This window comes from Maylandia zebra, linkage group LG15 (assembly GCF_041146795.1).
Source record: "Maylandia zebra isolate NMK-2024a linkage group LG15, Mzebra_GT3a, whole genome shotgun sequence".
NCBI lineage: Eukaryota > Metazoa > Chordata > Actinopteri > Cichliformes > Cichlidae > Maylandia > Maylandia zebra.
This window is the reverse complement of record NC_135181.1, coordinates 20,924,604-21,186,290: the sequence shown is the minus strand read 5'-3', so window position 1 is coordinate 21,186,290 and position 261,687 is coordinate 20,924,604. Positions and strand designations below refer to the sequence as shown.

Here is a 261,687-nt window from a genome sequence, read left to right as displayed (position 1 = left end):
TAAAATGCCCAACTTCTAAAAATTATTAGTTTTAAAGAGCTCATTTTTCTACTCAGAGCTTGGTTGGGCCTCCTGTACCACAAATTATAAATGTGTCAAAGGAGGTAAATGTAATTTGTGGTAAAGGAGGCGTTGATGCAGTAATTTGTCATAAAGTGAATCCCAGGTCGCTCAGGCTCTTCTGTATTTTTGGGTGAGAAGGTTGGTTTGTAGGAGTTTTAATACTGTAGGCTGTGCTAAGTCCTGCTGGAAAAGGAAATCAACGTCTCAATAATGCTTGTCAGCAGATTGAAAGTACCTGATGGTAGACAGCTGTGTTGACTTGGACTTGATCCAACACAGTGGCTCTCATTTGCCAGTATCTGTGTGGAAACATCCATACTTGTTTGTGCAAAAAACAAATGTGTATTCATGAAATGCATACATTGCATGCACCAAAATTAGAATATGTCCAGCAATGATTGAAGTAATTTTGAGATAAGGAATGTGTTTAAATGAAAAGATTAAAGCATTTTTCTTTTTGTATTCTTTGCATGCAAATTATTATTATTATTGCTGTTGTTGTTGTTGTTGTTGTTAGTTGGTTGGTTGGTTGGTTGGTTGGTTGGTTGGTTGGTTGGTTAGTTAGTTAGTTAGTTAGTTAGTTAGTTAGTTAGTTAGTTAGTTAGTTAGTTAGTTAGCATTAGATAAAATGCTTCTGACATTTTCCCTGGTTCGGGATTGGCTTGATATTAGCAATGTGACAACTGTGGCACCTTTTCTTAAGACGTCTTTGTAAAGTAGCTCCCGATGCACTGACATCATTCAGTCCACGCCTTGTGAAGCTCTCCCATCTGAGTTTTCAATGTGTCTAAACCTTCATTGTCAAAACACAGCAGCAATGCACCAATCAAAGCATGTGCTAATATACTTAAGGTGGTACTGACATAAAATGAAAACAACTTTTAAAATAAAGATTGAGATCTGCAGTGATGTTAAACTTTCTATTTGAATTCAAGCATCAAGCAGAACATTTCACACACAGTCTATAGGAACAGGCTAGCCGTGTGAATTTAGCTGCATTTAGCTTTTTTTTTATCTTCTTCCTCTCTTTTTTTTTATTTTTCACCACATTTTCCATTATGCCTGAAGCTGACTGTGTGTGATAGGAGAAGGTGATAGAGCTTCATTTCATGTAAGGTGGTAGAAATCTTTGCGCTCATTAGTGTTTGCTATATTGCTGATCAAAACTACAGCAGGACAAAACGAACCTCAGGCCTCCAGGAAATGCCCTTGTGCTCTCAATGGCCAGTCTGTCATTATGTGAGTCTCATAACTGGCTCAAAATTGGGAGAATTTTGCGGTGTAGTTCAGAAACAATGTGCCAGTCTATGAGTGCATCCCCTCTAAAACCCTAAGATGATTACGGGACAAAGCAGTGGCCAGAAATAACAAATCTTTTGACAATACAAGGGAATAAAAGAGTATAAGAAGACTATCTTCACATGCTAAATGCTAAAGTTTTCATGTGTTTTCCTTATATATGAAAATGTTATAATGCATGAATATGTGCCATACAACACTCTTCCACACAAGCTGGGTTTGTTACACTCTTATCACCCTGATTAGTGATAATAGGACAGCTCAGCAAAAACATCAAATTAAAGGGATTCAATTGGTCTGTGTGAAACATTCAAAAAGTCTAATCTTTTTTCTACTGGGAGCTTCAGTTATGAAAAACATAAAACATGATGGGTCCTGTTCTTAATGTTTAATGACAGCCCAAAATGTTAACTGATAAGCAATATTTTCCTGCAGCCTCCCAAGCTCCTCGTGGCCTCACGTCTTCTGTTGTTTCAGGAACAATGCAATGCATCTCCAGGAAGACAGTCATATATACAGTGCTGCAAAAATATGCACACATGCACACACAGAGCCCAATGTACTGAGGCCAGCTGTCTCCTTCTTTGCCATTACTGTAAGAGAATACCCCCGGCCAGCGCTCTAGCCCACTCCATCAATCTCTCTCCATTTGACAGAAACTATGCCCACCTGTTCTCCCACAGTCCACACACACACGCTCAGAGACTGAAGACAAACGTGTGACTTTGGGCTTCAGGTTTGGCTTGATGGAGGCCAGTTTACTGTGTTCGGCCTCAACGTGTCTACTAACGGACATAATATGATGAATGATAAAAACATCAGCTGCAAGGTTTCAGGGTCTTCTGACACATACATGTTGGACTCTATTGTTTTTTTCTAAAACCTCCTGCCTCGTAAAATAGAGTTTAGAAAAGTAAAGCAAAATGAAAACAACAAGCTGGAAGACACTACAATGGGCTGGCTGTAGCATTTTGCTTTATTTTTCTCTGGGTCCATCACTTCAAGTGACCCTTTTCACATTACACAGATTTCAGTGCTTCTTACACCACTCCCACACTGGCAGCAGCTGGAAAAAATACATCAAGGTGGAGTTCAGTCTTATTTTTAGGTAGGGGGTCTTTGTTAGTGATGCTCTCACTCATTCTTTAACATTCCCACCGTACTTTCCTGGGGAACACATTAACCTGAATCCAACAGTCTAAATATGAGAGAAATAGTCTTTTTTGTGTGCGACAACTATCTGTAACTTATGTTACAAGTTAGGCATCAATCATGTGATGGACAAATATGCTGCATGTTATTTGAATGGAGTTTAAACCTCCTTATAAGATAAATGGTAGGTAAAGTTCTTATTTAGTTTTAGTTTTTAGATCTGAGGTGATAGTATTCATACACTCCTGTATGTCTGCTTTTAAATGTAATTACAGTTTAATCTTTTAACTGTTGTTTCAGCTGCTGCTCTGCCTGCTAATCATTGCAGGGTTTCAGCAGGGATGCATCCATAGATCACCACATGTCTGTTTCAGCCACATTTTTCATATGTGCCACATGTTCACTTCTATAAACTGCAGCTAACAAAAATGTGGGACATTGTTTCAATATGTGGGAAAACAAGGCATAAACATTCCTTATATTTCCACATAAAGTGGGGTGCAAGGTTTGATTGATTTTTGCTATTAAATGCAAATTTTTGCATTGGCATGGAAGTATTTTAAAACAGCATTAATTAAAATCTGCTATATCTATGTATTTGCTGCTGCACTTCAACTGCTGCAGCGTTTTAAGACAGAAGGTTTCAGGTTACTTCACACAGACTCTCAGTGTGTTTTGTCATGCCTAGGCGGTGCCACACAAACGTTTCTCAGCCCAGCAGCCTGAGGAATGCTAAATGGTTCTAACATTTGCAGTAGATTTATTGGTTTATATAAGACAATCAATCACTGCTATTTCTTTAATAAGAAACTGGTGGACTTTTACTGTTCCATCGATTTAGAGTTGTCTTCAAACTAAGATGCAAAAGGCACTTATTTGTTTATGTTGCACATTTTTTTCATATGTGTGACTGGGATCAAAGAAAAACTGTGAAAAGGATTTTGTGAAGTTTTCTCTAAGACTGTCTGTTTGGTGTATGGCTGTCATCTCTTGTCCTCTCAGTGTAGCGCTGGAAAGGAGGACCATACTTATGCGTGGTTGCGGTGGATGATGGAGATGCAAAACCACTTTTGATTTTGATTAAATGTAAATAAGCATGTTGACCTATTATTAAACCAGACAAACATTTGCCCCACCATTAACCCCAAATATTGTGATGGCATAAATATAACATATTGTACTACAAGAGTAGTCAGACTGGAAAAAGAAAATGTCAGAGAACACAGACTAAAGAAACATACTTGATTTAGTTAATTTCTCAGATAACTCGATGAGGAAATGAAAAACCTGGAATTTCCTTTTAAAAATGAAGTTTTGTTTGCTTCTAAAACACAATATATGGTACAAATTAGTTGTATTAAACTTGAAAAAATCAATTAAGACCATTTAGTCATCAGGAAAGCATTTACTGAGAACAGGGAAGTGTCCCCCTGTTGGCCATTAGGAAGCATGACTATTTAAGACACTCTATTTGCTTCATTTTTCAAACCTGGAACTGTTATATACAGTCTATGCATTTCAGTGCACAAAAAAGTTTCAGTCATGGGTCTTTTTCTTTTTTTTTCAGAAATTACAGCTGGAATCAGCCAGAATCAGTTTATATCTTCGCACTTTTAAATCTTCACCTGTCTGCAGCTGACATTTCTTAAAAGATTAAAGTTCTTTAAATCCAAACTCAAACATTCCTTGCAGGTTGTGGGATTTGAACCTGTGATCTAACCTTTAGGCTTTTGCTGCCCCGCATCTCAGTTAAAAATCCTTGACACAATAGAGACCAAATCCTTTTTAACTCCCTCTTTATTGAACTTTTTTTCCCTTTTCACCATGGTCATAGATCACCTGTCCAACCAGACTTGCTTCTCTTCACACCTCACCAATCACTCTTCATCTCCACCCCTTTCCCACCTTTCCCTGTCCTCCTCTTCTCTACCTGTCTGGTCCTCAGCTCCATTAAACACACACACACACACACACACACACACACACACACACACACACACACACACACACACACACACACACACACACACACACACAAACCCCCGAGGCCCTGTAGTGCTTGCTAATGCTTGTAAGACTCAGGCAGGAAATGGGGAGGTGTTGGGTGTTGGTGGGGGTGGAGGTTTAGGGAAGAAGGGGCTCAAGGTGGGTCTTCTCAGGTTACCTGTCCAGGTAAGTCTGTTTGTTTAGTGGTACCTCTGTAGTATTCTGGAGGTCCGTGCTGAGACATGGAGTGCTCTCTGTTCAAGTGTGTGCTCCTGGTTTTAGTGTGTGAAGCTATGTTGACATTTGAAAGAGGTGACACCTAATCCGACTATTGTGGAAGACCCTCCTCCTCCTCTCTGACTGCCTCTCAAACACAGACCTCGGCTCTTGTCTTACACGTCAGCTATCTTCTTAAAAAGAATTATAGCCACTGATGGGAACCATCTATCGCCCCAGAAAGAACTTGTCAAAGTAACGTTGGCAGAGGTTTAGGCGCAGCCAAGGCCAAGCTCTCACTGCCTCAGAGAAATATACAGCCAGCTGAAGCGGGTGATGACGGCCTGGCGAGATGAACTTGGAACGATAATCTTTCTAAGTTCATCCAGCACAAAACCATATCTCTGTTGGGCTGCTCTCTGATAAACACAGAGGAATACAAGAAGACTTTTATAGCTGTAATTATCTGTTCCCAACTTTTACAGCAGAATCCATCAGGTCTAACTTGGTATAAATTCACTCTTTGCAGTGAAGGGAGTGACAATCAGGAGATTATAGATGCCATCATAAAAATAAAAGCACTTACTGGACCTGGACTGGTTTTTGTTTAAAGACTTTCCTAAAATTCTGTGTGGACGATTAGTGGTGCTGTCAAGTTATATAAATCTCACCCAATGAAAGCCTGAGAGTCAACTGTTGCAAATAAAATGTGTAAAAATAATTGAGTATGTGATTATTTTTGTTCACAGTAAGAGGTTGAAGTCTTTGGATTTAAGTGGCATGCCATGGCATAATTCATCGAGCATGGAAACAAGATGAATTCAACAGATACATATTAAATAGCATCATGTGAAGAGCTGGCATGCTCTGCGAGTGACTTGATGACAGAGAATTTTTTTCAGTGAAAAAGGGCAGGATAAAAGAAATAATTCTTCTACCACTGCCTTTTTTCCATGGCAGTGTTTTTCATCCTATTGTTCGGGGAAGACAACCTTGAAAATACTGGCTGCAAGGTGTTTTGGGAAATCTTGGATGCTGCCATTCAGGTGGATGTTACTTAAATAGGTACCACACATCAACACAACAGTGTTGATGGAGGCAGTGCCTTTCCACAGAACATGTGCTCTACCATGCTGCAAAAACTGTGCACACACTCCCCAGATCCCAATCCTATAAGCATATGCTCTAACCCATAACCCATGACCAGAGGACACCCCTTCATGTCCCACATCCATGCCCCAGTGGGAGAGAGCAGTTTGCCGTCCAAGATTCATTTTACTGTGTCACGCAATATGCACCGTCTCAGCACTGTCATCAGAAGCCTAAAACACTTTTTCTCTTACTACCTACTTGTATTGACTCGCCACAGATCGACTGGTTTTCCATTACAATCCAGTTCTACCTAACATGTGTCCTGAGACGTAATTAATATGCAACACAAACATTACAAAAAAGGTGGACGTCGACACAAGAATATGCCTGCTGATCGGTCTGTGGCTTTTCATCAGATTCAGGTATCACCTGTTGTTTTTTGTTCTTTCCCCCCCTGCCAGGTTTCAAAAATGGCGGCTTAAATTTTGTTGAACGAGATGCTCTCATGACTTATCGAGTGACGCTACTGATCAGCCAATCAGCATGCAGTCTGACAACATCACTTTTTAGTATCATGCTCGGATTGCTTGGGTACTAAAAAAGTACCTGGTACCAAGTACTATGACCTAATGGAAAACCCTGAAAACCGTGGTGAACTATGTCGTAGGTACTAATGGAAAAGGGGCTTATGTGTCACAGTTGTGATGTTTGTATCAAGTGGAGCTTATTTCAGCATTGAAGAACTTGATTAACAGAGTCGAATGGCCATAAAGAAGTGTACATTTTTTCTGGCTTTTAGATGAATCAAACAGTTTTGTTTTTTAGCAATGTACCTTTCCTAAACATTAAGTGGAACCCAACAGAATCAGGATGCACTATTAATCTCATGCTTCTTAGCACAGGATAATACTGTACCTCACTAGTGTGTAGGACTTTAATGTGTGGCAACACCGTAGTTTTAGTATAAGTTTGACTTTTGACATTTGTGCGTTTCAGCGTTACAGTTTCCACTTCTGAATCAATGGAAATCATGCATGTGGGAGGTAAACACCTCAATAAAAGTCAGTCAGGGTGCGCTCAGCACCAGGATTTGTTTTACCCCACAGCTGACAGCTCTGGCACTCAGACTCTGGGTAACAAGAACTGCAGCTGTGTTTCCAACCGACGTGGCCCTCCACGTTTGTTGCTCATGACAAGCAAATCAACCCTTTAATGTATTTTATAAATGTATCTTGTCACTGGGTTTGTTGATGCAAGTAGGTGTTTGCCATGTCATCTAATTTTCTATGACTAAGAAAGCCTTAATGTTACTGACATTTGGTTATTTATTTCTCTATAATGGAACATGCAATACAATCAAAACATATGGATGCCAGTGTCCACCTCACATATTGGATGTGTCAGGAAACCAATGAAATACTATTTCAAATATAGCCAAATATAAGTTGAGGGAAAGTGTGAAATTAAGTTCACACTAACACGAACACTTTCTTCAAGAGAGTCATGAAAGTCACATCATCAATAAACACTGGTGACCCTGCTCCATAAATACCATAACCTTGCCTCATAACCATTGTATGTATTTGTTCCTGTGGTGTTTCTCTTTCCTCATTTTATTGTTCTGGCTGAAGTTGATCTTGGTTTCATCAGTCAGTTTGTCACTCCACATTTTTGCCATCTATTTTACAACTAGTGATCTTTGCTCTTCTTAATCTTTCGTGTTAAAGGAGAAAACAGGCTTCACCTGGCCACGAAGCAGTTAATACAACACAATCACACAATTTAAAAAAAAAATGTGCAAAAACTTGTGGTCCTAATTGTACGTGACTAGCAGATTGAAATTAATAATAATACCATTTAGTATTATGTTGAAAATACTTAGGTTGTTTGTTGAGACTGACAAAAGCATCATGGTGTAAACAGTGCTTAGTACTCATCCACTTTCTGTGAATCATTTGTATCAAAATGTCCATCATCCGTTCTCTCTTTTGCTTGTATCTTTCTCGTTGCACATAAGAAACTGTAGCAAAGTGTGGTAGAAATGTGGGGAATGCTGCAAAGCAGAGCAGGAGGATTCACTCTTCCATTGTTGTTCCGCCCCATCTCTCCTGTAAACAGGAGAAGAAATCAGATAGCCTCACTTAGCTGTGCTCTGCTCCAGCTACAGAGATCATACACTGAAACGTGGAAGGTTTGGGAGGGGGGCAACAAAAAGAAATATATGCACTGAAAACATGAAAATGCTTTCAATTTATCTTCAAGAAACGTGAACATCAAATGTATCATGTTAAGATGAATGCATAAAGACACATGCCATTGAAGCAAAATTAGCATTTTGTATATTTACTAGACAACAGTATAATCAATCGGAATCAGAATACTTTATTAATCCCAGAGGAAATTATGTGGTCACGGTTCCAAGACAGTAACTAACTAAACTACCAATACTACTATTGTTTAGATATGAGCAACGAACAACCCATTTTTGTTTATTTTCTCCCAACACTATACTTTTTTACAGGTATTTTTTATGCTCTATTATTAATTTTGATTGCTTTTGAGTACATGCAGATAACTTTTAAATTCCACCTATTTTTTTAAACAATCAATTTGATTTTGGCTGTATCAGCTTTCTCCACCAAAATGACAGCAGAACACGTTTGAACTTGTCGCCTCGAGCCACTGGTTTTCTACTGAAAACAACTGCCAGGGGCAGCAGGAAACATGGTTGATGAGAGTGTTGAAGCTGACAAGGTAAAAGAAACTAAAAAAGTAAGAGCTGTAGAGCCAGTGATTAGTCTTTGTCACTCTGTCACTACAAGCGACCACTTTCATCAGCTAAAATTCTATTGTTGATTAGGTATGTGGATGTTCATCAGTAATGCTGGGCTCCTAGCATAAATAACATAAAATTAGCAAACAGAGAAATTCTTTTTACTGATATAAAATCTTGATTACTAGGGCATTAAAGTATCATCATCCCAAGTAACATAAATTAAGTCAAACATTTTGTTCATCATAATCATGCTCAAGAAATTCCTGCAAATAACTGACTCCCTGTTAAAACTTGTGACCTTTACTGTCAAGGTCATCATTTGAAGCCCTAAATCTTTAATTCTGGATGAATTTCAACATTCAGTGTGGGGATCTGTAGAGCCACCTTATAGTCTGGCTGTGTCAGCTCAACACACCCACACCACACAATGGTTGATATTCCTCCAGATGTGCCACAGACACAGAAAATCCAGCCAATTTTCACAACAAAATACACAGTGCAGATTTTAGCAGTGCTTCTGAAATTCTCATGGTGACGTTTGAAGATGTGTGAAGGACAAAAACCCACTGAAAATTACAGCAAGTCTAATACATTGGCAGACCTGATATACTGGCTGATATTGGCTAATTGCCAATATATCAGTATTTGCACTTAAAACAGCCAATAAATGAAATAATACAGAAGAGATAGGATCAACACCCTTTAACCCTTTAAGAGCTATTTAAACCAAGCCTCTACTTGAATGAATATGAAAAGAGCCACAACACACACATAAAAACTCATGAATAATCTTTTTTTTTTAACACGTCTGCTTCTACTTTGCACGCTCAAGTTTCACAGTGTTACGGCCAATCCAATCATCGTCTGCTCATCTGACCTACAGCTTTTCTACATTACTGTAGTTCCCCCTCACCCCGACTGCACAGGTGAAAGTTATAAATCTACAGTGTGAATGCAACAGTCCAATTGGCTCAAATGTTTCCTGGTTCATCTAATGACCGGCTCTTTGGTGACATGGCAGGGACAACAGAGTATCTACATTTTACAGTTTCTATCGGTTGATGGTAATTTTTTTCCCGCTCTGTTGGATTTGTTATTCATTCATGAGACACTTACTTTTAGTTTTTTAGGGCCTTTGAGTTTTGCTTACTTATCTTACTAGTTCGTGGTTCGTGTTCGTGTTGTCCCTTTTCATGTCCAGTCTGTCTTTGTCTCTTCTGTGTTCTGTCTTCAGCTTCTGTTGCGATCTTGTCCTCTTGTCTAGTGGGATTTTTTTTTGCTCTCCCTGTCTCGTTAGTTAGATTTAGTTCATCTGCATTTCCTGGTGTGTTCCATGTCCCTAAGTACCTCATGTGTATTTAAGTCTTCAGTTTCCCTTTGTTCTTTGTCATGTCATTGTGATATCCCCTCATGTTGTGTGTACTCCTGTCTGCTAGTTTGTTCCAGCTCTTCTCTGCCTTATGTTTTGTTTGCCACTTACCAGGTAATAAAGCTGAGTTTTATTACATTGTGGGGCATTGTATATAAGTGTAAAAATATTGTTTACTTTTACAGTTCATTAATTAAAGCAAAAACCAGACTTAACATTCAATGTGCTAAAAAAAAACGTGTTTTTTGACTGTAAAAGCTTATATAGCTTAGAAAGCCTTGTTGCTTTTGCTTTAGTTTTCTGAAATGAAATCATCTCCACAACATGGACTTGGTTGGCAGTTGCTCATATAATTTGAGTGTTGGCAATAAATGTGTTGTTAATGTGTAGTAAATGTGGAATGAATGTGGTAGCAAGTGTCTCGGGAGCTCAGAGGAATTAACAGGCTTCAAATTCCTCAACGGGCCATGAAGATTTTAGCGGGGCAGACAGAAGCAGACGTGTGATAGGGATCTGATGAGAAGAAAACAATTGCACTGATCGCTGTGGTAGAGCTGTATCATCGCAGCAGCAAGTAACAAGAAGTGAAATCAACATAAAAATTAGCAACAATTGTGCAACGAGGCCCGACTCCAACCAGTTGAATGCAACCACCAATCATTAAATTCTTTAAATAATTTCTACTCAGCACATGTCTAATTTTGGTTTTTCAACATCAGAAAAGTACAGGATGGGACAGTCTGGCCTCCCAGCACCACCGAAGTTTCATGAGTTCAGAAAGCAACACTGAGTTGACTGTAAGAATTTTTCTTATCCTGAACGCCGAGTAACAAATTTGTGCTGGAGGATTAGGTCATATTTGGTTTCATTAAATGGATGGCACATTTAAATAACCATGACCAGAGCTGGTTAACAAGTTGTTGTTTTTTTCACTTTAAATGGTAAATGGCCTGTATTTGCATCTTTGAACCTGACAGAGCTGTCACTTTATAGTTACAGGCAGAAAGCAAATACAAACAAAGACTTTACACTGGAGCAAGATTGACAGAAACAATACTTCAGGTCATATATCAATATATTCAAAAAGGTGGTTGACAGCAGGAAGCTGGATTGGGGATGTTTTTGACTGTATAACACATCTCACATGGGCTCCTGCTGAGTTTCAGCCTCCACCATAGTGACTCAGTATATTGACTGAGTGAGGCCCTAAAGGACCGTGTAAGTTTTACTTCTTGAGAGCTTGTTGATTGTAGCTCTGATTCACTCGTTTTGGCTTGAGTGGCACTAAAATTGTGAAAAATTGTAAAATTGGCTTAGTGACATAATGGTAGGAATATCCATTTTTATAGAGACTTCAGTCAAAATCAGAATATTTTTTGCAACATTTGCTTTCATTTCTCATTGATCTTTCACAAATATTTAAAAAATTAATATTAAAGATACAATTTAACTTCCCGGAGGCAAGTAAATAAAAAAAAGTATGTGATTTCCCAAGACTTTACTGTACAAAAAAACTAGTATATATAAAAAAAAACCCACCTGATGTAAAACAGCAAATTTTAGGCTGATATTAAGAAAAAATATAGAGAAAATCAGTCCTTCTCTGCTGTATTTTCTTCTATTCATGCAGAAAAGACACAATTCAAATGTTTCAAATTAAGAGAGAATACACTTAATAGAAATAGAAATATGCATAAATAAATATACACATTTACTAGACTTTAGGTATGTTTAAAAAAAAACTGCCAGAAAATAGGTATTTACAAAAGTACAATTACAATCCTACGTTATATCAAAACCATGATGGAGGTGGACGGGCTTCAACCCACCAACCTTTCGATTAGTAAGTGGTCTGCTCCACCTCCTGAGCCACAGCATAATATATACAAAAATGGTGCTTCAATTGACAGACAGAACGTTGTTACCAGATTACTAAAATAAAAACGATGCACTCCATCCTTCTCCGTGCTTTGATTAAAGAGCTGCTCTTGTCCTTAACCTCATCCCTGTGTCTCATACAATTAGAAGAGCTTTACGCCGTCCTATTCTTCAGGAGGGCTGAATTAACTCTTTGTGGAAAGAAGTGATTTTTTTCTTATGAATCGTGCAAAAGTACAAAAAGATGAAAGAACATAATTTTTTTTTTTTTTTTGAAACAGGCATGTTTGCGTTAATGACAACACAAGAATCAAACCCTCTCCATCCCTTTTCTTTCTGTCGTCACTCAAGTCAGATGCTGACATTAACCTACAGCTGTCTTCCTCACAGTTGAAACAAATTCACAGGCGTGCCATGAGAAGGAGAACATGTAGCTAAAACTGTCTCTGTCTTTGATTTGACTCTCAAATTTTCTTTACCTTTCCCAGCAGCATTTTAAAAAAATTTTTACATAGCAGTACACAATATGGGCCTTCCCTTCCTGAATCACAAATTTCTCTCCATTCGTGTGACTGTTTTTGTCTGAAGCCCAATACTCACATATTTTACAAGGACAGGGTCGTGAAAGGAGCACAGGATACAGCTGTGTATTACAGCCCTATTATTTAGCTGACAATCCAGCCTAAATAGAAACTACCAGAATCCTCTAGATGTTATTTAAGAGGGAACCATAGGACTGATGTAGCATCTGCAAGGACATGGACGCTGTATTGAAGTAGTTTCAAAGGGTTTCACTTCAAGATAAGGAAAGCCCAGACTGGACCTTCTTGTTAAAGTCACCCATACACGTGATTAAAAAGCCTCCTGGTCAGTGTTTTCTGGCTATCTTTCCAGGAGGGTCTATGATGAGGCAGGCGCAGCAGACATGGGAGAGATCAGGTTTCTTGGTTAGCTTGTGAAGACCTTGCTGTCCTGGAGGATTTAGTAGAAGATAAGGAGAGGGAGGTCTAACCATCTCTATTTAGACTGCTGTCCCTGCTCTGACCCATATAAACCGTCTTCCAGCTTTGGATCAGCCCTACTCTCCTGTATGTGCACCTGTTTATTCATGAGGGGCTCAAAACAGTATGAAAAGGAACATGGCAGCACTTTGTAATATCACAGAACTGTAGTATCCTAAACGGGGTTGGACTTTTTGGAAGATAGCGGCAGAGCAGACAATTGGTAATTATCAAACAATCAATATACTTCACTATTTATCAACCAGCATGATTAATCAAAAATTGAAATTCATTGATTTCACATTAATTCACTTTTTTTTTGTCTCTTTAAAACGTTCGAATGCCTGCTAGCTTCTACTGTTTTTTAGCATCCAGCACTATAAACGTTGTGTAATTACAAAACTGCAGGACCGACAAGATGTCTGACAGAGGGCCACTTCATCCACTTCACGATTTGACAGTGGAACAGCCTCATGCCTCATGGACTTATCAGGACCGTGCTTCCAACTCCTCGAGTGAGAAATTATTTAATTTCTTAATAAGAAAACAAAAATAAATAAAACATTTGCAGAGTTTCTTACACTTTCTTTAGTGTAAGAAATAGTTCATGTTTTGCACATTTATTACAGTGATGCTTGAACAGTGTTATTTGTGCACTATTAATTTTAATAGATGTGCTCATATGATAACAACCATGAGTGAGAATGTATCCAGTTAATATTGACAGCCCCTCTTCTCAATATGTTGCTTAGAGCCATTAGTGGTCAATAATATTATACATTTAAGCTGCCTGGTATGCCATAGTAAACATATCTTTTCGCTAGTGTGGTGGTATTTGAAAAATTTAAATCACGCATGAAATTAAGTGACATGCCAGACTTACTGCTGTCGAGTCCTGCAGCCAAGCATCCTGCTGTGTTTTTTATGACAGCTACAATCTTTAAGGACCCCACGCGCTTCCTTCAATGTTAAAGTGCAAAAGATCATAAATAAGTAAACATTGGCCAACTTAATTTTACCCTCCCCCATTAGTTACATCAAAGACTACATTTGGTAGCTCCTTCCTAAATGGGTACCCACAAACAACTCATACTCATCACTAAACCTTCTGGATGATTGAAAGCTGAGTGAGTGCATTTAGGGAGCAGTTTTTGTATGTATGTATTGTCACACAGGAAATCATCAGGGCCAGATGGATGACCAGTCATTTAGGCTGCAAGGGCAACTGGAGTTTCAGAAAAGCAACACAAACATTGCTTACTTCACTGAATGGCTTTTATCAACTGGGCGCAATCAGGTCAGTCAGGTTAGGAGCACTGCGAGGAATTTGAATCAGATTTTTTGGTCGACAGTCACAACATTAAAAGACGAGCTTTCTCTTTACCGTCCTGAAAAACCAGAAGAGTTGTTTTTTCAGATGTTCAGTTTTAATCACTTTTTAGTCGTTTAGTCATCCATTACATTGGAAATGGGCTTTTAAGCACTACATCTATCCAAAAGTATCCCCTCCAATTAAATTTCACTAAATTCAATTCCCACTTGGGCTACAACAATCTAATCCCTGCATCACTGTATCCGGCTCTCAGTAAATCCATGATCCCAAGTCAAAGAAAATATTCTAAACATAACAGGGTCCAAAATTAATCGATTTTCTCTTTAGTAAATAAAATTCCCAAAGGTTAAATATTTGTAGTAAAATATTCATATTGATGATTTTGCTGACATGACGCTTATTTCCGTCCTGCCACTCGTTTGTATTTCCACAATATTCACCCTTACTCTGACAATGAGTGGCCAACCTTAACACTAACCAGGCAGTGAATGCCAGCGTTTCAGAAGCAGAGCTGGGAGGGTCTTTGTGGAATATGAGAATCAAAAACGTAGATAATAAAAAGGTTTAAGTGGATAAAACTAATAAAGCCTCCAATAGGTTTACAAACCTCTCGGTTTTAATTCTAATAGAAAATAATAGTAAAAATGTAGAATTTTCAGGATTATAATTCTCATATTTAGTGGTGTAAATTTTACTACACTTTCCACTCTTTCACAGTGGAGAACCGTGGCCTTAGACGTGACACTCAGCTGCAAACCACCCCAGTGCAAGCTGGAGTTTGTCATACATTAACTCCAAAAGGAAAGAAAAAGATCTCGTCTCTGCTTTTTGCAACGATGAAAGCAAAGCAGAGAAGCAGAAAACCAGGAAATTCGTGTTATCAGATATTGTCAGTGGAATAACATGAAGGAAAACACGGAGAGTGGGGGAAGTACATAGAGTGGATAGTGGGAATAAAACCCGCAGCCTTGAGTACAGGCCAAGTCTTCGTTTTGGGGAGTGGGGGCAGTTGAAACACAATCTCACACCAGTTTGTAATAAAAAAGTTAGAAAATGCAATAAATATTTTACATACGCACACACAGAAAAGGAAGAGAGCATAGAATATAGAATAATTCGTGCATGGGTTATGGAGGAAACTGCTTATTTGAGATGCTTATAAGATAGATAGATAGATAGATAGATAGATAGATAGATAGATAGATAGATAGATAGATAGATAGATAGATAGATAGATAGATAGATAGATAGATAGATAGATAGATAGATAGATAGATAGATAGATAGATAGATAGATAGATAGATAGACAGACAGACAGACAGAAGCTTCACAAGTAGTCTCAACAGTAAATAGATAATGTGAGTGGACAGCTAACAACAAGCAAGCTTTTTAATGTTGAACAGTGCTTTATTTATTCAGCAGTAAACTCTGTTCAAACCTTTTTGGCATTTCACTGCTTGAAGAAAATAAGAGAGCAGCAGTCACTGAGGAGAGAGCCAATACATCTTTGAACCTGACAGAGCTGTCACTTTATAGTTACAGGCAGAAAGCAAATACAAACAAAGACTTTACACTGGAGCAAGATTGACAGAAACAATACTTCAGGTCATATATCAATATATTCACAGAGAACACTGCTGCATGCTGTGGCTGTTGATTTACAGAATGTACCCGGAAAACGGTATTTTACAAAATGACAGAGTAGTATTTCACAGTTTCACATAAATGGCTGCAGAGGTGGTCACTTCAGACGTACACAGATACACACGATGCAAAATAACACATTGCTATTCTTGTAAGGACTTGTTTTAAATGCATTACTGGCCTGACAAATGCTTTTTTTTTTCTCCTTTTTTTGCTGTTTTTAATAAAAACACAGCCAAAACAAGATGTAAAGCTGCAAGAGGTCTGAGACCTGCATTCTTCCTCCAGGAAGTATTACAGCCAAAAACAGCTGGTTAAAAAAAAGCGTGGCACATTCAAGAAAAGTTCTTTTGTGTTTATTAAAAAACAAAAATCCAAAACAATAAGATAAGATAAGATAAGATAAGATAACCTTTATTAGTCCCACACGTGGGAAATTTGTTTAGTGAATTTAGACGGGACCTACAGTAGCAAATGTGGCTGGACAGATGGAAAACGCTGTGATCTAGCTTGATATCAGCAGGGACAAACTTTCTCCTGCCTTAATAAATATTTACTTTATGTTATTAGTATGTTGGCGGTCAAATTAACATGATTTTTTTTATTTGTTGTGCCCCTGTGGTTGTAGATTATCAATAAAATTTGCACAGCTGGAGAGAGAAGACAGGGGGAGTGTTTCTTAGCTTTTCAAGGAGGGCATCTCTGAAAAATTTGAGAACCATGCTAAGTCAACAATGCCAAGAGTACATAATGAGGAGGCCGGGGTGGTTTCAAATTGCATGGAGGAATCAGTGAATTCAAGGTGGCAAGTGTCCCGTAAAACTTTCCCTGCTGAACATCTATAATTGTGGAAGAAATTCAGCTGGAAGTCAAGAAGCTAATGAATGAGCCACTGACTGAGAAACATAAGCACTTTACTAGAAAAGCTTTGTAGTTTGAAACAATCCTCTCTCAGATGATCCTCTGTCTGAAACAAGCCAATTTATCTATTGTTTTTCCTCTTTGCTGCTTCTTTTAAACATAAAGGTTTAACAGCAGATGGCCACATTAGCGATATCCAGTCTTTTTGATCTCATACCAGGAGAAGAAAAAAACTGCCTGAAACTGAAGCCTGAGATTTTGGCTCACATGGATTACTTGTTCACATGCTGACCTCATTATTTGAACCACAGCCTTGGTGAATGTGAACATTCCCAATTTTAACTGTATGTATATATAACAGAAAATAAGGAAAAACATGTGAAATCTTTTTTAAACTTACTTTCAGCTTATTTTATTAGCTTATTTTCAGTGTAATCCATTTGATGGGGTTACACTGAAATGGTTTATGATTCTTTGGTCAGTTTTAATTTCGGTTAACTATACAAATTTATGCTGTTAACCAACTGCTAACTTTACCTTTTCAGGAGACTGCCACCAAGTTTCTGTTAGCGTTTGTTTAAGAGAAGGCTCAAAACAAGTTTTCTGATCCACTTCCCAGTGTAACCAGATACTTCCCGTGGACCATGCAGGACAGAAACAGACTTCACTACTAAGCCATGTTCATTACATTTAAGCAAATTGTCTTGTGTGTAATTTGGACAATGAAAATCAAAGACAGGACACAGAAGCTATATCAGGCTGCAGCCTCACACACAGTATTTCTGTAAGCAAATTCACTTAAACCCAGATAAAATAATGCCATTTATCCTGAACCTTTAGTATAATCCTATGAATAATCCACATCTTACAATTAGCAGAGTGCAAACGACAAAATGATGCCTGAATTGTTGTCAGTTTTTAGGCTGGCTGGATATTGTGACCCTTGTAAGTATAGAAATAGACACACGCCTGTACATACATCCAAGCTCACAAATTACTTTTGACAGTTGTGTGTTCGTCCTCTGCTCCCTCTACTTACATCGCACCAGTTGTCCCAGTAGGGCGGGACTCTGCTCACACTAAATGCTCCCTTTATCGAGTCCCTGGGCCTGGCTCGGACACTGCACAGTAGGACAGTGTGCGTCCATGTGTGTGTTCGCTGAGTTGAAGAGCAGTTGTCGATGACAGCTGCATGAGAGGAGGGAGAGAAAGAGTCAAGTGGCCTCAAATAGCCGACGTTCTCCTCATTCATCTGAAAGACTTCTCCACTCTTTCTCTCTCACTCAGCAGCCATTCGTGTGAAGTTCACATTTCTTTTGCTGACACAGCCATACAGTTTCATAAAACGCTCATAACAAAGAGGTAAGCACAGTCCGCTCTGCAGTGAAGTTTAGAGGTCAATCTGCTGCTGTCGTAGAAATGTCCCTCCTAGTCTATCAGCGGTAGGTAAAAGGCTCTGGTTATGCAGTTCGACCCATCAAGTAGTTTTACATTAAATATATACCATGGCAACATGCTTTAATCCACTTTAAGTGGTTTTTCAACCAACACCAAATGTCTCAGTTAACCTGTAAATGTATCGCCATGTCACAGTATATTTTCTGTGACATGAGTTATCGTTGTGTAAAGGGAACCTATCATGCTTATTTACAGCTCAGAACTTTCATTCTTGGACTCTACCAGAGTAGCTTTGCATGAATCACTGTTTTCTTTGGCCATTTTCCTGCTTTTTCTTTCATTTTTAGTCCAGTCCTTGTACCTGACCATTTTCAGAGAACCCTTAAATCGTTCAAGTATAAAAAGGCACCTAACTCAAAGCATTAACCACTGTTGTGTCTACAGTAACAACCTAGCAAAGAACCAGTTTTAAATTGTATATCTACAGTAGGCACTTTGCTAGTAGCAAGCTGCTGCATAAGCACATTCCTATAGCTGAATCTATGAAAAACACCACCAAAGATAACAGTTTAAAAGGAATAAAATCATATTTTTGCACCAACAAGGTGATTCCCAAAGACCTACTAGCTCAACAATTTAAATCTCCTGCCATGATATGCACTGTCTTAAACAAAATTAAGGTGGTCATACCAAATATTGACTTTCAAGCTGTTTCATAATGGCCAAACTTTGCATTTGTGTTTGCACATGCTCCACTATACTGATCCTATTTCCAATTTTCCATGCAAAACATAAAGAAAAAAATGTGTGAGTTATTGTGAATGACCAAAAATAGTAAAGAAAGCAATAACAGGTCCCCTTTAATAGTGTATTTTGGGTTATTTTTGTTTGGGTTATGACCAAGAAGAAGCAGTTGGCAGCGTTTTCAAGCAAGCACTGATTTGGTGAAGTTTGAAAAGTGTGATATTTATCCTAAAGTGTGATTCAATTTGGACTACAAATAAAATGTTTAGAGACCTTTACATCACATGTTGGTGGAAGAGGTTTTTCTGTCAGGGCCAACAATGTGCTCAATATGCCAAGAAAACAGGAACTTGTGATTTTTAAACATCACAAGTTCCTGAACCTTGAGATTTTCAGTATAAACACAAATAAAACAGAAAGGCAGCAAAACGGTGCAGTATAATTGGTGTAATAATTTCAGCACGTAATGCAACATGTAATGCTCCTGCAGTAACCTTGATGAAAACATTTTAAATTTTAAACCAAATGCACTTGAGATGTTTTGGAATCATCAAATCTATGCTTACTGAGCTAACAGCCTGTGTATCTGCTACACTCAAAGGCAACAAAGTCTGCATTCCTATCCTGTTAATCATAGCCATCTGCAGTTATTAACCATCAAAAATGTAAAGAAAAACAAAACATTTTGTAAAGATATTGATTTGTTTTCCAACATCTTTGTTGTGGTATTGTCATATATATTAAATCCTCAGTGACACAGGCCTAGACGCCAAGCGGTGACATCGGGTTAGCTATGCTGAAGTGTGCATTTTGACTGAAAGCTGTTTTTTTGAGGTTGGTAATGTCAAAATGGTTACATGGAGATATACAGTGCAGCACTAAAAACTTCCTTGCGATTGCTTCAGTCAAAAGCAGAGCTCCTCAGTCATGCTGAATTGTCTGTTAACATTCGCCAACTACTCAAAAAGCAAAGTGAAACTGTCAAAACTGCGATGCAAATTTGAAATGGAGACCTTTGGCCCTTAAAGTAAAAACTGTGCACTTTAAACTGAGTTGGTTTCAGCAGTAAGTCACTTTTACTTTGAAGGCAGTTCCAGCTTCACACTATTAAGTTTCACAACATCCTGGCGAGTGAATGGCAAGTCTTTGCAGATGAGTCAGCATCTCCGGGCAACGATTTACCTGGTGGTGGCCACCAACCACAAGCAACCATTCACCAATGGCTCAACGAATCCACATTTGTCCCTCACGACTAGAGGTTGCGGGGATTACTGATTGATCTTCAGGTCTGTGTTACTGAGCCCTAACTTTGCACAGTGCCATATGAGACAACAGTTTGCTTCATCTTTAAAATGTATGAGCACACTTAAAGGAACCTCACACATTTTCCCATATTTTCCCAGTTTTGGAGATACTAGCTGCCTTTCTCTTGAATTCAGTGGAACTACACAGCATTCATCTTGTGGTGTTCAAAGCACCAATAATGTGGATATTTTTAAAAAAAAAAACTGCAATTGTGTCTCCTTCTACAAATCATGACCCAGAAGCCTGTTTTGTTTTGCTTTTTTCGTGACAAGCTACACCTGCTGAACATAGTTTCCATGTGGCACATTGAAAGACAGGGCCTGAATTTGGTAGAGAGGAAATAGTTCTAGATGGTGGATTTAAAAAAAATATGGTGTGCTCATTTTTTCTGGAATGACGTACTGCTGCTATGTCTGCCACTTTAAACACCACATTGTCACTTAGTGCAATTTTAGGAGAAGGCAGCTGATGTATAAAAAACTGGGCATCTCACATCAAAACAGTTAAGATGGATATTTAGCGCTACAAGCCAGGAAAAATATGCCTCTTTAAATTTCTAAGGTTTGAAGCTGTAATCATGGCTTAAATATCTTTTGATATCAGTTTAAATTCATTCATTCAGGTTACATTTAATGTGTACTGTGCTGTGCCGGATGAAACATTACTCCATGTATACCCAAAAAGTTTGTCCTCCTCCCTTCGCTCTCAGCCAAAATCTTGCTGTGCTGCCTCCGTGACACCAGCGTGGCCTTTCCTCCAGCCATAACACACTCCTAGTGTCTGAGCCCAGTTGCCCCAGTGAGGCAAGTCCTGCCAAGTCCTTTCAGGCGCTAGTCTTTGGAGTCCGACAGCACATGTGTCTCTGTCCGTCTGTCCAAAGACTTTTTCCACTTTAGGAATGTTGTCCCTGCCTGTTACAGAAGCACAAAGAGTCTTGTCTTTGTCCATATCCATCAAGATCATATTTTCTCTCTCTCCCCTCTGCGAGTCCACTTTTGTTTCCATGTTCGCTGTGTATCCACACTGTTGCCCTTCAGCTCAGCAGGGCTGCACTGCTGCTGCACAGTCCGCCGTAACACAGAGCTGCAAGTAAACCAGAAGCCGTTACAGCAGGAAAAAGAAACTGCTGCCTCACTGTTTTTGTCTATCTGTCAATTTATCTCTCAGTCATCCCACAACAGCAGTAGAGTAGAGCAGGAGTGCAGGAAAGCGGCTACAGCCAAAGTAGTAGACAAGAAGAGGGGGGAGGGGGGTCTCAGTGGTCTCTAAAACCAGTACAAATCCTTGCTCTTATCCTGTGCTGGCAGACCTGAGAGAAAAGGAGAGAAAAGCAGGAAAAGAAAAGACAGAGAAGGAAAAGAAGGTAGATTAGAAAACGAGGCGCAAATGCCCTGTTGATAAAAGCAGAAGGAACTGCCCGAGGCAGAGGGGGATGAAAGCGCGACAGCAACAGAAAAGAAAGTTGACAGCTGGTGTTAAGGTGCTGATTGACAGCCAGTTTGTTGGTTTAAACCACTTGTGTAAGTTGATCTCAGGCAGGGAAACAGAACGTTATTTCATTCTGCTTTTCACAGTATGTTACTAAAGCTGTTTCCCCCCAATTAGATATTGAGAGATACACAGAAAGAGAAGGTTATAATGAATGCTAGAGCAGCCTCATTTATTAATTAGTTTTCTAAATGAGTGCGCTTTTTGACAAACCAAGTTCAACATCTGCACAAACAAGCAGCAAAGGTTTAGCATGTCAATATAGACAGCAGAAAATCCATTTAAAAGACTGATATCAGTGTCAATATGAATGTCACTTACTGGTTTTCACGGGTGGTTTTCATCGACTCGAAGTCAAAGTGTAAGCTCACATCTTAAGCTCAATTGATTGATTTTGTTTCAATTACTTCAGTCCCATAACAAGTTAACCTTGCATCTCATTACACAGTTTTCCCGAGCCTTTCATTCTTCTCAAACAGTATTTAAAAGAAAAAAATCCAGTAACTGACACTTCACAGATACGTCTGTTCTCGGTGTCTTTCACCAATACTAATTAACAATGTGAACGAATCCAATGAGAAGAATGCGACGCAGCATTTAAATCAATCCAGTCTGCAATTTGTATTAAGACTGTTCTGTTCTAACCTCACAACAACAAATCAATATAAAACAATTATTCTTCTGTGTTTGCTTTGAATCTCTTAGTGTGGGAAAACATTTTTATCTCAATTTCCAATTAAAGGTCGTGCTCTTTCTGAGATCTTTGATATCCGAGGAGTTCTCAGTCCTATTATTACTCAGTACTAGAGTAGTTTTGGATGATTTACACAAGCAGATTAAGCCAACTTTCTTTTAGGATTTCTTTTGGATATCCACACTCATTCCTAAAACTAGGAAGAACTTTCAAAAATCAAGTGTTTAGCAGTATTAAACCTGAGCTTTTGGCTCATATACTGACAAAAATATGTATGACAGTCAATAAAGAAAAACATAACAGGTCTCTCTTTATTTAAGCTAACATTTTAAGTAAACAATGACCAGCCGACATGCAATTTGAGGGCCTCATCACAACTCACCAAAATACTGGCCATCGACCCCTGAGGCAAAGCAAGCAGACTAAACCTTATCCACTGCAGGATTCTGCCATTAATTCGTTTTTCTTCTCTAACCATTCATGAAGTTTGCATTGTTTCATAACAAAAGCTTAGAGAGCATTAATAGAGAAAGCATAATACATCTTAATCTGAAAGCTGAGGCCTTAAATAGGATTCAAATAACTTTAGCTATCTAAAAATGTTAAATTTTGCATGTTAAAAGATTATTTTTAACTTATGCGATGACAAGAAGATATCCAAAAATTAAATTGAGGGTTTTTTTATTGCAAAATTTACCTTCCAGTGCTTGGTTCGGAACTATTTTACAAAGAAAGCGGTTCTACTCAAACAAAAATATTTTAGATTTTTGATTAAACTTGGTTGTTGAATTGCTGGGCCTCTCTTCCCCAAGCACAAAGCTCATCATTGTTTTATCACTGTTTTACTAAAAATAGGCTGCTGACTAAAAAGCTGGTGTAAAAGTCATTTTGTCATAACTGTGCAGAATGTGTGTGCTGCAGTTCAGCCTTTTGTTAGTTCTATTTGTTTAGTGCATATGACAGTTGTTGCAATTCTGATGAGGAGAGATCCTCCTGTTCATCATCCAGCTGTTTCTTCTTTTTTCTGTCTATTTTAGCTCAAGTGCCCACTTGAGTTGAATTTTCTGTTACCTGAAGGACAGAAGATGCAGTTTTCTATGCAGATCCTAAAATAAATCGACTTCAAAATTGGCAGTACCTGTGTCCATGTTCAGTCCAATCTCTGTTCCTGCCCCCGTGAAGGCACCGCTCCAGGTCGACCCCGTCCCCGATTCCCCTTTACCCCCGAGGTCACAGGGAGAGCCACTGGGCCCCGGTACCGAGCTGCCGGACGTCAGGCGGTGGTGCGACCTCACTGACGGCACCAGCAGCGAGCCGTAGCGTGGGTCGAACGCTGTGCCGTACATCTCGTGAACACCTGGACGTGGGTAAGCTGAGCTCTGGGTGCTTATAGCACCTCCTAGTGAGTAAGGGTGATGGTGGTGATGGTGGTGGTGGTGGGATGGGTGCCAGGCATCGGGGCTGGGCTGGTGGAGGTGGCTGTGCAGGGAGGCAGAGGAGTAAGGGTCACCTGGAAAGGAGAGCTCTGTGTGGGGAGCCGACAGAGCGCTGCCCAGTGTGGAGGAGACTGACGGCTGGTAGGAACTGTTCCAGAAAGACGGAGGGAAACTTCTCTGGCTCATAGGAAAGGATCCATCTGTGAAGATAGAAATGCACATTAATGAAGGAAACTCATTTCATAAGTATGACACACCTACTTATTTAGACTTTTAAAACGTATGTAGCTTGAATAATGTTAACACATTGTGGTTGAAGGTTCATTCTTGACTGTTGTTTTGAAACAAGGATCATTTTTTTAGCGTCATAATTTATGGTATGCGTATTGAATTTATCGCAACTTATTGATCATCTTTTTAAGGCAAAAAAGCATAAAATACAGTCTTTTCAGCTCCTTTAATGTGAATTTTGCTGCTTTTCTTTCTTTAATATCACTGCAAGTGGAATCAGTTAGTTTTTTTAGACAGTTTAAAAATGTAATTTGAAGCTGTGTCCTTGGCAATGTGGTATTTGTGATGGTCATTTCTCACATTTTTCTGATATTTTATGTACAAGATAATCAATGACTGCAAAATAGTCGATGCAATTTTAAAGCAAGCGCTGCTGAGTAATAATAATAATAATAATTGTGAGGCTTGAGGATAGTAAGTTTTGTTACAAAATGGTACGACAATTTAAATTCCTTCCTCACTCACAATCGGTCATTTTTTTGCTAATAAAACTTACATAAAGGTGCTGGATTTAAAAAGTGTTTGCTAAACGGGAAGAAAGGAAAAGCAACTCAATTCAGCATAGATTTCAAAAATAATAAAGGAATGAATCCTTTTATGTCGGCTTTTATCATCCCTTTATGTTTACACAGCTAAAACTGAATATTAATGGGGATACCAATTCAGTTTCTTTTAATTCTTTAGCTGATGGAAAGAATCACCGGTTAACGTGACCCTAAAAAGGATTTCACTTCAGCGAAACCTGTGATAGATGTAATGTCATTAAAAGCGATATACAAAAAAATAAATGAGAAAATTCCTGGCAAATACTTTTAATTGTGCACTGAATTTATATCTTTGGATAAATATGTAGCTCTCACCATCTTTAATCTGACCCTGTAAAGGTATTCCTGTTGTTGCATATATTTAAATCACTCCAAATCAGATAACTGGCAGCAACACAATGTGGATTTCTTAACATATTGTCATATGTTTTTGTTATCATCTCTTTTTCGTTGCCATAGTTTACACAATAAAAAATACAAATTCAGACATGAGTGCTCAGGTGTAGTTGAGTTATTTCATTCTCATATTTCCTTTGGGACTAAAATTCACTGAATTATTTTAGTATTTTTATCTGCATTGTCTCCTTTCTCTTATTTTGTTGGGGACGTTGCACTTGGGCACCAATTATGGCAACCCCCCCCGCCTTGGATTTATTACTTCCTGAGAATTCTATCCTAAACCAATTAGATCAGGCGTGGGTTGATCATCAGTTTGCTTTGTGTTTTTGTGCTCTCTGGTCCAATTCCAATCCGGCCCCTTCACACTCCCGCTCCGTCACAAGTGTAACTCCACGAAGAGTCACACTTGTGGCTGCTGAAGGATCGCTTAATTAATGGATATGGTAGAATCGTAGCGGCAACCTCTAGGATGTTCTCGCCTTTCTCAGCTCAAAACAGGAACTTGCAATCAGCATCTGGAGTGTCTGGATGTATTAAGATCGGGTCCATTACTTATTGGAAAATACAACTGCTCCGTTTCAATTTCATTTCCTTCACAGAGTGTGGTTAGTAAGCCTGCACTGGTGCAGCTTTGGCTTTGGTGGGTTTATAACCCACTTCCACTCAAGGCTAATTGGTTTGGAATAGCACTTAATGTAGGGGACCGTCCACGCAAAGGCGCAAAGGGACTGAAAGCATGCAGGGAGGGGGGTGTAGCTGCCAGATTGTAATTGGGCCTCTGACTCTGATGAAGTCACGGTAGTGTTGAAGCAGGATTATTCCACTGAATTTTCCTCGGAAAATGCAAAGTCAAGGCTCAATTAAAAACTTTTTCCCCCCTTAGAAGGACACAACATATAATTATGTTGAGCATGATGGGGTTTTTTTTAAATAAAAAATGATTCTATTTATGTGATTTTACTGTAATAGTCAGTAAAACTTCTGTTTTCATTTTAAGATATTTGCACAATGGACCATTATCACACTTGTGGTGCATATGAAACACGTCTCTCCCTCTAAATAATCTGAAAGCTGTTTCAGAGGCGTTTCTTTATAGACTAAATTCTTCTTTTTATTCACAAGAACAGGCTGAATTACGCCTACTTATTGAATACCTACTTATCGTACTATTTGTATTTATCATATGTATGTTTCCTATATTTAATAGATACAATCAGTTATTTCACTTGTAATTTTCTACCACTAAAGTTAAATAGCAGCTTTCATCATTGTTAGTGATGGTTCACATCAAAAGGTGGCATTAAAATCAATCCTACTATTTTAAAGACATACACACGTTTGGGGACATACGTGACACACAACTTTCCATTATCCTTTCTATACACATGGACAATTCCTAAAAAAAAACACTATAAAAAGTTGGCATTACACATTTAAAAATATCACACCAGTGCATGTAAATAGATGCCTGGGGCATAATTGATTCTACTCAATCACTTTAATATTTAAAGACAATGAAAAGCAGCATAAAACTCCACTAAAAGAAATAAGTGGCAAATATGCAGGAATATTTAAGTATCACCAGTGGAAAAGGGCCACAACGCTGAGTCCGCCAATGTCAACATCAGAAAAAAGATCACACACCACACAACCTGAGAATATTAAGGCATTTCATGAGTAGAAATGTGAAATGTTGAGAAATGTTGCCTACAATTCTCAAAATACTGACAAAATAATCCACTAATACACACATATGTGTGTGTATGTATACATACATATATACAAAAAGAAATACTACACACCTCTTACGGCCTTGTGGCTGCTCGACGCGGGGTATGCACTCGTCTGGCTGAGAGCTCGGCTGAAGTGTTCATCCACCACCGCACTGATATCGCCCTGGAAGTAAGTGAAGAGGACACAGCGGGAACTCAGGTACTCGGCACCGGGCGGCAGCTCCTTGTCCTCCTCTTTGATCGCCGGGGGGCCAAGCCGGCTGCCGCTGTCCTGGTGGTCTTGCATTTTGGAATACAAAGCCAACTTCTAAAAAGGACACAGATATATTTATATGATTGTAATAAAACAATATACTCATGCTTCTGATGCATATATAATTTTTTGTATTGACATGACATTTGACATCAAAAATATATTTCTATAAGGACACAGCAGGTTTTAGAGGAAGATAAAGGAACCCAGTTAGCATCTGCTTGTCTGAGACTGCATTGTCTTAAACTTTATAATAACTTACAAATTTGGCATTAATTTTGAAATTTAAAAAATAACGTTTTTTGCAGTTTTTGGTCATTTAAAAAAAAAACAAAAAACCAGCTAATACTTCCAGGTATGAATGAATAAACTGGAACATGCTGATATTATCAACATGTGAAGTAAATGGTCGTTTTAAAATATAATAATGTATTAAATGTGTGCATAGTAACTGATAATTACAAATAAATAAATAAAAATATATCAATAATAGTGTTAAAACAATATGTAAATGACTTAAGTAACATCAGGGCATCATATGATTGTTGGGTTTTTCTCTGTATCTATGAAGCGCCTTGAGGCGACTTTTGTTGTGATTTGGTGCTATATAAATACAATTGAATTGAATTGAATATATAATTACTGTGTTATATGATAAGTTCAGTTTAAATGACTAAACAAAATAAAGGATTAGAATTTGCTGTCTAGCAAGCACTGAAAATCTAGACTATAATCATGTGGTGTAGCTGGAACAGGCTCATCCCCAGGCTGTTTAGACCAGACAAAGTGAGTTGTAGCACTATGCGAAATATGTGTAGATGTTGACTGAGAGTAAAAAAAGAAGCTCTTTAACAGGTCTAGAAAAGCCTGTTTAAAACTAGTCACTCTCTAACTTATGACCCTTGCAGGCTTCAGAGGTCCCACTGACAGAAGCAAATATAATATGAAAAGTTTTGTTAGTAGATGAAGGACATTTAAGCTGAAAACAATCTGAGATATACTTTCAAAAAGTGACAATATTACTTTAAACTTACTGATGTTACTTTAACAACTGCACTTAAAGATAAAACCCGAGTAGCAAATAATGTCTGTTGCAGTCTGAATAGCACACATAAAAATATTTTAAAGCAAGAAAATAAATACATAAATAAATAAATAAATAAATAAATACATTTTAAAACAAGTAAAGAGATAAAAGATTGTAAAGCAAATGAGTCTTCATTAAATCTTTTTTATTATTATTTTATTTTAGTTGTACTTTTGACCACGTTAAATTAGAATGTTTATCTAATACTGCAATTGACTCTATACCACATATATAACCTATGAGGTAACTTAACAGTGAGATAAATGCAAACAACATAAACTGTTGACGCAAAATTGAGTTTGAAACTTCTCTACACTTTACGTTTTGTGTAGCGAGTTTGAGCCTTGCAGCAGGTAGCGCAGTGATACAATCATTTTTATAAGATCCTAAGCGGTGATTAACTGTCTGTTTAACACATTTTTAAATGCGCGCTGTTTTTAAAGAGTGCTTTTAAGGGCTGTAAGTTTAGGTTGTGCGCTTTAATGGCCTTTATCTTTTGGATTTATGCGTAATAAAGTTTTATTGACTTTAAATAAAGTTTCTGCATGTGGCTTGCAGCCTAAAGTGAAGACATAAGTCTTATAAAACACTTTATGTCTGTGTGTTCCGTACCTGGTGGTGATAGGGGCTGTAGGAGCTGAAATAAGGCTGAGGACCAAACACTTGGTACATCACATCCAGGCAGCTCATGGCGAAGAAATCACGGATAAGAACCAAGCTTCATTGATAGAGCGTGTATGGTCGGACGGAGCTGAAACAGTAATCCAGGAAGTGGTGGAAAGCGGCACACTCTCAGACTCTCTCCGCTGAGCCGCTCTGCGCTCTTTACGCACTGGACTCACACTGAAGGGAACCCCTACAGCTTCCAACCCTCCTCCTCCTCCTCCCGCCACACACCCATTCTGACACCTCCTTCCTACCAATCCGAGCACAGAGCTCCGCCTCCGCCTTAATGGGCTTCTAATTACCGAAAACCAAAGGACACCGCTGAAGCGTGGAGCTCAGGCGTCTGCTGGAAAAAATGAAAAAATCTTCACTTATACTTTTGATAATTATACTATTATACTGTGCTCTATGAAAACTCTGTAATCATAGTCGTGGAAATTTTTTACAAAACTCCTTCCTTCATTATTTCCAATTTCCAAGTGAGACTTTAAAACGCAGGATCCAAAGGACCTGCTGTAACTCTGCCATACACCACAGGATGACCTCAGAGGTCCCGTGTCCCGATGGGCTGACACTTTACGGAGACATGTGGCTTTTAATGCTGTGTTTGAGCGGTGTATTTTTACCCAGACACTGGGGGTGGGTCTGTGGGGAACCTATGTGGCACCAGGTTACCTGGTAACTTGTCTTTATTCTTATTTTCATTATTAACAATAATAATATGCTAATCAATAATCAACACCATATCAAGTTGTAAGTTTTGGTTTTATTTAGTTTTTTCTCTTAAACATGGGAAATTAGGTTTCTGCTTTTGTGCGTTGGATAATAAGTACCATGATTTTTGAAAATGATATTTCCCAAAATTAAAAATTTGTGTAATACCCAGTGATACTGGGTTAAACAAAGACTATGCTGACAAGTCGGTTATGTTAACTTCCATCAGTAAGACTTTATGGTGAGTATGATGGTGCAGAGCTGCTGTCATTGCTCCCAGCTGAAGTTTTCCTCGTGGTTGAAGTCACAGTTGAGAATGTAACAACTGCTGCTTCCTGCTAATTGAATGAGTAAACAAATGAAACCAACCAATGAGTGGAATGTAAAGCTATGAACTTCCCCAATCCCTCAACGGCTGCCCAAATTCTGGAGGTCAAAGGTCAGATAGTTTGTTCCCGGTATGGTGGTATGTCAGTGTGAGTGTGTATAAATATGTAGACTTGTGTGTGATCTACATGAAATAAAATAGAAAAAGTCATAATTCATAGACTTACTGTAACACGCAGCTTCACCAGGTTTTAATTTAATCTGGTGTATTTAACATCTACAAAGCCAATGTCAGGACAAAATTAGTAATATAATTACACTGCAAGAGTCTTTTTTTAAAGCTACAATATAACACAATAATATACAGCAGTTATATTTGTTTCAAGCCCTGCTAACAATATTACTGACAATTATAAAACAACAGCACAAGAATAAACTTATTACAGTGTAATAAAAACAATGTATTATGCTAATAGACAACAGCTCACTTTTAGCTTTCCTTTTGTTTTTTCTCATTTTTATATATATCAGGTGATTCACGTGATTATATTCTTTAATATACTATATGGTATATTGTGCTTTAAATTTTTTATTTTTTCTTATTGTGTTCTACAGAATTTCAAAGGACGCTTGCAAAAGGTTTGAAGCTGAATCATACTAAAATAATTTAAGATCATTTTAAGAGACCTGGAGGATAATACTTCATATTACATATTATACTTCAGATAATATTTCAGTCAGCAGATGTTATCTCTGAACATTACTGCATCTGCTTCCTTGTGTTTGTGATGATTACATTTCTGATGTTTTGATTTAATTTAGTCTGGATGCTTTCGTATCGCACTCTTACGTATATGTGTGAACTTCCTTGGTGAATTTTGCAGTGTGTATTTGTGTGTGTTTGTGTTATTGTTATCTAACCACATCTTTCTGAACTGCTGCCAATGATATTTTTAATCTCAATAGTATTATTGTCCTAAAAAACTCTAAAAAAAAAGAAAAAAAAGAATCAGTTTTGCTTCAGGCTATATTAAATTAGATACGTTTACCTCGCACCAGAGTTATTAAAACTTTGTTGTTTGTTTATTTGTTTGCCTTTTCATCAGCATTTATTTATATTTCTTTCTTCTTCTTTTTCTTTCTTTCTGTCTTTCTTTCTTTTTTTTCTTTTTTTTTTTTTTTTGCCAAACCGGTCTTCTTGGTTCACTTTAGTTGTTATCATTTAAAAATTGTTATTTTGAATCTGCAAGGTCTAATATGGTCAGGATAGATATTGCATTACACATGCGAATCCCACTGACTCACAGTCAGGCGATCCAAGGCTCAACAAAGCATGTGATCCAAAAGTTTCCTCACACTGTAAAATCTAATATTGTGTTTAATTAAAAATATTAAATAGGCTGAACTCAGTTTTTATCAATTTGTTATTAGAACTCGATTTAAATAAGTGGATCGTTAAATGAAATGGATGAACCAGAATTGGTTTGTAAAAATGCTCCAACTTCAGTGGTGTGGAACTGGTTTAGCTTTCGTCTAAAGCATTATTTTTGGTAGCGCATGCTAGCGGACCGTCGTTATTACTGTGTTGTTTGGAAAATACGACACACTTAAAATCAATCCTTTGATTTTTCTGAAAATCGACAGTGCCCCTTATAATCCCGTGTGCCTTATGTATGAATTCTGGTTGTGTTTACTGACCTCGAAACGATTTTATGTCGTATGCGGCGCTCGAAGATCTGTCAAATATTTTAGTATGACTTTGCTAAGCTATGAAGCGCACCGCTTGATGGATTGTCGGAGCATTACGGCATCGTAGTCAGGAGCCTCGCGGAGTGATACCTACTGTGCTTTAACATAATATTACCATATTGTGTGTGTATAACCTCTTTTTAAGTTTTGTGGATATTATACATGGTTATGCTGAGGATATGTCGGCCAATTTCCACTGGAAATGCCTTTTGGTTAAACTGTCAGCAAGGAATTTGCATTTGCACTGTTACATTTTTATATAACTTTAATGCACATAAAAAACAGCTGCTAGTTTAAGTGAAAATACATTGATGGGGTTTTTTGCACTAATAAAGCTGTGGAGTTGTAAAGTATTTTGTCTAGTGTCAATTATATCGTCAGTTATATCGTTATCACAAATTTTCAAATGTATATCGTGATAAATATTTTTGGTCATATCGCCCTGCTCTAATTTGAGCATTACACAGCTACATTCTCGCCTGAAAATATCTTAAAAGGTTATTTTGTGAACCAGAAAGGGTAATCTGGGGAAAAGGAGGATCGCATTTGTCAGCCGCAGTTGTCGGAGCCTGTGCATACTTGTAAGCGCGGCAACTTGAAATGTTTGTCAGTAGGTAAACAATTAGTATTGTACAGTCAGAAATATCAAGTTATTTTTAATACTGCAGACTTGCAATGAATAAGTTGTCCTAACAGTCATCTTAAGTAAGCTTTACTCAGCAACGAGTTTGCATATTTTTTTTGAGTTCTGGAAACTACATAGGTTTTTACTCTGTACTTTAAGTGAATAAGTTGCCTTAACTTAGTCATCTTAAGTAAACTTTACTCAGGCAACGAGTTTACATAGTTTTTTGAGTTTTGGGAACTAACGAGGCTGTACAGTGTACTCAAAATGAGTAAGTTGCCCTAACTTAATCATCTTAAGAAAAACTATTCAATTTTTTGAGGCAACGAGTTTACATGGTTTTTTTGAGTTCTGTGAACTAATTAGATTTTACAGTGCAGGCTTGTTGTGTTGACCGATTTGTCCAAAGGAAAAAAGCATTTCCTATCATTTTGCATTTAGCTTTTGGCCGCACGGTGGCACGGTGGTTAGCACTGTTGCCGCACAGCAAGAAGGTCCTGAGTTCAATTCCAACATCAGGCCGGGGTCTTTCTGTGTGGAGTTTGCATGTTCTCCCCGTGTTTGCGTGGGTTCCCTCCGGGTACTCCGGCTTCCTCCCACTGACCAAAGACATACACTTAGTGGGGATAGGTTAATTGGTTAATCCAAATTGTCACTAGGTGTGAATGTGCGAGTGAATGTGAGTGCGAATGGTTGTCTGTCCCTGTGTGTTGGCCCTGCGACAGACTGGCGACCTGTCCAGGGTGTACCCCGCCTCTCACCCTATGACAGTTGGGATAGGCTCCAGCGCCCCCTGCGACCCTGAAAAGGATAAGCGGAAGCGAATGGATGGATGGATTATTGTTTCAACATTACCATAATAACTGACTCACAAATCATACTGCATGCTAATTAAATGTTAGAAAAGTTTTAAAAACCTGTGTAAAGAGCAACCCTGGGCTATAAATAAACATTACAGATAAAAATGGGAGTGCACACTAATGTAACCATTATGTTGAATTTTCCCCCTGTGCAGTAATAATCCTTTGTACTGATTTTGTCATTCTGGCACTCGACTGTCCTTTTAGCTGACCCCCTCCAACAACCAGCACACCTGTTCCCCACCACAAGTGCCCCAGAGAAGCTATTAAAACCCAAAATATCTTCCATTGAAGTGCAGCTCAGCTCATCTCACAGGCACCATTCAATGATCGGCCTGTGTGTGTGTATTATGGAACTGGGACTGCCAAGGTTCAATGAGGAATTTTCAATCAGGAGTGTTATCTGCTGTCACTCACAGGTTTGATAGATTTGAGGAAGGTTTTTGGAAGAATCTGGAGGTGTTCTTTGTATGAAATTATTTCACCACAGATAAACATTGAAGGAGAAAGAAAGCTTTTTTTAAGTCGGTTTCGGGGCAGTCCAAGTCAAGGCAGAAGTTGAGCATCAGATTAACAGATGCTCGAAAACTTTTCTTGTGTCTTTTCTACAGTGACATAATTTTATATGGTCACAACTTGAGATATGAACATGTGCTCTCAAAAACAACAGCAGCAAAGCAGGAAGTCAGCTGCTGATGTTACTGGAGTGGGTCTCTTCCTCTTTATTTTTTAACTTGCCGTATGAACTTTTGTGCTGGTTAACCCTACATGTGAACCATGAATATTATGCTGCTTCGTTAAAATCTTTCCTTGTGGGAAGCATTTTGTAACATGGATTTAGATAAGTGCTCCATGACCAAAGATAAAAAGCCTCAATAAACACAAAGTAAAAGCAGATGATCTCTTTAACAGGAAGGGAAAACAGTAGATTGAGCCACACTTCATTTCACTTGGCTGGTACGCTTTATTTTAAATCCCAACTTTGGAAATTAAGCATTTTTCACCATCTTGTCTACATTAGTATTACTTGTATGAAAGAACTTAGTAAACCATTGTCTTCAATCATAAAGTGGTTACCATGTTTGCTTGGTAAGTGAAAGGTTCGCCTTCTGCAGGTGGTCGGGCATCTGTGGTCAAACTCTGATAACACCTGCTATAGCAATCCCTTGTGGAAGGAAATAGCCAAAATCCACTTTAGCTTCAGGTCATTGCAGTTTCAATCTGACTAACAAAAAAAGCTCAATGGCTGTTTTTTCCTTTTCAGAATTCTTCACAAGTTTCCACCAAGATGAGGCAAAAAATCAGTAATCAGAAAAAGACACGGGACATCTTCATTTTTTCTTGACTTTAAATTTTAACACACATTTCTGAACCTGCAGGGTTAGCATTATGAAGGGACCGTTAATTCCATAAATAATGATCTTTTCCCAAATCTAACAGGTGATTGGAACATTTGACAATAATTCAACTGTAATAATATTGTATATATGCTAGGTTTTCAAAGCTTAAATCATTTCGATTCTTTTGTGGATCAAATGAGAAATGCATTTTGAACCCAAATTAACCTTTCATGCGTGTGGACTTACAGTACGTGATCCTAAGCACGCTCTGTCTTTCCCGGACATGTTTTAGCATTAAAACGCACACACGCACAAAAACATCAGTGCTCTTTAGCACACAATAAACAGCTCTGGAGTTTGAGCTGAAAACTGACTCTGGTGTGCCCGCCTGGGATTGGAAGCTGTGACAAATGTACAAACACACACACACAAACCTGCACACACACTCCTGGCACTGGCAACTGTGTAGCTGATCCTCATGTTATGTCTACCAAAGATAGAGTACTGTTTCATTTTCCTCTAGAGAGGTGAACACTTCAGTGAATCAATTTTTTTTTGTTTTCATTTGTTCCTTGAGTGTGACGACGTCTCTTCCCTCTGTACAACTTTAAAGCAGATGTCAAACCTTCGATTAGAAAGAGCTTAGATAGGCTGTCAGGGTCCTGGGTCGCTCAGACCATGGGCAGTCATGGACTTGTTATATTATATGTATTTTTGGTGTTGCTGCCCCTCTTCTCCATGCTTGTAGATATGAGTGTGTGTGTGTGTGTGTGTGTGTGTGTGTGTGTGTGTGTGTGTGTGTGTGTGTGTGTGTGTGTGTGTGTGTGTGTGTGTGTGTCTGAACACTTGTTTGCAGGCGCCTTCAGGCCTGGTGGGTGTGGCCCTGCTAGGGGACTGGCCACACCCGAAGCTACACACCTGCTGCTGATCAGGGCTCGTCGGGGGAGCTACTTAGGAGAGTCTTGGAGCTCCCACCGACGCTGGATCATTGCGTGGCTTCACGTTAGTCTCTCGACCAGGTCCTAGTTTAAGTCTGCTGCATTATTGTGTGTCTGATGGCTGCCTCTCTCTTATGTCCCCAGGAGTAGCGGGGAGACGAGAGGACAGCGAGCACGGGGTGCTCATCACGGAGAAGCGGAGACAGGAGTAGTAGCACTGGGAAGAGGACACGTCACAGGAGTCGGGAGAGCACGGGGATTTATTGTCATGTTTTTCCATCACTGTAAATAAACGCACTGCTAAGCACACAGAGCTCCGCCAAACCGTGACATACGCAGGCAGATCAAAATAGTTAGTTAGTTGTCATGATCAGTTTTGTACAGTTTGGAAAACTATATTTTATTTGGGCTTAATGCACCATTAGCTGTATTAGTCGGTTACAGCACAGCAGCAAAGCTGCAGACACATAAACATAAACAGGGGAGCAACTTGTAATGAGGTATTAATATAGTGAACTGATGATAGAGTTTAAAGAAATTACATTTAATAACACACAACAGAAGAGAAGAGAATAACACTTCCTTTGCACCTATAGTAGTCAATAGTATTCAAGGTTGTGTCTCACTTTATTGTGTTTATTGCAAGACAATCCTTTGCCATAGCTTCTGATCAGCAGGAGCCATTTTCATTTGTCCCTATTTCGGTTTGTAGGTAATTACCTTCTTTTTCATACACTCCATTTAATTAGTTTATCCATTTTTTTTGTCACTAAGACGATATTTCCAAATTAAAGAATGTGTTTTGACATTATTGGGGTTCTTTTTAAGATATATTAGCAAAACATTATTTACAGGAGAATGTTTTCTACCCAGAATATTATGTCCTTGGGGCCTAAAGAAAATAAATGTTGTTTTCTTCAGGTTCTTTCATTTGGGGCTGTAATTATTATTTTATTTTTTGTCCTGTGGTATCCATATTTGGATTGTCTTTGACATGGACATGTAAGACCTAGATGGAAGATGGGAACTTGAGACCTCTTGTTTTGTTCAGTCCAGAGCCAGACATATTCAGGTTTATATTAATCACAAAAACAAGAAGTCTTCACATCAAAGAAGCTGAAACACAAAAATGTTGAATCATTTTACATTTAACATGATTCACGTACATGAGAATGAATGAGCAGGGGTGTGTGTGTGTTTATAAGTGTGGTCGTTACAGTTCATCCTGTTCAACCATCCTAGCGTTTCCTTGATGGTGGAGGAGTGTGCCGGTTTTGTTTGGCCACAAGATGAGGAAGACCCGACCATGACCCTCCATTTACCAATGGTCTACCAGTACGCCATCAAGGACAGTGTCTGTGTGTATGTTTCTGTGTGTACTACTGCTTCACACGTTACTGTCTAACTGTTTTCTATGTATATATATATATATGTGCATGTGTGTGTGTTTTAAATTTAATTAATGTATATCCTGCATGTCAGAACAAAATTAATAATATACCTACACTACAAGAGCCTTTTTAAAAACTGCAATATAAGGCAATAATATACATCAATTATCAATGGAGAGACTGAATGAATTGTTGGGTTCTTAAACAAGATGAACAGATAGATGACTTTATTATAATAACGTCTAAAGTGTGTTTTGCTCTTTAATTATTTTATGCGTGGTGGTTGTGTGGTAGCCTGTTAGGAAAATTAGGTATAAAATTTGAACTGATTTAATACAGGTTAATGTGAGATGACTCAATAAAGTCAGTTCAAATTAACATAATAAACTACTAATATTTAAGTTTCACCTGTGAATATATCTCATGTTTCATTAACTGCAAAGATCGGGAAGAAAAGTGTAAAATCTGTTTGGTATGTTGTAATTCAAAACCCAGGCGAAATGTTTTTGTTTGGCAGAAATTGTTCCCAGGGATGTGTTCGCTGTATCGTTGTTGTTCGTGAAGGCCAGCGTCCTCTTTAAACCCAATAACTGTTTTTTTTCCTTAAGGCTAAAGCTAATCAATATCTTCAAGACAGCCAATATATTTATGCAACTTTAATTTCTTTTCCTTTTCTTTATGGATCTATATTAATGGAAAAATATTCTATCAGCTTCATAGCACCTGAGGGGTCATGTGTGGTGAGGGTGGTAGAGAATTACTTTATATGATGCTTAAAATGAGGGGATGATCTGCCGCAGTTAACTGGGGCCATTAAAATATTACATGCTTGATGCAATATTTTTGCTGCTTTTCATCTGCATGTCGAAGGTTAATTGTGCCAGCATAAAGGGAACGACCTAACGACCTTAAATGGAATAACTCCAACTGCTTTAAGCATGGTGTTGTAAAGTTACAGTCAAAACTGCACAAACGTCAAAAAAGAAAGGAATTCCCCAGCAGCTCTGAAACACACAAAGACACGGCAACATACACACACACACACTTGTGGCTTACGTCTAGAATCAGTAAAGCCGAGTGAGTGTGTTTCTGTGTGTCTTTGTGAGAGACTGAGAGAGAGGAAGGAAGACAGAAACAGCCCAGTCTCACAGCGACACATTATATTTGACAACAAAAGCTGTTACATTTTCATGTCAAGAGGAGGGACTTGCCACACTACATCTATTCATGTGAAGAATATTGCAGACAGGTTTATTTTAACCCAAACCGTGATCTCTTGCACAGTAGATACCTTTAAATGACAACAAGAGGTTGAACAACAAATCCCATCAGAAGTGCCAAAAACTGCAGTTCCTCTAATTTCCACTGGTCACTTTACAGCAGAAATTAGTCTGGTATATTAAAAAGTTTGGTTTTGACGGCACATTTTGCCTTCCTGTCAGTTGTAGAAATAGTTGAATTCTATATAATTTACCATTTTAAGTGTAGTAAGACTTAAAGTAACACATTATAAGGGGTGTGGCCATTTTGAGTGAGAAGCAAGTGCTGCATTTTTTGTAAGCTTCCTTTTATATAAAGTTTATATAAAAACCTATATAAGGTGAAGTATCATTTTTGCTTTGTTAGTACTAAAATAAAACAAAACAATGGATCACAAAATGCTGATACACACAGATTGCCACCAGGTGATTATATGGATACATATATCAGGATCGCCCTGATCCGTGCATCCATGTAATCCATTTAATGACATGAACTGTTGGAGAAACAGTAAAAAAATCTCCACAAATTGATGCCACTCGTCAATGCAGTTGCAGCATTAGGCTATGATGTTACAGGGTCATGACTTTTGTAACTAATTAGGCAGCAACTTGATAACATATTTGGGAATCAAAAAAAGTATCTTACAGAGGAAGAGTTTCTCAGAAGTAAAGGTAACCAGAGGCTCACCAGTCAGCAAAAAACTGTGAATTTGAATCCTCATCTTCAGAGGTTCACAGCATCTGGAAAATTCTCTGTGCAGAAGGGACAAGGTTGAAAGAAATATTGACGTGTTCTTCTGGTCCTCGGTCAGCGCTGCATTAGCAGGTATGATGAAATCACAGCGAGGGTTCAGGAACACAGTTCACCACAAAGCACAAGCAAAATCTCTGCCATGCAAAGAAGAAGCCAAAAGCGCAAAGCTCATTTAAAATGGACTGAGGTAACGTGGGAAACTGATCTGTGTCCAGATCTTTGACCAATTAAAAGCATTTGGAACATCATGATTCCCATCAGACAAAAATGGGACAACATTCCTCTCCTACACTTTTGGGGAGCTGCACAGTTTCATATGTTTTCTGTGTTCTTTTGTGAAAAAATATGGGTTTAGATATTTACAAACCATTGCATTCTACTGTTATTTGCATTTTTCACAGGCTCTCAGCATTTGTGGAATTTGATTGTAGATCAAAGGAGCAAGAAGAAATGCTCAAAAAGCCAGAATATGAACCAAGACAAGAACTGAAGAACTGAGCAAGAACAAGCGACGCAGAATATAAAAACAAAGAAACGGAAGTGCTGCATAAAGCACGAGACACGTGGACCTTTTGAAAGCCTCTTAACCTCCACTGCACTCCCGGTGAACTCTTTCACTTTTCACGTTTGAAACAGTAATTTCACTCAATTTCAAAGGCAGTCAGCACATTGAAAAAAAGATTCATAAAAACATGTTTTAATCAATGCTGTCAGATAGAAAACTACAATTAAATTTCACACTGATTAAAATAGTTGATTTGCTTCATTTTGACACAAAAATAAAACTGTTGCCGCGTCTCACAAAGAGTCTGTTTTTCATTTCAGGACGACACAAAAGAGCAGACAAAATCAATGTGTAACTTTTTTCACCTTTTCACAATTTATAAGCATTTAATTTCAAATTCATTTAAATGTATTATTACACCAGGTATAGCAAGGGCAGTGTTTTGAAAGAGTGTCTGAATATCCATTTTATTTTATTTTTTAATTCATTATGTGGTGGTTTTGAAAGAATAACTTTGCTGAAGGCCTTCCAAAAGAAAACCTTGAAGGTTCAGGGACTGCTAGTTGGCAGGATCAGACTTTTGTGTGAGTTTGTCATGGGGACAAAAATCCACTGACTGAATATGTACTATGTAATATGTGAACAGTGCCCTCACGTCCTAATGGGTTATAAAAGTTTAAAGAACATAACCTCTGATTTTGCTAAATAAGTTGATAAAAGTAATTATGGCTCACAGGGAACTATAGCACGTCTAATTAATTAAAAGCACACTGAAGCTAAAAAGTTTTCAAATGAAAGTATGTTGTTCATTCGTCATCTGTGCTTGATGTTCCTGTTGGTGGAGGACACATTAATGGTTAATGTAGGACTTACCGTTTTGGAAAAGGAGGACAAATTTGTGAAGTGAAAAAATAATTCTGATTCAAACCTAATGCTTTCCTTTTGGACCTTGATTCCAGGGAAATTAGGAAGCTCAGAAACACATTACCCATAATGCTAATGTAATGATCCAAAGATGTACCAATAGGAAGCAGGAAACTGCAGATAGGATCAAAGTAGAGTCCTAGAGTATTGACAAGTAAAGTGGTAGGAAGTGCTTTCAGCTTTCAGGCCCCCCTTCTGTGGAAACAGTTTGGATTCGGGAGACAGACACCATCTCTTCTTTTATGATTAGGCTTAAAACTTTCCTTTTAAGGTTGAATCAGATGCCCCTGAATCCTCCCTTAGTTGTGCTGCAATAGGTTTAAACTGCTAGTTATGATTAATCTCTGGCTCTGTTCCACAGTGTGTCTTTGTCCGGATGATCTGATATCGTCGTGTTGGTGTTGTTCCTGGAACAAGGTGAACATTGGAAGTGACCAATCACATTGTTGTGACGTTATTCTTTGGCGCGCCAAGCCATTCGTGCATTTATGAAATTCCAATGTTGCAAGGACAATATCAATTCTGCTTAGCGTTTATTAAAAGGTCAGGGTCCGTTGATCGGCGGACAGAGGCGGTTTCTCGCAGCTTAAGTACAGTTTTTTGTTTTACGGCGGTTTTTCCCGAAGTCGCAAAAGTATGACGTCACAACATTCTGATTGGTCACTTGCAATGTTGATCCTGGAACAACATTTACTATGTTGATCTTGGAACAACACCAACACGACGATATCAGATCGTGCGTCTTTGTCCTGTCTTCATGCACTCATTCCCAGCTGGTCGCAGTAGGTGGCCACCTCTCCCTGAACTCTTTCTGCTGGAGGTTTCTTCCAGTTAAAAAGGAGTTTTTCCTTCCCACTGTCCCCACAGCGCTTTGAGCATTGAGGCCTCTTCCACATGCGGTTGAAACCTTCTGTTTGTGAGGTGAAGCCAATCAGAAGAAAGTTGGCCTAATGATGGAGAGAGGTTCACCTTGTTTCACTGAAGATAAACTGTCCTGCACCAAAGTTCAGTGTAAAATATGGAGACTATTTTAACCATGAATTATGCAAATCTACTTTGATTTAACCCACACACTCACCACTCTCAACACTATCACCTGCCCATTGAGTTGCTTATTTAATTTCATCTCATTTCGTATTCTCTATGTAAAGCCATTAGCCACAACAAAGAGATGCCATCTAAAGCAGTGAATCACAGTGAAATTGCATTCTTTCCTCAGTTTTGCCTTTTCTTTATTATTTCTTCCAGCTCCTTTATTAATTCACATTTGCTCCACACGCTCCTGTTTATGTCTGTACATCTCAGTGGAGTTAACACTCAACAAAACTTTAAAAACACTTACGCCGCCTCAAGGAGGAAAACAGCTTGTCTGTGTGAATGCCTTCATAGAAACCATTACCAGCCTGTGAAAAAGAGAGCTCTCTGACACAAGGCTATGAGGATATTCACATAAAAGACACGATTGTGCATGACTGCACTTCAGAAAAAGTCAATTCAGGAATAGGATCCAGTATGGCTTTTGTCAAAGCTCGGTTTGAGGACCCAAAAGCACGACACACAAGTCAGGACAGCGAAAGCTGAAAACAAAAATCAAGCTTTACATACAAAAGCGCAAGTACAAGGTTAAACCAACCAGGAAGGGGAAATAAATCACAAAGAAGCGAGCAGAAATACAAGTTTGGTCCAAAAACCAAGAAACGTACAAGCTGAGCAACAGACTGCTGAAAACAAGCACAGAGACGTATGTATACGGAGGGGGGCTTGTGGACAGAGTGGAAACAGGTATGCAGAGGAGCAGGTCATAATACGTGTCTCCTCATGCAGAGGGTCTCCTCTCACTCTGTTGCCTTGTACCCTTGCCTCCTTAGCAGACCCCTGGGTGCCGTTGCTCCTCTTGTGCGTGCTGACAGGCCCAGCTGTTTGCTCTTTTTTGCCCTTGGCTGTAGCTCGTTAATTTCTACCAAAGGCCCCTAAGCGACAGCTCTACTTCATAGTGGCCATACTTGGAAAAGAGGAGCTCAGCAAGCAAACACACTTACTTACTTGTATGATCACAAACACGCTTAGAATGAGAGGACAGGTAACTCAGAGGTGAGAACCAAGTCACAAGTTGTGTTTCAGAGCACAAAGGTAAAACCAGATGAGTAGAGATTCCTCTTCCTCACATATGGGAAACAACATTTTATGATCTGTTAAATTTTATTCTCATAAATACAAAATGTATGTTATGACTGACCTTGGCTGGTAACTGTGCAGGCTGGGGTTTGCTTCTGTTCATTCCAGCTCTAGTGTTTTGACTTTCTGATGATTCAGTACTATCTATTTAATCTTAACAGTTACAAACAACCATGTGGATGTTCACTGGTGTTAATCACAGACCCTCAGCCCAGCCGTGTGCCCCCAGCGCTGTCCCACCAAGCAATGTAAATTAGATCAGTTAATGAATGTTTTGTTTCATCACATACAAGTGCAAAGTAACTATGCTATCTATGCACACCTTGCCTCTCTGTTTACCTCCCTTATGTGCCAAGCATTCAGACTAAATGAAAATATACACGGGCAGAACCATGCCTGGCATCCCCTCTTAACAAGCTGCAGAAACGCTGCGAAGCGCGGCTGCTATGCTGCAGGGAATCTTGAGAATCTTCATGCTTAGACCAGCGAGCTCTTCCAACTTTCACTGTTATCAGACTGATCACAGGGTTAGAGAGCTGTGTTTTTCACCCAGCAGCAATTTAAGTAAAAACATCAAAAAATCTGAAGAATATGAGGTGCATTTTAGCTTTATGAATATCGAAAGATGCTTGCGAGGTGGAAAAATGCAAAGGATATTCTAATAATTCATTCATGAGGCAAACTATTACCTAAACCGATGGTGACAATGATGGTCAAACAAAAGCAAGAATATTTCAAATAAGAAAGATTAGTTGCTCATCTGCAGTCCTCACCATCATATCAACTTTAGTATTATTATTTTTATAAATCTCGCTGTTTCCTTTCTTTGAACTTTCTGCTTGGAGAAGAAAGTATTTTCTTCTGATAATTTGTTTTAATATTATATCCAAGGATTTTCTTTTCCACCACCATTTTAAAATGAGAAAAAAATGCACTGGTGCACCTAAAGCAATAACAGAAACTCAGCTGATTCAAGGTTTACAATAAGTGAGAAAAGCCCAGAAAAACAGTTTTTTCTTAATGAAAAATTAATGCTCATGACATCAGATATTTCATTTTCTTTTCTTTTTTCTGTTTGTTTTATTTAACTTCTGTTTAATAGGAAGGGGCAGATTGTTTCATCCTGGCATTTATATTTTTTGTCTTCCCACGCTGAGAGAAGGCCCTTTTGGTGTGGAGCTTGAACGTTCTCCCTGACTGTGACTGGGTTATCTCTGAGTACTCTGGCTAACTCCCACAGTCCAAAGACAAGCAGGTTATAAACTGGTCATTTTGAATTGACCATAGGTGTAAACACAAGCAAATAGTATGAATCTGTCTCTATCTGTTAGCCCTGTAACTCCAACTCCAGCTTCCCCGCAACACTGAATTGGACAAGCAGAAGAAAGTGGTCAGCTGGATGGACAGTTAGAAAGAATCAAAATAACAAAGCTTACAGTTTTTTGTAAAAGAAATATTAATAAAAAAAAACAAAATGTAAGCCTATAAGTGTGCTTGTGTGTAAACACTAGTCTGTCACGATTTGAGGAGGTAAATCGTGCAGAGAGAGAGGTGTGGATGCAAACACAGACACTGATGCAGGAGAACGTTTAAACAGAAAAAAGCTTTTATTTTGGCTGCAAAAACGCTACAAAAGAAAACCGAGAGATGCTAACTAAACCTATACAGGGAAAACTAACCTGAACCTGGAACACTAGAGACATGGAGGGAATGACACACAGAGGCAACACTGGAGAAAACACAGATGACCTGACAAGGAGCAGCACATGGTATGAATACACACACACACACACACACACACACACACACACACACACACACACAAGGAAATTAGAAAGAGGCAAACAAGCAGGGAACACAGCTGACACTAATCAAACATGATGAGGCAGAGAGGAAGCAAAACAGAATAACAGAATACATGACCAGAAACACGGACCTCCAAAATAAAACAGGAAATGCACAGAGATGCAGACTGAAGGGGGAGAGAGAGAACACGGAGGAGCACGGGGGAGAGCACACACATGAGGGGATGGGGAAACACAGAACAAAAGGAGGGGAAGGGGGAGGAGGGAGACACCCAGGGCAGCTACACAGGGGGAGACTACTAAATAACTAAACAGGAAGCACAAGAAACTCAAAACAGAATAATTAGACTCTTATTGCATAAACTAAAGGCTAACAAAGTGAACTTAAATTATAGTACAAAATGACCAAAAACAGGAAAACACAAAACACTAGGTCAAATGACCCAGGACCATGACATAGTCTGACAGCAATGACATTGTGTTTAGGCAGAATGTTGAATGTTGTTGGCTGAAAAGTTTCCAATGGCTACTGCGGACAGTTTTCCTTCTTTTTAACACTGAATTTCACTTTACAACAAAATAATCTTTCATCTATTTTGACTTCTGTCTATACAGGTTGCATAATTTTGTCTCTGCCCACTAGTTATTGTACAAAGCTCAAGATTATAGTTAGGAGTGACTATGGGTGACCAGAAAACAATTTCTTAATTATACCAATGCAATGCAGCAACATTTTCCTTACATAAAAAAGAAAAAAAGGTTTATTTGCCTAAACCACCATTTGAGTGTCACCTGAGAGCGCTGATTTTCACAGTTTGTTATTAATTATTTTTTAATCTGTCTCGCTGGTTAGATAAACCAAAGTAATCGTGTAAGACATTCTTAATTGTACATGTTGCATTAAATGCTTAAATAAAGCTTTAAAATGTACAGTTTAATAGTTAATAGTTTAATTATTTATATAGCACATTTAATTACAACAGGAGCGTTGACCAAAGTGCTGTACAAGAATACAACATACATAATAAAACAACTTAGAGTATTAAAAGCAAACACCAAGGCACTAAGAACTACTTAGTAAGATTAATTAATGCTCCTTCACAACATTACAGTACACCTAATGGTTGAAAATACTGCCTTAAGGTCAGGCTGCTGGCAGATTTCCCATGATGCAATGAGCAGTACTATTAATACTCTCTTTTCATTCACAACATGTTTATACATCAGTATTGTATGTCATGTCTCTTCTCTTTCTGATACCAACCAGTCCTGGCAGGTGGCTTCCTTCAACGAGCCCATTTCTGCTACTTCCTGTTGCAATCAGGGAGTTCTTTCTCCCCACTGTCACCAAGAGCTTTCTCACAGGGGTTCGTTCGATTTTTTACTTCCGTCCATAACGTTACAAATTTTTTAATATAAAATGTCTTGAGTAGCTTTGTAGGGGTGTATTTAGGCTGTAAATTATATATTAAACTCTTAATACAAGAGAATTTGGTGAATTGAAGCCTATTGTCTGTCATTAGCACTGCATTGCATCAATTTTTCGTACAGTCACACAACCCATATAAATGACAAGATAGCACCTTAACAGCAGTTGGTGTAAACTGTGTGTAGATGAGCATGGAGGGGTTCAGCCTAGAAACCCTAGCAGCAGCTCCTGGATGAGGTTACCAGTGTTAGAACTGTGTCACATTCATCAAATTGTGTCCTGCGTGACACAGATTCCTTACACAAATCCTCTGTTGGTGTCTCAATAAAAAGTGCGTAAAGGAAGAATTCTGTTCTCGTAGCGAGGGGAAGAATTCACAGCCTGTCACAGTCTATTTCTGCATGAGAATATGAGACGCCTAACCGTCTACAGTTGCTTGTTCCAGATCAGTTTAATGTGTGGAGAGGGGCAGCAACAACCCTCCAGAAGTTTCCACACAAACCAAAACTTAACAAGCATTAAAATCTGACACATGAGAAGATTTGGCTAACATCACTATTTTGATATATCTTACTATTAAGTAGGGGGGGGGGCGCTTTGGGGGATGTTCACATATCTACTTTATACTTTTATTGTGCATTGCTCAGTGTTTTTATGCTGTTATAATGTGATTTATTAACTATATTTATAGAACTTGGTCTTCTTCAAAATACCCATTGCTTTGTGTCCTGTTCCAGCACTTGAGCGAAATAAGCAGCGATTCAGCACATTGATGGTATCGTTCGCTCTCAGTGGTTGTAGTTGCTTCATTCGCTCACCTGAAAGTTGTGATAAATTTAATTTGTCAGCAGAATACATCCTCTGGGGATCACGAATCCTCCTCAGAGATACATCTGGTAGTTCACTAGTTTCAGTCTGTGTCACAACAGATTTTTTTTTTTAAAGAGAGCGAGAAGAGGACTTTGAGGATTTTCTTTTAGCTGGTGCTGACTCGTTCTCAAACGTAATGGCTACAGGATCTCCACCGCTCCGTCTATTATTACCAACAGCCTGGTTCGTTTGTGTAACCCCACCTCCAGCTCATCAGAACCAACAGCTTATAAATAATCTCCTCAACAACATAATCCCTTTAAATAAACAGAGACATAACCTCTCTGACTATCCTGTTGCAACGACTTATAAAATTAAAGTATAACAATTAGATACTGACATATATTTTTCTCATCTTTTGTTTTTTACAGTTTTTATTTTTTTCCAGAGTTCAATGTGATTTTTGTAAAATCTATGCACAGCAGTAAGTATATAGGTATGCTGTAAAGGTTCAATCACTACTGTTTATTCCACACACAAAAATAGCAAAGGATAGTAAAAGCATTTTCTTTTATAGTAGGCAAATGGTAAGTCATAGCACCTTTGGGTGGGAATGGGCCCAGTAATTAAATCATGTTGGAATTAGAGACAAATGTGGCCACAGAGAGAACTGGCCAACACCGCAGTGGAGCCATCTATCACCAAGACAGGCCATAACTTTTAGAATGATACTAAAGCTTTGCCAGCTTGATCAGTTTTCAACTCATCCTTTAAAAAAGAAAAAGCTTCCACGTCAGTGTGTATGTGAGCACAAGTCCTGTGACTGGCAACAAGACTCCTCTGCCAGCCATCCGACTACCATCTTGCAGTGTTTAGCGATGAGATCAGTCTCCCTTTTTCTGTTTGTGTGTGCTGGAGAGCGAGACAGAAAGAGACACCTGCCTCCAGTGTGACAGCTCTATGAGCGTCCTCATGAATCATGAGTCATGTGGCTACCCTCATCTCATGCACCCAAGTTAGAAATGGCCCTGAAATCTGGCTCTGTGTGAGTGTGTGTGTGTACATTTGTGTTGTATGTCAGTGGAATAGTCAGGCTAGTCCTACTTCTCTGACTCTAACTATGACCATAATTTTCAAACCATGTCTGGTTTTTACTTGATAACGTGTGAACCCTGTTTCCAGGTCCAAACTACTTTGCGTTTATTAAGGCTGTTGGGTTTTTAACATGTTCTAATGCTTTGTATGTTGTTCTATTTAATCTGAACAAGCCCCTAAAAAAGTCAGTGATCACTGTCAGCCTCTCTGGGTTTTTATTACTACTATTCATCGGCAGCACGTTTTAAAGGCTTAGTTTTTTAAACCTTAACAACCCAACCCATGCATCAGTATATTAATGACTAACCTCGTATTGTGGATGGATTATCTCAGTTGTTCTCCTGGCTGAAGTTTGGCCCGTTTAGCATCCTGCCATGCAATTGCATTTGTCTCTAACCATCAGGAACCCTCCAGTTAAGCTTTATCAAGTGGAAAAAAGTTAGCGTTCATCCTCCAGCTTCACTGTGTTTATATTATACTAACCATAGCTGTGTCGCTAGCCACCACATAGCACATCATTTTTTACCAGCTAGCCCAACTTCAGTAACCCTACAAACATCAATACTGTTTAGTTTTCTGTCATCATTTATGTCGGAAGTGATAGCAAAGCTGTACATTTTAATTTTTCAGAAATCCCTCAGTCAGAACATGGTATATTATGACGGGGTGGAAACTAGTGAGCTAACTCCCTGCTAGCTTCAAACTCCGTTAAACGTCATTCTGTTTTGGTGGATGCCTGGATATTAAACTTAATTGTTACACCTGGTAGAGCTGCCACACTGATCATTTTATTACACATGAAATAATTTTGACAGTTCTTCAACTCTCAGTGATCTCACAGTGATCGTTTGACTGGATAGGCTTTTATGAATGGAAGTCATCTGGAAAAAACAGGTGTTGCCCCCTGCTGGTCAAGAAAAGAATGCAAGTTTATGGTCTTCATTTTCAGAACCAGAAGCTACATTCATCTTTTAGACCAGCTTCTACTTTCTGTTTGTGTGGTTGTTGGGATAAGGGGAGGGACTTGCTGGGAATGATTGGTGTCACTTAACTACCACATAACATTTATTTGTACATTGAACATGTTACGACCACGGTGACAATCTGGGATCGTGTAGACAGGGCCCCAGTTACACAGGCCTGGAGACCAGTCCGCAAAGACCTTTCATAAAGGAAAATGTGTATTCGCCAACAAGTATTTCAAGCTGCAGTACAGCTCAGCTAGTAGTTAGTGAGTATTTATTTATATCTAGTTTCACCCAGTTAGACAGAAACATTGCATGTTACCTTAGCAACCAGTGGTTATATCACATTTAATGTGTGTATGATGTCACATGAGAAATCTTCATATACAGTACATGTGCGGACCAGCCAGCCATTTTTCTTAATTGCTGACAAGCTTACTGCATATGTAATTAAATGTGTTATGAGGTTTGTTTTCCATGAAACATTTCATGCCTTTTCACTTCCTCTGTTTTTTCTTCCTGTTAAAAGGGAGTTTTTCTTTCCCGCTGTCAGCAGGGGTTGTTTGAATGTTGGGGATTTCTCTTTATCATTGTCCTTACCTTAAAATTTAACCCTCTCAGGCTCAAATTAAGTTTTTGTTGTTTATGCACAAAAGAATACCTGCAGTGGTACTTCTGAATAAAAAAAAACTCATAAAATATGTATGTGGGGTAATCAGGTTGTTAGCTTTTACTTGTTGCAAATCTGCAACGCCTGCCTTGAGAGGGATAAAGTGGCTTGAGGCAAATTAAAATGAAATTGAAACTGAATTGATGTCCCTGCTTTTTTTCCCTATGCATTCAGCCTGGTTCATGACAGTTTACTATAGCAACTATAACTTTGTGTTCAGTAATAGGAACAAGCAGCTAAAACCATAAACTCATTAGTTAAGTGTTTGCTGAGGTCCCGATACAAAGAAGCCAAGGCCATTTTCCAAGAGCCTTCCTTTTGATGGCCATTAGGAAGACTGCAGGTATAAAGCTTTACCACTGCTAAAACAACTATCCTTGACTGTTGGTAGAAAACAGCTCTGTCCTGTGTTAAAGGCCATGTTTTGTTCACTTACTCACTCTGTAACCACCTCACATAACTTCCTCCTTTGTGCTTGTCATAATTACTACACCCACTAAAGGCTAGTGTTAGCTCAGCCTAAATATATGCTGTTTTGGGCCGTGTGCTGAAAAGACTGATCCTGTCTTACACGACAGCTAGAGGTCACAGAGATGTGCTGCTGCCAAAAACAACCAGTGGAGTCATGTTTCAGAGGACAGGCCTAAAGGGCTACTGGAAGATTACGATTTGGTTTTACAACTCGTGTCAGGATTAGGTTTATAGGTGCAGTTTGGTATTTAGTTAATGGAACACAGAGGGCATTATGTAAAGTCCTGACAAAGTTACATGTATAAATTACAGCCAACACTTTCTCATCCCAGTTTAACAAATACTGTGGTTTAGGCAAATGCTACTCGCATCACAACGTTACACACAAGGCGTGTTTTTGAAGATATTTGAAGCTGACCACATTAGCTCACATTAGGAGCAACAGGAGCATGGCTGGGTTATAATGACCAGTGAACCTGGACGCACACCTGTTATGGGCCCACCTGCTTATGTTCACACACAACACATGTCTCCATTCAACATAAGGGCAAAAGCTACATACATATTATGGAGAAAATACTTTAATCCAAACCAAGCCACACAGATAAATGTCCGACATAAAGACATATGGTCCTACATAGTTTGCGTCTGTTTTGTGCCTTTGTTTCTCACTTGCTCCACTTTACTTAATTTCATTTTCATCCTTTTACTTTCACTCACTGGTTATTTTTATGGACTAACAACTTTGTTAGGTTTAAGAAGATTGAAATATGGCAACATTTCAGCCAACCCAGCATGTTCAAATGTAAGGTGAAGTTAGACATTTGTGGGTTATAATCTAAATTTATTCTCTTTATGTCTTTGGTTTTAATCTACGTTTGCCAAAACACTTAACAGTGTTGAAATATCTAAGACATATAACCAATCGCAACAAGAGAGAGGACAATCTACAGGGAAAAATATTCACAAAACAGGCTAATTAAGATGCTCTTTTATGGGTTTCTTATTACAGCACTGATCATTTTAATTAACCATCCAGTCTGCATCTGCTCCACCCCTGTCTTTTCTTGCTTTCATGCCTCTCTGTCTAACCTGCTGCTGATTAGCTGAATGAGCCTTGAGGATAAAGGCAGAAGGGGCAGCAGCTACATTCTTGTTACCAGGTGTCAGCCTCCGGGGCTCGGGGAGAGAAAAACGGGCTCAACACTTGTTGGGAAAATATATTCCATCACCCAGGAGCCTGGCTCAGGAAGTCGGCGCTAGGAAGTCATCCACACTATTCAAACGGCACAAAAGCTGGTAATTATGCAAGGCAAAGCAAAGCATTTAATGAACATTTCTCAGATTTCAGCATTGCTTCCATCTGCATTTTTGGATGCTAAACTAAAAACGTTTTGTTTGGTATCCCTCCTCAGTCTTGCTCCGCTGCATCACCTCCTCACCTTGCAGGATCCTCTTAATTAGAACCATCTTCTCTGCTATATCTTCTCCTTAATTAAGAAGGAGTCATCGTCACCCTCTTTTCTCTTTTGTCCTATTGCAAAGAAAAGAAGTGCTGCCTTTCTTGTCATTTGCCACTCTTTTCTTTATAAGGAAAGGTTTTCTATGATTTATTCTTTTAGTTTTTCTGTTGAAGGTTTTCTTTGAATTGGCAGATAAATAGGGAGAGGAAAAGAGGGAGCGACTGGATAATGAAAAGACCCACGTCAACCAAGGACCTAGGAGCCACCTGATAAATTGGCTTGTTAAGAGAAGAAAGATCACTATGTGACATATTCCTCCCATTCAGTCCTGGCAACACAGGTGAAAAACAGAGACGCAACAAATGGGAATCAATCAAAATGTGCTATAGCTGGTGCTTGTGTTGGTATACAAATGATGACGGCCACTCAGCTGCGGAGGGTGATCAATTCCACTCTTAGCCATATAGACTCACTTTGAGCTGTTGTAATATGTGCATAAATACTTGCAGACACACAAACACTGAAGCAGATGGTAGAAATCAAATGTTTTACAGGGCAAAAAAGGTCTAACATGCATCTATCCCAAGGCCAGTGTCTCGCACCGTGTGAATGAGAGAGTGGGGACAATGAAAAGCTGTGAATAAAGGGTGTGTGTGAGAGAGAGAGAGTCTGAGCACCCTATTACCCAGACATCACCAACATTGTATGGGAGGACGACCTGGTGCTGTGTATACTAGAACACACAGAAAGCACATTTGATATCTTAAGGAAGCGACAGAAATGAAGGCATGAAGGGGCAAAGGAGTTGAGATATGAATGGGATAAGGGGATTGATGATGGATGGATGGAAAGATGTGTGGAGGAGGGGAGGGAAGAAAGGATATAAGGGTTTGGACGGCACCTCTTTTCTGTTAGTCTCCAAGCAACTCACAATAGAAGGTCAGAGAAACAGCAGCGTAGGGAGACAACAATAAGGAAATACAGAATACTCCTTTATTCAACCACAGACAGACAGGTAGGCCGGCAGACATGCAGGCATGTACAACAAACACACACAGGCACAAGACTATTCAGAACGGGCGGTGTGGCATTAAACACAATATTAAATTAAATATCTCAGGACCTAAAATTGTGAAGTTTGCATCCCACAAAGTTCACAAGAGTGATTAAAATCTGAATATGATGTGTACAAAAAAAAAAAGAAATATTATCAATATAAATTAGACTTGTAGAAATACAAATAATACCCTTTAAATGTTTACAAAAAATTCAAATTTAATTTTTTTTTCCTTTAAACTGAATTAAAGCTGTGGATTTTCAGTAAGAAACAAAATTATTGCTAGTAGTGAAAACATCTCACATAATGAATCGTTCAAGATTAAAAAAGGAACCTAACTAAAGGGATGGAACACTTCACACAAAAAGAAGTAGAAGAAGAAGAAAAAGGCATTTCCCGGGGAGTTGTTGGCTAAAAACTTGGCATATCTTGGATTGGTGTAAGTACGTCTTTAAGAAAATTGAAACTGTACAAGTGGAGGAGGACAAAGGACAAATCTGCAGGAGATGAACAGTTTCTGACAGTCATGCCCTTCATAAATAGGAAAAAAAAATCCTGTAAAGGCCTGAAGCAGGGCCTGAGGGCTGCATCTGGACCTTCACTCACTCTACTGTTCACTGAAGCCACATTAGAAAGAGTCTCAGTGGAAACGTAGCTGTAAAGAAAACATTCTTAAGGAAGCGAAACAGGGAGAAAAGGCTGAGGTAGTGATGGGACGTTCTGTATCGAGGCTTCGGAGCGTGTGTCGAGTAATGGAGGGGGCGTTTCCGCGAAGCGCGTATCGAGGCTTGCTTCATTTATGGGAGGAGCTGAAAATGATGACGTCCGAAGCCTCGCTGCCCGGCTGTACCACGTGACTGGTTCATGAAGTGGTTCGAACTTTGCCGCGAGATATGACAGCGATATAAACCCCTCAGACTTCATTCAAAAATGTGGGTGTTTGATGGAGAGTTGCGGTTAGTGAGAGTTTGGAGACCGTTTGGAGGTTTATGAGAGTGAGGAAAGTCAGGAGAGAATGGAGCCAGCTAAGAAGAGGAGGATGTCCTCCCCTGTGTGGGAACATTTTGATTTTATTCCTCCCAACAAGGTATGTAAATTTCTACAGAAGATGTATTTTCATGATACTGATGGTGCAATACAATTTATGTTGAGCTGTCTTGACTTTTGTACAAGGTGAAGTGTTTGCTATGTGCCAGGGAGCTGGGATATGACAACAACAACACCTCATCCATGCTTAGGCACTACAGAGCTTTGCATGAGAATAAGGGGGACACCGATTGTGGAGCAAGACCAGGTGAGCCATCAAATGCAATGATAATATAGGATGCAGTAATGTTACTAAATGATATAACAATATTATACAACTGTTATAAGTTACGTGTGTGATATTTATATTTGTGCTTTATCTTTATTGTCTTTCCTCAGGAGAACAATCTCAAATAGATGAAAACCTGGTTAGCATAGTGATTGAGGACTCCCAGCCATTTAGCATTGTGGAGGACAAAGGATTCAAAAGATTTGTTAAATCATTAAATCCTAGCTATGTTCTCCCCACTAAAAAGGTCATAAAAGCAGTGAAAATTTAGTTTTTACAGAATAAAATGTGAACAGGCAGTGTGTAGCTGTCCATACCTCAACGTTACAAAAGCACAACTACTGTCCACACCCCAACCACACCTCACCTCACAGTAAATGATCATTTCCATTTCAAGCATTTCCAAATAATCATTTCCCATACTGCCACTATAAATATACACAGTATACTGCCATCACTACAATATACATGTTTTACACACTCCTTTTGTTGTTGACATTTACAGGCTGTGTGCAAAATGCCACACTCTTCAAATTCATGCCAGCTATTATTTTTACGTCCAGTAGGTGTCCTGCTAGAGCAAATGAAGCTTCATGAAGCTTCGCGTTGGGGTGAACCAATTGGATGAAAAGCTTCAGTGCTTCATGGGGCTTCATCTGCCCATCACTACGCTGAGGTGTCTGACAGAGGCAGACTGTATGGATTGACAAAAAGGACCCAAAACTTGAATGTTAACAAGAAGCGAGCCGTTTATTAATGAGGCAGGTAAAACAGGTACAAACAAATGGCAAGGCAAACTGAAGTAAAACTGACATTAACCTAAACTGGGAGAACGAAACAAGCAACATGAAAAACCTGGCGTGGAGAACATGACATGAACAACAGAGAACCTGACAGAGAATGAACAGAAACACACAGACTAAATACACACTAGGGTGATTAGGGGAAGTGGAAACACCTGGGGAAACAGCTGACACTAACGAGCCAAAGGAAGCAAAGCTGACTACACTGACGTAGGACGTGGACCTTCAAAATAAAAGAGGAAACATGAGACACAGACATGACAATACAAACTTGACAACATAAGACATGCAGCATGAAACACAAAGGCCAAAGGGAGACTAATAAACAAATGAACTTAGATAACCTAATGAACTTAAACATAAACTATAAACATCAAAAATAAACTAAAACTCAAAATGCTGGGTCAAAAGACCGAGGATTGTGACATGAGGTGTGAAAACTAGACTGGAAATCAATGACAACAGGTCTTATGTACATTTCTGGCTCAAGTCATCATCAGTATACATGGAGTAGGTCAGAAGATGTCAGGAGACACAACAGTGAGTGCCTACATCTGTCTGTAAATCATGGTTCTGGGGATCGTATCAATATTGATGCAACGCCACGTGGGAAGGGGCTGATTGACAGCAACTTTATTTCTCGGAATGGTTTATTGTAAATGTATATGCTGTAAAATAATGTACTGCAGAAATAAACTGAGCCGAAATAACTGTTGTTAACAAACATCCTACTAAAACTTTTTAAAAAATGACCAAATACAGTATCTCACAAAAGTGCTTGCTCCCCTCACATTTTTGTAGCTATTTTATTGTATCTTTTAATGGGACAACATTGAAGATATGATGCTTTGATACAATGTGAAGTAGTCAGTACAGCTTGTATAACAATGTAAATTTACTGTCACCTCAAAATAACTCAACATACAGTCATTAATGTCTAAACCACCAGCAACAAAAGTGAGTACACCCCTACGTGAAAATGTCCAAACCTGGCCAAAGTGTCATTTTTGTGTGTGGCAACCATTATTTTCCAACACTGCCTTAACTCTTTTGGGTATGGAAACATGGTTGGGTAGTCAAGTACTTTTACCAGTACTTGACTACCCACCTACATTTTGGAGGTGTGTTTGGGGTTGTCATATTGGATCATACTGGAATCATATTATCATATTGGAATACTGTCCCGAGTTTCTGAAAGTGGGGGGGGGGGGGGGGGGATGTGCCACCACACATCCTTGACACCACCTGAACCAAATACGTTTATCTTGGTCTCATCAGAACACAGGGAATCCACTTCTTAGTCTGCTTGTCTTCAGCAAACTCTTTGCCGACTTTCTTGTGCATTATCTGTAGAAGAGGCTTCCTTCTGGGACAACAGCCATGTGATGCAGTGTGTGGTGTATGGTCTGAGCACTGATAGGCGGACCCTCCACACCTCCAACCTCTACAGCAATGCTGGCAGCACTCATACATCTATTTTCAAAAGACAACCTTTGGATATGACACTGAGAATATGCAGTCAACTTCTTGGTCGACCATGGCGAGGTTTGTTCTGAGTGGAACCTGTTAAACTACTGTAGGGTGGTTTTGGCCACGGTGCTGCAGCTCAGTCTTGGGGTGTTGGCAATATTCTGATACCCTAATAGGGATGGGTATCGTTTAGGTTTTTTATCCGATACCAGTACCAAACCGGTACTTTTGAAACAGTGCCGGTGCTTAAATGGTGCTCGAACCGGTGCTTAAAGAATGAAGAACACAAACTTTGTCCAAAAACCTCTCATGTTTAGCTGTTTTTTTGTAAAAAGATAACAATGTTAGCCTTTTCTGCAGCTATGGGGCATATATGGTATCACTCTTGGGTGGAAGCAGTGCTTAAACAATGGAAAAAAACACACCAACTTTGTCCAAAAACCTCTCATGTTTAGCTACTCAACATAAATTACACACGAACAACATCAAGCTACTCACGCAGAGAAGAACGGCTGCTGCTGCATCATCATCCGTCATCATTTCTGCTACACTGGCAGGGCTAGGGGCCAGGACTCTCCTCTTCGGGTTTTTGGGGGATGTTGCTAACTCCGGGTCCGATAACAGGCACCACACCCAATGTGCTCGATGTGAGGTCTCGTAGCAAGCTATCAAATACGGCGCATTTCTCGGCTTTTAAAAAAACGCTATGCGTCGCCAGGTATTTCATCAGATTCGAGGTGTTACCTCCTTTGCACAGTATCACCTTAAAGCACTTGTTGCAGGCTGCTGAGTTTGCATCTTTTGCTGTGAAGTACAGCCAGACTTTGACCGCTTCACCTTGGGCGTTTTTAATCTGTAGCTCTGCTCTAAAAGAATGTACGTACCTGGGCCCGCCTACTACGCTTGCAAATGTAAAATGATTGGCTGGAATCCAAAGTGTGTGACATTTCAGGGGAAAAAAGCACCAAAATAAAGCACCGAAATGTGCGCTGCTTTTCCGTCTGGTTACTACCGTTTATGTCAGAACCGGTATCCATGATGGCACCGGATACCCATCCCTATACCCTAGGCCACAGGTGTCAAACTCCAGACCTCGAGAGCCGCTGTCCTGCTGGTTTTCCAACTAACCTGCCCTTGTAGCTACTTATTGGAAAAGCACACCTGATCCAGATTATCAGCAGCAGGTAGGGCAGGGATATCTCAAAAACAAGCAGGATGCTGGCCCTTAAGGACTGGAGTTTGACACCCCTGCCCTAGGCCATCTTTATGCAGAGTAACAATTGTTTTTTTTTTCAGATCCTCAGAGAATTCTTTGTCATGATGTGCCATGTTAAACCTCCAGTGATCAGTGTGAGAGCATTAACACCAAATTCAACACACCTGTTCCACATTTGAACCTGACTACTAGCAGCAGGGTCGTCAGTATGTCACTATTTACTTTAAACAGTTTATTACGCTGTATAAAAATGTATTTTTTATGCTTTTCAGTTGTATGTAAAGATGATTTCTTGAATACAGAATTTTCCTGTAGTTTTTGTTAGAAACTCAGGTTTTCAAACAGGAAAACAACACTCCCACTGAATTAACTTCACTAACGGTGTAAATGAAAATCATTTTTTTACTAGATTGCCCTGTAAAAAAATCAGCTTTGACTAAAGTTTAAAACATTTTTCTTCACTCTTGTTATTAAATCATCAGTAACTACACACTGATCCAGACAATCACAGGAAACATTCAGGCTCCAACAAGATTGAAATAATTCCCCAAACCTAACAATAAATCCAATAAAGAGATTTTTCACAAACAACACCATTTTAGAGCGAAAGCAGCAAATCAATTAAAAGTACTGTTGAGGACCCTAACATAATTCATAGTGCTCATAATGCTGTGGTCAAGAGTATGACGGTTTCACAGAAATTAAGATCAGACTGTCCAACGTGTTTGCAGCAATCAGGAGGCCATTAGTCACCTTGAGTGAAATGGCCTCAGTGCTACAGGGAGCCTTGAATTTTCTTCCGAAAGAAGGTGAAATTTATAAATGACAGTCATTAAAAGAAAAAAAATCTTCTCAAGGACCTCAGCCAAGAAGTGTACTTTTTATGTTTGAGTGAATACTTGTGTTCCAATGAAGTTACCAAGCCACCGTAGTCAGGGTGTGTTTTTCATCTCTTTATCCCTCTATGTTTCCATTTAAAACAAAATTTAAGGAAATAAATGTCTGTAAAGAAAATAGGTTTAATTTTTATGGGATGTAAAGATCAGCATCAGCGTATTTGCAGCTGCTGTTTGACCAACACATTTTGGCCTGTAGCAAGCTCGCTGCAAAACATCATAACACACAAAGACAAAACATCAGTGACAAAGTAAAAAAATTACAATAAACTGAAACTTTATGTCAGAAAACACAAATATTTCAGCACGACTTTTCATGGCCAGTGGGCCAGCTCCTGTGAAGTAACTGAGACATTCATAGTAGGAAAAATATTTTATGATTGAAAATATTTCAACAGCACATATAAACACATCTGAGGTTATACATGATCCCAGTCAGTTAGATGCAGTGTTGGGTAAGTTACTTTAAAATAGTAACTTAGTTACATTACTAGTTACTTCTCTCAAAAGTAACTCAGTTACTTCAAGTTACTCGTTACTTTCTAAGTAACTAGTTACTAGGGAAAGTAACTTTGGTTTCACTCAGAATTCTCTTGTTAATGTGTTTCTTCCATAACTTTGCCAGTCTTCTAGCTTGCTTACTTGCCACAGTGCACTGTGCCACCTACCAATAGAAAGGAAAAGATAATGTGCATATTTCCACGAGAGAAATCCCACGCCTGGACCGTCATTGACTGCTGCCATGATTCTAGCCTACGTCACAGCGTTTCGGGTGAGCTCATAGTGAAACCTAGCCCCACCCTATCATGTGATTTCCTGAGGTCCAGTGGCCCAGGATGTGAGTGAGCCTTAAGGCGTCTGGGAAGGGATCTCAAAACTGGATTATAGATGGCAGACAGTTGGTGTCGTAAGCCACCCATACTCCTCTGGATGCCCCTGTTTTATTTCAATCTGAGTCATGAGTGGGGAAAATAACTGAACTGGAAAGAATTGACACATTTAATGATTCATCCCTTTCATATTAGGATCTATTCACGACTTCCCTTTCTTTATATTTCAGATTCTTTTTTCACTTTATCTAATATTCCTTTTTTTGTTCCCGCTATTTTAGTCTGTTCAGGAAAATCATCACTGATCGTATCATAACATATAATCACCATCCATCACTGTAGGGAGTGGAGGTAGTTAAAAATTAGTGTGGTATATGTCACTGTGTAGTGGAGTGACAACACAATATCAACTATTATTGATCACCCAAACTCGTATGCTCATAAAGGAAGCAAAACTATAGTGAGAGCACACGCACAGCAATGAAATGATAAATCTGTCAAGTGTGGTACGTATGCACTTGCATTTATTTCACACTAACAGTTTAAAAGCTGCCACAGTGGAAAAAAAGACAGGACAACTACAAATACAAGTGTCAAGATTGCTTTAAAAAGGAATTTTTAAATTGAGTGAACAGAAACCAGAATGTCAGTGACGGAGTAGGTCATCCAAATTATGAGCCGTTAGAGTTGTGACGAAGGACAATGATGTCAGGGAGTCATTAGCAACTGCTCGTCACTTTTTATCTAATTTCCTAGATGCATTAAATTAATATCATCATTATCCTGAGATTCATAATAATAAGCCACATATAAACAAAACTTAGAACAGAAATGTGTCTGGGCATGCACACAAGTTCATGCCCAGCGCTTTGCGTTTTGAAGTTAATTTGTGTGTGTGGAGCTGCTAACGTGATTTATCAAATTATCTACAAATGAGAGAAAATAAGAGGATTTTTCTGACTGTTGGATTGATTTTTAATTCAGAGCATAATGGGACTCCATTTGTGGAGATTACATTGTGTTTGGGGAAAGGAAAATGAGGAGCGCAGGGGAGATAGAGAGACAAGTTATTGTTAAAAATTCATCTGTGCATTTTTGCTTGAAGGCAGAGGTGTCTTTGGGGGGTTTGTGCAAGTTTAGGCCACACACTGTATGTTACAGAGGATGCAGCACAATGTCATAATCGTAGGCTCCTCTGCCATTCAGCACCAATGCTTTCCATCATTGACGATGTCACAAGAAGGCGATAGCATGACTATGAAACAAATCGCCCAACCCTGTGATCTGTCACAGTTCACATCTTACTATAATACGCGAAACATCTATCTGTCTGTGTCTGTCCATAATCAGGTGCTGAGTAACCTAACTTGGCACAAACAAAAACAAACTTGGTTCTTATCTAACTATCAGATAAAAAAGGGCGAGAAAGTCAATTTGACATGCTTTAAAGAAAGAAAGTACATTTTGACAGCACTTCTTACACATGTTCAAACTTTCGACAATAAAATTGTTGCAAAACCAAGATGGTCGAGCAGAAAAGGGTGAAAAAATTGGCTGATTTGAGTTGGAATCAGTTGTTTCTGGGAATGTTGAATAAATAAAATGTCGAATGTTTCTTCACCAGTAGCTGTTGATAAAGCTCTCAGATTAAAATAGAGCAGAATTTAATTAATCTTATTGGTGCTACCCTCCAAAGCAGTCCCAGTGTGGCCCACTCTGCTCTAGGACCAACTGTGAAATGCGTGAAACTCGTGAATTTACTGTATTTCTTTTTCAAAAGACTGAATTTAAATTACTTTTAAATTACTTTAATTTTATTTACAACTAAAGTGCCGTCAGTGGAGAGCATCACTTGTAAGCAAGCTGGTGGTTTTAAAATGTTTATTGACTGCAACTACAAGATGTGGCTTCTTCATCTTAAGTGGTCGCAAAGAGTGTCTTCATCTCAGAGTCTGGAGGGAATCGTGGCTGTTGTTTACTCAAGGGCAAATATTACAAAATAATTTACTTTTTTTCTCCTTGGTGATTGCCTTGTATAAAAACGAATCTTTTTTCTTTCGTCTTTGTCTCATTGTTGGTTTTGAAAAAAGTTGCAATTGTTTTTGTATCACCAGTCCACCGGTTCAATGTCTATTAGCAGGGCAGGCGGAAAATTTATTTGTGGTGTATTAAGTGGCATTAAGAAATAGAAACAGCTTTGAACCGGGTTCAAGGCAGAAGGTTTCACAAAGCGTTTTGTTGGCTATTCATTTGAAAGCCCAGCAAACAACAGAGCCCGGTGCCCTTGAGCTTAATATTCACTTAACTGAATTTTCTTCCATTTTTCATTCTTATATTTATATGATCATTTTGTTGTGTAGAAGAAATGTGACATCAGTTCTTGGGTTACTTTTAGCTTTTGAGAGGCTCTGGATTCAAAGAAAAAAATTGGAAGTTTCAGAGGTTGGCCATGTTATATTTACCTGTTTGGTGTGAACCAGAAACCCCTACAATGATCCATTCTTCACTGAGGGACTGTTGGATGTTCAGTTTCGCACTAACATTTTTTTGGAACTCTGTCCCTCATAATTTTTCTGTCCTTCAGACTCAGCAGTCAGACGCTTTCTGAAAGTCACTTTGTCACAATTTTATATTCTTTTACAGGAGCCAGGAGGATAAATTCAAGTGGATTTCGAAGAGGCCTCAGATTCGTTCACTTTGATTTAAATCACAAAAATATTAAGCAGACCTCAAATCCCAGTGCGTCATTCTTGCAAATCACCTGAGACTGAATCACTTCATAAAAAACCTGAAATCCCAGATACAAATACAAGTTCAAAACAATATCAGTTTTGTAAATGTTCAAACTGCAGGGTCTACCCTGCCTTTCACCCTGTGTCTGCTGTCAATGGCATGAGCCCATCTGCAACTGTTGGATTAGTAAATGGATGGAATTACAGAAAAATGACTGACTACACAAGAAGGCACGTGGAACCCAGGGCAGACATGATAACAGAAACCTAAAAACTGAGTAACAACACTAAGACTTGAGAATACACATTTTAAGCACAGAGGGATGACAACTATAATAAGACCCCAAACCTAGAATATAATCTTAACCTTATAATATTAAATACACAATAATCAAAAGTCCAAACACATAAACACATAGAATCACAGACCCAGGACCATGACAAGAAAAGGTGTAGATGAAGCCTAGATGAGTGGCATCAGCTGGACCCTCCCGTTTGTTGTCCAACAAAGGCATGAACTGGCTCCAAGACAACGAGAAAGGGTGTCATTTATACAAGTTTCTTCTTTCACTTTCTGGCTTTAGAGATAGTTCTGTGTTGTTTACAAAAGAAAGTATAGTGTAATGAATGCTACTGCTGAAAATGGCTGATCTACCCAACAGCTTAAAAGAGCCAAAGTAGTACAATTATGCACATGTATCTAGTAGTATCTAAATAGCCCAGTAATGTAAGATATGCATTTTTTTTTTTAAAGAAATCATGGAATCGATTTAGAGACCATAATGTGTTCTAAACTTTTGACTCATCAAAGCAGCCACCTTTGGCAGATATAACAGCTGAACACACCCGTTCTTTCTACAAACAGAAATCAAATATTCTTCAGAACGTTTTTCCCATATCTGTTGCAGAAGTCCCCATAAATGTGTGGCACTTGTAGGTTGCTTTTTTTCACTCTTCTGCCCAGTTTGTCCCAAACCAGCTCGAAGGGGTTTAAGTCTGGAGACTCTGCTGGCCACTCCATGTTTTCAAGCTTATCATCTTGTTCTTTTTTCCTAAGGTAGTTCTGGCAAGCTTGGACTTGTGTTTTTGGTCATTATCTTGCTGTAGGATGAACCTCTGACCAACAAGGCGAATACCAGAGGCTATTGCATGGCGCTGCCTGCAGAATGCTGTGGTAGCCATTTTGGTTCAGGGTGCCTCTCACTCTGTGCAAGTCACCGACTCTGAATCCAGCAAAACAGGCCCAGACCATTGATTCAACTGGTGCTTTGGGTCTGCCAGACCTCTTCCTGTCAGAGTTTGCCCCAGTTTCTAAGATCACGGTTTTAAGTCACGGATCGGATCAATTTTCAGATCAGCAAAAAAAGAAAAAAAGAAAAAATTTTAACATTTACTTATTAACTTATTTAAGTATTTTTTGCCTATTATAAACATTCAACTCCAGATTCATTCCACGCAATTATATAAAAACAAATTAAGGTGCAATATAGGGCAGTACAGGGCTTTGTATCGAACACTCCGCTGTGATATGATGAGCGGTCACGTAGCTTTCCGTTGACCTGGAGGTCCACCTGTTTGTAGTTGGGCAACAGAAGATGCCTGGGACAGTTCAGCCATAACTTTAAACTGCATGCTTTTTCAAAGCACTGTATGCAGCTGGACTTACATATATTGGTAACCAGTTCCAGCTGTATAGGTGACCTCGAGAAGAACATGAAGCATTCCTGACCAAGCAACCATTACACTGAAAAAAAAAAGAAATATACGAGTTTCATGCACCAGATAAAAAACTTTTTTTTTTACTTAAATAAAGTAACTGTTATAATAAAAGTTGAGTTTCAGCCAGTCAGTTTTGTTTTGAGTTGTGTTTACAACACTGGGCGCCTTCCATCCAATAACTATACTGATAGAACAAAGTTACAGCACATAAAGCAAAATTTTTGTGCTTTCATTCAGTCGACCAAATAAAGCATGCGGTTAAGTCCACAAAGAACATCCACACTTTTACCTTGGATGCTTTAAGGGTGAAACACACTTGGTGTAAATAGCACATTGCGGTGAAGGAATACTTTTGTCTCATTGTGTAACTTATTTCTCCCCGTCTCAGATGGTGTTGTTTACTTCAAGGTGGTGCTCACGTCCTTACTTTTTTGTGCCATGGAAAAGAATGAAGGTATGAGTCATAAAAGAAACCATGTTAAACTGCAGCATTAATGTGCTCTTTCTTCTTATCCATGCTGCGTGTCTGAAGACTTTAAAAATCCAAAAGATTTTTTTTTTAAATCCACTTGTATTCAGCATTAAGCGATTATGTACGCAGATTATTTTCCTTCTGGTTTAAAAAAGGTATACTTGCACTAAATGCACACTTCAAGGGGCAAAATATGCTTGTAAAAATTAACAAATCCCAAAGCCACAAATGGCGAGACAACAGACAAATCTGAGATGGTCAATGGAGAGCAGAGTGGAAATTAAATTCAGCTCTGCTGCTGCAGCTACTGAAGTATAGCTAAGAACATAATTAGAAGTCTTATTAATGTCTGTTGGTGCTGCCAAGGTGACTCAAGTCAGGAAGAGTTTTATAAGAGCAGAAGCCACCAAAGTCTTTTATGTAGTCTTTTCTATGTTCTTTCAATGCAGGACGGGCTTGACTGTATTGAATAGTTTGTCTCTTTTATAGTGGAGGAATGTATTTCTATGTACGTATGAGAGACATTAATGAAAAAATGTACCTGAACTTGCACTTATACTGAAGTATACTTTCTCCCTCTCAGATGCACTCAAGCAATAATTTCTTCAAATCCACACTATGGAAAAATGTTTGTTTCATGGCACTCATGCAAAGAAGGACTCATGCAGGCTGGAGAAACTGATCAGGAAGGCTGGCTCTGTGGTCGGCATGAAGCTGGACACTCTGGTGACAGTGGCAGAGAAAAGGACATTAAAGAAACTGATGGACATTATGAACAATGCTGGGCATCCTCTGCACACGGCCATAAACAATCAGAAGAGTCTGTTCAGTGACAGGTTGCTTCTCCCCAAGACAAGAACTAACAGACTTAAAAACTCCTTTGTCCCACACGCCATCAGACTGTTTAACTCCTCTCTGGAGGGGAGAGGGAGGGGAAACAGGAGGACAAAGGAGGGGGGAACAACTAAGCTGTAGTGCCTCTTCACCTCACTGTGCAATACCTTTTGTGCAATACTTTTTGTAAATAGTCAACGGTGCAATAGACTCAATACTTGAAATGTGCAATTCACTTGTATTTTTATTTTTTATTCCTATTTATTCTATTTATCCCCTTTGTATATTTTATTTATATTTGTCTCTGTATTTATACATGTGTGTGTGTGTGTGTGTGTGTGTGTGTGTGTGTGTATATATATATATATATATATATATATATATATATATATATATATAACAATTCTGTAACTGTAACTTCGGTCGTTGCTGTGCTTTTTGGAAGTCGAATTTCCCAGAGGAACCCACCCGAGGGATTAATAAAGTTCTATCTTATCTTATCTTATCTTACTTTATTAAAATTAGCTCTTTTTTAAAAACATCAGGAATTTTTTTCTATACAAATAAAGAAGCAACCTGAAGGTTCGTATTTCTAATTTATTGTCGTTCCAGACTATGTGTGGCAATATCTAACGAGGCCACTATAATAAGTGAGTCGTAGTATAGCATGAGACGTATATCTCTTTTAAGAATGTGTTTGTATTAAACATAACATTTAGCATTGGAGGAATTCTTTTCAAATGCAGCAACACAGAACGTTACTTCTTTTTTTTGTTTGTTTGCTTGAAACAGTTGGGTACCAATCCAATCAAAATCACAAGGTTGTGCTTCCAGTACAAGTGCATTGTGCAAAAATAAGAACACGCAGACCCAGACATCTGTAAACACATATACTCAAGCGGTATTCACCGTGACACATTTGAGTCCGTTTACCTTGATCTGTGGCAAACACAGTGAAGAATTTTGGGTATGCAACCAGCGCTAAAAAAAAAGAAAAAAAACCCAGAAGCACATAGTGTAGCATGAAGGTGACGATCCTGTGTAGGTAGATTGCTAATTATCTGAAAAGTTTGTTGAGCAGGAAACGGTGTGAGAGCAGAGTTCATAAAAAATTGGAAGATGAGAAGCAGAAATAACACTGCAGCCATGGCTGACAACACTCCCATAATTCACGACCATCTCCTGGGAAAATCCTCCAATTTTGTACATGCATGAGCAAGCTCTACGTTTTCATTGTGTAAAGGGTAAGTGGACTGGTACTACTGCAAGTCTCATTCACCTAATCACACACAATAATACGGCATTTCTATTGATGTCTAAGTACTTTCTCACTCACCAGAGGATGGATTGGGGAAACGAGGGGTTCAGTATCTTACTGAAGGATACTTTGGCACATACCTTTAGGAACTTCGGATTGTTAGGCCACACCTCTTTACAACCTTAATCTTCCTATACAATCCATACCCTAAATACAATTTAACCAATAACCTGATCATTTATATATTGCCTTTCTATATAGTTGAGCACCCAAAGTACTTTATGCTAAACTCCGGATTTAGTATGTCACCCAAGGATATTTCCACATATGGTGGAGGAGTCTGGGATCAATCCACCGTCCTTCCAGTTTGCAACAACTCGTTCCATCACCTGAGAGTTTTGAGTTGAATTTGCTGATATGTTAGTGGTTGTTTGACCATTAGTGTCATCTTCTCTACAGTAAAAAGTTAGATTTTAAAAGCACGTTAAAATAAAGAAGAGGAGTTTGAGCTATACCTGCAACTCCAGGTCCGTACAACAGACACTGCAGACTTTGATCTGGTTGTAAAAAGACTGATAGTTAAGACATTCTAGAGTGAATCATGCATTGTTGAAATGTTGTCAAAACACAAACAATGCCTCCTTCCAACCGAGACAACTATTATAACTCTATTTTTGTCTGTTTACCCAAATTAAGTGTTGCAGGGGGCTGGAGTCACTCCTAGCTCCCACTGAGCCACGGTACACCCTGGACAGGTCATAATCTGACACAGGTCTAACACCTACAACTAATGCTTGAATCATCAATTAACCTAACCCCACTAACTACATGCTTTTTGACTGTGGGAGGAAGGTGGAGAGAGGCTGTGGGCAGATGGTGGATTCAAACCCAGCTGTGAGCAACAGTGCTAACTGTTAAGTTGCTGTCTGGTGTCATGGTCAGAGAAGTGTGCAGGCACTGGAAAAGTGAAATACTACAACAACAATAAGCAAAATATGCAGCAGTGTAGTGTCACTAAGACGAAACATACCCGTAGCATGATGAATGTGCAGTTAAATAATCAATCAATTAAACTGGAAAATAAAATAAAATCACTGGTTTTAAAATTAAATGACTTCTGTGTTCACAAACAGCACAAATATGAACAAATGCCGCACACATTTGTGGTTGTTTAACATGTTTGGAGTTTGTCCCCTGGTGACAGCACCCAACATACAGACAAAGGCCTGTAAAGCTCTGCGTAGGACTGCAACACAAACCTGCCAGCCACCTCACACACATATAGCTGCACTTGACACAGTAGCTTAAGTTGTTTATTAAGTGTTTGCAAGGTAGCTCTCTGAGATATTCATCACAAGGGAGAGAAATACCTCCAACTCCTGCCAGTGTGGGGTGAACACACACACTGCAGCAAACCAGAAACCAGAGGTCAGATTAAAGGTTAAAGATCAAATGACATCATTCCTTCAATATACTGGAGCACACAGCAGGAAGTTTTACAATAAAGGGTGGCGCCTTTGTATACTGTGCAGGAGATAGGACACAACTCCCACGTGATCACTGCCAACTGAGGAGAATAAGGTGGATTCAGTCAGATATTACAGACTTAAAGAGGACTCAGGAGCTGGAAGATTGAAGGGATGAAAGGCTACTCAGGCTGCTGGTGGTGTAATGTGGGGGATATTTTCACAGCACACCGTGGGCCCCTTAGTATCAAATGAGCATCATTTAAACATCACAACACTCACCCTACCAGATTATTGATGCTAATCATGTCCATCCCTTTATGACCCCAGTGTGCCCATGTGCGGCTGGCTGCTTCCAGCAGATAATCACACAAAGATCAAACTGATTTATTGAACATGACACCAGAGCTCAATCCAACAGCGCACCTTTGGGATGTTGTGGAATGGGAGATTCGCATCATGAATGTGCAGCAATTGTGTGCTGCTATCATGTCAGTATGGACCAACATCTCAGCATGAAGAATTAAGTCAGTTCGGAAGTCCAAAGAGAGTCCAACCTGGTACTGGTAAAGCATATTTAATTAAATTTCCAGTGACCAGTCTACATCCCTTAATGTGACACTGGAAGTGTCATTCTTTGGCATTTGGGTGAATCCCAATGCCCCCCTTAGAAAATGGACCACTGTTGTGTAACTCTGTTTTTCTTACTACCAGTAAATGCCCTAAAAAGCAAAGGAGAAAAGCCCATCTGGCCACCTTTAGGCATTTTGCTAACTTTCTACTCTACTTGGGCTACAGAATTTAAATCCAAAACCTCATAGTTTCTGCTAATGGTCCTATGAGATCATTTAAATATACCCGTCAGTCAGCAGAGTCACAACCAGAACGTGTATAACCTTTGAAAATTTCATTAAGTGTAATAGTAATTATGAATAATATAAATACCATCTTTCAAGTGCCTCTTAATCCCTTTCATGTCTTTTTAGCACTGACCTGTTACAAAACATTTTAAAGAACAAGTGCTACACGTGACAAAAAAACATGAAGCACGGTTTATCTAACAATTCTCGATCGATGCTCAGTTTTAGAAGATTATTATATGAAACCAAACTGCTGCGACTGCATTTCAACACTGGAACACTCACTCCAGGAATCCAAAAACCTTTATCAAATAAGACATTGATCTTTGGCTTAAAATTCCACTTGTAGCTTTTGCCTGATTGTAAAAACAGCAACCTAATGAATGGACTAAAAATAATGCCAACCTCCCTGTTTTTGCTGAAATATCTTCTATGAATATGCAGGTATTCCTCAGGCTCTTTATTTCCAACAATGCATCAGTGTCAGAATGTCAAATATGCTTGAATAAACTTAGATTCTAACATTTTTTCCTACCAATTCAAGGTATGTAATTAATGAAGGTATGCATTTTTTATTAAATATAATGCATTGTAGCCTTGTACGCTTCTCCAGTTTATCCTCATGGTGGCAGAGCTGTTTCACTGTTGCTATGCATAAGAACCCAAACACAGTGAGTGGAGTCTGTTTACTTAACCAGTGACAGAGATGTTCAACAGATGTCTGAGTTTAAAAATAAGGCTATATATATATATATATATATATATATATATATATATATATATATATATATAAAAAATTGTGAAAAATATATATTGCTTATTACCCCCCAAAAATGGAAATTGTTTTGGTTTAAAAAAAACATAAATACATACAAATTTGCTTTATATATTTATGGGCATGTGCTGTTGTCATTTTTAGAAAAAATAATAATAATTATCATTATTAAAATTGTATATTGGTCAAGCAGAAACTTTGCAAAGTTGCCTAACGTTTGTGTTTACTCAGGTTATCTTTGACTAATATTAAAATTTGTTTTGTGATCTGAAACATAAATATGTATAAATATGGAAAAAACTAGGAAATCAGGAAGGGGTCAAAAACATTTTCACTCCAGCACATAGACACGTTCAAATACACAGTAGGCTCAGGTCCGTGCTCTCCTGCAGTGGGTGGAGCAGAAGGAGTTCAGTTTTTGATTTTACAACTTTATAGCAAAAATGTTCCAGGAATTACAAACAAGATATTCTAAAAAAAAAAAGAAAAGAAAGAAAAGAAATCACCACCTACAACACTTTTAGATAACTCAAATTCAAAAAAAGAATTTGAGTTATCTAAGTGAGTCAGGTGTTCATGTCAGAAGTAGATAAACACAAACATTTCAGTTTGCCCTTCTTTCATTTTTCTCTCACTGTGATTGATATTTAACTCACTTCTTTTACAATTTTCTCCACCGGAAAAGTCACATTTTTGTTAATGTTATTTCACATGTAAATACATTAATATCTTTAGATATAGTTTGAATAAAGTCTTGAGAGAGTTTGGGGACAATAAGCTAACACAATTAGACATTTTACATGTCACATTATTGATGAGGTTAAATATTTATTCAGAATTTAACTGGCTGAGTTTTAGGGTCTAAATTGAGTGCATTCTGGATCACGGGAATACTTTTAGAGACACATAAGCCAATCAGAGCTGTGGTGACACCCTGTGGGAAATGCCTGGTAGTAGTACACACTGTGCACTAACTGGATTTACAGTTAGTTTGTCCCTCTGCAGACAGACGCGAGTTGGGCATGATTAATGTCTACAGTTTATGGTAATTAAACAATCAGGCAAATGAACAGGAATTTAGATTAATAAAAAAAAACTTTCAAAAACGATGAGAAAAGACAGGAGCTTAAACAAAACCATCCTGCTATGAGACATTAAAATATTATATACTTAAATATGAATATTGACCATTTTCATTCAGTTTTAGTTTTTTAATTTTTGTTGTTTTGTTCTCAAGTTGAAGACACCTTTGTTTTTTGTTATATATATAAAGAATGTATCATAATAACCTTCAAAGGATCTTATCTCTCATTTTTAACATGTGGGCTTGATGATTTTTTGTGTTTGATCTCAGAATGAAGTCAATAATCTAACATCAGTTTAACAGTCCTTACTGAAAAGACGGAGCGAGTTAAGCGATTCAGGAAGAGATCTCACAACCAGAACTTAAACCTGGAGCTCTGCGAGTTAGGAGATGTTAGGAATGACCGAGACAGGTCACATAAGGTTCTGAGACCTTATTTGCTGGTTTCTAAATGAAAACATCTGGAGGGGTTATTTGTTGGCAGGCAGAGTTCCACCAGTGGGGCTAAATCTAAAGGTGACCATCAGGTGGCCTCAGATTTAAAACAACCTGTCTAACAATCAATCAATGCGTTTAACTCATTTTTTAAAATGTCATTGTGTAGTTAGGTGGTATCATTTATTATAATTTCATTATTGTTTTTTGTTTGCCTTGTCTGTTGCTTTTATGCACATTTCCCCCATCGTTGTTTTAACTCTTCCTTAAACTCAGCTTCATTTGATCTCATCTTGTTACAGTTTAATGTTTGAATAACAAAAGTTGTTATTTTTTAATGCTATTATCATATAATTGTTGCACAAAACAAGTGCAGAGGCTGATAAGTTTGGCTGACTGTACCATAGAAATCCATTATTATACCAAACAAGAGCCATGCTGTTGCATTAAAGTGACATATGCATTATTTCTTGCTACAGAGTAACATGAACAAAAGTGCTCCAATCTCGAGTAAAGAGCTGTAAGCACACAGGTCAGAAAGTCATCCTGTTACACCTACTGCTACCTTTAAAAACCAGGTGATCCTTCAATATGAACAAATAATAATAGAAAAAAACCTTTAAAGAGCAGATTACTGATTTTAAAGCAGCAAGGTTAGTTTATTTTCATACTTAAAAAAACCTTTTGAAATTGTTATAAGTCATTTATTGTGCCTAAATATGTAAACTGTAAAATGGAAAGCTTTATATTTCCCGTTATGACCTGTAATACCTGACGCAGTCTTTCAGCAGTACGGTATGAGACTGATTCATTAATGATTATAGATTTCGGTGGGGTGATGAAGAGGTCACATACCTTCAGTATTTAATTCATATACAGTTGTCTCACAAATGAAGGACTTATTTAGAAAAATAGCCTTAGCATTCCTAAGCGAGGTCTTCTTCCTTCAGCCGTGGATCTTTTATCCAACAGTTCATACCAACACTGAATCCTTTATAGGAAATTTGATTATCCCCGTCACACACATGCACTAAAGCCACATAGACAGTGCTGTCATCTCAGGGAGGCAGGTCAGAGAAACCACAAGAATAAAATGAAGAGGAACCCCAGCAATAGGTATTTAAAAAAAACTAAGTCCAAACACCAAGTAAAGAGGGGATGTTTCTAAAGTTTGTGAACTAATCTTAAGTCCTTCTTGCTTTCAGTGAGAAGTCATTAAAGTCTTGCAGCTAAGCTTTTAAAGTCTCCTTGTTTGTAGATGAATTCATGTGTATGTGTGTTGACTCAGATTAATTGAAAAAACTTTTCTTTTTTTTTTAATTATGCAGTGTCTCATCATTATCAGTCATATTCCTGCAATCTGGTGCTTGCTTTCTGTGTGTTTGTTTCTCTACACAAAGACATTTCCACCTTAAACTTGCCTTCAACTTAGAGCTCGAGCAAAGTCTACACCAATTAATAATAATAATAATAATAATAATGGATAATGGATACTTTATTGATCCCCATGGGGAAATTACTTGTTTTTCTCTGCATTTGACCCATTCACTCAGTGAAGCAGTGGGCAGCCCACTAAGCAGGCGCCCGGGGAGCAGTGTGTAGGGACGGTACCTTGCTCAGGGGTACCTCAGGGTAGCCGTTAAGTGGATTCGAACCGCCGACCTTTTCTAACTTACTTGGTATAATGCTTTTCTAACAGTCATTTTGGTCACTCAGTCAATGACATGTACACGTCATAACAGAAATAAACATATAAACTTGTCATGTAGCAAAGGAAGCTAAGGTAAGAGTCATGTAAAGAGTGACTTCACTCACATCTGGATTCTCTGCATTTTTTGTCTTATATTTATACCCTTTTATAAGTACAATAAACTAAACCTGGTTTAAGGCAAGGCAGGCAGTGGTTACAACCAAGAAAACCTGAGGACAGTCTTACCTGCTGCACTGTGACAGACTACATACACACATATACACACAAACACACACACGGAGACTGTCTCAATCAGCACTAATGCAAAGTTCTGGTTAAACATTGGCCCAGAGTTTGCCTTCTGCCTTCTGTTGTTTTTACACTAAAGCTCCGGCAATTGTTGCAGGCATTATTGACTTAGTAATTAAAGTATTTTAACGTGGGGATTCTGTAATCATTACATATGCCGCCATCTGTTCCTGCGCCGCTGCGTGAGCACCTGAAATGGATTTTTCCCCCTGAGTAGATAACGTATAAAAACCAATCAAGAAGGAAGGTGGGAGGAAGGCCACATCTCTGCCATTCATCTAAATAAGAGTGAGTCATGACAGTGTGTGTTCAGTTTTTATTAAATTTTCAAGTAAACTGTCAGTTTCTTTTAGTTTCAGATAGTGTTTCTCTTTTTTAAATTGCTTTTCTTTCAGTTACATGTCACTGTTACAGAAAGTGCTCTTTCTGCATGATGTGTATCCATGTTTTAGCCTTTGCATCTTCTCTGTATGATACACAGTTATGAAAAATAGGAACGTGGGTCTTAAAAGTGTCCAGTTACACACGAGACCATATAACATAAAATAATTGAATTATTAGTTTAAATTCTTAATTTTGAAATAAATCTCAGTTCCCCTCTAGTTCTAACAGTTGGGACTTTTAAAAAACCAAAATACTGTCCATAACAGTGGTGAGACTTAACTTGTGTTCTGATATAATCTGGGCACGGGAAAAATCTGGAGGTGTGCACATTGTCAGATTTCCAGCACATCTCAGAACAGAAGAGAAAGATTTACACCTACAGAGAATAAAATCATCCATCTATCCTCTTCTGCTTATCCAATCCAGGGTCAGGGGGGCTAGAGCCTATCAGAGCTGCCATGGGGGAGGGGGGGGCGTTGTCAATCTGTCGCAGGGTTAACACAGAGAGGCAGACAAACATTTACACTCACCTTTGTGGCCAATTTAGACTCCCCAATTATCCTAACCCTGCTAAATGCATGTCTGAACTGTAGGAAGAAGCCGGAGTACCTGGAGAAAACTCCCACAGACACGTGGAGAGCGTGCAAAAAACCAGGACTTTGCTGTGAAGCAATAGTTCTACTATGCTGCCCATAATAAATACACAGGACAAAAATCACAATAAAAAAATCACTTTAATTATGCTTATCTTAGTATTTTATGTTATTATTTCATTTATTGTCACATCTCGTTTAATTTAATCATCATCCATGAATAGTTATTGTTAACATATTTTCACATATTTAAATAAATAGTATTTTTCTTAAAACTGTCTCATGCTAATATCTGTTCTGCTAGGTCTCCTCCTTTTACCACGGCGTTCTTCTTCTCCACTGTCACCACATCTTCAAGAATCACCTGACTGCTGGGGTTTTTGTTTCTAATGCTAATGGGGTCTGTTTTGGTGTTTTCTGGCACTAAATGAAATGAAATTAAGCTTCTGACTGCTAAGATAGTGGATATAGTTATATTATTTTTATTCTAAATTTTTCTTTTCAGAAATCTTTCATATTTGTTGTATGAATTCATAAAAAGCACTGCACCTAGGAAATGTCAGAAGCATTTAATCTTAGTTTTCCAGTTTTTCTATAAGCAATCAGACCCTGATCTCCAGTCTGATCATGCAAATTAGCATCTTTAAGCACTCAAGTAAATCAGCTGATCAGATAAATTACAAAAGAATCCATAAATATTGCTGTTTAAGACTTAATATGATAAACCACATGCATACTGTCTACCCTTAGTCCATCTCTTTTGAGCTTAAGATTTTATTACATCCCATCTGGACCCCAGCGTGCAACCTGAAGAGCAGGCAGTAGACCCTGTTTTACTGAGTTCACCATTGGCAGTATACTTACAAACATCCTCCACCAGCCTTCCCTCTTCACTCATCTCTCTGTGTGTCTTTGTGTGTCTCATAACCTTTCAGTAAATATTTTTATCTGAGTTGTATCTGCCTGCATTGTCCCTCAGAGTAAGCAAATAATTACAAATAGAAAGCTCCCATCGTCGAGCCGCAGTCTTCAATTGTGCTTCCGTCCTTTAATCTCTGAGTTCGTCTGTTAAAGAGTCATGTGTTAAATGGTCTGACACAGGGTCTTTGAATAAGAGCAGATAAGGACTCTATTGGGATCTATTGTTGAGTGGGTGTCAATCTGCTGCAGAGGCAAACAAGAGCACAAAGTGTTCCCTGATCTGTTCTGTTCAGTGTTCCCATTATTACAGCAAATAAATAAACATGCAGCCAAAAAAGTAACATTTAAGTGAAGAATTACAATGACAGCTGTGCATTCAGTCCACCAGATTGGAACATCACAGCAGTTATTACACACGTGTCCTGGAGTTTTGCAAAAGTATTCAGGGTCCCGAGCCGATCAATTCTGGACTGAAAATTGGATGCACACATTTTCTTGTTCCCTTGAGGATTAATCAACCTGCAAATGTTGGTTTTTTTAAACATGCATAAATATCTGTGTTAACACACGAACACTGGTTAGATCACATTTAAAGTGACTGAGTGACATAGTACAATATATATATATTTTCTTTGCAAGCTCCTTTGAATATATATATATATATATTCTTAGTTAGCGTATTGTCTGTCTTGTTAATGTTGGTTTATGTTGGTTTATAATGGAGCACTGTAACAAAAAATAATTTCCCCCAGGGATCAATAAAGTATTCTGATTCTGAAATATATAAGACTTTGCTAAGCTTGCACTTAGCATACACACGCTTATGACAGTATTTACTTTGCCTGTCAGTACCCTATGTTCATCTTTAATCAGATATAAGCTCAGACTATGTTTAAAGTTTATTTAGGCGTCAGACAAAATAAATAAATATTAATATTTATGTTCCATGAGATAGACCTTTCACCTTAAGAGCTGTTATTATTTCTATTATTTGAAATGAGGCTTACGGGGGGGTCACGTGGCCAAGCATTAAGATGGCAGCTTAGCGAGGTCGCTCTCAGGACAGTGTACAAACTTTCTATAAAAAACCCTTGCATATGCTGTTAGTGTGGTCTGGAATATACGGCACTGACATGTCAAAAGCTTCATCTGTGAAACAGTGTGACATCTTTACCCGAAGACGCAAGACAGGCGCTATACCATCAACGTCCGACACAGATGCTAACATGGCTAGCATAGCCGAGGTTTTGGATGAACTCAAATCACTCCGGTCGGATTTTGGAGCCAAGTTGGACAGCATCGATATAAGACTGACTGGGATGGCGAGCGCAGTGACTGCACTGGAGGGTAAAGTCTCGGAGGTAAAGCAAGACATATTGAACCAGGGGGCTCATATCGAAGAGGCCGAAGCCCGCATTGCCGAAGTTGAAAGCACACTTGAGAAAACAGAAACGTCACTGAACTCGGCTATCAAACGAATCGCACTTCTTGAAGCCAAAACAGATGATTTGGAAAACCGCGGACGACGAAAGAACCTGCGCATCTTCGGCATAAAAGAGGGAGCAGAGGGGCAACAATCACTCTTCGACTTTATTAACATCATGCTACCCAAGTGGCTGGGGCTAGCGCCCGACAAGTCATTCACACTGGAGCGAGTGCATCGCACGCTTGCCTCTGGGAAACCAAACCAGAGCAGAGCGGTGCTTATTCGTTTCTTAAAATTCCAAGAGAAGGAACTGGTATATCGGGAAGCAAGAAAACAACAAATTACACATGATGGGGCCAAGATCACATTTGCACAGGATCTGTCTGCGGAGACGGTTCGGATCCGACGGGGATTTCACCCGGTTGTCAAACTGTTTATTGATATCAATGCCTTCCGTGGATTCCAGCACAACCCATGCAAACTCAGAATCCTGTACGGTGGGAAGATCCACCTTTTCTCAACACCTCAAGAAGCCGAAAAATTCTACAAGAATTTGCCGAAGGAAACAGCAGAGGATGCTCATCACCAGTGAGTTGGTTAAACAACAGGTTAACCATTAAGACACTCCATAAGACTGCCTCTGCTTCAACATAACCGACCAGTAATTGAGTCACTGATAAGAGACAGATAAAATTTTGAGCTCGAATTTATGTGGGACTTATGTTACCATAACTGGGCGTTTTTAAGCGCATATTCGTTCTAAGTTTGATTGCAATCGTTTTTGGGTTGTAGATTAACAGCTGAACCTCACCTAAGTCTTTTGTTTTGTTTTGTTTTGTCCTACCAAGGGTAAACTTTACTTTATTATGGGGGAAGAATCAGTATCATTATATGGTTAGTGTACACTGTCTGATTTATGGGGTTTTGGAGAGGTCGCGTTGACTAGTTACTCCTCAGTGATGTGGATTAACGCCCTCCAAATAATTTGTTCAAGGGAGGGGGGAGACATTTCCAACAAGGAAATGCAAATGTTCAATCAGAAATTGTTTACAAGTTCTTTATCTGGTATGTGTGAGTGTGTGAATGTATGTGCAAACCTGCTTCTTCAATTTTCCCTTTACTTTGTTTATTTAAGTGAACAGTCTGACAATATTTTATGGAGAGGACAACTAAAGAGAACATTTTGAAGGTTAACATTACGACCTGGAACGTTAGGGGGATACGGAAGTTAGCTAAACTGAAACAAGTATTAAACCGACTAAAACATTTTAACTCTAGGATTATTTTTCTACAGGAATCTCATCTTACTGCATCAGAGATACATTTATTAACCAAAAGATGGCAGGGTCAGGTATATTTCTCTTCTTTTACTAGACATGCCAGAGGAGTCATTACTCTTATACATAAGTCAATCCCATTTCAAACTACGAGGGTGATTACAGATCCAAACGGGAGATATGTAATTGTGCAGGGCCGTATCTCCATGTTAGAAATAAACCTGATAAATATCTATGGCCCCAACGAGGATAACCCATCCTTCTATGAAAATCTATTTCTCACAATATCAACCTTGGAGGGCCTTTATATCATAGGAGGGGACTTCAATTGCGCCCTGGACCCTAACCTGGATAGGTCGTCTCAAACTGACACTACTCATACCCAGACTAGAAAAATACTTTTTAACTATATGAAAGATTTGAGATTAAATGAGGTCTGGAGAACAAGGAATCCAAATAACAGGGAATTTTCATGTTATTCTAGTTCGTATCAAAGTCATTCGCGGATAGACTACTTTCTTATCTCTACAGAGTTATTACCTTGTGTTGAGAACTGTTGGTATAACAGTATTGTGATTAGTGATCACGCAGCAGTATGTCTATCAGTTAGATTGGGCGAAGTTGATCAAGGTGTAAAGCGATGGAGGATGCAAACATTTTTGTTAAAGGACCCATCATTTGTCAAATTTATAGAAACTTGCATTGATCAATATTTTCAAATAAATAAAGATGAAACCACAGCTAGTATTAGGTGGGAAGCATTTAAAGCTTACATAAGAGGGGAAATTATAAGCTACAGTAGCAACAAGAGTAAGCAATATAACCAAGAATTAAAATCATTAGAAAGGCAAATTAAATCTAATGAAACAGAATTTTACCAGAGCAATGATCCCACTAAACTAAACAATCTGACTATTCTAAGAGCCAGGTATGATAAATTAACAGCAGAGAAAGTGGCAAAAAGTTTAATGTGGACCAAACAATTATTTTATGACCAAGGAGAGAAGGCAGGAAAATTATTGGCCTGGAGGATAAAAAAGATGCAAGCAGAAAAGGCTATCACCCACATAAAGTCCAAATCGGGTATTATAACAACAGACCCTTTAAAAATAAATGAAAATTTCAGAGAGTTTTATCAATCTTTATACCAATCTGAATATACGGGAAACAGAGAAACACAAGATGCATTTCTTGATCAGTTAAAATTTCAAACCCTCTCAGAAGAGGATAAAACAGCCCTTGATAGTCATTTAACAATAAAAGACCTGTCAGAAGCCATAGACGACCTGAATAGCGGTAAAACGCCTGGTCCTGATGGACTTCCAATGGAATTCTATAAAACATTTAAAAATAAATTAATACTGCCACTTCTTAACATGTATGAGGAGTCATATAAGTCCGGAATACTCCCAGACTCACTGAGATTAGCTACAATAACCCTTTTATTGAAGCCAAATAAGCCTCCGACTGAATGCTCCTCTTATAGGGGAATTAGTCTTATGGGATGTGATACGAAGATTTTGTGTAAAGCACTCTCTAGAAGACTAGATAAATGTGTGCCTAATTTGATAACAGACGATCAACAAGGTTTTGTTAAAACGAGACAAGGCTATCATAATATAAGACGTGTCCTCAATGTACTTTATGAGAAAAACAATAGGGAGGACACTGCGCTGCTATCACTAGATGCGTGCAAAGCCTTCGATAGAATAGAATGGAATTATCTCTTACAAGTGCTCCCCAGATATGGACTAGGTGAAACATTCCTGAAATGGATCCGATTATTGTATACACATCCAACAGCACAAGTTTTAACTAATAATAACGTATCAAAACCCTTTAATTTACAGCGATCAACCAGGCAGGGCTGCCCTCTGTCACCAATTCTCTTTGTGTTAGCAATAGAACCTCTGGCCATAGCTGTGAGAGCAAATGCAGGAATATCAGGGACAAGAATTGGAGGAAGAGACCATCTAATTTCTTTATTTGCAGATGATATTATATTTTTTTTGACTAATCTGAAAGATAGTATCCCTAATTTAGTAACATTAATAAAAACATTTGGAGAATTTTCAGGATACAAAATTAACAATTCTAAATCAGAATTAATGTTTCTTAATGAGGAAGAAAGAAGAAGCCCTGTGGTGGCCACCCCATTTAAGACAACTACAACAGGCTTTAAATATTTAGGCATTAGGATCACTCCAAGCCTCAAGGACATAACCTCAATAAATTATGATCCCCTTGTAGGAGAGGTCACGGAAATGCTAAACCGTTGGACAAACCTGCCTGTATCTATGATAGGCCGGATAAATATCCTAAAAATGACAATTTTACCCAAATTTTTATATTACTTCCAAACACTTCCGTTGCCCCTACCAGCTTCATTTTTTGACAGTTTAAACAAACTATTTAACCAATTTATTTGGAATAATAAGAAGGCAAGGCTCCGCTTACAACTACTTTACTTGCCCTATGAAAGAGGAGGTCTCCAAGTCCCCAACCTCAGATGGTATTATATGGCTGCCCAACTAACATCAGCCACCCATTATTTCTGCCCAACAACACCTCCAGCCTGGGTTGACATCGAGCAAAAATCTGTTCCAGATCTTCCCTTACACACTTTTCTATATTCTTCAGACACTAAGATATTAAAAAAAACTACAAGGAACCCTTTCTTGAAAAATACAATTATAATTTGGCATGCAGCTCATAAATATGTGGGCGATCCTCCATCGCTTTCGCAATTTACCCCTATTTGGGGAAATGAAAAGTTCACGCCTGGTAAAAGTGATGGGGGATTTAAAATATGGAAAAATAAAGGCATTCAAAAAATTAAAGACCTATATGCAGATGGCATACTGCTCACATTTGATCAGTTGTGTAAAAAATATTTAATACCCCCAAAGCATTTTTTTAAATATTTACAATTGAAAAACTATTTGTCATCAAAACTGCAAAGGATTGCTGAACTTCCACCATTGACAAAAATAGAGGAGGTATGTGTTAAGAATACAAAAGGGAAAGGTTTTCTCTCTATATATTATAATTTACTGATGCTTTCCTCCAAAGACTCAGCAGCAGATAAACTGGATGCTTGGAGAAGGGAGATCCAAGAGGACATAGATGAAAATGACTGGAACCAGGCTTGCTTAAAAGCACAAAAACAAACAATAAACACACGCTTTAAACTACTGCAATATAAATGGCTCATGAGAACCTATATAACACCTGTCAAGCTTCATCATATGTACAATGATATTCCGGACATCTGTACTAAATGTCTAGTTGAAAAAGGAACTCTTCTTCATTGTCTATGGGAGTGTCCTAAAATCCAGGACTTTTGGAAAGATGTTATCAAATATCTGTCTGAAGTGTTTAAGGTAAAAATCCCTTTAATAGGAAAACTCTGTGTACTTGGAATATATCCAAGGGAATTTAAGCAATCGGGGAAAAAAACTAAATTACTGGACTACGGACTACTTCAAGCCAGAAGAGCCATTGCGCTATGTTGGAAGAGTATGGATGCTCCCTCCATGGGACTCTGGAAGAAGGAAATTGCAATCTCTCTAGGCCTGGAAAGACTGACATATATTGCCAAGGGCAAACAATGGGACTTTGTGAATATGTGGAAGCCATATATGACTATTTTAGGGAGTGGAGGTGAAGGACATTTATGAACAAAAAGGAAAAGAAGAAGGACAGGAGGGGAGAATCTTGTCTATCCTAACCCATTGTATTTTTGTATTGCTGTGAGAACTATGCTCATTTCTACATTTGAATGTGATGTAGGCAGGTTTGATGTATGGATGGATGTGTGAATGTGAGGGTGTTCAACATTTGTTTGTATTGTACTATAAAAAATTTCAATAAAAATATATGGAAAAAAAAAAGAAATGAGGCTTACAGTCATAATTAGAAGAATCTGACCTTTCCAAACCTTGCTCTCATAGTATGATTTTAATTCTTCTTCAAAATGTAAAATTTTGATTTGTTTAAAGTTTAAAAGAACAATAAGGCAATGAGAAAACTTGGTGCATAAAAAATTCCATTACCAAGGCAACAGCCTTTAGCTCTAAATGACTGGTAGGAGTATTGTTAAAAAAAAAAAAAAAAAAAAAAAACAGTGATAACAGCAGAAATGTTTCACATTTTTAAGTCTAGACTGATGAATTATAAGTCAGGGCAGACCAGGTGTTTTTCACTTGCTGTGTAGTCAGTGGAAAGTAAACTGTTCCATTTTCCAAAGCTTTATTTACAACTTCTTGCACACAGAAAAAACACTGAAGGAACAAAAGCAGTGTTTGCTGTTATTTCCAATCTGGAAAAATTACCAATTAAAAAACACAGTTGTGGATGAAGAAGAAACAACTGTTTCGAGGTGGATAGCACAGTCTGCGTGTATTTAAATATATTTAAATAAGATTCTTGTTAAATATAAATATCTTTATGTTAGCATAGGTATCAAAGGCTGGCTTCCTGATAAAACTGTTATCAGAGGTCAACTGTTTTTCATCAGCACTGCAAGCTGGAGTGTCCTGGTGGCTGAGTGAAGATTCATACTGTACCTTGCAGCTTGGGTGTTTGCTGTAGTGAATTTAGTAGAATCTTACATGTCGTTACCCTTTGTCAGCCCACTGAGCTTGTTGCTTTTTTATAAACCAAACCATCCTACACAGCAGTACTGGCACATACGTCGCTCCATGGATGATGGATCCATCATTGCACTCCTCCTGTCCCCATGAACACAGTGTTGATGGGGGGCAGCGAAGACACCAGGTCCTGGACCTCAGAGGATGCCGTCACACGCTGCTGAGAAAGCAAAGATTCCTGCGAGGTGAACTGAGAGGGAAGTCCAAACATGCAGGGGGCAGATCCCGACGAGGAGAGGGAGTGATCTGAGGAAAAGACAGCAGACGTGTTTCAGTTTCTTACACAGGATATGAAGATGAATCCTTCTTTCTTTGTGTCTTCATGGATTGTTTTTGCTCGTATGAAAATTTCTTTTGCGCTTCAGAGCTTTTCTTTCAATGTCTGATGGCCATTTAAATGGTTTCCTCTGGATCAAAAAGAACACATGATTTAAATCCCTTGCAGTACCTTTACGACCACCAGTGGGGTCATGAGAAGAATCCAGCCTGCTCTCATTAACAGAAAGTCAATTACTGCTGTTTTGTTAAAGCTGCTGGCATCTCACGGTTTGTCTTTGTCTGTTGGTGCCATGATGTAGCCAATTTATGGCAACACTAAGACGAGTCACATTAACAACTTTGTCACGTATGGAGATCAGGAGTGAAAAAACAAACCAAAGCTTTCTTTATCCAATCATGCACAGCATTAACTTAGCTTATTTTTCAGTGTCAGGAGAAACTGGAGCTATAAACTCCACACAGCAGAACTCTAACTAGTGTCCTCTTGTTGTGAGTTAACACACCTAACCACTACTAAGCTATCATGTTGCTAACAAATAGCACAGTTTCCTTGGTGATACACTAACATTGTTTCAGCCAGTGACGTTTAACCAAGCTTCCAAATCTATGAGATGGTGAATGGGGAGAATCCATAGAGAATCACTGCTATACCAGTCTAACAGAGTTTTATGTTTATGCTAAACTGCTGTCAAACACTGCTGTGCACATCTTCCAACAAACCCACCCTGACGTGGAAGTGGAAGTGGACTTATATTCATGAAGTACAACGGTGCAGCTGAACTGTGCATGACATGTATATTTTACTTTTCTGTGCACTTTATTTGTGTTTATCTAGCGAATTATGAGTTACGTTAATCCTCCCAAGTCGTTTCAAGTTAAAGTGGACCTCTGCACATTTTTAGCTTGATATTATTTTAGACCGTTAAAAATAATCCTTATTTAGTTTATCCTGGGTCTTAGTGTATTCCTTCGGTTTATCCTCTGTCTGAGCTGCTTCAGCTTCTTCCCAGCAGAGGCTTTGAACAGCAGGTGGGTGGCTGTTGTGAGCCTGAGGTGACCATATAAAGGAGATTCACCGTCACTAAAATCATGATGTTCCAATGGTAGAAAAAACCCCGTCTGAAACAGAGCATTTAGAGCAGGCTGACGTCTGAGCTTGTGGTTCACAGAGATGATTTGAACATACACTAACCTTGTTATATGTTTTATATGGGTTTTTTTTTTTTTTTGTAGCTCCTCTAGCAGCTCACAGTAACAAAAGAAAACCCTCAGATGTCTCCAATGGTGTATCCCTATGAGCCTACTCCCCATCCTGCAAAACTGCTCCCATTACTCCTCTGTGCTCACCTGCTCCGTTTTCTGCCTCACTGTAAAAGGCTCCTGCCGGTTTCCTTCCTGGCTCGTCCAAGATGTTGAGTGGATCGTGGACTTCGGAGTACGTCGAAGGGAAAGGACGCAAACTGCTAACGCTGCTGATGACAGACACATGCTGGTCAACCAGTGATGTCATGCGCTGGCTCTCCAGGTAACTGCTGTTCCCATAATAACCTGCTGAAAGAGAAAAGTGTTTTCCAATGATGTACAGTTTGGTAAGAACCTTTTTTTTAAACTTTTTTACTGTGCAGAAAATTGGGTGTGCTTCCCTTGATGGTGCATTTAAAAAGATCCACTACAATTGTAGTCACCATCATCCCCCACATTGAGACATCTGGTGTTATTGTGCACAACAGTTATTACAGTTCATTTAAACACATTAAAATCATTGTACATAAAACACTGGTTCCAAACTTTGGCATCAGGGATGCTCATGAAGCCAGAAAGATCTGAGTGGAAGAAATCAAATTTACAGTTGATTCACAAACTATCTAAACCCTTTCACTCTGTGCAGACTGAATTTATAACAAGTATGCTTAGTCTTTATCAGTCAGAGACCGATATCCATAAATAGAAATTTTATACTGGATTCTTTCATATCTGGTTTCTGAAGATCAAATCAATCAGAGATTTTTTATTAAACTCTCTGAGGCATAAAAGTCCTGCAAATGTGTCCATCTGCATATGCTTTTCTATGTGGACAGCAAACAGAGAGGGGCTTTCACCCACCACAAATGTGCAGCCCTTTAAAATCTCATCTGCAAATAGCTGGACAGGGATGATGTATGCATCCATCAAATGCTGCTTGGTTGACAAGTGGGCTGGCATAGGACAGTTCACCAGAGGTGGGAGAGGAGCCAAAAAACATCAAAGATTTTTTTTAAATACAGCAGTGGACATTTTTCACTGTTTTTGACACTCAGTTTCACCTCAGCTCTTTGTATGTTATAATGTGGCTCTTCTCCACAGCTAGGTGAAGGACCAAGAGCAGCACAATCAAGAGTAGCCCACAGACTGCTTGTACCACACACTTTGCGCACTGCCTTCATCTACAAACACTCTGCAGGTAGACAGGCAGTCGGTGGTTCGCACTCAAGCATAAAACAAGCATCTGTCATCATAGGTGGTTCCCCTGTACTTTGGAGAAGAGCAAATTTTTTCAGGAAAAAATAGCTTTTGATGTCAGTTAGTATGATTATTTTCTTTGAACACTAATTGCCAAAATACACACACATTCTAAGCCTGTATTGTTAGAGATAGGATTAGGATCATAGTAGTCACCAATGATGACTTTGACCTCAGACGCTTAAGATGCTCAGACATTATATTCAAGGCATTGCAGTTTATGAGGACCTTAAGTCAGGTACCAGCATCAGCGATCTGCAAAATTGCTATTTTCAACACTGGTATCATGCCAGCACTGTATAGAACTTAAATGAGCATCATAGGGCTGAATATAAAAGCATGACCGTGCTGCATTTTGCAGAAAATCTGCCCTAAAAAAAACTTACATATAAAACATTTGCAGGGATTTTATGCAACCGGTGTTTAAAGGCATTTAGACGAGGCCACAGTTTGGGAATCCTTACCGCTTGGTCCTGTGACAGAATACGTCTGTGCCTGACATCCACCACCAGGAAGGTTCAGTCCAGTCTCCACAAAGCCAAACCCCTCAGCTGAATCCAGAATCTGGGCTGCAACCTGAGGGTCAAGTCCCTGTTCACTGTGAGCTGGATCTGAACCTGAAGTGTAGGCAGATGAGGGCCGGACTGCAGAAGCATAGGGTGCCAGGGAGCAGTTAGTGCTGCCGGATGAGTGATGGACAGGAGCAGGTTGATGATTGTAGAACACGTTTTTATTCAGGTGCTGGTCGTTAAAAGAGGGGTACCGAGACAGGTGACAGGCAAGAGATGAAGCTTGAGACTGAACCGAAGCCAGACACTGATTCTGAGGCCTGGAACACAAATTAAAATTATTTTGGCAGAAAGTTTAAACAGAACTGTCAATAAAAGTTTGTTGTAGCTCATGACTCAATGGTAATTATCAGATTTGTTCCAATGCAGGTAAATAAATAAAACGCAAAATACCAAATAAAATGAAAGAACCTACCTGAGAGCAGCTTGGTAGTTTGGGGTTGAGGAGGCGCTGGCTGGAGGAAAATAACCGGAGGTGGTTTGAGGTAAACAATGGTACAGGGTCTCCGTGTATGAAGAGCAGGGGCTGGGCTGGGTCATAGCACTGAGAGATGAAAGGCAGGAGGAAGAAGAGGAGGAGCAGGTGGTGGAAGAAGAAGAGGACATCAGGGGCCTTCCTGCCATGGGCCCCTGATTGATGACAGAACCTCTGTGAACTAATCCCGCTGGAGAGATTGGGGGGGTCATGAGGGGGCCGCTGACCTGAGAGAAGTCCATCTGAGGACCTGATTGTGGATGAAGAGGGATACGACACTTAGAGGCCTAAAGAAACCAACATCAGACATGGTTTACAGGAGTTTTAAAAGCTTTTGGTAATGAAACAAAGAACTCAGAGTTAAGACCGAGAGGCTTTGTTATGTAACCTTTACAATAACATCACAAGCTTCTAACACATTAAAGTGACAACAACCCTGAACCTTGGTTATCTATCATAACCCCGTGTGTCTGAGGGCTGGATGTTGCATTAGCTCATCTGGTGGAGAAGAGTGCTACTCAGAAAAAAGCTAAGCTTATGATAGATTGCACTTTTGTTCAGCATCACCATCAAGACTTTTCAGCATTTTTACGATGAGTGCATGCTTCCCTAAACATACCTCAAGTTAGAGGTGAGCTTGTTTACACGGACCTGTTAAAACATTGTTTTATTCAACTGAGCAGCAGTGCAGGACACACTAGTACAGCGGTCCCCAAACCCCGGTACCGGTCCGTGAGTCATTTGGTACCGGGCCACGAGAGTGAGACTCGGATGTGAAATGTATGGTTTTCAGGGTTTTTATTGGTTTTCAGCGTTATTTTGTTATCGTTTTTTTCACGTGTGTTATGAATAAATCTTTTTTTTTTTTCGTTACCGGTACTAGTTTTATTTTGTTGTATTTATCCGCCACACCTTAAAGGCCGGTCCGTGAAAATATTGTCTGGCACAAACCGGTCCGTGGCGCAAAAAAGGTTGGGGACCGCTGCACTAGTACATCAGTGGGCTGATAATTTTGGGGGACACCTGATATGACATCTGCTTTATTTTCACTGTATAAATAATTTTGTATTTGTAATTGTCCGTAATTAAGTACAACCGTTCTAGTTTACTTTAGCACTTTCATTATTTATCCATCGAAATGTACCCAAAAAGCCTAAACTTCTGCTCATTTGAGGATTTACAGAAGACCTAATGATAGCAGATGTCCCTGAAGGGAAGAGCAGCCAAATTTAAATTACGTATGATTCCTGTTTTTTAGACATGAAGCTGTCAAACCTTTTGATTACAGTTCGTATTGTATCGCTGATTATTGTTTTTTGATTAACCCAAAAGACCACAGATTAAAACATATTTTATATGATAGTAGAAAACGTTTTTTTAATGTGACAGAAAATCCGAAATGTCTTTTCTTTTACCAGAAACTGTGAAGCCAGAGGTTTCAGTCCCCTGATAGATGACAGTTTTTCCCTCCAGGCTTTGCTGATTGGTGGACAGAGACATGTAGGCGTGTTCTCCCAGAGACTCGTTCTTTACCGGCTGGTCCGTGGCAGCAGTGGCCTTGCTGCGATTTGCCAGGAAGCAGGAACTGGGCGAGGCCATGAACGCCGCTTTACTGGCATCTGAAAGTGATGTGAATAACATGAGGAACCTCTGATAATAATCTGGGTGTTTAAATGTATTACACCGCACATGGGTCATGAAACTAAAACATAAGATATCTGAGGTTAGAAACTTCCTTATTACTCTCTAATTTTATTTTATCACACATTAATACATGTAAATTCATTATTAATGTACTAAAACATATATTAATTCTATTTTTGCTGCACTGTAGGGTGTCCTGCATAAAAAGCTGGTAACCCCAGGTTTGTTTGTTTTTTATCTACATCCAGGTTTCGATTCATCTATTTACTACATCCATAATAATTACGCTCTTTAAACAGTAGTGGACCTGCAGTCAATTTGAGTTAATTATGGATCTCTGAGCAGCTGAAATGATGCTTGATACCTGCATTTTTCATGTATTTGTCCAGCAGGTTCTGAAGGTCCTGCTCTTTGTCGTTGTTGAACTGAGTCTCCAGAGCCAACAGGATGTACTCGTCCAACAGCATCCTGATCAGATGGAAGGAACCTGTTGCAACACAAACACTTTATGTATCTACAAATATACCACAGTCCAAAAGCTCTGCGACTTCAGCTGAGTGCCTGCGTCATGCTTTTTCTCTATCTGCTGTGTGATCTTTAAAATCAATCTGCTCTCTGTTTGACCTGCAGAGTCACAGATTCAGCTGGACTTTAAAACAGAGAGGGAGAACGAACTACCAAATGGTCAGTGTTTATTCACACACACGCGCGCACACACACACACACCCCTGCACAGTGTTTAAACAGAGAGCACACAACCTACAGATAAGACTGTGTGTAATCAAGGCAAGTCTGGCCATTACAATTTATGATGCTATTGTAGCAATCTGCTCAGAGCTAGCTTGTAGTAGACCTGTGTGTGTGTGCGTGTGTGTGTGTGTGTGTGTGTGTGTGTGTGTGTGTGTGTGTGTGTGTGTGTGTGTGTGTGTGCGTAGATTCACTAATGGACAAGAAAGCAGTGGCAAATTCATATCTGAGCAGCACAAATATTACAAATATCATGAGCGATATGCAAACAACAAAGGACATTTAACAGGACCTATTAAAGCTTTTCCTTATTTCCTCGCATAAATACAACTGTGCAAAACTCTTGAGTCATTTCTCATTCCTTTATATTTTGCTTCCAAGGACGTAGACGGTTTTCTAGGGGAATTTTTAAGTAGCAGTTAAGCTTGAGCAACAGTTCTCCAGACTTTCTGAAGATGCCTCAAAGTTTTTCTTTGGACATTGGCTGCTTTTTCACTCATTTTCAGCCCATTCCTCTTACCTGAACATTTTTCCAAGCAAAACATAAAGAAATAAAGAAATGTCTCAAAACTTTTGCACAGTCCTGTATATACTAATAAAAAAAGGTGGCTACTCATATTAAACATGGCAAAAAGCTTATAATAAAGAGATCAGCATATGTACAAATAACCCTGGTGGTTAAAAGCTCAGACTTTGGGTCTTTTTTTTGTACACCCTGGTGTGTGTCTGCAGAGGAGAGCATCTGTAAAGCTTCCTCATCCCCTTGCTGTGAAATTTACACTCACTGTCATTTTAATTTAACTATAAGGTGTGAGCGAACTTCTCGGATGTTCTTACCAAAGCTAGAAGCATTGTTGAGTGTGAGCGTGTGCATCACTCTGGCACCAAAGAAACTCCACCTGAGGAGGAAATCCTGAGCGCGCTTCTTCACTGACCGGCCGCTCTGTTTACCAGGCTGATCGAAACATAAAGAGAGAAAAAAAAATCCTCTGGTTTCATGGCAGGACCACAAGGCAGTATATAAAAGATGGACATGGCGTCCTGGTTTGACAAGTTAATTAGGAAGTGCCTTGAACACTTCCCTGGTGGTCTTTGTGCCAGCAGGGAGCGCATCCTGTGGTTTCAAAAAGTTTATGGGAAAATGGCCTTCTGGTATCATTATCTAAGACTGCAGTAAAGACTATCTAGGGGAATTCATGATGTAAACAGTTGGTTTGGAGTCTTAACAAACAAATCGTAATGTTCATTTTTTAAAATTCTGATGTCTATTCATGTCCAGGAGGAGGATAAAACTCCTTTTTAAACTCCTGCAAACTCTTCCGTTTACTTTGGGCCTAATGACAGTACAGTAGCAACTACTGCTCGCCTGTCATGACTGTTTTCAAATCACAAAAATGGCAATGTAAAAATGCTCAAGGCTTCACAACTTGACCTCACTAACCAAAGAGTGATGTCACGATGGCTATATTCTTCTTTGAAATGCAGTCTTTGGTATCCACACAAATACAGGGACACTCAGGTGAACAGCTTTTACCTTGATGACTTTATGCTCCACCACAGAGTCCAGCCACTCGATGAAGGACTCCACTGTGGCGTTTTTTCTCAGCAGCTCCTTCAGCTCCTGAAAGACTGTAATAGAGTCATCTAGGCAAACAAAGGAAATAAAGAAAGGAGAGAACAGGAAGAGAAAAGTTATTCCTAACAGAAGGTTCTCATTTTTCACTGGAACAACAGAAACTGTACAAAAGTACAAATCATTTTAAATATGAGGCTGATGCTGTGCTTGAATCTTACACTCAGAGTAGATATCCGGGTCCTGATCTCCATTAGCGGTTACGCTGAGAAGAGGCTGCGAGCTAATGCTGCTAAGATCCACATTGTCGATATCCAGCACCATACTGGTCACTACAGCCTGGTCGAAAAGCGCCGGGCGTGCTATCTGGATTAACAGAAAGAGAAAATAAAAACCTCCAGAAGTTTTTAGCATGCTTGTTTTAAGATGCTGGTGTACACTGTCTTTGGTTGTATAATGTTATACCTGTGCCAGGTGTAGGAATGAGGTCTGTCTCTTCAAGGATGAAACAAAGCGGCGTGCTATGGGAAGCTTCTTGGCTGCGAGACATTCAGGGAGGTTTTCCAGTGAGGAGGCCAGCCAGTGCTCCCAGTGTTTGGCAAAGTTGCGGATATCTGCCAACAGACTGGAAACAGAAACATCCTCAATGTGTAGATTTGCTGATTTTTAAAAATCTCTGTCGGACTATTTTAAAATGTAACAGCTACATCCCGTGTCTCTACAGTTTAAAAAAGGATATTTTTAGGATCCAGGCTGTCTTGAGGAAAGTTTAAGATAAGATAAGACTTCACTGATCCCACACAGGGGAAATTTGTGCTTTACCACAGCTCAGGTACAGCTAGAAGAAGAATACAAAGAGTAAACCAAGAATATAAAGTCAAGAAATACAAAATAAATAAGATAATATACAATACAATATATACAACAGTAGCTGAGGTTCTATGTACACGCATACACAGTATATGTGTATATAAGGTTTGTGGAAGTATGCAAGTAATAAATTTCAACTATTATACTTCTAGTATTACCATGTAAGCAATAGATATCTATAAGTATAGACATGTACATGCACACACGTACAAATACACATACATCCATACCCACTAAATATACATATATTTACACATATACATGCACATGTCCATACTTATATATGATGCAATTTTCATGAAGTGGTGACCGTGGATGACCAATGAATCCATTTTGAATTATTTTTGCATCATTTTACATTATTTTGCATTTTATAAAAATATTACAAGTCCTTGTTTGTTTGCTTGTTTTTCAAAAGTACATCAGATGAACATTATAAGCACAGCGGAAGTTACAAACCTTTCAGGCATTTCCTGCATTGTGGCAGGAATCAGAACATCTGTTAAAACCTGAGAGAACAAAAGACAAATTACATGAGAACAAGAGGAGACGATTTCAATGTTTATAGAAGACTCCTTCTTGCTCAGGGATGTTAATGAGACTTTTTTTTCCACGTCATTGTTATTAATTTACCAAACTGATATTGAATTTTAAAATTTGCGCAGGTCAATTTCTACATCTTATACTGGAGCAGACACAATAAGCTTAAAGTGGACATATTACGGTGTTCATATGTGCAGACATATAAATATTGCTACAGCAAAGGGCTCTCGTGTTAAACATGGCCAAAGTTCTAGTAATTAGGTTTGCATCAAGATCCAAAATCAAGACAAAAGAACTAAACCAGCTTGTTTTAGACACAAGGAACTGGGGGGCTGCATTAAAGTTTAGTAAAAAATGTTCAAACAGTATGATTTTAACTCATGCTAAGCTACTCTAATAGAGTCCAAGAAAAAAGAACTATGTTATAGTAAATAAGCAAAATCAATACTTTTGAAATGCTTGAGAAACGTTCCGGCTTTCACAAATAATAAACTGTCAAAATAAAAAAGAGAGTTTTTATTACAACCTTATAGAGAATGGAGTCACAGACACAGAAGATGTCGACTATAACGGGGTTTTCCAGCAGCGGCAACAGATGGTCCGGCATTCCCTGCCAGAAATGGAGCAGAAAATTCTGGATCTGAAAGAAAGATTATTCGAAGAGCTTACTCAGCTTGAAGTCATGTTTAAATTTATATATTTGAAGTCATTTAAACAAACCTCCTCAAAATTGACATTTATGGCATTATCCAGGATGCACTGGCAGTGTGTTTTATACATCATAATCAGAGTGTCCACCTGAAGAATAAAAAATTAAGTTACCAGACTTGAAACAGTAACCAAATCAACTACTTTAACTGGAATACTCTATATTGTTGGGGGTAATTACATAATTACGTGTGCTATACCATTTTATAGAAAGCGATTCATCAGCAAACCTTTTCTCTGGAAATGTTTCCTTGCAGGAGAAGATGCTGGGCGCTGGGGAAGTCTGGGAGCAGCGTTCCAGTTTTAGAGCTCAAAGAGTATTTCCTGGTGAAGCCACCCTGCAAAATACATTACAGAAGATATTACATTTACTGAAAAGTTTTTATTGTGATTTGAAACTATGAATTTACTAATATGTCAGTGATGTTGCTTTATAAAACTACTTCAATGAGTTCAGTGAACTCACAGCAGTTCTGTCACAGAGCTTAAGACGTTTAATGAAGCCTAAATTAATAAAACTTATATTTCTGATTTATTTCTGTTTAGTTTGTCATAATAAAAATGACAAATTCCTCTAAATTCCTGTGTAATATGTTGGAATGGATTTTCAATAATTGAAATTAAAAGTGAATATTACCTCATTTTTGAGCTTGCTCCCTGAAAACCTGTCATCAAAGCAGAAGTATTTGAATTTTACATTCAGATGGAAGTTTTTTCAAAATTCAGAAAAGTGTGAATTTGATCAAATAAAATACGAACAAAACAATAAATGCAAACATAACAACGGTATTATTTGACATTCAGAGATGATTTTATTTATACATTATTCAGAATCTCCTAATAGAATAATAATGGACACAGTAAACTGGTGGAAAAATCAGGTAATGTAAGGAAATGAAAGCTTCTGTAGATGTAAAGAAAACAGTACGTGATTGTTGGAATAAGGAAATTGGTGAGAAGCTTTTAAAGTTACCTGGTCAAACCTTTTCCAGAATAAACAGAGTGATAGTAAGCGCTGCTCTCTTTGATGCCGATTCCATAGTAATGATATCTTTAAAAAATAAAATAGGTAATAATGTCAAACACTAACCAAACCTTTATTGAAGGAAATGCTGTTATGTTGTGTTGTATTATTTATTCATTGTGTGTCGCATTAGAAGGTGAATGTTGCATTACTTGGAGTGTCCTCTGGTGCCGAGTCTTCTTGTTGTCAGGAGAGGAAACTTCTGTCGGATTGTCTGAGAAGGTGAAATCTTTTGGTAAGATCAATCACAAGTTCATTTTCACAAAACTACTGTTTTTATGTCAGATTTTAATGTTGTAATTCATTAAATCAATCAACAGTCTACAGTGACTTTAAAATACATGTAATGTGTATAAACCGGATGTGTAAAGTTTGTAATAAGGTGCCTTTAAGGTTTAGTAAGTAAAAACTGGGACTTCTAAGTTTTTTTAAAGACACATAAAATCTTATTGTATCTTTAACTAAACAGTGCATAAAACACATGAAGAGAATAAATGAGAATACACCTCACACCTTTCCAAATGTAGCAGCACAGGCCGGCTCCAGCTTCTCTTTCCTGCAGAAGTCCAGATAGTGGGCATAGAGGATGCATCGAGGCAGACACACTCCTTCACACACTATGTAATTCTCCTCCAGCCTGTCACACACAAAATCTCTCTCATAGAGTTATCAGAACAACGCTTGAAACGTTCACTGATTGCAGCATATTCAAATAAACCTCTGGCTCAATAACAAAGAGGAAAAAAACAGTAATCTAAAATGTTAGATCCAGATACACTGAACAAAAAGTACAGCTTTATTGGGACCTATAAGAAAATAGTGCATGAAAAAAAGTCAAAAGAGCAGGAAGAATTTAATATGACGCATGTAGAATGGAAAAAGTAAGAGTACTAATACCACTCCTGATGGCTGTTTTAGTGCATTGCAAATAATAGTAAATCTTTTCATGAGGAATTTATTTTCTGACTTGTTAATTTCTTCTGATGTCTTACTGAACCTTTTTCTTACTTTTTGGTTTTGGAAAAAAAAATCACCCCAAAGGAAAATTATTTGAATCAAACAAGAATTGTGTACATGTGAGAAACTGGGAATATGTAAGATTATGTTTATATCAAGTATCATGTTTTATAATGTTATTTTTATAAAGCACAGGGATCAGCTTTAGGCCCTGCGCTGTTTACTCCATATAAAGGAGATATTTTTATCATCCAAATAAGTGCTGTTTGTTATTATGCATCTTATATTCTACTGCTCAGACCCACAGAGATAGCTCAGTAGGTAAAAGTGGTCACCCCATGATCAGAAGGTCGGTGGTTTGAATCCACTGAACGGCTACCCTGAGGTACCCCTGAGAGGGATAGATAGAGGGATAAACACGGCCACAACCAACACTAGCAGGTAGTTAGTGTTCATACTGTGTGTCACTAATACTCTTACCACTGCAGTGTGAGCTGGGTCTGTTTTTTCTTGTCCTTGATGATCTGACTGATGGTCTTCCTGGAGGAAGGAATACTCTGTTTGATGCTCAGGTCTGAGTTCAAGTCCACCAGGTCTTGATCTTCCTCAGACGACGGCGTCTCATTACTTTCCTCCGCTTCTGATACAAACAAATACAGGGCAGAGTGGCATAATGTGAAAAATGTATGCCATAATTTACATATACTGTATACTATAGTCATAGTACATAAGATATCTGAACATAAAAAAGTGGTTTTAATTTTGATTAATTACAAATTTACAGAATCTTTTTTACTTTAAGGTTTTAGCTGTTTGATAAGAAGGACTGAGTTAGTCTTGCATTTAGTCTTTTAATAACACATCGACTCTGTTCCCCTTTGTAAGAGCTTCATTTTATTCGTTATTACTGTAGGTATGGTTGCAGAACAATTCTGAAGATGGGTCAGCAAATCGTCTGGTCCTCTGCTATAATGTTTAACAAATCTGAATATGCCCCAAACAAAACAATAAATAAATAAAAGGTAAAAAAAAAAAAAGAGTTGTGTTAGATTTAATCTCAGTCTGCAGAAAATTAAGTTTAAGTTAAAATTTCCCATATGGAAAAGAAATAGTAAAAATTTATATGATTTACTTATTAAAGTGGACACTTTCTCATTACTTTCATATATTGTTTTAGTAAGTATCCAAAACAAGTTTCATTATATAATTTTTCAAGGGATCTTATATCTGTTTTCACTCTTGTATGCTTTTCATACACACAAGACAGATACAAACTTTATAAGATTTATATATATATCTTTTCCATATGGGTTATAATGAGCCCAACACCACCTCCTCGTCCATCCTAACAGCGAGCTTAAAGGATGAAAACACTGTAAAAATATCCTGTGACTATTAACTGTCAGGACCTTGAATCAGTTGATTTCCTGTATATCTGAGGTGTTGTCTGAACATAGTTATTACTTTTCTTCACTAATGAAATATCTTTCATGCAATTCTATGATTTATTTCAGTTCCAGCATTTCATCTTATCCTTGCTTCAAGGCTTTCCTTGTAAAATCTCTTTTTTTTTAATCCACACTGGTTCTTGATGGGAATGAGGACAGTTTTCTTATTTCCAGCCTTAAGAAGGTGATTTTCTGTCATCATTTCTCAGATGATGTGTTCGCTGATGTGTACACAGTAAACTGTAAATTACATGAGGAAATTTAAAGCAAATCCAATAATAAACTAACTTTCTGAAGCGCAGCATAGCAGCCTTTCAAAGACATTTACTGTAACTGCATCTTGACTTGTTATTGTGCTCAGTGGGGACGTTTTAATTGCTTTTTGAAGGATTTTTTTCTCTAAAGAATGTTTTTCCCAACAAGCAAGAACAAAGGACACTCCAGAGGAAGAAAAGAAACAAACCTGAATAGTTTTAATGCCAGACTGTAACTGTAAAGACGGAAAACAGAAAGAATGAAAGAAGATGATCACTGTAGCTAATCATAACAAGGCAAACTGTTTAAAAAGCCAAAACAAATGTATGAGTACTCAGTCAAAACAACACAGTGCAGGTTATGTTAGATACGATGACACTGTTTATGTTTAGAACGATGCTTTAGGAGTTCATACAACAACATCTCCAAACTGGATAGCAGAGTTTTATGATAGAAAGCAGGTAGAGGTTAAAGAAAAGTGAAAAACAATGGTTCACTATATAGTAAGTGAAACGACTAGTACTGGTTAAAAAAATTTAAGTAATAAAGCATAATAAAAATACATTTTAATCCTCACACTAAATAGTTCTGTATGTTTTAAGCACTATTTTTGGAGGCACAGAGGATTCATTCACTTTTCTTAGAGGGATTTTACATCACACAGTTTTTTGGTTAAACAATGTCTGTAATTGAATTTCACATAGCTTGTGGTGTACCGCAAGGTTCAATTGTAGGTCCTGTTTTATTCTCTATTTATATTATTTCATTCGACCAAATTATGCATCACAACCTCTCTTTTCATTGATGCAAAGACAACACAGAGCCTAGGTTACCCAAAAATCCTAAGTGTTTTCAACCCCACCAAGCCTGTTAGTTCCCTTGGCCCTTTGTGAATGAATATAATAATGGATACTTTATTGATCCCCATGGGGAAATTACTTGTTTTTCTCTGCATTTGACCCATTCACTCAGTGAAGCAGTGGGCAGCCCACTAAGCAGGCGCCCGGGGAGCAGTGTGTAGGGACGGTACCTTGCTCAGGGGTACCTCAGGGTAGCCGTTAAGTGGATTCGAACCGCCAACCTTCCGATCATGGGGCGACCACTTTACCTACTGAGCTATCCCTGCCCCAGCCTGCTGACAGAAATTTTAGAGGTTTGGTTTGACTCATCTTATCCTTGAACACACATGAAAACAGTTGTCCAGGTTTGATTCCTCCAAAAATAATCTCTAGAATAAAATCAGTTAATTTCTTTCTTTTCTTTCTTCTATCTCAAGGCTTGACAGCAACCTCTTCTCTCACACCTCCAACCTCAGAATGTTTTAGTTCTTGTTCGTGGTGGCTATAGAAGACACTATTGCATCGTTCATATGCTTTTAATTTTCTACTATTTAAAGCACACATAGGTCCGAACTCAAGGTGGATATCAGAAACCAAATACTGTATAAACCGCAGATTCTCAGGTAAAACCCTTCCAGCTGTCCCACAGTCAAGATTTCCATGTTCATTTCCATGAAGAACTCTATATTCTGAAATAACCTGCTTGACAAGGTTTGGGAAAATAAAAATCTAAATTATTAAAAAAATCACTTTTTAAAGCTAATTTTTATTATAAACTTTCTCACTCCATTATAATGTGATGTTGCCTTTCAGATGCTTTTATTTAAGTCTTTTTTGTTTTCTGGTTATCATCTCTCCATTATGTTGGGTATTATTTCCATTTCTTGCTGTTTGTCTTTTGTTGGTTTGTTTTCCTGCTGTTTAATTGGATCTCTACTTTAACTTCAATGTGTCTGTTTTGTTTTATCTTAATATCTGAGGCTTTCTGCTTGAGTTCACCTGATTTTTCACATCTGCTAAACCCGAAATCTCAGAAGTAAATAAAGGTGACTTGTTTTTTGACTCAGGATATTCATCCTGAGTCAGAAAATTCTGTTGAACTCTGTAAAACCAGAAAAAAAGTTCATATCTAGTCTGTGCAAAATGAAAATAATGGGAAAAGACTGCTGCAGATGATTGTTGTTGAGCTTAATTCCTTAATTACATTCCCTCGGTTTTACTATATCCTCTTTTCCTTTTGTTGTTATCATCATTATTACATGTGAACACATATAATAATGTGTGGGCCTGAGAAGTTTGTAAAGTAACCAAACACAAGAGAGTGTGTTTTACCAGAGCTGAAGTGAAAATGAGTCAAAAGGAACATGCGTAAAGATTCTGATTGAAGCATATAAAGAAAACAAAAAAACCTGAGAAATTTTACATAAAATCAAGGATAAACAGTTTGAACCTCCAGCATTAACTGAACGTGGCTGCTCTGTTACCTGATTTAATCCCACAGTCGTCCTCCTGATGAAAGTGCGTCTGCCCGTTAAAGTCTGAGCATGTTTCCTTTGGCGAGTTGCACAATGTTCTGGTTAAAGAGCGAATAAGAAACACGCCATCTCTGGTTGAACTTTCACTGCTGCGTTTCATCGGCATTGTGTAAGAAAAAGAAAAGAAGTAAAAGAAAAAAGTGAAGTTAGTCTGCTGTGTGAAAAAATCCTCAGACACCAAATAAATCCTTAAGCGCTGTGTGCTATTCCCTCCATCACACAAGTCCAGAAAGAGATGAGATCGATCAGAGAGACCATGTCCAGAGTTTCAGGTAAAAAAGTGGAGAAAAACGCCCAGGCTTTCTCTGTGCAACCTCAGTGTAATAAAGCAGCGCTGTGAGAAGGCAGAGCTAATGAAGCCGTGGATGCATTCATCATATTTACAGAAGACTGGGGCTAATCCACTTTATTAATGATTAACAGAAAAACCCTCATCCATCTGTCCATCCATCTACCTTACCTCCCACAGTCAGCTGGCCCTTTATACGGGGTTAAATACACATAAAACATGTGGGTTTAAGTCACACTCAATTCAATTCATCTGATCTTCATTTGTCTGAAAGCTGAATCTTGAAATGAATGTAACTGTGTGGCACTAGCAGAGTTAATTTAAAGCTTCTATTCTCAAATAAAAAAAATCTGCATAAACTTCTAGAGCTGCAGATTATTATTTTTGTTGCTGTATCAGCTGAAGTGTATTTAAGTTTTTTTTACGACCCATTTGTAGGTAAATACAGGTTTTTCCATTAATTAACGCCCTGTACCTAAATACAACAGAACTACCACATGACCATCATTAGTAACATCTGTGTTTACATTTTATTTCATGCTGAAATGGTTGTGGCACAATAGGTATATTAGTTGCTTTTACATTCCTTTATTTATTTCTGCGTCAGTTACAGAAGTAAACTGTGAGAATATAGTGGGGGGGAAAGTGTAAATTACAATCTACTAACAATACAATCACAAATCAATCATATTTTAAAATATCAAAGCCGATAAAAATAACCAAACAACAAAAACAGCTGCAACTATGTAATATTTGGTCATTTGCTAGATCGTTGCCAAATAATCTTGCTTCATCCTAATCAATTAATCCACTAATTTATACCACAACACTGAAAATAATACAACAAAGGTTAAAAAAAACCCCATCATGATTAAACACATGTCATATTTATTAAGTTTATAGTTTTGCTCGCTTTTGTAAGTGTTACTCTAGAAAAGGGAAGATATCCTTTAAACTGTTAAGCTTTCAGTCTAAAAGTTATTTTCTTCTTACTTTTTATTGATCCCACTTTTTAAGATGACTTTAATCTTTAGTTACACTGTTCACTGATGTTCCCACATAGATAACAATATTTATGTACAGTATATACTGGTCTAGACTGCTTGAGCACTGGAGCAGACACATTAAGTATGGAACTTGGAGGTCCTCCACCAGCACATATTGACCCTCAGCTATTTCCATAGTTTCTAGTGAATTTTATACCTTTATTCATTCACAATGCTTGAAATCCTCAGCATGCAGAAGTCATCCAAATAACTGTGGCTCTGGATAATGTAAAAATAAACTTACAGACAACATCATTAGTTACTTCTGTTTATCTGCTCATTGAGATGAATATCTAATCAGCCAGTCACATTGCAGCAACTCAACTCATTTAGGTACGGCATGCAAGAAAGAAAGAAAGAAAGTTGATTTCAGTGATTTTGAGTGTGACACGGTTGACGGTGGGTGCCTCACAGACTGGTCTGAGTATATCAGAAACTGCTGATCTACTGGAATTTGCTCAAGCAGACATATCTACGGTTTACAGAGAATGAATTAAAAGAAAATATTCAGTGAGCTGGGAGAAAATGACTTGTACATGTCGGAGGTGAGAGGAGATGGATCAGACTGCTGTCAATTGTAACAGATATCCACTCATTGCAGCCAAAGAATGCAGAAGAGCATTCAAAAAACAACCAAAAAACACACTTATTAAAACACTTATTATGATATGTGTCCACCTTACTCCTTATTGTAATTATGTTTAGATTTTTATTTACGGAACTCTTTTATTTTATTTGTTGTGTCCTGTTCTTTGTATCCTTCTTTTTTTTCTAACTCACTGAGTCCTTTTATTGAGATTGTCTACTTTATTTAAACTAGGCCTTTTTAAATCATAGGCTGGCCTTCCACATTTTGGGATAAATAAAGTTGTTCTTGTATTATTGATGTAAAAAAAGAAGTAGAAGAAGAGCAAAACAAACAAAATAAAACATTACAACATAAGTAGTCTCCTCCTGGATTTATTAGGACGGTCAAATGTGTGCGTTTTAAATACTCGTCGAGATATGTCCCCTCCCCTTTATTGTTTATATGAGCAGGGAGTTGATGGTACCTGTTGCATAAGTATCTCGTACTTCAGGCCGCCATGTTTTTACAGATTTTACCTGGAGCACGAGACAGACGGCAGCAGCAGGAAATGAGATCAGCCACGTGCTCTCGGCCTGGACCGTCCTTACACATCTGAGGAAGGACAGAAGGTAGAAAAGAGACTTCAAGGTGAGCCAGGGAACTGCAGTCACACAGGTGTTACCAGCTAACCAGTACTCTTAGTCACGGAGGGCTCATTAGGGATCAGAGCCAGCACAAGGAAGGCGTTAGACGCAGCTGTGAGGGTAGCTTAGCATAGTTAGCTCTGTGCTACTTCTACTGAAGCTAACTCCTTTTCATGAAACACTCTGCTCACTTTCCGTTTACCGAAACGCTTACCCATCCTGCAGGTGTAGGCAAATAACAGTTTGTCAGATTCTGTATTCAATAATTGCATTTTTATTAAAGGTTTATATGCACTACATCGCGAAAATCTAAACTAGCCGCGGTATATGTGATATTAAAAAAATAAAATGAAAAGGTTGTGTCTGGATAAAAAAAAAATTCTTTCTCTGCTATAAACTATTTATTGTCATAAAAGGCTTTTATTTACTACTACTACTACTACTATTAGTATTAGTAGTAGTAGTATGAAACTGTTGTGGGAAGACCGCTTGGATTAAGGGACTCCCTTAGTCCAAGCGGTCTTTCCTCCCTTAAAGGGAGGCCTCTTTCTATATAGCTTTTTGCTATAGAAAAAAAAAAGATTTTTTTCCCACAAAAAGAAATAATATTTTTAATGGATGGAAAGCTAGTGTGGGGAAGTCAACATCTGCCAAAGTGGGGAAAAACAGAAATTTAAACCTGCCAAGAGCCCAAAAATCTCACTCTACAGCCATCATTTACCCTTGGACCCTTCTTGTTGAACAAATGACTCGGGAGGGGGAAAAAGCAGGAACAATTTTACAATTTTAAGACTGGGGAAACAAAAATTTGCAGATACTATATATTTTTTATCAGCTAAGCTACCTCTTAAAATGATTTAATAATTTTAAATTATTTTCTTTTTAAAATACTCACCCACATCTTCACCATGTTATCATCCTCATCCTTTGATCAGTGTCCCTGACTGCCTGTGTTTTTAAGTACTTATAAATGAGGGGTCGGCAACCTGTGGCACACAAAGGGTTAACTGATGGCACGACCATAGCTGGACTGGCCATTGGGCATTTGCTCGGTGGCCGATGATATATATATTTTTTGTAACGGTATAAACAATGAGAGGTGGTGGATTGGCCAGATGCTGGCCGGTGTGTAAAAATAACTCAGTTGTTTGGTGGTGGCTATGACGTAGCTTCCACAGATTCAGTAAAATTAACAAGTGGTGGAGGCCAGCAGGTGGATGAGGAAAGGGGAGGCAGGAGGAGGAGAGACTTGAGGCGGCCGCCGGTCTGAGTGTCAGGTGAACTGAACTTCAGGTAAGAAGTTATGACCTGCAGTCTATCTGGGTCAGATATAAACCAAGTTTAGGTGGAGTTTATTTTCGTTGTCTTGACTTTTTACAGTCCGTTACAATAACTCGTACTGTGTACTAGCTAGCATGACGGAGTTTCTATACAGCTGGGTGGGTGCTATGATGTTACTGATAGTGAACTTTATTTTATTCATAAGGTTAGTTAGTAGCGTTGCCAAGCATCCAGTAAAAAGATGGAATCATCTCGTATTCAGAGAAATTATTACGCGTTTCGTGTTGAGCTGAGAAGGGACGCAGTTTGTCTAGGATGGAAAAAGACACAAAGGTGGGTTTATTCTGTCGTTATGCTGCACAGCTGCCTCTCCTCCTCTCATCCTCTCCCCCTCCCTCTCCTGTTGCTACTTCAATCATGAAACTGATCAATGATCAGCTGATCGGCTTTTCTCTCTTGTTTGTTTATCGCCCACTTTGCGCCAGAAAGAGGAAACCAGCAGATGTTGCGCTAAACAAAAGCAGCACGTTTAAGCTTGATCGGCTGTTGTTAGAATTTATTTAATATTAATTTCTAGTATCAGCTGATGTTTGCTGGAGCCACAGCTGTAAAAAAGCTGCTGGTCATGATGTCTGTTTAGATATGTGGTGAGAGGGAAACATGAAGATGAAACCAGGAGATGTCCTTACTGAACCATCAGAGCTGAACAGGTGATGGAGAAACAGGTTTACCTTTTAGGTGACATGAATGAGTTGAAGGGAAGTTATGAACTGTTGCTGAGAGACAAATAACACCAGGATCCTTTTTTATGTAGCAGACAGCTGGTAACTGTGCAGGGGCGGGTCTAGCAAAGTTTTGCCAGGAGGGCAGGTAGGGCATTAACAGGGAGAGGGGGGCACAAAGAAATACTTTCTTTTTCTAATTTAAAATGTCTGGCTGTTATTAAATAATTATCTGAAGCTTACAACCAAAGTTTTTATCTGATGTAAAATGTATAGAAATCATACATATACCAACAAGACAGCGTACATCACTGTCACAACAGCGTTTGTTTTCATTCAAAGACTTTATGGCTTTAATACCTGGTGGGCTGGTCTCTAGTCAAAATGCCCGGGCTGTTTTTTTGTCCCAGTCCAGCCCTGGGCACGACACGCAGTGAATTAATCTGAGAAAGTGCATCAAAAAATAAATGGCCGCGCCAGCGGTGCACATCGCAAATCAGCTCGCATAGACACATAAGTTGTGGCTCTTCTTAATGACGGTATCTTAGCTAACAACCCCAACTACCAGATTCAACTTGTAATCGGCTAAAAATAACTTCACCTACTGGTAAGAGGGACGTTGTTAGCTTTCCACATAGTGACACTTCAAAAGCTTCAGGAGCTGTTCGCTCAGCACAGCATCAGCACCACGGAGACACACGGATACATCCGTAGACTCGAGTAGGGCTGTTCGATATAACGATATATATCGGATGAGGATATAAAAACGTCTATCGTTTCATTTTACGCTATCGTTTGTTTCGTGGTGTCGCAAAATAAACTGTTTACGGCAATATTTTTTCATCGTTTTGATGGTCACTGTAGTGGCTATATTAATTTCTTAAAGTTCTCTCTTTCTTTTATATTTAATATAACCACACTACAGACGGACAAGCTCCTGTTTTTATGCGTTGTCGTTAGCAACAGCGACGGTAACACCTTCGCATGTCCGCTTGTTTATGTTCCACATAAACCTTTCACAATAAAGCTCAAGATCCTGTTGAGACTTTTCAAAATAAACTGAATCACATGAAAGTGCAGATTATTTACGGATGAGAAGTAAAAAAGAGCCGCCTGGGCCCTGTTTCAGAAAGCCGGTTTAGTGCAAACTCTGAGTAAGTATACCCTGAGTTAACGAAAACTCTGGGTTTTCGGTTTCACAAAGCGAGTTTAGATTAATTCTGAGTGAGTCACTATGACGACACACTCCGTGAAGCTAACCTGCCCCCTCGCAGGTTTACTTCAACTAACCCTGACCTTCTCCGCCTCTTTGTCAGAAACCTGACTGTAGGAAGTGTCAGACATGGCGTGCCCCTTCCTTGAAGAGCCAGTAGATCGTGAAGCCCAAATTCTCCGCAGAGCTCTCCGCCGGGAGAGAGTGATTAGAGCGCGTTTGGACATTTTATCATTTCCTGATGATTTCCTGTGTGAACGTTACCGTTTTTCAGCACAATCTATAATTTATTTGAATAACCTCCTCAGGCCTAATATTGCTCATGTGACACATCGCGGACATGCTCTCAGTTCTGTACATATTATTTGTATTGCACTTCGGTTTTTTGCAAACGGGAGCTTTCTGTATAATATTGGTGACGCTGAGCACGTTTCCAAGGCTACCGTCTGTCGGGCAGCCAGGAATGTTACAGTTGCACTGAAACGTCTCCTGTACTCGTTTGTGGTGTTCCCCGGTCATAGACCCACAAGATTTATCAAAGAGGGATTCCACAAAATTGCAGGTATCAGGATGAACAAAACTTAATTCATGATGTGGTGATACTTGAACTACTACTTAAATTTTACATTTATTCCCACGGTTCCCAGGCGTGATTGGCTGTACAGATGGCACTCACATTCCAATCATTGCTCCTTCAGTAAATGAAGGAGACTATGTGAACAGGAAGTCTTTCCACAGCATTAATGTACAGGTACATAGTTCCCTGTAGCATTTCGAACTAACAAATTATTTCATTATAGTAATGGATGCTAATTTGTGTTCTCTGCAATGTGAAGATCATATGTGATGCTGCCAACATTATCACAAATGTGGAAGCCAAGTGGCCAGGCTCTGTGAGTGGTGGTGGTGGAGGACCCCCACCTGTTTTTCCGGCCTCCGCTTTTTTTTCTGTTGGCTATAACGGGTCACATTTGAGCATACAGAGTAAGCAAATATGTACTTGTAATGCTCAGATAATTTCAATAAGTGCTTACAGAAAGAAAATTAATGTAGCCTCTAACTGCAATTGATTTACATCGGACAAACAGACCAAGCACTATGGCTCATAATACAAACCTCACCTGTTTGGACTATATTTTTATATTTCATTTTTACTTGCTGCCAGGAACGTTTGGGGCCTGTTGGGTTGCACCTGCGCTCACATCACATCACAAAATCAAATGTATAAAATAAAAAATAAAATAAAATATAATAAAATAACGTGTTAAATGGGTGGAAATCCCTAGATCAATGTTTAAATTAACACTCACGCATTGACTATGTTTTGCCATGCATGCTCCCTTTGTTTTGCAGCTGAGGCTGTGTTACTTTTTTTCCGCAGAATTTGCATGTTATCGGCATATACTGCCATCAGAATTTCGGCCTCAAGCGCTGTAAAATACATTGACCGCGCCTTCTTTCCCTCCATCTCCATGGTGACTGTGCTCCACTAATCAGGGCTTTATGTATCCTCGTGCGCGCTCTTAACTTGGGGTTAAAGCAACTCCGCGTTGATTGAACTAATTGTTATCAGCCTTTCTGAAACCGAATATTCCGAGTTGGACAGTTCGGGGTTACTCAACCCCGTGTATCGTTTTTCACTCTGAGTTTTCTAAACTGGCTTCCTGAAATAGGGCCCAGGTGCTAAAAAATAAACCTTAGACTCAAACGTTAGAACAGGCAACCCGCAGCACGCCGTGTAATAAATACTCACAAAGAAAACGGCGGCCGTTACAACTTATGTCTATAGATGTATAGCTTCATGCATCGGTTAAAACACTCGACTCCGGGTAAAGCACGCCCAGCTGGAAACACTTCACGCAAGTCGAGCTGCCCGAGATTCACGGAATTTACAGAAAATTTTTGTGATTTATATCATTATCAGACGATAGAATTCTGATATCGGGATATGAGATTTTGGTCATATCGCACAGCCCTAGACTTGAGACACAATGCGTTTTTGGGACTTTCAGGTGTTTGGACCAATGTTTTATTTTCTGATCAAACCAGAAATCTTTAATGAGCAGCTGGATTTGTCTCGCATTAACTGGCTGAGTTAATACCAGTTAATGTGACATCAAAGCAGCTCTAATCCACAGCTGTGCGTGTTCATGGAGCTTGCATTTTCACCTGCTGGACATCACTACCTGACAAGTTTAACTGTCTTCAGAACATTGCAGAGGCATTATTGACAGTATTTGGCTCTAAATATCTGTGTGAGCAGATTTTCTTTCCTCAGGTAGCCGTCTGAATGCTGGACACTCGGAGACCTGTGTCTCTGAGTGGGAGACCAGAGATCAGATTAACATGTGTGTCTCTGTATTAACAAACATGCCATATTGGCTTAGTTTATTTTTCTTATCATTGTTGTGAGGAGACCATAAATAGCATTTGTATTTTCTGTTGTACAGACCCTTTGCTGTTATGGAGTTCTTGTTATGGATAAAAAGTGTCTTTTTTTTGTTTCAAAACAGCTGATAACTATTCACTGATAGCTGCCAACATCTGCGAACAAATAATTCTATGAAGTGGTTCCATATATTGTATAACTGTTCATATAGAGCGTTATTAAATTTATTGCTAATGCAATCATATGGCACACTGACTTGAGGAAATTTTAAATGGCACTCGCCATCAGAAAGGTTGCCTACCCCTAAATAAATAAATACAATTTTATTTATACAGCACCTTTCTACACAGTGTCAGAAAGTGCTGCACATAAGATAACAAGCCATAAAAAGGTAAAACAGACAATATAAAACAGGCAAAAGTTAACCAAAAGTTTTAAAGTTTTGAGTTGTTTTTTTAAAAACAGCTACTGAGTCCACAGTTCTTAAGGTTTGGGGGAGAGAGTTCCACAGTCTAGAGGCCACAGTGGCAAAAGCTCTATCACCCTTATTTCTCATCTTAGTCCGTTTTATAGCAAGTAAGCCCTGATCAGATGACCTCAGGGACCTGCTAGGGACATAGGGCTGTCGCAGATCATAGATGTAGGCTGGTAAATGATTTACTTTGCTCTGAGATCAGACTTGACTTTAAAAAACATTAGTTTCATGTACACTGCTCAAAAAACTCAAAGGAATACTTTTTAATCAGAGTCAGTGTCACTGATTGTAGCACGAGTTGATACTTAGACCCTTACAGAGGTTGCACAGATAGTCCTGCTCCTGCATGATGGCACATCATGTTACTGCCAGGTTTGCTGTGTCTCCCAACTATTACTATCCCAAATATTGTAAATCACTTTATCAGACAGCAGGGGGGGCTCTTGCATTGACATTGGTTTGTGAAATTTGCTCAGCTCTTTAAAAAAGGTGCGGTGTGTGTATATATATATATATATATATATATGTGTGTGTATATATATATGTGTGTGTATATATATATATATATGTGTGTATATATATATATATATGTGTGTATATATATATATATATATGTGTGTATATATATATATATGTGTATATATATATATATGTGTATATATGTATATGTATATGTATATGTATATATATATATATTATTCGTGTGTGTGTGTACACAGAAGCAGAGCAGGAAAAAGGTAAACATGAGATATCTGATGAACGCTGTCACAAGTGAGACCCTTGAAGTCAGTGAAACCTGGGTTTAAATATTAATACAGTTAACCCCTTCAGGTTTGTCCATGAAACCATAAAGCTGCACTTTCTTTTTGCCTTATAGTCTGATTTGTCATAACTTCTCTGTTTTGTGGTAAGCTTTTCTTTGGCTGTCACTTCTTCACCCTGACCTGTCTTATTTGGCTCAGCAGAACTGAAATATAAATCCTGCTGCTTTTACACACGCACTCACATAAGCTCAGTGATTCTCTGCGCGATCAACCTCTCACATGTTTAAGCTTGCTGCGGGAGATTTCACTTGTCATGTTTGCATAGTAAGCTAACGATTAATAAGACGATGTCAGAGGAATTGGTGCACAAATTATCATCACTCACAGATCAGTGCTGTCGCTCTCTATACACAGTTCGCACGATTGCAAAGTGAAAGCAAAAAAACAAGCGCAAATTCAAACGCGACTTCAATATGTCACATATTGACAGTGGCTCACCGATGCCAATGACATAATTACCCAGCTACATTTCCGAAAGAATGCAAAAGCATTGACATATATTTTTCCTTCCTACGATAGCCCGACGGGCAGGGCAGAGATAGATTTTGGTAGCCCGACTGGAAGAATCGCTAGCCCCGGGACGTCGGGATAGCGATATTGCAAGCCCTGTATCTGATTGAGGAATCACTCATCTTTGGAAAAGAGAGTTTATTACAGAGAAATGGCTCTTTCCAAAATAAAAGCTATACTATCCGCTTCTTCTGGGCTATATTCTCAGCAGCATATTAAACATATCAGGTCCCCATAAGAAGAATCATGTGCTAACGGATGTCTAAATGACTCGGGTAAAGTTTGTAGCATGCATGCTTGTTGTTTTTGTCTGCTTCCACTTGTCTTTGCACTAGGATGATGTCGGCGTAAATGTGCAGTCATATTCGTTGTGTTCCCACTAGTGCTTTCAGGTTAATCTCATTGAAATGACCTTAACGCCACAACACGGCAAATCTCCGTTAACGAGCTACCCCTGATCGCCCCGTGCATGGGGCTAGACGGCCAACACGTTAACGAGCTAACTGCGCTAACACACTAATTCCCACCATGTGCATTGCATGGCACATCCGACATACTGTTTTACTTTTGTCCATCAGGGTCATGCGTCACATGAAAACCAAAATAGTTCCAAACGCCAGATCTGAATGAGGGTGGGGGAGGTTCAATTTGCCATGTTGCAACAAGCTTAGCTTCTGTCTTGCTAGCTTGCCCTTCGCTCAGTGGATCTGCGCTCGACAGTGCAGCCTAGGCGGAGTAGTCGAACGCAGATCCACTGAGCTCTCAACACAGACAGCATCGTCAGAAGAGAAGTTGAAAAAACAAATTAAGAAATTTGTTCAATACATATGCGTACCGAACCGAAAGCACTGTATCGAACGGTTCAATATCGATACGAGTATCGTTGCACCCCTAATATATAAATATATATGTGTGTGTGTGTGTGTGTGTGTGTGTGTGTGTGTGTGTGTGGTGAGAAGGTGGGAGAAATACCTGTACCTGATAATAACCTCAGAAGCCTGGCTTTAAATCATATATTAGTTGTCGAATTAAGACTTTTTTCCCCCTCCCTACAGGTTTATTTTGGGATGCAATTGTTCCTTATTCTGCTGCCATGCAGTCCACACTGGGATCTGATCTTGAAAGGTAAGAATGTGCTTTTCTGTTTCTTTTTCTATTTATTTTGATCACATAGACAATATGCAGAAAATCATTTAGAGGAAAAAAAGAAAAAAAAATTATAATATAAAAATTCTGTACAAAATAAAGCAAAACGCGCTACAATATCATGTAGTGAAGCCACGGCTAACAAAATCACTGAAATTCAACAGCTATCTCTTCTTTATATCTCGTGAAAACCAGATCTTTATACTTCTTTCTAAAGTGCATCACAAATGTGTAAAACCATTATGTAAAAGTATTATATCTGACTTCATGCTCCTACGCAGGGGATACACAGTTTGGAAAATTCTGGGTATTTAAAAGAACATATTTTTTTGATGTTTTATAATGTTTTCTTCTTTGTTAATTAGCTTCAGGAAAATGGCAAAGCTAAATTGTTCAGCCTTTCAATTGCACAAATTTCTGAAACAGAATTTCAGATATAAGGAGCATTGTGCTACACTGAGAGAAAAAAAAGAAGCTGATAGAGAAGGGATTGTCATTGTTAGGGCTTTTAAGTCGTATAAGCCATGCAAAACTTTACGAGGCATGACATAACGATGCACTGCTACTAATACATGGTGTAATAAAGGCAGAAAGTCAAATCCAGGCTTTTGAGTCACAATTTCAGTGATATTAGTCCCAGATATTGGATCTCAAATAAAAACATCTGTTGTTTCAAGTTATGCTCTGTTGTTTATGGCAATATTGTTTTCATCATTTGGATGATTAGAAGCAATCAGGAATGTGAATATAAGCATGGTGAGTAAAGGTGAGACAGAGGCAGGACAAAGACCAGTCGAGACAAATCGAGGAGCTTGTTTGTAAATGAGGGCGTCTCTTTGTAGCACGCATGTGGTTTGGTTATGAGAAGTCTGACGTGGACCAGAGAACATTTCCCAATAGTTCTGTGTAAAAGGAGAAAAGTAATCACATATGGATTAGCACCATTCATCTTTGAGCTTATAATTAAAAAAAATCTTTAATGTGGTTTTTATATAAACTAGCACTATTAATAAACTAGTCATTTATAGAGTTTCCATAAAATGTAATATACTTTGATACATTTCATTATTAGATATTGGGAAATGAGATTTTGGTATGGAATATCAGAGTGATTTTGACTCCTCGCATTTTAACATTTCAATGAATTGGCATATATAAATAATACATAAAACATGAATATAAATGCTATACAAAGTAACCATTTAATCTGTACTTGTATGAACTATTGTTGATAATGAAAGCCATTTTACTTTGCAGGTCTCAAGATTTATCCCCATCCGCACCATGCGCCCTTTGGCCAGTGGACCTCAAGTTAACTCACTTGGACTGGAACCCTGAAGCAATCCTGATACACTTCCAGGGACAGTACCTCACCATATGTGAACTTGACTATAGTATCTTGCAGGGAGAAATACAGAATGTACCAAAGACTAAAGCTGAAGTGGATATTGGAGAGTTTTGCCTCGTGGAAGATTTGACTTCAGCTCGCTGGTACAGAGGAAGAGTTCAGAAACGACGGGACAACCTCTTTGATGTTTTCCTCATTGATCACGGAAACGTGTTGACTGTCAGTGCCACAAACGTTTCTTCCTGTTCAAATGACCTGTTCATCCTGCCTCCGAAAATAGTTTGTGGTTTTCTTGCTAATGTGCTGCTTCTTCAGAGTTGTTCTCACTCTGTGGTTGAGGAGTTTTTCTCAAGCCTGATCGGCAGAAATATCAACGGTTACATTCAAGCACTGCTTCCCCACAAAGTCCTCCTACTAGAAGTCCCTGACATCAACACCGGCTTAGTTACACATGGCTTTGGGAGATATGTGGACACTGATACATTTCTCTTCTTGGTAGAGATGCTTACAGAGATGCCTCTCAAACAGAAAATAGAGCCGGTTCCTGACTTACTCATTGAAAAGCCAAGGGGACAAGAAGTTTGTTTTAAACCACCAGGTTTGCAGGGATATGAAGGCATTTTTTCACTCTATGGACCAGCCTTGTGTTGTGGGACACAAGCTAAAGTGAGAGTAACTGCCGCTGTCAGCCCTGGGTTGTTTTACTGTCAGATGGCCAGTGTGGAAGCAGAGCTCTGGGAAATGTCAAAGAAGTTAGCTGCATCATGTGAATGCAGACCTAAAGAAAGTTCTCAGATGACTCCAGAGAACCTGGGTTTATTGTCCTCAGCTAAAAGCAAAGATGGGAGATGGTACAGAGGTTTGGTGCAGTTTCTCCCAGGCAGTTCTTGGGTTAGAGTCTCGTTTGTTGACTACGGATTCGTTGAATCCGTCAAAGTTGAAAACATCCACAGGTTGGCACCTGAATTGTATTCAACGCCAATTATGGCATTCCCTTGCTCTCTGGCATGCCTGAGTGATGAGGATAAGGCCATCAAAACTCAGCAGTTGTGTCTCCTGAAATCAGGCTTACTTGGAGGACGATTACACGTGGAGATCACTAGATACGATGAAGAACACCACCTGTACTGTGTCACTATAATTAGTGCTGAAGATGAAGGTGTGGAAGAGCCGGAGCCTGTCAGAAAGTGTCCAGTCATGAAGGTTGAGTCCGTTTCTGAGGCTGAAGAACAGGGTGGCTTCTTGTACCATGAAACAATCATGGGCGAAACACTGGGGCAAACGCTGAAGGTAGAAGAGGTGCAGGTAGACTCCGTGTTTGTGGGCTATGTTGAACATGTCCAAAATCCAAACCATTTCTGGATTAGAACACAAAAACGCAATGAGGAGTTTGAAGAAATGATGTCAAAGATGGCAGAACACTTCGAACACGTGAAGCTGGATGAAGACGTACTGTTAAATCCTAAGCTTGGAACACTGTGCTGTGCGGTTTATGAGGGAGACATGCATTTTTACAGGGGTGTAGTGACAGACACTCTTAAGCACGGAGCTGAAGTTTTGTTCATCGATTTTGGGAACACTGAGAAAGTGCCACACATGCTGATCAAGAATATTCCTGAGTCATTTGCCTGCAAGGCGGCATTTGCCATTTGTTGTACTCTTTCGAATGTTTTTCCTGTTGAAGACATCTGGACAAGTTCAGCCTCTGATTTCTTCAGAAGAGCTGTGTCAAACAAAGCCTTGCTAATCCATGTCGTACAAATGAGAAAAAACAAATTTGTTGTTGACCTTTTTGAGATGGGAAGTGGCAACAATCAGAGTATTACTGAGCTCCTGGTCTCTTCCAAGCAGGCTGAATACATTCCGAAAGGGCACTTGGACCAAAAAAGGACAGAAAAGACAAGGTGCCTCCAAAGTAATGTGAAAACAAACATCGCTGAGGATAAGGAGCAATGGAAGATTTTTAAGGAAGAAGAGAATGCATCGAATAATGAACCTGAGAATGAACCTGAGAAAGCTCAACTTCTTGCTAGCATCAAGCTGTTAAATATCAAGCCTGGGTGTGAGTTGACTGTGAACTGCTCTTATATCAGCTCTCCATCAGATTTCTGGTGCCAGCCTCAAGACATGGTTCCAGCTTTGGAAGAACTGATGGATAAACTTCAGCAGTATTATTCAACTCATTGGGTTCCCCTAGAGTCAGGAGATTCATGCTGCATTGCCAAGTCACCTCAAGATGGACGATGGTACAGGGCCTTAATCACTGCAAAACAGAGAGACAATGTCACAGTAACGTTGGTTGATTATGGGAATACTGTCCAAGTCAGTGAACACATTCTTCAAGCAATAATGCCAGAATTTCTTTATTTGGAAGAACAAGCTTTCAGGTGCAGCCTTTACAACTTAATTGAACCTGCTGACCCTAAGAACTCTGGGAATTGGAGTCCAGAAGGCTGTAGGTTGCTGAAAGATTTTGTCTTCAGCAGCACTGGAGCTCTAAAATGTAAAGTTGTCTCCCAGTTATATGTGAAAAACAAGGGGCTGTGCAATGTTGTTGATCTCTACAACAGCCAAACCCAGCAGAGTGTGACAGATACGTTCACAGAACAAGGTCTGGCAACACGAGTGACTGCGTCAACAAGGCAACAGCAAGCAGCGTTTCCGGAATCTTTTATCTACTCTTCACATGATCTACACCCAGGAAATGAGGAACAAATGTATGTCACCTACGTTAACAGTCAGTGGGAGGTCTACTGCCATCTTGAAAGAAACACTGACATTATTGTTGAGCTTGAGAAGAAAATCTCAGAGGAGAGTAAACACATGATGCAAGTTGTTACAAGAGCTGTTGTAAGCAAACTGTGCCTGGCAAAATACTTTGATGGCAAGTGGTACCGCGGTGTAGTGCATCCTATTCATTCACCTCTGCATTTCAGTGTGTTTTTTGTGGACTATGGAAACACAAGCATATCAGAGAAGACCAAAGTCATGTTCATCCCGAGAGACTCATCAGATTTGTTGTACACCCCCATGCAAGCCGTGAGATGTTGTCTCCATTCAGTGTCCAAGAAAGATGTGTATGCAGATGTTAAGGAGTGGCTCAGTAGTGCAGTCCTCAACAAGCAAGTGAAAGCTGTCATACTTGGAAAGAATGAAGATGGTTCATTTGATGTCGAATTATTTGATGGAGACATGAACATCAATGAGAAGTTGAAGGAGCTCATTCTCAGTCTTTCATGTAAACCCAAGACTGCTGTTAGATTTGAGATGATCAACAGAAAACAGAAAACCTCCTGCAAACGAAACACAAAGTCTTCGTTAAAAAGCAAGAGTCATCCTAGCGTGTATTCAAATCTTTCGACATTGTCCACTGTCCACAGAGGTACTAAAAAGAAAGAAAACACAAAAAGCCTTGTTGGTGGGAGAACTCAAAGCAAGAACACAAGAGTGAGAACACAGAATGAGGGCACATTGAACACCCGGGCCTCTGTGAAATCGCAGAACAATCAAGTGAAACAACAAAGACAGGAACAGAAGCAAGCCCAACAGAAAGAGGCAAAAGAAATACCCCAACTGCTGCCTGACAAGAAGATATGTGCAGGCTTTAGGGCAAAGTGTTTTGTTTCCCACACAGACTCCATTTACAGCTTTTTTCTTCAGCTGTCAGAGGATGAACCTGCCATCTTGAAAATGGGTGAAGCTCTCAACTCAGGTACCCTCAGAGAATCCTTGAAGATGCCTACAACCTTAAGAATCAATGACATTGTTTTGGCTGAGTTTGAGGAGGACGGTGCCCTTTATCGTTCAGTTGTGAAGAACTTTGCAGGCAATTCGTGTTTCAAAGTTGAGTTTGTGGACTATGGAAACTCGGCAGTCGTTGAGAAGAAAAAGATCTTCTCTATACCAAAGGAGCATCTGTCACATCCGAGATTCAGTATACCATGCTCGCTGCTGGATCCAAGCACATTCAGAAATGATGTGGCTTTCACTGATGCAGTAATGGAGAAGCCACTGATGGTTGAGTTCATAGAGCAATGTGGAACCAAGTGGGACATAAAGATTAAGGTTCTTGATGGAGAAGTGGGCCTTAATGCAGGACCTGTAACTGAAAGGGAGGATGAGTCTCCTAATTCTGAAGCTAATGAGAAATTGAGGTCCCACAAACAGAATAACCAAAGAGATGAAGCATGCAAGAATGAAATAAGGTCTGAAAGAAAGATGGCTACTGTCAAAGGTGAAACATTCACGCCTAAACCACCATCTGTTAAGGTGTTAGTGCCGATGAGGATGAAAATTCACAGGTATCACAGGATAAGAGTCAAGAGTAGCAAGAGTAAGACGACAAAGAGATTTGGAAATGCATCCCTTACCCCATCTATTCAAGCCAGAGACTCAGAGAATGGAATGCTTTTGTCGGTCCAGAGTAATGGCTGCTTTTATGTAAGACTTCTTAGGACCAGTGACTGTCTCACTGCATTGGAAAGTCACATTGCAGATAGCCTGGTCAAGTGCAAGATGGTAGCAAGAGAGGATATCAAACAAGGCCTCAAGTGCTTAGTTCAAGTCCAGAGTCACAACAAGTGGCACAGAGCCATAGTTCAGCACCTGAGTGATGAAAATGTCAATGTTTTCCTGGTGGATCACGGAATAACAGTGGAAATCCCAATTGGTTCAATTCGACAGCAGTGTAGTGACCTGTTGAAATTCCCAAACCTTGCAGTGCTGTGCAAGATGAACAGTCTTGGGTTCACTGAGAAGGACGATGATCACAGACACTGGTGTGAAACTCTGAAACCCTTGATAGGCAAAGAAGTCAAGTTGATTTTTGTGCGTTATTCTGAAGCGGATAGCCTCTGGATGGTTGAAATAATCATAAACAAACTGTTTCTCATGTTGCATCAAGTTGTGTCACTGCAGCACAATGGAGGCACTGAAAAAGGACCAACCGTGGAGACCAGCCCTCCTCAGCGGCTTGCCTTTGCTCCAGTTCAAATGGACAAATTATATTCTGGCTTTGCTGCTGCAGTTAAGACGCCTTCTGACTTCTGTGTGTCTCTAGAGGATTTTCTTCTTGTAACAAACAAAGTGTCAGTTGAGCTGGATGACCTTCCAGACAAGATAACAACCCTCCCAAAGGTCACTTATTCCTGCATCCTGAGAGGTGTGAAGCCAGCTGGATTGGATGATCAGTGGCCTGATGAGGCGGTGGTCTTCTTCCAGCAATGTTTGTATGGGAAGAACCTCCAGATCTTCTTCATAGAGTTTGTGTCAAACACACACTGGAAGGTGGACATTCTTGTAGATGGTGTCCATGTTGCCAAGGAGCTGGTGGATGCTGGACATGCCAGCTATGTGGATGTCATGCTAGGACTCAGGTATGCTTTATAATTTAAAATCTGACTGAAAGTGTATTAGAAGTGATCAAAATAAGCACATATTTAGTCCTTTGATATGTTTTTTTAATGACTTCAAATCGATTCAGTATTCTTAGTGTAGTATATATCAGTTGTGCTTTAGTCGGTGAATAAATGAATGAAAGAACAATGAAATGTGTGTGGATTTGTGAGATAAATATCACATTTTTTGTGCTTAACCTCTGGCACTTTCAGGTTCCTGGAGCAAAGCCCCTTTAGAGCTCATTCCCAGGTCCTTCACAGTGAGGAGCAGTGTGGGCCAGAAGAGGAAGGTTCTTGTGAAGCTCGAGTCCACTGGGGGATGTGAGGGGACGATGTCACTCAGAATAAGTTTGGGCTTGTTCACAAAAATTTTGTGGATGTTTAAGGAATTTAAACAGTTCTTTATGTTAAACAGCTGTTTGTGTGAAAAATATTATATTGGTTCTAATTTCTGTTTCTGATCATTTTGACTAAACATGTAGTACCAAAAGATATTTTTGTTATTAAATTTCACATACTTTCAAATATCTAAAACTTAAAATAAAAAGTAATTGCCTGATTAAGACAAAATATTGTCATTACCTTGTCAGCACTTCTGACACTTTTCTTTTTATATTTTAAATACGTTTTGAGTCAAGGCCACATTGTGAAAAATAAAATCTTTACTGATTGTTCTTTTGGTCTCACGTTGTTTGTTGTCTTAGTCAGCAATCAGTCACTTGTGTGTTTAAGGAATTTAGGGGTTTTTTTTAAAAAAAATTTATGACCTACACACATGTTCCACTTGATGGTGCTGTCAAGCCAAGATTTCTTTTTTATAAGCTCCTCAATGAGGCAGTGCTGCTAGGAACAAACTTTCTTTTTCTGTCCAAAAAGAGTCAAAGAAATAAATGCAGCTGAAAGAGATGTACATTTATCTTTAAATAGTATATTTTACATAAAAGTGGCATTATACCACAAAGTACAGTACACCCCGTTATTATTTTCATGAGTATATTTAAGTCCACAACTGCAGCCAATAATAAATGTAATTAGTTTGGAGTGATCACGTTGTGAAAATTGATGATAAGAACAGTAATGAAAACATTTTGTGGCGATGATGGGAAGGAAGGAAGAAAAGAAAAAAATACTGTCAGAAGTGGGATTCGAACCCACGCCTCCAGGGGAGACTGCGACCTGAACGCAGCGCCTTAGACCGCTCGGCCATCCTGACATCTAGGAACCCGGGAAAAAAGACTTAGTCATAAAGCCTGTGTATACCGTCACGGTCGTACTGATAATGTTCTGTGTGTATTCTGTGTCATATTTCTAAATAGATCTCCAGAGAGAGGACACTGGCGCGGGTTAACGTTACAGAAATAAACCGTCGCCATGTTCGTTTTCTGTTACAAACGCGGTAAAAAAGTTACATGTTTTCATAATATATTTCAACAAACAAAGATGATTATATTAAACGTATTTACTCCTGTCGCTCATAATCTCTACACAGAGACGTGTTTTTCCGGTCTTTAAGCCTGACGTCATTAGCAAAATTAAGTTTGAAATCCAGGTATCCATGAAAACGGATTTTTTATTTATTTAACTGAGTAAGAAGTTAACAGAGTTAGCTCGCTAGTTTCCACCTAAAGATGATAGGAAACAGGAAGTGTAATGTTGCTGAGCGTTATTGATTAGTTTTGCTTTTGGTGGTGATATGATGGTATTATTATTCTTATCACCACAGAGTTCCCAAATGTAATGATGGTGGGTTTAGATTTATATTTGTTCATGTATTGGAAAATAAAGAACGCCGATTCAGCTGCTAAGTTCTGTGTACCAATCCTTACACTAATATCGAAAAGCAAAACGCATAAACAGCAAAGACATTTTAAAAACGTGTCGATTCCAATGACTGTAGAATTCCCGGGCGAGTTCTGAAGAGCTCTCCCAGAGTTACCCTATCATCTCCGAAGTTGAACTTCAATTTTTATGCTATAGTTGATTACGCGTTAAAATAAGCAGGCCGATTTACATATAAGTTTTTTTTAAACGTGCGCCAGTAGGTGTACATGCATTATCAGCAAAACCGAAAAGAAAAATCTTTAAAACGTCAGGATTCTTCAGCGAGTTCCGAAGTGTGACGATCTGCCACAGTATTAACTTTGTTAACCTTTACACATTTTAATGACAACTTAAAATACCGGTGGGTATGTAGCTCAGGTGGTAGAGCAGGTCATCTACTGATCGGAAGGTTGGTGGTTCGATTCCCGGCTTCCCCTAGTCTGCATGCCAAATATCCTTGGGCAAGATACTAACCCGAAATTGCTCTCCGATGCATTCATCGGAGTATGAATGTGTGTGAATGTCAGTTGTGCTTGTGCGAATGGGTGAATGCACAAGTTGTGTAAAGCGCTTTGAGTGCTCAGAAGAGTGGAAAAGCGCTATATAAGAACTAGTCCATTTACCGGTAGTAACACATAATAATAATAGTTTATCAAACACAACTTCCAAAATCAGAGCACTTGTCCCAGATTAAATACACCCGAAATGCCCCAGCACCGTTTCACCGCCAGTTCATATTCCATTTGAATGTAGTACCACTGGCTTTTATAAATAGCTTGTCTTTAATCCTTTCTATCTATACAAAGTGCTGATGTACCCAAAAAGTGACCGTATAAATACACAAATAGGGTGTTATGTAGCCTTCACAGCCTAACTAGTTAAGTAATAGTCTTAATTGAATTGTTTCTAACCATATGTCGATTTTAAACGCAGTGACAAAAGACCACGCTTCCAGTCCACACTGTTGAAAAATCTGTATTTATTAATGATTTACAAAAGGCTAAACATGAAACCATTTAAATGATTCAGTTCATTTTGAAACCTAAAAAGGAGAAGTTGGTGTTGTTGCTGTGTTTGTTTGTATGTGTGGGGAGCATCTTGTAGTGTTTTTACAGGTCAGTTATTATAACAGCGTCTTTAACTCGTCATGTCTTATCAGAGGCTCCTGTTGAGAAAAAATATATAAGTCGACACACAGGATGGAGTCAAACAAACAAACAAACTGCAGGAGAGGGAGAGAGAGATACATCTGAAACATCACAAGTTTGGGGAAGGGGGTTTGAAGTGCGCTTCATTTCTACATCAGCAGTGGCGGTGAGTGAGTTTTTGAGACTGCACTTGTGTGTTGTGTTGCGTTGTGTATATTTGTACAATTGGGTCATGTTGTGAAACACCTGGCTCCCTCCGACTACAGCTGGTGTAAAAACAGAACACTTCTGTCTCTAAAGCAGAAAAAACCCACAGATTATTAATATTATTGTTATTCTTATCACCACAGAGTTCCCGAATGTAATCTCAGAACAGTTTGCAGATACATATTTAATAATAAAACAAGTCGTTGTGCAAGTTTTTCCACAAGGTTTGAAATAAATATCTGTAAAGCAAACAAGCACTTAAAGAGTAGCTGCATTTTTTTTCCTTTTTGTTATATTATTGTCAATATTAATATTACTGTGAAAACCAACATTAATCACATTGTGGGTGAACAAAACAAGTTCCTTTTTCTGACTTGAATTTAGGGCGAAAAATTCATCTCACACGACTACTCTGGTTAAAAGGAAATAAAAGTAGAAGTCAGGAAGGGGAGAAACACGTAAAAATGTGACTCTGGTGGCAGCGAAGAGGAGGGCTGTTAAATCACATTAGTTTTGCAGATTTTTTTTTTTTTTTTTAAAGTTTCCTGGCAGATTTCTACAGTAGTAAAAGAGTGAGTGGACCCGAGTATTTACAGTAATGTTGTGCACTTAAAAGATCCTTCCCGAAGAACCTTTTCAGAGTTTTTCTAAAACAAAATCACAGAAGAAAAAAAAAAAAAAAAAAATGTCCCACACCTTTTCGCTATAGAATGAAATAACAGTGTTTCCACTCGCTGAGAATTTAATTAAAAAACAAAATAAAAAAATAAAATAAAAAGGTGTGGAGCTCAACGTTGGGCGTTCCTGCTGGCAAGGAGGGATTAAAAGATTGAAAAACAACATGATACAGAAAATAGAGCATAAAATAAAACTGTAAAACTGTTCAAATTTCACTTAGCTATGAAAAAAAAAGAGAATAAACCTCTCTCTACCGCCCCCCCCCAAAAAAAAAAAAAAAAAAAAAAAAATTTACAAACAAAAATATATCCCCTTTCTGTCATGTGATTCTCGGACTCTCACTAGATATAATTAAAACTTTTTTACAGTGCTTTATCATTATACATCTTTAACAGGTTTTAACACGAAGGGGAAGCAGATTTTTAAGCCATAAAAATCTCTTCTGCTGATATCGCTACGTCAAAAAGAAAAAAAAAAGAAAAAAAAAAAAGAGTGGTCCAGTTATTCGATGATTTAAGTCAAAGCAAAAAGAGAGAGAGGGGAAAACAAACGGGCGGCGACGGTCAGTGTCAGGGGGAGCAAGCGCCGGCTCTCTCTCTCGATGTTTTTGTCCCCCAGGAGCACCTTATCACGGTGGCGTCGGCGTTAAGGTGGCGCTGGGAGGTGAAAGGCTCAGGTCTACTGCTTGGTGTTGAGCTCGTTCTCCAGCTCCATGAGTTTGCGAGAAGCCTTGACCTTGTTGGAAACCTCCTTCCCCTGAGAGAAAAGGCGCTGGCGCTCCTTGAAGGTCAGACTCTCCGGAGCATCGCTGGGGATCGAGTTCTCCTGCTCTTGACTGCAAAATTAAGATTAAAACCAGAAACTTACTAGAAGAAATAATGCAGGTTTATTATAGTTGAGTACCAACTTGACTTTTCCCTCCAAAATAAAGATGATCATTTACAAAATAAACATCCTTTTTTATTTAATGACTCAAAAATAGTAACCGAGACCATAAACTCACCAGGGGAGCGTTTACTGAGACATTAAGTCAAGGGAGAAGTAGGTGTCTTTTCTTTTTAGAGCGAGAGGAGTTGCCCCCTGCTGGTCATTAGGAATAATTCATTTTTAAAGGCACTTAAACCCAAATTATCTGTAGTTTAAGGCAAAATGGATGTAGACTGCTACAACAGAGACAACCACCCATGACTAAAAGTGGCAAAGAAAGAAAAAAATTAATAAAACAGAGCTCACCTCCTCGTCCATTTGTCTCTCGGGTCCTTGTAGACTTCTCCTGTTCCTACAACTCCTGATGAGTTTCCAGTGTACGAGTTAAATCCTGCTAGATGTTCATGAGCCACACAGCAGAAAGACAAAGAGCAGCAAGACACGAATTAGCATCGCTTATGTGCAGCTTGTGATTAACCAAAAATCATCTGCGACAGAAGCTGCTGGGAGACGGTTCGGAAGATCTCTGATATCAATTATCAGTGACGACAACTACACATAGTGAGTGCACTTGAAAATGCTTTAAGTCAAACTGAATCGACAGCAGACCAGAGACCCCGGTGACCATTACCCAGCAGCTTCTCCAGTCATTATCACTTCATTTCCCACAGACCAGCCTAAGCAGAAAGGAGGAAAGAAAAGAGAGCGAGTTGTGAGAAGCATTAGACAAAAACCTCAGATCTCATTAAACTAGAGCAGCGAGCAGAGAGAGAAACACAGCACTAAAGTAAAAAGCAGTTAAAGAGCCATTCCCAAGCAGCAACAATGGTCTGTGGAAGTGTCAGGTGGGCTCTGAGGTTGAGGTCACCGCTAAACATGTCCGAACCAATTCTGTTACTATCTAAATCCAGCAGTGCTTAAACTCGGCGTATCTTCAGAAAAATGAAGAAGGGCTCCCAAAGAAGCCAGGTGAACAAACATGAAGAGGGTGACCGCGACCTTTAACCCCAAGTGAGACGTTAGTTTTATGCATTCCTGTGTCTTTCCAAACTGTAGCAACATCAACAGCTTAACGAAGGTAAAGCTTCGTAAAACCATCGCAGGATCCGATGAGCCAGGAGTCTGAGACTTGTTTCCAGCACACAAAAATACAAGTTCCTTCCTGCTGGCTATAGAAGTGTTAATGGTTTACTTTCAATAAAGACCAAAACCGACAGTGCTGATATTAAAGCTTCAGAAGTATTTGAACTTTCTCTTTTATTTGCTTGTTTACTTCCCTTTGGTTGTTAAAAATGACCATCCCTCACTTCAGCTCCAAAACACAAAGATCCCGGGCACACTTTGATCACTGACACCCAATTACATCTTCTCTGGCCAACACGGCTGCATTGGAGCCGGACAGGAAGAAAAACAGACTTCTAATTCTGACTAAGGCTCTTTTTTTAAACACATCGGCCCAGATGTGTTGGAGCTTGCTGGCCACTTTCGGACTGGATGCTGGTGCAGATTCCTGCTTCCTTCCTGAAGCTGTTTGCAGATCTACTGCCTCCGACTGGTGACCAACCCAGGCTTTGGTTTGTTTCTTTTTATAGAGTTAGTCAAGTTTGCTACCACATAGAGGGCAAAATATGGAATTTTTAACCATTTATCTATTAATTTTACCAAATCATAATTAACCAGAACTAATGACCAAAAGAGATACATCCGCCACTGAACAGTGGCGGATGTATCTCCCTAGCTACCTTCATTTGAGTAACTATTTGCTGTTTTGAGAAATACCTGCAAAGTGCTCCCAGGTTGGAACCCAGTGGTCCAAACGCGTATTAATCCACCACTGAAAATAGTCCCCAATGGATGAACCATTTACAGCTTTTCCTGTAACGTGCTGAAATAACTAAAGAACCCAGATACTTGTAAAAGTATCCCGTGTGACAGTGCCTGGCTGTTTTGTTTTCCCTTTTATAAATTGAGCATAAATTAGGAATTGTCTCACACCAATTGCCTGTTCAAAATAGCCGACGTGGTTTTGTTTTTCTTCTTCTTCTTTTTTTTTAAAAGACGTTTACAAGAATACAGAATCGTTTAAAAAAAATGCCCATAAAGGCTGTTCTTTTCTGTTTTTAGCTGATAAAATGTTTCATTTCACTTGCTAAAACCAGCAAGCAGGAACTTGGAGAAATGTGGGATGATAAAACCTGGCAGACTCTCTTCGTGGCTCAGTATTTGGCACGTCATGCTAAGAGGAAACACTGGCTCCACATGGTGAAGAGGATTTCTTCTCTTGTGTTCTGTGTACTGGTGAGGATAGTGGTTGAATCTCACTCAGGAAAAACCCACGAGTTAGACATTAAACATCCAGTCCCAACTCTACTTGGCTGCCTTTTCAAAGAGCACAACTGCAGTCTAGATGGATGTAAGGTTTCGTGTTTCAGGATGCAAATCAAAGGTTGGTACAGTTCAGACGCAGACACAGTGATGGGGTGTGAACCCCGATAGATTCATCCAGCTGGCAGCTCCCAGGCTTTTTACTTTGGGTTTTATGGAGCCAAAAGCAAGAGGGGGTGGGGGATCTGAAGTATAGTCTGGGACGGGATCAAACCGGGTCCCACTTCAGCCCACATAAATACAAACTGGCAGAGAACAAAGCAACCACAGAGAAACAAGCCTCGTTCAAGGCCAGAAACATTCCTCTGTGCAGCCAAAAGAGATGAAAATTATACTTCTGGCACTACAATAGAAAATTCTTCACATTCACATGAAAAAAGTCATCCACTGGCCTGTGATTGATTCTCAAAGGTTATGAATGTTTTTCTTTTACTCTGGCTCGGTTATCTTGGAGGCCAAAGGACGCCCGTTTAAATTGCTGTTTTGTTTCCCTGCTCTGGTACACATCTTTCTGTTTGAGCATCGCTCTCTGCGGATAACTGAACTCGTCCTTCCTCTGCAGCTTTCTCCGGTTCGTGCACCTTTGAGGCAAACTGGCATCTGTATTGTTTTTCCTGTGGTTTCAATCTTGATTACACAAAAATACCTCTAACCCAAGAAGAGGCCACACTTTATTAAAGTGAGACTCAAACCTCTAGGACCTGCCAGCTGATCAAATAACACACATCAAATACAGTTTCATATTGGCAGGGAAGCTGGAGACTCAGGTGCCGTTTGTTCACCTGAACCTGCCGCAAAGCCCTGTGGGAGTTTAGTAAATAAAGCCGCAGCGTTAGACAGCATTGAAGCTACAGCAGAGACACAGACTGACAGGCGAGATGACAGAAATGAAACAAAAGCTGATACGAGGAGGGAAAATTAGGCACTTCTGGGACAGCAAATTAAGAGAGAGTCCAAAACACAGACACGCAAAGTGGGGAAGAGCAGCAAAGAATAAATAAGGAAATAAATACAGACTGCAGCCTGGTGGAAGCTATGCACAGGCAGTAAAAAGCAATAGAAATCAAGCCGGTTACTGGGGTGAGCTGCTGGCAGCCAAAGTGCACTGTTTGCTGTGTGTTTATGCACAATGTGTTTGACTGTGAGGTGAAACGTGCAGATTTTACTCCCAAGGGAGGGGGGAGAGGGTGTTTGGGTGAGGTAGGTTGTTGGGGGTGGGGGGGTGTTAGTGGGATGATTTTGTTTAATTTAAGTGAGATTGCAGCACAGAATTCCCATGAGGTCCTGGATGTGTTTTGATCTTTAATATAAGCAGCAGCGGCGATGGAGGTGGTTTCGTGTTAAAGGTGCAGGCGGCCTCCTGGACCTCAGGTGCTGCTGAAACTCAGACTGTGCTGCAGTCAAAGCTCTGTTTGTCTATGGATGTTCAAACTGCTCAAATTGACAGCATCACAAAGGGATCGTTATGTCTACTCATCACCGAGTCATCTGTCTTTTTTCAGGCCAACACAATGCCTAGTTTAGGTACTTACTAGATTTTTGGGAACCTTACATTATGAAAAAAAGTTTTTAACAGAAGATGCTAAAAACCTGATGAATCTGTGATACCAATACTATGGAAATAACTCACTACCACATATGTACTGGGGTCAAAACCTCAATTTATCAGTTGTAGGTTTTTTGACTGAGCTGCTTTTTACATGTGACAAGAAAAAAAATCCACTTTAGTCCCCAATTTGGTTTATTTTTTTTTATTTTGGGGACTTTTTTGTTCTTTTAAACTAAAAGAGGATCAAAAACCTCATGGGTTCCTGTTCCATCAGGAGCAGAGAAGCTCTCCCTAAATCTTACCTTGCTTTGTTTTTTCTCTTCAACTCTAAACTGGATCATCATTTACAAAACAATCATCTTTTATTAAGTAAATCTAATAACTGACCATAAAGTCATTAGGGAATTGCTTAGCGAGGTCATCTTCTCAGGCTAGCTTCCAAGCTGGCTTGTTTACTCGCCGCCTGCTGGTCATTGGAAAGAATGCGTGTTTAAGGCTCAGCAGGTTTCACATTTCCATCGCAGAGCCCTGCGTTTATCTTTTATACGAGCTCTATCCAAGGGATACGGAATAAATAAAATTCTGGGTGAAATTTTTGTGGGAACACAAAACTTCCAAACAGCAGCCAGCTGGCTGCAGCTCGATCTCTTTCAAACAATGAAGAAGAGATGCCTATCTTGAAATAATATCTGACATGGATAAATCCACATTTGGACTGCGTTAAAGACTATTTTAACCTCTTGATAAAAAAAAAAAAAAAAAAAAGCGGCAGCCTGATCATGAACCTCTAGAATTTATGGCGCTCCGTCAGTGTGGTCAGAGTAGACTGAGCTATAGAGAAGGAAAACGAGCCGTTTAAACAGACACAGACAAAGAGGAGCTCCTTCACTCAACACACTGCTGCTGTGTGCAGTTTTTGCATGTTTATGAAATGATTCTGCTCAATTGAGTGATTGATGGGTGTGAGAAGCCAATGGTGTGTCTCCTTCCCTTTAAAGCCAACACCGCTAAGCAGAGCCACGGGGCAGGACAGGGGGGGCGGGGGGGTGGGGAGGACGGGCAGGCAGGCAGGCAGACTGACGGCTGGCCTTTACCCCCGCCCCCCAACCCAAATTCCCAAGCAGCAACCAACCAGACACAAAGGAGGCGGCGAGCGACAACACCAACAGTACTATGATTGGCTCTGATGGGTCTCAATCTGCAGCAAAAAGTGGTGGCGTGATTATCGATTGCTTTTTTCTGTTCACTAGTGCTGATCGAAGGGGGAGGGGAGGGTGATTGGAGGAAGATGAGGACGGAGGGCAGGGGAAAAAAAAATTACTGGGGGACAAGAGGTGTTCAAATAAACCTACAATGAAAAATATGAAACAAACAGAACCTGATTTGCTTGAGGAGGAAGAGAGAGGGGGGGCAAATTTCTACATATAAAAACTAACAGTGATGAATCGACGACAAAAAAAAGGAAAAAACAAATAAATTTGGACAAACATGTAAAAGAGGGAAAAAGTAGACGGTGGAAGTGAAAGGGCACCTCTCTACTGAAAACAAGATAAACCAAGAAGAAAGTAGCACTAAACCATAAAGGAGTGGGTAGAAAATGAAGATGAGTGAGTGAGAGGGAGGGGCGGGCGCTTTAGAGGGCGCTGTGGCGAGCCTGACTCCTCTCTCCAGTTCTACCTTTATAGCCTCCTGGGGGCATGGAGCTCGGTTTGGCAGGAAGGGGGGGGGCTGTACTGTTGGAGTTGTTGACTGGCGGCTGGAACGAGCCAGACAGGAAGATGCCGTCAGAAAGAGGGCGGGGCTTGCGCGCAGTGGGCGGCGGCTGAGGCTTGCTGTGATTAGGCGAGGCGGTGGCCGGGAGGTCGCCGTACGACTTCCGGGTCGCCGACAGCTTCACCTGACCTGATTGGCCGCCGCCGCCACTCCCTGCTTTGGTGGCGTCCTCCTCGTCTTCGTCATCGCCCGTGTAGGTGACAAACTTGGCGGTGTAGAGCATGTCGGGGGAGGTGACCTGGGTTTTGAGGTAGGAGGTGTTTCTCTGTGGTGGGGGTGGGGGGGTGTTAGTAGGGTTTTGGGGGGCAAGGGGTTGGTAATCCCGTGGAAGCGGGGGCCGATACAGACCGGCCGGCTCGTCAGGCGTCAGCAGCTTTCTCTCCGCCTCCTCGTGCTGCCGGCGCCGCTCGGCCTCCAGGCGAGCGTAGTACTCCTCCTCCTGTCTCCTCTAGGGGAGGGACAACCTGTTAGTAAGCGCCGCTCTCAATGGCTCACACCTAACACTAATCAGCTACGTGGGAAACTACTCAACGAGCTGCACTACTCTGCTTCTGCACAAGCAGCGCTCCACCAGTCTGATGAGACTCCCACCCAAACTCCAACTGAACCTGAACTACAGCCGCGTGTAAGAACCGCAAAGTGCGCCAAAACTAAACCGTACCAGCAGGTCAGGGGCATCGTTTCATAAGGTGTTCCAGCTGCATCTTGATGAATGACTCAGAAATACTGATGACATGTTTGATGTGTAACAATTCTGAATCCGAGAACAAAAGTGAAGCATCCCTGATTTAAGATCATCCACGGGACGAAAGAACTGGAAAATCAATAGGAAAAAAAGTGGCTCAAAAGTGGAAGTATGAGCTAAACTGATATTAAGAAGTGGGGGCAGAGCTCAGTTGCATAAAGGTACTGCCTCACACTTCAGTGCGTCCTCTGAGATTTAAAAAAAGTTTTATTAATAAACAACTATAACATTTATTTTCTCCTGTGTTTCTTATTAAAACAAATATACAAAAAATACCTTAAATTTAAAGTCATATAAACCTGCTTTGTGGTGCAAAGCAGACAAAATCACAAGCAAAAAACTCGACCAGCTGAGAACATTTTAAGATTTAAACTAATAAAAGTTTCAAATGGAAAAAGCTTTTTTCCCCTCCATTTGTTTTATATAATTTATAAATCAGAGTAAGCAGCTCTCCAAGTTATCTACATGTAAACCTTTTAGGCTGCAAATGGGAGGTGTAATTAATAATCAAGCACAATTTCCCTTCAAGCATAAACAGGATAATGTGAGGTAAAAAAATAAATTAAAAAAAAAAAAAAAAAAAAAATGGTTGCAAGCTGTGAAAACAGTCCAGACGCGGCTGCTCTGGAAAGAAGCATCTGATTACTGCTTTCATGAATGATTCATGTGTTTATTATTCATTTAAAATCTATTTAACTTGATTGAAATAACTCATAAAGTTTATGAAATGATACATAATTTCAGTTATTCAAATGTGAGGAAGTGTTTCCTCAGAGGCGAAAGTGGAATATTTTAAATTCCTGGTTTTTCTGAAAAAATTGCAAACCTACACATTTGAGGAGCTGGTAACTCAAATTAAAAAAAAAAAGCATTAATTAACTAATAAGCTACTTTTTCAGTACTGATGTCAACAATCCATCCAAAAGGGAACGATTAACTTCATCTTTAAAATGTTATGATTAATGTGCTCTCAGTTTTAGGAACATAACCACATCTGCTTTCCCTTCCTACAGCTATTTCACAAGGCCAGCTTTTCTTTCTTTTTTTTCCTTTGATGATTTTTAAATCATCTTATTAGGTTTCAGAAAGATAAAAAATAAAATAAAATCAGGGACCAACTTCAAGGCTGATGCCCCTGTGCTGGTCTCAATTCTGCTGGTTTCCTGTGTCTGTGAGTGTACACTGATGCAGCTCGGCACTCTTGAACGTCACGCCTGATGCATATGTTGCTCCACATCACTGCGAAAATCTAATATCGTGGGTTTTTTTTTTAATGCTGTCCATCAACCAAACTTGGGAAATCTCCTCCGACTGGTCTATGAAATCCGCTAACTTGACACAACGCTAAAAGAATCCAGCTTACCGCCGTCTCCTCTTCCCTCATCACTCTGTTTGTGTATGTGTGCTGGGTGTCCATGTGTGCTCGGTTTTCTGTGTGGCCCGGGTTTGTATTTTACGGTTTGTGGGTAGGTTTTTAAGTTTCCAGCCCACCCTGTCTCCAGTGGCTGAGCTCCAAAATCTACACTAGGGGGTGGGAGGCCTGTGATGAAGCTTCACTGGTGAATGTGTTTAGATTTTGAGGTTTGGAGCGTGACCAGCCGCTCCGGGGTCACTCAATCTGGATGCTTCTTGTATCAGATTATCTTCACATTTTTTGGTCCGTTTCATGTGTTGAAGGCCTGCCAGGAGGAGGCTGAGGGGAGGGCTGAGTGTAGTTGTGATTGTACATGTCTTCAGAGAGACCATGCGCTGCTGTGGGTGTATCCGAGCCGCTATGGCCAGGTTCAGCCAGCCCAGTGGGAATCTGAAGAAACTGGGAGGGATTAGTGGATGTGTGGGGTTTGAATGAGTGAGCGGCTGGGTTTCTGAATATGTACAGTATGGATGGCTGAGGGCGGGTATGAGGCAGGTGGGCCGACAGACCTCTGCGGTGCGTGTGCGTGTGTGTGTGTGTGTGCATGATGTGGGTATAAAGCATGTGGTTTTTGGGAAAAGTTGGAGGAGGGTGGGCAGCATTCCCCTAAACATAGTTTCCAAAGCAATGCTGGATGAAATGACAACAAAAAATAAAATTAAAAACCTCACAAAAAATAAATGAATCAAAACTGCTTCCCCAAAATAACTGAAACTTCCTGACGCACACTGACGATAACAACAACAACATGATGGGAGTCCCATGCTTCAGGTGGGTGGAGGCACGTAACATGACACAGCAACACATCACATAGGGTGGGGGGGGTGCACAGGATGAGGACATGCAACTGGACAACTTCATAATAAACATCAGAACAATCATAACAGCCTGAAAACAGTTTATTTATCTTAGAAACACCTAAATATTCTCCTAATTAACATTTAATCAAATCCCTGAGATTTCTGGGATGCCTAAAGTTGAAATTGAACTTTAAAATCTGAATAAATATGCATGTTATTTTTAAACAACCAGTGGTCTTATGGGTGGTTTGCAGCTCACAGGACAAATGGACCGCGCTAACGGTATCACAGTGAAATCAGCGGGCACGACACAAAGATAAAAAACAATGAGCATGTTTGATTAAACACGCACGACACATGTGGGTGGGTGAATGCTGCACCAAACCACTGGTCATTTAAAAATACAGCACATGTATTACATTTCATCTCTCATATTAACCTGAGTTACTAAGTGACATTGAAGACTAAGCCAACAAAGGCATGAAAGTAAAAGCTTTGGGAAGTTTTCAGACTCATTCATCTGCTGCACATTTTACCGTTACAGTGAAGATTTAGTTTAAAACAAAGCAAAGGTGCTTTTTTGGCAATTAATCCCACATTAAGTGTCCCATCTTGTCATCCATTCATTCGTTGCTTTTTTTTTTTTCCTTCTTGTATGTTCACGTATTACTAGTACTCTGAGACAGAGCTCACCTCACACTCTCGCTAACCCTGACCGCCAGTGAGAGGAAGCCCTTGTCCGCCGCTTGAATCCACGATCTCATTCTTTCAATCACTACCCGGAGCTCGTGGCGGCAGGTGAGGGTTGTAAAATGACAGCTGCATTTCTCGCTCTGCTCTCTATTTCCCACAACAGCTTAAGTAACTAAAAATCTCTTGCTTACAGAGGAAAACAGTTTGCTAAAGGCCCACCAAACTGAGGCTAGATACAAAGGATTAATATATAAATAACTATAGTTTAACTTTATAGTAGGACTGATAAAATCCTATTATCTGCAATTTTAATTGCATTTATTAGACAGTTAAGAGTGCACCAGGTAAAAGGGTCTGAATTCTTCCAAAGCATCTTCACATTCAGGGGTTAGACCGATGTGATGGGTTGGTATAGTTTAAAATCTCTATGAAATCAAGGTGTGAATGTACAAAGAATATAAAACGTAATTTCTTTTTACCAAAGTGCAGGCTAAATATGCAAACGAACTGAATTGTAAACACAGTGGCTACATTTTAGCTTACATTGACAACCTAGAGGAAAACGACATGCAACACTTTCAAATTAAAAGCCTTTTCTGTAGTCCTTTGCATCATCTGTGCTGTAAACACTGTTATCTGGTAACAGGGGAAACAGTTTGCCAGTATATCTAAAAGTTTAGCACCTTTAAGTATAATCCAACAATCTGAATTAAAATTACATTAAATCTTATCAAATGCCAATATTTTGGTTCTTAACGGGAATTTTTGATGTTTAATGAGGATTTTTAAGGACCTTCTTTCTCTTATCATGCTAATAGCTCCTTGTTAGCATCGCGTACTTTGGTTTTATTGTGTATTAGCAGCTGGCTGTTGCACCCTAACAGGGGAAAAAAAAAAAATTTAAGACAAGAGAAAGCTGCATAATTTTGTAGATTTGGATATAATGTAATTACTGTTCAAATATCGGTCCAACCCCTGTGTGTGTGTGTGTGTGTGTGTGTGTGTGTGTGTGTGTGTGTGTGTGTGTGTGTGTGTGTGTGTGTGTGTGTGTGTGTGTGTGTGTGTGTGTAAACCTAATCTGTGCTACACCTGAAGCTCTGACTCAGTAATACTTTAATAAAGGCACAAAGCATTAATTTTAATCAGGTCAGAACTCCAGCGGTTTCAAGGACAGACACACCGACCTTCTCCTCGGCCTCTCGCTTGGCTCTCTCCTCCTCCCTCCACCTCCTCTCCTCCTCCTGCTTCGCCCGCTCCTCTGCCTCCCGCTTACGAATCTCCTCCAGCTGCTGCTTACGCCGCCGCTCCTCATCCTGCAACTGGTCACACACACCCGCGGGGAACATGCCGCAAGGCACGCATGCAAATGAGGAAAGAAATTAGTACGCGTGGCATTCACAGACACATAATCTGAGCACATTTTCTTTTGGATTTGTTCAACTGCACTAATATGTTTGTGTACAAATGTGAGGTAGAACTGCATTTGTCTCACAGGACTGCTCCTGGGGGGAGGAGCTGTGTGCACTGCAAACACACAGCACAGGCAGAAAGAAACAGACACGCACGCACGCACACACTGCTAAACATGCACACACCGACATGCAGCGACAACGACAACAGCAGCAGCAGTAACAACAACCGGAAAAGGGCAGAGCGAAAAGCAAAGACAGCCCCTCCTTTGGCTACTTAAGGTGTACTTGATTTCGTTTACAGATCATTAAATGTCCCACTGAGCAGCAGAGGAATAATAAATCAAGCGTACCTGAAGTAACTGCAAGCTTAATGGGCTGCAGCAGAAATATTCCGAAAACCATCCCGACAAACCAAGTGCAGCATGGCGACAAACGAAACAAACACACCCATTCTAGGGCTGGATGGTGGTTAAAGGGTCAGTTTAACCAAACGTTCGCGGTGGTATCTGTCCACAAAGAAGCTCCAATAAGGCTCCCCGTTTGCTCCTTTTCTAATTCTTATGCAGGATATATTGTTTTGCTTGAGTCGTTTCAATTTGTTTATTGAGTGAATTTTATATATTTTTAATTTCTTACAATTACTATTTTGGTTACACTTTTCTTTGTCTTTATATTTCCATTAAAAAAAGTTGTATTTACACTGTAAAGGTTTTCCAGTAGATTTGAAGGCAATGCAGTCTTCCTTCTTTATTTTTGTTATTTGTTAATATTTGCCACTATTGCATTAGGGTAAATATGGTAACTACATCATTCTAGGTCATGGTCAGGTCAATGCTATGACCCTGGTTAAATAAAACTAAATCTGTCTATCAATCATTTAACCACAAAGTGATGTTCTGAAGCTGTAGTGTCTAAAAATGTCTGGAACCTGCAATATAGATAATTGCCAGTAGGGGGCAAGAACTTTCCTGCAAAAACAATTGTATAGAAGTCTACGAGAAATTGACCCTACTTTTGTTTCTTCTTTTACCCAATTAAACACTTTCCTGATGAGTTTGTGGTCTCAATCATTAGCCTTAATGCTTGATTAGTACAAAATGTGTTAATTTTGTATACTAGGATCTAGTTTTAGAGTAAAAACTCTTGTTGTTAGCTTATTAGTCCTAACTCCATGTCCAAATATGAGTTGGACATTGAGTGTTTTTAAGCAAAAATGATGATCTAAAGCACAGCTGTTGAACTCCAGGCCTCAAGGGCCGGTGTCCTGCAGGTTTTAGATGTGTCCTTGATCCATCACAGCTGATTTAAATGGCTAAATGACCTCCTCAACATGTCTGGAAGTTCTCCAGAGGCCTGGTAATAAACTAATCATTTGATTCAGGTGTGTTGACCCAGGGTGAGATCTAAAACCTGCAGGACACCGGCCCTCGAGACCTGGAGTTCGACTCTCCTAAAGGTTTCAAAATTGTACTTCACAAACTAATGGATCTGAGTCTCTGGGTGGCCAAGTCCATCTCTTATGTACATTTAATCAAGTAAAGCAAGAATTAGCTAATCTACTTGGTTGAACAGACCCTATACAGAGAAGACAAAGAGGCTCAGCAGGTCACACACAAATGGATGGATGGGTAGACAGACGGATGGATTCATGACCACCACGACAACATGATGTGGCCCTTCACAGGCAGCGCAGGGGGCTCGCAGGACTGTCATGCATTGGTCTCGACCCAGATGCCCCCCATGATGCATTCAGCCATGCAGGCGCCACCTCAATATGTACTCAAAACATCACTGCTGAAAAGAATCACACCAACCGCAGCTCTGCTAATCTGAAAGCATGGACAGGTTTGGTTTGCAGTTATCAAACACCAATATTTAAGCAGCAGCTTCGTTCACCGTCCCCCAGCAGGTGTTTTGAGTTGACAAAGAGATGGACAGCTTCCCCAGCCAAACAACATCAAGCATCCTAGGACCAACTGCTCGTTAGCTAATCATGGCCCAGTCCCGTCTACCACCACGACCCCCGATGAAACGACAACAGCAAGCCCAGATGGGTAGGGAGAGACACGGGCAGGTGGGAAGCCCAGACAGGAAACAGGAAGTGATGTAAGGGCAGGGAGAAGATACTCGTCATTAACAGGATGAACATACCAAGTCTAGAACAGAGATAGCTGGGACAGCAGTCTGCTGCTGAAGAGGAAGAAGAAGAAGAGAATAGAGAGTGAGAGAGGGAGGGGAGATAGTTGGAGGAGGAAATACCCAAATACTGAAAAGGAAGGTGAGGAGGAGTTAAGACTAGATTAGAAAATCGAGGGAGGAACTAAAGAGTAAAACAGAGATAAGAGAAGAGCAGGGGAGGACATAGAATAAAGTGAAAACATGGTTTGGTCTTATTACTCTGTTGATGAGAAGCTTTTAAATCTAAAAACTACAGAGCTACATCTTTAACGTTGAGCTCATCGTCCCATATTTTTCTCTTCAACTTTATCAATGAAGCTTTGGTAAAGTAAAATAGTCCAAGAAGTTTTTACTTCTTAGAGAAAGTTGTAATTTTGTGGTATTATCCATTTACTGTAAGCTAACTAAATGTCCACTTTTAGTCATGAAGACCTAAACTAGACCCTGTTTACACATTATGAACAATCTAACACAGGTGTAAAAGACCACCGAGGAGCACTACCAAACCTTACTGGTGGTCTGGGACCCACTTCAGAACATACCTGTGGTAGTGTACATACTAATGCACACGTGGGGAAAAAAGTCAAACAAACCTCACTCAAACAACCACAAAGAGACACAATTATCCTAAATCAGCAATAACTCCTCACTGCAGTGATGCACATTAGATGACTGGACAGCATTTAAATGGATTATTTTATGTTAGTAATACTGTCACAATAACCTCTAACCACGTTATCCAATGTTTTACCTTTTGCGCACTTTATCCAGTTCAGTACTTGGGAACAGTACTCATAGACAGTAAAAAAGACTTTATCTGTGCCCCCATTATAAATTACTTTGACCAACCACTGTGAACAGCTGGAAACGCCTGCACATTTCTATTAGTGTCTGAAATATGTTTCTGGTGTATATGAGCCTAAATTCCCTTCCTAAGCAGCCAAAAGTCCCAGATTTTAAAACCAAGTGTATACCAGTCTTCAAGATGAATAAAGTAGTTCAACAAAGAAAAAGAACGCAGCAAACCAAAGACATAAAAAAATAAAATAATTCACACAGTCAACCAAACTCTGAGATTCATCCACAGCTACTAAAGACACCCACGTTCCGCATCCTAAAATATCCAGTCAAAGTCTGGTAAAAGTCAGCTACAAAACAGTTACCTTCACTACAGAGCTACTGGGAGGAACACACAGCAGATCTACACACGACCCGGATGAATGCACAACTGATGTGTCTGAACCTAGAAAAGCACTTTCCTCCTGAGGTTTCGACACACACTCAGGCTCGTGCTGGATGACTCGGTGAATTCAAACACCCAGCATCGTCTTCACCTTAAAAATACTGGATATTTGATATCCATTGTAGTGCAAGACCTGTGCTTAAATAATCAAAAGGCTGCACATGTGCAGCGTTTGCTCAAATAAAAGTCACATCCACGAGATGTGAAAGCAGCTTTAACGACACTGCTGCCGCCTGCCCTCCCATCCACCCCTCCAGCCAATCAGATTTAAGCAGCTCAGCATGGCAAAGCGATGATAGAAGCATGTTGCAGATGCACATTGCAGGACATTCATAGTGGGAGCCATTTTCCCTTCTAGCATTTGAAAGGCGGTTCTGTTTTCCCCCCCATCAGCCCGATTTCCTGCGGCTCGCCCTGAACTCTGAGCTGATGGGTAGTAACGCTCGAAAAACAGAAGTCAGAAAGTTTGATTTCTGCCAAAGCAGCCTTTGCACATGATACGATTTCGACTCCCTCCTTTTCTTTTTGTTAAGAAAAAAAAAAAGCACCTTCCCTACTTCCTTCAAATGAACTCATTTTTCCCCCTCAGTCATTTCCTTCCATTTCTTACCCTGGCTCTCTTCTCGGCCTCCAGCCTCTGCATGATCATCACGGTGTCCACGTCTTCATCATCCTCCTCGTCCTCCTCGTCGTCGCTCTGCTTGGACTCCTGCAGTCGTTTCTGGAACTGCCACTCCAGCATCAATTTCCTGAGGCGGTCGTTTTCTTCCGCTGTTCGCTCGGGCTTTGCCTGCAAAACAAAATGATGTTTAGAAACTGAAGTCGTCTTACCGGAATAAGCCACAAGGTCATCTAAGTATCAGAACGGGGCACCGGCCAGTAGCTTTTACAGAAATCCAGCTTTATGTCTTTGGTTAAACCCTGCTCTATCCACGCATAGATGCAGGAGTGGAAAGAGTGTGAGATATATTACCTCTCTAATAATCATATCTTTTATACTTTTGTGTGATGCAACATTTACACCCTGCACCTACCACTTGATATCAATATCTGGTGAACCATTTCTAACAATATCTGACCTAATTACTTTCTTTTGAATGATCTTTACTGGTTTTTACCATTAAATATTTCCTACTTGAGGCAAGAAGATAAAATAACAGTTTGCATAGCAGTTTTGATCATACTCTTCCACAATATCCTCATAATGTCAAGTCGATCACATTAACTCTGCTACTTCCTTCTAAAACATGATCTCTGATTTCAAATCACTCCTCCCACTGTTGTGAACAAAAGTACCTGCAGCTCCTGGATTTCCTTGTCCAGCAGATCCACGATGTGAAGCTGCTGCTGTTTTTCGGCCTTCTCTCGGGCATCTCTCTTCCAAGGATCTGGAGACAGACTGTCGCTGGACGTCAGCTCCTCCTTGCTGATTGTGATGTACTGCAGGTCTCGCCTCTCGATGGTTCGCGGCTGCTGCTGTGGAAGCAGCTCCCTGATCACTGTGTCCATGCCTGCAGGCATATTGAATACTAGTTATTACAGAGACAAGACTGGTTTATTTGTTTAAACAAGAAGTAACTAATACATTTCTTGTTACCAGCAGGGTTGGAGGCACTAGCAGGAGGAGGTACAGCAGACCGCGGCAGACTGGCCAGCTTCTCTGGTCTGGGTGGAGGAGGCTGAGGCTGTGGGGGGTGGTAAGGCTGAGGTGGAGCCATGGAGGCCACAGGGGGCTGGTGGTGAGGAGGAGGCATGGCTCCTCCGTTGTGAGGCTGGACGGGCATGACAGGGTTGGCCCGGATCTGACCCAACTTCCTCTCCTGCTCCCTCCTCTTCCTATCCCTGGAAATGCATCAATATCATCATCATTAATACTCAAAATCAGATGCATAAATGTAGCAGTATGACATCACCTTGTTTTGTTTTTTTAAATTGAAAAATGGGAATCCTGTACTAATACGTTTTTGCTTTTAGAGAAAGTGCCATTTAAAAGGGTGACTTGGCCAAGGTCTTAAAATGCAACAAGCATAAATGCTTGTCTACATCTTCCCTCAGAAATAATAAATAGCAAGCCGGATATAGTAAATAGTAAATAACAAAGATGCTTTTTTTGCTAACATTTCAATAAACAAAACAAGCCCACCTCTCTTCCTCAAGCCGAGCCTTCTCCTTCTCATACCAGCGCTGCTGCTCCTCTCTCTTCTTGCGGTCAGCAGCTTGCTGAGCCGTTACTGGGTTGATAGCAGCTGGAGGGGGCGGAAGCGGTAGGTCCGGCTGTGGGTCGTAGGGTTCGGGGTAAGCTGCTGGAGGTGGAGGAGGAGGAGGGGGCAGGTCAGACCGAGACGGCGGCTGTGCCGAATGCGGTGGCACGGTGTGAGGGGCGTTGGGCGTCTTCCATCTGCCCGGGCCGGTCTTCTGGTTTTGGGTCTTGTTCGAAGAAGAGGAGGACGCGGAGAAGTTGAGATGCTCCTGGCTTGATGTTGATGACTCCAGGGAGGAGGACACCTGCGGCTGTGGAGCCCAGTGGTCGGGCCCTACCAGACCTGCAGACACAAAGAAACACATGGTCACCTGCTTGACCAGGGACACCAACTGCACAGTGGTTTCTAAGCCTTTAAACCTCCATGAAAAACCAGTATCAGTACCTCTGAACCTTCTTAGCCTAAAAATGAATTTTATCACTAATGTTGGCACAATACTTTAGTACTAATCAGCTTTCTGAAGAAAGATGGAGGCTTGGTGATGGTAAAACTACAGAGTGTTTTTCCTGGGCATCTGCAGTCCAAAACATTAGATTTTTATATTTATTTTTAAAGTGAAATAACTTACAACTTAGTTATTATTTTTGTTGTTGTTTTCATCTGATGAATGTCAGAAATGACAGCATGTCTGATTTGCTATGCTTTAGCAAATTGTCTTTGCTCTGGTCCTTGAATTTAATATCATGATTTGTGTGTTTTATGTAATCATGAAGGATAATCAACTTTTAAGGGACATTTGGATGCTGACTTTAAGATGCTGTATAATCTGGTAGTGAACACACTAACAGGTGCTGCGGTCCTTTTTCTGTCATCCTCTCTGATCCGATCTGAAGTCAGGTTTTCCTTCTTACCTCCAGGTGGACCTCTCTGGTATTCGAGATCTCTGTGTGGGTAGTCCAGGTCCCGGTGCTGGTAGTGTGGCTGCATTCGCTCATCTGGCCTCATGCCTCCTGGTGGTGGATACAAGTCCTCCTGAGAGTGATTAATCCGCTGCAAAGCAATCAAAACATTAAATATTAGATGAGGAAAAGTATGCGTTATAAAAGGAGAGAGGAGGGGTGGTTGGAAACACAAATAATCAATATCACCTCAATCAGCTACTTATTACATTCCCAAGTTTACCTTAGAGGTTATTATGTAGGCTCTAGTTTGTCTGTTTTATTATGTTATCTTAAATTGTATTTCTAATGTTTAAATATGTTTTTCAATCCTGTGACACTTTTTAAGCCTTTGCATATGCAGATATAACCACGGTGACTCATAAGAGATGGAACAAACGATGCTCAAAACTGGGAGGACGAAGATGAGAGGAGCTCACAGCCAGAAAAGGATGGAGAAGGAGATGATGATCGGCTTGTCAACAAGCTGATGGCTTCAAACATTTCTGTGTCACCAAAATGTGATTTGGAAAAACACATTGATGAATAATAAAACTTTACTAATCTTTTTGGGTCTCAGAGCGTTGTAACGCCCAGAAAAACAGTATCTGAAAAGTATCTCAAGCTTCCGTACCTGCATGCTGTTGTTGTGGATGTTATCGCCCATGGGGAGGCGATCTCTGTCCTCCATACCCTGCCAGTGTGGTGGGGGCCCCTGCTGCCCTGGTCCCACCACCCGATCCTGGCTCTTGGAGGCTGGGATGGTGAAGTACTCCCTGGGATATGTCTGAGTTGGGATGGGGTAGGCCTCTGGGCGGGGAGGAGAGGGCTCATCCTGAGGAACAAAAAACAAGCGTGTGAAAAAAAACAAAATATTTTGAGATGGTTTTCCAGGAATAAACAAGACTAAGCCATAAACCTGATAAATGATTTCTCATGTCTGCTCAACATACCGAGTGTGCTCAAATGTTGTGTCACTCTGCTGTTACATTTCCCATAAGGGTAAGGATTCAGTCTGATGGTTACTTACGTCTGCACACAGGTTCCCGGTGGAGACGGAGGTGATCTTGGTGCCAGGTCCTCCAGGGTACACTGATTTGTTTGCAGGACTCTGGCTCTGATCTGAAGCAGAGGCAGGAGAAACCATTGCTTTAGTGCAGTAACAAAAAAACAAAAAGTCTCACCAATACACAATTACTGAGGAACAGAAGAATGAAAATGGTTGCTGAAAATATTTTCTTTTCTTCTGAAAATAAATATTTTTCCAGCAGCAGGAAAACTGGCTGCTACTGTGTTTCTAAATCAGGGTGGAGTAGCTACAGAATAACATGAGGGCGGTTTTATTTTTTTTCCTATTTCCTTTACTGCCCACACCAAACGCTGTTGACCAGCGATGGCTCAATGGATCAATTGTTTTATTTATTTTTTTGCATTATAATTGAACTATGAATGATTTTATGCTCTCCTCTTAATTGATTGAGCCATTTGGTTTCTGTTTCATATTTTAATTTATGGTACTGACCTTTTGCCCTTTAGACTACTTTGTTACAGATATTTTACATGCTGTAAAAGGAAATTCCCAGCTTGTAGCATAAATTACATATAATTTGTTGGGATGTGAAATACCATGAAAGGAAGATTTCAAACATAGTAAAGAACAATGATTTTTTTTAATATACTTCATCTGTTTAAACTGTATTAAAGCTTAAAGTTATGTATTATTAGTGATGTGGCTGCTTTGAGTTACAGGTGGGTGCCGACACTGTGCACTTGGCTTTACCTGCAACAATTCAAGCCAAGTTTTAAATGTGCTATATAAATAAAACTGACTTTATTAGGTATCCATGTACACATGGAAAGTTTGCTATTATTGATAATTTAGCAGCCCAAGCTCTTAACCAAATATGACCATATCCGATTCCAGAACAGACAACACTGTGACAGCAAACATGGCCAACTAAAGGCTTTAAAACAATGCGCGACATCCCAGTGGGTACATCCTTCTTAAATATACAGTCTGTAAACCAAATAAGTAGGAATGGTTTCATTATTTTGTGCAGAACTAAAGTTAAAGTTCACCTTATATTTGTGGCGGAAGAAGAGGAATTATTAAAATGACACTGTAATAAATAATTAATAAGCAGCTTTCTTACTGGCTACGTTGGGGCTGGAGCGATGGTCGGCTCGGTTCTTCAGGAGCCGGTCTTCTCCGCTCATCTTCTTTGGCTCGGGGTAAGAGTCCCAGCCGGGCTGCGGGCTCTCTGGAGAGCCGTTCTGCACCGAGCTGTTGTACAGCTCGAAGCCTTCACTCTTTGGTCGCATTTTCCCGTTCTTCTCACGGCCTCGGTCTGACGCTGGAGGTGAAAGAAGAAACAGGAGCAGAGGAAAACAGTTAAAAAGAAAAAAGTGAATCTTTGTGTTGCTGCAGTTTGTCAGCCTTTGTTCTAGTCGAGCTTGTGTTTGGGCCCAACTGATTTCACCTCTTTGGAGTCGTTTGTTGTCTCAGACCATTTTAAACACACATCAAAGTGCTGATCTCCTGCTGGGGCGTCTGTAATTGTGACTGAAGCTAATTTAAAGGCATTTAAGTGTATTTTAAACATAGGTTCATATAAAATCCATACAGCACAGCTACCAATTTGTTTCTTCTTCTGGCTTCACGCCATCGTTCTGTGAGAATCTACACTCCTGCTCAGCTTGTCCAGTTTCCTGTAACTAAAGACCGTCCTTCGACGTCTGCTTGTTAAACGTCTCTGTCAGCGGTGCAAGAGTCTGCGGTCGAGGGAATTTGGGAGAAACACGCCTTCATCGTCATTGTGGACCACAGACTGGCCCGGCCAGAACGCTTCCTTAATGAACCTGGGGTCACCGCTCAAGCAGACAAAGACCAGCGCAGAGCCAGACAACCCTGTAAACTCTGCCATGCACGTGTGTCTGCACACACACACAGCTGGCTCTGGCCACAAGCTCTCATTATATCCTCCAGTCTGCTAGCAGGATTTTTACTGTGCTGCAGAGGAAGACAACAAGGACACACTGTCTGGACAAGCCTGCTTCTTTTCCATCATCCACAACACCAAATTACTGGCACACCCTTCAGTGGGACCAACAATAGTTCATTCATTACCACTTTTAAATACTTTAGAGAGCCGTGTTTGTGGCTGTTTTTAAATGCCTCTGAGGGTTGTTGATTGAGGTAGAAAAATGGCTTCATTATTTTTAAAACTCCTAATGATTTTATTCATTTGTGTCTTACTACCAATCCTTTAAAAAAAAAAAAAAGAGAAGAAAACAACCTTTGTATCTATTAAAAAAAAATAGATACAAATATTACATTTATACCAAAATTAGAGAAAAATCAGCATGCGTGTGGAAAAGGTTGAACCCAAGACAAGTTTTTACATCTATCTGTACAAATAATGGCTGAAATAGTTGAAGACAACTAACCAGAATTCAAAATCAATTCTCAGTTGATTTAATTTGATTAATAAGCCATCAAAGTTATCAATAAGTCACAAAGATTTCCACAAATCATCAGCGCTTCCAAAATTACATCCAGAACCATACACCAGAACTTTTAGTCATGAATAAAATCCTGCTTCTTGTGTGTGCGCTCACCTCTTGCCATCATTGGGCTTGGCTGGTTGAGGAGGGTGGCCAGTCCGTGGTAAATGGCTCCCTGCTTGGCGACTTCCAGAGTGACGACTGAGCCCGTCCTCGTCATCAGCTCTGCCGCCCTGAACAAGAGGGGGGAGCACAAATTACAGAGGGACACACTGAGCCAAGTTTCTTTGCAGCCCCTCCACAGCCCCACTCTCTGGGACAAACTTAGCCCAGTGTGGAGTCACAGTTGTGGCTGTCTAAGGGTTTCATAATTAAAAAATAGGGTAGAAGAACAACACAACATTTTAGGCAAACAGGAATTTATAATCCGCATCTGTGGCGATCCATACCACAATCAGATGAACTAAGATGTATACATACATTTAAATTTAACTGACTGTTTTTTCATAGACAAACTTCAACTGTGTGACTTGTGATTATGTTTAATTTGGCTTATTTAGTGGCAGTTTATCAGGTGGCCACATGTTTAGGAGCGGCAACCTTGATTACCATTATTAGTTACCTGTAGTTTTGGTTTATGATCACCTTTTATGCTGATCGCTGTCTGTTTTTTGGATTACTTTAAACACTTCAGGGATTTAAAGCATGTCAGACAAGAAGACCTGACCTGTGTCTCTTTTTAGTTTGTTACTGAAGTTGCTATGGTGCGGTTTCCTTGTATCCACGTGATAAATATAATCTGAATGTATTGTACTAACTGGTGTTTTTTTAGCTTCAAAAGTAACCAAAATGCCTTCGACATGTTTCTTATGTAAGGCAAAGCGGTTAAGATATGACACATATAGAAAAGAATGTGATTGTATAAGACTGAGACCACAGAGCGATGAGGTACTAACACGGGATGAGGACATGACTGGAAAAAATAAAAAAAAATCAAAGTACCTTTTTTGGTAAAAGAACGTGTAGACAGACAAGGTTGTATCTAACACCCAGGTGGCTACAGAGGTTTATTCTAAGTTATTCTAAATTATAAAATAAAAGTTTTGAGATTTTAATTTTGTACCAATTTTCTTCCAGCTTAATTGTCAATATTGTTTCAAATATTATTAAAGTTTGTTAAAAAGGAGCAAATTCTCACAAGGTGTTTCATGTTTTGCCTGAAAAGTTCCTGAAATGTTGATTGAACTTCACTAAAACACAAATTTCATATCATGTAAGGTCTTAATAAGCCTATGCACCAGAGCCTCCTGATGCTTGTTGGTCGAGCACATTGTTTTTTGTTCAAATAAAAACATTTTGAGTGGGAAGTCTGGACAGCTCTGCAGCCCCCAGCACTGCTGTGAGTTAATAACGGGAAGAACAACTGCCTTTACTATGAACCAGAGGAGGCAGGGATTATATTTGTCACTACCAGAGACACGCTTCATTCCAACTTTGGCTCCAATGCTGATGTGTCACTCAGACACGCACAGGATGCCTGCTATTATGTGTTACATGTCCCTGTGTATGGAGTTTTAACCTAATCCTATAAATAGTTGTAGGGCAGAAGCTAACTGTTTGACTGGAAGTGATTCTGGGAATGTAACATCAGCCCCTTGGCGCTGAGGGGAAAACAGGCTCCAAATCCATATTTGGAAACATCACAGCTTTACATACACATCTATGTCTGACAGAAAGGGTAAAAATCCCTTAATCTCTACTTGCTGGGAGTTGAGATTACCACGCTATGATACCATGACAAAAACTCGAAATCTAGAAAAATTAGTTAATTGCTTTAGCTGCTATCTGCATGCTAAAGCAATTAACTTAATGATCTGTTAATCCAGTTTGACTCTTTGTCACAATGCAGGTAATAACACTAAAAATCAAGCCTGTGCATGTCAAGCAAGAGGAATAACAGGATTAATCTGAATGGGGCGTTAGCCACCGCGTGCTCTGGTGCTGTTTCCAAAACACACACACGCACACACACGCACGCACCCTTTTTCTGCTCGAGCTGCATGTTCCAGACGTGCTGGAAAATCCGTGTGTTTACAAGGACCAACGGGATGCAACGACCTCAGGATGTCTTAACCCTGAGGTGAAAAGTAAATTATCATGCTGACGTGCCGCTGAATGTTTTCTGCTCCTAAAATAACATTAAATGTCAGTTTCATCATCTCGTGACCATAAATGCGTCACTACAGCGCGGTAGGTGGTTAAATATATAAAAAGAAAAACACTATTTACACCCTGCTGCTTCTTTGGGGTCAATCATAAAATTGTAATTTGCTCGTGTGTGCTCAGGATTTCCCAAATTATTTCTGTGGATTAAAAAAATGTTGCTGTACAAGTTTCTCACCTCTCTTGCGATAGGCCGACTAGACTCCGCCCATCAACACTCAACAACTGGTCACCTGCCGCCAAACGACCATCCTGTGTAAACACAAACAGACGCACACTCACACATATTGATCACATCCTGATTCTTTCTCCTGTTTTCCGTCGTAGTTTTCATACTGACCATATCAGCTGCTCCGCCTTTGACAACAGACTTGATGTAGATGCCCAGCTTCTCCTGACCAGCACCCTGCAGAGAAAAACCAAACACAGTAAGTATAATGTTCATAAACCTGCGGGTGAAAAAGCGAATGGTTTTCATAAGTGCTTCAGTTTTTATCGAGTAACTCGATTCATTCCTAACACAAAAAGCAGACACATACAATTACCACAATTATTTACTGTAAGTAGGGAAGCACTTTGAATGCTCAAACTGAGTAGAAAGGCCCTATACGAGAACCGGTACATTTATAATTTTCATTTCATCCGATAATGGTTATAAGTTATGACTGGATCGGGTGATCCTGAACTCATTTGAGCTGCTACAGGCTCAGGCTGGGAGAAGATGCATTTAAGTGCCACCACAACATGTTATTAACCTGGGGTCACAGCACATGGCTGCATCTCTCTGAGCCTGATTCCTTTTAAAATAGAGTTTTTCCTTCCCACTGTTACCAAGTGCTTGCTTAATTGTTGGGATTTTCTGTCTAATACTCAGGAGTCCATGCACTGCAACAAAAAAAAAAAAAACCTTAAGGCAGGGGTCGGCAACCTGCGGCTCTTTAGTCCTTATACTGCGGCTCCGCAGTATGTAGCTGAAGTGTATTTTATTTATGTTAGTTCTTTTTTTAACTTGTAGTTCTAAATTGGAAGATTATTTTGATATTGAAATATAAAAATAAAATTATATTTTATTATTTTTTCATCGCTCAAAATAAGCGTCACACTTGCAGAAGCCGGTGTAACCGCCGCAACGCCGTGCATATATCAAAACTTTCAGCCCCAGATGGGCCAATTATGGATCTTTGTATCCACATTATGTCAGCAGCTGTTCTCCACCGTGAACTATGTTAAAGACAAACACCGCTCACGCCTCACAGATGACAGCTTACAGTCCTGCGTAAAGATGAAAGTGACTTCGTACAGCCCTGATTTGCAGGCGCTGTGCGCAGAGGTTCAGGAGCAGAAGTCCCATTGTAAACACGGCAGACCCGACGCTGTTTGCATGAACATGCTTTTCACACACAGTTGCTGTACGCATACAGCCGGCTGTAGCTTTGCAGCTCACAGCCCGACACACGCCAACACAACAGCAGAGAGAGCACAGACCTTAAGGCGGCGAGGCGTGATTGCGGGTGCAGCTCAGGTTCGTCCGCTCCCCTGCAGCAGCGCTGCAGACCACGCCCCACCACACACATTAACCAGGTAAAATACATATTTAGGCAGAATTTTGAAAATATCTATCTTTCTTTTTTTTTTTTTAGCAGCATAGTGCTTTTTTCCGCCAATTATTTTTTAAAAGCCAGGCCAAGGCTCCAAAAGCCCAAAGGCGATAAAAGGGTGGCGGCTCACAACAGTTGTTGTTTGCTACATGGATCATTTTAGTTCAGCTGGGTGTCTTTCCGTTTGTTATATTTCGTTAAGAGTTCAAAATGTGTTAATTACATAAATAAAATATAATTTTCTCTGTAGCACTTCATGGGTTTCATAAGCAACACACCTTAGTTGTTCACACAAAGCATAAAGGTAAAAAACAATAATTACAGTGTTATCTTCATTTTAGATGTCAAAAAGTATTTGCAGCTCCCAGTGTTTTCTTTTGCATGGAAACCGGGTCCAAGTGGCTCTTTGGGTCTTAAAGGTTGCTGACCCCTGCCTTAAGGTGACTTTTGTTGTAAACTGGAGCTACATAAAGTAAATAAAATTGAAGAAGAAGAAGACAGTTTCATTCTCATGATGAATTCTAGACGATCAGATGCTCCCTTGATGTTGTAGCATGAGGGATAAGAATGCAAACATCTCAAGTGGTTAAAACATTTGCACAGAGCTGTACTTAATCTCATAAGTGTGTCTCCGTCCTGCCTTTTTTCAAACCTGCCTATCTTAGCCAAGAAAGTCAGGGAATTAAAACATCCATCTCAAGAAGGAACTGTTATACAGTCCAATCCTAATGTGTTGAGACAGAAACGGTGACTGAAGGTCTGGACCTGGTAGGAGTCCAGGATCAGCAGGTTTTTATTAAACACACATTTAGATCTACAAGTTGATGCTGAACAGAACCAGGCTGGATTGCAAAGCTGTCATTTCCTGAACTATAGCAAGTTCACTCACATGTCAAACTGAAACTCTTCAAGACATTTACTGCAGTCAAACACACTCAAAGGCTTTGCTGTACGCCTGTAATATTTACAGCAAAAACAATCACATCTCTCCACAGGATTCAGCACAGATTAAGTTTGTGTCAAAACATTTTCTTTAAGTCAAATCTTTTCTTTACAAAGCATAGCAACAAAGATTTTTTTTCCAAAACGAAAGAAGGGGGAGGACAAACACGTGCTAGTGTCAATGTGCTCACAAAGCCCAGAGCTCCTGTCGACGCGTTCTGACTGTATGTGTAGTTTTCCTGTGAAGTGGAGAGCGCTGGCTTACTATCAAACTCTATCACACGCTTTCTTTACCATCAACGCATGTTTATCCTTGGAGTTTGTGCAACTGTTGAACCAGAAACCATAAAAATATCTCAGCAGTCTTTCTTTGTAGAGATCGTGCTGTGCAAAGTATGAAACTATTTTCCACCGCCAGCACTTCAGGATTTTCTTAAGTGAGGATAAATTAAGAAATGTTCTCTTTTTCTTTTAAGAAGCAAAGAAAACATATCTGACAATCTTGCTGATAAAAGACTGGAGACAAGTCTTCATACTTTCAAGCCAGTTTAAGAAAATACAGCTTAAAGGCGACCCAAAACATCACAAGAAAGGTTCAAACGCACAACCTCCACATTAAGAATCACAGCATGACTATAAAGTCACTCATAAAACTGTGAAGTGGGTTAAAAAGACTTCTAATTGCTGCCATTTGTCAGACCTGGCAACGTGGCAGTGTGTCTGTGTAAAGCCACGTCTTATGAAAAAAACAAAACAAAAAAAACAAAACAGGGGTTGCACTCAGGTTAACAGCTCTCACTGATAGCAGGTCACTTTTATGAACTGATTCATGAGCTGTGGTTTAGAAGACAAAGACTGCAGAACAAACCACAAACACCTGGAGGAATGGAGACATTTCAACGCTAAAGTTTACCCTAAAATCAAAGGTTAATGTGTTTTCCCTCTGGCCTGTAGTGCTATTCACCCATTTAGGGCTGCACATCACCAGCCCATCTTGGCCTTCGATGAATTAGCACTCAGGTTTGTTGCAGGCTATGGTGACATTATCCTCTGTTGCATGCACAGACACACAAGTACTGATTTTGCTAGACTGCACTAAAGTTGAGGACTGGAGAACCCCGCCATTAATCTCAACATAATTCTGCTCGGTCTTTTCAATTTTAGCTCTTCATAAGCTCAACGGTGCGGCTCTCCACAACAGTCCCAGTTTCTCATGTAGAAACTTAGGATTTTAATGGCCCATCAATGCCGCAAGGAGCGTAAGGAGATGAAATCAAGCCCTCACATCTCTACTGTTGCCATCAGAGAGAAACCAAAGCAGCCACAATGACTGCAAAACTCACAAGTCAGAGAATGAATTTGAAAAATAAAGCAAAAACTAATTTTTGTTTTGCTACTTATCTGGTTTTTCTGAGGTCAGGGCTTTGCACACTGGATAAACAGGCCAGAAAAAAAGGAAATTTAATTAACTCTTTAAGCAGCAAATTGAAAATTTCTTACTTTACCATTGCCTCAATGATTACCATAAGTAGCTCATATTTCCTCAAAATTTAGCAGGTCAACCAGAGCGCCTGTTACTGAGACGTTTGTTGACTATAAATGATTTCCTGCAGAAGGAAACAACTGAGTATGTGGAGACATAAAAAAAAAAAAAAAAAAAAAAAAGAAATGTAGCTGCTTTTAAGTAACAAAGGCCTTTGTGTTGCCCCGTCTTCTAAATGAGAGGAATGTATGCCAGAGCTTTCACATATTTTGCCCAAATGTGTGTGGACTGTGGATGAAAGCCTGCTATTGAAGTCTAGAGCTTATGCATGACAATTACTAGTATATTTTAAAAGTGCATAATTTTCCCTATTTTTACTCCAATGACTAGCTCATTTAAATATGCACTTAACATTGAGTGAACATTGTGTTCTTGTTTCTCCAGCGCAGACCCTCAGGCCTTGAAGCCATTTGAGCCACAAGGTTTCAGCTCTCAGTGTGTGTGTGTGTGTGTGTGTGTGTGTGTGTGTGTGTGTGTGTGTGTGTGTGTGTGTGTGTGTGTGTGTGTGTGTGTGTGTGTGTGTGTGTGTGTGTGAGTGAGTGAGTGAGTGAGTGAGTGAGAGAGAGAGATAATGAGGCTGCATTCATGCAGGCACGAATTTCCTGTGACTGACATTAAGATGAGAGGAGGACAGTGAATCATTCTGACTGTCTCATGTCTGTTATACATTACAGGCGACATTAAAAGAGCGTCTGTTTCAGACGGAGCCAGGCCCTCATGCACTGATCCAGAATGAGGCCCAGAGACACTTGCGGGAATTCCCTAGATCCCTGGAGGATATCATGGGTTGGTTTTTTTTTTTTTAAGGAAAGATAAGAGGATCCTACAGCGGGGCTCAGAAGGGCAGCATCGGCATCAGCTCGTGTCTGATGACTCCAACTGACTACAGCAGCACGTACAGGACGCAGCACACACAGGACGCAGCCCACAGACTGAGGAAGTAGTTAAGGTACAGCAGCTGAGATGTGCTACTGTGGAAGTCGATGTGTAAAGGTCAGAGATCAACTGACGAGTTGCAATGAGTGGAGGTGCAGACATTCACAAGAATGGCAGAGGCAGAAACATTATTCACTGCAAATGTTATATTTACACTTTTATTGATGTTTATTTATAAAGCACTTTTAAAAGCAGAGCAGTTATGGACCTGGGTCGCTCCACTGTTTGCAATGCCCACCTGCTGCCATACTTAATCGGTCTGGTCCCAGAATATAACCAGTTGGCAACCAGTTAGGTTGAGTCTCCCATTGCAAAGCGAGGCACTTTATTATTATTATTATTATTATTATTATTATTATTATTATTATTATTATTATTATTATTATTATTATTATTGTTGTTGGCACTTATCTGCAAACCTGTGCGAAGGGGGATTACAGAGGGATTACACGCCAACTCAGACCCTGTTTGTTTGGAGACAGGTGTCCTGGGCCTTGTGACTGAATGTTGCAGCCCAGGGTTGAGTGCACAACACCTGCAAGCTCTAAGTAACCTCTTGGTCACCACAACTACGTACAATCAGTCTCAAAATGTAAAAGACTATAATGAAGATGCCATCATTTTTACTGTAGTGTGACAAACACTAAGTGCTGTCATCAACGAGTGCCCAGTGGAGAGAGTGGACAGCTTCAAATACCTCGGAGTTCACATCACGCAGGACCTGTCATGGTCCTGTCACATCAACACCGTGGTGAAAAAGGCCCGACAGCGTCTCTACCACCTCAGACGCTTGAGAGACTTCCAACTGCCCTCCAAGGTGCTCAGGAACTTTTACTCGTGCACCATAGAGAGCATCCTGGCGGGAAACATCTTAACCTGGTTCGGGAACAGCACCATGCAGGACAGACGAGCTCTACAGAGGGTTGTGCGGTCAGCTGAGCGCACCATCCGCTCCGAGCTCCCTGACCTGCACTCAATCTACAGCAGGCGGTGCTGGACCAAGGCCAGGAAGATGGTGAAGGACCTCAGCCATCCCAACAACAGACTGTTCTCTCTGTTGAGGTCAGGAAAGCGATTCCGCTCCCTGAAGACCAACACAGAGAGACTGAGGAGGAGCTTCTTCCCGCAGGCGATACGGTCTCTCAATCACACCACCACACAGTACTGACCCACACATACAGTTCTTACACACACACTGGACTTTCTGGACTTTGTTTTTGCACAACACTGGTCACTATATTCTTCATTTCCGGTTAATACTTGTACAGCTGCTGTTATTGTGTATATATTTATTTATATTTAGATTTCTTCATACATTCTTATATAGTTCTATATTGTGTATTGTGTATTTTGTTGTACAGTTATTTTATTTTCAACTTTAATTTATATATTTATCTTTATCTTATTCTTCCCAGTTAAATGTACCCTTCATTCTAATTTGTGTTGTACAGTTATTTCATTTTTAACCTTAATTTATATTTTATTCCTTCCTAGTTAAATTTACCCTTTTTAATTTTTCATATTTATTTCCTATCTTATTCATAGCCTTTTCCTTTTTTGTTCTCTTTAGGTCACGAGCAGTTGTCCAAGCATTTCACTACATATCGTACTGTGTATGACTGTGTACGTGACAAATAAAATTTGAATTTGAATTTGTCTGCTAGGAAGGCCACTTCCTATGTCATTTTTGTTTTAGTAGGTGGGCCAGTAAGCACTGGATTTCATTTTTTCAAAAATATTATTCTTAATGACAACAGCACACGTTAGCTAAGACCCTTCCATTAGCAATCACCTTTTGTTTTACTTATTTGGCGCTTGGCTTGAGCAGCAGCCTCCTGCTCCACGCTTCTGGTTCCCTTTTACATGACTACTAATAAAATCTATTAAATAAACGACTCAGTCTAAACCGCTTTCCTTGTGGTTGGTTACCTTTTTGCCTCTGAACCTAGTGAGCTGGGATGTAACAGAGTTTTATCGTGCTGTGAAGGCCTCAGACTGGAGAGGCAGGTAAAGGGTGCATACTTTGCATTTTTGGGTGGAAACCAACTCGAGTGAGTCAATAGAAACACAAACAGCAGCTAATTAACTGAGATGTTTTTTCCTTTTATGCTTCAGTGTGCTGGAAAACCTGGGAGGAGCTGGAAGTGCTGAAACCTGAAACCTCATCTCTAACCGTTTCAGCCTGGCCTCTAGTGTAGCTATAGAGCGCTAGACATCAGATAATACGACACATTAGAAAAGAAATTGCACCGCGGCAAAAAAATATAAAAGAGATTGATGTTATCCAGGTGGATTCTTTTGTATAAATAAATGAGCACTAGCTGATGAGCTTAAATCCTAATAAGAAGCTAAAAGGCAAACAAAACTCTGTTAAACGTACTGATTACAAATACGAGTCACGGTCTCTCTGTTGTGTAAACAGAGAAGACGAGCAGGCCAACTGCAAATTCACAGGCAGGTTGAAACATGCACGAGCAAATGCAAACAGCAAGTTTGTTGCAACAATTAAGCTATAAATTGTTAATTTTGAGGTGTGTTGCTTGTCACAAGCATTGGCAACAAATCAACACAAATTTAGATGCATAAGAATAACTGAAATATCTGAAGACCCTTTATTTATTTAGTCCTGTAACGAACCCTCGCACACCAAATAAAGCGCACCTTTAAGACATCACACCTCTATTAGAGTGAAACAACCCGAAGAAGTCTGCTCTTAAATATACTTCCAAATTCAACCTTTATGGAAAATCCAGCTTTTAATATTCAGCCAACTCCAAATCCTGTTGCTATGCGTCACACTTCTCAGTGTAACCTACAATGAATCAATGTAATCCTGTCAGGTGCTCTTGTCTTACAAGTTCTAGCCACACAACAAACATGAGCTTGAACATCAGTGCCCCGAGGGTGGCCTTGCTGGCTCCACACTCAAAATCTCTCTGAACTCACACCTGTTAAAGAAGAAAAGCCCGTCCTCGACTCGTACAAAGAACACCAAGTATCAAAAGCTCTCCTCTGCCCACAATTTCATTCTTCCTGGGTGTCTAACGTGAGCTGATAACCCACTAAAAACAAAGTGTTGTCTGTTATAGAGGTAGGACTGCTGTGATATATAACAATTTCTACAGCTCATAAATGAGGTGTATTGCGCATCTGGTAAATGCAATGTAATCAAATTTCCTCCTTTAATTATTTCTGCAATGAAGGTAACGGCTTTACCCAAAAATAAGGTTTTAAAAGGCTTTTGCTTCTTTCTTTGAAAGTTATCCTTCTACACCAACTTTCCTGCTGCCGAGTCCTCCAATAGATTTCTAGTCTACTCTTTAGGCACCATGTTTCTCACTTATGTCTCTGGTAATAATCGCTCCTCTTGAAGAGAGGAAAATAAATACGACTCAAAGTGATGTGACATTTTTCTCCTCAGCCATTCTGTGGCTGACTCACACTGAGAAACACACGAGTCACGTACGTCTGATACACATCTGACACAAACTGCTGCTAATGCAGGCTGGCGGCATACCAAAATTACAGCTTACAGTTTGAAAGCATGTCAACCTTTCCGCAGCTTGACTGAGGTTATAAACCACTTATCCACGAGAGGAATTTATGCTCAGCTCACCCTCGCAGGTATGCTTTATCATTTTTAGGTGATTAAGTCTCTTCTCTTGCCTTCCCTGGGCAGGTACAGACTGTCCACTTGTTTGTTCCCAATTCTCTGATTTAAATTTTGTTGCGCCTGTTGCTACAGAGACATTCCTAAACCTTTGCGATTGTTGAATAAATACAAAAATGCTGACTTCAACAGGTTTATAGTAGGTAACCCACAAGCCAAGATGATGGCTGATCTCTTACCCCTGTATTAAACAGAGACCGTGATGGAAGATGGGAAAGTAGTGAAATAGAAGGTCAAATGTGCAGGTCAGAGCACCCTGGTAACTCAAAAACTGTTCAAGTATTTTGTTCTGTCCATCTCAGATTATCCTACGTATATCTACGAAGTTCAGGGTCTCAAATAATGGTGAGATGCATATATTTCAGCTCCAGAAAAGTATTTTATTGCTACTGGTAGTAGGGTGTGCTTTTTGGTGCGGAATGGACAAAATCAGACAATGACTGCAAATTGTATCAACTAGTGCCTGTACCTAGCATTGTAAACTGCAAAACTCAGAAATTTTAAAAAAAAAAAAAAAGAAGAAGAAAAAAAAGAACAAGTCCTGGACTGATCAGCTGACAGATAGAAAGATGGGTGGATTGACTGACTGATTCACTGACAGATATATGGATGGAGGGATCAGCTAGCAGACGGGTGGATGGACGAACGGACTGGCTGACAGACAGATGGATGGAAAGATAAATGGATGAATCGGCTGACAGATAGAAAGATGATTGACAGGAGGATGCATGGATGGCCCGGCTGTTAGACTGATGGACGGAAAGACATAAATGGATGGATCAGCTGAAGGATGGATGAACTATTTTCCAGTGATTTTGCAGAAGGATAAAAATGGAGTTTGGGGCTTGAATACATCACGTGGTAAATGCAGAAGCTGTAGTAACCAAACTAAAGATTTACCAAAAAAATATTTCATTTTATTTATGTATTTATTTTTTGTTTTTAATCCAACAGACCACATACGGCACTAGAAATAAATGCAATTCAAATTTTTAAAAAAGCAAAATGCTGAAATAAGACCAAAACTACAAAAATGTAAACAAAATAAGCAAAAGACAAACAATGAAAAAGCCCTAGCCTTTTACAAGCATGCCTCAGTTTTTCCCCACACAGATGTGCCAAAATGTGACTACATAGATTTCATAACGAGCGCCAAGGTGAACAAACGCTCTCCTTCCACACCTTGTAAACACCTCCTGCCCAACAGGAAAGCGAATGCATGTGTGTGTGCGTGCGGTACATCCTTTCATTGTTCCAGCCCTTAGTGGGACGCTCTCATGCTATTGTTACACTTCCAATACGCTTCTATCAGCTAACAAACAAACACACACAACTAAAGCTTCAAACACTGCAGAAACAGATTCAATCCTCCTCCTTTTCAGTTTATAGCTCATTTCTCAAGCCGCATAACTCTGGTTTGAGTGCCAAACTTAACTGTTTAAACCTCTATTCCCTGTCTGTCTGCAAGTGCACACAAAAAGCAAAACATTTGAAAGAAAGAAATATATAAATTAGTTTCCTAGTAATGTAGGGATAACAACGTATCATCGGCAAGAGCTTAAATCTTAACAGCTGCAGGCTCCGCCCCTTTCAGAAGAAGGTATGAGTGACGGCCAGAAGTTGCCAATGAGAGCACAGTAGCTCACCTGCTGCCAAAACAGACCTGAACGAGACACTTTCTGGCTTTTAACTTTTCAGATTTCTTGTAAAATTGTAATAATAGAGTTCATCAGAGAACATCGTGGTTCCAAAGGTCAGCGGTGCAGGGCAGCTGCTTGGTAAACGGTCCGAGTGTGTTAGCTGTTTTGATGGTAGTTAAGGGCCTGCATTGACAAAATAATTCGGTCATTCAGTTATCTGAAAACAGGACATTTTAAATTAACTCGGACCGAACCACAAAACCCCTGAAGAGGACTGTGAACAAATTCTATAACCTCCACCATTTAATCATTTTTAATATACATATTTAATTATTGAAAATTGAGACATTTCCTCATAAGCGTTAACCAAGCTCAACTTTAACAGTTGATGGGATGTATCAACCAAAGCAGTATAAATGACCAGAATTTTTAACTGGAGATTGGAAAAGCTCTCCTTTATCAAACACTGTCCTGTCTCTGGGAATCCTCAATTACGACACAACACAAACATTATCTGGTGTTTTTAAATCTGTACAGAGAGGATGTTCTGTTCCTTTCTTTCGCTGATAAAGGAGTAAACACACCAACGGACAACAAGAGGAGGGCGAAGACGAGGAGGGGAGCGAGTGTTTCCTCAACTGCAGCTGGGAGCTGCCCGGAGGGAAGACAAACACAATACAATAAAACACACGTGTGTGGGTTTGACTGATGTAGTATTTTTAAGGATGCTAATCTGCTCTCCACACGTTTGTTCCACAGAGACAAAGGGCTCCAACAAAATGACCAACATGTAAAGGTTGAGAGTTCAAACAGAGCAATCACTGATTCGACATACAGATTTTATGAGCTAATATTCCCATTTTACACCAGAATTCTTATCTAGCATTTAAACTGCACTGAACTGTCAGACCCCCTCCCCACCACACAAAAAAGAAATTCTTCAAGTCTAATAAAATATTTTAAAATTTATGGAGATTTCTGCAAAATCTGATTAAGGAGTCTTCTTTTAGAATCTACATTTTAAATCAGGCCACAAATTTAAATCTGGCTGAAGAGCACTTTACCCTTTTCTTTTTCCCTTCTATTAAAAACACCAGGGGTTTTTGTTTAACCAGTGACAGAACGGCACTGTCAGCAAACTGCCAAGAGTGATGGACCAGCAGGCCATTGCACTCGATAAATCCAGGAATATTCAACCAGCTGCTTCACAAGCATGTGCTTCTAAATAAACACTAAATACTCATGGACTACTCGTGTCCATCTAAAAGATTGTTACCAGCACAAAAGGAAACTTCCTCCCTCACGTACATTATGATGGTATTTAATTTACTGAAGTACACCTATTATTTTTTTTGTATATCAAACAGTGAGATTTGAGCCAGGAAAAACCCCAGTAAGGTCAACATTTTAGCAGAGCGAGTCTATCGTACATGAAACGCAACAGTCTTAATCGGGTTTACATGGATGCAAACTTACAGACCACCTTTCAAATCTTTTTTTTTTAAATTTATAATAACATCAAAGAGAGCAGACAGAAACAGTCTCTTTGCCTTTAAAAGACACAAATGACATAAAAAGAGCAGTTACCTGGTCTTTCCTGCCCACCACAGAAAACCACATGTTGCAGCTGCTTGTTATCCAGACCAGTTCACACTGGGGACATCCACAGCGGAGGACACACACACCCGCACCAACTGCACACACCTGTTTTTTCCTTTTCTTTCCTTCCTTCCTTCCTTCCTTCTTTTTTTTTTTTTAAATCCCAGAGAACGAATCAACCTGCTAACATGAACCGACAAGTCTAAAACCTCCCAGCAATTACACAGACTGAGCGTAATCCATTGAGCTGAACTTTTAAAAATCACTGTTTACGGACAGAAATGCGGGATAAAAAAGTTCCTGTATGTAAAGCAAAGACGTGCAGGAATCTTTCCGCTCTTCATTCTCAAAGGTTTGACCGGGAAAAAGAATAAATCTTAATATAGAAAAAGTGTTATAATAAAAAAATTTAAAAGTTGCCCAACAGTCCAGTGTGTGTTGCAGTAAATTCCTCAAATGTTCCCAAGAGCTCCCAAATTCCTCCACGGCGTCCTAATTGCAGAGTGTTTGTTAAGAAACAGCAAATTCAGACAGCGGTCCAGAGGTGAAGTGTCGGCTGGGACGCCAGCTGGTCGGACTGAGGTGGAGCGCTGCTTCAGCTCCACCAGGCAAATACCACACACGCGCACACAGACACACACTCTGAGTTATATAATAGGACAAAGCTCAGCCCAGTTTACAGAGAATTTAGGCATCTGTTTGACAAAATTCACTCTACCTGCCTTTCCCATCCCACATACACACATCTCTGCCACTCTCTCAAACATCCACACAGCTCTGAAAATAAACAGAGCAAGGAGGTTTCCTCAGCACATCCTTCCTTCCCACTCTTCCCATCCACACACACAGAGTCAGACTGCACACACACAGGAAAGCTCTCGCCTTAAGCAGGAAACTTGCTCCAATCAAAAGAAAGAAAGAAAATCATTATGTTTTGTACATAGAGCAAACCGTAGTAGTCTTATCTACTCATATCCTCTTGCATGGATGTATACTGGTTTGATACTGCTGTTCTGTACAAGATAAGCTACAGTACAACGAGGAACCCAGTTAGGGGGAAATCTTGGTGATGGAACGGCCTTAATGTAGAATTATGTAACTGTCTGGCCTGAAAGTGAAGGGTTGCCCCTGAAGGAAACTTGTTAGTCAAACTGGACACCCAACTGTGTCTCACTTCTCTTTGCCATTTCAAATTATAATCAAAACCATGTCGGACACTGTTGGGGGCTCTGAGGTACATGCTGTGCATCGGTTCATGTTTGGCTTGCAGCTCAAAAAAAGTCAGAAAACTTTTTAAATTCAAGAAAGCGAGCCAGTGAGTTGATTTCTTACTAACATTAGGAAAGATACAGGGTAGCGAAGCCTTTTCTTGTTGCTATGAAACACTCAGGATGAGTCGCCTGATGATGGCTGTGACATGTAAGATTAGAGGGAACCAGTGGAGACGAGACTGGACTGGAAGATGATGTCAGTTGAATATACTCCACGTTTCACATTACAGCCTCCCTGTGATGTGCGGTGAGCTTATATAAACTATTTTGGAAGCAGACTTAACATTTTAATTGTTTTCAACTTCAAGTTGTGCAACTGTGTTTTTCCTGGACTTGAATGAAATGTTTTGCGTTTCGAAGTGTTTTTGTTTAAATTTTCAGTTCATCTGAAGTAGCTCGGTGTCACAGTCATTACATTTTACTAAACAGCAGCCTCTGCGGCTGCAGTTCCTCCAGTGTTAATGTAAATGTGTCATGTTAAAATACTACGCCTCAGAGCTGAAATTAACATGTTTACAACCATCAAATAATGAATTGTGACAGTCTGTCCAATTTGGTGGCCCACTGTGTGGATCAACAGTCCAAAAAAGTTTAGCATTTTCTGTTAATTGGCACTAACAAGCAATCTACACAATCAGTATCTGGGCATTAGCAACAAGGTGACAGTGGCCAAAATGAGTAACTCAAAACTTGGAGCCAAAGCAACATGTTTATTACATCCATACTGAGCAGGTATCCAAGCCACATTCATTTTCTCTACCAAAATGAAGCTCTGCATTTTCTTGGACGGCGTTCCAGGTACAGTTCGGTCCATAATTTGTTAGACATCAACATATACTTTGTAGTTTTTTTCCTCTTTGCAAAACTAGAAATCAAAACAATCAATATGTGATAAAAATAAGTATAAGGATAGTTTTTAAACAGTTGGATGAAAACCCTTTGTCTCAGTGGCTGAAGTCTAGAGCCCATGAACATCACCAAAAGCTGTGTTTCGCCTCTTGATATCTTCTGCCAGTGAAACAGATGTACTGTTGGGTTGAAATCAGGTACCTGCCTTTGCTTAAGAAAACTGGCTTGTGTTGGTTCAACAGTGTGCTTTGGGCCGTTATCATTTTGAATTGTGAAGCTCAATCTGATCATTTTGGGAAAGTAGTCCTATACACTTCAATTCATCTTGCTGCTTCTATCAGTAGTTATGTTTTCAATAAACATCAGTGACCCTGTAGTTTTTCAGGTCTTTTGGTGTTGCTGAGCTGGTTGCTGCAATCCTTCAAACAATAAACCAGTTTGCTGATTGTTTGGCCACTCCTGATGTTTTTGCCAACTCTCTGAAAGCTTTATTTTGGTTTAAGTCTTGTGACACACTGGCATCTCATTGGTCCTTATCTAAAAAAAATACAATTAAAGGCTGTAAAATACTAACTCAACACTTGGATTCAACTTCAGATTTTATGCCTGCGCCGTTTGTTGTAAAATAATGAGGGAACCAGCCTCACCTGCACATGAAACTGCTTATCAGTCTGCAGCAGCAACCTTCGGACCTTCTTTTACACTTCGGAAGTTTCTGATTCGTGCTTTCCCTAAAGCAGTTTGCATGCAATCCAACGACAAAAATGAAATGACTTGACAGCTACAAAACAAAACCTCTCCATATGAAGTCCTGGTTATCTAATCCTATCATTGCCTCATGAAAAACAACTATACGATGCAACGTCAAAACTCCTGCCCCACACTCTGTTTACCTGACTGACTTGAGCATGTCAGGTGATTTACACATACCGATTTACAACAATTGCTCGCACTTTATGACTGCGTGAGAGATTTACAGCAGGGCAAACTCACAAAGCACAAAATTAACACGGATTAATGTTACTTTATTTTAAAGTGTTTTGTAAGCTTGGAATTAGCTTGGAAATTGGAATTTCTTTATGGCTGTGACATGGTCAATCGTCCAATCACTTTTGGTCTTGTGAAAATGGGGAACAAGGTGTGAAAATAGCTTTAATTCCTAAACAGTTGATGCAAAATTTTTGTCAGGCCACTTGAATTAAAGCTTAAGGTCCGAACTTCAAACTGTTTCATTTCAAATCCACTGAGGTGGTGTATGGATGCAACAAATTAAGGACCTGGATATTCACATATGCCCAAGTGTGTAAACCTCCTGTTCATGTATCTTTTGTTGGATTATTAAATTAATACTTTTATGTGTATGTAAGCCAAAATTGCATCTTACACGGACATCTGCAGACTTTTGTACTTTGGTCCACACATCAGAGGTGCGGTAACACAAACACACGGACAGACAATGATCTACAGTTAAATTAGCCCCACCGCACAGCCCCACATCCCCTCCCTTAAATCAGCAAACTGCACAGAGCACGTTTTTGTCCGGGGCTCATCCAGAAGTTTCTTTGTAGTGTTGCTGTTTAGTCTCTGTGCTGCTGTCAGACTCAACAGTGAAAGGAGTCTATTTTAAACAGCAGCCTGTTCTGTCAGCAGTGTGTCGCTCAGCCTCACACACACACCATCTCTACAGCCACGATAAAAACATCCAAGTTATTTTGGGGTTTCCTGTCAAATGCATGCCAGTCGTTTACTTTTCAGTGTTAGATTTCATTTTTAGGAAAAGTTTCCTGCAAAATTTTAAAAAGTAAATAAACCCCAACAAACTGAAAACATCTCAGAGCTGCCAAAGTTTGACTTTCACTCTTTAACAAACTTCCAGGTGACATTTCCTACCTTGGCGGCCACGATGCTGAGGCCCATGCCGTTGTGCTTCTTCAGGGTTACTGTGACAACCTCCGGCTCTTTCCTCATTGGCTGAAAAGAGAGATGGACAGGAAGGACAAACTGTAAGCGAGGATGTAACCTCTCACTGTGAGCGAATGCGTGGAAAAAGGCCTGAGGAAAGCTCAACTCTCCTTTAGCGTGTTCCCTTCGTCTGAAACATGTAGGAGAATAGTGAGAGAATGCAGAGTTAAAAAAAAAGAAGAAGAAGAAAAAAGAGGGAGGGATGAGAAAAGGGAGGGAAGGCTTGAAGGAGGGATAAAGGGGAAAAGGGGAAGACCGCAGAGGAACCTGTGGTCGCTGGAACCAAGTCAAGAATGAAAACCACTTCATGGCTGAGCAGGGCTGGGTGACTGGGTGGGGAAAGATGGAGAAACAAAGAAAGAGAGAGCTACCGAGGTTTCCCACATGATGAAAAAATATTCTGACAAAGGATACTCCAAAAGCTCATGTCACACTCATAAAAAAAAAAAAAAATGCTTGCATCGTATTGTCTATTTTTGTTTGGTGTTGTTGTCCTGCATGTCGCTGACTGGCGCTTCAAACTGCAGCAACACCCAGAAGCAAACAAAACAACAACCACAAGTCAAGAGGACAACTCGTACACTAAAATTACAGCTGCATACCCACTCAATCAGGCTGAATTCTATTAGAAAACAGATTCAACTTTCTGCTTGAAGTTTATAAAGAGAAACATTTCAGATCTGAGGTACAACCTGACCAAGAACACCCGATACAAACAAACAAAAAATGAAAAACCCTCTTCGGCTTCATTGACGAGACGTGGCCCTACATCAGTGATCAGTGTGTGGAGAAGGTTCCAAATTCCTGGGTACTTTCTGAACACCTGAGCTGCCAATGGTTATTAAAAAGGTACAGAGACGACCTCACTTCCTGAGACTGCTGAGGAGGAAGAAACAGAGCCACGGCTCAGGAGATCGCTGGCTGAGCTCGGTCCTCCATACAGGACCTGTAAACCTCCCTCCTCCTTCTTCAGCAGACATATTTGAAGGACCCTCACATCCTGGCCTTCATCTGTTTAACTTGTTGCTCTCTGGCAAATCAAGGACACAGACCCAGGAAGGGCTTCTTTCCAAACCTCAACACCTCTTCTCTGAATGTACCAAGTACACCCGAGTTATTCGATTATTAGATTATTGGTAAATCACTGTGTAATATTTGGGATACTCTCACCATTTGTTACCCGACTACCTAACCTTATTAAACATTAGTACTTTTTATATACTTTAGTATTAGGGCTGGGTATCGTCACTGATTTCTAGAATCGATTCAATTCCGATTCACAAGGTCCCGAATCGATTCGATCCACGATTCGATTTAATTCGATTCGAATCTGGGAAATTTTGACAGTCAGAAATATTATAATTCAGATCAGTACATTTACATATTTTTGTATCTATTAAAAGGAAGCTGACACACGCAAGACTTTATCCAAGGTGTGAGCATCACAGCAGAGGCCTTTGTGTCAAAGTAGCTGAAGATAAAACACAGAAAAACATGAAGGTGATTTTTCCTGGCCTGGGATTTTATAAAAACAATCTGCAGTACATCAAAAATGAAAGAAAACCATTAATCAACACATGAACATTACCTCTGAAGTTACAGCGGTTTTATTAGAGACACGGCTAAGCATTTTGCTTAATTTTAAAAAGTTTAAATTTGTTCAATATTGAACGGCAGAAATTAGGTTTACTTTTCGGAAGTAAGTAAAAGGGGAAAAAAAAAACGTCGGCCGACAGCGCTGTAAACAACGGTAGACTTGTGCGTAACAGGCAAGCGAATAATGCAGAAGAGAGAGAGAGAGAGAGAGAGAGAGAGAGAGAGAGAGAGAGAGAGAGAGAGAGAGAGAGAGAGAGAGAGAGCTATGCATGAAGTGTGATTTTTATACTGAAAAGTCAGCAAACGTCAGAGGGAATTCATGACGATGTTTATGTGAAGCGTAGTTTGGATCTTCTTTTGCTGCTGGTTCGGTCAATATTGTTTGGAGAGAGATCAAACTAACAGCCATATGATCAGCGCAAAAAGGGCGTAAACACACAGCGCGGACCCGCGGATCAGAATCAGCGAGCTGTCGGCTTTCAGCCCCGACCGTCAGCTGAGAAAGGCGACATCTCACTGATTCTGATCCGCGGGTCCGCGCTGTGTGTTTACGTCTTTGTGCAGAAGCCGTGTACCTGCTCTCATTTACTGTCTTAGCTGTTTGGTGGTTGTTGAAATTTTGTGAGGTTTCACCAGAGATTCTGGCATTTTGGGCAAAATAAATTAATATTAAAAAATCGATTCAGGATTTTAATGAATCGATTTTACGTTACCCAAGCCAGAATCGATTTTAATCGATAAATCGATTATAAAAACCCACCCCTATTTAGTATATGTAGCAATTTTTATACCTAGTACTTTGAGTACTAGCACTTTATGTATTTACTGTATAAATGATCAAATGTTTATTCTTCATTGTGTCTTAAGTTGTTGCTGCGCTCCAATTTCATTGTACATTATATAATATCAATAAAAGCTTCCAATTCTAATCTTTCTAATACAACCCAAGTCAGTTGTGAAGTCACCAATTTCTTCTTTCCAAGTTACAAATAAACGAAAATGTATGTGTGTAAATGAAAATGAATGAATCAATTAGATTTGAAATATTTTATGGGAAAAAGACATTGTTTGATCATAATCATGAAATACTGCTGCCGTTTACTTCCAAAAACTTTACTTGTGAAGTTTTGTTGTCCTATTCTTACCTCACCGTCTGTCATTCTCCAGTAAATACAATACTGCTGTAATTTATGTCTCCTGTCCCTGTTCTTTGTCACATCTATGCATGCGTATTAAAAAAGGCATGCTCTGTTCATTATAAATTAGCTGGTTAGTCTGAATCTCTCTGAACTGCTGCTCCACCCTAATAATGTTATTGTTACACATCTGGATCCTAAGGACTAACGCTGTTAACGTTAACTTCACTGGGAATGCCGCCGTGTTTGGTGTTCAGCGTTCTCCTCATCAGTTGAAGTGGATTTAAATTTTTTAGCCGGCGGTCATTGCCTGCACGGCTTCAAGTTCACACCTTTGTAGCCAGTCTGTGTATGCTAGCAAAACTTCCTGTAGCGCTGCAGAGAGAGGCTGCAGCTGTTCCACACTAATGCAACAGTGGCCCAAACATTATTAGATTACTGTAATTCCGTGCAGATATCTCCACAGGAATTAATCCTGGAAGATGCTTTGATTTGGGTCCAGAGGAATTCAAGCCCTGTACAGGTTATTATCAGGCCCACAATTAGGTTGTGTGTGACACGCCGCTGTACTAAACACAAGTAAATTAATTAAACTTAACTGATACCCATGTTTATTCATCAGACAAACAAACGAGGTTAACGACTTTAAGCTCTTAGGAAAAACTTAAACCTAATTAGACATTACGTACTCAGGAGGCACAGCTCATTACACATTTTTGGCCTCTTCCATCCTTTTCTCTTTCTCTTCGCTTCCTAACCAGTCACGGTAAACTGGCACCGCTCCCTGAGGCCTGGTTCTGATCCAAGTCTCTTCCTGTTTAAAGGGAGTTTTTCTTTCCACAGTTACCAAGTGCAGCACACAGGTTAATGACTTTTCAGTCTTTACATAATGGTATAAAGCACCCCGAGGCAACTGTCACTGAACGTTAACTGAATAAAACTCAATATTGTGTCATTTTTCATACTGTACAACAGCATGGGCTCAAACATCACTGCAGGCTCTCCTTATTCCACTTGTAATTTAGTATCAGACTTTTCCACATAATCCAGTTTATACATTTATACACATAAAAAGCAAACAATATCACATCTTTGACACTAAAGTGGTTGCAGAGCAGAGCTGGTCTTGTAATGATCGCTTAAGAACTGTCGACAAGGCAGAGCTCGACCCACCAGTCTGCCTGAACACACACCATTAATCACTGTGTGCGCGTGTGCTGTGTGAGACGCCAGTCGAGACTACAGTCATAAAATAGTAGAGTAGGGATAAACAGACCAATTACAGAGGAAGTGGCTGTGTGTGTGTGTGTGTGTGTGTGTGTAAGTAAAAGTAGTCTCTCATTTACTGCTCTGGGCTCCCCAACTTCAGCAGCGTGATTAGTGTTGATTAAATTGTGTGTGCGCTTGTGTCTTGGTGTGTGTCTTATGAAAAGTAAATAGATCCTTCTGAAGTCACTTTAATCTCTGCATTCAGATTGAGAGACCACACACACACACACACCCCTCTGGACTCAAATCAAAGCAGTCTCCAGGTTTAAACGTGTCTAAAAATAGTCAAACTATGACAGTCGTGCCGTCAAATTGTCTACAGCTCAGTTTCTGCACAGGAATTTCACCTTTTTTTGGCTGCTAGTCTCAGCTACCCTGAATCTCTTGTCCAAACTCTGTGAAATCCTCTACTTATTGTCATTTTTGTCTTTAAAAAGAAACATACAGATGAAGTTTATTAACACAGCTGAAATATTAAAATGTATACACTAGCCACATTAGTATTTATGCCTTTCAGGAACCACTTTTCCCTTCAGAACTGGCATACTGGAAACATTCTCAGAGATTTGGGTCTATAATGACACAAGAGTAACACACAGTTGCTGCAGATTTGTTGGAAATTTGTTGGAAAACATGTTCCATCACATCCCAAAGGTGCTCTACTTGATTGAGATCTGGTGATTTCGGAGGCCAAATGAGTACAGACAACTTACTGTCATGTTCAAGGAATCAGCAGAAGATGGTACCACTGTGGCCGTGGTCAGCGGTGGTGTTTAAACGATGCTCAATTAATACTAATTGGTGTGCAGAGTCCTAAGAAAACCTCTCTGACACCACCAGTCTGAAATGCTGATTCAAAGCAGGATGGATCCATGCTTTTATGTTGCTTAGGCCAAATTCTGACCCCATCATCTTAATGTCAGAGTAGAAATTGAGACTTATCAGACCAGAAGCAAATTTTCAGTCTCTTAATGTCAAATTGTGCTGAACTATAGAATTGATTTCCTGCTCTTAGCTGACAGGAGGGGCACCCAGTGTGATCTTCTCCTTCAAGGTTTAATGTCTTGTGCATTCAAAGACGTTTTTATCCAGAGAAGTGTTGCTCACTGGATCTTTCTGCTTTTTTACATCATTCTCTGTAAACCCCAGAGATGGTCATGTGGGAAAATCCCAGCAGAGTCTGAAATACTCTGACCAGGCTGTCTGGCACCAACAACCAGGTCACAAAGTTGCTTAAATCACCTTTCTTCCCCACTCTGAGACTCAGTCTGAGCTTCAGCAAGTCATGGTGGCCATGTTGACATGCTTAAATGCACCGAGTTGCTGCCATGTGATCAGCCAATTAGATATTTGTATCAAAGAGCAGCTCATCGTTATTGACAATATGGAGGCGTGTCTGGGCAGCATACAGAGCAAAGTGGATGGGATCTCAGTGAAGATCATCCACTCAAAGCAAGAGCGCAGCATGAAAATGTAAATGCTGAAAAAAAGAACAGTTTCCCAAAGTCACTCTGCAGCCATCAAAGACCCTGCAGCCACTTTGAGTTTTAGTCTTGTTTTCTGCTGTCTTAGCTGTCAGACTTACTTTAGACTTCAGTCTCCACAGTCTCTGTGACTCAGCATTACTAAACCTGCAAAGTCTCCTCTGTGGCACCGAATTTACCCAGGATGCCCCACTGCACTGACACACAACTCTATAAATAAACGCACGCACAGTGTGGCGAGAGAGTGACTGAACGTCGACGTCGTACCATTTCAGAGTTGTCAGCAGCGGAGAAGTGGCTGTCGCAGTCAGCTCCTTCGAAGTGGACGGTCCAGGTGCCGGGCGAACGTGGATGTGGCGTTAACCTACAAAAACCTACCAGAGGAAACAGACGCACACAGAAATAATGTCACTGATAGTAGAGTGATCATAACCTTTGTTTCAGAGCAGCTTTTCTGAAATCATGACAATAAGAAAACGTTAATTGTCGAGTGTAGCAATACAGCATATAAAGCAACCAAACTTATTTTAAAGCAGCAGCTACTGATGCTTTTTGTTTGGTCTGCTTTATTTTAAGATGCTTAAATCCCAACATAACATCTTTAAACTCGTTGTACGTCTCATAGCTTTAAAAACAGGAGGTATAAAACTCAGAATAGCAGAACTAACACACAGTTATGAAACATAATTCAATGAATGTTTGATTTCCTTTAGGTATACAGGGTTTTATTTAAAACAATGACAATAAAAACAAATTAAAAACCCTGGGAAAAATTATCTGCTCATATTCAACCAAAGTCATTTACATTCTCATAAAACATAAACCTATTTGAAGGCTTTCATTCATATATTTCCAATATGACTTCATTCCTTATTCACATATAGTTTGACTTTCTACCTCTTTGCAGGAGAGGCTCCAGGAAGTCCTGCAGGCCATTGGGGAGGCTGCGCACCACGTCGCAGGAGTAGCCGTCCTCAGGAAGGAGAAAGGGCAGCTGGAGGTCTGGATCCTCCTCGAGCTGAACCTCTCTGCCGTCACTCCTCGCCAGCTCATCTGCTGTGTTTTCCGCCACTGCCACCACGTGGTCTATCAGCTCCTAAACACACAGAAACCAGCAGAAGTTTCTAAAAATCAGTTTGACTTGAATAACTCCAGTTTCATCTAATTTAATCCAATAAAAACGCTGCACATGTTTAAAGACGCCGTTTATCTTACAGGTGGGATGTACGGCTCATCGGGGGCACAGTGGTAGTTGGTCATGAGGGCGTGAAGCTGCAGGGAGTTGAGCTTGAAGCAAGTGTTATTGATGGTCTGCACATCCTGCATGGAGTATTTATCCATGGTCAGCAGGGTGGTGGCCTGGAAGGGGACACAAACACACATGTTGTAAATCAAACACATCTTATTGTTTTGAATGTAAACAGAGTGGCCACACGTGGTCGCAACGTTATCTGCAAGCACACGAAATGAGAGACTTCCGCGGTTGTGTTGACTGGCTGACTGTAGGCGAGGCGAGTGTTGTGAGACAGTAATAAGAATCTGATGACAGCTGTTGAGTTGTTTGCTTGTTTTGCCAGAGTCAGTCGAAGCTGATAAAGCAGAGTCCCAGAGAAGCACCTGAGCGGGGGTTTGGAGTGTTTGCCTCTTTACGATTTTTCATTTCAGGTTTACTATAACAGAGGATTATATTCCTTCTGGGCAAGAAGAGATCCTCCAGAAACTGCAAAGCTTCAAAGCATTTTTTCCTGGTTGCATTCATGCTGCTAAAAGGGATTGTAGTGATGTAATAGCCAGTCAGCGGTTGGTAGTCCAACTCCATGTCTTGTTGTGGTCTCTTAATTTCTTGTTTCAGCCTCTTCATTTTCTCTCTGAATTGCTGCAGTGTAGTAAACATCTACTCCCAAACTTCAGACTGCCGCAGCCAATTTAGAGATCCTGAAAACCTTCTGCAGCCCACCCAAACCTTCAATCCCAACTGCACACCGCACAAAAGGAAATGATTCCTTCCATGTGGATTCACTGACTCATTTTAATCTTAATTTTGATCACATTAACAGCTTTAGCTGATGGCCATATTTGTGCTCTCTGATTAAATAGACCACAGTTCAGGGTCAAGAATAGGCCAGAAACTGAAGGAAAACCTGTTATTTTTAAAATCACATTGAGATGTTTTTCAGTTCAGTTTCTTCTTCTTTTTTTTAAATTACAAATGGCTTCCTTCTGACTTCTTGCTGCAGTAACATCACAACCCACTTTTTTTGGAATCCCTGATGTCATAGCAAAAAATGGCCCATTGTTAGTCAGTTGTGCTGGTTTCAATCATTATGCAAATGTACCATTTATTAGACTTGGGAAACCTGCGGTCACCTGAGACAGTAGTCGTCACTTGAATGAGTAACAAAACATTTCTGTGACTGAAAAAGCAAAGTTGAGATAAACAGAATCAACTTTCTGGGAGTTGTCACTTCAAGACCCTCTTACTCTTCCACAGGAGCTACTCTGTAATAGTACTTTTACAGGTCTGCGTAATTCCCTAAAAACAGAAAATGGGACACAACCAACAAGTAAATCAGTCGAACATATTCTTTTTTTATCTTTTCAAAACCCTTCATAGTAATAAGAAAAAATTAAAATGGAGATATTTTAAAAAGATGCAACAAACCAATTAGTGTGACTGACACAACTGAGGAAAATGCCTCTAAAACCTGTTTTAGCGACCATCTGCTCACACCCCTGCACAGACTCTTACTGTTTACCATCTTACCTGTACGATTCGGCTGAGGTGGCAGTCAGCAGCGAGCTCCAGACCCTGCTTCTCAGCCCAGGCCTCGATGTGGCTCAGCTGCTGCCGGAGGATGGCGCCCCAGTAGTGACAGCACAGCCCCGAGCCGGTATCTGTCACCAGCTTGTTGAACAGCCACATGTTGATGAAGTGGAAGAGCTGCGAGAAGAGCTGGATGGTGAGAGCGGCGTTGACCCGACACCGCCGCAGTAACGACATCGCCCCCGTCAGTGTGTGCAGGACGTCCTCTGAAAAGAGAAACCGGGACGTGAGAAAAAAATCTTCCCCTCTAAGTCTTATATCCTGTTCAAGGTCATTCTGAGCCGTGTGAGGCTTGTTTTTTGAGATCACTCAGTAGAAATCCGGTTACATGCCCTTGTACTTTTGCTTCTGTGATAGGCGCACTTCTTCCAGTGTTAAAAAAAAAAAATACAATCTTCCAGCTGGATTATAATTATCTTAATAAACTGACAGGAAGCCAAGTGGAGGAGTTTGTGATTGAAGGTTGTGTTTTTTTGGAAGAAAACTTTCAGTACATATGTACAATATCCTCAGAAAAAAGACAAGCGCCTCCTGGTTTCACTCCTCACCTGATGCAACACTGTCTGACTTGAAAACTGTGGGCTTTTCAACCCGCAATGATCCTCTACATGAAATGTGAGTTAAGTATATGGACAGTTTCCAGGAGCTGTATGATCAGGTTATTAAAACCAGGCCTGTACGCAAACAAATACAGTGAACAACGATAGCTACAGAGTTCAATTTGGGCTTTCCTCCGAGTTTCTGGAGTCTGCTGAAAAATCTTGGGCTCCATGTTTGTGTAAATTCTTGACTTCAGAGAGTTTTGATAAAAAATAAAATTCTTCGAGTTTAAGGTGGCACTGCAGCTACTGACTCTGCAGAAAAGTAGATCCCAAATCAGAGAGACAGGTCCAAAGCATGTTTTTAAAAAAACAAAAAAACAAAACAAGACACCTGAGAGACCATTAGGAAATAAAAAAAATACTTTGTTCAGATTTTCTAATATATTCTTTCCAGTCTCACAAGGTCCAAAGGAACCTGAGAAAATTAATGCTAACAATTTCTAGATGTGTGCAACCTGTGAGTGTGGAATCATCTTAACATAAAACGGTGAAAACTCCGGCAAAACCTATAATGACATACGATTAACATGTCTTCATTTTAAAGGGCTAATCACCTAAATTAATTCAGAATTGTTGCTGTTAGTCATGAGCAGTCTTGGTTGCTTCCTGTGGTTGTGTGTTTGCACATTACCGATCTTTGGTCTCTGTGGATTATGCTCCTCAGGGTCATCGAGGAAGGCAGGCATGTAGTTGTTCAGATCGGCCTGGAGACAGTGGACCAGGTACCTGCAGCAACACGATACAGCTTGTTGCAACGTCATTCAACACTGTTCACATCAAAGGTCACCATCTGAACGTATTTTACACTTTCAGATGCTTTCAGAAACTTTAATGTGGGTTATCAGTGTGTTCATATATTTTCCATAATGCTTCTAAACCAAGTGAGAAGTTTAAATTACTGCTAACTGCCAGCGAATGTCATTTATACAGAAAGAATTGCAAGCCTATGTTTCTTATCACCCATTTTATACTAACAAGTTACTTTAATAAGGATTTCATTACATTATTGGATGGACACTTTGGACTGCATATAAAAGACAGCGCATGCTCACAGGGGGTTGTATGATCGTTGGGGTTTCTCTCTATGATCGTGGGTCTTGTCTTTATAATATAAAGCCCCTTGAGGTGACTGTTTTCTTTTGGTGCTATATTAATAAAACTGAACTAAAATTTGAGGTAGATTCTCGCTCTGCTTATTTCACATGTATAAATGTGGAAACAGGAGGACAAAGGAGGGGGGAACAACTAAGCTGTAGTGCCTCTTCACCTCACTGTGCAATACCTTTGTAAATAGTCAACAGTGCAATAGACCTCAATACTTGAAATGTGCAATTCACTTGTATTTTTATTCCTATTTATCCCCTTCGTATATTTTATTTATATTGTCTCTGTGTACATATACATACATATATATATATATATATATATATATATATATATATATACATATATATATATATATATATATATATATATATATATATATATATATATATATATATATATATATATATATAATATTCTGTAACTCTGTAACTTCTGTCGGTGCTGTGCTTTTTTGGAAATCGAATTTCCCAGAGGAACCCACCCGAGGGATTAATAAAGTTCTATCTTATCTTATCTTAAATTTAAGTCCACCAACATCATCATCACCTCTCATTCATTTTGACTGGGGCAACATTAACTGGATGCACTCATTTGTTTTTAGGACAAAGTAATGCACTGCTCACTTGGATCAACCCCATTAACCTGCATTCCTTCTAATGGCCAGCAGTGGGCGACTCCTGCAGCTAGAAAAGATAACAGCTTCCTCCCCCTGTGACCCTAGGAAACACTTTTGTGGTGAGTTTACGGGTATTTATTTGATCTCTTATTGAATTAATAATCAACATTTTGTAAACTGCAGTTTCTGTTAAGAGTCACAAAGACGAAAACACTGATGCTTCGCAAAGGGAAGGCATTAACCTGTCTGCATCATCACAATGGCTATATCTTTGTTCACAGTTTATTATCTACACCCACACCCACATCCACAAACACAAACTGACTTGAAGGCCATCTGGACCAGATGGGCGAGGATGTCCTGGGCGTCCAGCGTAATGCGACTCAGGTCTCGGTCCTGTTTGATGAAATTGAGCAGCTCGGACGCATTGGCCATCCAGAAAGCCAGTGCTCCCGCGATGTTCTTCTGCTTCTGTAATGCACCAATCACAACCACACACAAAGAAGAAAAACATGGTAGAAGTTGTTAGAGTAGAAGTGTCCAGGGAAGACTCAAGGGTAAAAAAACAAAAAAAGAAGGGAGGAGGACAGAGGGGTTTCTGTTTGAGTGACAGCAAGAAGGAGCAGCTGTTACTTTAAGGGATAGACTCATGCCTCGCCCACCCCTCCCTCTAAGCCAACCGGGTGTCGAGAAGAAGAGTGGTCATCACTTTCAGATCGGTGAACACAAACAAAGTGTCGTGAGCTCTGTGATAGTTTTGTTTTACACAAGAGTGACCTCTCCTTTTCTCTCCCATTCATCAGATCGACAGACACCGGCCGTCTTAGTTCACAGTTTAAATCATGACGAAGCTCGATGTCTGAGGAGCTGATTGGTTAAAATCCCCACCGCTCAGAGAGAGAGAGAGGATTGTGCAAAGCTTGGTCCCTTGCATTCATCTATCCCCACCTTTGAAAAACAAATGAAAACAGAACAAAGAAAAGAAAATAATAATAATATCAATAATAATAATAATAATAATAATAACAATAATAACCCTTCATTCAGAACAGCCAGACAATGAGAGATGGAGCCAAGTGCATCCACAATGACACAGAGATGGATGGCTGAACACGTTAAATGAACATCCAAACAGACAAATGAAGCAGACGAGGTGGAGCAGGTCAGAGGGACGCGACTTGTCTCTCATCCACACCGTCGAGTAGAAGAAGCAAGATGTGAGGTCACAACAAAAAAACAAAACAAAAAAATGGATGCCAGAGTTAAAGACTGAGCAATGATGGAGAGAAGTGGATGCTTTGGTTTTTGTTCTGTTTTTGTTTTGTTTTTTTTCTTTGGTGTGTTTGTTTTTTAGTACCAGGCAGGTCCAGGAAGCTGAATGGAATTAGTCAAGTTGATGTTGCTGTTGTTGCTTAGTTTTCCAGCTGTGGGGTAGGATGCATTATTACGGCGGTATTTTACATCATCTCTGTTAGAATGGAGAAAAAGAAGCAGCAGCAACAATGAAGGGCTGGTCAAAAAGAAACAAAGCATAGAGAGAGAAGAAGAAAGTAGGACAGGGAGAGAGAAGTGGGCGCAGAGATTAATAGAGGAAAGCCGAGGGGTTGATGAGGTTGGTGATGTGATTTTACGTCACCAGTGCTTAAATGTTATCTGATTCGCCTTAATTAAAATGTGTTGGCTTTTTTTTTTTTTTTTTTACCCAGTTGGTCTGGAGTCGAGGTTTCAGGTAAAGAAATAATTTAACATACGAGCTTCGATCAAAAAGATCTTCAAATCCATGCGCACTGTTATCCTGATCATCACTCTGTGGAAGTCTCGCTTCGACCACGAACACCAAACAAACAACTTTCAAGCTAAGGATCATCACCGAGCTGAGCATTTAACCATCGTGTCCATGCCCCTTCATGCAATAACGTTAATGTTCACATTTCCACTCACTGCACGCAGACTGAAATCAGCTGGCAGTAGCACAGCGCAAAAAAAAAGACCCATCATGCACGTAGAGGAAGCTTTGCAATGCAATAACAACTTATTTGTTTCCTTAGTACATAGAATGAGATTACTGAACCACCTACAGTGATGCATAACAGAAAAATGTATGTTGACTGCAGCTCACTGTCTCCAACTTTGTGACATGAACAACAATCTGAAAAACAGAAGCTGTCCTAAAGCAGTCCAGAGGTGCACAACGAGACAAACTCTGACGCAAAACTAACAATGTTAGAGATATGGTGTAGGTAACCATAAACCGCAACCTGATGTGCACCTCACTAGAAATACAACTACGCATCACGTTGATGCAGCTCGCAACGACTGTGACTCTCCTCCATGGTTATTAAAGTTAACTAAAAATAGGTGTGACCAAAATGTAATTAACTAAAATAAAAATTATAAACAGACCTGGGGAAAAACAAACTAGGAAAAAATGATAGCAAGAAATTTGCTTAGTTTTTGTATTGTTTGTCTATAAGACTGAGTCAACCGCTTTCCAAAAGTTTGGCTTCTTTTTTTTCTTCTTTTTTTTTTAAATACCTGAAATACCTGTACTTTACCGCTGATATAAATCTCATAATAATAACTAAAAAGCCAAAAACGAACTCTTAAATTAATAAAATTAAACTAAAACAAAATATTTTTAAATAAAATGAAACTGAAACAAGAAAACCTCACTACAGAAACTGCCTGAAAATTAACAGCAAAAAGTCTAAACTAAATAAAAATGACTACAATAATGCATTTTTTGCTATTTCCATTTTCAAATCCAGTGAATAGGTTTGAAAAACATCAAAACACCCATAACTAGTGTTTTGGGAGTGACTGCACAAGAACGGAGACACACCATGCACACATATAAACGCCGACCACGAGTCGGTCACTTAAACAGGCTTTATGTCGATTCAACACAGAAGTATTTATTTATCTTTCTTTACTTAATAGTTACAATGTAATACTAACATTATTATAATAATAATAATAATAATAATAATAATAATAATAATAATAATAACAACAACAACAACAACAACAACAACAACAACAACAACAACAATAACAGTAACAACAACAACAACAACCATTTTTTCTGTTGCTATTGGGAGTAATAAATCAACCTACACTGAGAACAATACTATAATCCAGTAGTATTTTGTCACCATGGCAAACGTGATCGACTGTTTTATTTCCTCTGCAATATGTTCCTTAAAAACAGCTCTGAAAACTGTGGATAATACAGTAAAAGTATTGAGTTGCAAAGCTCTTGGCATTGCTAATCTGTGCAGCTCACATTAACAGTAGCGAGTACAGAATATAAGGTGCACTGCGCAATTAATATTACCCACATCACCCACCCCAAGAAAATGAGACAAAGAGAGAGCATCAGAGCCAGGGAGAGAGAGGTAGACGAGTCTTTAGCAGCCGTATCATGATGTGCTATCCTACCTGATCCCCTTCAGCAATCTCCTGGATGGAAGGAAGAGGAAGAGGAGGAGGAGGAAGAGGACACGTTCACAGGACAGAGAGAAAACACGTCAACGGCTACAGTATGGACAGCTATGTGACACACAGATACACTTTGACACACACGATGATTATGGTTTACAATGTAAAGCCATCCTCAAAAAAGTGAAGTGATGGAGGTCAGCTGGAAAAGAAAAAATGTTAAAGAAAACACTGCAAAAGTGAACGAGGTATACAATGTTTTATATTTTACAACTAAAAGCTGCATAAAATGTTTGAAGCACACTATTGTAACCGCACTCTAACAAGGATTAAATATTAGAGAGTGCGAGCACTGTTATTGGCGAGGAACATCCCAAAGAGATGCTCCAAAAATATCCTGATCTGCTGGATTAGTGTCTCGTATGCAATGATTAATGTTCAGATGATAACTGAAAACGCGCGCGCGCACACACACACACACACACACACACACGCAGTTTATAAGCAAGCTTCCCACATCTCTCAGTCTGTAGCTAAAGATAGTTTTCCTGAAACTCTATAAAGCTGAACTCCTACTACACAGACTGAAATAGTCTTACAGTCTTGTGTGTGCATTTGTGAGTCTGTGCTTGTGTTTTAGAACTTTTCTGCATGCCAAAGACAATGAATAGCTTGCTGCAGGCTAAACAAATAAAAGCAGTAATGGCTTTACTGGAAGCTGGAGGCTTTAAAAGAAACATGTAGGTGTTTATGTGTTTACTTTTCCCCTCCTAAGATCCTCTGCTTCATATGTGGCATCGTGCTCCCACCTAACCCAGCAAGGATCACTTTTATCTTTTATTTTGTACAGTAACTTTAGTTAAGCAATGCAAAATCTTAACTTCATGCTATAAATATTTTATAGAGTATACACCAGGCCTCGAGGGCCGGTGTCCTGCAGCATTTAGATCTCACCCTGGGTCAGCACACCTGAATCAATCATTACCAGGCCTCTGGAGAACTTCAAGACATGTTGAGGAGGTAATTTAGCCATTTAGATCAGCTGTGTTGGATCAAGGACACATCTAAAACCTGCAGGACACCGGCCCTTGAGGCCTGAAGTTCCCCACACCTGTTTAGGACATGAAACTGATCGATGTGATGTGTCTAAATCAATTTACAGAACATTTGAACACGGATTTCTTTTCTGTGAAGGGATCGCAACTAGAAGATGAGCTTGCCATCAAAGTATAGGTAAAAAGATTTCATAATCTATAACTTGTGCCCAGCTATCTATCCCACATTGCGATATGACGCTTGTGAAACTTGGAGTATCAAAATTGGTTTAAAAACCGCTTAAATATGAGGTACTGAAGTTGCTGGGAAAACGAGAAAGAATTTCTGGCTGTTTTTAACGTGGCCCAGAGTTAACAAAAAGTTTCAACAGATGGTGAAAGTCTTAATCCTTTTTCATATTTCCATACAGACTGTTTCAATTAAAACCAGGCATTTTTAGCATGTTTATTAAAACTTCTTGCAGATGTTTGTCTTAACGCAATATTGAACACAGATACCTCTATGTAGTTTTATTTAGAGGAGGAGATCTCGAAAAAGTCTTTAAAAATTACTGTTTTGACACCGCCTCCCTCCCCTACAAAAAACGGCTATAAGACCGGCATCAAACTTGACATTTTAAGTAACAGTAGCTCCATGTTGAGTCACAACAGGCTTCACATCTCGAGCGTAACACAGTGATGGACAAACAGAATCGAAAGCACAACTGTGGAGAAAAGCTGCTAGACACAAACACAGACACAAACACACACACACACACACACACACACACACAGCTTACAACAACTACAAATGTAGTTTTGTAAGAACACCGCTGAGCGTCACCTAATATTCGACAAAAGCAGGAGGAGCATGAGAACGAGATAACGTGCAAATTAATCGATGATTTGATTCGACTGCTTTTAAAAATTACAGTGAAAAGACTTTTAAAAGACGCATTACTGACCTGGATGACTCCTTCCATCATGCTCACCATCTTGTTGACGATGGCGATGACCTTGTGCGTCCTCTCTGACGGCGACATGTCGGGCCGGTAGGTGGGAGACAAGACGTAGCGGCAGGCCATGTACAGGACGTACGTGGGCGAGAGTTTGAAGTGAACCGTGGAGCTGTTGGTGTAGTTGATGATGGCAGAGAGGAAGGTGTCTTCAGCTGGATGGACACAGAGAGAATACATTCGATAAAATCTTTGCGGCAGCCGCTGTTTGTCAGAGGACGTAACAGATTTCACGTGATTAATTAATAATTAATTAATAAACATGCAGCTTAAGTAATCCCCCACAAACTAAACTCATGGTTATGGTCACGTGTATGGGTGAGACAACGAAGTCTGATGCAGAAAGGGTGAGTTGGGTTATGAAAACATGAATTAAAGGCTTCTTAGACACCAAAACAATGGAGAACTGAACTGATGACTACAGAGCATTTTTACTTCCAGCCACTTTATCGTAGTCCTACAGTAGAAAACACCGGAAATGTGTTAAAGAGGCAAGCAGGAGTTTTATTTGTTTCCTGTGTTTTCATTCAGCATTTCATTCAGATACTCCTTGTGTTGTCAGTTCATTCAGCAACTGGTTCCTGGCTTTATTCATTCATCTGTTATTTATTCTGTTTCCATCCATCCAGTTGTTGTTTTTTTGTTTGTTTGTTTTAACCCACTCATCCATTCATTGATGAATTCATTCATGGATTCTCATTTTATTCTTTTTTTATCTGGTTTCGTTTTGCTTTCATCAGTCGTTTTTCTTTTCCCCACTGTGTTGACTGATAAATAAAACTTAACTTTTCTGAATTGTCTATTTTTTAATATAACAATAACAATAATAACAATAACAATAACAATATTCATTTGTTTATTAGACTTCTAGTTTACTATTCAATTCATTCATGTTTTTATTCATCTATTTTGGCTTTCATTCATTTATTCCTGCCCCTTCTGACAACAATCTCCACCTGTTTAACTCTTTCACTATAGCTGATTTTTTTTTTTTATTATTTCATGGAATAACAGCTCATCATTATAGCTGATAATAGTAATTAATGAATGCAAAGGTTTTATATATCATCTCTCATTAAAAACTGTATGTAAAGGCAGAAATGACTGCACACAATAAATCAAACTGCATGTTCGAAGTGTCGGCCCACACCGCCTCTGAGCTGTGGGAAGCAGTTTGTATCAGTCGCTTTGGCGGTGCAGATATTGGCTGCACATGCGTGTCATGTTGAAAACACCAATGAAACCAGCTGCCTCACTTTAGAGTCATTCGGTTTTAACTCTATGCCAAACTAGTGGCAGCTGCACTTTAGCAGCTACAACACTCCATATGAAAACCTGAAGATGAGACTACTGCACCTTTTCTGCCTCTTACAGCACATGGTTAGGCTCCCTGAGGACTGTGGGGTATGAGAGTCTCCACCACTTTATGACCAAAAACCATCTTTTGCCTGGAAAACAGATGATCTCACACACGGTGCCAAATATACTGTAGCACTGTCAGAGCGTGCACGCTGATAGACTCGGGCCCGGAGCAGAAGAAGAGTCAATAAACGGAAGACAAAGCAAACAGCTCGAAGCGTTCGTGGCTACAAAAAGCGTGGGAAACGAAACGTTGCACTGCCGTCTGGAACTCAATTATCATGAATTTAACATCCAACAGCAACAAAGAGTTCTGAAATCATCTAATAAAGGATTCACTAGAGACATTAGAAAATTAAATGCCGGGGATTAGGACAACTCAGTCCAGCTCTAAGGTTCCCTCCACACCGGCAGACAAAAAGGAGAACTTTCATTTTATTACTTTATTAAACAGGAATGCACAGCTCGAACACGGCTCAGAAAAACGCAGAGATGGAAATCATGAAGCTTAATATTAATCTCTGTAATGTACTCTGACATGTAAAGGCAGAAACACCCCGATGTAGCAGTTTTCATACATGCACCACAGCACCAAACTTCTCCACCGTTCAAGGTGCACGAGAGAACAATAAAAACCCTTTGAGGCCAGTCATGAAATGGTCTTCAACCTGCCAGCTTCACAGAAAAAGTTCCACAGGAATAAGTTCCTGGGTTTGAATCCAGTCTTTTCCGTTCTGTATGGAGCCTGCATGTTCTCCCTGTGTCTGCATGGGTTCTGTCTGGGAACTCCAGCTTCCACCAACAGTTCAAAAACATGCATGGGGTAAGGGTTAATTGGTGATTATAAATTGATTGTAGTTCCCAAGGGTCTCCTCCCAGATAAACATGCCCCCAAAACCTCCAGCGGCGTTGTTACAAGACGACGAAAAACATCCTGAGATATCTGCCTTTCAACCCAGAGAGGGCACTTCACAGTCTCACATTTGGAGGTGTCGACCTCCAATGCTGAAGATCACACTCTGATAAATCAAATAAAACCACATTGGCTTCAAAAAGCAGCGATGGAGAGTCGCCTTCACCCCGGCTGCACCCGCAGATCTTGTTCAAGAATATCACAAGCAGGCTCAGAAACGAGGAGCAAAAACCACTGAACGTGCTTGACTTTGTGCCACAACGTCAAACAGGATTTTAATGATTATAATGGCTTTCAGCCTTTCATCGCTGCAGGTCGGCGAGGTGAGAGAAAACGTGAAAAGCCTCTGAACTGCCTGCATTAACCATGACACCGTTATTGAGCAGCACTACTTCCAGCGCAATCAGGTCAGGTTTGTCGGTCCAGGACGTTACGACGGGAACTGAAAGGGTTCAATAGTTTCCAGCTATTGACTGTGTCACTGACACAGTGAGGTGAATGAAGAGGCAGAAAGTGATGCGCGAACACTCACAGTTGTCTCTGAACTCGATGCTGGCTGGAAGAGTCAGCTCTGTTCTGTCTGCTGAAATATCCTGAGACCTGATGAGACAGATTCAAACCATGAGGAGAGGAGATCCATACAGAGGGGAGAAAAAGGATAAGCATGAGGATCAAGAGAATCCAGGGTATTGGAGGAAACCATGTCTGACCTGCTGTCCTGCTGCTCTCCTCTGATCATGGGTTTGACCATTCCTCTCTCCATGTCCAGCTTTCCTGAGCTCTGAAAACACACAGAGAAAAAAAGAAGCTTCAATTCAACTTAACATACGGAAATTTGTCCCTTATTATATTTTAAAGATACTGGCTACAGTCCTACGAGGCTTAAATGCAGCGTGGGGAAACAAATCAAAGTTATGGTGTCATGGAGTTTTGTCTGGGAAAGCCGACAATGGTGACTTGGGTCAGATTTATTGGCAGAACTACTACAGCAAAAGCAACATGACAACCCTTTTTCCACTTTTCATCAAGTTTTTGTTTCTTTGTATTGAGTTTGACATTTAAAAAACGTTTTGCTGCTTCTCCAGAGCTTTTGCAGTTAGTCAAACCAATAATCAAATGACAAAATTAATCTGTGGCTTTGATCAGATTTTTAAATAATCTGAATTAAACTTCTTTGGAGTTAAATGTTAGATGAAATGCACTCAAGAAGATCTGCAAATCAACACCGATAATCAACAAAAGACTTAATTATTTTTGGAAAACCCATGAGAGTCATTTTTCTCCTTTTTGTCATCAGCAGCTCTCTCACGGACGATTGTGGAATCATTGTGTTTTTATAATATTTATAATATGTGCATAGTCTTTACCTTTGAAAATAAAACACCTTAAGATGTGTCATGATTTGTCACTCTATAAATGACATTTAACTGCAAAGAAATTTGAAAGATACTGATAAATACCACTGGTGTGCATAATTATCATAATAAGATTGGCTCCATATTTTTAAATCTGTGAATTCTTCTACCACGACTAGTTACTGTAGTAGTTTTGTTCCCCCTCGCAAAAATAAGGCTTAAATAGTAGGTGGGTGGAGCTTCTGTGCTCGCTGTGACAGCTGTGCACCTGTGTTGACAATAGTTGAGATAAGGCATCATACAGAGCAGGGGGAAAAGAAACTGTCAAAATTGGCATGTTTAGAGCAGCCTGAACAGCGATGACTTGAACATAAACTAACGTCATTATTTGAAACCAACTTTAAAAGGAGAATCCACCACAGAAGCAGTGCAGTAAACAAAAATATGATGATGCCCGACTTTCAGCCAGTCTGCTTAATAAAAGTTCAGACAGATAAAACATAAAAATATTAACAGCATAGTGTTTAAGTGTTTGAGAGCAGAAAGCAGAGCAGAGAGAATTTTGAATGGAATAAAGTATATACACGAAAATGAGTGGGTGTTTCTTTTTCTGTCTGTGTGCATGTGTGTGTTACCTTGCTGGTAGGCAGGGCTCCTCCACTGTGGACGTCTCCGTGAAGGTCGAAGGTGGTTTCTGGTACGCTGCTTCAGCGGGGAGACACAGACATTCAGAGGTTCAGATGACGAACTGCGCTCTCCACAGCTGACTTTTCATTACTGACGTCGACAAGAGCGCAGACTTAAATCCAGACACACACACGCTCGCTTATCTAACTCACCGTCACAGAGGAGAGCGATGGGCGTGAGAGGCAGTAAAATACTCGCTGATATTTGCACACAGATAGCTCGCTTTATGCATGCACACTCTTACATAACAGTCTAATTAGTTATAGAGAAGCCACGCCACGAGTCCTAACTCACAGCAACGCCAGGATGTCGTGTGTGTGTGTGTGTGTGTGTGTGTGTGTGTGTGTGTGTGTGTGTGTGTGTGTGTGTGTGTGTGTGTGTGTGTGTGTGAGAGAGACAGCAGTCGGGTTTAAAAAGACAGGCTTCTGCTTTCACAGCCCGCGTGACAGCAAGGCATCAATGTTGAATAAAGAGCACAGCACAAACACAAAGCATCAGTGCTTCATGTCATTGACACGGAGATCTCCATCACGCACACAATAAACAAAAGCAGCCAAACAAGGTTAAACCATTACCAGCATCAACATAGACAGAGAAAGTAGACTGATTGTTTTTTTCTTTCTTAAACTAAATTTCTAATCAAATGAAGTACATTACAAACAAACTCATAACTCCAGTAAAAACAGATAAAATATTAAAATCTTTCTGATGCTGCCGTTTTCAGCTTTTGAAAACAGATTCTAACATCTTTAACAAGATGGTCCCAAATCCCAGCGTGGGAATCAATGACAGGTGTCATGTGATCTCAGAAACCAGACAGTCATGTGAATCAGGCTCAAAGCCACAACCTCCGCAGCTGGAAAATAAATACTATGTAGATGTGCCAAAGACTGCAATTCCTCTAACAGCCACCTGGGACTGGCTTCAAATGCGAGTCGAACCCCACAGGCTCCCACGTCACTGCATTAAAAAGCATGTTTTAGCCTCCACAGATAGGCTTTCCCTTTCACAAACTCTGTTTTAAAGTGCAGACCATTTAATAAGCTTGTGCTTCAGTTCTGGTCTGTTAATTAGCACCAAGGAAGGCTTTCTGTGTGTTTTAGCTGTACTGTACAATAGCTGGAGAGAGCCACTGTGATGCCACCTGTTTGTTAGTTTTATGAAGCCTCAAAATGAGTGTTTTCACTATCAGTTTTTTGAAACCAGATGCGGTGAACGAGGTGTGGATCTGACTGTGAAACCACACACATATCCTGGATAACCCTGGAAAAGCCTCAGGATGACTATAACTTACAAAATGCACTCAGTGTTTGACAAAAATAAGGCCTCATGCATTAAAGTAATGAAAAAATGTTTACAGAGTTCTTGGAGATAGGAAGGTGAGAGTCAACTTAGACTTCTATACGACCAGAAACCCTCTGCAATCAGAGGAGTTGAGTCCTGTTGGCCATTAAAAAGAATGAAGGTGTAATTTTTCAATCTTTGTCCATCTTTATACCGGCTGTGGATGCAGCTTTCTAACCAATAAGGCTGCTATTATTTGATAACTCAGCTGGGCCCACCATCTCACCCTGCCATCCTTGCATGTCTTCCAAGACGCCATCATTTTAAATGGTCACTTTCAATTCAATTTTATTTATATAGTCGCCTCAAGGCACTTCATCTTGCAAGGTAAAGACCCTAGAATAGTACAGAAAAACCCCAACAATCAAATGATCCCTTTTAAACAAGCAGTTGATGACAGTGGGAAGGAAAAAACAAAACGCTCTTTTAAGAGGAAGAAACCTTCAAGAGAACCAAGACTGCGTCATAGCAGTATGAGCACACAGCAATAGCATCTGCCTTTTCTGGCAGTCTCTACTCTGACAGAAAATTCAAAACAAACACACCACAGTGCTGCTTAACCTTGCGCCCGCTCACTAACAGTCTTCTTGCAACTCGCCTCATTTCTCTGTTTAGAAAGCGTACTATTGTAATCCTGCATCTGTGCCACACTTCTGTCAGCTGCTAACAAGTCAAACATGCAGACCAAAAAAGGCTGTTATCATGATATAAAACATGAAAAACAGTGTTTAAAATGTGAATCTGCCGTGTCATGCGTACTGAGATTACAGCACAAGGATCTGATAACGATTTATTTAAAATGATCTCAAATTAAACATGATACAGATTAAAGTTCCTTTTAAGGCTTCTGGCTGGTTTCATTCATGTTTTTCTCTCACTCACTGACAGTGAATACAGATGAAGTTAAGAGGGAGCAGATTATCAAAGGATCAAACACTCATTCCCTTACAAGATCATCTGAACCACGCCAAAAAAGAATCCTCGCCAAACTACTGCAGTAATTGGCCTAAACATTATGATGAGTCCTCAGCTTGACTGTGGCTAGGTATCCTGGTATGTTTGTGCAGCAGGACACTGGAAAGCAGCCCAGAAAACCACAGAGATCCACATCCACAACTTCTCCTTTTCTGAGCTGCACAAAATGATCCCTGGTCTTAATATAACTCCTCAGTGTTCTCATTTCTCGTAACATCATTTCACAATGCCTCCAACTGAGCTGACAACTGAAAAAGTTCCCAAAGGAGCTGATCAATAACAAAAAATCTAATAAAATGACCAAAGTATTATTTGAACCATTGAGAAATCTGATTATACAGGTGTACTTCTTGCTTATATAGAAAAATAAAAATGGGTTTTCTTTTGGGGCAATGAGGAAAATTTTCCCTTTCGCCATTCGTGATACCAAAAAAGCTTAATCTCAATTTAAGGTCAATATTCACACATTTTCTGTAACTCCTGGGGGAAATATGGACCTCTTTAACTTACAAAAAATCCACTATATCCATGACCCGGAAGCTAATTTCATCTTCCTCATGTTTGTATCTGGACAGGCAGAACCGGCTAAATGCAGCTGCCTATCGTTAAAACCATCAATAGTAAGAATGAACTATGCGATTTATGCTATATCCTATAGCTAGAAATTACAAATGTTAATGCACGATGTTTAACTCTTTAAAAATTAAAAAAATAAAAAAAACACACACATTAAAAATGTATTTAAAGCCTGTAAAAAAAAAAAAAAAAAAAAAAAAGATTTTTGGCTTCTATTGATAAATTCTCCCTTTATAACACCTCTACACTGGGTAAAACTCATCCAATGAGACTCTACCAAGTCTTAAACTTAAGGGCAGAATTTGAATCGGCAGACATAGACAGCTGTAGTTGACCTGCGCTGATCTGAACCATGCCTGTGCTCCTGGAGCCCTTTAGAGCATTTTTAATGGAAATGTCTGACAAATATAATGTATTGCTGTTTGGGACAGGCTGAGCAAGAGATTTATGACTCTTGAGCAGCAAAAGTACCAACATTAAGACTGTATATAAAAGACCAAGTGGCTACTTTGATCTTATATATACACAGTCTGTGGACTTCATTCATCCCGAGTCTTCTTTTTTTTAAGCTGAAGTATTTTATTGTCACATTTTGCTGCTGACATGTGGAGCACTGTGAGCTGTATTTTCGTATTAAACATGAATTTTGAGGTCTTCTTCTATAGCTGAGGTTACTAATCAAAATCACCTGATGGGAGTTTCTAACTGGAATGCAAACCTGTGTCAAAGCCTCTGAGGAACATGTTGTGAAAGCAGTCACAGCCCACAGCTAAATACAGGATTAGCTCTCTTTTAAAACGCTGCACTGATGTATAATTTTGTGTTTGCTCAGCAAGCGCTCAAACCTAACAAACCAGCTCTTAAACACATAAAAAAAAAAACACTCCCAGGCTGGTGGATTAAATTCAGCCAAGCAAAAATGTTATGCTCATTTTACTCCAAAATAATTTTAAGGTTTATTTCATCTGAAGGCAAAGCTTACAGAGGCAAACTTTACACTCTAGATTGTTAAAAAACTAATTTAAATGTGTTCATGACCTTGTGAGCTTTAGAAAATACTGAGCACATGCTTATGAAAGAGTGCTACAAAAGATAAAGGACAATTTCTTGAATCATTTGTAGAAACTAATTCATGCAGAAACACACCCACAGTTGTGAGTTAGTGTTTTGGGTACTTACAGACTTCCTTCTTTCTCTCTTCCTTTCAGTGTTAGTCGTCCATTAAAGACTTTTAAGTTGTTTCTCCTTTCCTTCACTGATCCCTAACTTTCTCACACTCTCCTTTCTCTTCTTATCTTGTATGCCCTCTGTCTTTCTCCCGTTAGTGTGTGAAACTCCAGCGAGGAGGAGGCCACACCCAACATCATGTTGATCAGATTAGAGGGCAGCCTGCCTGCCGTAACCCCAGACCTCCGCTCTTCCTCTCATTTCCCTGCTCTCCCCATCCCAGACTCCCTCCTCCCACTTTTCCTTCCCTTCATCTCTGCTTCCGCCTGCCAACTCCAAACCTCACCCTCCCTTCATTTACAATAACACCCTATTCTTTCTTTACTGTTGGTAGGCTTCGGGAAACTGTGTGTACAGACGTTGAAGAAGGAGGGATAGTAAGAAGAATGGATGTCCGTAAGTTTGAGGTGAAAACTTTGCATTCAGACACCCACAAACCCTTTTCCCATTCCTCACCCAGACTTGTGTCTGCCTCTCGGCATGGCCGGTTCTCTCTTCCCTCCCTGGTCGAACATCGGGTCCACGAATTTGAAGACGTGGGCAGAACCGAACTGGATGGTGGAGCCAGAACGCAACACAGTCGTCTCGATAATGCGCTGCCCGTCTACAAATGTGTCTGCGTCAGGGCCGTGCGGCGTCACAGTCACCATGCCTTCGCTGTGCATGAGGTTGCAGTGGTGGGGCAGAATCCCCGGACCAAGCAGCTGAAGACAAACACAGCAAGTATATCAGCTATATAAGCAGCATCAGGCTAAAACTCCACTTTTAAGCTGTAAGTTGGGCTGGCTTCTGGCAAAATAAATAAATAAATAACTCTTCTGCAGTCAGTTTCACTTGACTTCAAGCTCCCATTAGAGCTGTGCACCGTTTCCCCTCTCTATCAGCTTAAACACCCTTGCTGTTTAGTTTAACTCAAGCCAGGACGGCCAAGTAAAAGTATCATAAATTAACCTTGGAATGATCATCAGCTGCCTGATGCTGACCTTGTCTCTGGATTTTCACCTGATCGACTTTCAAACAACAGTTAGCTGCAGCTGCTCAAGTGTAATGGCCCTTATGGTCAAAAACCCCCACTGGTCAGCATTTCACTCCACCAGCTACACCTCTTTGCTTTTCATTTGAATCATATCTAAAGACAGCTTTTTAAACTGCAGTAACGTCATGATGTTTGCACAGTTAATTCAACACCGTGTGTGTGTGTGTGTAAGGGAACACTGAGTGTGAGGGAACTCCACAGGGTTTGCATCAGTGCTCGGATGCACTGGCATCAAAACTTGGCAGCATGTGAGCTCTTCCCAAATACTGAAAGCTTTAGAAAGACAGAAATCTTAATTTAAAATTGCAATGTAGTACTTTTTTTAAAAAGAGAAAAATTCTAGCATTAATATGTGCAGTTTATATAGTGCAGTATTCTACAGTCTGTATTAGAATTTTTTGTATTTTAATGGGGTGTTTACCTGGATGGCGCCGTCGTCTGTGCAGTCTGAGCCGACCTCAGTGATGCTGTGCTGAAGCCGATACAGCTTGGGTTTGTCCCGAGAGTCTGAGCCGTCTGAACACACACACACACACACACACACACACACACACACACACGTTCAGATTTAGAAACCAGGTAAGGCTGCACTCACATCACATTTTAAAGAAACGGCATACAGGTTCACTACACAAACTCACACATACACATACACTGATTGACTGAAATCCCAGTCAATCAATTCAGCATTACTACAGTACAGAGTCAGTACATAGTGACATATGGAGAGCTGTGCATTATGCACTGCTAATGTGGCACAGAGTGTGGGGGTTTTGGTGGGGCAGCAGTGCAGTTATTGATATTAGTAAGTAGGGGTTTAGTAAAAGCAAAGCAGGGCATTAGTTCAGTGAAGGGAAAGGGATAAAATGTTGGCTGCTGTGGGGGGTTTGGGGGGGGGGGGGTATCAGAAAAAAAACCCACATATAACCATCTTCTAAAAATAATACTGTAGTCAAAAGGTAGCTAATATAACAGATCTCCGTAGATTAGAAGGTTCTGCTATACCGACTCGGTTTTGTTTTTTCCATCAATTCTGTGCCAGTTAAAGGTTTAAGGACGGTAATCACGAGGAGCCGAGGGCGTACTTTCACTTTCTTTAGACCCTCAGTCATTTTTTTCCCCTTTCTCTCTCTATTTTATTCATTTATAACTTTTCATATTGCAACAGTTATTCATTGTTTTGTGACTGATGCCATTATCATCATTATTTTGAATTTGAAATTAATTAATTAGAGATTAGATGCTAACACATTATGTTCATCTACGTGATTGTTGAATTAAGTTGAATAGGAGCCACCCTTGCATATTAGTTTGTTTTTTTAGAATATTTGGATCTAATTTATTTGGCATTCTAATGGCTCAGTGACACGAGTAGATATATGACGGCTAACTGTCTGCAACTAAAAGGATGAAAAACCAAACAAAAACACGGTGGCTGATAAACGCGTTTAATTTCCTTCCCTTTTGGCAGCTTAATGAATGCGCTGCAGAAACCAGATGCCTGATTGCGACCGCACAGAACCCCTTGCAAAGGCAACCTGATTATTAGCAGGTTTGCATCTAATTTATTAACACAGAGACTGCCAACATGTTGCAATCAGTCAGAGTTGGTCCACAACAATGAACACAACGTCTCTGCATCATGGCTCTTTAACATCGACCCAATATTATAATCCTACATAATATCAAGGTTCCTCCATCCTTTAACAGTGAAATTCAACATCCTGCTGCAACTATGGCACTATTTGTGAATAATTCCTAAATTCATGTTTCACATCTATGAGGTTTTGGTTGAAAGTAACAGTATATAGCTGCCTAATGACCATTGAATTTGCAGTAACAGTGACAGCAGACCGACTCCATCTTTTTGCCATTTTATCAAAGCTACTTTGAAGACACAGCTGATGGTCATCTTTGAGTGCTGCAAGATCATGAGGTCACACGGTTGCAACTGCAGTCTACAGACAGCATTTTTCACAGTGTGGCATTATGCTCGATTTAGACTTCTGGTGTGAAATATAGATGCCAGTGATGGTTGCAGCCTCTAGCATTCCGTTTTACCTGTGCAGGCTGCACTGGCAGTGACATGTGGTTACATTTCTATGCAGGTGGACTTCAGGTAACATCGAACATTATGGTGCAGGATTTCAGAAAGATTTTCAGTTACGACTATTTTACAGGTAGATTTAACACAGAAGTATAATTCCCATGTTTTGACTTCTTCAGTCTTTCAGTCAGTTATGAGGTAACTCACTAGAAACGTCACTTCGATTATTATCAGTTCATTTGTGAGCTTTTAGCAACTGGTGAAATAAATTGATTTAGTAGTTTCGTGTACCCTTCAAATAAAATGAATGTCAATCTGCAAAAATGCTTCCAAAAAGGTCTCAGTTTTCCCTGCGATTGGCTGGATATAATGTTAAATCCTATTTCTTATCAAAACTTTATATCCTAAAATGTATTTAAGCTGTTATTGACTGTTTTTAATGCCGATACAGAAAGTATTAAATAACTCTCATGTAAAATGTAAATAAATTGTTTAAATCACTTTTTCCTAACCTCTCTGTTCAGTACTAGTGCCTAAATCACATCTAAAACATGTATCAGGGCTGTTTGACCACTATTGGCCAAATGAGTTGACCCCACCAACAGACACACAGGTGCGGCAGAGTTTTACCTTCGTGGTGCCGATAGGCGTAGTAGGCATAGTGATTCCCTCGCCCTAGGCAGGCAGGCAGGCACCGAGGTAGGAGGAGACATGCACAGGCCCCACACACGGGCACACACACACACACACACGCATACGCACCATGCCATAAAGAAGGTGGGAAAGAAAACAGACAAATAGCAGAGGGTGAAAATGCAGCAAGGAAGGGAAAAAAATACCTTGTTAACCCGTTAATTGCATGGAAAGCAGGCAAACACACACACACACACACACACACACGATATTTTAAAAGGGCTCTCACTGTCTACATTTGTCTTAGTGTCCAAATTTTAAATGAATTAAACAAAGCAGTGTGTAGATGACAACGCACACTGCAAGTAAATTGTAAATTCTAGTTTACAGAGTATGTATCTTAAAACAGGTCATAACAAAAAAGATCTTCCCAACAGTTTAACCACTGATCCAAACAAGTATGCATTTTGGTGACATTATGTTGCCTGCCCTGACTTTGAGGTGAAAGCATCTTTATCTGTTTAAACGTGTTATTTTTGGTGACTTTGTGGTTTATTTCTCACCTCACGTGTTTTTAGGATCAAACTTGAGCTTAATGGTCTGCTTTTTTAAAGTGTCAAATTTTGGTTTTAGTTTAAAATCCAAGAGCAGACAGAGTGGTGTTCATTCAATCAGGTGGTGCCGTAAAGGCTGTAAAATGGGGAGAGCACCCAAATAGTCGTCTATTGTGATGCTTTATAGGGGCTCGCCTACGCCCCACAGTCAGCTTTGCCCTCTGCTCGTCATATCTGGCTTCATAAAGCTTAGATGGTAACACAATTGTCAGCTTGAGGCTGAGACATCCCTTATGTCCATATTTTAAATACAATCTATGAAGAAAACGCACTGAGAGGTATGCTTGTGGTTATAGGACTTCCCTCAGTAGCCCGGACATCACTTAAATACTGGAAAGTCATTTAAAAGTAAAAAATTACAACAAATTTCTTTTTATCTTAAGCCTTCTACAGGGTAACCTCAGTGTTTTCTTTAATAGAAGTGGATTAAAGTCCAGTTAATTAACACACACACTCTCTCTCTCTCCTCACACAGACACACACACTTTGCCAAGCAGCTGTTATTTAGACAAGCCACCAAATCAATTTCCCATCCTGGCAATCTTCCACAGTCAGTGACCCGTCAACCTTACAGTAGATGAAGTAGACGTGTTAGTACATTCCTGGATAGGGCCCACTGGTGAGCCAATATCATTCCAGCACCACAGTTCAAACCAGTTCAAGTGCCAATAAGAATTGGGTTCACCAACGGGTCTGATAGGTTAATGGCATGATAGGAAGAATGACAAAAAGGCCAATAAAGAAAGAGAGGGATCAGTAGCAGGAAACAAGCTGTTAGGGTTGTGTCATATTTAACAGGACATGGGTATGTTTCTCCAAAATGCCCTTCGAAAGGCTCTCAAAACAAATAATCTGGGGTTTTATGTACTGCATTCCAGCTGTTATTACACCACTGTAACTTACCTCTTACAGTACGAGTGGTCTCTGTCCTGTATACTCTTACATCAGTAAGAAACTTCCTATAATTCACCAAATGAAGCTTTTTCATAGTAAGTTTAACCTTTTTGCTCTTTAAATCATCTTCATCATAAATAAATATGATAAAGACTTTGATGTGGCTGTTAAGATTAGGACAGGTTTTCCCCCTTTGAATAATAATAATAATAATAATAATAATAATAATAATAATAATAATAATGATGATGATGATGATGATGATGATGAAGAGATTCATTATACATGAGTGGTCTAAAAGAGTGATCTCAGCTGCTGTGACTGAGGACAGACACATTTTTGTTCTAACAACACCTACATATAACTCTTACCGATCTCTGTCTGATAACTTTACACTTTAACCTCAAGAACTGCCAGATGTTTCCCCAATAAAGAATTATCTTATGTTAGAAACCCTTCAGGCAGGTATAACCTCAGTGCAACAAGCATAAAGGAGAAGATCTAAAGTCCAAGTCTTTTTTATTCTGGGACTTCTCACAGTGCACTCGTGTGTTTTGGAAACTTTAATTCATATTAAAAGCTACAGCTCTTTCTGATGGGGGGATAAAAGAAAGTCAAGCAGCTGTAGCACGCGCCAACATCTCCAGCTATTTTTAAGAGCTCTCTGCAGCTTTCAGTGATCGTTAACCGCCCGCAGTGGTTTTTACACACTGACAAAATGCTGCAGTGGCAGGAACAGAAACCACAACACAGCTGAAAGTGGTGAGAAGATGTGGGAGCAATAATGTAGCCGCATTATAATGTGCTTCATTCACCTCGGCAGGGAACACGAAGACAGACTCACCTTTGACCAAACCTGAGTGTTTTTTAATGCAGCTACACTGCAACCTGTTGGTCACTGTTTGCCATTACAACAACAAATAAAAAAATAAAAATAAAAAAAAAAGCTGCTTCCGCTGGTGCTGTCACTTGTAATGCCTACCGACACTGACAGCAAAGATGAAGGGTCGCATATGATAGTGTTGTGGTCCTACCTGGGCTCAACTCCACTAGATAAGGCAGTTTCTCAGGAGGCAGCGAGCTGTCCTTCCCTCTGAGGCCCTTGTCATCCACTTTCCTTCCCTTCCTCCCCTGGTAGTCCGGAGGTCTCTTCTTCAACTGGAACACTAATGCCCCTGAAAATGAGGAAGACTAAATTTTACTACCTGTACGCAGTAGAGATTCCACAGGTTAATATACAGTAAGAAGATCAATGGTCAAAGAAAAATTACATTTAAAATAAACATTTAAAAAAAAAAAATCTGTAATTTCAGTAAACCAGCAGCAGGGGGCAATAGTGACCAAGAAGCGAGGGGACAAGTGCCTGAGTGTGTCTTTTACCTCTATCAGCAGGCCAGTCCCTGAAGATCTGCAGTGGACACTCATTATCGTCCAGAATCACCTCCTTGCCCGACTTATCATCTTGCTGCAAATAAAAGGAGACAAACACCAAATCAATTCAAAGTTTATTCACATTTCATGCAGCTGTGCTTATTATTGGACTTATTAAACAACATGTTATAACATCTCCAGATGTTGCAGTTTAGAAATTGGTTGTTTTCCCATGTCCACATGGTCCATAATCCCCATTAACTAGTTTTCCAAGACACAATATAAAGAAAAGACGTCAGCCACTAATCCTGTTTTTCCACATCACACCGTCTAAAAATGCGTGCTGACCTGCAGCTTGTACTGGTTCAGTTTGCAGCTCAGTGGTGAGCAGATGCATTAGCGGATGAATTAGACCCTCAAGTCTGAGGCCCTGGTATTCAGTAAGAGATGGGTTGTTTTGAGGAAGCGCTACTGTCTCAAGTGGAGCATCTCAAGTACCTTAGGATGATGTTCACAAGTGGGGGAACAATGGAAAGTGGGAGAGCGACAAGTGGGCTTCTACAGCATCTGCAGTACTGCTAAGTTCTGGTGAGCTAAGGGGCATAGGGTTTAATTAACTGGCAGGGCTATGCTCTTACCATAACCTGTGGCTATGGGTTGTACCAGAAGAAAAAGATCATTCCACTGAATGCTGTCTGGATTCAGACTACACAATAGGGCTGGGCGATATATCCAGTTTTTTAAAAATATCGATATATTTTCATACGCGATATAAGATGTGACAATATCGTTTATATCGATATAGTCTATGTTACGTTATAATTATACTTGTGGAGCCGCAGGTTTGCCTCTCTTTCGTCCACTTTTGTCTCTACGAAACGTTACTCGGCCTCGCCTCCCCCATAGCTTCACCTGCAGGCAATGACAAGATGAAAGCGGAAAATCTCCGTTAGCGAGTTACCGCGGATCGTCCCGTGCGTGGGGCTGGACGGCGTCAACGTGTTAGCGAGCTAACCACGCTAACGAGCTAACGACATGCAGCCCGGAGGAGCTGCACGGCCTAAAATCCTTTCATTTTCTCAAAACTCGACAGTGCGCCTTATGTATGAATTCTGGTTGTGCTTACTGACCGCGAACCGATTTTATGTGGTACACAGCGCTCAGCAATCTGTCAAAAAATGTTTTAATATGACTTTGCTAAGCTACGGAGCTGCACCGCTTGATGGATTGTCGGAGGATTACGGCTACCGAGGAGCTTTGCGGAGTGATACGTACTCTGCTTCAACATAATATTACCGTACTGTGTGTGTATAAGGACCACAAATGGCACCTGTTCAGAGACGTGGTGAGCAGTGAAATCTGTCTTTGTTATTATGCTCAGCGTCTATTAGTTTACATTTTGACAGCACAATTGTGAGCTTTTTGTTATGCACAAAAACAACATTGTTTTCTTTTATTTATGGACCATGATTATTTAATAAATGCTGATAATTTATTTTTAAGTAATTTCTTCATGTACATCTACGCTGTATGTAAATAAAAGTGCCCGTGTGACATCTGGGACACAGTGTGACTAAGAACTCTTTTTGTTCTTAACTTATGGCTTTAAAAAAAAATATCGAGATATACATCTTATATCGCCATCCAGCTAAAAAATATCGAGATATGAATTTTGGGTCATATCGCCCAGCCCTACTACACTATCAGCTGATTGCAACATGGAACAAATGTGTTCCAACAGTTCATCCTTCTACTCGTCGAGCATAAAATTCCAGACCAACAAAACCCAAATGAATTTACTAAATAACTTTGTGAAAAAGACAGACTAACTGTGGTGGTGGTTACAGGTTACACATGTCCTCGCCTCCAAAAAGTTCAATTTAAACCTACAAAAGCCTTGTAGGTTGATAATTGCACAAAGGTTAAAGGGGGAAAAAAGAGTTTTCCTCAACTTCAGTGACCTTGACTAATATGAGCTGATGGAGGAAATGTGAAAATCAATGAATAAGAAGATCACCAGGATCATAAACGTCACCACTGTGTTTTTTTTACTGGAAATCCCTAGCCAGCATTTCCATCCTGATGATATCACTTAAATTTAAAAAGCCAATAGGGGAGCAATGAGGAGCTCATCATGTCTCCAACTCTATAATCTTCTAACCTGACACATTAACCATTACAACAAACAACAATATTGTGTAATCTCAGTCCCGCCTTACACACAGAATGACTGATGTAATGTGGTTCAGGCTCCTTTAAGCCTCAAAGATGAGGTCATTTAACTACATCTGACAAGACAACGTCTCCAGAGAAGTCACAGGATGCAAAACAGCTTGAAAAGAAGGTGACTGGACTTCAAGTTTTTTGAAGATGTTTCACCTCTAATCCAAGAGGTTTCTTGATTGTTTCACAGGATGAAAGATTAAAAACAAAACAAAAAAAACTTAATCCAGTCGCCTTCTTTTTCAGCGCCTTAGACTATCATGACCTGTACGACTGAGAACCTACACAGACACGACGCAACAGCTAGTTTTCAACTCTCCAGAAGAGCTGGAGGCAGTGGTGGTTGTTAGTTTTTGATAGCTGTGTTTAGATTAATGCTCCCATGATGCAGATAAGGAAAAAAAAAAAGGACGAGTGGGTGGATAGTGTTTACCAGTTTCTGGCATTTCTCATTGTTGCTGACCTCCTGAACCCTGCACTTTAGGGTGAACTCGCACTAGGCACAGTCAGTGACTGTCCCAAACTCCCACACTGGCCTGTGCTCGAACAACACTTAACGATGCAGACCCAAGGATGAGTCAGTCTGCCTCAGCCTCTAAACACATCACTCCATTTTGCACACTGTCCTGTCAAAAATGTGTTAATTACTTAAGGCAATTTTTACACAACAAGCTGTCACTGAGGAAGTACTGGAGATCTGTGCAGGGAGTTTAGCTGAACTGTGCTGGACACACCTTTTCAACAGGCCAGACCTCGCAGCAGTAACACTAGTCAAAGGAAAAGCTCCAAACACACAACAGCTAACAAGTTAGCTCAGCTGAAAAGGGAAACTAGTGAGCTTGTTACTGGTTACGATGTGCTATCAATGTCAACTCTGTATGAGATCACACAGCCTCTGTACAATGTAACCATATGAGGGCTGTGCAGTTTTGGTAAAGCAAAGCACGCTGATGAGTTACTTTTCTAAGTAGATAGCCCTGTAATGTAACAGATCACTTCATGATAGTAACAACACTGTAAAGTGAAAAGGTACCTTTAAAAGTAACCGTGTGTGTGTGTGTGTGTGTGTGTGTGTGTGTGTGTGTGTGTGTGTGTGTCTGGAGGATCTTCCAGTGTATTGGCAGTTGTTTTATACGACTGGCAAAAGCTGAGAGGACAGATAGGAGACAGGCTGTGAGCCAAGTTCACCGTCACAGTCTAACACACACACACACACACACACACACACACACACACACACACACACACACACACAGATATTATAGAGCATCTGCTGCTACTGTGGCACTCAGTCTGAAAGTAACTGAGCTGCATTCCTTAAGCTTTCCTTTTCAATCTGCCATTCCTGTGAAGTGGGCATGGATTTTTCTTTTCCAACTTTTAGTCATCTTCATTTAAACAGGAACCAAAAAAAGAGAAAATGTGTTTAAAATGTGCCTTAAAGGTGGGATATATAGCATGCTCCTCGTATTGGAAGCTGTTACAATGTTTACTGACAGCAGTGGTGACCCTTGTGGCAATGACAGTGAACTTAACTTTCCACAGCCTCTCAGGAGGATGATAAAGGTGTTTATTACTGAACTCGGAGCGTCAAGGTTGTATAGTGCAGAGAAGCAGGATTAACGGTGTAACAATTCTCAGACGACAACAGAAATGGCGATACAAATGTCCCATCTCACGATGAGTCCCATGTGGAGTTGTTAAAGTATGCTAGTCTGGCAAAACGGAAACATGATTTTGGAAACATTACACCTCTAACCATGAAGATCAAATATGAGCTGTGAACATCACGCAGTGTCCTCAAAAATAAAATCACATATTAAACTGTGACAAAAGCTCAAACTCTGTTACTGTTAACGTGGGTTTGATGGAATTTGCTGCAGCTGGAGGAACTAAACCTAATTTAACTCGATTTTAATTTTAGCGAGAACAAAGCAGATTTTATGGTGTTGATGAATGTGTTTACTGGGAGCGTGAGAAGGTGACAAGATGGGTTTACAGATTTTTAAGAAAACTTACCCGAGCAATGCAGTACTCTTTGGGGTTCTCCTTCTCTAGTCCATACTTCTCCAGAGCCTCCACCACAGCAAAGTCAGCTGTGTCTCTCGTGGAGAGGAGGATGGTTTTATACGGGATATTGGGCTTCAGACTGTCAGCGTATATCCTCAAAGTGCCTCCTGCAGAGACGGAGTGTGTTAGTTCTGTTTCACTAAATACTGTTTCACACCTAGTTCTAGTTTTACTTCAGTGAACTTGGGTGTTTTTCACCTTTAGTTTCATTTTTGACTGCATTTAATATAGCCAATGTAATGGTGCTAGCAGACTCCCACTTTACAAACTTCTGTCACCATCGGTTCTCGGTCTATCATTTCTTGCTTGACCTGGACGTTAAACTTTCTCGCGTACACTTTTAGATGAGTTTGGGGAAAAGCAATAACGTAATGCTTATAACAACTTTCATCTGGTGGAACATGTAGCCATGTAACGGGGACGTGTCAACTGAAAATGATCACCTTTGTAAATGCCACAAAAGAAGGCTTCAGCAGAGCAAACAGGATTTTCATTACATAAAATAAGGGTGTTTTGTTTGTTTTTTTAAATAGTGCTTTCTGCCGGGAGAACGTCACCGTCTAACCACCGGCCGTCCTGCCTCACCGGCTGCATGTGCATGCGGACGGTGGTTTGAGCCGTTTTTAAAGCCGGTTCACTCGTCCATCTGTCTGTCTGGCAGAGTGATTAGGTAATGCCTGAGTCACACGCTGAACCAGTCAGCATGTTTGTTTCATTCATTCGGCACGTCCGCGACGTATGTCTGTGTGCGTAAACATGTCAGCGTGAGACGCTCCAACGGCATATGGCACTTCTGGGAAGCAGCTGATGTGGGCGTGAGTAATTAGCGATGAGCAGTGAAAACAATTTACTAACAACAAAAAGTGGGCCGCTAATCCGCATGTTATATAAACACCACTCCAATAGATGTGCACACCTGCTTTCACAGAATTTAACTTGCTTTCTCATGCCCTTCCACACCAGATAAGGAGCGACAGTGAACTGCGACGTTCAGGTCACGCTGCAGATTATCTCCAGAGTTCACGTCAGGTTTCCTTTAAGCCATACAAGGACATTCAGACTTGTTTTAGAGCCAATCCGGGTCCCTCTCTGGCTGTGCCATTTCGGTTTGTGACATAAAAAGTCAGTATTCACAGCTGATTTTCATATTTAGGTCAATTTACTGTTTACTCCAACAAATACCATCATGAATTTTAACATTTAAGATTCTGGGGTTTTTGCAGTTACTCTGACACTGGATTGAATTTGGTGGCAATACACACCTGAACAGTCCAAACCAGAGGTGCTCATACTTGTTGATCATCAGTGAATTTGTCGATTTGATTAGCAGCACTTGGCTGCTACTTGCCCTCTTAAGTCCTATGGAAGCTGTGACTGTGGACTCTAGAGTCCTGTGCTCTCTTTTCCACATGACTGTAACAATATATCAGATTAGCCTTTGATGTTGACGGTCTCATTATTTTAAAGTAATACCACCTGCAAACTGCCCACGTGAGCCAATGTGTTCTGACTTCAGTTTATTTCCAGTGAGCAAAAACTTAAATACACATGGGATCATTAAACATACCGTACTGCCCTCTGAGCTCCGTCTCTTGTCTCATCATTAAAAAAGTGAAACAAAACACTTTAGCAGTGTTCAATTAGTCTACATTTTGGATCTAATGGCACTATATGCTTTTTAATTTTAACATAAATGAGGTGCAGGCTATCTAATTGGGAAGGAATGTGTTTGTTATATACCTATTGTTTTTTTCCTCTACCCACCCCTGAACTAATACACCTAGGAGACTAGGCACAGTTGGTAATCCGAGCTCATGTTGGGATTAGGAGAAAAGGGTCTGAATAAACTCATAAACAAGATATTTGCAAATTCTAAGAAGTACCTGAGTCTGGCCTCCCATCGCTGCTCATGAACTCCTGCATGCGTTTCTCCAGTTTCTGCTGGCGTCTTCTCTTCATCACCACCTCTGGGTTGGAGATCGTCCTGGTAAAGCTGGTCTCCGGCATGTCTTTATAAACCTCTGCTGCCAGATTTTCTCTAAACCAAAGAATAAATGGGACAGAAAAAGAAACGCAGGGAAGAAAAAAAAAAGGAGTCAGATGAAGGAACTGAAAGGTCAAAAGTTTAAATCACTATTCTGTCATTTTCTGGGCTTTTCCTTGCATTAAGAAAAAGAATCTCTGAGGACTGTCAGGATGTAAGATGAATGAGTGCGTTACCCGTCCTCGCGACTCAGTGTCTGATCGTCTCCATCAGGGATTCGGGCGAATTCCTTCTCCCTCTTCTTTTCCTTTTTCTTCTCCTTCTTGGACAGAGTCCTCTTGAAGTTCTGTATCACGCCGTCCTTCTCCTTCTCAGGCCCGTTACTCTGACTCTTCTAGAAAAACAAGAGAGTGAGGCTGAGTGATAAAACTGCTATAGATGCGCTCTTTTGTGGGTGAATAAGTGGCACATGAGCAAAGTGAGCAAGGAAAAGAAGAAAATCTTCGGCATCTTTGTGACATTCGAGTACGCCAAAATGTCCAAATTTGACTCAGGGCCCAAAGGAACTTTTAAAACCCACTAAAACCTGAGCACCTCTTACAAGGTCAAATAGGCACGCTGCAGTGCTCCCCACAGGCTGTTAAATTAAGACAGGTAGTTGCTGTCTTGCTCTGCATCGTCAGTGAGCAGGAAGACATAAACTACACCTCCACCTGCTCCAGGTTCTGATCAGAGTGGTCCTGTAACTCCCTACAGTGAAATACTCACCACCTCTTATCACAAATAGTACTGATTAGTGTACGTGTAAACAATAATACATTCCACTTTTAAATCACAAAAACGTTTGGGAGGCTGGTTGAGGTTGCTGGTAGAGCGAAATTTTATGCACATTGAGTCGCCGAAAATTGAGTTGTACACTTCACAGATTTTTACGCTTCATCGTTTTCTAATTTTTTATTACATTACAAATTAAAAATACATCATTTATTATCATTAAAATTGGTTAGGGTTAGTGGGATAAAGATATAAAAACTATAGAAAAGATCACAGTTTGAAGAGACAACCTGAAGGAACAGCTGAAAGATATTAAGGACCATAAGTGGAACCTGGCAGGAAGCCAGCTGGTACAAAACATGAGAGCAAATGAAAAATACCAAGAAAATTCAAAAAATTTAAAACTTGAAAAAGATTAAGGAGGGTTGCTAAATATACCAGAGCAGCTCAATGAAGTAAAGTCTATGTGTAGGAAACACTATGTTCCATTTAAAGGCAGTATCACATATAGAAGTAGCTTCCCTATTGGAAAATGAAGCTGAGTACAAGTCCTTAGCCAGTGAGCACACGTTTCAGTTTTTAAAGCCAAATCAGACACTCACTCGTCACATCTGGTCTCAAAATACCTGGATGGCTTCCTTGAAAGCCCTTCATTAACCAAGCAGCATCCATCTTTTATATACAGTCTGATTATATTCTAGTGGCAGCTGGTGCCTTTCCAATGCGCATTTGTATCTTTGTGATCTTGAAGAGCTGAACAAAGTGATTTAAAATGATTCGTTTTTCCTTGACAGGCTACGGATGAATGGAAGAATAATTCATCTCGCTAGTAAGCCTAATGATTAACAGTGAACACTTGGACCGAACAGTCAGAGCAGCTGACCTTGGGCAGGATGTCGTTCTCATTCTTCAGGACAAAGCGTCCTTCTCTGTCGTCTTTGTTCCAGTTCAGCTGCACAACAAGAGGCTTCTCGTCCAGGTCCAGCTGACGCTCTTCTAACACAGACACAGAAAGACCAGTTTACCTGAGAGCCATCCATTTCCTACTCTCCATTTTTACAATTAATTGGATTCTGTAAAGTCTGTCGCGCTTTTCCTTGCATCAGAAATCTGTGGGACTCACCGCCACTGACATGGACCTCGTACAAGGAGTATTTTGGTGAGGACAGCATCCTCATGTCTGGTCTGAACTTCTCTGCTAACGTTTCAATGACATCCTGCGTTGTCGCTGTGCTGGAGACCCTGATGCACTTGGTAGCAAAGTTACCGGCGACCCGGTCCTGGAAGTAGAACCTCATCACGCCATGGAACTCCAGGTCCTTTTAGAAAAAACACAGGAAGAGAGTCACTAATTCTGTTTATACAAGCCGCAAATTACAAAAATACACCAAACATTTACATTCAACACAATTGCGTTTACAAGCAGAGCATAAACAAATGCTTGGATATTAACATTGAAGACTGAAAGAAAATAGGGCATAAACAGTAGCTCAGACGTATTATTAATGCAGGATGGCGCTCTTAAGGTGGCTGTTCAGCAGCCTCGACTGTGGCGGGAGAGCAAAAATGCAAGGCTGGCTGAGATCCAGAGAGCCGAGTGTGTCAGCAGGTTGTGCGACGACAGGAAAAGAAGGCTGATCAGTTATTCACCGATATGGACTGTCAGCCCACATGCATCAAGTTTTGAGCACAACAACTTACTTCAGTGACATCGGTTATTAAATAGACAAGATGAATGTTTGCCGTCCAAATATCACATTAAATACTGAAGACATCACAACCATGAGGCGTGTCATTTCGGATAAACTTTACGTATACGTGTGAAGTATATTTGAGGTCATAAGTGAGCGTAATAGGTCCCTTTCAAGCAGTTCAACACCGATTAAATCTTAAATATGTACTTAAAGTCATTTGTATATAATTGGTATCAAATGTTATTTCCAATAGCCTTCCTGATCTGCACACTGATTTAATGTGTTCCAACTTACTTATCTACTTTATCTCAGCACACTGTGCAGGTCTAAGGAAACCTCTGCAGAACACACACAGCCTGTGTTACACAGCTACCCAGGGCTATTTTCTCTACATGTGTACAAATCCACTGCCTACATTTAGACATTTCCTTCATCTGCTACAGAGTGTACTACAGAACAAGAATGTGTAAAACCTGATGTATGTACGCAACGCTGTGCTGACGCAGCAACTGTAGCTCGCAGCCTGTGCACACACATGCATATGTTATGGCTCAGCAGTAAATCTGCCTCATATTTCATCATAACCGCCACCAGAGAAAGATCTAAGGTATTCAGGAGCTTGCCAACATTGCATAGCTAGTAGCTGCTATTACTCTGAAAAAGTAGGTGATTGTATCTCACTCTAGGGGACAAAAACAAATTGAAAGCGAGAGACAAACTTGTGGAAAGATATTCAAGTAAGATGAAGGCAGCTATGAACACATAAAGCCATATATAGTTTCTCACAGACGCTGATTGGTTTCTGGCATCATGGGGGGGGGATGCACGCCTTCTTAAGTGCAGCATTAAATGTTGCCACTTTAAGGTGAATGCCAGGACAAGTGGATGAACCTGTGGAACAAAATGCAGATACTACTCGAGCACCATGGTCCAAGTAACGTTTCATGAATAGTGATGTCATTTTCAGAGAACCCATTGGTCAGGAAGTGACAGTTATATATATTCTCAGTGTACAGAGTAAGCACTGAGAGAGTGTCTTTAAGGTTTACTTCATAAGAAATTGTTACATTTTATTATGGCAGGAAAGATGTTGTGTCTTCACTGTGGATCTCCTAGACCGCAGATATCTTTTCTGTCAGCATGCCAACAAAACAACTCGCATGCCAGCTTCTAATAGGGGATGCAAACAAACAAATTCAACCATTTAATCTGAGGCTGAGGAGTGTGTGCAGAAAGACTTCCAACAAAAGATTCAACTACACTAATTCTGCACAGTTTGTGGACTTTGTTCCATATAGAAAAAACAGGAAAATAGAAAAAAAAAAAAAAAAAAAAAGAGGCCGACAGAAGTGAAAGCGTTCCCCGCCTCGTTCTAACTCGCCGCCTCCCCTTCCCCGTCGAGTGGAAACACTGAGAACAGTTTCGATAGGCAAGGGTGGAGTCGGGAATGTGCACGCGTTGTGATTTACTGCTGGAATGTGGGTCATCGAGGGCTGCCGTTGTCAAGCTTGCGTAACTGTTGGTTACAGTTACCGTGGAGACACTGAGGTTCAAACAAGGCCCAGCTTAGAGCGAGCGGTGGATAATTAACACACTGGTCAGTACAACGGCAGACACCTTCTGGGGCCACTGGGAACTGTTAAGGGCAGCCACGTGTAGTTCAAGTTCAGTGCACCTCCAGATGATGGTGCATTCCTGCAAAGTCTCATCTCAGCCATCTACACCCCTAAATAATCCAGCCCTAAACTCCTGAAAGTCATAATCTTAAAGTTGTGGACCAGTACTGACATTGCGTCCACTCATTTCCACAAGTTTCCAAGGGGGAGGGGATTTAATTAACTAACCAATCATAAGAGACTAAAGCAGCAGCATCTAACATCAGCTCAATTTGCACCATGGACATATTACTGCACATAGAGCACACAATTCATGTGTCCCTCCAAAATACAATGTTTGGTCGCATAATAACTAAACCATGAATTACAATAAATTCATATTTAGTCTTATAGTTATAATTTTTTTTGTTTGTTTATATACCTGCAGTGTATAACACAAAAAACATCTTACTAAGTCAGAAGCATTTCTTTATGTCAATTGATTAAAAAGTCATTGATTAAACTCTTGAAATCAAGCTGTCGAACATTTTAAATACAGGGCAACAAGTGAGCAGGCGCCCTCATGTTGTCCTTCGCTCCAACATCCTGAATACTTGCAATAAGGACTGCTCGCAAGCCCGATCCAGTAGCGCCATGGCTGCGAATTTGGGCTAGCAGCACTCGCACAATGGCACAGCTGCAAACAGTTTACAATTAAGTTTATGCACCTTACTCCCCCCAACCATCAATGCTTTGATCTACAAACTGCACACAACTACACATTTAAATAATTTGTAAATCACACTCAGCTTTCACAATCCCTTTACTTTAATAGTTTAAAAACCAACAGTGTACACAGTAAAACAACTAGTAAGGCTAAAAGCTCCGTCTCCAGTTTGAGTGCTGGGTGATAATCTGTATATAGTCAATACTCATATACCTCCATGCCAACACACTTGTTCTGCAGGAAAGCTAAAACTGGACTAAAGTGAAAACAGTTCAGCATGTTCTTCCATATTTTTTTTCAATGCCATCCTGTCTCGTGCAACAAAAAGGCACGCAGTGGCTGTGTGAATATCAGTTCCCAGCTTCATAGACCTGACATGAGTGCAGCGTTAATCCGGTGTGTAGGCAAGTCTTCTTTAAGATCAACTCTAAACTTAATTTTGTGACCCATTTCAAGCACTTACTTTGCTAAAATAATAAAATGTGCAATTATTTTTATCTTTTCAGCTACTACAACCTGGCGACCCTGACTTTGAGGCTGAGGAATGTTTCAAATAATGATCTAGTGATTTTATGGAGGAAAAATTATCTTTGATATTATTTTTGGACAGAAAAGGAAAGAAGGGCAGGCAAAGGAGACAATACCTAGACACAGGACTACTGTTACTTTATTGTCCTCCACAGTTGACAATTGTCTTGGATCAAACCAGATTACAGGAAATATTAGAATAAACAAATAAAATTTAGGCAAAAAAAATTCAAACATATCAAATAAAAGAGCAGAACAGGAACAAATGGCTCCGTTTATGCTTCTGCAGCTTTCACTCCAATAATCCCCAACAGCTTTTTCTGTTTTCTTCCATGTTTCACAGACAGCACATGGTTTGAGTAGAAATGCTAATGCAGCAGTATACCAACAAACAACAGCCCGGATAAGAGCTGCTGCGCTCCGCCTGTCAAACGCACGCAGTCCCACATTTCCAGTCGAGTGATGGCAGAGAGGAATCGGCTGAGGTTTAGGGGAGTCTTTGATGTTCCACTAGTTCTGTCAGCGTGTTTATATATGCTGGGTCGACATATGCTCTATGTACACAAATTAACTAATGCCATGTAATTACTGCATGTTAGACCATATGTGGCACTACAGAAGTTTGTGCATCTGTGTAGTTCCCTTTCTTCACTGTGTCAAGCATCAGGGAATGCTCGCGTACACAGAGTGAGTGTAATGCAGGCCAATACCATAGATAGCCGTTACATTTTCAATTCATTAAGCCCCTTCAATTCTCACACAAATAGCAGATGAGCTATGTCAGACTTTAGTTGTTTCTAGTTTTGATTTTTGGTAGTGTCCTTGTCATTACTGATAGCATTCAGGTTGCACGGGTAGTCTGGCTCCTCCAGGGTGGCATGAGAAAGTTTGTGTCCAACAAAGACTCAAGAATAACTGTCGTTATATGAGAGCTGGACAGGGTCATTGATAGGCATCAACACCTCACCTGGACTATATCTACTTTTTCCCTCCTTTATTACCATCTTGCTACAAAACCCAAACAAACCCTTTGTTTGCATATGTGCAATATTCCTAATATGTTGTGAAAAACACTGACACATATTTAGAATATGTAAGGAGGCTCATCTCTATAAAATCTCTAAAAATGTTTTTGTCATCACTTTGTTATTTAAGTATCTGTGGCAGTAAATCCTCCTCCCCTTGTGTTAGTATTGGATAAAATCACAATGTCGTTATTAGAAGTGAAAACTGAAAGTAATTTAGTCACAGCAAGCTGTAGTATTTCTCTACTAAACAATCTCTCACATGCTCAACTGTGTGAGAGCGTGCAACTAACAGTGACAGTGGAGGGAAACCATACTGCGTGAGAGATAACCTGGATTTTCAAATCCAACTGACTAACAGCTCAGGTTCAAAGGTCTCTAAGGGAAGAGTTCGAAGGTCACGTCTTTGTTTGCATGTGTAAGTGAGTTTACTTCACACTGCGGCTTTTTTTCTTTTTTTAAGAGCTCCCACCTGGTGCGTGTCTCATGTGTGGGAGCAGTGGATTAAACTTTAAGCCAAATGTAGTGTCATTACCGTACAAGACTAAAAATAAATAAATGATACAGCAAATACTTCACCCTTTTAAAAGAAACAACATTTTCACAGGGTATTAGCCAAGTAATTTTGTAACTTTGAATATCAGTATGTAAGCACTTTGAATAAAACCAAAAATATGTTCATAACCCTAAAGTAATATTCAGAAACAGTCACATTAGAACTGCAGACCTAAAGCAAGAAGCTGATGTCTGATAACTACTTCTTTTGGCTGCTCCCTGATTTAACGCCACTCACCCTCGCTCTTGCACCCTCTTTGGACACACCAACCCTCAGCATGCCCGCTCAGTAAATCCATAAATCTTCTCTTTGGCTTTGCTCTTTTTTTAAATGCTTCATTCCTAATTCTGCTTGGATAAGTACAAGTTAACCCCCTGCAGTGACGGTATTCAAAGAGGGACAACAGGACAATCTGGACTATTAGAAAGACGGTCCAGACCAACCATATTGGTCTGTTGGCAAATAAGGTGACAGGAAGGAATTTAAAACTTTATTAAAACATTTCATTATTTTAATGGCACAACAGTAGGAAATAAAATCAAATTTTAAAAAAACATGTTCAAAACAATCCTGTAAACCTTCCTCCTTGCAAAAGATTTTTGATGAGCACACGTTTGTCCAGTGCTGCCTGAGGTCAAACAGTAAACTGGAAGCATGTTGTACAGGATGTTACAGCCTCTCTAATACTCATCATTAACTCAGTGTGCACCCTCAGCAGAAGTTATGAAACAGTACTTCCACTTTCTGTATACAAGGGTCACTGGTACACAATCCAAGAAAAGAAAACAAGTCAGTGTCAGGAGAGTTTCTGAGATCACTAACCTGAAGGTTGCTAAAAAATAAAAAAAATAAAAAAATAAATAAAAAAAAACTACAACAACAAAACAGCAAAAAGATCATTTGTCTAAAAATCATCTGTATTGATGTGGAATGCAGTGGAAACTCTTGGCTCCGGAGGGGCAGGTGATGTTGTCCATAACGTCATAAACCATTTATAATTTTTCCAGCATGATAAGAAACAGCAGAAATTAATGCAAAATGAAAATAAAAATTAAAAGGACTATTTTCCCCCACCAATTACTTTCATAAACTTTGGAAGAAAATCTTTTTTGTAATTACATTTATTTATCGCCCAGTCCTGACTGAATACATGCATCCCTAACTCTCCGCTTGCTAATATAGTTACTCTTAATTATTAACCCACGTTCACATTATACATATGAAAACCAATAATTTATATAATTTGTGTGCACGGTTTCAGGCTGCTAGTATAACACAACATGGAACAACTATGAGTTAGCCAGTCAAAAACTTTGCCTTTCTCCACCTAATGGTAATGGACTTTCATCAAACGTTTCAACAGACTGCTCGTGTTTTCATCAGGTTTTTTGCTTGTAAAAGCAGTGTCAGCATCGACTCTAGTAAAGTGCAACCACACTTTTTAGCACTCAATTCTCTCCACCTTCCTCACAAAGACCAGGGTGAGGCAAAGTTGCCCCGCCCTGACAAACACAGGGAAAAACTCTACCAAGAAGTAAATAGGGAAGCATGCATCGTAGATTCAAGTCTTAAACAGTAACAGAGGTGGTCAGATCAAATGCGAGAGATAACTTATGTACCAGGACCCATTTAACACCAGGTTTGGGTATCCATTCCTACTGACATCATCATGTCTCACTTTCTTATCATCCTTTCACATCTCTTTCTCACTATTCTCCCAAGTAAAAGCAGCACGGCCTCCGGAGCCTTCTTAAATCTGCCCTAAATAAATGTAGCTACAGTGTGTGTGTGTGTGTGTGTGTGTGTGTGTGTGTGTGTGTGTGTGTGTGTGTGTGTGTGTGTGTGTGTGTGTGTGTGTGTGATAAACTTGTGGGGGACGGTGGGTAGGAGGTTATCAAGTGCTAAGGAAACTAACCAGACCTCCACGTAAACCACTCCTGGGCTCTGATGTGTCTCTGCTGTGCTGAGACTGAGCAGAGCTGCTGTCTAAAGATAACAGAGATACCACACAGTACTCGGGATAAGATGGACACCATTCACAACCATGCAGGTAAACGATTCCATACTCCTGGTTCCCATCTTTCAATTCTCTGATGAATCCATTGGCTGCAGGCAAACACCGAGATCTAAATGAGATCTCAAACTCGTTATTCCCAACAATTTACAGGAAGAACTCTATATAAATGCTGTTGCTAAAAATACAAAGCATCCATGGCTCATTGGTTTAAGTGCTTGGGTTTTCTTGAAACTAACATTATTCCAAAATATCATTTAGAAAAGGTGTGATGCCACAGTGCTGACATAAAAAAGATAAAGCACTCCAAAAAAAATATCCACAGCTGAAATCTCGAGGAGAAACCAAAAAAATTATTAAGCCAAAACCCAAGTTTAAGGCCAACATGCACAGCTCAAACCTGTACTCGAGTTGCTCAGCATCAACTTAGATGCCAGAGGAGGCCATTAAGAAACTTTTGAAAAGTTTATTTCCAAGCACCACCTTTTTCCAAGCTTTTCCTTAAAGGTATAAAACTGTTAATGGGAACAGTAGGTTAAGTATGGCAAGTCAACACCGCAGTAAGTCAACTACGAAACTGGTGTCCTGCTGAGCCTAATACACTGCTGGAAACCCTTTGTAGACTCAAAATAACTACCTGGAGTTGTTATGAACATGACTGCCAGGAATGAAACTTGTTTCTAAAAGGACTTTAATAATACATGTTGTCATGTATGATTTTGATGTCTGGATAATTTTCTGTTTGTAGCAGTTTTAATTAAAATGCTCTTGTTGCACGTCTGTGGCGTGGAAACCAATCCAGAGAGAAGTGCAACAAAGAACCCCAGCTGGCATCCAATCTCTCTTATAGAGCGTGTATCTTTGACACTAGGACACCTCAGAAAACACTTTTGACACCAAATGTAACACAAGGACACCAGCATTTTATATTCGTTACCCTTTTTATCTGAATGGAAACATGCAGGTGTGCACTTGAACACACCTGTTATATAAACGTCTTGCAGACAGTAAGAGCAGGGCACCATTTCCTGAGTTTGGCTTTATTATACATCTGCTGCACCCGTAAGCAGTCATTTCAGCTGGCTCTATGTCTGATCTCAATTTGGGGAGGCTCATGCTCACAGGGATGGGATTGAACTGCAATATGAAAACAATTACAGCCAATAAAATGTTTCCCATTACTTGGTCATGGTCAATTTAAGGTCTCAGATAAATTCTAAGGAGTCTAAGGATAAGATCTCACCCTCTATTGTCTTTCTGAATTTGGCATTGAGGAACTTTTTGGGATAAAACTGCACACTTATCACTAGATTTGCAGCCTAAAAAAAAAACAAAAAAAAAAAAAACCCTCATTCTAGGCAGCATGTGTCCCTGGTTTGGACGGCTTACAGCTAAGCTGCTATGTTGCTGGACTTCAAAACCACAGCTCTGATCCCCACCCTAAAATACAAATAAACAAAAACAAAAGTGCTTAACACTGTGATTTCACCCTCTCTCATACTGCAGTCGTGTTTATAATTAAATACCAATACTGGCAAACCAGAAAAAGGTGAAACCCCTAGTTTCCATGGAGACACTGAAACTTAAATTTGGATTTTTTTAGTTTTTGGCACTGAAACGATGAATTTGAAGCAGGGAGGAGAAGAGCTTTCTGGGTGATGGCTGTTTAAAAATGAGAACAGATTCCAGCTGCTGTGCGTCATACACACACACGAACATGAGCCTAATAAAATGAACTGAATTCCTGAGTCAATATTGTTGCAGCCCCACCTGCAGAAACATGGGGGGATTCCTCCCTAAGCCAGTGTCTAAGGTCAGCTGGACCGAGGTTTTTAAGGCAGACGTGGGGAGGGGAAAGTCATCCGAGCGGGGGCATTTCAAAGACTTCACGGCATACCAAAGAAGAATAAAAGACATCAGGAGAGGGAGAGAGGTGAAGACGAGAAACCCTGAAGCAGGAGAATTACTTTCCCATTCCTTTAAATAGCCATGGGATGTGAGGCTTACACGGCATTATCCTTGATATCAAATATCTCACTGATACTTGCGGTTGCAGATGTAATATCAGAAATCCCATCCTCTCCTACTTTTCTTCCCCCACTTGAATACAAGTTAAGGACACACCCTCAAGCAAGCTCTCGATAAGTGTAAGAATAAAGCTCAGTAATAAATCTTTAGGACCTGTTTTGATGGTGCACTTAAATTTAAGAACATTTTAACAACTTGTTTTCAGGGATAAACGCGACATGCTGTATATATGGGCCGTTTTGTAGGTCCATCAAAGGAGGAGAACAAGATGTCCAAAAAGCAAAGCCGTGGGTCACATGAAGAGATAAATCCTCATTTAACTGCTGAGCTGAAGGGCAGAGCAAAAGATTAAGCAAAAGTGCTAGAAACGCACCACTTGTTATTCCACATGTGTGGAGAGAAACAGAGTAACTCAGAATAACTACGCTGTAAATATGAGTGTTTCCACACACTTGCATCTCACTTAGGTGGGCTGCCTGGGTATATTTTGCAATTTGTATTTATTGTATATATTTAGATTTCTTAGCATCAGTGCTAGTATTGGTTTTCTCTATTAAAATGTAGGGAAATATTTGTCAGGGGCAGTTATTACAATGTAAACAGCTAATCAGTAGCCACGTAAACATTTAAGTCTCCCTAAGCTTAATGTGCAAGGATTAGAACCGAAGACATTTCCAAAATGTTTTTATTTTAGTTAGCTTTTTATTCTTCTTTGCTACTACAACTACTTTTATTTCAAGTCATCTATAACAAGCTAGCCATTCCTGTGTCCCATTACTTCACATCCTTGAAAACAATCAGCTGGTTCTCCAGTGAGTCTCTCCTCCCAGTCAGATGGACTCCAGCTCCCCAGTCACAAGCTGCAGCAATCAACATTTATTCTTCTGCTTTGGAAATCCAATGCAAGCTAGACAGCTACTCTGACAAGAGCCTGTGTTAGGCAGGTTGGAAATCTATTGGAAACATTCACTGTACAGTGATTCTGGAATAACTTCTCTACAAAACAAAAACATTCATTTTTGTCAAACATCAAATATAACTGGGTAGTTTAGAAGTGTGTTGGGGGGTAGCATTTAAGAAATTTGGAATAAAGTATAAAGAGACATAAACCACATGCTGACTCAGTTATGTAGACATCACAAGTCTCAAGAAACACTCTACCAATGTCTACACAAATGCCTTCCTCCAATCGAAAAGCAGCAGTGAAATGGCTTATTTCAAGGCAGGAATTCGGCACGTAGAGCACCACCATTTGATTATGTAATGCAGGACTGTTGTTGATTTACTGCTGGCCTCTAACTTTAGAGAGAAACACACAAGACCCATAAGGACCCCTGTTGGGATTAAACTTTCTGACCAATCAGGTGATGGACGCTTAAAAAAAGTTCCATTTTCAAAATACTAATAAATCAAAGCTGAAAGCATTAAACTGGAATGACTGTACTGTTGTAGAATTTCCTGCAGAGCAAAAACAAACTGAACCACCAGGAAAAACAAAGCCGTGCAGCTGAGGTTTGTTGTCCTGAATGAATGACTAAAAGCACACATTTCCTCTGTGGCTGCGAAGAAAGGCCTCTTTGTTTCAGGTGAGTTTCTGCTTCGGTATCGGGCTGCCCAGCCTCCATCCCCCATCCATCCTGCCCACCCAGTCATTGTGGGAAGGTATGGCATAAATTTTCTGGACTCGTGCAGTGATGTCTGGCCACAAATCAGACCTGCTCAGCGCCAAAACAACCAAAACAACCTGACAAGATAATTATAAAAATGATTTTTCCTTTGCTTTTGCAATTTTTACTGCAAAGTTCTCATTTGACTTTCCTGTAAATGTAAAAGGTGTGCTTGATTTGCTATGTACAGGGCTTTCACTCTTCCCTAAAAAAAAAAAATTTTTTAAACTCATTTAACTCAAATGACAGAAAGAGTTTGGTCAACAAAGCTATCTAGAGCAAGGTCTACATAGCTGGGCCCTTCAAAGTGTCATTGTTACTGATGTCCTTGTGAGGTGGGCTTTATGGCTAAAAACGTTTGCTAATCAGGCTCTAGCTCTCTACCAACAGCTCTTAGCTTTACTTATTTAATCACTGAAATTATCATTGGAATGAAGGAAATTCCCTGCAAAAATGTTTGGTTCTGTCAAGCAGTCCTCACATGATGAGGCTCACATGGCAACTACTGTAGCAAACAGCTATGTTTCACACATTTTAACATCTAAATTAAGGGCTGTTCATGGTGACTGGTTTACTATTCATTCAAAAGAAAGAAAAAATAATATGGGGGTTAAAAAAAACAAAACATTTCTCTTACCGAAGTTAAGTCTTTTTAAACTGGTAATCAAACAATATTGGAAATGTTGCTGAACTCTGTGACACCTTGCACAACATGCCAAACAAACAGGTTATATCATTAGATCACTGAGCTTGGCTAACTTAGGAGCAGAACCTTGCCTTCTATGCACGTTAAATTCCACACGCCTTAGCAGACTGATAGGTTGGACTGTCTATCTGCCTACCTACCTGTATTATACTGCTAAAGTGACGCCAATCCACTAGCATACGTCTGGCGTTCATCACCTGGTCAGACGCCCTCAAACAGTCCTGTGACAGTCTGCCTGCTACCCGTTCAGATGCAGCACTCATTTAAAGTTTCTCTCAGAGGCTATGTTTGTTTTGCTTGGCATTGTGTTATTATCCAATGTCTTCCAACAGCTGACACACTTGGCACTTAAACTGCAACAACAATATATGGTTGTCACCAAAATCTCACAGCGTACCTGGACTTGCCTCAACACACCATTTGTGAACCAACATGAACTATGGAAACTGGCTTGTCTATATTTTAGGAATGGGCACTATTCTATATTCCATATAAGACGCGTGGCCTGCTAGGATTACCTGCCATAGCTTGAACTGGACTTTTTTTTTCTTTTTAAGTTCCAACACAAGACTTTGTGATGATTCCTGTCGGCTTATTTTTTGTGCAGCAACATCTAATCTCACCAGCAGGAGAAAGAAAGAGCGGGCATCAGTTGTACCGTTCATCAGACAGAAGCCGTAAAAAAAGGGCATAACCTTAAGATGCACAACTTTAAGATCATCCTCCAACTGATGTGACATATGTATTCAAACATGATCTTAGTGTGATTTAATGCAAGATTAAAATCATCTTAACACACCAGAAATTAGTAAATACAAAAATGACAAAACAAATTAAAAGCAACAGCGTGACGAGTGCAGTGCAATTATGTTGGTGTGCAGTTGGAAAAACTGCTGAGGCAAAGCGCAAAAAGCATGAACAAAGCTTAATTTGCTATAAAAGACTTTTCACAATAGACTTTTTCAAAAAAAACAAAACAAAAAAAAACCGGGGGGGGAGAAGATGGAAAAACTGAGCCATTTTCGTCATAAATTACTCAAACCTCTACACAATGAAAGCTGGCCTGCATGTGTGCTATAAAAACGACAACATGGGTTTCTGTCCTATCACTCTAAACTCTGGTGGAAACATTTAAAGCAAGACTCAGAAACTAATTGGATAATGAGAGGAAGCATTCACTTTTGCTCCATTTACTGATATTTTTGCTCTCATTCACAGTAACTACAAAGGAGGAGAGAGAAAGAGGAGAGGAGGTAGAACAGAGACTCCAGAAACAGCCAGAAAGGTCACACATGCTCTTCGCTGTGTTTGTGTGCTCGCTGTGTATGTATAAGAAAGATCAATAAGAGTCTGCAGCATTTTACAGGGGGGCTGGTTAAACACTGTACCTTGTGATCAGGGCTATGAAGTTACACGCAAACACACATACATGTGCACACACAAACGTGAATGTGTGACCTTAACAGGAATTTCTGAAGGTCCCAGCGTGCAGAGAATAGAGAAGCACTCATAAGAATCCAGCGTTCAAACACACAGAGCACACGACACGCTGACAAACACACTCGGGATGAGGCGCTGAATTATGCAGGTCCGCCCACATCTCACTCTCACAGCCTTGGAGTGACTTTGGTGCAGAGCAGGAGGGAGGAAGTGGCGACAAACTATCAGGGTGACCAACACACCAAAACAGCCTGACCGTGCAGATCGAGCTGAACGGTAAACAACCTGATAAACCAACAGAGACTGCCTGAGAATCCCACGAACTATATTTCAGCCAATCCAGGATGTATTCATCCAGCCAAAATTACACCCAAAGTGCCCACATCTTTTAGCACAGGAAGTTATTTTTGTCCATTTTCCACCATATCTAAAATCATGGAAAGATTAGGGGAAATTAGGCCAAACAAGAAAAACTTTATTGCACATTTCACACACACAAAGCATGAGCTGCCACAGTGCGCAGCCTCAACTTTACAGATAGACTTTACAGAAAGCAAGTAAATTAGTTTTAACAGTATTGGTAGAAACCCAGGAAATAACCAGTCTGATCCAAGTAACCTGAGGGGGTTGAGAGCTTTAATGGTGTATGATCATGTCAAGAGAGGTCAGAAACCATGGTGTGGAGGTATGTGCTGGAACTTCATGTCGGCCTGGGTCCTTTAGGTGCAAACTAGATGTGTTCCTGGTGACCAATTATTACAGTCAATTAAATAGGAGTGGGGAAAATTGTGAGAAATTTTGACAGTTTTTCCAGTCTAATAGAAAAGGTTAAACTTTACCCACCCATTTAGGAGTCAGTGAAAACTGATAACCATATTCTTCAGATGACGCTGAATGTGTTTTGCAACATCTATAACCTATCACACTCACACACAAACACATACACACACTACATCTGTAATGTCAGTAGTGCTAACACAGCAGCCCTTTTTCCTCCTTGCAGGCCTGTGCAGATGGTGGTTACACACTGATCCAGCTGAGTGAGTGGTTGCCAATTTACTCTGAGACAACCAATCATTTTCTACACCATAATAGTGTATAGGAGTACTGGTAGGCAAGGCTTTCATATTTCTTTCTACCTTGCTTGTTTACGACTACAGCTGCAGTCCCGACTAGTGGGTGGTGGCTGCTTCGCACCTTAGACGGTGCATGGGTAAAAAGTCAGCACTGCTATTTCACTCTCTCAACTGACTGCAACCCCATTCAACACATTTCTTTAATTTGATTGTTTTGTGTCCTCAGTTTTTCAAACAAAAAGTTCACATTCAGTGTTGCTCAATTTATAAAAGTGAGTTCATCTATGCCAGTATGACCTCCTGAGGAAGTATTGGTGGCTTCCACAGGGGGCCTCAACTGTTGCTCCTAAGGCAAGTATTAAGTTGAATTGTGCATTAATTAAACGTAACTAATTAAATACAACTGAGTGTAGGGCTGGGCGATATGACCCAAAATTCATATCTCGATATTTTTTAGCTGGATGGCGATATAAGATGTATATCTCGATATTTTTTTAAGCCATAAAGTAAGAACAAAAAGAGAGTTCTTAGTCAAAGCTGTGTCCCAGATGTCACATAGGCACTTTTATTAACATACAGCACAGATGTACATGAAAAATTACTCAAAATTAAATTATGAGCATTCATTAAATAATAATGCTCCATAAATAAAAGAAAACAATGTTGTTTTTGTGCTAAACAAAGAGCTCACAATTGTGCAGTCAAAATGTAAACTAAAAGACACTGAGCATAATAACAAAGACAGATTTCACAGCTGCTCTGTTCCCAAGTTTTACTGCGTGACTGACAGCCTGGAGTTTGAAATCCGCTTCGCAACCACGTCTCTTAACAGGTGCCATTTATGGTCCTTATACACAGTGGGGTAATATTACGTTGAAGCACAGTACGTATCACTCCGCGAGGCTCAGCCGTAATGCTCCGACAATCCATCAAGCGGTGCAGCTCCGTAGCTTACCAAAGTCGTACTCAAACATTTTTTGACAGATTGCTGAGCGCCGTGTTCCACATAAAATCGGTTCGCGGCCATCAAGCACAACCAGAATTCATACATAAGGCGCGCTGTCAACTTTTGAGAAAATGAAAGGATTTTAGTCCGTGCAGCACCTCTGGGCTGCATGGCGTTAGCGTGGTTAGCTCGTTAGCGTGGTTAGCTAGCTAACACATTGACGCCGTCCAGCCCCACGCTTGGGGCGATGCGCAGTAACTCGTTAACGGAGATTTGCCGTGTCCATCTTGTCGCTTCCTGCAGGTGAAGCGATGGGGGAGGAGGGGGAGTTGTGTTCAGTGAAAGAGAGGCGAGGCCGAGTAACGTTGCGTAGAGACGGAAGTGGACGAAAGAGAGGCAAACTTGCGGCTCCACAAGTATAATTATAACGTAACATAGACTATATCGATATAAACGATATTGTCAGATCTTATATCTCGTATAAAAATATATCGATATTTTTTAAAAACTCGATATATCGCCCAGCTCTAACTGAGTGTTTTTGGTGCTGACAGGGAAGATAACACTCAATTTACTAAAAAAAGTTCATAGTCCTTGAGTTACCAGTAATATCTGGTTTAAGATTTTTAATAACCACAGAGGTCGTCCTAATTGCTTAATACTGGTGGAATCTCCCAAGCCAATTACCTCCATAGTGAAAAAAAATTTAACAAAAATTAACTCGAGGTCATTTAAGTATTAATGGTTTTCATGTGACTCTGCAATTTAGCAAAAAACGGGACATACTACATACAAGGATTTGTGCTATTGCTTTCCCTGTGGCTTGGTTTTAGGATTTATAATGGCTTGATAGATAGCATACCGTGTTCAAATTCCAGACATTCGTTTAGAAAGTCAGCATGAAGACATATTTGGCGAGGAAGCAAACTTGCAGCCAGGCTGGAAAGCCTAAATGAAATACAGACTTTGTTATCGACAAAACAACTTAAGGTCTAGCAGAGCTTTCAGCGGGCTGCTCGGTTGTCATGTCAGGTTGAAGATGTTTTCAGAACTTCAGCTCAAAACAGCAGGTTGTCAGACTTCAAAGTAAAAAAGAGAAAACTTTAAGGAGAAAGTCATCCATCAGGTGGAGACTGAAGACAGCTTAAACTTCTGGGAGAAGGCAGCAAATGGACTTGAGCTAGAGTATGTATTCCAAGGTAAAGAGTAAGCTGTCAAGATTTTTTTTTAAGTAAAAGCTATTTTTATTTATCGATTAATATGCTCTTAGTTTTCGAATGAGTAAATGTGACTTGTTAAAATGTTAGTGGTAATCACAGAATTGAAGAAATTCAAGGTGACAGTTGCTTAACTATCTCAAAGCCGTAAATGTGCACACACTTTTGAACTGTTGATTCATTTTCTGACGATCAGCTATTCGTAGAACGAACTGGAAGATTTTACTCATCCAAACTCATCCTTAAGGCTACTTTTGGCACAGCAGGAGAACAGGTTAGAATACAAATCTGCTGCAGAGGTGATGAAAATCTATTTCTGTAACAGCCCAGTACATTACGTTTAAAATATTTTTGTAGATATTCTGGTCAGGTTGCTTTTCAATAACCTTTCTCTGAGTAGTGTCAATAGCATACCAGTTCCATATGAAACCAGTGAGAGCTGCCTCTGAAACAAACTTCCCTGAACAGTAGCCGGCTGCCGAAGGAACCCAACACCAACAAGCTACTGAACGCCTCCTGGGTAACCTCCTAGACGGGGTGTCGTATTCCCGCAGACCTGGTAGGTAGGCTGTGCCTACTTCTCAGGTGTCATGTGGACAAACAAAAGAGGGTGACAAAATATGCTACTGAGTATTATTACGTTTATAAGGTCATCAGAAATACGGCTGCTTTTCAGTCCAAGTAGAAGTAATTCAGTAAATTCAAAGGAAGCTCCCTGCTAACAGCAGCTTAAATTTTAGTTCTGGAAAGCCTTTCAAAGAGCAAGTCTGGCAAAGTAAAAAGGTCACTTCTTTTCTTCCTCCTCATCATCCACTTGTGAGCTGCCCCCCATCCGGCAGCAACGCCCAGCACTGAGAAATGAAGCCAACTTGGATGTCTCAAAAAACTGCAGTTCCTCTAATGGCCACTTGAAGCTGTGAAGTTCATCAGTCCCATAGAGTCACATTAAAAAGGCCCCAATTATATCTATGTAACTTGTTTACACCCAGATTTCTTTTTCCCCCTCTGTAAACAATTTCTTACATTATAAAACCTATTTTATGGCTTTTTCGTTTTTGTTTTAATAATTCTCCCCAGTGGATTTTTTTAGGGCTCAAAGTTGAGGTGCAACAGCTTTGACTGGCAAGTCTACTGATACAGGCAGCTGTAACTGTCAGCTGTCTGTTAGGGCTCAATACGACTACAGTGAATTTCTCTCTCATAGTGGGCCATTCTGAAGCAACTATGCAAGTAAGCATGTGTATTCTGCGCACAGCATAGGCGCAGAGTCTGTGTAACCTTATTTGACAAGATCTCTGCATTTTCTGATATTTATGAATATTAAATATCTATTATGCTTGAGTACATTAACCAGCCAAAACCTATTAGGGCTTTTCAAAAGGTTCTCTAGACAGGAAAAATAAGTCAACACAGACTTTGTACCAGGGAGCCTGCAAGAGTTTGATATTTAATGCTAATCTAACTGAACTGGGAATTTGCTATGTTGCATATCAGCTGACAATTTGAAAGATGACAATCAAATCAAAACAATAATCTTTTGATCAAGCATCAGAGAAAACTTCAAATATCTTGTTTTGTTAGACCATAACTCCTAAAACCTGAAGATCTCAAGCTCAAAATGTCTGAAAATATTTTACAAGCCATTTTACAAGTTATCAGCAAATGCTTGTCATTCTATGTGATAATTTAAAGCAATATATAGGAGATTTTTTAAATAATAGGTTTTTCAGACAATGTTTTAGGGTTGTTGTAGCATAACATATGAAATCTAGTTAAAAGTTGTAAAATTTGTAATGCACCCTGAAGCTTTTCAAATCAAATCCAGGGTGTGTGTGTCTGATTTTAATTTGTTGGCACTTCAAACCCAACTATTATCAAAAATTACTGTGCAGAAGCCTTACATTTTATTCCAGCTGGCATTTAAAAAAAAAGTCTTGATGAAAGTTGCAGATATCCTGAAACTAGTGCAACTGATGCCACAAGTATCCAAATTAGCACATGACATCATCTGGCCTTCACCAAAAATACAGTCCAAAGAGGAGACACCGCTCGCCTGAGCTTCGTTTCCACATGTGCAGGATTAACGGCCGGAGGACACTCCAAGCAGAAAAGCTCCACATATTTTCCTCTGCTTGTATAAAGTGGCTGGTACCGACAGTGTTATGTGGCAATCTCTGCCTCTGTGCAGTCACAGCAGGCACTGCCTCCTTAGACAAACAACTGACCAGGAACAGAGGCCTCTCCCCGTCTACACACTCATACAAACACGCTCTCAGGCCACACATAAAAACATCTGGGAGAAAGGAAGTTAGAGATAAATACATTCTTCTCCCAGAATCCACCCTAACCCTGAACTTCCAGGTACACACAAACACAATCTGGGCTTACTTCACCTGTGTGAGGCCAAGTCACACAATACCACTGTCCTGCTCTCTGTTTATAACTGTCAAAGCCAATCTTATGAAGCAGGGTGGACAGCTAAGATCAACAAATATGACCGGGTGGAGCAGGGTGTAGGGAAGTCCCCAACATACTGAGGACACCCACACAGTAATATTGTATTTCTGTTTAAATTCTCCACCAGGTTCTTCCAGGAAGAAGGTGGGGCTGAACTAAAACAGGCAGAGGACAGGGTGCAGCTCCACTGGGGGGTCCAATAACAACCCACAGATGAGAGGAATGGACGTAGGACATACACAGGGTCTCTGCAGCAAAGTCAGTATGTTAACTTAAGGCTGCAGCACATATTGCAAATCACAATTAAAGCTATGCTGAACCTAGAGTCACTGTTTTTAGTGGTTCAAAAGTAGCTGGATATACACATTTAAGAACAGCAAATGACAAAACAAGTCTTCTCAGGAATGCATTACTATGGTTTTACTTATTGCAGAAGCTACAGCAGTTTGTGTCTGCTTCTCATTGCCTCATATTTTTTTCTGTAGTAATTAAGAACAAATTAAAAAGGAAATAAATATGCTGAGTAAGACTGCAGGAAAATAAAACTGTTAGTAAAGCTTTTTAAGTCTCAAGTGGTAAGAAAAAGGGTGAGCAATCCTCTGTTATGCACCACAGTTACTACTATCGGGTAGGAGGTACAAGGAATAATCTTTGCAAACTTCTTTTATGCCAAGAAAGCTTTAATGCCTTGGAGTACAACTCTGTTGAACAAATCCAGACCATAGGAGGAGGTGTGTTGCTTGTATTTTGTGTTGCTTTGATTTCTGGTGATGACGTTACCACTTCAGAGCACTTTATTAGTAATGCATGTAATTGTAGCTGCAGTGTCTTTTTGTTTTGGCTGTGGCACAATGGAGACTTTATCCTTTAACTAACTAGACAATGTTAACTTACTTGTCAACACATAACAGAGTGTTGAGCAGGTTATGTGTTGAGAGTTTCAGTTTAAAACTGACTTAGAGCAGCATGTTTTTCCCCTGACAGCACTCTCAAAAACTCTCTCCTGAAGGGATACACGCAAACTGTTGAGCCGTGCATTAGTAATAGTGCCAGAAGAAGTTATAGCCACAGTCACATGGCACCTTGCATAAGTTCAATTGATGATACAAGACATTTATAAATATGCTCTATTAGGGCTGGGCGATATATCGAGTTTTTTTAAAAACATCGATATATTTTTATATGAGATATAAGATGTGACAATATCCTTTATATCGATATATACGTTATAATTATAGTTGTGGAGCTAGAGCTGGGCGATATGAGATTTTTTCATATCACGATATGTTTTTTTCATTTCAGGCGATAACGATATCTATCACGATATAAGCCAAATAACTATATTTGTAAGATTTAAATGTGCCGTTGCTCACAAGTAAAATGTGAAATAATCAGCAGCTTGTTTTTAAATATTTATTTCCCATAATAAGTTCAACAGGGTAGATGTACTTAAGGAACATGAGACTTTTTCAGATAAATAAAGGCAAATATTGCAAACTACACAAAAGGCAGCCGCTAAAGCGTTTAAGTTTCAAAATAGAACAAACGAAACAGACTAAATTGTCAATTCCACTTAGAAATAAAGTATTAATTCTAAAAATAAATCTTAGTTTGTTTTACAGAAGAACAGACAAAACTGACTAACTTTTGTCAGTATCAAATAAACTGAGAACTAAAAGGAAATTCTCAATCTCTCCTTGTTGTATAGCTGAGCTTTTCAAACAGTTTTAACAGTTACTTTAGTCTGACAAAAGCCGAATGAAGAATTAGCGCTTCCAGTCAGAGACTGAGGCTACGTCCACACGTACACGGGTATTTTTGAAAACGGAGATTTTCCGTTTTCGTTTTGAAAAATAATCCCGTCCACACATAAAGGCAGAAATGAAGGAAAACGCTGCTATGAACATGCCAAAGCAGCAGGTGGCGCTAGATTCCTAACCATGCAGAAATGTTGGCCAATCAGAAGTCTAGAAGCCTCGGTGGGAAAAAGTAAACAAAGCTGGGGCATAGAAGCAGAACCGAGTCGTATGTGTGGAGGGACAGTAACTGTGTGTATATGTAAGCATTTAAACACTGCAGAGAGTAGAATTAACAGTAACAGTATTGTAGAAATTCATTTCACCGAAACAATAACGTGGCGCACAGTGTGACGCATGCACCAGTTTATTGTATTTCCAGACTTGCTTTCGGCACAATTTACAGTGCACGCTACTCTGTTTTTTGTCAGACTTGAAATAGCCGAAATACCTTCACACTACGGAACTTCTATGGCTCTTCCGTTCGACAATCTCTCCGGCATTGGAACCATCATCTGTTTTCTCTTCGGTCACGCTCGGTTGATTTTTCTAGTCGGCACACTCATTTCCTCCATTATGCGCTGGCTCCATTACCCGCTGGCTGCTTCCCAAACAAACACAGGTGCGGCTTGGCACTTGTGCTGTACGTAACAAGTCACGCGACGTGACGCTGCGGCTGTGATTGGTTCGGCTCTGCGCTACTGAATTTGGATCGGCTGACCTTTTTTTTTTTTTTTTTTAAAGAGGACAAGAGCGGCGAGGTCTATCGCGATAGCTTAATTTCTCTATCGAGTAAAAGTTATATCGCGATACATATCGTTATCGTTCTATCGCCCAGCTCTATGTGGAGCCATAAGTTTGCCTCTCTTTCGTCCACTTTTGTCTCTACGCAACGTTACTCCGCCTCGCCTCTCCTTCACTGAACACAACTCCCCCTCCTCCCCCATAGCTTCACCTGCAGGCAACGACAAGATGAACACGGCAAATCTCCGTTAACGAGTTACTGCGCATCGCTCCGTGCGTGGGGCTGGACGGCGTCAACGTGCTAACGAGCTAACGCCATGCAGCCCACAGGGGCTGCACAGCCTAAAATCCGTTCATTTTCTCAAAAGTTGACAGCGCGCCTTATGTATGAATTCTGGTTGTGCTTGATGACCGCGAACCGATTTTATGTGGAACACGGCGCTCAGCAATCTGTCAAAAAATGTTTTAGTACGACTTTGGTAAGCTACGGAGCTGCACCGCTTGATGGATTGTCGGAGCATTACGGCTACCGAGGAGCCTCGCGGAGTGATACGCACTGTGCTTCAACGTAATATTACCGTATTGTGTGTGTATAAGGACCATAAATGGCACCTGAAGCGGATTTCAAACTCCAGGCTGTCAGTCAAGCAGTAGAAGTTGGGAACAGAGCAGCTGTGAAATCTTTGTTATTAATGTTAGTTTACATTTTGACTGCACAATTGTGAGCTCTTTGTTTAGCACAAAAACAACCTTGTTTTCTTTTATTTATGGAGCATTATTATTTAATAAATGCTCATAATTTATTTTTGAGTAGTTTTTTTCATGTACATCTATGCTATGTTAATAAAAGTGCCTGTGTGACATCTGGGACACAGCTTTGACTAAGAACTCTCTTTTTGTTCTTACTTTATGGCTTTAAAAAAATATATCGAGATATATATCTTATATCGCCATCCAGCTAAAAAATATCGAGATATGAATTTTGGGTCATATCGCCCAGCCCTATGCTCTATGCTTGGTCCCAATCTGTTGCCAGGTAAGCTTTAATTCTAAATAATACAACACAAGAGTTCATAACCAGTAACATTATTCAAATCCTTTCACCAAAAACCAATGTGGATAGATGTTTTAGCTGCTTTCATAGACCAGTGGTTTGTTTCAAACGGAAATAGAATTGATTTAAGAAGCTGAAATGAAAGCTGTCTGCAGGGGATAAGCAGTTAGATCTTAAGCTACCCTCTTTCTAGTGATAGCACCTGCACCATGCAGGGTTGGTCTGAAGGGGTTCAAGTTTTAAGCTTTTATGTGCAGCTTTGATGTTACAGATAAACAGCAGCACTGAGAGCAGAGTGTCCTAAAATATGCTAACATGTTTTCTGCTAGCATTGTTTTCCTTGCCTCATTTGCAAGATCTCTATCACCTGTTCTTCTTATAACCTCTCTGACCAAAGTTGGATTGCTTTAAATCAGTCCAGTTGATGGACATCAAAGCCCAGGTTTATTTGAGCACAAACAGATCATAAAGCAGAAAGCTCAGGCTAACAAAGAAAGTTGATAGAAATCATCATGATACTCCTTTTGGGATGATGTCCTACAAAAACCCTGATTCTTTACGCAAGTAGGGCTGCTCGATTATGGCAAAAATGATAATCACGATTATTTTCACTGAAATTGAGATCTCGATTATTTGACGATATTTATTTAACAATAACAATGTATTGAATAATGACTTTAAAGATTGTCAAAAAATAATATAAAATAGTGTGCAAATACTGATAACAGTGCAAATGTTTGCAATATAAAAAAATAAATGAAAAATGTAAACATCTATGTTTAGTGAACTTTGCAGTGTTGCTCTGTGGTGCAGCTACGACACTGTAGCAAAGTTTACACACGTCTGACTCCGCGAACCCATAATGTTTCCACACCACTGAAGGTTTTTTTACCTCTCTTTTCAACCAACAGCAGTCTCTCTCCTCTCCAAATAACTTCTGCTTAGCTTTCCGAGCTTCCCTCGGCTCCTCTTAATCAGCGGTCCCCAACCCCCGGGTCTCAGACCGGTACCGGTCCATGAGTCGTTTGGTACCGGGCCTCGAGAGTTGAGGCTCATGTGTGAAATGTATAGTTTTCATGGGTTTTATCGGTTTTCAGCATTATTTTGTTATCGTTTACTCGGTTTTCCTTGGTCTTTTCTCGTGTGTTATGAATAAATTTTCTTTTTTTCGGTACCGGTACTAGTTTTATTTTGTTGTATTTATCCGCGACACCTTAAAGGCCGGTCCATGAAAATATTGTCGGGCATAAACCGGTGCGTGGCGCAAAAAAGGTTGGAGACTGCTGCTCTTAATTGTTGTGACACGTGTTCGAAATGCAGAGAGGTGCGCTCGATTTGCCACACGGAGCAGTGCGAGAGTAAAGCACGAGGGAGGGGCTAATAATTGGCTCATTCATTTTTAATGATCGTTGAAAGCCCAGATCGTAATCGTGATTAAAATTCGATTAATTGAGCAGCCCTATACACAAGTACTGTACAAATTACTAATGTCATGTCTTCCCTAACCTCAGGAATTTGTAAATCAACTTCCTTAAAAATCATACCCTGCTTGTTAAGGTCAGCATGAGTTAAACATTAATGGGGGGTTTTTATCTCGTTGCAGTAGACCCACGTAGTAAACACAACAGTGACACATTAACACCTTGTAAAATTGATACGGTGATAGTTGGCAAACAAAAATTAGATACACATGCAGCAGAGTGTAAAATTAGCACTTACTCAGAGTCGTGCTTCTGGACAGATGAGTGTAAAGGTAAGTACTCACTGCTTCTTTAGAGTTTGTTTGGGTTTTTTCCACCTAGCAGGTAAGGTAGTTTGGCTCTTTAACTTCAACTTTCAATTACAATTTTGGTTTCCAACTAGTATAAAAGTAAAATAACTAGAGGCAAAACAGCTATTGTGGTGTATTCATATCCATCTAGAGCAGTGATGTCAAATTCATTATACATCCACCATACTTTGATCTTAAGGTCCTTTTACTTTTTCTTTTTAGCTCAAGATTTAAGAAAACAATTACAGTGATGATGCTTGCCATAACTAAATGTCCATTCTTTTAAGTGGTCCGCTATACTCACTGGGTAACTGTCACCCATTAATTACAGCTGGATTATGAAAACCATGGCAACTGAAACTGATGAGAGTAATGAGACTGAACCATAATAGTAAATCTGCATGTCATTAAATGAGGTGACACTGAATAGCTGTGCAAAATAATGGAAAAACTGCAGTCTGACTTGACAATAAGACAGCTTTAACAGTGCATTTCTCCCCCTAATAAAACTTTGACCGAACACACCCCAGTCACTGACGCTCAGCTTCTTAAAGCTTAGAGCTCATGCAGACCGAAGTAAAACCATCATCACCAGCGATGTCCCGTCGAGCCACCAGCAGATCTGCTGTCGTGAGTTTGTTATGTAGACACTTCTCATACCGGCGACGCCAAACCAGCAAACATTTCAACACAATGAGAAAATGCACCAAATATTTTGTGGTCCCGCTTTTACGAGTTGTGGAATTTCACTTGTGTGCTTATGTTCGTCACAGATGTGTGCATGTTTGTGTGTCCGTTCTAGTAATTAAGTTCAAGTAATCCAAAAGAATCACACCCTAATGCAGCCGTTATCCCACGGCTGTTTTGACCATTAGACCCATTAAGACGAGTGTTTTTAATCATGTTATTTTCCAGAAGGTCTTGTTTTTCCCCATAAGAATTCTTTGTATTTTCTGTCACATACGTATATTTTGTGGAGTTTTCTGGCTCAGATTGTGCTTTTGGGGGACAACAACTCACATGATTTGACACAAATCTATTCATCTTATTTCTTCAAATCTCTTAAACAAAAATGCCATCTGTAAAAATGCCTTTGAGCAGATAGAAACCAAAAGTCTTACCTTAGGTTTTATTACAGGGCCAATCATTTTCTTTTGACTTTGGCCAAGATCCACCTTATTGATGGGGCAGGAAAACCCCTGTGTTACCACAGTAAATTACATTTAATTTCATTTAAACAACTAAGAGCAGTTAAAGTGGACTTTCAATGCTTTTTCCTTATGTTCTTTCATTGATAATAATGCTGGAATTGTAGCTGTTCATTTTAAACATGGCCATAATTTCAGGGAGTCTTCATAACCACTAAAGACTCTTTTGTGAAACTTGTATGAGTAAATATAATGTAAAATGTAAACAGCAAAGTGTACTGCAGCTTCTTTCCAACATTTTTATGACTTACCGAACGAACATAAATAAAATTATTGGGATTGCACTCCCTTAAATCTTCTGTCTGTGTAGCAGTCTGTCCTGGGGTATCTTGTGTTAAATTCTTCCACATCCTGTAAAAAAGTCAGACTGCTGATATTTTAGATTTCAGAAGCACAAAACTCCTACTCTAATGTAGCAGTGAGGAAAAATGGGAAACGGCACAAGACTGATTAATTTCTGCTTTAAGTAAGCAGGTTTTATTTTCTGCACTATAACTGCTACCATCTGACCACAAGTAAACTGCCAACACGTGGCAAACAATGGGTTTTACTCCTGATTACTCCCAGTGATTACACACACACACACTGCTCCTCCTTGTTTTCCCTCCTTGTGGGCCACGAATTAGACATTGATCTGCTGCAAAGCACCATGGGAAGCTGGTCGCAAGCGGTTCTAAACAGTGAGTGACTGAATTGGTGATTGCTGTCTGATCCTGCGAGGTCAATGGGGAGTTACCTCCTGTGCGACTGGCCCACATGGATGTGCACGAGGGGCTGACTGACAGGTGGGACAACATATCCGGAGGCTGGGGGGGGACAACACAAACCAATGGAGATGGGAGGAGAGGGGGAAGAAGAAAAAAAGCATGGGAGGAGGTGAGCCAGGCCTCTGAGGGGATTAACATGGTCTGACAGGCTGACTGGGACAAACACACACACAGAGCTTTGAGGGCGGGCTGCTCTGCTGAGCACACACAATATACTGCTTGTTTTAGAACAAGAGGAAAGAGAGAAAAGATAGATAAGAAGTAGGGGCCAAATCACCGCGAAGGAATGTGAGAGAGCAAAGAGAGAGTGAGATTATGAACCACAGGTGTTTCCCAACAAATGTCCTGCTGCTGTCCTAATGCATATTCCATAACTCTTCCACAACTCTCCCCCTTTACTTGAAGAATGAGCTGTCTGGATTGTACTGCAGTTCTGTTGGAAACTACACATGAAATACGCTCGCTTGCTATTAACAGGAATCTCTAACATTCCCCCACTTTTCCACTGAGAATCCATCAAGTTACCTGACCTTCTCTGTATGGAATTCTCCACTTGAAACTCCATTTGCATTCCAGGAATTCCATGACCACTAGGAGCCCTGAAACCCGTGGCATATCACCCAGTTGGACGCTCAAGCACACAGAGAGAGAGAGGGAGAGAGAGACCATGCTGATGTGTGGGGTGCTTAGGGAGCAGTTTAACATATTGATCAGATTCCGACGGCCCATTACAGAAAATTAACTGCCTCCAAAGTGGAGCCGGGGTTTCCACAAGACTGAGTTTAATCCAAGGCTTAAAGAACTTAAACTAACAATCAATTATTAACGTGTAAAGAGAAGACAGTGGGTCTGCAGAAGCATCTTTAAGATTCAAGTGATCAAATGGGGTCCATAAATGTTAACTACTATGAAGCTGTCTCTTTACTTCTACAACTTTTCATAGTTTTTACAGGAATACGATTTTGAAAAGTTGTGCCGCTTCATTAAGGACCGTGTTAGTGTGTGTGTGTTTTTTAACACTGTGGGTTTTGACTTCAGTGTAATTTCCCACTTCTTATCACTACAACACATTAGAATACACTGCAGTTCTTTTCCATAACTATTGTAGCAAGATTTACTTCCACAGCAGACTTGACGCCGATTAGGATTAAAAAAAAAATATGTATTTAATTAGATTTGAACATTTCAGAATATCTGCCATAGATAAACTAAAGACTAACTGATAAACTCAAATATAGCTTTTAACAAAAGAGTTCCTGTATAATTTAATTGTCATTTCAAGTAATTTTCAACCTAAAACCACTTGGTTGCTTTAGGGTTAAAGTGTTTTCAGGAGCAACAGAACATACAGAAGATACATAAATTTGTATCTACAGTTTTTTCATTTCACTGTCATACACATCTTACGTTTTTTCTCTAAATACAAATCACTGAGGCTTGATGGCACATGTTGAAAAAAGAAAACTACCTGTAATTAGCCGTGCTTCTTGTTTTTATTAGGTACAGTTTACAGACGTGCTTTAAATGCATCACATGCAGGCATGCAGTTACTGTTCTAAAAGGACAGCTGAAAGATGTGCATGATTGTTTCTGCTGGAAAAAAAAGGCCTTTCTAGGGTTTCAGACCATCAAAGTGATTAAATTTTGTAAGAGTTTAAACTTTTTGCCCAGCCCTCATTTCTTCATGCCTCTTCAAAATTCCATTTAAGGGGGCAGACTGTGGGCTGCACTTTAAAAAAAAAAAATGTAAAAAATAAAAACAGCTCATCCAAAATAACTGAGGCTGAAGTCATCTGTCACAGGAAACCAAAGGCAAAATCCCCAAGTCTGTCCGTCTGTCTTTGAACCAGTTTGAATTTAGTGGTGGAATTGTGTTTAAAGTTAGAACTTTAAAATCAGATTTTCCTTCTTTTTGTTCCCTTTCAAAGTGTGAGGGTTAAGACTTTGCTTTACTGTTAAAAGTTGTAGTCATGATCATTTCTGGTAAACAATCATTTATAAACTTGCCAAACATGCTTTGAATAAACTTCAAACCTCTTTTTATGGGAAACTCCATCTTTCCATGGGTGGAGATGGGCACGTTGTTGTGAGTTACACTTGTACTAGCCACTGATGCCCTCTTGAATGGCAGCGTAAACCAAAAATAACGTGACAACTGTTGGCGTTTGCCACAACGCTTGTCGTGCCTTTGGATTTTTTTTAATTTTTTTATTTTTTTTTAATTACATGGCACACGAGAGTTGGTCGCTCTTTACCACCATTTAATGATAATTGTGTCTCTAGGAGCACAGAGACTGTCAAATAACAGGGAAATGCTTTAACATCTAGAAAAGAAGACTATGTAGCAAACTCCAAAATTACCTCTGTTCTCTTTATTTCCTGTTTTGACTTCTTGTCCTCCTGCAGCAGCACTGATAAGAAGTCGAGGGGGTTTTAAAGTTGTGACACCTATCGTTTAACGCCAGTATAAATGGTTACAGACCTGCACCGACGTCACTGTTCACACAAGCAATGAGTAACAAAATAACCATAATCACGACTTTAGATCAAGTGGGTGTTTCTGACAGTAAAGCCCATTTTGCTGTTGGTCCCTGCCAGCCCATAGCCTCCACTTTGGGGTTGTCTGTGGTGGCAGATGGGGATGAAGCGAGAACCTTATAAACCTGAGTCCTTATGATCTACAAGGGAAAGCCAACAGCTTACCATGACCCAAGTCGCTGATGCCAAAACCTCACCTGAAAACATTCAAACTTCAAACTCTCCTAAATCTCATGAGTCATCTTTCATGGCTACCTAAACTTTAAACTTTATTAAAACACCTAGGAGAATCTGGACCATTGTTAAAACTCAGAAGCCCCTCATTCTGTTTGCTAATTGAAAAGGGAATGCCTAATGACATTAAGATGTAACAAGCAGGTATTCGCCTACTGATTTGTATGCTTTAGTAAAAATACCTTTAAAAAAAAACATAGGTGGTTTCATTAATTATTCAGCATTTCCCTGAGCTATGAACACATTTTGCCTAGTAACAGGGTACTAAGTAGTATCCAATCCATTTCATTTATCAGCTATACATTCATACATTTCTCCCATGACCCCAATAAGACCTTTAAACAATGTACAGGAGGCTAAAGTGGACTTCCTAACAAGCTGGGAATAAACAGTGGTGATGAATATCCTGGCTGCCCAGCTTGACCCCCATTCTTCTATTTAATAGACAGCAGCCAATACACTGAGAGCAGATGCATTAATTAAGGATGATGCAGTGAGCTTTGCAGCTGGGAGATGATAAGATGCTGAAATCCTGCAGAAATGCTGTTGTAATTATTTGGGGGGGGGGGGGGGGGGGGGGGGGGGGGTTCTTTTTTTTTTTTTCCTATTGTAATTTCTGGAATTGCTAAGTTTATCATTATTTATTCAAAAACAATGTGCATTTTTAAGGTCCTGAACATGCTTGAATACCAGTTAACATCCAAGACATTTGGTACACATACATAACAGCCTCTAACACATACTTTAAACCACAATAAAACCACCATTTTGAATGTAAGAAGCAATTTGGATGCAATTTTTTTTGCCATTTCTAAGCATTAGAATTTAAAAAACATCCTCCTAGAGACTGAATCAAATCCGTTTCAGTGTTGGTCATACATGGTCAGTTTTTATTCAAGGGAATGTCCAAAGCACTGTGAAATTTAAAGTTCTCGTAATTCACCCATACATTGCCCAAACCGGCCCAGACTAGTCATGTTTGATAAGGATCCCACCATGAACTATGAATGCCATGGCGCCATCAAGTAGCAACAGGAAATCAGTATTTAGTGACATAGTTCATCTGATAAACCTAACATTTGCATTCTGGGTTCTACACATGGAAACAGGAATTTGGTTTGTCCAACATCCACCTGCCTGCAGGAAACGCCTCAACCCGTACAAATTTGTGAGGACCCAACTATTGTTTTAATTCATAATTGTGATTCACTGGCTTTCTGAATAAGTGACACACAACTGGAGTATAATTGTGAGTTCACACTCAGTAGGAAAAAAAACAAAACAAAAAACAACTGTGCCATCCAAATAAAGAAAGAACAGCATCACTCTGTTGCATCCTGTCAGACTGGAAGAATAAAGCACACCGCAGCATTTCTCCAGACTGAGAGAAGGTGGCAACGTTACTTACTAAGGTTTAAACCGCACAAGCGTCCAGCCTGAGAGTTAAGGCCTATGGTCACGATCTTTTGCCCCACTTTGTAATGAACCTGTGCTGAGGTGCGATTACTCTCAGGCAGACCCACCTATAGCCTGACCATGAAATGTGACATGCTACACATTTACAGCTTCATCTGGTCAGCCAGATAAAAACAAGCTCAGCAGACATTTACAGCAACACAGACAACACAGCTGTAGAGCTAGTGATCTAGGCCTGCTAAGAAGGTGCAGGTGGCTGTAGTTGCAGCTGATGGGGAAAAGGGTCAAAGGTTATAGAAGGTTCTTGACTTCCTTTTTTTAAAGTGGGGTTTAACACATTTTGCCTATAAAAATGCAAACAATTATTAAAATGTGGACCAATTGCAGTTACATGCATAGTCACGCCAGAAGAAACTGTGGTAGTGTTATGACCAATATTTTTGCAAGCTGACAGATTTACAAATATCCAGGACAGTAGGGAGTGTTAATTACTGAATGGACAAAGAAGTTAATGATGAGTTTAGAATATCTATATTTAGTGAGGTGGCTGTTAAAAAAAAAATCTAGTTTTGGGGTGGCCAATAGTGACTGTTTTTTTCCTTTTTTGTTAGCTGGACGCATTTCTAAAGCTTAAGAAAGACGTCAGATTGGATTGTTTCTTTAGTATTTTTAAATGATGTAATTACATTTATAAGTCTATGTGGGCTGGGCTTATTTTTTATGGATGAAACCAATTTTAAATCAATCAGCGAGCAGACCTTTTACAAAAGTTTGCAGTGTTTCATTTTTCTGTCAGGAGTAAACAGAATGCGCTTTATAACTATACATTTATATTTCAATGTCTTTGATTAGGAAAAAAAAATACAAACCATACAGTCAAACCACTACTTGCTACTCTTCCACTCTTCTCAAAAGGTAAATATTTGGGCCAGGGATATAAACATGTAACAGGGCAATAAATCATTCCAGCTACACCGTCTTGCACTGCAGCTGAGAGTCCTTGATCAGCTCTGCAGCTTCAGCGAGCATGGTATAGCGGCACGTGAGCCAGTTCAGAATGACCCTACAGCTCACAGATGACCTAAGCAAAGGAAGAACTACCGCGACTAGCTGCAGTCCGAGAATGTGGAATGTGAGTACATCTGACTGCAGGATGAGATGTTCTGGGGAAGCAGGAGCTGAATGGTTTTGAGGACCACCTCAACAGCAACATGGCCAACAAGCTTGTAGGAAAAACACAAGACAGAAAGAACCAGGGCTAGCAGATTATAATTTATTCATTTATTTCTAAAAAAGGAAACACTGGAGCCTGTCGAAAACTGTGTGTGTGGCCTCCTATTTTTTATTTATTTTTTTTTTTAAACTGCTGTAGTGTGCAGCTCATCACAGCTACAGCGTTGCCATGGGGACGCAGCCAGCTAATGTCTGCATGACGTGAGGGGTGAGACAGAAAGAGAAAAAGGGGAGGGCACGGGCAATGAACACACAGAGGAACAATGCAAACAGGGATAAATGCACGCCGTGGTCAGCGCCTCTGCATGAGTGACCTCATGCTGCTGTCATTGTGGCTGAGGCCAGCATGTCTGTTACCCAAAAGTGTTTCTACTATCTCCAGCTGCCACTTTAGCAGGTACACCCACGGTCAGCACTGACCTTTAGCCAAAGTCAGAAACCAGCCAGCTAAACTCTTAAGTCCTTTCTGCCTTTATAAGCCGTAGCATTTTAATTTCCCAGGATACCCTATGCCATCTCACAGAAGATCAAAATACTTATTCCAGCGAATTTATTTTAAAAAAAATAAAAGAAAAAATTTCTATTATCATAAACAAAGGGCTCGACCTCAAAGTCCAAAGGCATTTAATTATCAAACGCAATGAGGAACTTATTAATGCAACAGTAACATGTTTCCAACAAAGAAAGGAAAAGAAACTGTCGCTGAGTTGTTGGAACAAAAAGCATTGTATGTACAATGTGTACACCAGCTTTTATCATGACTGTGCTAGGAAGGACCTAGCATGGAAAAGAAGCAGCCATACGTCCTTGCCTGTCAATCAAGGTTATTAAATCCACATTGCCTACAGGTCTCTCAGATCTGCAGACACCTTTAGTAAAGTGCTACAATTTCAATTAGAGCCAACACAGTTAGGGTTAGAGTAAGTATATCATATAGCTACAAAGATTTTCATAACTATTTAAGTTTAACTTTTAGGGTAAAAGTGAAATTATTTCATAGTTCCAGGTTATTGACCTTGCCTTTTCTTGATGACTATGGTATCTTAAATTTAAAAACAAAAAAGGAAGAGATAGTCGCTGTTACATAACACAAGAAAGTGGCATTGTTTATTTACAAAGCTCAGCTGCAAAAACCACCTGGTTACCTCCGCCACTTTGCTTAAATTTAAATACTGCATTTACAATGTCAGGTCACGGGACTTTCTAGGATTAGCTAGAGGTACTCTTATTCACAATAAAAACTAAGTATAAATGCTTTGCCGCAATGCTGCAATTCAGTTTCAATCCAATTCAGTTCAATTTTAATCATACAGCTTCAAATCACAAAAACAGTCGCCTCAATGAGCTGTGTCTGCCTAATGATGAAAACATCTGTTAGATTTGTAAAAGATTTCCTATGCAATACAGATATATATACAGAGGTATTTATGCTCTTGTACTCAGGTGCAATGTTGCAAATCACTAAGCTGATCCGCTTTATATCAAAATGTGATTGTCCCGTCAATGTGATGGACTATGTCAATTTGTCAGATATGTCCTATGCAATCACACATAGCTTTCTGGAATTCTTTTCATGTAAACACAAAGAACGTCAATAGGTTTCCTTTAAAAAAAAAAAAATTAAATAGTAAATACTTAAATAGAAAAAAAAAATCTGACGGCCAGCATCTGTATACATATATCAGGTCTGAAAGTATACAAAAAAAGCACACAAAAAAAAAAAAAAAAAAAAAAAAAAGAATAAAAACTCCTGTGAAAGAAGGTACAGCAACTGATGAGTTTAACAGCCAGCAACTTCAATAAACCACAACGACAACAAAATATGACCAATAATATAGAATATCTAACCACACTGAAATATTTCTTCACAACTAAATTGCCACCACTGGTGGAAATGACTCCTCTGGAGGATTGAGAATCTGGGAATAGAAGAAGAAAAAAAAGAAACCTGACCGTTCTGAAAACAAATCATTCCACCTCATAGGCCAGGAAACACACTATCTCCACAAAACACTCACTTCCTTTCTGCAGAGTTTCCTGCTTCCTGTGCACCAGCAGGGAAAAGCTGGGAGGGAGGGAGTGGCCACTGATGTCACAGCGAGTCTGCCAACATGCAGCATATCCCGTGCCACAGGAAACAAAGTGGCTACAAGTCCGACTTCCTGCTAGTAAATACCTTCCACCTCAAATTATGATGATAAGTACAGGGAGGAAAATAATCCTTAAGGTGATCAGAAAAGTCATTTGGTGTGAATAATAATCGTTGATTTTGGAGTTCAGAACATGACAGGAGAAAAAAGGAGCGGCAGGAGCACACAAGAAGTCTCTTGTGCTGTATAGAGACTTCAAATAAATACTTTTATTTGTATATTTTCTCCAAAAGAATGTTGTGATAAAGTAAGCGTTTCTCAGGCTTTTCACCTCGCTAGGCCATGTGACGGCCAGACCAGTGTCTTAATATGCTGTGACATACCATCATCCCATTCAGCTGTGCATTACATAACTGAGATAAAGTAATAATTAAAATCCATTTTTATTCATGCAGATTTCCAATTTACTCTCCTGTGGTGCTCAAACTGAAACCCTTTCTCTTTAATTTTCCTTAAATTCAGCCTTAGTAGTCACTTCAGTCTTTTTTTTTTGGGGGGGGGGGGGGGGGGGGCAAAAGCTACAACCACTAAGTTAGGGAATTTATATTATAAGCCTGGTGTTCTCTAATGACACACAGGTCCCTGGGTCAGACATCATCCTGGCTCAAAAAGCTAGATAGGATAGGTAAAAACAGGACAATCAAGTCAATGCAGTTCTGTGTAGTTCTGTGTTTACTTTGCCATGCAACAGCAGCAGCTAACACATTTACATCACGCAGCTTTCACAAAGACAAACTGGGAACACTTTAGGATTCAAAAGATTCATTTCAGCAGTTAGTAAACCACAAACAAACAAAAGCCAAAGAGCACATATCTGACAAGCAGAAGCTCCTATAGTACATGTGAGCAGTGCAAGGTAAAGAAAAGTGTGCATTTAAAGAGAAGATTTTCTGCTCTGTTTACCAAAGTACATATAAAGTAAAAAAAAAACATCTGTCATAGTGTATTAACTATGTTCTCTTCTGTGAGGACACAGTGCCTGTGGGTTAAATTAAATTCTTAAACTGAAAGTAAAAGTATGTATTGTGATGTAACATTTGCTTTAATTTCCATCTCTGCCTCAACTTTAGAAGCCCTAAAGTCTATTTAAGGCATTTATGTCTGTTAAATGTCTTAAATTTAGATCCAATCATAGAGATCTAACAATAGATTTGTCTTTTAAGCTGCTGTACTATGGGACAAAAAAAAACAAAACACAACTGTACAACTTTGACTCTAATACTTGACAACTTTCTGAGGCTTTTAGGGTCACTGTTCAGCATAATTGATGTTTGGGGCAGAACATCTTGTTCCACGCAGGATCAGTGGAGAACTGAGTGGACAAAAAAATGCTGCCGTTCCCATTTTTAAACCATAAGCTTCTCTTGAGTTGCTCAGGGGGAAGGAGAAAAAAAAAAAAAAAAAAAAAAAAAAAAAAAGGTCTTGGGTCAGCATTCAGGGCAAGAGGAGGAACTGTAAAACCTTATCACCATCCCACAGATACAAAGGTACTGTTTAATGTAGCCAACTCTGCCTTGCATAAATAAGAGTTTCCTGATAATCTGATTTACATGATTGAGGAAAATCACACTTATACAGGAAGCAGAGGGAAATGTCAGCATAATAAAGATCACTCCTGTCTGAATGATGGCAATGTAACACGTAATTACAGGCTTAAAGAGCACTACCTGCTAATTACTGCACTGTCAATACCCTCATGAAACCCACTGCCGGAGAGTGCATTTGTAAAGACGATATGCATCATTTATTCTCTATTATTTATCCAGCATGGTCTGCTTGTCCTGTAAAATGTTTGTCAGTCTGCCTTTATTTATGGCTCAACTTTATGGCATGTAGCAGAATGTTTACATTTATATGAGGGGGGGGGGACTGGACCCAGATTTAACAAAACCTGCATTCAGTTTCAAGCACATCATGTTGGACAGGGTCTGACATAACCGGTGGCCTCAAGTCTGGGTTGTGTAAACTGGTCCCAAAATTCATTCAAAACTTATTTTTTTCTTACTTCCTGCACTTCAAACTTGCTGTACAGTCTTTGTTTTTTCTCCAGAACTCATATTCAGGACAATCTTGTCAGCAGCTTTTTTTCCCTGATGAGCAGCATTTCCAAGCACAAGAAGCTGCAAAGCTGTCAACATCCAAACTATTAGAGGAGTCTTCCTGATGCTGCATACTCAAAAAAAAAAAAAAGGGTGCTTCTTTTCAAAGATGACACATACCATTATTTTGAGGTTGCATGTAGCAAGTTATTGAATGCCACAATTCTGAACAGACACCATTTGAGCTGACTGAAGAAATTTGAGTAGACAGTGACAAATTGAAGGAAATAAGTGAAGCCTAGGGCTGTGCGATATGACCAAAATCTCATATCCCGATATAAGACATCTATCGTCCCAATAATGATATAAATCACAAAAATGTAACATTTTCTGTAAATTCTGTGACTCTCGGGCAGCTCGACTTGTGTGAAGTGTATCCAGCTGAGCGTCGTGTACCTGGAGTCGAGTGTTTTAACCAATGCATGAAACTATACATTTTTAGACATAAGTTGTAACGGCCGCCGTTTTCTTTGTGAGTATTTATTACACAAAAAAAAGCCTGTTCTAATGTTTGAGTCTAAGGTTTATTTTTTAGCACCTGACGGCTCTTTTTTGCTTCTCATCCGTAAACACTCTGCATCCTCTTTCACGTGATTCAGTTTATTTTGAAAAGTCTCAACAGGATCTTAAGCTTTATTGTGAAAGGTTTATGTGGAAAATAAACAAGCGGGCACGCGATGGTTTTACCGTCGTTGTTCCTAACAACAACGCATAAAAACAGGAGCTTGTCCGTCCGTAGTGTGGTTATATTAAATATAAGAGAAAGAGAGAACTTTAAGAAATTAATATAGCCACCACAGTGACCATCAAAACGCTGAAAAGAATATTGCCGTAAACAGTTTATTTTGCGACACCATGAAACAAACGATAGCATAAAATGAAATGATAGACGTTTCTATATCGTCATCCCATATATATATATATATATATCGTTATATCAAACAGCCCTACCTTGACCTCACCAAGTCTGTAATGCTCTGGGGGGGTATTTTGCTACCATGTTTTCGGTCTGCTTGTTGCCACATAGGGAAGATATTTATCCTACGATAAAAATTTCTATCTCATCAATTTAAAGATTATAAAAAGATGTGAATCATGTCTTATGGTTGGCTGGGTTTGTCCCATTTAAATTGATCCACTCCATCAAGCTGACTGATTGATCTGGCATTGAGATGTGAAACAGCAGTTCCTCGATTAAAACTTACACATCAGTTCACTGAGCACGGTGTGAGGACTAACGATTAGCCAACCAGCACCGTGGCGTGGGATTTAATCTGATGTCAATCTGTGGAACCCAATTTTTTTTTTTTTTTTTTAAATTGCCATTGCTTGCTAATTTGCTGAACAACAAATACTGGACAAACATCAACTAAACAAGTAAAACTGTAAAAATTCGTAACATTTTAAGGTTCTTTAAGAGCCTTTTTAGTTCTTTTTAGTTTCTTAAGATGGTATTTTATATGTATGTAAAAAAAAAAACAGCCAACGGGAACCACAGAGTAATATGATACTTAAACACAGTCACTTTTGTCAACACATAAAATAAAGATTTTTTTAAAAGATACTGAGGCTTAGACCCTTAGGCTACAACTATACAACTGAAATCGAAGAAAGTGCTCTTAAAGCTCAGGCAAAACCAGTTTGTTTCCATGGATATTAGACAGATTAATATGTAGGGCTTCAGGAATTTGTTAGAGGAAATGAAATGCCGTCCCTCACGGAAAAGGCTGCATCCATCTATTATACTGCATTTGTGCCCAAGTGATGGAAATGTCGTCACCAGGCTGTTAGCACGAGACTGTGCGGACTTCAAGCAGACCTCGAGCGGTCTTTAAAGAAATATAACAATAATCATTACTCATCCTCTGTTTCTGTCACTGTCCACAACCAACTGTAAACCTCACTTAATCCTATGGTCTGCATGGTCACTAGATCACGACTACACATGGAGTATCCTCAGCCACATATTTGCTTTGAGCTGTACTACAGGAGCTAAACTTACTTGATAAATGTGATATGCTCTAACTATGATATGAGACATGGGAACACCAATGTTTATTCTCCACTTTACATCCATAATCTAAATTCAGGAGTATTAAATAAGACATAATAGAAAACACAGGTAGAAGATGAGCCTGGTGCCAAAACAATTAAATTCTTTAGTTGGTGCAGGTTTCCGTTTTTAAACCAGGTAAAATGTGCTTTTTCAACTCACAAAAGTTCATGTACTTATGAAGGATCATAAAAATAAGGCAAATTGAAAAGTATCAAACTCTGGCCTATGTCTATGTACTTGAGAGCCTGTTCCTTGGACAATTTTAGAGTATGAAAGTTAAATCATCAATGGCTTCATTAAATATTGCACAAAAACAATAAGCCGATTCTGAGATGGGAACTTTTGATAGGTTTGGGTGCTTTTCTTGAATAACTCTGGTGCAGAGTTTCAGAGAATCATGAAAGCTAAACACTTTAGGAAGGCTAATGTGCCACACATTCACATGTCCCACCAAAACCTAGAAGGATTAGAAGTCACTAAACCTCCACATCTCCAGTGGGTGGAGTGGAGTCATGTAGTGTTGAGATGCATGCCTGCATCTCAACACTACATGACTATTGTGCCACACCATCCAAGCCCAGTGTTTATTCAGTCTGCAGAAATAAGTCCCCACATCTCTTCCCACTGCGAGTCCCCAACGTGACATGGGTACCTGTTATGTTATAATGAGCCTCACCATAAGTCCCGCAGCAGGACCTATTCATTTTGGGTTTGAAAGATTAAGAAGTTTGAGAACCTTTGCTCCAGACTAATCAGCCAGCCGTGCCTAATCTAATCACACAAATGATCTCACTGCTCTCAGTGGCAGCTTGCTCTGAAATTAAACGTTTATAACAATTACCAGATATTCTGTTTTTCTACTGGGGGGTGGGAAGCTTTATTTAAGGATAACAGTGTCAAGTTTTATCTATAGCACAGCTTCACTCTGGAGTGGTCTAGCCTATTTGGAGGACACTTGTGCAGCTTGGGCGCTCCACCACCTGACATATGGGTGGGGTGTGGCGTGGTGAAGGAAGGCCATGCATCTCCTTACATTGAGTTATGCTCTGCTGGACTACACTGTGACGCTTGTGAGCTGAAACCCCAGTATAGTGAAAGAATTACAGTCTGGGAAACTTCTGGACATGCAGAGTTAATGATTCCTTACACAGACGAGGGGTTGTGTATTTGTCTGCGCGTGTGTGCTGTGTAGTATGCAACACTGGCCAATGGCTGGCCAGCTTCAATCCTGGTAATCGGCTCAAGAGGAGAAGAGAGGGGACCCTGTGGCCCCCCTACACCCTTATCCAAGAAAGAGGTGGGGGGTGGGCAGCTCGCCTAAAAACACAGCAGCTGACACAATCACAGTCATAGATTTAAATTAAAACTACTTAACCACAAAATGCACCAGTCACAGGCAGGATTGGATGCAAGGACGTGTCCTGAGGGGGGCACAGGGTGGCACCAGGCATCCCTCTACCAATGCTATTTTGCTAGAGCACTATTAAGCCATCTAATATTATATAAATAATGAAAATCATCTCTACTAGCAGCATTAAAAGTGATATGCACACACTCTTGAATCAATAATTATGATCCAATAATGTGTTTATGACTGAAGGTTCTTTCTCATTAGGCAGTTGTAGTTGAACTATTTGTATATTTTGATGGTAAATATCTAAGAAAATGGACTAGATTAGATTTGGGCAAAATATGAGGGCCAGAATTTCACTGTAAATCATTTTGGTCCAGCCCTTCAATCCTAAAAAAATTAATAAATAAATAAAAAAAATAGTATTAAGCTAAGTGTGGAGTCTGTAATGCATTTACCTCTATTCTAAAACAGTGCATTTCATCAGGTCCAGTCACTCAAACCTACCTTGAGTGCCGGCACCTGCAGAATGAAATTCAGATTAAATTAGAACTATTTTATTTGTTTTATCTTGTCATCAATGGTCTTGCTTTGGTCTCAGTGGTGCAGACAGAAAATGCAGGAATCTTGTTTAACTCCACATTTGTCTGGGCTTTAGCCAGTGTAGATGTTATGTTATGTTGTTAGCTGCTAGGCTAAACAGCATCACCAGTTTTCTTGGTTGCGTTGAATTGGCAACGTTATTGCAACTCTCATCAATCATGCTGACGTCCTGTGAGCCACCACATTTCAAAAATCCTGGAAACGCCCCTGGTTTGCTGGACACTGGACTTAGCAAGGACTAGAGACATCGCCAAGCCCTTGCTACTGTTCGGCAAGGAGGCGTTTCTTATCCCGTCATGTCATTAGTAAACAGCCACAACCTGAGTCCAGACGGGCGGTTTAATTACAGCACTGCTGCTCCGCCGTGTTGTAGGGTCAAATTATTGCTGGTCAAACAAGCAGCTCGTACCAAGCTAGCTCGTGTGTGAGGACAATGCAGGACGACATGACATAGTCAGTGTGTTGCACAGACAGATCGACAGACGTACAGGAGAGGGGCTGTCCTGTGGGTGGTGGGCTAGCAGTATCTGAGTGCCCAGCTAAGCATCCACACCCTGCTTGTAGCTAATACTTTAAGCTTTTATCTATATGCCTAACGTATCTAGCAACCTGACCGTGTTACTGGGTTTGTCAGCCATTGCAGGCAGTGCTGCGAGTGCGCTGCATGCACTGTACACGCCGGCTATATCACAACTTTGCCCCCTCATTTAAAAAGCGCAAATATGTAATGCGTAAATCACCAATAGAGGGGGGGGGGGGGGGGGGGGGGGGGGGGTTTATTCTGTTTAATAGTAGCACAGCTTATGTTTTCTCTACAGGTAAAGTGCTTGCTAACTAACTAGCTAGCTAGCCCAGTTAACGTTCCGTTCGCAAGATAACGCACCAAATCCCATTCAGAAATCTGGAAATTACATCTTTACCTACTTATCGCACGCATCCACAGAAGCAAGAATAAACCTCAAGGTAGATAATATTCTACTCACATTCGCGCCAAATTCGGCATATTTATCGCACACATAATCTTAAGAGCTTCTGTGATTTGCCAACTTTCAAAATTATTCCTGCCACTTCCCAAATACACAGCTGTGGGCGGTAATAGCTACGCAAGTGTGAACAGTTTCTTTTAAAAGAAAGCGATAGAGGCAGGTTTACCTATACACGATGCTCAGCCATGGACTGTTAAATAGTTTGCCTGGGTTGCCGTGAGGGCTCAAAGATTTAATTAAATTTATAGGCACCATCTTGAACAATGTGTTTAGCCTACTATCTGGCAAATCCTGACATTTTTCAATGGAGTTTGGCATTCATTCTCTCGCAGCACGTACGGGGACTTGCCACCGAGTCACCCAAGAAAACCACGCTGCCCAATACTGCTTGGCTTTCAACATTTTCAACCCAAGGGTCAGCCGGGGGTAGGTTTACAGGGCCCCCCTCCCCCAGGAGAGGGCCCGCGTGTCCGCGGCCTCTCCTGCCACTCCTGGCTGAGCTCCTACCTCTGTGGGCCGGCTGATCTCGAACAGGTCGAGCCGGTTGGCGTTCCAGTGGTTGATGATGTCGGCCAGTTTCCTCCTCTCCTCCTCCCTGCTCCCCGACATGGTGGACAGCCTTTCCGTAGGTCCGCACTGTTGAATAAAACTTCCCGTAACGGTAGTCCACAGGAGAAGAAAAAGCCGCCTCACAAACCAAAGGTTCAGGTCTGCTGCTTTATCGCCAGGACTTCGTGCGTCTCTCCGCTCACCGACCGACCTGCTCTCTGATCTGCTCCTGCTTCGCGTTCCCGGTGAGCTTCTGCGCGCCCCCGGTCTATGTGTATGTGTGTGTTTGCGTTTGTGAACGCGCAAACTATTAACTGTTTCAGAACCGACACAATTGATCGATGACGCTGCTTTTCTTAAATGTGCAGTCTCAAAAGAAGTAGTCCGCTTATGGTGGTCAGCAGGATTAACTCATTATCTTTTCATTAAGACCCCAACACAGACACACACACACGCCCTTAAACCCCTGAGCGATTTATTTACACTGTAAATATATAATATCTACAATTCAGACAGTGAAATCCCACTACTTATCTTGTTGTTTGTTTGCACTTTGAAAAAAGTAAACAAACACTTGTGCAGAAGAGGAATAAACCTAAAAACTTAGAGATGCAAAAAGATTTGAATACAGTAGAAAAATTATAATTAATCTTTTTAAATAATTGTAATAATCCAATACATTAAACACAATACATTTCAAGTAGCACACAGAATTTTTTTTTTAAATTTAATTCAGGAGGCAGAGCTAGCTCATCTCAAGGTCAGCTAATCCAGTCCATATGAAAAAACTGAAAATTGCTGTGTGAATATAGACTGTAGTATTAAAAATGCTCGGTTAAAGTACAAAACAGTCCATTTAGCATTTGGTTGTAAATGTAAGATTCTTTTTTGTTACTTGTTGGAAGCACTGTGAAAGTGCACCAGAATTTTTCTTTATTAATAAAACTAATTGAAAATATCTTCTAATTATTAACCATTAATATTTTAAATTATTACCTTAACATCCAAAAGGTCTCTGCTAATCTATTTAGCTTTACATCTACCCTCGAATATAAAATTTTCACCTAATTTGCATGCTCAAATGGAAGCAAAAGAGTAAAGTGCATGCAAGAAACTTGATTTTAGAGGTATCATCTTCTTAGCATGTTACCCACCAGTGACCTGGTTTATGTTAAGAGGATAAAATTCCAGTTTTACGCACACAATCAGAGAGAGCATCTTATCTATGTATGGGATGGATGAGCCATTGTGTGCGGTTCTACATTCGTGATAACCTGTTTCACTGCAGTAGCTTTTTCCTTCCTGTGGACCCACTCTTCATAATCACACTCATTTCCTGTGTGTGTGTGTGTTTCTATTCTGTTTGTTGGGGGTAATGATGTGGCGCTGCGCTCCATCTATTAACACATGGCTGTGAGTGACTCTGAAAGGTCAGCAGATACATGTGAAATGTAATGATCTCATCTATAAAAATAGCTGTGATACAGCAGGGCAGTTAGTCATGTGGGCCGCCCACCTCTTCTCCCAGACAGGGTGCAGAACAGTAGCCCGGGCTTCTTATAAACACATTAGTCACCGTGCCAGAATTTCTGGGTGTTACTGTATAATGGATGAGTGAAGCATTGAGATCATATGTAAGTAATGAGTAAGGATTTTATCAGAACAGCTGATCTAACTTTAGCTACATGAGAGATTGCATAAAAATGTAAACATCAACAAATAAACTAAATATTGAATACTGCACTTTTACATTATAGTTTATATAAAAGTAATCAAATTAAACAATTAAACATTAAAATGACTATTTTCCAACCCACTTTTTTGGCCTGACTGTTACAAAAAGCCACACTTACTTTAGACTTCTTATATTCCTGTACTGTAGTCTGAAAATCAGTCTGATCAAGGTTTGATGTTATGTGATGAATCCTTGGATCTGTTCATTGCCAGCCATTTCATTTTGTACTGATCCAGCCAACTCTTCAAATTTTGTGTGCTTTTTCCTTTTCGGTGTCCTTACACTTACCATGAAACTGTGGTTATTTACTAAAACAGAAATAATTTCCCTAAAACTGATTCTCAAGTACAATTTCAGTAACTCATCTACATAGAGTGTAGAGGGTAAAGGAGCCGTGGCAGTTGTTTGGCTTGAAATGACAACTGTAATCTCCATACTTTCTTTTTTCTCGAAATAGTATTTCAATTTTATTCTTGAAATTCTGTTTGTGACAGGTAGCAAAAGGTTGTCTTGAAGAGAGAGGAGGCAAAACAGCTTGTTTTGAACTGTGACCAGTATAAAATAAATACGGATTATTTTGAGGTGTAACTCATGGAAAGCTACTCCAAGAGCAATAGGTAGGCATCTTAAGTACACCTCTCTAATATGCATATGCTAAAGTGGGTGTGTATGCAGGTATTTGACTTGCTATTGAGCCCCTTCTCTTCTTCTTTATGTGATGTGACAAGATGTGAATTCTTTGGGAACTCATTTGACATCAGCAGCAGAAGTGAGAAACCACAACAGGAAACCAACTTTACCAGATAGCCTTGCTACTTCCTGTATCTGTGATGTTATCACAGCATCAGTCACCACACACACACACACACACACACACACACACACACACACACACACACACACACACACACACACACACACACAGGTAACAGACAGAAGTTTCACTGATTTAAAAAGCTGACCTACATGGCTTCTGCTGCTTCAAGTTCACGTGTTACCATAATTTCGTTGTACACACACAATAACAATTATGGGTGATTCTATTCTATTCTATTCTATTCTATTCTATTCTATTCTATTCACAGGTCTACTCCAGTAACTGGAAGAGTCAGTTCTTCTAATAAACAGCAAATGAGATCATTTGTTTTGTCCCGGCTCTGCTTTGCATTTCTCACATTTGCAGATGAGAATCACATGATACAGGTTCACTGCCCTCGCTGACCTCTAATTCTTATCAATTATTTTGTCTCCCGCTGTGACAACCCTCTGTTATTTATTTATAATCTGTTATTTATTTAAATCAAGTATAATAACCTAATGCTTATCTTACTTACAGAAACATTTAAGTGCAGATTATCTCTCAGTTCAAGAAAAGTTAACATAACAAAGACTTAAGACAAAACAGAGCTAACAAAGCGAGCAAACATTTGAGAGAGGATGCCTCGAGGAACAGCTCAGCACACAAAAATGATGTACAATACATTACAAGGAAGTCTACATGAAAGAAAGCAATGAGGAAGCTCCCAAACAGGAAGCAGCGAGGTGAGCCAGGGTGGTTTGTTTGATTGGAAATTTGCAGAACGAAAAACTGTTTATTTCAATGAACTTAACAACATGTCGACATGTCTTTATGCTGCAGTTGGAGTCCAGCTGTATGCTGATCTACTTATGTGGCCCACACTGACATATCTCAACAGCTACTGAATTAATTGCAATAACATTTTCTGCAAGCATTTGTTATCCTAAGAGGTTGCAGTCCCTACTCGACCAGGAAGTTCACCTAGTTGATCAGGTGACTGTGTGTCACCTGTGTTCAGTTCTGATCCAGGACCCTTTGATGTGTGTCTTTCCTGTCTAAAAAAATATTTACTATCATATCAAATAAGGGCAAAAATGCTCAGAAAAGTATGTTAAAGAATTCAAAATGGTTAGCGTTTTTAGCATTAACATCAGGCACTGTACAGCCTTAGAGATCTGCTGGTATGGCTGCAAGAATTTCACGAGGACATAGACAGTATATAAACGATTAACTTGACACTCTCTAATAGTTAGCATGAATTTTTTAAATATTATAATATATTATGATATATAATGTAGCATCATGCTATTAGGAATAATCTCGATGATGAAGCAGGGTATGGTTTAGGGTGTGTCTGCTTTGTGAGTGACCACTCCTCATTCGTGGTGTTTGGTCTAAAAAGAAACAAGAGGGCAATGGTTAAAGCTGATGCTTCAAAACTGAACTTCACAAACTCACAAGCTTTCCATCTGTGATCCATGTCTTTCCCTCCAAAAACAGACACTACAGAACTACAGAGTATCTTGTCCCACAGTTGGAGACATCATCCAGGAGAGGCTATTGCAAAAAGTACATAGATGATTCATAGATGCAGCAATGATTTTATTCCCAGTGAAATCGCCCCAACTCGCAGTTCGTAATGACTCATAACAATGTGAGTTGATTCTCAAAGGGACCCCGGCAGAACTGGCTCTGCATAAGCACCACATCTGTGGAAAAGAGGTAGAAGAGACTTGTCACTGAAACTTTATTTATGTCAGACAGCTGAGGGAGTCAAGTGAGACCTGACCTCTTGTATTTTATTGTTCATGACCGAGAGCGCCTCTCATACCACTCCTTTCAATGTATTGTGTGTGTGTGTGTGTGTGTGTGTGTGTGTGTGTGTGTGTGCGTGTGCATGTGTGCAGTGTCACCTGAAGGGTATTGAATTTATTACCATCGCAGTGGATGGAGGTATTTTTAATCACCATATCTATACTTTTATTAAAACTACTGTTGGGTTAAGTGAGGTCATTGCAGAAAGACATAAACAGATTTGAGGTGGGGTTAATGAATAATGGATGTACCAGATAATAAAAACAGATTGATAAAGATGGAACAGAGACACTGAAAGCTTTTTCCAGAAAACCCCAAAAAGACAAACCAGGTCGAGGAATAGAGAAATCTTTTATAAAACTTTTTCAGACAGTCGAGTATGACCGAGAGCGCCTCTCCTGCAGTTTGAAATCAAACACCTGCACACTGTCATGACTCACTAGCTCTTAATCTCTAAAACAATGTGAGAAATGTGACTTTATCAAACCTTTCAGTAACATCCAGCAACTTTGACATAATCTTTATCCCACTGATTTGTAATGGAAGTGAGAGTACTTTAGAGCAAAGAGAGCTTAAGTTAAGCAAAAATAGATATTAATCAGCAGACACGTTGTTAAAGGATAAGAAAGGAAAACTTTGATGTGATAAGTGCTCAAACAGAAGCAGACACGAGGAGAAAGAAGGTTCGCAATTAAGTGTAATAACAGCTTTCCTTCTTGAAAACACCTCTGAAATCTAAACTAGCCCTGAAGATGAACTAAAGCAGGGGCTGTTATTGAGGGTTAAAGATTTGCACAAATAGCTGCAGTGTTTGACTATGTTCATAGATAGTCACAGTTATTCTCCCTCATGCTTGCAATTCATTTAATTCAATTATGTTACGTATTAAGAAGCTGGTAAGGTATAAAGAACATCAATAAAAGCTCAAATTTGGGTTGTTTTTTTTGTTTGTTTGTTTTTAATTTATCATAGGTGCACTGTGATACAAGATGCTAACAATTAACAGGACAACCTCCCTAAAACTCATCTCACTTTGTGTTATCCTTTTCTATGAGAGGAACAAAGACTCATGATCAGGCAAGCGCCTCAAAAATGCGCCTCTCTCTGCACAGTGGCACGATTCAGTGTGTTATCTACTAACACACCTTTTCTTTCTTTCCTGCTCTTTTCTCACCATCTGTTGCTCATATTCCAAGAGAAACATGAATTTCTCTCACACAGCGCAACAGGAAACATCTGCTGCGGTGAGAAATGTGGCCGCGCAGGATACATGGAGAGGCGGGAGGAGCATTGTATGATTTTAAAGGTGTGAACAAATGACCGCAATGAAATGAAAGCATGGAAATCTGTGCCACTGTATTAATCCATGTCTTTGTATTCCAGTGTGTACAAAGACTCCACGTCATGAAAATGCCATCCTTCAAACTTCCGTTTACATAACAGCCATGGGGTGCTTTATGTAGCACCTCGCCTCAACGATACAAGAAACCTGTGTGTCTAGTTGATGATGATGGTTGATTGTAAAATAATCATCACAAAGCCATATAATAACTACAACATGCAGAGACCGTGCATCCAAGGTAATGGAGAAATTTATTTTGGAACATTCAGCGTTTCTTTGGTATATGGCAGGAAAGCCATCGGACTAGAAAACATCCACAGCAAGAGCTAAATAAATACAAAGATCCGGTTGGGGAACAAACCAATGAGGGAAGAGACACCTGAGACCTGTATGAAGTGGGAACTTCAGATTTAATCCTGGGTTTTCGGTCTTATCAGGGTATTTTACAGTAGAGTGTTTAAAATTAATCACACCACATGATTCAGAGCTTGTAGAGCCACCTTCTGCAGCAATAACTTGAAGCAATCATTTCATTGTCTCTATAATTTTATCAGTCTTGCACATCATTTTGAATGAATTTGGCCCAATCTTCTTTATTTCATTCCTTCAGTTCATTGAAGTTTCAATCAGGTTAAGAGCTGGACTTTAAATGGCTCATTGCGACATCTTAATTTTTTTCTTTAATGAGGCCTGCAGAGTCTGGGTTTATACCCAGTCTGCTTCAAGGTAGATTATGACATTGTATTAACACATGGCTAAATGCTACAGACCTGCATGCTACCCAAACTTTGGCTTTTATAGTGGTGCTCGCACTAGCTGATGATTAATTAATTGATCACCAGCGCCTTCCTGCTGCTAACACTCTTTATGTGGAAGGAGTCAGGTGTACTATCACTGCATAAATTCTGCTTCGGTGCAGATTATGTGCAAGATAAGAGATCAACGAGTAGGAAACCACCTCTTAAAGACCAATCAATTTTTTGGAAAATCATATCACCATTCCTGGAAGGTGCCTTGTACCTGTGTGCACAGATATTACAAATTTTATCGTTTTCTGACAAGCATGAATAAATACATTAAATACAATAAATACATGAATAAAAACATTCAAGTTTATATTTTTCACATAAAAGTGTAAACTACATTGAATAAATTACAACACTAAAAAGATTAAACTGAGGCAGGAAAATAAATTGTGATCTCAGTACATAAAACAGGCACTTCTTGCTTCTGTTATTGTTGTTGTTTCTTTTTGTTGTTTTTTTAATTCTGTTTTTACTACAGTTTTACAAGAAGCTCAAAAAGAGCTCTACAGAACACAGAGAATTATTAGATAGGCTCCTGTTAACTCCACTGAAACATGTTTTATATATATCTCTTAACCAAGGCTTGAAAACATTTAAAATTAGGTTAACAATAGTCTAACTACCCAAACTTTCCCCTGCACTTTTATCATTGCACAAACATCCTTAAGCACCTGGATATTTCTTAAAGTAAAAATTGAGACTTTACCAATTGACCACAGTCAACCTGTTGGGGATGACAGTAACTGAGATCAGCCTCTTAGTAAAAAACTATTTTTAGTTATAGGAGGCTCCATTTTCAGAACATACTGTGCATAATTTTTGCCTCATTAACAGCCAAACTAGGCAGCTTACTGCTGCAAGTGACAGTTTGCGAGGCAGCTATGGTTGGCTCTCTAGCTCATGGCAGGATCATGAATAATGAACAAACCAGTAAGCGTTGTTCCTCAAATGATTCATTTTGATGCCTTTATGTAATGCATATTATTTATTATATAATGTGATGCCCTTAAGCCCTGATCTTCTGAACACACTAATGTTTAAACAGTGATCAGCTGTATCTGGTGACTCCATCAGTCATCTCTTCACTCTGATCCAGCACTGCTGCTGCTTCTATGGCAAAACAAATCAGCACAATTTTTACCAACATATTGCACCAACACAAATATACAATAAGGTATGTTGGCTTCTACATAATAATGCAGCTTAACAACAGACTTTAGCAGACACACATGGCTTTGATAAAGTTAAGTAATTGTTTTGTAGTTTGAAGAACCAAGAAAAAGTTTTTTTCTTTTATATTGCATGAAGAAATAAAGTAATGCACACAGTCACAGGACATCATCAGCTATTTGTTAGTGAGTCCCTGAGGGGTTTTCACCATCAACATCATCCTACTGTTTTAAAACCAGACACAGGTCGACCTGCCCTAAAGTATATTCTGCTTTATCATCTATTTAATTCCAAATAGAACCATCATGTCTCATTCCACAAGACTTGAAATAAGCAACTGAGAACATAAGGTCATCAGAAAAGTTGAGATGCTGCATCCGTCCTTTACATACTGTCTTTGGTACAGTGCTGTGACTCTTGGTTTCATGCTTTGTCCTCTGGTATCCCTCAGTGACAAATATCCTGCCCTGTTAACTGTAACACATTAGACTCTTTTGTTCATCACACAAGCCGTCCTTTGTTGGTCGAACCCAGAAGCTTAATCATCTGTCGTTAAGCTGTGTTTATGGTTTTAATGAATTGCTATGAAGAAAGAATGCTTCCAGTTTGGAACATGGTGAGCAAGTATGACTGGGTTATTTCTAGTGGATCTGGACTTTTCTTTTCAATTCTTTTCTTCTCTTTGTTCCTTCCTTCCTTCCAGCCTCCCCTTTTCCTTCCTTTCACATTATTTGATCTATGTGATATATTTATGTCTTCCTATATTTCCAAGCCAGGCATCTAATCCATTCAAATTGTATTTTGACTCTGTATTGTCGATAAAACTTACTATTAATACAGGGTTATAAATATCCAATCAAAAATAAAAGAAGCCCCGGAAAATAAATTTCAAGATGAAGCTCTCTTTATGACACAGTCAAATAGTTTGTTCGCTTGATGTATTTTATGGAACAAAAGCTTCTGTTAAGCAGACACATTTTCACGCATCTAATCAAAAACCATTCAGAAAAACCTGATGAATTTGTGAAAGTGCTAAATGCAAACTGATCTTCAGCTTTTAAGATGCATTGTTGCCGTACTTAGATATACCTTTCTGTTTTTTATATGAAGTTTTAGAATAACTAGTAAATAAAAGATACAATGAATGGACAAGACAAAGAAAGGAAATAAAAAATAGAAACTGGAAGACCAAAAAAATGCAAAGAAAACTCTCTATAGACCTTCTATTTCACACACTATCACTGTAAGAAGCAGAGAAAATCAGATGCACAAAATAAATAGGTGTAGAAAGTGCCTTTATAATTGCACATTGCAAGTGTAGTGCATACTGTACCTTTTTATCCACTCATATTTTATGCATTATGCATGGATAGTGGAGCTCAGAGTATGACGATGTGCTACAGGGGCTTCGCAGCATCTGTTAATCTGTGCTATTGACTGAACATCTATTAGTCATGAGGAATCCGCTCCACCCACACACAGCTGACATGGATTCCCTTGGTTGTTGCTATTTTTCTTTACAACATAATTTTAATAATATTCATGCAATAAATTCATATTGTAAAACCTATGAATCCTTTCCCTTTAAAATCCCATTCATAAACACACCTCACTGGTACTGACTGTTCAGTGGGGTCCACAAATGCTGACAAAGGAATTGTTTTGGTTTTTTTGCAAAACAAAAACGAGAGCTTGATTTTTTTAAAAAGCCAAATAATCAAGAGGAACACTAAAAACATCAACAAATCACAAACCAGGAAGACTGAATGGTACAGGACACAAAAGGCATGAAGCTCAGGAACACCCAGGAGTAAAAATCATCATCTGACAAAGACAAAGGGAAGAAAGACCACATGCTTGTGACAAGTGGGAACACTAAGTGGAGAGGGCAGGTGTAAAAGGCAGGAAATGAAAAAAAAATGCAGGACACAAAAACCACATGAAGGCACAAGGACAATAACCTCCAAAATAAAACAGGAAGTAAGCAAAACACAAGAGAAACATCAAAACAGAGACAGAGGAACAAACAGGAGCTTTATTGTGTATACATAGTATTGTGGCATGCACATACACCAGTCAGCCACAACATTAAAACTGCTGACAGCAGGAATGAAGACATTTCTTCACCTCATTACAGCTAAATATTTGTAATGAGGTGTCCTGGTATTCATGCATCTGTTACAGACTCAAGCCGTCAAGGTAATGTCGCTCCCTGATGGCAATGGCCTTCTCCAGCAAAACAATGGGCCCTGCTGCACAGCAGAAAGTATGAGGAACGGCTCAAAAAACACAACAAAGAGTCAGATGCATTGGCCCAGCTTCTAGACTCCCCACATACCAATCTGATACAGCTTCCCTGAGATGCGTTGGAACAAGTAAGATCAAGCCCCACCCGACAAACCACAGGATCCAAAAGTCCTGCTGTTGATATCCTGGTGCCAGACACCACAGGACACCTGAGAGGTCCCACGTCAGCGCTTCGGTGGGTCAGAATTGTTTTGGCAATCTTTATTTTTTTTTCTGCATCCTTGTGTTTGGTACTTAAACGACTGAGTTTCTAAAGGCGCTTCAAATCTTTTATCCTTTGTGTCATAATCTAATAAGAGTTTTAATCTGATGGTTTTTGGTTGGTTAAAACTAAAGCGATGCAGTTTATTGAGTTCACTGGGTTTCCCCCTCTTTTTACATCTAAACCTGTACTGTCAGTCTGTGCATGCAGAACAATTCATTTGAGATCGTAGAGATTCGTTTTCAACCTAACCTTTCCTGTTTGCTTTTATGCTGATGGCTGGATAAGAAATTTGTAGCCAGCGTGCATTAAATTAGAAGTTATAGCCAGGAGTTGTGTAGCTCAGCAATAAATACTGGAAACATGGAAATAGGTAGCGTGCCCAGACACGGATACTTCAGGCATAAACATCTGGTAAAACCACAGTTTTTGTACACCTCCCACAATAAAAAATGTGTTTATTAGGGGGTTTTACACAGGTCGACAAAAATAAATAAATAAATAAATAAATAAATAAAATGAACAGAAGAGAACCGAGAGAAGTGTCAAAAGCTGCTAATATCAGTCCCTACAGAACCAAATGTTAAGGTGTTATGGACAGTTTCCTCATTTATATCAACTCTAATGGGGTAAAATATTTTAAAACTCATTCATTTAGACTTTTACAAGGCAGTTATGCTGATACAGTGAGCAGTAGCCATCACCTTTCGGCCAGGCATCCCCTCATCTGATTGGAGTCTTGACTTTGCTTGTGCCATTTAACTACATTTACTGAGAAATACCATGCTATGCCGCTAGGTGCAGACTGTACAAGTAGTTTGTTCTTTGAGTTTTGTGAGGAAAATTTTATTAATGGATTTGTATATGACACTTTATCACACTAATCATCAGATATGTGAGTCTCTGGATTGCACCTGTACAGTTTATGGACGCAGCTTGCTAAGCAAATGTGCTGGTAAATTTGCACCTCATCCCCTCAACCCAAATACAGTCACTTCTGGCTCCATAAAGCAGGACCATACTGGCTAAACACTAATGTTTAGGTAATTCAACACGGACTACCTCCATCCTTCACTCTGTGTCTCTGAGTTTCCAGATTTTTTACATTTCAAGGTTTTATGCTAAGCAGCCTCCATCGTTTTTCTAATGTAACTCTCAATTAGATTAGAAAACTCATCAAGGCTGGAACTATTTCTTTAGTAGTTTCCTAAATGTGCAAGGTCATCAGTGATTAGATCAGTGATTCAGCTCAAGCCTATAACCTCAGATTTATCTTTTGAACGCTAATAAAAAGTATGTTTTGGGACAAATGTAAATAAAATTTAAATTTGAAGTTAAACTTTAAGTCAGTTGGGATTATCTTTCATTCCCCAGATTGCCAACATTTTCCAGAACAATAAAATCAAATAAAAAAACAAACAAACATATTCTAATAGGTCATTAATGATGGCCTAGACAGAGGATTAAAAATGAGACAAATTTGGCAAATTCGATTTCTCTTTGCAAAATGCTGTGAAACTATTTAATTTACTCTTTTTTTCTAAACTCCTATAAGGTTGTCAGCTTTTCCACTGGGGTTTCTGATGCATGCAAACTTTCATCATAAGCTCTTTAGGTTACAGCTTGTTTCTTTCCTTTTTTCCCTCCCTTGTATCCACTTTGCGCGATTTATAATTTATTCTCTGGCTTTGTCTTCTTTTCTGTATCCCGATACAGAAAAGATAAAAGATGACTTGATGTGGGAGTCAAACCGGAGCAAACAGAAGCATTAGCTTCACACTGCTGAACAACCAATTAAACAGCAAACAGCAGAGTGAAAGTGGAACATCTTTGTTTTGTATCACTGCGCTGACCATCTGCAATCCACCGAGACTTCTTAAGTTTCTGTTGCACTCCCTTCATTGACTCAAAGCAGCGGGAGCAAGCTAGAAATGAAGGACATGGAGGTTACGTTAAAAAAAAGAGAGCGAGAGCAAGAGAGAAAGGAAGGAGTGAAGGAGAGGAGGTGACAAAACCCACAGAGGGTAGCTCAGTTTTGCAGATGTTAAGGGAGCTCAAACTGGGCTCAGTGGCCGTGGACAAGCATCTGGAAAAGGCATCAGTGGATGTGGTTACAAGAGTAGAGAAATCTCTTCGTGGCTTCTTAAAACAGCTGCAGGGTTGTTTAGGGTTGACGGATGTTAAAATTATAACTGGGCTGGAATAATCTGTCCATCCATCCATTTTCTGGTTCCTATCCCAGCTGTCAAAGGCCAAAAGACAGGTTAGAACATGAACAGATCACCAGTGTGTTAACAGAGAGACAGACAAATCTTCATGCTCATGTTCACAAACCACAACCAATTCAGAACCCACTAACCTAACATGCATGTCTTTGGACTGTGGGTGGAAGCCTCAGTATCCAGAGAAAACCAACACAGACATATGAACAACATGTAAACTACACAGAAAGGCCTCAGCCAGTTGATTCAACCTGAAGTTCAGATTTCATCAGATAAAATACCAATTTTGGCTGGTTACCTCCATGATGTGTAACGACATAGAGAAATACAAGTGCAGGACACGGTAGTCAGAATCCAAATCTTTAATCCAGGGTAAGGTTATGCACTAGGAAGGCAAAGTCCAAATACATAAAGGAGACCAACAGAACAAAGACGACAAACAACGGAGACATGAGTAATAGTAACTGTAGAACATTGTAACACTCAGGTGCAATGAAAAGAAAAGAAAACAGGGAACCAGGGAGTATATGCACACAGACAGGTGAGTCACTGGCTAATTGAATTCAAAACAGAACAAATGACCGAATGCTAAATAACTAAAGTGTGAAACAAACAGGGTGCTGCAGAAAAACCTAACAAAACAAAAAAGACTGAATACAAACAAAAGAAAGTTAAAGAATAATAAGGAACAGGTGAACCAATGCAGCATTTCATGTGAGGTGGAAAGTTGGAGGCCCAGAGTTCCCAGCAGCTGGAACGCCTTCTCAAGTCTTTCCACTTTGGAGTTCTGACACTAGACTCCAGCAAGCACAGTAAAAAAATAAAAGAAGTAAAAGCACAGATCTAACCTAAAAATAAAACCATAAGTGAACTAAAAAAGGGAGTAGTCCCAAATTCACCATGCGTAATATTAATACTATACTATACTGTACTTTACTACTATAAACTGTACTTCTATCAGGTACTTTGTGTAACTAACCAGGGTTTGCTTTGTGAGTGACTCCCTTTATATCTGCCTGAATGAAGCTTTTCTGTAGCAGCTTTAATTTCAGGTCCTCTTTCACTTCTCTTGCTAACGGTGTGCCTCAAGGTCGTGTTTTGGAACCTATATTGTTTCTGCTTATCTGCTTCCTCTTCAGCACATTTTGAGAACATCTCACTTTTACGTTCTAAGGTGTTTCTAAGCTACAGCTCTTGCATAGGTGCTTAAACTATTAAATGTTGGAAGGCTGACAATTTGTTTCCAACCTAAGTCCCTCTGTGTCATGCCCTGAGCTGGAAATTGTTATTCATGCCTTTATTTCACCATATTTAGATTACTTATAATTCACTCGTTCACTTGTGTTGATAAAGTCTCCTTAGAAAGCATACTGACTGTGAGGCTTCTGACTAAGTATTCACATCACACCGTTGCTAATTCACTTGTACTGGCTCTCCATTAACTTCATGGTCCTGGGGTGGTGAGGGATTTTTCTTGTGTTCTTCACTCATGCTGCTCTTCAGGTAAAGCTGGGATGGGTTTGCTGCTAGAGTCTTCTGGTTCCCATTCTTCCACTGATGCACCACCATGAGATTGCCATCCTTTGTTAACCAGTAAGCAGGTTCTTTTCATGACACTCTGTCCTTTCTCCTGGAAACAATTCTCTGTCGCTGAAGAGTCTCAAAGTGACCAGTCACTTCCTCTGCTGCTTTCTCCCTGGACACTGAGCAAGAACTTGCACCATTTACAATAATGACTCACCTGCTCGTCATTGCTGCCTGGATTAACCTCCCCTTGTTCTCTGACAGAGTTAGCTACCTGCAGCAAGCACAGACTCCCTGTTATACTCCATACTCCTTGTTTTCTTCCTAATAAATCATTCAGAATTCCCCCAAAAGCCTTACCTTTAAAGGTCACGACACAGAATCTGCTTTAAGATTCTGGGTTTAACTGGTTTTAACACACCAACATACATCAGTGAACTTTTACATCCATACATCTGGCTGGAACACTCTTTCTTTGAGCCTGAGATCTGTGGACTCACTGGTTTCTTTTAAAAAATTCACCTTTTTGAGCTAGCTGCTGGAGTATTACTGATTTTGAAAGTTCTTTTTAACGGTTCAGGAAAACTTCACCAGCTTATTTCCATATATTAGTCAAAGGGGGAAGATAACATGCTGATTTGTACCACAGGAGCTGACAGGGCTCTCTTTATGGCTCTCTGGCAGCTGAGTGCATTTACAGGATGAAAATGGATTGCGGAAGATGTGGAGGGAAATTACTGTCAGAGTTGTTAACAGCCAAAAATAACTTTGAAATATAAATCGTGTAGAGGACATCTAAACATTTTATAACATGTCAGTAACAATAAGAGGCAAAGAGTCGGGCTTAGACCGTAGCTGACTGACAAAGAAGGAGCCTCGCTTTGGAGGATTTGTCTCATCTGTTCTCCCTCACAAGTACAGAAGCAAAAGCACATATGCAAACACTGCACTCCCTCTGCCAGACAGATGGAGAGACAGGCAGGCTTCTCAGCCAGTTCCTGCATTTTTCTCCAGAGCAGCATCCCTCCCTGTCCAGCAGCAGTGTACAAAGTCCTCATTTGAACCAGGTGCAGCCGTCGTTCAGCAGTACAAGCCAGCAGCAAACTGCAGCCCCTCCTTAGCTCTCTGCCGGCATGTTGTGTAGCTGGCCTGATGCCACATAGAGGCCGAAATAGAGTTTCTAAATAGATCTTGGAGGTGTTCTCTGCTCCGTCACCCTGTTAGCTGCATAAAGACCAACATATTCTGACTAAAACCAGAAAAGAAATTCTTAATATAAACATATATAACTTTTAAAAACTAAAAACTAAAATTGACATTTCTTTGTTAAGAAGACCACCCAGAGCACAGAGCTCATTAACATTTAAGCTGGAAACAGGGATTAGATAGGTCACATCATTCAAAGGCCTTGTTCAGTTGTAAAGGTCGTTTTATTGAATGAACCACAGCAACAGTGACAGTTCTCACAGTCATTAAAGTACCTCTATATATGTTCACACTCATGTACTTTAACACAGAACGGTTATACGACAGAGTGTGTCATCTCTGGCTGATAAATATCACAAATCCTGTTTGTATTTGCTGATTTTAACACATTTTGACCAAATCGTCTGTAATTAGTCCTGAAGAAAGGCCGCCCCAAAACAGTATTTTTCATATTTGATAAAACATCTCCCATGTATGAGAACAATTGTTGAGTAAAAATTATCGTAAATTACAGGAAAAAGTGTTCCTGTGACAGTTATTGTAAAACCAAACCATGCTGAATGGCAGATGCTACGCTTGTGCTCATGTATGTTTATAATACAAGCTTTGATTCATTCCAAACTGGGTGTGATGTTGGGCAGGGTCTTCCTCTATATGTGTGAAAAAGCAGAACATTGTTTTCTTAATGTATTGAGGGAATACAGCCCTACAAACATGAATGAACGATAAGCAAAAATAGGAAATATATGGGAATCCATGATGAATGCATCAATTTATTTTCATTGAGTTTTGGTTGGGAACATCTCCAGAAACACAAGCCAGAGTTTACTTGTCATACTGGTTATGAGGGCAAAGGATCCACTGTTGATCATTGGATCATTCAGAGTAAAGATGGCTTAAAAGGAGGGGGAGGGAGCTTATTTTAGACAGTGAATGTCTGATGGGCTGTACTGAGGCAGCATAAGACAAATAAGGATTATTTTGAACTGTTAATGATGTAAAGTGACTTTTATAAATTCCAAGAACAAAAAAATATGGAGCTGTATAGCCAAAAAAACATTTGAGGAGGCAGACGATTGGATGGGAATAAGGAGGCCATCTACATCCACTGTGAGCACCCACTGTTGAACAGAGGTGGTGGCTCATCAGTTATCAGCTGCTTTGAGGTGTTTCAATCCCCACTCACACGCTGCCTCATGTGACCTCAGTAGCTCACGTGATGGTAGAGTCCAAGTGAATGATCCTTTTCTCCCCACCTTGGCTCATGTGTTGACCAACATGATTAATCCTCGACCCCCAGAACCACCTCCAAAGGAACAGTCCCTATTACCTAAATACCTGGGAATCTTCACCAGCTGTTTACAAACTGAAGAAACCTCTTGGATGAGAGGCGTAACATCATTATGAAACTAACAGCTGCCTTCTTTTTAAACTCTCAATACTACAGGTGTAATGTAACTCTGCAGATAAACACATGGTCATTCCCAGTGATGAGCTTCATGTGGGAAAACGCTAACATGTGAGTCATTTCTGCTTCTCCCACAGCTCCACTCATTTACAGGGAAGTCTAGTGCAGCAGCAAAGAAGAGGACTTGGAAGAGTTTTCCACCCACATTTTCATTTGCGTTTATTAGGATGTACAGCATTATTTTTGCCCCACCCTTGTGCACTCTAAACCTTTAGTTTCTTAAACATCTGTTTCACTGTCATCCCCATAATGCAGCTGAGATGCGAAAGAAAAATGTCAGTAACCCCTGAAAAAGCTGCTTTAAGAAAGTGATCTGTGCATTCATTAATTTGTGTCGGATTAACAAAAAGTAGAAATCCACATTAACACAGAATGAAACTGGCAAAAAATTTAAATAGAGTATAAGAAAGTGTTAACTTATATTGCAAATTTGTGTACTGCATATTATTTTTTCTATTTCCAGCACTGTATTAGAGTCTTTTCATTGTTTTCTGTCTGTGTAGAGTGGCCTACATTAGTCAGAAAGCCTGTTTGTTTGAAAACAGAATTGAAAAGTGCTGTCATGTTGTTTAAACACTTAAAATGGAATAATCTGCTGTGTCTGCTATCTCATGTTACAGTAATTATTTTAAATGTACATTTTTCATTTTCTTTTGTTTTACATTTCCAATTAAAAGAATGCAAACATCTCAAATAAAGGAACTACAGGGTTAGCAGTTATCCTGTACATTTATTATCATTACTGAGAGTAAATCCAAGTGTTAAGCCCCTCTGCAACCTCGAGTCACCTTCCAGTGGCAGTGCGAGACTCTCTGGCTACTGCCAAGGCTTAATTGCCAGTTATCTACACTTTAGAGAGAGAGAGAGAGAGATACTACATCCTGCCACATCCTCTCTTTTTTAATTGAGTTTTTTTTAAGTATTATAAAAATAAAACCTGTGTTAAAACTCTGGTTTCAGTCTCCACTTTACATTGCAGCTTGTGAGCCATGTCATAGCAGAGGTCTTTATTATTAATCCTCATGCTCACAGATATACACCTATACAGTATAGCAACATTAACATTAACATGCCGTTTTCTGTAAAATTATGGATGAAGACACAATTTAAAAGCAGAATTCCCTATAAAATTTAAATATTTCACACTCTGGACATGTGTTGGTTATTTGCAAACATAAAACATGTCTCAGTTTCTAACCAAATCTTGCATCTTGTTTTCATTTGGAGTTGTTTCCATCTCAACCTGAATAGCTGAGCTGCCAACGCCTGAGTTTTGTTCGTCCCTCTCTTGCACCAACTTTTGTTTTCATCTGTCTCGTTCACCATAAACGTTCTTCCATTAAACCTTGTTGTTATCGTATTCCTTTGTTGGACCCAGCTGTAACGCAAACAGCATCTAAAAAAATGAAACTGATATTTAGTGAAGCCATGTAGTTGAGAAATTATGCAAATATTTGCCACATTATTTTACTTTTACCAGCAGAGTCACATAATTCCTTCAGAAAGTAATGATGGCCTACTCAGTAATTGCACATTAAAGATAAGGTGAGATAAGTTACAAGAAAATTTGTGTAAGTCATTGTGTGTGCGTGTGTGTGTGTGTGTGTGTGTGTGTGTGTGTGTGTGTGTGTGTGTGTCAGCCTCCACCACTCAGCACCACTCCATTAAGTCAGCTCTTGTCACCAGCAGACTGTGACACAAAGGCCTCTGATAGAGCCAGACTCAGAGTAAAACACACACACACACACACACACACACATGCACACAAAGAGAATGTCGTGTCGCCATCACTTCAGAGGACATTACACTGATTTACATTCATTTCCCAAACACTCACCCAGCCATAGCTGCTACTAACACGAACCTAAACCAGGTTTATACTCATTGTAAATTTTAATGGTTCACATCAGTGCTTTTCTTTTTAAATCACAAACACTGACAAAAGAGCCAGAATGAATTTTAGTGAAATAAAAGCTAAAATCAGAGAATCAGTAAACTATGGCTTGTTTATTTTACCTATAAATTTGATATTCATTCAACTTTGCTGTATCTACATTAGACAAACCCTATCATGCTGTCCGCTTGAAGAGCCAGGTCTGGATCAAATATGGCTGTAGTGTAAACTGTAACAATAAATCTATAAGACATACACGAGGACAATGTATCATCTCTTCCAGTAATTGCTCCGGTTATACTACGAATTACATAAAATCTGCAGGAGAGCTTTTAAAAAGCGTGAATGTAAGAGACAGAGAAGAAGTGAAAGAGAGAAGAGTGAGTACTTATGAGTGCTGGCCAATCAAGGACAGTCATGTAGGGCTGAGTATTGAAGCTAACATGTTAGTGCCACAAACTGCAGTTTTTCTTGTGGCCACTTGTGGTTATCTCAAAAACTGAGTCTGTCCTCAAAGACTTTTATGTTACAACGAGCAACTTCACAGCATTAAAAAAAGCTAAAAATTGGGAGTCCAGAACCACATGTTGCAAGTTGCATCCATCTTTTATATACTTTTTTTCTGTTTTTACTATTCTGCCAGTATAGCCTTAATTCAGCTGCATGCACATGGCTAACATGTGCAGAGGATCATGCTTGCAGGTCAACAGATCCTGGTAGCCAATTCTGAAAAAGACATTGATCTGCCAGGTTACCAGTGACCTGCTTAGTGTCAGGGTTAGGTTCAACCAACCAACTGAAGCTGTAAGGACCGATGACTGATTTGAACACTTTGTAGTTTCTAAATCTATGCTTGTAGGCTAAAAAGCAGCAGAAGCCCTCTGGAAGTTAAAAGGTCAGTAAGAGTGGAGAAAGGATTCTTTACGTGTTCTCAGCTCTACTGAGACCAAAGGAAAACACCTGCGGTGTTACCTTGGGTCGGCCAACTGAGTCAAACACTCCGTGTTTATGTATTTAAGGTGAGATAAGGGAAGGAAAGACGGAGCTGCACTGCCAGTTAAACTGGTTTTAAATATTCAGAACAACAGACAGGTCACATACACTATGAATGCTGCTGTACCTGTCTGCATGGTGACTACATTTACAAGTGTGTGCATGTGAGTGTGTGAGTAAGCAGCAGTGTACTCACACACTGTGTGTAATCAACCTCTAAGAACAATGGGATTTAGAATGATTTGGGAGCCCAGTCACTGAGGTAGTAAATACTGACTAACCTGAAATACAGCAAGCAGAAAACTAAAGTAAATCTTTCCCCTGCTGTCATGGGGCATCTGAATACTTGGAAACAGCACAACATAAATTTTACCTTCCTTATTATAACCACAGGGTTAGACTAGACTAGGGGTCAGACTGTGAACAAGAAACAAGTAGTTTAACAAACTGCTAAGTACTGCATTACCTTTAGGAAAAATAATGTGTAATGTGTTACTTTTCCATGGTGAGTGGTCACAGAGGTCATCAGTCAAATTTGATTTAAATTGTGTGAGGCTTTAAAATTATATAGACCCTTTCCTGGATCATTATATTCATCCAGGAGGAAAACATGCTTGGTTCTTGATCGTTGCTGTTCTTACATTCCTTTTAATTAGTAAGTAAGCCAGTCAGTCTCCCTCATATACATGTACACTTCCTACATAGCGCTCCTCAGCTGCCGTATTGTCTTTGCATAGCTTAGCTTTCAAGCTTTCAAACTATTTTCTCCTGTTTTTCCACACATTTCCTGGTGAATCCGTATTGATTCCTGTTGGATTTTCCTGGCCTGTTTATGGACTTTCTACCCTTCTACCCGACCTCAGCCTAGATTAAAGTTTTTCATTTTAAATTTCTGCTCTTCCTCCTGTGTGCAAAGTCCTGTTTCCTTTTAAAGGGTTGCAGATCATCCGTCACTCTTTAAACAGACTCAAATGTGAGGCTTTCTGCTTTACAATTTCATCACTGGCATTTATTCAAGGTCCCTTTTTTAATTTTCATAAGTCAAATTCTGCCATCTTTCTCTTCCCTGCTGCTCCTGGGAGTGTTTTATTTTCTGAGCACATCGTTATCATATTAATAAGCATCGAATCTGCATGCAGTTCCTACAGTGCACTGCACATTCTGAACAAAAAGATAATAAACCTGCACCCAGATAACCACACCAACCCTGTCCTCTGTCTTCCTCAGTCTTTATAAATCCAGAAGAAAAAAACCCTCCTGGTCCCATGCCATCCGTGCAATAAAGGAAACACTTAAGCTGCCTACGTTTCCCACAGTCCTCAGCTGCAGGCAGGCAGAAAGGACTGTAATTTGCCTGTCTAATTATCAGGCTATTTAAAGTAGTGTGAGTGTGTGTGTATGTGGAGGGGGGGTGGACACAAGGCAGTATTATACAGCACATTCACAGTATATAAGCGCACATCACAAACGCCCTGAGCTTCACACGAACATCAATATAGACACACACACACACACACACACGCACGCACGCACACACACACACACACACACACACACACACACACACACACACACACACACACACACACACTTGCAGAGTATCTCCCAGCAGCTACAATAAAGCTGTCAGAGTCTGCAGCAGCTCGGGGAAGAGAGGAGAAAAAGAACGGATTGAGAGATAAATGGAGAGCAGACAAAGGGAGAGCTGAATAATTCATGGAGGTTTTTTTTCTGAAGGAGCTCTCCTTTGTCATCATCTCCTCTCCCTCACTCTGAATATCTTCACCACACATGCAGCGCCGAGCTAGGAGGGGATGTTCTCAAACTTTTAAAACATTTTTTTCCCCAAACCTTGATAACAGCCACAGTTTCTATTGACGCTGATAGGGAGCTGTTTGTACTGCGTGTTCTATGGGCTTACATGGCATGCTGTGTATATCACGCTTTTCTTTATCTTCCTTATTAAATAAAGAAGCTGGAAAACGGGATTACTGTTGTATTCGCTTTATTAGTTTACTCTAACCCATAAAAACTTTTATGACATTTACACAAAGCCACCTATACAACCATTACTATTTTGGGGGTTGTTGTCCATCCATCCATCCATCCATCCATCCATCCAAGAGGCTGCTGGAGCCTATCCCAGCTATCATAGGGTGAGAAACTTGGACAAGTAGCCAATCTGTGTGGCACGTGTTGTTAATTTCATTAACATCAAAGCAGCTGAAATTGATTAAAAACCCCTCTGCCGCTTAACTGACCAGATCAATATCCCAGATATGTAACTGACATGATTCAATCTGATTCAAAAATATTGCTTTTTCTTTTCTTTTTCTTTTTTTATTGGGGGGTGGGGGGGGGGGGGGTGGGTGGGGGGTGGGGGAGGAATTATAAGAAATCTACTGTAATCATGTAACCAGAAAAAAGCTGAGTAATTTTAGAATTTTATCTTTGAGAATTTGCTGATTTTCTTCATTTTACTGTGATCAAAATGTGGAATTTAGTTTGTCATCCAATGAATCATCTCTTCACCCTTTCGGGGGTGAGTAATCTTAATCAGAACTGCTTTTCGGTGAAACAGCGCATGAGATCCGGTTGTCACACACCTTTATGACATCTCACGGTTACTGTAAGTTTCTAATGGG

At 39.8% G+C, this 261,687-nt stretch overlaps 4 protein-coding genes and 1 non-coding gene across 20 annotated transcripts; 1 reads left to right on the top strand and 4 right to left on the bottom strand.

The window, feature by feature from the left end:
• Positions 1 to 15,552: 15,552 nt before the first annotated feature.
• vgll2a (vestigial-like family member 2a) lies at positions 15,553 to 28,874 on the bottom strand. 2 transcript variants are annotated; one of them, XM_012918945.4, is made up of 4 exons: positions 28,657 to 28,874; positions 26,774 to 27,011; positions 23,439 to 23,936; positions 15,553 to 21,427 (listed from the first exon to the last, which is right to left on the bottom strand). In XM_012918945.4, exons 1-4 carry the CDS (start codon positions 28,732 to 28,734, stop codon positions 21,384 to 21,386), a joined length of 858 nt encoding a protein of 285 aa, XP_012774399.1. In that variant the 5' UTR covers positions 28,735 to 28,874; the 3' UTR covers positions 15,553 to 21,383. The 2 variants fall into 2 exon arrangements, with proteins under 2 accessions (XP_012774399.1, XP_004550724.1); XM_004550667.5 differs by having other exon boundaries at positions 15,553 to 21,201.
• A 52,189-nt stretch (positions 28,875 to 81,063) lies between these two features.
• Positions 81,064 to 97,527, bottom strand: rfx6 (regulatory factor X, 6). The gene is made up of 20 exons (XM_012918951.3): positions 97,371 to 97,527; positions 93,825 to 93,984; positions 92,901 to 93,024; positions 92,540 to 92,601; positions 92,337 to 92,414; positions 92,001 to 92,028; positions 91,594 to 91,701; positions 91,376 to 91,453; positions 91,182 to 91,295; positions 90,572 to 90,621; positions 89,708 to 89,867; positions 89,464 to 89,608; positions 89,204 to 89,313; positions 88,507 to 88,624; positions 87,287 to 87,409; positions 86,694 to 86,897; positions 85,219 to 85,528; positions 84,699 to 85,063; positions 83,083 to 83,286; positions 81,064 to 81,702 (listed from the first exon to the last, which is right to left on the bottom strand). Exons 1-20 carry the CDS (start codon positions 97,525 to 97,527, stop codon positions 81,524 to 81,526), a joined length of 2,877 nt encoding a protein of 958 aa, XP_012774405.2. The 3' UTR covers positions 81,064 to 81,523.
• A 2,251-nt stretch (positions 97,528 to 99,778) lies between these two features.
• On the top strand, positions 99,779 to 115,946 carry tdrd15 (tudor domain containing 15). The gene is made up of 4 exons (XM_004550663.4): positions 99,779 to 99,972; positions 108,438 to 108,507; positions 109,786 to 115,251; positions 115,486 to 115,946. Exons 2-4 carry the CDS (start codon positions 108,476 to 108,478, stop codon positions 115,595 to 115,597), a joined length of 5,610 nt encoding a protein of 1,869 aa, XP_004550720.3. The 5' UTR covers positions 99,779 to 99,972; positions 108,438 to 108,475; the 3' UTR covers positions 115,598 to 115,946.
• Positions 115,947 to 116,402: 456 nt separating this feature from the next.
• Positions 116,403 to 116,485, bottom strand: trnal-cag (transfer RNA leucine (anticodon CAG)). The gene has a single exon. It is a non-coding gene; the product is annotated as a tRNA-Leu (tRNA).
• A 1,570-nt stretch (positions 116,486 to 118,055) lies between these two features.
• On the bottom strand, positions 118,056 to 239,814 carry afdna (afadin, adherens junction formation factor a). Of its 15 annotated transcripts, none has more exons than XM_076874081.1 (39): positions 239,518 to 239,813; positions 198,452 to 198,647; positions 198,212 to 198,324; positions 196,791 to 196,948; positions 196,454 to 196,608; positions 194,520 to 194,677; positions 190,287 to 190,371; positions 189,941 to 190,081; positions 187,396 to 187,440; positions 185,140 to 185,234; positions 184,139 to 184,386; positions 179,509 to 179,578; positions 178,229 to 178,299; positions 178,051 to 178,118; positions 175,196 to 175,401; positions 173,197 to 173,217; positions 170,081 to 170,226; positions 168,664 to 168,758; positions 167,371 to 167,636; positions 165,822 to 165,965; positions 165,504 to 165,702; positions 164,874 to 164,980; positions 159,050 to 159,130; positions 143,452 to 143,517; positions 143,290 to 143,363; positions 141,003 to 141,121; positions 139,538 to 139,738; positions 138,415 to 138,506; positions 138,019 to 138,219; positions 137,358 to 137,496; positions 136,389 to 136,788; positions 135,843 to 136,087; positions 135,542 to 135,756; positions 134,856 to 135,035; positions 132,976 to 133,014; positions 130,597 to 130,731; positions 125,890 to 126,208; positions 120,360 to 120,447; positions 118,056 to 119,961 (listed from the first exon to the last, which is right to left on the bottom strand). In XM_076874081.1, exons 1-39 carry the CDS (start codon positions 239,617 to 239,619, stop codon positions 119,805 to 119,807), a joined length of 5,640 nt encoding a protein of 1,879 aa, XP_076730196.1. In that variant the 5' UTR covers positions 239,620 to 239,813; the 3' UTR covers positions 118,056 to 119,804. The 15 variants fall into 15 exon arrangements, with proteins under 15 accessions (XP_076730196.1, XP_076730197.1, XP_076730199.1 ...); XM_076874082.1 differs by having other exon boundaries at positions 120,360 to 120,444; XM_076874084.1 differs by having other exon boundaries at positions 126,109 to 126,208.
• Positions 239,815 to 261,687: the final 21,873 nt, after the last annotated feature.

What these genes read in the sequence shown, in the direction of transcription:
- rfx6 (XM_012918951.3), bottom strand. Translation starts at nt 97,527, where the DNA reads ATGCCGATGAAACGCAGCAGTGAAAGTTCAACCAGAGATGGCGTGTTT. An exon ending in CGACTGTGGGATTAAATCAG is followed by an intron (nt 93,985 to 97,370) that starts GTAACAGAGCAG and finishes TGTTTGTATCAG; the next exon opens with AAGCGGAGGAAAGTAATGAG. An exon ending in GTGCTGCTACATTTGGAAAG is followed by an intron (nt 92,602 to 92,900) that starts GTGTGAGGTGTA and finishes TCACCTTCTCAG; the next exon opens with ACAATCCGACAGAAGTTTCC.
- afdna (XM_076874075.1), bottom strand. Translation starts at nt 239,619, where the DNA reads ATGTCGGGGAGCAGGGAGGAGGAGAGGAGGAAACTGGCCGACATCATC. An exon ending in AGAACGACATCCTGCCCAAG is followed by an intron (nt 196,949 to 198,211) that starts GTCAGCTGCTCT and finishes TTGTTTTTCTAG; the next exon opens with AAGAGTCAGAGTAACGGGCC. An exon ending in TCCACAGAGACCAAAGATCG is followed by an intron (nt 167,637 to 168,663) that starts GTAATGTGCAAA and finishes TTCTCTTTTCAG; the next exon opens with AGGACGTCCTGCACACACTG.
- vgll2a (XM_004550667.5), bottom strand. Translation starts at nt 28,734, where the DNA reads ATGAGCTGCCTGGATGTGATGTACCAAGTGTTTGGTCCTCAGCCTTAT. An exon ending in ACAGCCCCTATCACCACCAG is followed by an intron (nt 27,012 to 28,656) that starts GTACGGAACACA and finishes TGTCCTTTTTAG; the next exon opens with AAGTTGGCTTTGTATTCCAA. An exon ending in CAGCCACAAGGCCGTAAGAG is followed by an intron (nt 23,937 to 26,773) that starts GTGTGTAGTATT and finishes CTATCTTCACAG; the next exon opens with ATGGATCCTTTCCTATGAGC.
- tdrd15 (XM_004550663.4), top strand. Translation starts at nt 108,476, where the DNA reads ATGCAGTCCACACTGGGATCTGATCTTGAAAG. An exon ending in CTGGGATCTGATCTTGAAAG is followed by an intron (nt 108,508 to 109,785) that starts GTAAGAATGTGC and finishes TTTACTTTGCAG; the next exon opens with GTCTCAAGATTTATCCCCAT. An exon ending in GATGTCATGCTAGGACTCAG is followed by an intron (nt 115,252 to 115,485) that starts GTATGCTTTATA and finishes TGGCACTTTCAG; the next exon opens with GTTCCTGGAGCAAAGCCCCT.